A 269,434-nucleotide genomic window follows, 5' to 3' on the forward strand; every position below is an offset into this window, starting at 1 on the left:
CTATATATTGACAGGTCTGATTTCAATGAATGCATACTGGAAATCCAATTGTTTGAGTTCTCTGTTCAATCAGTTTTTCTGCTTAAACTTAACAATTGGTATCAGAGCCCCCACTGGATTTCTGAAAAAGAAGGAAGATTGCAATCTTCAAGTAATCAAACACAGAGAGAATGTCAGACGACAAAACCTTAACAAAAATTCCTCACTTCGATGGTCACTATGATCATTGGAGTGAATTGATGGAAAATTTGCTCAGAGCAAAAGGCTTATGGAGTTTGGTGGAGAAAGGTTTTACGGAACCACTAGAAGAGACGAGATTGACCGAGGCTCAACAGACGCAGCTTGATGATGATAGAACCAAAGATTATCAGGTAAAACATTACTTGTTCCAGGCAATTGATCGAACCGTCTTTGAACAAATCTTGGACCGTCGCACATCCAAGATTGTTTGGGACTCATTGAAGTGAAAGTTTGGTGGAAATCAAAAGGTGAAGAAATCACTTCTTAATGCATTAAGAAGAGAGTTTGAAGTCCTGGAGATGAGAAATGATGAAACAATCACAGAGTATTTTGCTAGAGTAATGCTGGTTGCTAATAAAATGAGAAGCAACGGAGAAGAAATGTCAGACAAGAAAATTGTGGAGAAAATTCTGCGCACCCTAACTGACAAGTTTACATATGTTGTAGTATCCATCGAAGAATCAAAGGACACTGATACTATGTCCATTGATGAGTTACAGAGTTCATTAGTGGTGTATGAACAAAAATTTCGTTGACCCAGCAACAATAATGAGGATCAAGCTCTGAAAGTTGAAGGTAGATCGAACACAAGCAACAGAGGAAGAGGAGCTTACAGAGGAAGGGGGCGTGGAAGAGGCAGAACAAGTTTCAACAAGGCAGATGTTGAATGTTATAGATGTCATGACTTAGGACATTTTCAGTATGAATGTCCTAAGAATAACGAAGCAAATTATGCTGAGCTCGATGAAGAAGATGAGTTGCTGTTAATGGCTTATGTTGAACTTCATGAAGCAAAGAGAAGAGACGCATGGTTCCTAGACTCCGGTTGCTCAAATCACATGTGTGGTGATGAAAGTATGTTTTCAAGTTTAGACACAACCTTTACTCACAGTGCAAACTTGGAAATAATACCAGAATGAAAGTTATTAGAAAGGGTACTGTAAAACTGTTTTTGCAGGGAAACTGTTACACTGTTGGAGAAGTGTATTGGGCACCGAAACTCAAGAACAACCTTTTAAGTGTTGGACAGCTTCAAGAAAAGGGGGTAGTAGTGCTGTTCAAAGGTGGAGCATGTAGCATTTATCATCCACAAAAGGGAAAAATTGCAGAATCGATTATGAGTGCAAACCGAATGTTTATTTTGCTGGCAGAATCATCAAACACAATAGGTGAAGGAAAATGCCTACAAGTTTTAAATACGGATCAATCAACACTTTGCGAGTTTTCGAGTTTTCGAGTAAGGAACCAAGGATCTAGACCATTTTCGAGTTTTCGGATGTGTGGGATATGTTCATGTCCCAGATGCTAAGAGAAAAAAACTTGAAGACAAAAGCGTGGTTTGTGTTTTATTCGGAATCAGCGGCGAATCAAAAGGGTACAGGTTGTTCAATCCAGTTGAAAAGAAAATCATAGTGAGCCGTGATGTAATTTTTGATGAAGATCATAAATGGGATTGGGAGAGTTTTGAGGATGAAGCTGATTTAGATTAGGAAGAAAGCATCGAAATTCCAGCAAAAGGAGAAAACACAAAACAAACAGGCTCTGCTTCACATGATGCTACTGAAACTACTGCCGAACCTGTTGTTACTGCCTCATCTGCTGATGAATTTGCTGCACCAAATAACAAATCAGAATTGGCTTTAAGGGAGGGCAGAAGTCGACGTCCCCCTATATGGTCAACTGATTATGTGTCCAGTGAAGGATTGTCTGAAGAAGAAGATGTTAACATGGAAGATGATATTAATATGGCCTTTTTAATGGTTTCAGATCTTGTAAACTATGAAGAAGCAGTCAAGAGCTCAAAGTGGAAACTGGCCATGGATGAGGAGATTAATTCCATCGAGAAGAATCAGACTTGGCATCTAGTCGCTCTACCTGCTGGTGCGAAGAAAATAGGAGTTAAATGGATTTATAAAACTAAGCTAAATGAGCTTGGTGAGGTTGATAAATACAAGCGAGGTTGGTGGTGAAAGGCAACACATAAGAGCATGGAGTTGATTATACTGAGGTTTTTGCGCCCGTGGCTAGAATGGACACTGTAAGGATGATCATAGCATTTGCGGCAAAGAATGGCTGGACACTTTATCAGTTAGATGTCAAATCAGCCCTTTTACATGGAGAACTGAAAGAAGATGTTTTTGTAGAACAACCAAAAGGCTATGTCAAGAGAGGGAATGAGCAGCTGGTATACAAACTTAACAAGGCTCTCTACGGGTTGAAACAGGCACCTAGAGCCTGGTTTAGCCGAATTGAAGCCTACTTCATCAAGGAAGGATTCGAAAGCAGTTCTAGTCAACACACACTCTTTGTTAAAAGGAAGGGAGGTAAAATTCTTATTGTAAGTGTGTACGTTGATGATTTATTGTTTACCAGTAATGATGAACTATTGTTGGGAGAGTTCAAATGTTCTATGAAAAGGGAATTTGATATGACTGATCTGGGTCAAATGAGGTTTTTTCTCGGAATTAAAGTCATACAACGTTCAGATGGCATTTTTATATGTCAAAGGAAATATGCTGTTGAGGTTTTGAAGCGATTTGAGGTAGAGAATTTCAACTCTGTTTGTAATCTTATTGTTCCTGGACAAAAAATCAGTAAAGATGAAAATGGTGTCAAGGTGGATGCAACTCTTTACAAGCAGATTATGGGAAGTCTGATGTACCTTACTGCCACTCATCCTGACCTAATGTTTGTGGTAAGCTTAATAAGTCATTTTATGGCTTGCCCAACGCAACTGCACTTTGCAGCAGCGAAAAGAGTTTTGAGGTACTTGAAAGGCATAGTTAATTTTGGTGTGTTTTATAAAAGGGGCGGAATTAGTAAATTGATTGGTTTCACTGATAGTGATTATGCCGGCAATATGGAAGACAGCAAAAGTACTTCGGGCTATGTGTTTATGATGAGTGAAGAAGTAGTAGTTTGGTCATCTAGAAAACAACCTATAGTCACCTTATCAACCACAGAAGCCGAATTTGTTGCCGCCGCTGCGTGTGCATGTCAAGCTGTCTGGATGAGAAGAATACTTAGAGAGATTGGACATTTACAAGTGGAAGGAACAAAACTTATGTGTGATAATGCTTCAACTATCAAACTGTCAAAAAACCCAGTTTTACATGGACGTTCTAAGCATATCAAAGTAAGGTTTCATTTTCTTAGAGATCTTACCAAAGAAGGAACAATTAACTTATTGTTTTGTGGCACTCATGATCAACTTGCTGATTTATTTACAAAGCCTCTCAAGTTGGAAGCATTTCAGAAATTGCGCAAGAAACTTGGTGTGTGTGATGTTTCAGACTTAAACTGATTCTTGTCTAAAGAAGAATAAGTTTAAGGGAGGGAATGTTAGGAGCTGTTTATTTGGTTCTATTAAATAAAAGTCCAATTCTTTAGGAAGTCCTTTTCTTTGGGATTGTTAAGATTTTTCTGTTGTATTTTTTCTTTTATCATTGTGTTATTCCTGTAAGGCTATATATTGACAGGTCTGATTTCAATGAATGCATACTGAAAATCTAATTGTTTGAGTTTTCTGTTCAATCAGTTTTTCTGCTTAAACTTAACAGTTTGTTCAAATGGTCATACTACCATTTTCTACCTAGATCGATGTTTTTCGAATCTTTTTAATTCGGTGAGAAGATAATGAAAGAAAGCGAAAATTTTTGTTATTTTTATTAAATTATCCAGGTATTACAAATAATTATGTTTAAAAATGAACAAGGATATGGTTGTCAATTTTTTGATAATAATATTTTCTTTCCATAAAAATTTTATTATTTTCAAACAAAAGTTAATTTTCCTTCCTCCACTATATCTAAACAAAATGATGAAAAATAATTATAAAAACAAAAATTGATAAATTCTCATTATTTTTGTTCGCACCCTCGCTTTCTTTGATTTCATTTACAAACAACGCGGCAAGACAAAGTACTGTACTGTGAAAGGTACTGTTTGGTCAACAAACAACTACATATTGGGTCAATATTGTTGACAATTTTCGTAATTAGGCTATCCTTAATTGAAACTATAAGAAAAGTAAGGATGTAACAAGACAACGACATTAAGAAAAAAAAAGCTTGAAATAGACAATTAATGGGACTAAAGAATGTAACTTTTTTCTTTTTAGGAGAAAAAAAAAACTTTTTACCTAATTTTATGACATTATAAGTTGAAAATCAACATCATAATTAATTATTAGAGCTTGTTGTTATATTCCCACTTGTTCTTCTTTTTCCCTTATCCAGACTTTTTTACTTCAAAACTTTCTTCTCCACGTTGACAGAAATTTATATATATATATATATGTATATTACAGCTTTCAAATCTAATAAACTTGGTAAAAACTATTAAGTGGAGTTTAGGTAATTGTCAAATGAGACTTGGTTTGATACAAGTTGCCAACTGAGAGCTAAATATTCCTCCTACAATGTTTGACATTTTTTGCACAATATTATTTCTTTAATTAATTTAAATAACACTATTAAAGGTTTACCACTAATGAGGGTGATCACTTAGGGTGGTTCGGCAAAATTAGCTGTTTTTGTAATTGTTAGCTGTTTTAGTAGAGTTTAGCTATTAGCTGTTTGAGTGATTTTTTATAAACCATGTGTGTCAACTTTTTATAAAATGTTACTTTAACCTCTAAAAGTTAATTCACACGCTGTGTTACTGAACACTATAAAAAACAACGTTTAGCATTTTGACTTGTCAAAATGAACTTTTTAAAAAACTGTTGCCAAACATGACCTTAGTTCAAACTGAATTATATATAAAAAAATAGAATCAAATCAAATTTTTAGAAATAATCTAAAAAAACTAAATCAAATTAACTAAGAAATATAAATAGAAAACAACAAAGAAAAAAAAAAAAAACCCACCAAATTATCATGAAATCAAATTTATCTTTTTTTTTTTTGTCTACGCTTATGAAATTAATTTCTTATAGCTTCGTTCCACTGAATTATTTAATAATAATTAACATGAATTTTAGCAATATATACTCAAACTCTGTCTAAACATAAAATTGTTCTTATGCAAATTAAAATATTAACGAATCTTTGTTGGAAAACTTTAAAAATTTTGTGAGACCGTAACTTAATTTTGGGCTGGCCCGAAAACCGAATTGGTCGGGCCGAATATTCAAGCGCGGCTCGTCGGCTCTGGTAAAATTGGGAGCCAGGCTTATGATGTGTCAAGACCTAAGAGAGGTAGCTTTAAGAAAAGACAACGAAAGAAAGACCAAAGTCAGTTGGGTTTGACTTGTCAACCTTTGTGTTTATTAAAACAAGCCTTAAATTATCAATTAAATACCAATCATTACATTACATATCACTTAAACCTAATGGGCGGGCTGCCCCGACAGACCCGATACCAACATTTTTGTCCTGTCCTCCAATATCCATAGCTATATGCCACTCAGCCTCTTTCTTTGACTTCCTTTTATTTTCACACCTCGAATTTTAAAATTATGCTAAATACCTCAATCAATTTCCACATAATAGTATTATGTATATGTAGTTTTGACATAATATCAATATAAAATTTAAGAGAAAAATTGAATTTCAAATCTTATATTATTATATAATTTTTGTCATTTAGGGTATATAGTAATTAATAAAATGATGCATAATTAGAACAAATTAATTAGCGAATCCTTAATCTTTTCAAAATGATGCATAATTTTACATAAAGCATCTTCTACAAATGATAAAAAAAAAAAAAAAAAGACAGAGAAAATAATTTTTTATACTTTCACTTATCTTGTTTGATTTTAATATTATTTCCTTGCTCCATATTTCAAGCTTGTACAAAACAATTATTGTATAATATTATTTTAAAAGGATACTTAAATTGAAAAATAAATCTAAATATACACTTAATATAGAATGGAGAGAGTATGGATAAATTGCATTTTATACGTATGTATGCATATTCCTTTCAATTTGCTCGTGTAGTTGACAAGTCTTCATGTATTATTTTCACTATTAATTAATTATAAAAGACAAAGAATACTAGAATAGTCACTAAGGCCAGTTGTCAATTTACTCAGCATTGTGTTCATGCACTTGCACACATTAGCCACAGTTGTATTCAAAATTTTTAAAATTCCAAAAAAAAAAACTTCAAATTTCATACTTTTCCACGTTTTTATACGAAATTTATATAATTTTTTCAACTCTCCAATTTCAATGGTTAGCTCTTTAAATACGTGTCTTAAAAAATCATACTAATTAGTATGATTTTTGAAGTATTATCCCTTAAAAACATAATTCATTGGAGTTCTCAAATTTTATACCCTAAACTTCCACTAAATTTATGATTATGTTTAATCCTTTCGTGTATTTAATTTAAGTAATTAATAATTTATCTTCTTAAATTTTTGTTTGAGTATTGGAAAGGGAATTTAAATATGAATCTACTACCATATCATACATACACTTTATCACTGCAGTATACCTGGATTTACTTCTTGAAGCAGGTAAGTTTAATAGGAAAAAAAAAAAAAAAAGTTACTAATCTTATTTTAGACATAAACCCACGTTTTATTTGACTATATATATCCTCCCAATCAAATCACCCAAAGAAAGAGTTAGGAAAGCCACGAAAGGAGATTTCCCATCAGCCATGGCTTGTGCAGACCTTTTCAAAAAAGTAAATAATATTTAATAGATGGCCACAATATACTTTTGGACATTTGCACATACTTTGTCTTCTTTATGTGTGTGTATATATATCCCCTCTTGGCCTCATTTCTACTCTATGCATTGAGAGGTTTCACTAATTTCATTTCCTCTCTCACTCTACTATCAAACACTACTAAATTAAATACATACATTATAAAAATGGTGAGAGCTCCTTGCTGTGAAAAGATGGGGTTAAAGAAAGGCCCATGGACTCCTGAAGAAGATCATATACTTATCAATTACATTCAACAATATGGCCATGGCAATTGGAGGGCACTTCCCAAACAAGCTGGTAAAATACTACTTTTCTTTCCTTTTCTTTTCTTCTTTAAGTGTTGAAAGTGGAGGATTCGAATTTGGTCTATTACTAGCATATGCACACTCATCGAAAAACTATAATTAAATGTGTATAATCAAACTTCTTAAAACAAGAACAAGAAATAATTAACATTTGTTTTTCATTAAATCTTTTAGGTTTATTGAGGTGTGGAAAGAGTTGTAGACTCCGGTGGACAAATTACCTGAGACCAGATATTAAACGTGGAAATTTCACCAGAGATGAAGAGGAAACTATCATCAAATTGCATGAAATGCTAGGAAATAGGTATGTTTTTCCATCAATAATAATCTGATCTTGATCTATATGCATACCGGAGAATGCTATGCATAAAACGACGTGTGATTAATCAACTTGCCACTAATTTAATTACAATACAAAAGCATGTGAACTCTGCAAAATACTCTTTGTCGTGACTACCCAATATGCTAATTTAATTAATTAACAATAAACACTGCACGTTTCTTTAAACCTATTGTTAATTTGAAGTGGTATCAAACAAGATATGCACTTTGGTTTAATAAATCATGTGACTAGGTAAAGAATATTACCATTTTAAATTCCTGAAAAGCAAGAAACTAAGTGCCTGACTTGACCTTTTTTATCTTTTGCAGATGGTCAGCTATAGCAGCAAGATTACCAGGAAGAACAGATAATGAAATAAAGAATGTATGGCATACCCACTTGAAGAAGAGATTGAAACAAAATAATAGTAATGACCTAAATCAAGAAAACAAGAAACGGTCTATTGATACAGATAGAGTCAGTCAAGAACTTAAACCAGAACTAGAATTGGCAAGTTTACCTAATATTGGAGGATATCATGAACAAGGTATAACGGAAGATAGACCAGTATCGCCACGGCAATGTTCAAGTGATGTCTCCTCTGTTACTACAGTTGATGATGGCATAAACAATCTTTCGTCGATGAAAGTTGAGTCATCAGAAAATTTCCCAGAAATGGATGATAATTTTTGGTCAGAAGTATTGTCAAGTGATAATTCGAGTTCGGCAGACGATTTTCCAGCGGCGGCGCAGTTGCAAATTCCGTTTTCTCTGGTGGGAAGTGGCAGTGGACCAGTCCAATATGCTTGTAACTCAAGTATGTATGAGAGTATGGAGATGGATTTTTGGTATAACCTATTTACAAGAGCAGGAGAATCACTAGAATTACCAGAAATTTGAATAAAAATTATCCGATGTAATTTTCTTTTTTTAATTTTGGTTCTCTCAGATGGCAAATGATATTATGCATTGCTATCAGATTTGTTGACTGTTAAGAAGAGAAGATAATTTAGATTGGTACGTACATATTCAACTTGCTGAAGAAATGTGTACTTTTTTGGAACAAAACATTAGTAATTTGTACAATATAATCAAAGCTTTTTAGATTTAACACAAAAATTACACTTCGTTTGGATGAGACACATCTAATACAGTAAGATAAGCAAACTTAAGTTGAAGTAATGGCGTTTTTTGTGTTTAAAATGTATGCCAGCTGGTGAATAAAAGTTTAATAACTTTGTATTATTTAATTTAAAGGTACTGAAAGAAATTAATTCATCATCAGTTGATATATTTGTGTATACTACAAAAATATATTATATGCATCTCTTTTTTGGGTGTGAGCCAAATGTTATAATATAAGACTACAGTACAGACCGATCTCTGTCTGCTTCCTTCGTAGGCTCCACTTAGGAGCACCACTGGATACGTTAACTGATCTAAAGTTATCAACCTGTAATATTATTATAGTTTATAGCTTTCGTATAATTAAATCTTTGCTCTTAATTTCTTTCACTAATACGGCTGATTTAGTCGTTATGTGTCTGTCAAAATCATATTAAAAATTGTTTTACGAAAAAAACAAATAAATTGGATCAATTCATTGAATTTAATGATATATATTTAGATATGAACGAGGTATCTATTGAGTATGGATTCAGTTTTCACTTAACTTTTTAAGATAGAATATAGTGTATTGGGGAAAGCCTTATGGCTTGGGTTTGGTAATCCGGTAATTTGAGTTCTTACTATATGTATGTTTATTTCTATTTAATTCTTAAATAAAAATTCTTCTTTAGTGATTAAAAAAAAAAAAAGAGGTATGCAAATATCATTTACTAATAAGTTTTAACTTCACAATACTAGAATTATCTTTATGAATATGAGTTTACAAATTTGATATATTCTTCAATTGAAATCAAATTTATCAAAAATACCTATTAATGATCTTTCTTTTTTTTTTTTTTTAATAATAAGATGGAATTAACTTGATTCTATTATTAATATAAACAAATTTGAAATTTTGATTTGGTTCAATTATTAGTCTAAAACAAAGCTGAAAGTTTGATTAATATTTTTGATTTACTGTAGCCAAATTGGCAAAATAATATTGTAAGTTATATAAGAAGAGATTCAAATTTGAAACCTCCGTCCGCTTCTTATGTTCTTAGAAAGAAATAAAATTACCAACCATACCACGCTTTATTTGCTAGATAATAATATAATTTAGTTATTCAAAATGATTAATTTTCATAATTAATTAGTTTCTTAATTTTACTAATTATAACCAAACTCAAATTATATCAATCCAATATATTGTTGAACCCATGTAAAAAATTCATTGTATTTGAATGAAATGAATTGCATCAACTCAATGCTTACCTACTGAAACATGTTTTTCTTGTTGGATCATATCTTATAAAATTATATGATCTTCCATTAACTAAAATATCTACATGATTGCTCTATGTCCACTCTATTGTCTTCCCATCACATCATTGGTGGCATAAACCAAAATAGCACCAAGTGCATGCATTGTTAATTGAAAATTTCCCAGAAAACAGCTAAATTTGTGATTCAACAATCAACACATTTTTTTTGCCCAATTGTGTTTCTTTATGCTATTTTACTTAAAGATATAACATAGGCTTTTCACGTGGAGAACAAATTTTGTAACATCCCTTCCCAGTCCACCCGTTAACTCGAATGAACCGAGCCGAGACGCTACAATCTGGTTGAATTTATATCCTTTCAGGCTGATATCCTTATGTATGTTGAATAATAAATCATGCTGTTGCTTTTTTTTTACATTAGTAAAATAGAGATATGTACTTAACATTTACAAGATATTATATTAGTTTCCAAAATGAAATGGGCCCAACTATGTGCCCGGTACATGCCATGATAAGAATAGACAGAACCAAAATATCAAAATGAATAGCTACCCTGAAGACTGGGTCTTCCAAAGATGAACTGCCGCAGTTGTACGATGATTCTCTACAGTCCAGACCTAGAATCTGCGAGTTAAAACAAGTAACTCGCTGAGCAAATAAAGCTCAGTGGATATCTCAACTTAATAAGAAATAAATAAACATGCAATCACACATATCAATATACTTTCATGATCTTACCTGCTGTTCATTATGCTGTATAAATTATGCACCTTTTATAATTTATACATAATACAATCCCATAACTGTATGGCTCCATAAGGTTACAGTGAAATGGCATTTATTATGCTGTTCATTATGTTGTTCATTTATCCATTTCATCCTATGCTTTCTCATCATTTCCAGTTCTCTCACTCAACATTAAGCAACATATTTTCTCATTATCAACACACCACACAAGTTTTCATGCAAGGAAAGTGATAAATTAAAAGAGATATCAAACCTTCACTCTAAAAAACTTGAGCTGTTCTTTTTAGCTTCCTTTTTCTACTACCTTTAAACTCACTTCACCTATAAATAAGAATTCTTATGAATACTCTAAAAATATCACCAAATGATTCAATTATGAAATTCAAGAAGATTTACTTACTTGGATAGAATAGAGGTTGAAATTATTGCTTAACTACTATTAAAATCTTCACTACCATTAAAATTGATGGAGGAAGGAAGGTGGAAGAGGAAAGGAGAGGAAGGAGATGAAGATAAGGATGAAGAAAGGAAAATGAAATGGTAATCACAGGTAGGCTCTAGAATTTCAATGATTTTGTGTGTAAAATTACCAAATGGTACTTCAATTGTCAATAGGTTACAACTTAATATCTAAGCTTTATAGTTTAGTGCAACTAAGTCCTAATTCTTATACTTTGATCTTTTTGTTTTATTTAAGTAAGTCCACTTCTTTTACTTATTTAAGGTACATCCTATTCTACTCCACTCTGGATTTAAATGGCTCGAATCGGGTTTTAGTTCTGCCCGACTCGACTCGACTCTATGCAACGATTCGATTCAGTAGGATGTCACAAATTTTTAAAAAAAATATTATTATTCTATCATTTTCTCGACGTAAAGTTAGAATTAATTTTGTTTAAATCGAAACATTATTTATAATTAATGTAAATATAGGTGTGTGCTCATACATCAGGTATACACAGTCTTTCTCTTAAGCCACATTTCCTATGTCCGTCTCTAACGGAAGGAACTAGTTTTTGTTACTTACTGACATGTTAGATGGAAATTGATCTGAAACCATCACTTCAACCAACAATTTAGTCTGAACTATTTCTAAATTGAAGAAAAAGGACAGAAGGTTGAAAAAATGGATCGAAGAGGAGAAATGATAAAGAAATAAAAAGAAAAGTTAGTTAAACAAAAAGAGCAAAAATTGCCTAGACTTTGAAAATAACAGTTGCGTAAGACATTTTGGGGCCAAGAGATTGCGGATGGGACACGCATTGAACTGAAAAGGAAGAACAAGAAATAAAACTCAACTGTTAATTAAAAAGGGGGGTGGTGGTGTGGCATCTGCTCGGCCATTGATAAGAAGTTATGAAGCATCAATGTTGAACATGTGAGAGAATGGAGTATAGCCAGCTAGTGATATAGAAATTTTGACTAGAAAATACAATTAAAGTAACCGACTTTGCTTGTGGGAATGTTGATTTTAGGGCTAATTGATTGATCAGGTTTGCTCACTCCTGTTAAATCCATGACCAATAAGGTGTTAGTTGGAATATTAAACGACTTCAATTTTCTTAAAATTGAAAATATAAGTTTGATTCCTGAAAAACACATTTATTAGACTATCAAAAACTTTTACAATTCGAGAACTACACCTCCTGATTCGACTAAAAAAACCGACTTGATAAAGAAACTGTATATATGTCCATATATAAGGTTTCTGATGGCAGCCATTGTTGTCGACAACGACAGTAGCTAATTTGGTTGAGATGATTGACTTTTTATTTTGTCTATATATATATATTGCATTAGCTTTGAGTTTTCCTTTTCGCCAGGATATTGGTGGATATATGCTTATCAACTTAATTATAAAATTTTCAATTTACATATAATTGAGGGTTAATTATATAAGTGCAAATTGAGATGTGTTACATGGTGCTTCAAGGTTAGTAATGTCTTTTTAACTTGTCTCGAGATCAAATGAGCTAAAATAATATCATGTGATATACAACACGAGGAAATCTTTCTATTTAGTAACTCTTATTAAATTGATTAAAATTTTTAATTAAGAAGATTTAAATTATTAATTATTAAACTCGAGATTTCTCATCCAATATTTTTTTTCAAGATAAGAGAACACCAAAGTGTTTTTTCAAAATCTTGTGTTTTGATATAAAAATTTCTTATATTTAAAAAATTTTGAGAACCAAAATGCGATATAATTTAAACTATTAAAAATTCACAACTAATAATTAAGTATTAAAATTTAGCCTTTGTAAATTGAATAATCTTCTTATTGTTTGGAAGAACATCACTATCTATACATTTTCAATCACTTCAGGAAAATGATCCATGAATTTGGACTGAACTTTTGGATCAAGCGTAGTTCGGGCTAAAGATTAGATAAATCTAAACCCGAATTAGGACCATTGTGGCCCATTAAATGAGCAGGTCATTTATGTATTGGTCATTTAAATATAAAGAAAGAAGGTCCAATGGGCTCATTCAAACCGCCTTAGAAGGATAAGAATGGAAACCTATTTAAATTAATCTGTAGCTCGGGTTCTAAATCTGATCTCTTCCACGCTTGATAGCTTCTCCCTGAAATTATCCTCTGTCTCGAATCTCGATTTAGGGTTTCAACTTTCAGTACTCACTAGGGTCTCATTTCGCGATTAATCATGGCAACCGCATCAGGTATGTCTCCCCCCACTTTTTTTTTTTAAAAAAAAATTTTCCAATATCTCAATTTCTTTTATTTTATATCTTTCGCTATTTGCCGTTCAATTCAGTTAATCATTTAAATTAAATAAGAGATTATGTTCTGGGGTTTTCTTTATGAGAGTGTTAATTTTGAAGTGGAAAAGAGCTAATTCTGATCGATTTAGTACCGAAAATATTTGGCAATGTTTTGTTTGGAATCTGCATCAATTTATGAGAAACGATTTATCCCACTTAGTTTCAAAATTTTCAGTCTGATGTTGTTGTTGATTTCTCGAATTAATAGATATTGATATTGGTTATATAACAGAGAGCATGCTCAAAGTTCCTTTTTTCTAGTGTGATTTGATGTTTATTTGCTAACCTATTTGATAAGGTATGGAAAAGCTAACTAGTTGGTGTGTGTTATTTTGGCTTTGCAGTTGCATTTAAGTCTAGGGAAGATCATAGGAAGCAAATTGAATTGGAAGAAGCGCGCAAAGCGGGACTTGCTCCTGCTGAGGTTGATGAGGATGGAAAAGAGATTAATCCTCATATTCCTCAGTATATGTCTTCGGCTCCTTGGTATCTTAATAATTCTGAGAAACCCGTAAGTTGCTAGACGCATTGGGTGTTATGACTTGCATAACTTTCATATGATGTGTGATTTTTGACTCAATATTTTCCTCTATTTGCTTATCAGAGCTTGAAGCATCAAAGGAAGTGGAAAAATGATCCAAATTATACAAAATCATGGTATGACAGAGGTGCAATAATGTATCAAGCTGATAGATACAGGAAGGGTGCGTGTGAAAAGTAAGTGGCCTCTATCTCTAAGTCGTGTGTCTGTGATACGTATGCATATTCCCATATAATATTATTATAAAGATTATAATTATCTTTGCATATTTGCTACAGTTGTGGAGCCATGACACATGATGCAAAGTCCTGCATGGAAAGACCCCGGAGAGTGGGGGCAAGGTGGACTAATAAACACATTGCTCCTGATGAAAAAATAGAGTCTTTTGAGCTTGATTATGATGGCAAGCGTGACCGATGGAATGGATATGATACATCAAGTTATGCTCATGTTGTTGCAAGATATGAAGCAAAGGAGGCAGCTCGAAGGACATATTTGAAGGAACAACAACTTAAGAAACTGGAGGAGAAAAATGGTAACCAAAATGTTGAGGATGGGGCTAGTGATGAAGATAATGATGAAGATGATTTGAGGGTAGATGAAGCTAAGGTTGATGAGTCCAAACAGATGGACTTTGCAAAGGTAGAGAAGCGTGTACGAACAACCGGTGGTGGGAGCACAGGAACTGTCAGGTGAGGACTGCTTAATTGCTTGTGCATGACCTCGTTGGTTGCTTTTGCATGTATTCCAAGTTGCATGTTGGATGTTTGCTAAATTGCAACCAACTTTTTTGCAGGAATTTGCGTATTCGGGAAGATACGGCAAAATATCTTTTAAATCTTGATGTTAACTCTGCTCATTATGACCCCAAAACCCGCTCAATGCGTGAGGATCCTCTTCCAGATGCAGATCCAAATGAGAAGTTCTATGAGGCAAGTGCCATTGAATGTAGACAATAAATTAAGCACTTGCAACGTCATGTCATCTCTCACATTGACCAAAATTTTTTCTTATTATTCTTTAGGGAGATAATCAATACAGGAATAGTGGTCAAGCTTTGGAGTTCAAGCAGCTGAACATCCATGCTTGGGAGGCATTTGATAAGGGGCAAGATATTCACATGCAAGCAGCTCCATCCCAAGCAGAGTTGCTATATAAGAATTATAAGGTCATAAAGGAGAAATTGAAGACCCGGACGAAGGATACAATTATGGAGAAGTATGGCAATGCTGCCAATGAAGAAGAACTTCCTAGAGAGCTTTTACTGGGACAAAGTGAACGACAAGTTGAATATGATCGTGCTGGACGGATCATAAAGGGGCAGGTAAGATTTGGTTTAACATTTTATCTATAATGTTACAATCATTGACTCAGTTTGATGATATGGCTAGGAAGGAAGGGCGCCTTTAGCATGTAAAATGGAATTTAGAATCATTTTCAAATTTGATATGAGATTCTTAATTGTATAACTTTCGTTTTTTAATTTTAAAATTTGGCCTTTGGTTTATGACATTATGTTTCAGCCTAAGTTGTGAAGAATTGTGTGCTGTTATCTACATGTAGTTGCAACTACGTATTTTTTGGAACTATTATAGGTGACCTTTTGATTTGGTGCATATGAATTATGGTTTAATCCCTGAAAGAGGAAAAAGAGGAACATGTTTGGCATTGTCCCCCCCTCCCCCTTCCCCTCCTTTCTTTTCTCCTCTCCTGAACATTGACTATATTTTGTCTCAATTATTATGACGTGCTACTTACAGGAGGTTGTACTTCCTAAAAGCAAGTATGAAGAGGATGTTTTCATTAACAACCATACATGTGTGTGGGGTTCATGGTGGAAGGACCATCAATGGGGCTACAAGTGCTGCAAGCAGACTATTCGGAACAGCTATTGTACAGGTGCTGCTGGAATCAAGGCTGCTGAGGCTGCAACAGACCTCATGAAGGCTAATATTGCTCGCAAAGAGACGACTGAAGGTTTGTGTATAAGAATTTTCTAGGATTTTATTCCTGATGTTGAATGATGTATGGACTTCCTTTTGGAATTAATTATGCATGATACTATATTTTCTGTTATTAACTGTGTTCGTATCATAAAACCTGCACCAGAGTTGCCGGCGCCATCTGAGGAAAAAAGGCTTGCTACCTGGGGAACAGAGGTTCCAGATGATTTGGTTTTGGATGAGAAGTTACTAGCTGAAGCCCTTAGAAAGGTGAATATGCCAACGTCTTTTGATCATCTTTTGCTCTTGTTCCTTTTCCTTTTCCAACAAAATGGTATGAGTGGGTTTTTAGAACCTCTAAATCTACCTGTGGCCAGAAAACACTTGAGATATTAGCTCAACTAAAGATGTGAGGATCAGAGATTCACTTCTTGGATGTTCTGTCAACTAGCGGTTGAAGTTGTCCATAGACTTCATTTGTGTTTTTGCATGCTAAGGTCACATTAATGATAACTGTATGCATATTTATTTTGTACAGGAGAATGAAAGAAAGAAAGAAGAGAAAGATGAAAGGAAGCGCAAGTACAATGTTACGTGGAATGATGAGGTTTTTGTTTTTCCTTCATTGTTACTGCAAGATTATAATTTTAGGCCTCTTCTTAGGTTCCATAACTAATCTGTTAACAATTACAGGTTACTCCTGAGGAGATGGAGGCATATAGGATGGCTCGTGTACGTCATGATGACCCAATGAAGGATTTCCTTTAAGTTCCAATGTGCCAGTGCAGTCTCTGAGGCAGACATTTCTACTTCAGGCTATGCTGCACGGTTTGGCAGCCGACCAACTATACTTGCCGTTTGTCAGGGCCTTCTATTTATTACGAGGAGCTTCCCCTTTCTGACAACTTGGATGAGAATATGTGTCTATGCAGACAACCCTGTTTTTTTGATTTTTGTAAAAAGTTGTGTAATGACTGGAATGGAGAGAAATGGAGAATGATTATGATGTCTGTTGATCAACTTCTAGAGGTTTGTACTATATATCATATTGCAAATGTTCCTTTCAGGAAACTGTAGTAATGGAGCCATCCATTAGATCGTCTAGATGAGCATATCATTCCTTTACCATATATGCAGTTGCATGTATATTGAATTGCATTCACAGATTTCTATGGCCAAATGTAGGAGTAACACGTAGGTTTAAATTCTTTAATTATATTAAATGTATAATTATATTTTGATCTATTAAATTCTTTAATTTATAAAATTATATTAAATATTTTTAATCTGTTAAATTATTATATTGAACACTCTAATTCTGCAAAATTAGATAAATTAATTCATTAGGGAATTGAAAAATATAAAAATTATTATTTTAAAAGTATACTAGTAGGAAATAAAATTAATATTTTATATATAAAAATTAAAATTATCAATGTTTTGCATGCTTGCAAAAAATTAAAACCCTAAAAATTAACAAATAATTAAAGATTTTTATCATTTATCACGCACAAGCATAAAGTTAATTATTTGGAAGTATATTTACAACTTATTAAGAGCTATAAAAATTGTCTAACAGGAAAAAGTAAAATCCAAGATAAAACAACAGGCAGCTATGGCTACGAAGAACTACCGTTTTCTATATATATCCCACGGGCTATCTTCTCCTGAACCTCCATTTCTGCTCTGAAACTTGCAATAAATTGCTCAGCCCTTTCGTCTATTCCTCTCATTTGAGGGGATGCAAATCCCAAAGATTCCCACATATCATCTGCTTCACCGACGCCTCTTCCATTTCCTCTTCCATCTTCTCTACTTGCTTGCTTGTCCACCAAAACCTTGACAGTCTTAGCACTTTGCAGACGCTGTGCCACCAACTCATCAGCAACAGGCTCTCGAAAAAGCTTATCAATATAAACAGGCGCCGGTTTTTTAGGCGACGGAAAAAATACACTTCTACGCCGCCGTTTAAAAGGAAGAAGAGAATAACTAGACGAAGAGAAAATCCTTCTTTTGATGATAGCTTTCGTTTTGGTTTTGTACTTGGATTTTTTCTTCATAGACTTGGAGTCTTGGAGTTTATGGAGCGATAGTTTGCTTTGTAGTTTCGAGGTGAAGGCTTTCCATGCTTTCTTGGCTGGTGGAAGCCTCAAGTTCAAGCAAGACATTGATATGGTGGGTGTGGTGTTAGTTGAGATGTGAAGGGAGTGGTAAGATGGTGCTTTATAATTATAAGAATAGGTAAATGTATAGATTCTCTGGTGCAACTTGTATTTGTTTTATATATATGTATGTATTAAGTGATTCGTATTCTTTGGTGACAACTTGTAGATTGGCTTGGTATTTACGCTATAAGCCTATTTTTGATATTTCATGCAAGAAAATATACCAAGATGATGATGTCTAAGAAACAGAATCCGTGTCATGGACCAGCTTAGTTCTTACGCTATTAGTTTGAAATTACAGGAGGGAAATCTATATATATGATTAATTATTCTAATTCTACGCTTAACTTTGACGAGTAGATTTAATTAATAGTAATATAATTTTGTGCAGAAAGCATATACATAAACCATATGAATGTTTTGATAAATGGCCTATTTAATCTACTGAGAAGGTCTATTCTGCATTCAAATAGAACAGCCTTTATCTTTAAATAGTTTGCAAGATACCTAGACAACCTAAATTTTTATGATGGATATTGGATGTTTGTCTTTCTTACCCTTCTAATACTGTTATTTTGACCCAAATACATCATTTAACAATTAAACTTTCAACTTTCACAAAAAAAAATCTTGTGGCACCTGAACTATAAAATCGACTCTGTGATACGTTGAATTTCACTTTTTCAACAATTTCATAATCTTTACACTAAAGACAGTAAATTTTAATTTTTTTTTTTTTTTTGTATGAAAAATGTTGGTTTGATGGTTTGGTATGTGGTTAATACAACTTTTGGAAACATAAATTTAATTTTTTTTTTATTTTTCAATAAATATTTAATCGATCTAAGGTATTCAATTGGTCAAATAAAATATTTAACACCTATAATTTTATAAATTTAAGTATTTAACGGATCTAAATAAAAGTTGAAGTTACCACAAAATTTTTTATAAAAAGTTTTAATTGACCCTATTATTTTGCATTTTTTTTACTAAAAAGAATATTCTCTCCACTCTCGTTTAACGGATTAGATAAGAGACTAATCTCTTTTTAACCAGGAAATAATTAAAGGCATTCCAAAAATATTGATTTAATAACTTGATCCAGCGATCAAGGATTAAACTATCTTGAATTATATCTTTTCTTTTTCATATTAAGGATTCACTCCATACATGAAAAAACAGTTATGGGCAAGACAGAGGAAGGAAGAGACCGGGAGCAGCTCCCAAGCTCAAAAGTTTTTATTTATTTTTTATTTTTTATGATTTGGCCTCCATTAATTTTAAAATTAATTCCTTAAATTTTGGAGTTGGTTCTGCCCAGTTTATAAAAAAATTGAAGCTACAAATTAAAATAACATTAGTCTTGTTTCAAAAAAAGAGTGGAGATACTCATAAATAAAAAATAAAAAAAATATTATCTCATTTGCTTTTCGCGAAAAAAAAAAAAAAAAAAGAAATTGTGATTAAAACGAATCTTCCTTGTTTCCAACCTAACAAGATTATACACGGTTGCGTACGAGTATTCTAAAAATAAAGATCATGAATATATATATATGATCCTAATTTTATTCCCCTTTTGAACTTGGAAAGTTGTATTCTTTATTAAACATCCATCTGTTCACATCTTTTCAAATAATTAAATTTGCACACAAAATATAATTTAGTAGTAAGTGCATATACATCAATACTAAAAATAAATAATAATAAATTTATAACAAAAAAGGGATATTTGCCCTCTTAGGTGAGCTAATATATCAATTCTTTTTGCACATAAAATTGTGCTAAAATAACAATAATTTTATGTTTTAGAATTGTTATGATAATATGGTAAATAAAACATTTTTTTCGAGAACTACCCAAAAAAATACAAATTTTATTGGGAAGTCATTTTGTTATTATTATTATTATCATTATTTATATATATATATATATATATATATATACACACATGATCTCTCAACTTATACACAAATGAAAAACAGTAGAGAAATAAATTCATAATGATTTTTTACTATAAAATATTATATTATATCTTTGAGAAAATATTAAAAATTTTATTTAATTATAATTTGTCATAACATTTCCTTATTTATTTGAATGTGACATAAAATATTCTAAAACGGAGTTAGGAACATCACAACAAAGTTATAGAAATCCTTCTTTTAGACGACGGCAAATACATTGTTATTGTGAAATCCGCGTCAAAATTTTTAATTGAACTTTCCGTATATGATACCAAATCAGTTTAGCGATCACTAATTACAAATTAGCTCTGTAAAATGCAGCAGCCGGCTTCTTGTTTAACTCTAATTAAATAATTAATTAGTGCTAAATATTTTTACTATAAATAAGAGGATTAAGAGAATGTTTTCTTCAAAATAAAAGAGAATTGATTTCTAACCAAGCCTTAATTAAGCTTATTAGAGCAAAGAAGATAATAATTACTTATTAATGGCGAAATCTAGCACTCAAACTGCCATTTTTTTCTACTTTGCTGTGATTCTTTCTTTTCTCCTCATTGCCTCCTTCGCCGAAGGCCGATCATTGTTTGGCAGTAAGTCTTTCTTCTTCATAAATACTTCGTTTTGTTATAATTAAAGTTTCTTAACTAATGGATTTTAATTGTTTTTTTTTTCTTATGTTATCTGCAGTTGGAATTAAAGCAAAACCAGAATGTGACTCAGTTTATGGAGTGAACAGTGGAGATACTTGCTTTGCTGTTACACAGATTTTCAATTTGACTACTGAGTTCTTTGACTCCATTAATCCAAATCTCAACTGTACTTCCCTCTTTGTTGGTCAATGGCTTTGTGTTGATGGCTCTGCAAATTAATTAAGCGTCATGCAATAATCTTGAATTAAGGAAAAAAAAAAGCATAAATAAGGAGATAATCAACTCAATGAATTATTAGCTTATCTCCAATTTCTTTACTTTTCTTTGTTGATGTATTTTTGTTACTGGTTGCTGAACCAGCACCAGTAAGCTTTTTACCATTGTTCTTGAAATTTCAATGGACTGAGTTTACATTTCTTGCCAAGTTACGTGCCCTTTATTTTTTATTTTTTATTTTTTATTTGTTTCTCTTTAAATATAAATATTATAACATTGTTAAAAATAAAAATTTACAAGTATTTAATTTTTATAACAATATAAATATGTATAGTTAGATTTCTCTATTCAACTTAATAATAATAATGATAATATTAATAATAATCTTCTCAAAAAAAAAAAAAAAAGATAATAAAAATAACAGGGAAGGCAAGACAGATGGTGGTTGAAGAAGAGTTTGGTGTTCAGTTCACCACCACGTACTATAGTCCGTCACCAGCTGAAAGCATAAGGTGGCGACTCTACTCAACATAAGGACATGCCTCCATGCAAAATCCACCAGCTATAAAATGTGACCTTCACGTTTCAAACCCATCACCTCCCACTGTTCTTTGAACACTTCCAATGGCTACAACTAAGCTTGCTTTACTGTCTCTTCTTTCTCTGCTTGCTTTTGCTGCTGGAGCTAAATTCTATGACCCGAGAGCTCCAACTGAAGCACAGCAATGCCATCTCCAGAGAATTACCACAACCCAACCTTCTCATCGGATTGACTCAGAGGGTGGGGAAACGGAGATTTGGGATCCATCGGAGGATCAGTTTCAGTGTGCCGGTGTTGCCGCTTATAGAGATAGAATCCAGCCCAACTCTCTCTCCTTGCCCAAGTTTTTACCTGCTCCTCGCTTGGTTTATGTCATCCAAGGTAATTAAGCAATCAAATTTTTATGCGGTTAAGCTCGCTCGAAGATATTTTTTTCTCTTTAATTTCTCAATATCATGAATTTACGGTACAGGTAGAGGAGTGCTTGGACTTAGCTACCCTAGCGGATGCCCCCAAACATTCCACGCAGAGCAACAATCGAGAGGAGGAGAAAGCCAAACAGGAGCAAGACACGACCCACACCAGAAAATTCGCAGGATTCGTCGTGGAGACATCATTGCCATACCACATGGCGCAGTTGATTGGTGCTACAATGATGGTAACGAGGAGCTTGTAGCCGTCACTGTTGTCCATCTTAACAACAGGCACAACCAGCTCGACCAGTACTTGAGGGTAACAAATTTATATTACCTTGTTAAATTAAAGGCAAGATAGAATTAATTAGCATTATACTGATATTTGTGATGTGGTGGAAGGCATTTTTGCTCGGAGGCGGCCAATCCCGACAAAGAGAGAGAGAGAGTCCTGAAAGACCCCTTCGATCTATACGTGCACGAAAATCTGAGAAAATAAGAGAAACTTTCCAGAATGTTTTCCGGTCGTTGGATGAGCAGGCACTGGCCGAGTCCTTTAATGTTCCAACAGAAATTGTAAGGAGAATGCAGGCAGGAAACAACAGAGGAACAATAATTAGGTGCGACAAAGAAATGCGCACGATCGTGCCTGATGAACGAGAAGAAGAAGAGTTCACGTACAGCAGACCCGGCCAGAGCGGGAGGTGGATGAATGGAATGGAAGAAGCCATGTGCACAATGAAAACTATACATAACCTTGAGTCTCGTAGGGAAGCTGATTTTTACACAAAGGAAGCTGGTAGAATCCACCTTGCAAATCAACGAAAGCTCCCCATTCTCAGTTTCATGGACATGAGCGCTGAGCGAGGCGTTCTGCTGCCGGTAAATAACCATAAATGTCCATCTAAATTCTAATTAGTCAATCCTGGTTAAACTTAACACAATATTAATTTGAATGGTACTCTTATTGCAGAGGGCAATGCACAGCCCACACTGGTCCATAAACGATCAGAGAATAGTGTGTGCTCTTCGCGGCGACATGCACATACAGATTGTGGATGACAGTGGAAACACAGTAATGGACGAAAGGGTGAAAGAAGGAGACATGTTCGTGATCCCTCAATTCTATGCAGCACTTGGAAGGGCAGGAGAAAATGGGTTCGAGTACGTAACATTTAAAACAAGTAGCCAGCCTATCAAGAGCCCATTGGCGGGTTATACATCAGTGATGAGAGCCATGCCTCTTGATGTTCTGATGAACTCTTACAGAATGTCTCCAAGCGAAGCTCATCAAGTGAAGAGGAACAGGGATCCACAGTCCATGTTGTTTACTCCCACCAGCAGGAGACCATAAGTAAGTTACTACTAAAATAGCATTGTGATTGGTGCTTCTACTAGCCAAGGCCGCAACTAAGAGATCCTTCTTGTAAATTTAGAGAAGGGATCCGTCGTATATTGTAGTATAGAGAGTTGTAGAGTGTTAAAAATGTAGAACTTCAACTTCTGCAGAAATCAATAAAATGTGGCCTTCTTTTGTTTCTAATTAATAAAATATAAATTCCATCGGCTTTACAGTGGAAATTCACTACAAACCTTGTCTTTTTATAATTAACTTTCAAATGTTGCAAAACTATGTGTTACTCTGAGTTGTGACCTCTAAAACTTTACCCAAATTTCTTGCTTTCATGTAATATAAAACACACTAACATTAATTTATAACAATAAAAACCATCCTTTTCAAAAAAAAAAAAAAAAAAAAAAACAAAACAAAAAATAATAATAATAATAAATAAAAACCCAAGTATGAAATTTTATAAAGCTTGATGATACATAGAAACATTACAAAAACATGTCCGATCAATTAAAATGCTCTTATGGCTCTCTCAACACCTTCTCCATTGAGAAATATATACATTTGCTTAAAGGACAAATAAATAAAGAGAAACTGAGAGAGAATTTAATTTAAATTGAGAAATATATACTTATTTACTTAAATGAAAAATATTAAACTAAGAGAAATTAATTTAAAATGAACTAATTTACTTTAATACACATATTACAGCTGTCATCGAATTTTTTTTTTAAAAAAAATTATTTGTAATACAAATGTTTAGTATATTATATGTTCTAGATTAAAATTTAAGCATATTAATGTACACAAATGATAAATTCAACCAATTCTATGTTTCATGCATTAAACTTGTTTACCTATATATCTGATATTATTATAAAATCTGTTGTAATGATTCCAGTCAATTCTCAATTCACTGATAAAGGATTTTGATTCTTCATCGGAATCTCCATTTTACAACACAGCCCAAAAATAAAAAAAATAAAAAAATAGGACCAATAAAGTGAAAGAACAATCACTTCCAAATTTTTAACAAGACCTCAAAGCTGCCATTTAGAAAGTAAAGGGGTAAAGGAAAGAAGGAATAATGTCATTGCAGATGGAGACAGCTATTTATAAGCATTTGATCAATTGAACAAAAATATATCTATCCTGTAAAAGCTTCCTAAGTACCCAATTTCATTATTTGATAAAAAATTAACAAAAATATTAAACAAAGATTTCCCTGGAGTGTTACAAAACCCAGAGAAGCAGAGCAGAAATAACAAAAAGAAACAGAAAACCCGATAAATCTATTCTTACACCTTCTACAGAAGATCATCAATGAAGCCTATATGAGGGCTTGGATGCCAAGTTGTTGCATCTCTCTTAGCTTCCATATAGGATAGATGGCGCCTTCTCCAAGTTCTTCAGGATCTACTTGTTGCATAGCCCACGCGTAGTATACAGTGTGGATAGTATCCTAGGAGAGCCAAAATTCTCTCAGAATGCATTGACAATCCAAACATTAAATTTGATGTAACAAGTCAGGATGGCATCCGTATGAAGTTTTTGTTTAAAAGGTTGTTTAAACTACCCAATCCCATGCATGGAAAGCAATAAATCAAAATTGACCAAGATAATGGAGGCAGGGATCACAACATTGAAATTGTTTTAGAAAATGGCCAATGTTTATAAAATAAGGTCCATATATACCTTGCCCCCCTCTGTTATATTGCCATGTTGATCACGTACACAGTGGACTTGCTGTGTTTGGAACTAAATATTACAAGAAACAGAACCGTCAATTAACAGAAAGTTTTCCCCATGTCTTCAACCAAGTAATAAAGAAAAGGAAACAAAAGGAAAGAATAAGTACATACTGCAACAATTATTATTGGGGAGGTTCCCATCATTTTGGTCTCTCTTACTTCCACCTCAGATATATGTAGAATCTGCAATAAGATGAGGAATCTTTGAGTATCAACCCATCAAATGAAGTCTACATTAACTTGTCATATAAAATCAACAAAACTAATTTCAGTTTGTGCTCTGATATCTGCCATAGTGATTGATATTAGGAAAAAAAAAAGGGACATATCATGCTTACATTATGCATTCTGCAGCTTACATAAATGTCTGAGAGAATAATTACGCAATTTCAAGATGGACAGTTGGTTATTCCACACTAGCAGATATATAATCCCATCCAGATATTTGCCATAGTGATTGAGATTAGGAAGACAAAGTGGCATATCTTACACCTCATATGGTGCATGTAGCCTGTTAACTCGCAGCATTTTCTAGATCTCACGTCACGCAAACAAATGACAATCATAGCTATTATCCAGCGTTATTAGAAGATATCCTCAACAGTCAACATGTGCAATTTGCGGTTTTAAGCACGTGTGGGTGTAAGGGTTGGAACCCTAACCTCATGCACCATGAGACGCCTAACAACTCTCATTTGAAAAATTACTGTGAGAGGATAATTGTGCAATTTCAAGATGGATACTTGGTCATTCTATACTAGCAGATATATATATGGACTAATGCAATTCCAACTACATATATAACAGATCTTTTTAATATTGAAAAGTAGATTTTATGACGATGACAAAGTTAGCAACCATCATAAAGGCAGAAAAAAGGCATTCTTCCATCCATACATTTGAATAGTCAAAAGATTATGAAAAATTGTGACAAACTATTATGGTGATGATATAGTTAAAAGCACCTCAGTTCCTACAAAAAAATGGATGAATATGAAAACAATGACAAGGCTATTTCAAGGAAAAAGTTCTTACCTTATTTTCAAAATATATACCATGACTCTGAAAGGCCTTGTGCTCCGCCTCACACCGACTAACAACTTCTGGACTGCAGTACTTCTTCAAAGTCTCTAAATCTCCCTATACATATGAAACATTTATATTACTAACAAATAGACAACTTTGGTAACTAGATAAAGAGCATTATTCAAAATCAAATCCCCATGCCAAAATTCCAAAAAATAAAAGTGAGAGAGAGAGAGATAATGGGCGAAGAAGATCATGGCCTTGCAAGTAAGCTCAGAACCCACCTTTATGTAAGCATTAAGGACAGGTCTAACAGCTTCCTGGACTTCAGCCACAAAATCCACCAAAGAGAATGATCTGATGAAAGTAAAAAAAAAAAAAAAAAAGATATAATGATGGGGCATTAATAGGTTGTTGAAATTTGAAGATAAAATTCTTGGAAAAAGGAACACTCGTGACCATACGGATCTCGACGACGTATTTCTTTAAGTGATGATGCAGCATCAGTTTCTTGAAAGATAGTGTCACTAACACTGTCATCAAAAGAAAGTGTCAGCTAGGCAACTTTTTAGCGAATCATGTAAGTTGTAACATAAAAGAGAGAAAGTCAGCATACTCCTGAATTTTGTGAACAATCGGATTGTCACTGGTCTCCCATCTCTCCCTCATGTCCTCTGCAATCTGTGAATTCCAGCCAAAACAGAAGTAAGAACATGGATCAAGAGGGAGAAAATGAACTAACCCAGTGCAATGAATTGATAATTGCAAACGAAACAAATAATTAAAGCTTACAAAATATAAACAAAAAGGAGGAGTGGATCATACCTCGTGACTCTTTGTTACAACAGGCTCACTAAAGCCAGCAAAACGCTTGAATACAGGATGACCTTGCATCTGGTTTAGAAGAAGATATTTATTTCAATATAAGAAGCAAGATGATTAAGATAAATAATTTTTTTCCATTCTCATAACATTAAGAGGCATATTAGAAACAGAGGAAAATTTACCTTTTCTCTAACAGCCTCCCACTTTTTACTCCATCGAGACTGTTTGGAGGGTAAAACAGCAATGTCTGTTCTTGTGCTTGTTTCACCTTTGAAAGAAGGAGGTGGTGTATATTCCAGGTGTTTTCTCTTACTAGGATTACCGTTTAACTCATCCTTCACTACATCATATCCCTTCTTCACTATGTCGGTGACCTTTGCTTCCTTTAATCTCTGAAAGGCCAAAGACAACTTTGAGGAAGGTATGCTTGACTTAAATTTTCTAAAAAATGTTTCTCCATGATCACTACTCCCAGTTTGCTTGTTAGTCTCTTCACCAGATGAAGCGTTCCTGTCATCTTTTATATTGGTGCCATCTTTATCTGAATTGCCGGTGGACTCAGATGACTCTTGCTTCCCAATTTTAAAACTTTCTTTGACCTGACTCACACAGAGTCCATTAAATAATTAGTGTTGGTCATTAGATTAAAACACAGAGAAAACAATCAATGTGAACTGCAACCAGACCTCTTCTGAGGCAGCTGAGATCTTCTCTTTAACGTTGGCAGAAACCTGAAAACAAAACAAATACCAATTAATCAAATTATACCAATCAAGAGGCTATATTTAGTCCATACTAGGAAGGATATTAGAAAAAGAGAGGATGATAAACAATTAATGTCACATCTAATATTACAGAAGTTTTCATGTAGACCAGCCTCATAAAGTTAGAATTTCCAGACACATCACATGTACGCGCGCAAGTATAAAAAAGAATCAACGACTTATGGTAGAAACAAGATTATGCCAGATTATTACAGACCAGAGCTGGTGTCAAGTATTACATTTGAGAAGATGAAATAGAAGTAAGATGACACAAAAACAACTTGCCAAGCAGCAATGTTGTAGATGGTATAAGATCCAAAGCAATATAAATATGGTAAATGCATCAACCCAAGTACTTCAGTTGAAGTTTACATTGCATAATTATAATGTTACATTAGAGTATATTGAAGATAATCAGAAAGGCAGTCCCTTCATGTAGATATTGAGTTCATGGGACCAACAACATGAAATCTGAAATTGAATAGCAAGGAGCAAAATACTCAACTATAACATCTGAATCAATTGAATAGTACCTTTTTTGCAGCAGCTTCAGCCTCTGTCCAAACACCATCCACGTGCTTGTACAGCTGCTCAGTTGTCTGCTTCGTTCTGCATTCGCCATTTCACCATCTCAGGCCCTCCCTTGACATACAACAGTATGTCTCAGCCTATTAACTAATAAAACTAAAATTATACAAGGCATGAATATAATGCCATAAACTTACCTAACTTTCAAATCATCTTTTACCCCTTTCAGTTCTTCTGCTTTCTCCTTTAAATCCTTGACGGACTGCTGAAATTCTGGATTTCTGGATCCAACAAAATAATAAGTTTATTACTAAACACTTGTTTGCAGAATCAAAGAAACGGAGTGGAACTGAAAATAAAACAACAACAACAACAACAAAATTCCAAACTAGTAGGGGATTGGCTATATAAACCCTCTGTTTCTATTCTGCTATATTCATTTCTAAGTACACACTAATGTAATTAGATAAATGAATAAACATATTTAACAAACCCATGAGATTCTTAGAAGAGACTTGATCACTCAATCTACTGTCATAAAGATCATTCACATTCCACCTACCTCTAAACTAATTATGGAGTTTAAGGTTTAGTTGATAATTGACTTAAGAGTTCAGTATTCACACCTAGCAGGAACATAAATTTTAAAAATGATTTGAAACCGCACACCTGCTTCTACCTTCAAAGGGCACAAATACAGAATTCACCAGTATGCTTGATAGGGAAAATTTATAAAGAACAAAATGTTAAGGCTTACAATGACTAACGGTTATAAATGGACAAAGAAATACAGTGTCCTGGGATTTAGAATTAGATGATCACATACACAACCATTAACCTCAATCAAAAAACAAACGCCTAGGTATCTAAATTTAACAAATTGCAATCTACACATGCACTAAAATAAAGAAAGAAAGAAAGCCTAAAAGAGAAATCATGTTAAGCAATACCTAGTGGCCTCTCCTTTCACTTTCTTGGAGAACTCATTGAATACACCAAATCGACGATAGCCCAAGTACCCATTTGGCGAGGGCGAGGGCGAGGGCGATGGCAACCTTACTCCCGCACTTGAACCCTACCGCGCCAAATCCCAAACCAATAAATTGAAAAACTAATAAAAACAATAATATATCCAAAACATGATAACTTTCTGTTATTTCACAATCCAGGGTTTAAGAGAAGAACCTGTTGAGACGTTAAGCGAAGAAGAAGGGGCTGCCTTGAGAGGAAAAAGTCTCGAACCAGTTTCCTACCCGCCATTAAGTCTAATTTTCTCGAGAAAATAGGGGTTTATATTTGGATTCGTTGCTCTGTGGCTATTTTCTTTTGTATATTATAGATTTTCCTCCCAGAGAAGGGAGACGAATTGTAGTTTTCGTGTCAACCAAACAAGCTTTAAGACTGATTGCCCTAACGTACCTGCGGCCGTTAGAGAGAGAACGTGTTTGGGTAACAGGATAATTTACAAGTGAATAGGGATTAGCACCTTTACATAGAACCGTAAACTGGATCTGTATAGCGTAGTTTCGTGGTTGGAGTAAGGGATAAAAAATGAGAATCGCTCACTCTGACCTCGTCCAGGATAGTGATGAACGTGTAACCAAACGCATGTTAGGGCTACGCGAAGCGGGTTCGCGGGTTCACCGGTTCAGGCTTGTAGAGAGAGGCTTCGTTTTTAATGCCCACATCTTTTTCATGGCAAATCTGAACTGCTTAATTACCAAAATTAAAAATAAAAAAAATTAAATTGTGGCATATTTTTCAATTTTAGTCAATATTTTCTATTTTAAAAATCAATATCTAAAATTATTCATTTTCAATTTTCCATCTAGATTTTGTTAAAAATACGATATTGTTGTTAGTAGGCCCATATTTGGACACTTCAGAACCACTTGCCACGTGAATACTCACGTAATTATATAAAAAAATTAGTTATATGTCCGCACAATATATAGATTAATACTTATAAATAATTAATATGAATTAAATTTGATTAAAAAATATAAATAAATTAATATGACGAAAAAATATTTATCTTTTTTATTCTTTGACTATGATGATAAAAATTACTAATCCGACTTTTTCTATAAATTTAAAAATAATAAAAGAATTTCACACTAATAAATTGATAACAATGAACTCACCCTTCTTGGCTAAACTAAAAACAATAAACATAAATACTATGTTTACAAATTAAAACAATTACTCAAACCATAAAATTACTTGAAAGGAAGAAGAAAGAAACTTTAAAAATTGTTAATCATATGTGTTTTTTGCTTAATATATTAATTTTTTTAAAAAAATTAGAAGATAATTAAATTATAAAATAATAAAATATTACTTCAATTTATAGTGTGGTTATTAATTATTGAAAAAACTAATTAATGTTCTATTATTAATAAAAAAAATCTATTATTTGATTCTTCAAAATTGGATAATTAAATAAAAAATTTTAAAATAATAAAATTCCACATCACCTACAAATTTAGCTGAATTTTTATATATTTATATAGATAGATAGATATAAATATAAATATAAATAGACAAATAGATATAGATTAATCATCATAAGAGTATGAATTTTGATGATTTTTACAATTTTTGCTAGAACTTTTAATTTTGTGTATTTGACCCTAAACTTATTTTGGCTGGTTAATTTTGTCTGGAAATTTAAACATTTGATATAAGTGCCTCAAATAATTTTTTATTCGATCGGTTCACCTATAATTTCTTCGTCCGCGTTCAAGGATACATCTCCAAACTCGGCAAGAGTAATAATCTCAATAATCAAACTCTATCGATCTGGTTCAAACCTTCAGGTGTTAACTAAACTAATAGTTTTTTTTTTTCCCTATATTTCTTCTTGAAAAATAAAGATTTAAAACTAATAATATCCTTCAGTTTAATCATCTTTAACAATTACATGAATATCTTCAAACATCACAAAACACAACCAGAAATTGCAGAGTCATAATATTTTTCTTTTTGCAGCAAAAACAGAAAAAATTGAAGTAATTAATTACAGGCCTCATTGGCATCAAAGAACAGCTTGGCTTGTCTCGCTGCAGCCTCCTCCGATACCAAAGCTTGAATAAACAGAGTCTTCACTTCCCAAGCAGAGTACTTGAACCCCTTTCTAGCATAAGAGTTCAAAAGAGCTGTACTCCCCTGCTTCAACAACCTACCGAACGCATTCTCATCGTCATTCCTAGCCGTTGATTCTACTAAAGTCAATCCAGATCTGTACCGTTCAAAGATTATCGACCCAAACACGTTTGACACCGTTGATGTCTGCGGTACCATCCTCGGCCACGCCTCTCGCCTGCTACTCCAATACCTGTAACACACAAACTCAACAGTTCAATATTAACTCGTAACTCAACTCGGGAAACTCGACCGAAGGTTACTCTTACTGCGGAGTGCATCTTCCTCTGGTTCTTGTGAAGAGAAAACCAGGTCTTGAAGCTGATGCTTTTGAAACTGCAAGGAAAAATAGAAGCAGAATGAGAACGAGTCGTCGACTCGGTAGGGGATAGGTCGGCATTTTATTGAGTTAGGTTGCTTCGAAATCTAAGCTTCCATCTTCTGAGATCTGCTTGAAACTTGCATATATGGGTAAGCATAAAGCAGCAGGAGAGGACTGTCTTCGTGATTTGGAAACAATTGTTGTTTATTAGAAGCAATTGGACCAAATTGCCCTCTATGTTTCCCACGAACGGTATGAAATTCAAATTTCTTAAGGGTATGCCTTGTACCGATTTTGTTGTTTTTTTTCTTTTTTTTTTTAAAAAAACTAAAAAGGAAAAAATATCTCATTGATTAAATCCTTGAACTTATAATTATTTTTAATTGTATTCAATTAAATTAAATTTTAATTTTTTTCGATCAAGTTAAAACAATAATTTTATTTTTGGGTCAATTAAATTTAATTTTTCTTGAAAAATAATAATTAAAAATTGAAAACAAAATAAGAAACGTGAAATTAAAACCAAAAACGATAGAAGTTGTTATTTATTTATTTATTTATTTATTATTTTATGAAATTAAGATACCAAAACCATGAAAATTGTATGATTTCCATTGTTACTAACAAGGAGTAACATTTTATTACTACTCAAGTAGAAAGCTCTCTCAACTTACATAACTCTAGCTAGAGACAATCAAATTATCAAGTCTCTGTTTTATTTCTCCATGCCTTGTATTTACAGAAAAACAAAGGCTCTCCTCATTTTAATTAAGCAACAGCTGTCCTTCCTGCAGGTCGAGACCTTGAAGTACCGAGAGTCGTCTCTTCTCTTCCGAACTTGATTCTCCTTGCGTCCTCTCTGGACACCCTAAATGCATTGGCGATCACTTCCAATGGCAAGGCCCGGACGGCTGAGGTTCGCCCCACCAGATCATTGGTCATGGCATTGTCGCTAGTCTTGAAGGTTATATATTCAAATCTCTCTGTCTCTGCCTGTTTCACCACTACGAAGTTCTGCGGCACCGTCAACACCTGGCCTGCTCCTACACTGCCGTCGAAGACGATTTCTCCGAATTCATCCGTTATCTGAACTCGTCCTTGTCCCCTCAAAGCATAGATTATGCTATGAGCATTCAGGTGCCAGTGGGGTAATCTCACAGCATTCTGCGACCACCGATAAATATTTATGTTACCACATGATTTAAAAGATAGGATAATTTTTTTTAACAAAATTATAGAGGCGCGTATCTTCACGCTCCACCGCACTTACATTCCGGAGAACCACATGAGAAGCGCTGAGTTGGAGAAACCTTAGGATAGGGAGGTTGTGGCTGTTGATGGTGCTAACACGACCAACTTCTGGGATATACACATCAGCGCGGGATGGATCGGCGATGTTCTCCTTCAGCCTCATAGAGCAGAAGGTTTCCTCGAGACCATTGCAACCTCCTCCACCTAAGTAGGGGCCGCCGGCGCCGCTTCCCCCTACTTGCTGCTCTCTCTCTGATTGGGTCCTAGCTGGTCTTACTACCTGAAGCTTACCTTCAACATTGATAATGCTGCCCCTGTAGTCATTCTCGCTTTGAAGCTTCCTAGCAAGCGATTCGTCAATGTTGAAAGCTTCTGAGATAAGCCTCGAGTCCAATCCGCAGAAAAGATTGTTGCAGGTGCCTCGACCCTCTGGGCGACGCCGGCTAGAAAATCCTTCGTGTCTGCCACTGCCAGGCTCTCTGCGACCTTCATATAGTTGGCGGAACTCATCTTCTGGGTTACCAGCTAGATAGAAATGCTGTTACACAAAAAACAGAATCAAGAATTTATTGTATATGTAGATTTCATAAATAGATCAATTAATTAGGTTTTTCTTTTTGTTTTACTCTAGGGTTCATGTCAAGCTGATTGTCACTGTTGGCAGTGTCAAGGAGATAAATAGCAACAACAGGCTCATTTCCGTCATTGTAGCACCAGTGAGCAACCCCGGCAGGCAAAGCAATGATATCGCCTGGACGGAAGTGGCGAACCTTCTGGTGCTGGTCTTCCACCCTACTGCTACCACCCGCTCCTTGATATTCCTGGAATGTTTCAGGGCATCCAGGAAACATTTCTCCAGTGATACCTCTACCTGTTTATACATATACACATACAAATCAAATATTAATCTCAAATTTTATTTTCAATCAAATAATTTAAACTTGAAATTGACATAATGAAACTAATTGTTTTACCTTGGACAATGAAAGCGAGCTGGTGAGCATTGCTATAAGCTGGCAATAGAAGGCCGTTAGGTTGAATTACGCGCCTAACAATAGCCACACCAGCGCATTGGAACTGGTCACGGCTAGGATTCCATGACTCAATCGTACCAGCTTCGCTTTGAATGCGAGTATCTGGTTCGAGGGCTTCGATCCTGTCGAGTCGGCATTGGTGTTGCTGCTGAAGCTGAGGGCATTCGTTTTCCTGCTTCACCTGCTCACTAGCGAAAGAGACATTGAAGAGAAGAACAAGGCACAGAGAAAGAGAGAAGAAGAAATGCTTAGCCATGGGGAGAAGCTGGTTGTAGTGAAGTGGCGAGTGGAAGGCGTCGGTATTTATAGTTTCTATTTGCATGGCTACTTAAGCTTAGTGTCTTACACCTAATAAAGAGTGGCACCACAGGTGTCTCAAACCTTCATAGATGAATACAAATTCTTACGGTAAGGAGAAGACAACCAGCGGCTCAGTTTTTTCTGCAATTTTGTTTTTGCTCTTTCCGCTTTTTCTTGTTTCATGATAGTAATTAATTATATGTACAGATTACTCCAAGCTCCGGCTAGAGATGATTTTCATATTGTAAACCTTCAACCTTACAGGTGAAGATATACAGGACACCGTCAGCACCTCTGCGGATTTAGTAACTTATTTATATGGATTACACATATGGCTCTAACTATAAACTAAATCAATTTATATAAAAAAAATTTAAAAAAATTATTTTTATTTTAATCAGTTAATGATTAAAAATATTATTATTTCAATAAACAAAATTTCATTGCTATTTAAATATTCAATTATCTCTCTCCACTGAAGGTAGTTGGAATGGATTCGGTTGATCGGAATACCCATCTTACGTTGCTAATTAACCTTTTAATCGATTATTGGAAAATGAAAATGGAAAGTAATAAAGGAAGCAAAAACTCACGGGTTGACTGAGAAGCAAACAAAAAGAAACACAGATGTCACTAAAAACTAGTGGCGGCAACACAAACAGCTTTACATCGTCTGTTCGTCGCGCCACATACTCAACTATATCACTTGGGTCATCTGCAATGCATACATTTATTCATGTCTATTTTTGCTCGATAAGTATAAACTGTTCCATTTTCATGCATTGAGCGATTGCTTATCTGTAACAGAAGCTTCAATTATCTCATGATCTGTTGCTATTAGATCAATAGTGGAATTAATTATTCTATGGAGGAGATAAAGTAATGAACTATCTCAGTGTTCTCATTATACAAGTTTGTCTAATTAGCAGTAAAACTTTTAATTTTGAATTACTAATTCTACTACATAACTCAAATTAAGAAAGCAAAGTACAATTAAATTAATGCACTAAAATGTTGTAAATAATAATATTCAATTATAATAGTCAAATCTGAAGTTCAATTCAAAGTTAAAAGTGTTTCTAACGACCATTAATATCTTATATCCATTTCTTTTTTCTTTTCTACTCATTTATAAATTTATATAAAATAGATAAATATACATTATTGTGTTAAGTTTTCTAGAGAACCACGCTTCAAAAGCTAGTCGTTGAAGTTAGAGAACCCAAATTCATATAAATTTCACATTGAAATTTCACACTTTTAGTATGGAATTCAAGAGAAATCTGGTACTTTATCTTGCAACAAAAATTCTAACAGATTTGACGTACTATAATATTTTCAAATTCAAATCTGTTCTATATATTTAATTATTTTCTCAAGAACAATTAGTTTCTGTGTCAAGAAATGCATATATGTATAAAAAAAAAGAACGTCATGACATGAATATTCATGTTCATATTCAAATGGAAAACTTTCAATACGTGTCTCCTTCTTCTTCTTGTTCTTCTCCTTTTCCCAGAAGTAGTCTATTTATATTCCTCTCTGAAACTTTAAGACACCTGCCTGCGAGATTTTATGAGCTGTAAAACACGGAGGCCAAGTAGCCATGCAAAGCGAAGAGTGGCTTTCTCTTACGTGTCACTTCCTCGCTTTCTATAAGTATACTACTGTGAATCAGTCCATTCCACTCCAAACCAAAAGGCATTAACAATGGCCATAACTAACTCTTTCCTTCTTTCACTGTGTCTAATTGTTATCTTCACTGGCTCTATAGCAAGTCAGCAACTTCAGCAGCAAAACCAGTGTCAACTCGATAGGCTCGACGCCCTCGAGCCAGATAATAGTATTCAAAGCGAAGCTGGTGTGGTCGAGTCTTGGAACCCTAACCAAGACCAGTTCCAATGTGCTGGTGTGGCTATTGTTAGGCTCACCATTCAACCCAAGGGCCTTCTGTTGCCATCTTATAGCAACGCTCCTCAACTCGTTTACATTGTCCAAGGTAAAGTAAAGTAATTCCAACTTAAGCGGCGTCGTTTTAGTTGTTCATTTCGGTGTATATTTATTAATTTTGAGGTAAACATTTGATTTGTGTTTGTATTTTCCATATAAAACAGGTACGGGTATGACAGGAGCCCTGTTTCCTGGATGCGCTGAAACATATCAGGAGTCTCAAGGATCAGGTGGTAGCAGTAGGGTTGAAGCCCAGCACCAGAAGATTCGTCGTTTCCGTCCAGGTGATATCATTGCTTTGCCTGCCGGAGTTGCCCATTGGTGTTACAACGACGGCAATGAGCCTGTTGTCGCCGTTTCTGTTCTTGACACCGCCAACAGCGCCAACCAGCTTGACATGAACCCTAGAGTAAGACATAATAAAACTAATTGATCCATATAATAATAAAGAATCTACACGTTTAATAAATTATATATTTTTGTATTTTAAAAGCATTTCAATCTAGCTGGTAACCCAGAAGATGAATTCCCGCAACTGCATGAGGGTCGCCGTGAGGGTGGCAGCCAGGAAAAATATCCAGGGGGCCGCCGTGCCTCGAGAGAACGTGGCTCTTGTAACAATCTTTTTTGCGGAATGGACTCGAGATTTGTTGCTGAAGCTTTCAATATCGACGAATCGTTGGCTAGGAAACTCCAAAGCGAGAATGACAACAGGGGCAATATTATCAGTGTTGAAGATGGTGAGCTTCAAGTGGTTAGACCACCAAGAACTCAACAAGAGGCGCAACAGCAAGAAGAGAGAGAAGGATGCCCCTCCGGACGCGACAATGGTCTTGAAGAGACCATTTGCAGCATGAGAATTGGAGAGAACATTGCTGATCCCTCGCGTGCTGACGTTTATGTACCAGAAGCTGGTCGTGTTAGCACCGTTAATAGCCATAACCTCCCTATTCTTCGGTGGCTACAACTCAGCGCTTCCTATGGCGTTCTCCGCAATGTAAGTTCGGTGGCGCCTCCACAATTTTCGACTTATATATACTAGTATAAAACTATAAATTACTGATATAAATACAACGGTGGTTGCAATGCAGGATGCCATGAGATTACCCCACTGGCACATAAACTCTCACAGCGTAATTTACGCACTCAAAGGACAAGCGCGGGTTCAGGTGACGGATGAAAACGGCAACACCGTCTTCGACGGAAGTGTAAGCAAAGGACAGGTTTTGACGGTGCCACAAAACTTCGTAGTGGTGAAACGAGCAGAAAGTGAAAGATTCGAATATGTAACCTTCAAGACAAGCGATAACGCGATGACCAATGATCTTGCAGGTCGCTCCTCCGCCGTTAGAGCAATGCCGTTGGCGGTTATTGCAAATGCATTTAGGGTATCAGCAGAGGAGGCAAGAAGGATTAAGTTTGGAAGACAAGAGACCACCTTGACTATTTCCAGGACCGAGTCTGGAAGATATGCCGAGGAGTAAATAATGAAGTAGCCTTTTTGGGTGTGTAGATAGTGAAAGTAAGTAGTATTACGAGGGGAGTTATGATCTCACGCTAATGAAGTATGTAATATATTATGAAAATAAGTGATGAAAGTAATGTAATCATCCTAATTAGTAATTAAGTATTCCCTAATCAATATATTCTATAAATATAATTGTATTCAATATTTTGTTTTCGTAATGTTTATATTAAATCTAAATTAATTATTTAAATATTTTATAATGCACCATTTAAGTATAAGATTTGACTATACTCAGATTATTTATATTAGTTAATAAAACAATACTTTTTTTAAAATGTTATTGTTTTATTTTTTTACTGAATAGCCAGAAATATTTTTGTTTAAATAATTTTGTTTAAATTAAATAAAAACATTGGTTATGATTAGTTCATTTGCTCTTTAGGTGGGATTAAACACCGAATTTAAGGTAGACGTTTCCATTTCAATATAATTTAATTAATAGCAAAGCCAAAAGGCTAATCTTTTGATTATTAATTGTGCAACTCACGTTCAAGTTGGTTTATCACACATAGGGCTGTAAACGAGCCGAGCTCGGCTCGATAAGGATATGCTCGAGCTCGGCTCGCTTGAAAATAGTCAAGCTTGAGTTCGACTCGAGCTCGACTCGATAACCATAAACGAGCCTAGCTCGAGTTCGAGCTCGAAATTTATTAATCAAAACAACGTCATTTTAATATAGGTTTAAATTGATTTTGTTTTATTGAGCTAGTTCGTGAACTCGACTTGGCTTGATGAGGCTAATTCTTGAGTTCGACCCTACAAAGCTGGCTCACAAGCTAATGATCTAAGCTCAAGCTCGATTCGATAAGCTTAATGAACGAAATCGAGCGAGTTTTTACCGAGTCTCACCTCGAGTAGCTCATGAGTGGCTTATCTCATTTACAGGCTTAATCACACGTATCGTGGAGGTGATACTGTTGGTTAATTAATGAGTTTTTAGCTAAAAAGTGAATTTTAATGAGATTAGCCAAAACAAGGTAAAAGAGTACTAAATTAATCAAAGAAAACTATTTGTTAAAGGTGGGTACAAAGGGTTTAGTCTTAGATCTATAAAAAACTCTTCTTTTCTTTATGGTTGTATTTTCAATGGTTAGGACTAATTTTCCTGGTTCACTGATGTAGAAAGAATTCCTAACACTCTCTCCCATTCTCTTTCCCTTGTATTTCCGCAGAAGAACCCTGTACGAGCCTTCATCGTCTGGAACGAATTCTTCTCTACATGTCACTTGCCATCCAACCACAGTAAAATCCCAGACAATTGTCACTCCAGCCTAATTCCAAAAAAAAAAAAAAAAAAGAATAATTATGGATATTCTTGATATAATTAAATTAATATATAATAAATTAGTACCTCAGAGACTGGAATTTTGATGGACGTAGATGTATTTCCTCTAACTATCACTTCTAAAGCAATGTCGTTAGGAAAGAAATCAGCATCATTTTCTCTTTTTAGACCACCATATTCAACTGGAAGGTTCTCTGGAGAAATGTACCTTGTTGTGTTTAAGCAAAATTGGGTCAAATTCTTGAATATATATATATATATATATATATATATATATATACATATGGAATTGAGAATTATATACAATTAGGGTTCTTACTTCAAAAGGGTCTGAGTGACTCTTGATGGCCTAACAAAAATGAACTTCCTTTTAGTTCTCTGAGTTGTGAGCTTTGATGTTAGGAAATGGGCTGTGTAGTACCAAAATGGGACATTTATTAATATCTGCAAAATACATGTTCATGCAATATTTGAGACAACTCAATTGTACATAAAAAAATACAATGGCATGGCATGCTTAATGAGTTAAGAGTTACCAAAAACACGTTTTTCGACCTGTAGAAAACTAATCCGAATAAGTTTTAAAACCAAACTAATTGGGATCCGCTACATAGGCTTTGATGTTTGCACTTCTCTAAAATTGTAGGCATAAAAGAAATAGAGAACTGACAGATTCATTTTTGCACTTACATTCTTATAAATCATCTCGGGATAATTGGCTTGAACAAGGAGAAAGATTTTCTTGCTAACGTCATGTAGCTCCTTCATTTCTGTTCTTGGGCGAAGGTGATCGTGCTTGAAATCTCTAATCTGAAGTATAGAATCAACCTCTCCTGCTTTGAATGTAAGATTTTTTATGCTTTTCTCCAAGAATTGAATTCTCCATCTTAAGAATCTCTCACGACTTTTCTCTGTTCCTAATATTCTGCTGTATAATCCCTTGTCTTTAAAAGCTCCATACAAAGCATAATACAAAGGATGGCCTTCTTTATCTACACTATGAATATACAAAAGTTTATCAAGATCAATGCCAGTATCCAAATTCTCTTCAAGAATGGCATCTGCATTGAATTCTTTTCTCCATTGCAGAGTCTTTTGAAGCATATTGAAGGCTTCTTGGACCATGAAGCCTTTAGCATTCAAGAATTTCAATAGAATTGTATCAGTGCTTTCATGGCCTTTACTTGGTAATAAAGGCACTCCCCAAAGAGTAATTTCTCTAATTTGTTCTCTCATTTCTCTCATTTCTTTCTTGGAAAGACTTTTTCTGTAATTTTTATTGTTATTATTATCATTATTATTATTTATATTGTCATTTTCAAAAATATAATTTCCAAGAATTGCATCTTCTACCATGCACCTGAATTCCAACAAGGCCTTTTTCTGTCTCAGCTTCATCTGAAGAGAGGAGGCAAATTTACTATTTTCATTTTCTTGAATGATATTAATTGATTCTTGACCTTTATTTATACTCTTCTCGTTTTCTTTTAACCATCTCAAGATTTCTTCATATTCTTCTGCCTCTTCTTCACTGGCTTCATAGGTCTTCCCAAGCTTCTCTACAAATGTAATTGAATTTAGAGAATCCATAAGAAATTGCAAGAAGTCAATGAAAGAGGGAGAGAAACAGAAGGGAGAGAGGGAGAGAGAGAAAGGGAAAGAGCCTAATATTTAAGTTTAAAACAAGGTTTTGGGTTTTTGAAACAAAGCTAATTATGATGACGAGCTTTCAAATACCAACCACTATTGTTTGGCTCCATTTTTAGGGAGATGAAAGTAGGCAATGGATGGATTGTTTATTTTATTGTTTTTCAATTGTTCTTTTAACTGTTAGAATTGATTGTTATTAATAATAGGTCATGACAATTAGAGACAATGAGCTGAGTAGTTTGAAGTCAAATTTAGATCATTTTTAGTTTGGCATAGGTAAACAGAAATCAACTGTTGCATCGACAGCAAATAAAATAAAATAAAAACTAAAACAGGCTGGATTGCAAAATAAGAAATAAATAACTTTAAGAGTTGAATCATACACATTTCTATTTCAAAGGATTTCATCAAATCTGCAACACCAACATTACAACTTACAACCATATATAATAAGCTGTTCTTATTTTTTACCCTCTGTCATTCATGGCCTGTTGATATACCACTAAAATTTACATGTACATCGAACTATATTCAATCTGCATGCTTCAATATTCATATGCCTATGCCTATGGGAACCGATGTGGCATATTTACACCAATACCATGGAAATAAGAAATCAAGGCCTTCTGATAAAAGCAAAATCCCCAGGAAACCAGGAGCTTGATTTATCTACCAGCATCCACCCTGTCCTGCTCCCATTGTTCAAAATACTTAAAAGAAATGACTTCAAGTGTTCCGACAAACTAAAGGAGGGAGATGACATGGATATTCCACTAAGCAGTAAGCACTAACAGTTATCACATTGCCCATTAGAACTCATGAAACAAACTTAATACCATAATCCTTTCATACTTACAAGAGGTCATTTCGAAGATGTTAGCAACTGAGATATTCACAAACCAATGAATCAACTAGCTGTGATCTGCAATTGGATTCTCAAGATGCTCGATACCCAGTCAAGTCAAATGTCAGAGTTCTTGAGCAGCTGCAGGAGTTAAAAAAAAAAAAAAAATATACGAATTAGGTTCATTATTTATTTAATACTGAACCACAGCACAGTAACAATGCAACCATAGAACATATAAAGAATAAATAAATGATACAAAAAGGTAGAACTCACCTCCTCTCTGAGTCCCTGTAAACCCCAACCAGACCTTCAGCCTTGTCATAAAAGCTATCCTTCAGAGATATCACAATACTCTGAAAACCAATGCCACCATCGGTCTCCTGATTACTCCGAGCTCCTTCACATGATTTTGAGCGAATAAATCCAGCAACCTTTGCAACATTTAAATTATCCAATGCAGCATCAACTTCATCCAATATGAAAAATGGTGAAGGTCTATAGCTGAAATCACACACACGATAATGAGATTATTAGTGCAAATAAAACTGCTACCCCAACTTAATGGCTTGCTTTGTCTTTGAACATAAAAATAAATAGTTATAGTTAGCGCTTTAAACCTGTGAATAGAGAAGAGTAATGCCAGTGCTGCAACAGTCTTCTCCCCACCAGACAATTGTTCCATATCACGGAAGCGCTTCGTTGGGGGCATAGCAGTATACTTGATGCCATGTAAGAATGGATCATCCTCATTTTCCAAGTTTAAATATGCTGTTCCACCCAGTGGGTGTGTATTACTCTTTGTCAGTTGTTTGTAAATCTTGTCAATATTATTTGATATATGGTTGAAAGCTTCCATAAATAACTCGTATCTACATAAGCAAAAATGAAGTCAGAGGCATACCAATAAACAACATGAACAGTTTGTTTTTGTTATTTTGGCCTGCAAGACAATGAACAACAATAGCATGCAACAAACCACTGATGTGAGTGATACAGTAAACAAAACTATATTATCAACAACAGAATGAGTGCACCCATGTAAATTAGATGCTTCACAACTGTACAATTGTCTTCTTTATAACAATATATGAATCAAACACAGGAGCAAAATGATCCACTAAAAGACTTCCAATTATCTAAAATGAAGAATTAAAGAATATGCCCCAACTTCACTTTGCTTATGACCACAAGAGTTCCATATTGAAAAGCCCTCAAATCACACTCTCCAAATGGTCCATGAAATAGCCAAAGTAATTACACCTCTGACCTCCTTAAACCCCAGCACTACAATGGGAGCCTCTCCAGGAATTGGGTTTTATTTTTACTTCCTTCACTTACATCCAGACTATTGCAAATAATTTCAAACCAATCAGAAAATGGGAGAAAAGGAATTGCCAACTCCCCAACTTTTTCAAAGATGGCTTCAATTAACCAAGCAATGCTCTCTCTGTGTCAAATTATCCAGACAAACTTTTCTCCCAAAAGTCCCCCCACTCACAAAAAGAACCTTTTTGGCAAGAAAAAAAAGATCAAGAAACTCCAATTTACCAACTGCAATAAATGAACTAAAAAAAGTTTTCTTGCTGTTGTAAATGTCCTAGGACTAAAAATAACTAGCCAAAAATAAAAGACAGCACATCACGTAGCATTCATATTTTTCCAAAAATGTTCATTATTAATTGAATCTTTTAAGTGAAAAATATAAGTTGGGATATTAATTGAACAAAAGATGTCATTCAGCAAGCATTCATGCAACGATTATAACAATGAAAGTAACAAATCAGTTTATATGGTTTAACCAGTTTGACATGTTATCTTTTCAAGTAATAGGAGAACAAACGGCTCCTTACAGAAGAATAGCAGATCTACGGCAAATAACCATTAAGCAAGAAAGATTCCCAGAATCTATTATAATAAAAGAACATAGCGTAATGTAATTGTTACCGTCTCTGCTTCACTGAATTGTAAGCATCAGCTACTTGCTTCTCCTCCTTTCTGGCTGCTTCAAATTCTTCAGTCACTGCTCTTTCCTTCTCTTGCAAGGCCTCATACTGATCCAGAGCCTTCAAATTTGGAGCAGTTTTTTCTATTTCTGACATTAGAGCATCAATTTTTTGCTTAAAATCTGCCTCAATCTTTTCTCGGTCAGAAGGTCTCCTATCTTGAAGAAGAGATCTATTCAGCTGACTAAAATCAAAATATGGGCCTTGAGTAGGTGAGTCAACTTCCATGGGGTCTGAAATAGTGGGAAGGTTTATATGCTCTAACTCACACTTCTCCACTATATCCTGCTTCCGGGACAATAGTTGCTCAATCTGTCCTTCCTGTAAAACCAAGGGGGAAATTTACAGTAGCAGTTCAATATACCAGAGTTCAGCGATAAAATAACCATGTTCCAACAAGGAGCTTTTGTGGAAAAAAGAAACCATGTTGGGACCTTAGAGTTTATCTGACGGCCAATCTTTGATAAGGTTGTTGCCGCTGCAGAAGCCTGCTTCTTCCATTCAAGCATCTCTTTCTCACACTCTTCTAACTTAGATTTCCACTCTATAGAACAAAAACAGGAAAATCACAAATATTACACAGAAATTTGGAAGGTGTTTCTTCTTTTACTTGCACCTGTGTTGTCTAGAACAAAATTGAATTAAGCATCTGGCATAATTTCAAAACAGGAGTTGGCTAAACAAATCTTTTTTTTTTCTTCATTCTCTATTTCATATGTCGTCTAATCCACCAAAAACTAAAGCCAATATTCACATTTCAAGCTCAACAGCACTTTCGCTTGTGTGCTCATTTACATTTCTAAAACATAGGTATGATTGGAGGGAATTATAAAGGAAAACCAGGAACAAAGAAGTAGAACGTATGAAATATTTAAACAGGCATACCCATACAAAGAAATTGGTTAAAGAGCCTGTCTTTTCAAATCAGAAAAATGCATTTGGGACGAAAATGGAGTTACCACACAAATTTGAAACAATTATTTAATCAACAGAGGAATTGCAACATAACTATAGCAGGCCTTTGCCATTAAGAGGGGACAGCCTTGAAATTGGCATTCTGAACCTTTGGGATTGCGGAGCTCATGGCGCTAAAGATTCTAACTCGCTGCCACAACTGACAATATATATTAATATTAATTATTTGATTACATGAATATTTTAATGCGTTAGTTTTTAGTACGAATTATAAAATAATCCTTATAATATTAAAATTTGCACAACCATTAAATTTATAAATATTTTATGAGTTATTTACTTCATTTATTGATAAATGAACCCAGTTAATTATTAAATAATAAAAAATAAAATCAATGTTATATTATATTATTAAAATAATTACTTCGTATATTTTATTTATGTATTATTTTTTACCAAAAAATTATACTTTATTTGTTTAGACACATTTAATTCTCAGACTACACAACGTACCATGTATTTAATAATTTAAAAGTAAACTAGTAATTCAAATTCCGAATTCCAATTCTGAAGTATTATCCAAACACTAACTATAATGAATTGTAATCAAATTTCAATTATGAATTCCACCCCCAATTCAGCAATCTAGACGGACCCTTAATTCATTCTTTACTCAAAATAAGTAAGTTTTGACATTCTTAAAATTCATTTAAGATTCCAAAATGACACGTCAGCCATGACAATAACCTAGGATGAAGAACTTCATGGTTTAATTGCACTAGGGAAGAAAAACTCAACTTCACACAAAAACAACAAAGTGTTAAACCATACCTCGCGCTTCTTCCTTCAATCTACTTATCTCACCAGTAGCTTTCTCCGCTGCCATCTTGACTTCAGCCTCTTTTTCCTTAATTTGTATTATTTCATTTTCTAAATTACTAATAGAAGTTTCCAACTTCTTAATTCGTGATTCCATGTCTCTCTTTTGCTCATACTCTAACCTGAAAAGAAAAGACAAGGAGGTGGAAGGGCCATTATATACAAAACAAATGGCAAAACAGAAGAATAAAACACAGAGAGACTCTCTTCAAGTTCTTGAAAGAAAACAGAATAAATCTCAAACCAAATAGAGGCAGAATAGTGCACCAAATTTTAGCATCATATCACTAATATCACAAAGTAAAATAGAAAATTTACAACAATGTCCTTACACTAGTTGCAGGATACATTCATTCAGTCCAACCAGTCAATTTCCTGACGAATCATGTCATATATTGACATAGTAAGGCTCGATAACAACAATGATAGTTTAACCTAACCAATTTATAAGCACGAGAAAATTGAGACTTGAACAAGAGAACAATGTAATTTTCCTCTCCCATTCTCCTTACTTCATCCCTTCCTCTGATGCAAAACCCTTAATACTCTAAGATGTTCATCTAGTCAAGTGCTTGCATATAGTAAATGAAATTTGTATACATGACCAACAGTAGAATAACTTTAGGTACAAATGTATTCTATTTTGGTACGAATCCAAGAGCTAGATTAGAGCCTGGTAGATGGTTCCAGTTATCATGCATGATCAGGTGACGAGGCAATAACACGTACATATCTAAAATGGCTGGAAGAAAAGCATAAAGTATAGTATTTCTGCAACCAGGTTAAAATCCTAAATTTTGGCACTTGACATCGGTGTCAATCGCATGGTAACTTCATATGGATGAAGCATTTCTCCCAGAGATTGCACACAAGGGATGACAGCAGGGAATAAGGACCCATGAGAATCTTTAGGCAGTAAACCAAGGAAAACACAGTAGATAGGTTTTCTCTCAATGACTAAAGAATCATCACCAAATGAGATTTTGGTCCTTTTTTTTCAGCGAAGAGTAAATAATCAAGCACGCTGAGAAAATGCCAAGCCTACAAGACAAAATATGGCAAGAAGAAAAAAGGAACATACTGGTATTTCAACTTTGCCAGCTGATTACTCAAGTTAAGTCTTTCTTCAGCCAAATGTTCAGTAGCCTTGAGATGGTTTTCTTCATACTCACGGATGTTTGCTACCCCAACAGACTTACTAAAATCTTTGTATATCCGGTCAACAATCTCATTGATTCTCTTCTCCAGTTTCCTGATTTCAGTGGCCCTCTTATCAACAGCATCTTTTAACTGCAAGGAGTATCAAAAGTGTGTGTACATAATTATATCAATAGGTCAACAAGGAAGATAATAAGCATAGTCTTGATCCTTCATTACCTTACGGAGTTCAGGTTTTATGCGATCGATTTCCTCTTTAATAATATGCTTTTCCCTTTTCAAGTTTTGAAGTTTGTCATCAATGCTTCGCTGCAGCAAAATACAGAGAAACATTATTAACAACGGAACCCAATTCAGATACCAATGAAAAACATATTGTTTAAAATCATCAGAGTCAATCAAAGCACCATATCCTCATCTTGTTTATTATTTCATTTGAGAACGGCAACATGCCTCCTTCAGTTTTGGTTCTTTCCAAGCCCATCTTTTCTACTCAATTCAATACATCAAACATGAAACCACACTGGACCTCTTTCAGGCACAGATGACGATGATTGAGAGAGAGATAAAATGAAGATTTTATCCTTCCATATTATGTTTTTAAATTTGTCCATAAGCATTCTTTCTTTATGCTGCTCAACAATCAGTATCCTAAATTACGAAAAAATACTTGAAACCCATTATGTATCTATTTTTAGAGAAGTCATGAATGTATGTTTTCAATACCAATTTAAACAGCCCACAAAACTGGACCAGGTTATCTGTATAAAATAAAAAAGAAGTTAACCACTTATATCGGTCAAGAAAATATCTACCTTCTCAATCTCAGCATACTGAATCTTCTTTTCAAGTCCACTAATTCTCCCAGATGCTTCAGACTCTTTTAGATGCATCTCCCTAATTGATCCAAGCTCTTCTAACTCTTTTTCAAGCTGTTCTTTTTTCTTTTTTAGTTCTACACAGCACAAAGAATTAGTATTGAGACCCAGTGATTCTACACGGCACAAAGAATTAGTATTGAGACCCAATGTTAAGACAGTGGAAGAAAGATCGAGTTACTGAGCTTACTCAGAATAGATTCTTCAATTTTTTTATCATCCCATTGTTTTGACCTTGCTTCCATTCCACCACTTGTACCACCAGTCATTGTTCCAGACTTTGTGAGTAGGATCCCATCAACAGTTACAACTGATGCAAATGATAAAAAATAAAAAAAATAAAAAAAAAAGAACCCAAATTGTCACAAGATTAAAATATGTATTATTGCTGAAAAGGCTAGTAAATTACCTTTAAATCTCTCCCCACTCCAGCTAAGAACCTTGGCTTCATCTAGGTCGTCACAAACTAGAGTATTTCCAACAGCAAACAGAATTGCCTTCTCCAGGACAGGGTCAAATGTGCAATTGTTAAGTCCACAAAGTAATAGCATTTGATTTCATTCGTCCTCCAATTCATTTTTTGGTTTACTTGATAAGTAAATAAGAGCCTTTTACCATATTTCTATTACTAGTACATTATTTTTCTTACCAGCAAACGATTATGAAAAACTGATAGAAGAAATACATAGTAACACAAATAGAGCAACAAATCAGAAAGTAGAACATAACTATCACCTTCTGTTAAGCACTACTGTAAAAACTTATGGGGTGAAGACAGCTGCAAGAACCATGCAAAAATCAATAATCAGGTAGCAGCCGCGAGTGATGGATCTGGAATAAGCAAAGTCCATCATTATTGAATCCATATGGATAAAGTTCCTTAAAAATCCAAGTGGTTGATCGGCTTCCTAGTAGTGTTGGCAGCTAGTGGTACAATCCCTAACGTCCCCCTTCCATTTAATTATTTGCTAAAATCCATTTCAGCAGCATTCATTTCTAATATTTGCCAAAACCCATACAATGTAAAGCTAGATCAAGATGGCATAAATAATGTAGCAACCATGGATGTTTGCAACAACTAAAACTCAAGTAGTCAGATTGAGAATACACATAAAATGATGAGCACAGAATCACAAACCAACACCACCCTATTGAATATTTACGACTAAAACAACGGAGAATCTGAGAAATAAAGTGAAACATAAGAAAAGCATTGCACATGCAAAATATTCTACACCCAGTACAAAGCCTAACTTGTAAGATTTAATTAAAAAAAAACATAAATAAAACTTTTCACTACCACAAATAAAAGATGAACATAACCAAATTTTGCAAAGGATATTGGATCACGTCGAAGACTAACTTTGCAGTACCACCTAAGGTACGCAACCTTTCTATGATTGGCTTTACACGGACTGACCGAAGAGGTATAAATGTCTGAGGAGGAAGCCTTTGCTCTTTCAAATACTGCAGAAAACAAATTGAATCATACTAGTATTATTTCAAAGGAACTGTGGTCTTGACACACAAAAGACAATTATTGCCACAAATTGGGAAATCAATGACACAACTTGACTACAAGACAAATGTAAAGCAAGTAAATAAACATGTGAAATAAATAACTAAAATTTGGTGACCAAGCTAAAATTTAATCAGAAATATTACAGATCAAATAAGTACTACCTTGATGCATTCTTTTCCTGTATTTTCATCTTCAACCACTACTGCATCCATGAATTTACCCATTGCTACAGTAACAGCAAGATTGTACTTCTTCTGGGTTGGCCTGCAAAGATCAGTCATCCGACCATGAACTCCTTGAAATAGGCGCTTGAGAGTCTCAACTGCTTGAGACAACCTAGCATCCCTCTCATTCTCATGTCTATCAGCTTTCACCTCACGTAGCTGGATTTCTACTTCACCAATTCTAGACTTCAAATTCTCATATTTATTCCTGATAACAGAAATGATCTCCAGTCAATAGAACATATCATATTAATTTACTTTTGTATAAAGAGTGAAAAGTAAATGAAGACACAGAAGCAGATACCAAAAAAACACATGCATCGAGCCTAAGATACACATAAATTTGGATAACGTGAAATTTAGAGAGATATCGAGTAGTTCAAAAAACCTGGAATCACGATGTTTATCTTGCATCTCTCGCAATTCCTTTTTCAAATCCGCCAATTCCTTCTTATTTTTTGTGGTAGTATCATGAATCTTTTCTTGTCTTGCTCGCATTTGTGCCTCCTGAGCATCCAGTTCATGCTCTCGATTTTTCAATTGTTGTAAGTTTTCTTCCAAATTCTTTTGAGCTTCCATATCAGCATGCTGTTGCCTGTCTAGAACCTCCTTTTCATCCCTTAGCTTGATAGTTTTCATCCCAGCATCCTCCTTACTGCAGCATTAGAATTCCAGTTATGAAGGAGGTTAGGGGAAGATAATGATGCAAGAGCAAGATCAAAACGATGGGAAGAAACCCCAATTAGCAAGCATTTGCTCTCTCTTATCTAAAATTATAATGCTTTCAACAATATACATATCAGCCAGCATGGCTTGAATAACAACATATGACTTTCATGACAATCATAAACTAATATTTTGCTACATGAACACAATAAGGAGCTCACATACAGATGTATATAGAAAAATAATTGTAGGGCATGATTCTTCAGGGTCGGCATACAATCTCTATAAACTTAAGTTGAAAATTATTATATAATTCTTCCAAGAGGGTTTAAAAATTAATAAAATCTGCATTTATACAAGAACGAGTACTTCCTAACTAGTTACCAATAATGCCCCAAAAAAGTTATTAATTTATGCATTAAAATTTCATACCAAAAGAGTAGACAGGACAATCTGCGACTATCTTTCACCTCAAATTTAAGAAAGAACAACGGGGCTCAAAAAAATGATATGCCAGCAAGCAGATATGTGAACGGTTAAACGCATTATGTTAAAACTTAAAGAAGATTACATTCGAAAATATTCAGTTAGTTGACTGTCAGCCAGGGGGAGTTTTTCACCACTGTCTCGACTTTTTTCATGAAGATCTTCTAGTTTTGCAGTCAGATCCTGTATACCCTTCTGCAGCTCATCTATCTCATCGCCATGCCTCCTCCTTTCTTCTCTCTTTTTGGCGAGTTCCTTACTGCTGCTCTTAATTTTTGAATTTATACGAGAGATTTCCTCATTTAGTTTCAGAAGCTCCGGTTGCTGTGAATTGTCAACAATAGAAAACAAATAAATCACAAACTACTTTCTTAGACCCAAAATAATCAGTGACTGAAAGCAGAGAATCACAGTTCAGAATATTCAAGCAACTGGCCAATAACCAGATGAAAGCTCAAAAACAATTTACACATACACTGGACTTTGAAATCAATTAAACAGAAAACACATTCATGGCATGTCCACCAAGCATATGTATGCAATGCTCAGTGACACAATTATTAACATTTTAAGTAAAAGTGTATTCACAAAGAACAGAGAGTAAATAATGCAACAACAAGAACTCCTGCAGCAATGAGAAACAAATATTCCTAATAGCCCCAAAAGTTTCCCACAAAAGTCGTCAAAGAAGAAATTCCATGAAGTACACCCCCAAATTTCTCGAGTGCAATATCTCACACAACAAGATAACCTTTTCTCCAAAACTTCTGGATGCCCAACTTTTTCTTTTTCAATTTCTAGTCATAAATAAACCAGTCTCAAAAGCTTGGTTCTTCAGAAATGGTAAAACCAAATATTTTAAACGTTTGTTCTAACAAACATTAGTTTGCTTCATTATTAATCCAAATTCAGCTAGATAAGCTACAGCTTTTCCCACTTGGATTAAGCTTCATAACTCCTCTATTCCACCCTATTCAATGGAAGCAAGAGAATCAAGACCATATTCTCCACATCATCCATTCAAAATTGGACAATTAACATACACGAGTGTGAACATGCAATTACAAACACACCCAGACAGCATGCACTTTATGATCTATAAATTAAAAATCTGTCTTTAAACCTCTAATGACCTAAACATTAGAAACCAATTGAAACAGTATTTGTTGTTAACAGCAAAATTCCAGAAAACTTACATTCTTATCAAGTTTAGAACTTTTCTCTGCAATCTTCCTTTCACATTGTGTAACCTCTTTTGCATATTTTCTTAGTTCGTTCCTTTTTTTGCGTGCTTCAGATTCAAACTTTTCTATTTCTCGCATGACATCTTCACGAGTTGACTTCTCAGCTTTAAGGTCATCATCAATCTTTTTAATATCCTTATCAATAATAAACAACTCCCATAAGAAGTGTTCTTTCTTCAAAGCTCTCTGAGGACCAAAAAATAAAACAAGGATGATTAATGCATCGTCACATGTACACATCTGATCCTAAAAAGATCACATGATACTAAGTAGAACATTAAAGCTGATACCAGTTGATCTTGCAAGCGAAGATGTTTTTCTGCTTCTTCCTTCTGCACTTTCTTTTGCTTCCTCTCAATAACAACTGTTCTCTTTTTCTGATAAACTAGAGCTGATTTTTCTTCAGCACTGGCTTTCTTTTCTTCCAGATCCTCATATTCTCTTTTGAGTTCCTCAGACCCAGAAATCTGCTCAAGCAGAGCAGTTAGTTCTTTCGGGTTTTTAGATGCAACGGACTCCACATCACCCTACATAACAAATTAAGTATTCATCAGATGTAAGTCCTACATAGAAAATTCAGTTACTATAAACACCAACATACTGTCCACATAAAGAATTCAGGGGTTTTCTTGCAATCAAATTAACAGCTCACTGAACTTGACCAGATAAATTTTTTAGAAGTCTGCCACCTTCAGACAAAGTAAAAAGGGCAACATTACTCTTTTAGTTGAAGAGAGAATAAATAAAAGAGGATAACCATATTCAAATACAAATAGAAACTTGCAATGATAACAGTGAACAATCGGCGGAGACACTCAAAGGTAATAGAAAACCTCACAAAATCCAATATGAGAATACAAAAAATGTGATCATAAGAAGTCCAAAAATAATAAATAATTATAAACATTAAAAATAATATGTAATTAGTAAGCATCCGCAAGAATGCTTTACTAGGAATCAAAAATATCATAGCCCACGTGAAACAAACGTTACACTCCCAAGTTACCATTAAGTAATAATTTTCAAGTAAACATGAAAATTTCAATATTACCAGCCAAGAAAAAAACGGGGAGAAAAAGAAAGAAAACAACACGAGCAGTGTAAAGTCGTTCAAAAGTGCCACAAACTTAAAGCACCGTAATCACACATTCCATAAAATCCAGAACAGTACAAAAGTCAAAGACGAAAAGATTTAATCACCTGAAAGACCAAAAAATTCCTGGCCTTAACAAGAATGCCCAGTGACCTTAATCTCCCATTATACTCATCCCAATTAACGACCTTCCCATCTATCCGGTACTCACTACCACCGGAGCTCGTTATTGTGCGGGTAAAGTGGAGCTCCGACCCGTTAGATAACAGATAAACCAATCGAACAAAAGCCCTGCGACCTTTTTGCTCCTTCTCGCGGTCGTCAAAGGCGTATATGAGGTCCTTAAGCTGGGCCCCCCGAAGTTGGCCTGTCCGTACACCAAGGACGAAGCTGATAGCGTCCATTAAATTAGACTTCCCAGCACCATTGGGACCAATTATGGCAGTGAAGTCCTTAAAAGGACCAATTGTTTGAAGTCCCTTGTAAGACTTGAAATTCTCCATCTCTAATTTGAGGATTTTGCCAGAGGAGATCATTGACGGCATGGTTTTGGTTACAGGAAGAGATAATTAGGGTTCAGCGTGAACAATTTTGGAGGGAGATTCAAAGAGGAGAAAGAAGCTAGGGTTTAAGGGATGAAATGTGGTTTGTTTTGTGGAAAATAGGTTGGAGAATTGGCGGGAGAGAAAATGTTTTTGGAGGAATCTTTAGAGAGTGCGGGCTGCCATTTACCATTGCGAGTTGTCGAGCGATTACGGTACGGGTCATCAATCATGAGATGAAGGTCATTTTGGGGCTTTTACCTTACGCATAAGAGTATCTTGGTGGGGAGTCCATAATTTTTTTTTTTTTTTTGAAAAGTCCATAATTTTTTAAGTTTGTGTAATACCACCTACATGTCACACGGGAAAATAATACTACTACAACTTGCTAATATAAAATTATGTTTATTTTTTATTTATTTTAATTGAAAATTAACTATATGATAATAATTTCACATATTATTCTTATAGTTATTGGACCATTCATATTATTACTTTTTTTTTTAATTTGAACTCTTGACTTTATTAGTAAATGAACATCGTTTAATCCAATAAACTCCCACAAAATCATGATTGAATGAATAGAGTGGATGGAATAATTATATATTATCAAAAATGTATTTTAAAAAATTTTTGAACTTCTCATCCACTACATATTAATTTAAAATGGTAATGGAGAGATCAAAATACAGAATATTTTTCGAAATACATAATATTAATTAAAAGGATTTGAAATGCAAGAGTTTTAATGAGAACTTTATTAATTTTTACAGTAAAACATAATTTTACAAGAGTTATTAAAACAATAGGACGCAAGTACAGTGATCTTACAAAAGGCTCATAATTAATTACAATACCCTATTATTAAGTTATCTAGTAAACTGCAATAAGGGAAATGCACTTAGTTCCAACACTGCCAAGGATTAAAAGTAGTAAGAAACTGGCAGACCATCCTCCAAATCCTGGTTTATCATTCAGCAGTTTCCTTGTTGCTGTTAGAATTATTATTACTCTCTCCTTTGCTGCTAGATTCATTAGTGCTTTCAGCTTCTAGGTGATCTGTTATCATGATTTCCTTATTATGTTCCACCTGAGCTGGCGAATCAGCCTTGATGCTGCTATCAAGCAGCTGCTCTCCGGATCTTAGACCAGCTTCCAGCTCCTCGTATCGACGGATGACTTGTTGAAGCTCATCGTGGAGATTGAGTGCCTCGAATAGCATTGCCTCATCACCAGTTGTGCTTTCTATGATCCTCTGTATGACAGGTTGTGATTGTTTGCAGTTCTCTAGTAAGCTCACTGTTAGATCCTCCTGCAGTCAAACAGGAAACTTTCATAGCTGCAGTTACTTATCTTCATGCATCTCTTTTTCACTCAGACAGAGATTGGACAATGCAGAGGAAAGATCAAAAAGCAATGAAACCCCAAGAATTTAAAAAAAAAAAAAAAGAAGTGTATGCCAATATAAATATTTTATGGCATGATACTGATATGAGGATCTTTTGCTAGGCTTCCATTGTTATTCATTTCTCTAAAACTTTTCTTCTGATGAAACACATTAACACTGTGAAGTATGACAATATTCTTAATTTAAAAAATGGAGAAAAAATTTGTACTTTATTCTGATACATGCCAAAAGGAACAAATAATAAAGTAAAAGCAGTATATAATAAAAAGAAAATTAGAAATATCTCCAACAGGATACCCAATATTATACCCAAAAATGATTGAAACAAAAAGATTATATAAAAGGTGTGGATGAGTGTGGATTAACCATTTGATTTAAGTAGCAAATTCTCATATCGAAGAACACCAAGAAAATAGATTACCTTTATAGGCTTTGGTTCAGTCTCGGCATTCAAAATGCTAGAGAGAAGTTCAAGACTGCTCCGAGCTGTCAACAGACATTCATTCTTTTGTTCAACTGATAGATTCCCCCTGTTGTATCCAAATGTAGTATGGTTTGCACTACCAAATCCAGTTTCAGGATCTGGATATCTTTCAGGAGGAGATAGTGGCTGCTGATGAATATATGACTCCAAGGAATAATTCATGGGAGGTGAATTCCCGCCTTCTACTTGTGGAGGTGCACTTCTTCCTTGCAAACTCTGCCATGTCCAAAAAAAAGATTCATAAAACTGGCGCAACTGATTGAGGCATTCGTTTCTTTACATAAGTAACACAGAAAGATCATTGTCAGTGCACCAGAATAGATAGATAAAAGGGGGAGGCACACCCATCTATGACCATGATCAAAATAACTAAAGGAAGAAATGGTACAGTTTATGGTATGCAAATTCAAAGGCATAATATAAAGCAGAGGTTCAAAAATATCTCCATTACTCTCTCATCCTTTAACCTTCTCCAAGGGGAGAGTTGAGGAAATACACAAGTTCAGTATTTGAAATGGCCAGAAAAGGGTTAATAAACCACTTTAGTACTGAGGACTGATTCAAAAAAGAGCACCTTTGCCTCAAAAGCTTGGAAACCTTTTTCTTTAAAAAGAAACAGTGAGGTGAGTGATGTAGTCAAGTGTAAACACTAAATTCACAACTTCAAACCTCATAACAGCTTGTAGATGCAGCAGAATAAACAAAAGCTGCAGCTGAATGATGGATCTGCAGTTCTATAGATAACCCATTTGTTATGCTCATGTATATTCCATAAAATATAAAAATAGCTCAAGGCTTCCAGGCATTGTACCAATCACAAACAAATCCTTGATTAACTCAACTCAAATGGATATGAATACCTAATTTCCAGCAAACAAATATCAGAGAGCATTTACAACAATAGCTATATCAGAGAGATCATGCGAGATAGCTTACAATATACGTTTGTTGAAAGACAGGCAGATAATCAAGATCCTCAGACTGTCCCCAAGCCCTAATCAATTGCAAAGCCCTATCTCTATTTCCACTATCAGTTTGAGGATTCTCAATCATCTTAACCATCTCATCCAATACCTTCTCCGATGCCACCTCTGAAAACACCTTCTCACAATTCATAGTACACACCTCCAACAAATCAAGGCTCAACCTTTGACTCACCCAACTTTTACCAGAAATCTTCTTCTTTATAGCCCTAACAATCTCAGTCCCATTAAACTCTTCACCGTTAATCATAGCACAAATCCTCAAATTCATACCCCAATTTGGCTCCTCCAACATTTCTGATGTAGCCTCATCAACCATCTTAGATTCTGGTGTAGGTGTTTGAAGCATTTCCTTCATCTTACCGCTTACAAGTCTACTCATTTGAGCTCCACCTGTTTTCAACCTCTCTCCCCATTGAGATAATTTGAGTTTGTCCATTTTATTTAAAAGCAAGCAACAGAAACCCTAATTCAATAGTAAATAAATTCAGAATAAGCTTCCAAAAACTCAAATTATACTTGATTTTCTTTTGTTTTCTAAGGAAACAAACAAGAAAACCATGAAATTATAAAGAACGAAAAATTGAAAATTTAACAAACCTTAACTCACTTTCAGTTGTTAGCCGGCGATAACGATGAAGAGAGAAGAGGGAATAGTCAAAGTCTGAGATACGCGTGGATGATTCACCGGCCACGTCGCATTAGTTGGACCCACTATGCTGTTAAGCATTGCCGGAGTACGGAGCACAGTTAATGGAAATATGGGCAGGACCGTAAATTGGATTGGCATTACTTAAGCCGAAATATTAGTTCGACAGTTCAGTTGAGTTGTTTTTGTTCTTCCTTTTTATTTTTTTAGCAACCATTTGTTCGGTTGGGAAGACATGTTGAAGTTATTTTCCTTTTTTTTTTTTTTTTTTTTTTAACCATGTCTGTGGATAAGTATTCAGTTCGGCCTAATCGGTTTGCTCATGTTAGTTTAATCAGCTTGGTACAAAAAAAACAGATTTGGATTTCACTGTTCGGTTTTCTAAACAATAAATCAAATTAACCAAAAAAATTGACATGCAATCTTTTGTCGTAATAGTGTAATTTTGGGCAAAGTACATGGATTTACATCTATATGTTTTGTGGAACCCTAATAAGAATTTAATAGGAAATTCCCTGGTACCTTAAAAATTTAATGAGGTAAAATAAAAGCTAAGGTTGCGACAAAAAGTTTTATAAAACATATGAAGATAAATTTATGTATTTTGCAATTTTTAAAAATTAGACCAGTCACTCGAGTTAATTAATTTATGACTTAATTTTTTATCCAATTTGATATGATTTGATATTTTACTGCAAATCAAATATATTTAATTTTAAATATAAAAGTTGAATTTTTTATTATAAATTAAATGGATCAAGTAGTTCAATCATGAAATTCACTGACTTCTGTTTCTTAAAATATTTCATTGTAAATAAAATGTTCAAAATTATAAATAAATAGTATAAATAAAAATATTTTTTATTTTGTCTTATTCATGAATGATATAAACAGTATTGTAATTTTAAATTATTATAACTTATATTTTAACATGTCTAGGTCGAAGATTAGGCGAAAGGCGTAGTCGATAGGCTAGGTAAGTGGAAAGATGATTGTTGATTTAAGAACGGTGTCTCTGTTTTTTTAAAGTAAGAAGTGATAGAAAAAAATGCTTTGAGCCAATATTTGAGTACTAGGCACTATATATACTCTCACAAAAAGCTTGAACAACTTTCAATAAAAGGATACTTGTATTCGAAACCGTCAAAAAATCGACACAGGTGGATAAGTAGAGAATACCTAAGAACGCGATATAAAGAAATTCGGCAAGTCTTTATTTTTGAGAGGGATACTCAGACTTCGCAATTTTATTTTTGCTGTCCTGAGTATAAAGAAATATTTTCGTGACGTATAAAATACAATTATTTTTTGATGAAATATATTTAATGTCCAACATATGAAATATTTTTGCTGAAAACCTGTGGAAAATGCATTTGGTCTTGTATCATTTTGAACAAGAAAATTAGTTTTCTTCCATTTACAACTTTGCGACTGTTTTAATCATATTCCTTAATGAAATATGCACTAACCAAACATAAGCTGGATCAACAAATGTTGTTTTTGTTTAATAATGTACACTAGAATTCTAGACTGTGTCTCTTCATCTCCTTCCCTCAAAGAAACTTTTTATCTGCCTCAAGTGTTGGTAGCCTTTCTTAGACATGATCCACTTCCCTCTCAGTTGCAATTTTCTTGTTGTCTGTGTTTAATTTATTGATTGATTTCAGCAACAAAACAGAATCAATTCCTTCTGCATGTCCATTCGATTTAACGTCATCGTCCTCGTCAATAGCGCATAATTTCCTTCTTAATATTGATGAAATCTCCTCATAATCCCTTCCTAGTACTTCGGTAGTTGTCTCTTTTGCTCTGCAGCCATATCCCAATCTAATACTAATTATGCCAAAAACCAGATATCTATCCGTATATATATATAGTATTTACAAAGCTGATTGTGGCACTCTCATATCTGAGTATTGCTTTTTCTTTTTTTTTTTTTTAAATATTTTCTGAATTTTTAATAATTTTTGAGCATTTCTATTTTCATATCTCTATATACCTACATCTAAATTCTAAAACTTTGAATAAATAAAATTTTAGAGTTTTTTAATTATTGAATTTAAAACTTTATAACTTTTGAAGTTTTGAATTTATAACTTTAAAAACTTTTGAATTTTTTTCTTATCAATATACCCATATATATCTCTTTCAATAATTATTTTGACAATGATTTTCTTCTTTTTTTTTTTTGTTGTTTCTTTCGATTATTTTTTTTTCAATTTTATAGGTTTTGACTTTTTTTTTTTTTATTTTCATGTGTATGTTATTGTTGTTTATCATATTTTGATTAGCAAAATGACGATAATAACAACTTCAATCTATAAATATTACCGCATTTTTTTGTCTGACTACAGTAATATTAATTTAATTATCTGGTCTCTTCTTTCATTCTTTTTCCTTTTCAGAATTTTTTAATTTTATGAAATGATATATATGTACAAAGAAATGAATATAGAAGCAAAGATGGGAGCAAAGAAAGAACTGATATTAATTAAATCTTATTATTTTGATAACTTATTTTTATCTTTGTATGATATTGAGTATGTTTACTTGGAGTTTTTTTTTCAAATTGTTTATGTAGTTTTTATCCTTATAAATGAAAAATTGTCAGTTTTATTTATTATTATTGTTTTTATTATTTTGCCTTTTCTTTTATTTGTTTTATTTGTTTTGCTTCCTAGGCAGGAGGTTAAAGAGAAATCTAAACATTAAATTTAATAAATACATTTAAAATAACAAATGGAGCCAATAAGATAATATATTACAAATTAAAAAATAAATACATTTAATAATTTTAAAAGTTAAGATATCTAATATTCTTATAATTTAAATTTTAATTTTATTATCTAAATATTATAAATATATCTAATGATTATATTTTAATATTAATATCCATTTAGGATAATTATCTATATCAATATTCAATTTTGAAACTGTAACACCCCTTCCCGGTCCACCCGTAAACCCGAATAAACCGAGTCGAGACGTTACAAACTGGTTGACTGTATGGCCTGACATGCTGAAATCATAATGTATGTTGAATATAATAGCATGCTGATGTTGTATACAAAAATAATGTAATTAATATTTACAAATGATACTAGTTTACAAAATGGAATGGGCCCAACTGTGTGCCCTGTACATTCCATAAAAAAAGAGAGACAAAAGGTACACATTAACATGAGTAGCTACCCTAAAGACTGAGTCTTCTACAGATGAACTGCAGCAATTGTAAGCCGACTCTCTATGGTCCAAACTCAAAACCTGCGAGTTAAACAGGTAACTCGCTGAGCAAATAAAGCTCAGTGGATATCTCAACATATAAAGAAACAATTAAACACATACATGTATAGAAAGAACCATGTAAACATATATGGCACATATAAGCTCACACATTATGATACTTTCATGATACCTTGATTATCTTTTGTACTGTTTATAATACTGTATAATTAATGAAATGTTATGTCAAGATATCTGTATGGCTCCATAAGGTTATAGTGAAACCGAAGTGATAAGAAAAACTGTATGAAACTGGATGAATACTGTATGCTTGGCTGCTATGGCCCATATATAATCATATCCACTCAACGGCCTATGGCCGGAGTATCAAACTGTATGAGGTGCAGATCTGCTATCCTATGTCGCGACATAGCCTTATCTACATGGTTTCTACCTAACCTCAATGGAGCATAATGTTGGTATGTCAATAATATAACACAACATCATATTAATAGTTCATAACTTCATAATTCATAATGTTTATTTGATTTCACATCATTTGCATGCTTGCATGTTGTTTTGATACATGATTTAATGTTGTATTTTGATGTTAAAATGATTGGAGGCATATAAGTGAAGCAAAGGAATACAATTGCATTGAAAAAGAAGTCAAAAAATGCATGAAAACACAAGTCGCGAGCGCGCCTTGCAAGGTCGCGAGCGCGCACTTTAAAGTCGCGAGCGCGAGAAGTGCCAAATGAGAGACAAAGAGTTTCAGGTGAAAGTCGCGAGCGCGTAGTTCAAATTCGCGAGCGCGAGAAGGCAACACGAACTCGTCATGCAATTCGCGCGCGCTTCCAGCCTGCACTATCTGTACTCTTTTGGTCATATCTCTCAATATACAACTCCAATTTGAATGATTCAAAAACCCATGTAAAGCTAACACATAGAGGAACAAATAACTCTTCTATGACACTTCCTAATTCCATCAATAAATGGGATCAAAATCAAGATGAAGTTACTAGTAAAATTTCCAGCAAAACCTGTTTCAACATAAACTCAATATTCACTTCATTTATTCAATACCTCCCCTGTTTTCCCCTGTTTTCTCACCATTACCAGTCCTCCCACTCAACATGAAGCAATATTGTCTCAATAGCAACACACCACACAATTCTCATGCAAAGAAAATGAAAAATAACAAGAGATATCAAACCTTTGCTCCAAAAGCTTGAGCTCCTCTTTAGCTTTTTTTTTCTACACTCTTTGAACTCCCTTCACCTATAAATAAGAATTCTTATGAATTCTAAAATAATAACACCAAATGATTCAATTATGAACTTCAAGAAGGTTTACTGAAACACCCTGAATTTTTATTTTCAAAACTTTGGAATTTTTATTAAATCAAAAACCCGAATTTTTGGATAGTATGGGTTGTTAAGACCGAGCAAGTTTAACTTGAGCCTGAATTTGAATTGGGCCCAAGCCCAATAACAGACTGTCCGGAAATTTTGATGAAATAAAAGGGAACTCTACGATATAAACTAATTATCCTAAATTAATTTATTATTATCATTATTTGTTGTACTATTAGAAAGTAAATTGAAGCGATGTTTTATGATCCAACTAAATAATTAGATAAATTAAACCGGACCTAAAAATCCATTAACTATGTCGAAACCAAACGAAATGAGACCAAATCACTGAATCGGACCGAACCGGTTTGAATCGAACCGGACCGGCCCATTTCCTTTCTTTCCTTTTTCTTTTCTTTTCTTCCTTCTCCTTCTTCAGTAGCGTGACCACCTCCTCCTCCTCCTCCTCCCTCTTCTTCGATCTCCTTCCTCCGGCCACCAAATTCGGCAAATGAATACTCTAAAAACATCTACTCAACGCGAGGAAGAAGATTATAGCGTAGATTTGAATTGAAATTGTGTCTATTTTGAAGGGGAAGAACTTGAAGTTTTGGACACCCTTTTTCCGGCGATTCACGCCGTTTCAGGCAAGCCTAGGGCTCAAGGTGAGTACCAAATGACTCCTCTCTTCTTCCTCTTTCATTTGATGGCCTCCTCGTCGACTGTAATGGCCGGAATCGGAAAACCCAAAATGGGTATCACCGAACCTTTCCGATCAATTTCCGGCCAAATAGTTCGTACCCACCTTGATTTGAATACATATTAATGATCTTCTCATCGAAACGAATAAAATGATATATTGTTTATTAATTTTGGTGATGATTTGAATTTCCGGCCACCGTGCACGGCGGCGGTCCGGTGACCGGCCGGCGGCACTCCGGCGAGGCCCCGAGAGACAGAATCCTCTTCTCTTCGCGCTGATCATGGAATCGTCGCCCGATTCCCAATGGGTATGTTCTAAGACTCAATTCTTAATTTTTATATATATAAAAAGAATTAATTGACTAATGAATTTAATCGAGTTATTAAATAGACTAAATTGAATAACAAGAAATTAACTTATTGAATTAACTAAATAAAAAAAATAAAATAAAATAAAATAAAAATAATAAAAAAAAATATATATATATATGAACATTTATAGTCCTTTGTAAATAAATTAGATTGATTAGTGTGCGTATTTGGATAGCGAACATGATTTGTTAACTGGTTTAGGACTTTAGAATAAACTAATTGTAAATTAGTTTAGAACATTGTCAAATAAATTACATGATTATTATTATGACTAGGTGATTTGAGGAGAAAGAATAAATTAGAATTAGTTAATTAGTTAATTAGATCACCATTAGATCAAAACTAGCCGATTGTGCATAAGAGAAGTAAGGCGAATTTTAGTTGGTTAACGGCTAGAATCAAAATTTGATAAATTAAGACTTGGGAGGCCTAGTCATTTTCGATATCGATATAAAAATCAAATTTTAATAGGTAGTAGTTATAATTAGTTATGGCTAAAATATGTTTTAGCTGTTTAACAAATTAGTTACCGTAAAGCTAATAATTTAATTAATAAATGATCTTATACGGATATTATTAGAATTAGTTTGTAAATTGTTAGTTGAGTGTTGATATTGTTGTTATGGAAGGAGGATGAGATTTTAAATTGATTGATTGCCCGACGGATGGGCTGTGTGCATTGATTGAGAAAGAGATAATGATATTGTGATATTTGAGCAGGTAGATAGTCCAATTTTTAGGGAAGGTGCTGCCGAAATTTTGATAGAAATTAGACTAAATTTTAATTAACAACATAATTAATAAGTTTATTTAGATCAGTTCTATAAATTGGTACATAATAAATATAGTGCTTTGATTATTTATTATCTTTATTATTCATTTAATTATTTACATATTTATTTATTTATTTTCATTATTATTGTTAATATTGCTATTTATTTTATTATTGTTGTTTATTGTTAATACTATTTATTTATTTATTTATTTGCATTGATTTTGGATGTTTGATTAATTGTGTTGTGATAATGCTATGCTTTGTTTGTGTGGAATTGGGATGAAGTGGGTCACCATGGGTTTGTGAGACCGTTACCGTTATATATACCGTTACCGTTATATGGATCCATTACAGTTAGCCGGGTAAATGGGAGATCGGCGCCCCCGTGTGCACCTACCGTTACCGTTACCGTTAACCACAGGTTGGCTTCTCGTCGTTGCGCACCGGACAGTCTAGATTTGATCGCTGCCCGCAGGGTGGCCTCCTGTTGTGAGCGCTTGATGATCTAGATTGGATGGAGACCACCGGGGTGCCTCCTGTTGGTATGAAAAAGAAAAGAGAGGATAGAAAAACAATGAGAGGGCTGGTCAAGTGAGGATTAGACCGGTCGGCCAGTATGGGGGATCGGCTCCCTGGTGCACACGTGAGAGGATGAGCCATGTGGGAGGACGGCTCATCGGGGGTTTCGGTGACTCCACTGACCAATTTCCACGTGATGTGATTATATGAAGATGTTAATAATTGTGAGTGCTGGTGATATGCCAATTGTGTGACTGGCTGTGTGAACATATAACTAGTCGGATGACTAGATTGATATATTTATACATTTGTGTGAATGCGTGTGTTGTGCAATAATTATTATTCTTTAACAAACTCACATCTCTTTTGTTTAAATCTTTCAGGAAGTAGCTCTTTCTAAGTCCCAGCTATAACTCTACTCTTTCACTGTTAGAAAAGAGTTCTCTAATTTTAGTATCGATCTATTAAATAGATAAATGTCCGAAGACTTATCTGTATTCATTTGTTAGTGAACTCCGCAGTTATAGGATTTGTATATTTTTAGTCGTATATTATTATAGATGAAATCATTCTGTGAGCATATATTATAAATATTGTATTGTAAGCAGGGTAATTTGTAAATGTTTAAGATGTTTTAAATTTGGCCCGAGGTTTAATAGAATCTTGCGGTTTATTTTCCAATCAGTATGGGCTGAATGTTAAAAAAAAATTATATTGAGATAGTAAATTTTTAGTGTTTCAGGCTTACTACGGGCCTCGGGGGCCTTAAGCTTACCTGGGCCCTAGTGCCGGTCCGGCCCATGGATTCGGGTCGTGACATTTACTTACTTGAATAAAAGAGAAGTTGAAGTTAAGGCTTAACTACCATTAAAATTGAAAGGAAGGTGGAAGAGGAAAGGAAGAAAATGAAGATAAACATGAAAATGGGAAAGTGAAATGGGTATGCACGGGTAGGCTCTAAAAGATCCATGACTTTGTGTGTAAAAGTTCTAAATGGTACCTCAATTGTAAACAGGCTACAACTTAATATCCAAGCTCAATCTTTTAATGCAAATCAATCCTCACCTATATGCTTGATCTTTTTCTCTCACTCAAGTAACTCCACTTATAAACCCATTCTATCCCAGCCGGATTTGGTTCAACTCGACTCAACTCGACTATTCAACTCTATGCTAAGACTCGACTCGGTAGGATGTCACAGAAACTTTGTATTATACATTTAAGTTATTTTTTAATTTATTTAAAGTAATTATCTATATTGATACTTGATTTTTTTTTTTTAAGTTTTAGATTCAACTATTTAATTTTTTCGTCCATCCATTTATAATAAATTTATATTTTTATATCTATATATCTTTACTATTTCTTTTAAAGGAAAAACATCCATTTTATTAAGAGTAAAGCTCTGAGCAATAAAGAGGGATAGACTCCCACAAATTATAGCAAGCAAAATGAATTGACGCTGAGTACGATATTTGCTTGTCTCATAACCTAAAAGACCTTAATATCAGGCCTATTAATTAAAACGAATTTACAATCTGAAACTAAAGTCCAAACTCAGAGATATCCAAAGCAGTAGAGTTTAACGCATAAACTACTAATTGCTGACAATCTGTAAAAATAATCCCCTCCAAAGGAAGATGCGACTGTGCAAAAAGAAGACATGTCGAAGGGCTAAAGCCTCGACAATAGCAGGTGCTGCGTTGCCTACTTGGTGACCAGAAACTGCACGATCAAAGAAGCCTTCCTCGCTTTCCAAAATAAATTCAACACCCATCTTTACTGTTGTCTTTATGCTTATTTGCAAAAATTTTGGATATATCTATGTATATATGTTTACTCTATTTATATTTTTGTTTATATGTATATCTTTTATAATATTTTATTTGCGTCTTTTTATTTCTCTGAAATTGTATGATTTATTTTTTATATAAATATTTATTTTATATGTACAACATTTAATTCGATATATGATAATAAAGTAAAGCAAATCAAACCTAACATTAAGGCCAATTTTGGAAATCTTTAGATAGGAGTGAGCATTCAATTAGTTCGGTTCAAACTGAGTTGGATAATTTTTCACAATCAAATCAAATCAAATTAATTATATTCGTCCAATTTGATTTAATTTTTAATTAGCTATAACGGTTTTGAAATTTTTTTTCATTTTTTTTATAAAATGAAAATAAAATGAAGAGTTTGAAAACCAAAATGAATTGAATCAAACCTCTTTAATTCAATTAATTTCATTGGTTTTTCCATAGTGCTTAAACCTTTCTCTAGTTGCACATAAGCTCCAACCAACATTTTACTCAAAATAAGAACTTAATCAAGCATTAGCTATTATAATATTTTGTTGTGTGATTTTTATATCAAAATTCGTTGGAAATGTTTATACGTCAAAACATAATTTAGTGGTAAGTGTACGTACAAATATAATTTTATTGCATTTATAATCAATAAACAAATATTATTGGTGATTAATTAGACTAGACTTAATTGTTTTTTATTCTATTGGACCTCAGAATTCTAGATCGGTCTGCTTGCCAACTGGGTCGATTCGGGTTCAGAAACTGCTTCCTAGGCGGGTGTTTCTTAACTCATGACCTGACCCATCAACGGTAAATATTGGTAACGGCGTTGGAAATTCCATGGAACGATAGGACAGTAGGGTTAAAACTTGTACTGTCTCTCTGCAGGGGTTTAACAAAAGAGGGATGCAACAACTGGGCGTGGCGATAAAGGCATTAACGAACTAAAGTGCAAATGGTTTCTCTGTCGACTTGGTGCCGCTACATAGCCCACAAATTTGAGTACTCCGTCTCTCTCAGTTGGAAGGTCCTTCTCTTATTGTCTATTTATATCCCCTTTTCATTCAGAACTATATCCCCTTTTTCGTTTTAATGTGTGGAAAAGGGTTTCGGTTATGCAAGCGTAAACGTATCGATTCTTTTAGAATAATAGTGTGATTACATGGTTCTTTTGATGTTAATGATGGGATCAGCTCTCTTTCTGGTTCCAATGGGGTTATTCAATGATGTTTTTGCTCCATGAAGGAGAAAAAAAAAATTGGTAGTTTATGCGATATTAGAGGATATTTTTGGTGTCCACGTGGATATGCTAAATTATTGTGACTTGCAGCATTCAGATTAGGGAAGAATGATTGATTTTTTTTTTTTGACATAAAATTCAATTTAATTGCCGAACAGTTGGTTTGGTCACTGATAATTTGACTTCTTAGGTTTTATTTGGAAAATATGCCATAGGATTTTAGTGATAGGTAACTTTGAAGTTCAATAGATTGTAATTTTTCCTTCTTGGAGGTTGTTCTTTTAGTCTTTAACCAATGATTAGAAATAGTTTAGGAAACCTTACCATAATGAAGCAACTTTGGAGCTCATAAAATTTAGGCTAAGATACAGAGACTGCATACCCTTGTGGTTTCATTAAATTACATAGAGCAGTCCTCCAGTATGAACAATTTGGACAATACGTTGTTGATATATATTATGTGATCACTTCAATTTGTTGTTTAGCTCAACAATCCATTGTTGTTAGTTGTTACTGTGTGATCTGTTGTTTTAGCAATACCAGCTTGCATCAATATCTTGCAGACGGATTTGTGTACTGTAGGACTTGCTTCTTTTTAACATGCTTAAAAATGTTTCTAAATGCAATACCAGAGCTAGTTTTAAATTGATTGGCAACCTTTGTCCTTAAATGTAATGCAGAACTATAAGAGAGGTCAAATCACTGATACTGAAGTTGGTGATGCAATTTGGAAAAATCTATTTCAAGGGAGGTTGACATATTTACACTGGAACAAAGGGCAAGAAATGGTCCCGACAATTAGAGAGCAAGGGGGAACTCTTCTTGTTCGAAAATTACCAGTTGCAGACCCAGTGTAAGTTTTATGACGCCATTGTTCTCATTTTGAAAGAAGTTCTTCTATATTGTCTTGAGTTGATGTGGCATACTTGGATTTCTCAATTATTGTAGTGAAGCATATTATTTGATTAATGTTATAGAAGATAGTAGGAACGAGATATCTTGTGTCTTGGTTGATTTACAGTTCACTTTTTGGCTCATATAGTAAAGAATTGAGCTTCTATAAAAATCCTTCTAGGTTACTGTATAATCTATGAAAATAGGAATTCAGCCTTATATTATGCAGGATAGGTGGGTTGCTATACAACCAAAGTTTGGAATGGATGCTTATGGTGCCTCTAGGATTACGGCGTTCGGTTGTATGATGTCCTGCCTTGAGATAATAAGTCCTTGGATATTACTGTAATAAAGTTCTGCGTTGGAATGCCATCAGTGGGAGGTGGGAATTAACAGTCAGGCATCATCTAAAAAGGATAGTGCCTTTTGGTGCTAGACTTTTTTTTTTGAATAAATATTATCTAATAACTTTTTGATTTACTATTTCCTCTCCATTTGTATGGAATTATTAAATAGTAATTGGCTCTGAAACATATATGAGTAGGTTCATTCTCTCTGAGAGTTCTTGTGGATTGATCTCTGTCTTCTATTATTGTGAATGGGTGAGATTGTTGTGGCAATTGGTGCATGTATTTCTTGAAAAATAATTGGGTATAGATGGGGATGTGGAGATGAAGGATACCTTCAAGACTTCAAGCATTGAAGGCATAAGGAGGTTATTGGAATTACTCTTTTTTTGGACATTTGCAGTATACGAGAGCTTTTGAGGGTGGAAATCTTTCTGGGTAAGTTTAGAAGTAGGTTCCATTCGATAGCCATATATAAAATTTGTGGTCTAGTGTAGAATTTGTTTGCATCTCTGTACTTTTTAAAATTTTGGAGGTTCATAGTTTAGTATTTTATGTTTATTTCTTGAGAGTGACTTTTATGCAAAAATTGTGAAGGTTAGGGATTAGGACAATAAACTTGTCCTTTTGGTATGCATTTTGGATAAAAGTTGAGAGACCTGATATAAGTGTGGAAAGATACATGATATATTGGTTTAAGCTTTCAGTTTAAGGTTTGTGCCCAATATGAATCAATCCACTCTTTGGTGCTTTTCTTAGTATAAGCATGGTGTTAACATAACAAGTGGAATGATTTGGGTGAGACAAGTAGTATGATTGGGGCAGTAGGGAGGTACAGAGGCTTTTGGTGACAGTCTCATGTCCTGGGGGAAATTTGTTGTGGTACACTGTGCATAAGTGAGTGAGGATTCCACGTCAATAAGATATATATGTGGAAAGGTCCAAGACTTCTGCATAAGAGAGTAATAAAGGCTAATGACTTGGAAATATTCATGAAATTGGACCAGCTTAAATATCCCTTCAACATCAGCAGATGAAGAGCTTTGAATTGAATATATAGATAACTTGTTCTCTTTCACATCAAGATATATTTATTATTTAGTGCATATGAACACTGATGTTCATTGGTAAAAGAGCTACATCCAACCTTGGAAGTATTAATTATCATTTTCAATTGTTGTCGTAACAATTATGACTTTGTTGGTGTATTACCAAAAATAAGAAATTGAATCTCGGTTCATTGGAACCATATAAAGCGGTGAGAATTGGGTTAAACTAACAAAATTTACATACATTTAAGAGTTTTACCTGCGAGGCACTGAATTTAGCATGTCAATTAAAATACAATTTCTCAATACAGCATGGAGTGGTTCCTACTTAACTTTATTGGTGTTTGAGCATCTAGCCGAAAGCTAATATTAATAGATGGACGGCCTAATGCATACAACACCATACTAAATTTACATACAGTCAACTGCAAGAATATGAGACATTGACAATGAATGAAGATACTAATACGCCTAGCAATCCGTTACGTGGGATGACATCATACTAAGGAAACAAATCTGGTGGGAGGCTTGATGCATGAGCAGTATTAAAAGGGTATCCTAGTGCTCAATGCTTCTTGCATTGCAAGCTGTAGCATGGTCTTAAGGTTATGATGGTGCAATTTGTCAATGAACCATATTGTTTGCATCCAATTAAAAAGAATTTAAGTTATTAGGCTTGAAGGCCATACCTAATGAATATAGGTTGTATTAAAAATAGGTGATGGATATGCTAATAAGTATACCCAACCCTAATTGTTTTTTGATTTTTTGTTATTCTTCGGTTTCGTGTATGGAAACATGTTATAGTCTATTGTCAAATATATATTAAAACAATACATACCCTTAGGATATTCAAAGAAAAGGAAAGGGAATTATAGGTAATTTTTCTCACTCAGATCTAGTGCTGCAGTGTTCTTTTTTATATCATCAGGATAAACATTCATTACATAATACAAGTGTTATCTGATTCAGGTTCACTGATACTGAGTTCTTGTATATTACAAACTGGGATCTCTTTATATTTTTTATTTGTTTATACCAACCTTGACATTAGCACAATTTAACGTTTCTCAAATTTCTATTCTTTTTATGCAAACTGTCATGATACCTAACTGCTAATTATTTGTTGACAGGTATGTTAAAGTTGGAGATGTAGTGGTTTTGAAGGATCCTGCAAAATCGGACAACTATCTAGTCAGAAGATTAGCTGCAGTTGAAGGGTACGAAATGGTGTCTACTGATGAAAAGGATGAATCTTTTGTTCTTGAGAAGGACGAGTGTTGGGTTTTGGCTGACAATGAGAACTTGAAAGCCAAGGTATTGGCCCTTTTGATATGAGATTAAATCAACACATTCAGGCATCTAATCTTAAATATGTTGCATTTCCTTGTTATCCTCTTCTCCCCTTCCCCGCTTTCCTCCTCCCTTTCTTTTATAAAAATGAGTTCACTAATGTCAGAATAGCAACATTTTACCTTTTATTTCCACTATATAAATTATTTCTAAAACTCACCATTCTTTTTTTGGAAAAATTATTTTGCTCTCTATATTAGCTTCTCATCATTACTAAACCTGCTGCTGGTCTAAATTTAGAATCAGGAACCATACTGGACTTTTTGTTTTGCTTGGTGACTTGACTTGATATCTGTTAAGGAAAAATTATGCAGTCATGTTATTTTAGCTTGCAAGTCACGAAGTTTATTTTCTTAAAATGATTGTATTTTGTTGTTCAGGTTCTAATCCTCTTACTAGCTGCAGAAAATAGCTAACGGTTCTAATACACATTTGATTTTAGATCCTTTCTTATGGCGCTAGTTTGCACTTTGGTCTCTTGAACTGAGCTCTGAAAGGAAAAATGAGTTACAAGAGATCCAAATGGAAGAATAGCAAACGACAGCATTATTTGGATGATTTCTTTTCATTTGTACAGCTTGCTTGAGGGTTAATTTTATACTCCCGATTTGCCGAAAACTTGTAGTCATTTTTAAGCACATTGATGTTAGTTTAGGCCTCCATGTTTCTCACTCATGATTTGTCCATCATGCCATTCATTGAGAGCCTTATCTTCCCCCCTGCAGGTAAGTTCTTCAGGTGAGGGGGAAAAGGGTAGATGGTGGGTATTTTTGGAGAAACTGCCTTTTCGCTTTCTTCTTACTCCCCCTTCTCTAGACAAAAGGTATAATGTGGTAGATTACGGTTTGCAAATGAAGTCCGTTGGTAGCACATGTCATCTTAGCATGCACACAAGAGGTTGATGCATGGGTCCCATTTTTCTTTTTTTCTTTTTTTTTTTTTCTCTAAACATCCCAACTGTGCTGATGCTTATATCTGTCTATTTATATGTGCTGGTTTAGAATGTCCGTATTTCTGATTGCCTTCATCATGAAAGAGCACTTTTTCATAACTTCTATATCATGTTCTCTTCTCACAGTATCATGAAATAAATTTAAAGATTGCTGTACACTCTTATCATCATTGTTATCATCATCTTTTTTATTTTTTTTCTCCTCTTTCCATCAGAGTAATTCAGATGGTAGTATATTTGGCATCTTGCACTGTGTTTGCTATTTAATGGCCTGGGCAGCTTATTTAATTTTTTTTCCTTTTCTTGTCCCTTTTTGCTGGGCGGCGTTGGGGTGTTGGTTGGTATCACAGGAAGCCAATGACAGTCGAATATTTGGTCCAGTTCCCATGTCGGACATAGTTGGCCGAGTCATATATTGTCTACAAACAGCTGTAGATCACGGTCCTGTTCAGAACAGGTGAGCTGCTTGACACTAGTCAGCTGAAAACTTTGCTGCTGTAAAATGGTTCATATTTGAAGCGGAACTGAAAATTCTTCCGCATATGTTCCTTGACCAGTGATTACAGCATGCGCAAGGATGCTGCAGTGCTGGAAGTGGAACTAGATGTGGATGAGATGGCAAGAAATCACAAAGCATAAACCATGCAAGTCAAATGCTCGAAATAATTTGGTTTGTGCGTGTATTATTGTCCTTGTTTTGATTTTTTGGTTTAAAGTGCAAAAGAAAACTAAAATTTTGAACTGTTCAGGTTTACATGTTATGGGAGGCCGCATAATTAGTGTTAGTTTTGGCTTTGATTCGGCATTTGGTTAACCGGTTCTAAACCATGAAGGCTGTCCTAGTTCAATTCTGAGTTTCAACTTTATTTAAATTGCATTGGAATGGAATTTGTAATGTGAAGAATCTAGATAGACCAGGAAAAGAAGAAAAATGGAATCTTTGTGTTGCTTCTTTCTGGAATCTCTTCTTGGGACTCGTTGATGGCCTTCATTGCTATACTATACATGAACTTGCTCAAGATCTGATATTACAGTGCTAAGTTTTAGTGCTTGGGGATTTTTGCCTCTATTTAATTTTAAAATAAATTCCAGGCCTTTATCGGCCATGTCTCTCTCTTAATTTTTCTATTTCTTTTAAGGATTAATGATTTCCTTATTTTTGTTTCTGTTGAGCGGTTGATGTTCGAATGGCACTCCGAACTGGTTCCTCTCACGTGTAGTTGTTGTCCTGAGCAATAAAATCAATGTTGTTAGAAAATTTCAATTTACGTAGCCCTTTGATTTTGTTTCAACGAGTTCAATTCAAAATTTTAATTATGCTTTGACATGATAAAAAATTTACTGAGAAGATGATTTTAACCTCTTTAAAAAAAAAAGATGGGAATATGATTTTGACATTATACTTAATTTTTTTTCTTAAAAAAAATAATTTTAATGAAAATTTAGAAAAAAGTTAATACATTTTATTTTCAATAATTTTTAAAATACTCGTACAAAGAAAACAAATTTATTAACTTTGCAAATCATTATAAAAATTAAATCAATTTCAAGTTAATTGTAATTTAAATTTTGTAAAGTTAATTTTATGATTAACTAAATAAAATGTTAGAAATATTTGAAAAGAAAAGAAAAAGTACAAATATTCAATTAAAAAGAGATTATAAAAAATTCGCAAATGAAAATGGTCATTAATTTATTAAAATATAAAATATAAAAATATTTTTTAAATTTGCGCTTGAATTAAATTAAAAGTAAGATCGTTGGGCATTAAAAATAATCAGGCCTGCAATTGGCTAAATACAAAATCAATTAAAATCATTTTTATATGCGTTAAACGAATCAAATTGAACCAAATCAACTGACAATTCAACACTCAATTCCAGGCCTATCCTAATTGTTTTTTTTTTCTTCAGCAATAACAATCTTAACTGGTCTGAAACCGAAATTTGGTTCAAATCAGAGAAACAATGGTTCCAAGTAAATTATAGTTCACAAATATTCGGTTCAATTCTAATTTGAATTGAACTAGTGTCTGTGCCTATGCTACAATGGACAAGTGGTGAGCATTCGGTATGTCTTATTTGGTCTAGGTACTGATTTGATTTCAATCGTTAATTAGGTCGGATTTAAAAATATTAAAATTTTAATTTTTGGTTCTAATAAAAAAAGAATTAATCCAACAAATCCACATGTAATATTTTATCATTAATGAATTTTTCTTTATTATTGTAGATTAGCTTTATTTTTTTTGGGTGATTATATTGTTCTAAAGTAATTAATTATTTTATTTTATATTTATTTATTTATTTCGATATAGAAAAGTTAAAAGAAAAGATAGGAGAATTTTTCGATTGTGAATATAAGCTATTTCTAATTTATTGAATTTGCTAGAGTGATATAATCAATATTATAATTGTCCTTTAATTTTAATTTTAATTTTACTTAATTACCAAAAATTATTTGTTACTACTTTTCAATTAAGTAGTAATAATTTATTGCAATTAATGATTAAGTTTAAATGATATATTGGCTTTGTTGAATAAAATACTTGTGCGTAGACTGCTCTTTTCATTTTAGATTTTTGCCCATGAAAAAGAAATTCAGATTTGTGTTTTAATTTTTTAAATTTCCATTTTATTTGGGTTTATTTATGTGGTTTGATTTGAGATTCTGCCCAAAACCGATCGCTGACCCGCTTAGGTTTCTTTTGTTGCCCATTTGAATCGCGAAATACCTAAAATATACCTTATCAGTGTCTATATATTAAGCGGAAAAAAAAAAAATTACTGCAAGAAAATAAGAAATAAAATGCAAAAGCGCCATTAATTTCCCGTTTCCCAAGCTCAAGCTCGATTACAATGTCGCAGGCAGTGCATTTCATCGCTAAGAACTTTCCAGGTATACTTCTATTTTATGTCTATTCTCAGTCCCTTTGAATTTGGTTTTCAAAATTCTTCTAGGTTCTGTTTGTTTCCTGGGAAAACAGAGGAAATTGGAAAGGAGAAAACTTGGGATTCAAACGAGGTCGTTGGCGAAATGGGTGTCCCAAAAATCTATTTTCCCTTTTTTTTTTTGCTGCACTTCCTTGCAGTAGCTCTAGCATATAGAATGGGCCTAAATGTGATAGTGCTTATATTCTTGGCTCAAGTAGTTTTGGCACAGATTGGTTTCTTTTGTGGAGGATTATTCCTTCACCTTTTTTCTCCTTTCGTTTGGTCCTATTTGAACTCTTTCCAATTGGGTAGAAAGAATCTGTGGTTTAGTTACAGCGTTTACATGGAGTCTGTGGATGTATATAATTAATATATTGTTTGTTGCTGTGGTAAGTCTCTTAGGTTTCATTTGCTTAGTTTTGATTCATTTTCTCCTGAACTTTGTTGGGATATTTCCTTGCCTCCTCATCTGTTTGTTCGTACGAAGTTAAATTGTTGCGCACCATATATTCGACGAAATGATTATAGATCTTGCATTGGAAGAGAGGCTGCTCTGTAGCTTCAAACGAAAGATTCGCATTTTGGTGGTTGTGTTGATTATACTGTTTTTTCTCTTCGTTTGGTAGGTCCTTTTTACCTTGAGAATTTATTTGTTGCTTTTGATCCTAACTCTGCGTTGGATATTGACTTCAGGCATTTGATGAGTTTTTTTCGTGATGAATTTTTCTTGCCTTCCAATGGTAGTATCTAGTTATAGAGACTGTTAGTTTTAGAATTTGGCCGCTCTGGCATTTGGAATGAGTGTATAGTTTCATGAATTGGCGTGATTTCCTTGATATTTACTTTATATTAGCTACTTGGAACTAAGACCTCCTCTAATTCAGTGCATGAGAAATCTTAAAATTTATGTTGCCAATTGTGTTAGAGGCAAGAAAAACTAAATTAGTGGGAATGGGCCTAGAGCTGGGTTTTTCCGTGGTTTAGACTTTTGATGGTTCTGATGAAGTCCTAGTAGTTTGCTAGTAGAGAGATTTGCCTAAAGTTACAATAAAGTAGCAGAGATTGCATTTACAATTTTTTACTTCATTTGCAAGGAGCTGAGGATGAGACCCTACATGTAAATGTGCTGGTATGGAAACTGGAAAGATTGTGGATGCCTGGGTGCTGGTGTATGGCTGTGGTATTTTGTGTCAAGATGCAGCCTACTGGTGATTCTGTGACTGTTCAATGGCATATGAAGTTATTTTGTTCTTCCTTGTATTTAATTTATTTTTGAAGTGCAAAGAGTAGCTGAATAAAGCGTACACTGTTATATTTGGAAATGAGAAGCAAATATTGCTCCATGCCTAGAACCAAAGAATTGCACAATGCTAATAAGGTTGAGAATGCCAGAGTATCTGTTATGTTTGTATGCAATATATGTTTGTTAACCAGTGCCAAAGCATTTTTTAATAGTTAATTCCCTCAGTGATAATGATGTGCCCGAAGTCCAGAATTTTATTCTCATCTAAAAAAAATTAAACCAAATTAAGAAGTTGCAGGTAATCATCTTGTTCTTATGTCTGGATATATGCTTCTTGCAGGTTATGGACCTTCAGAATGCAGATGTCTCCCTCACTTGGAAGATTCTGGGAAAGCAGCTGCTGTATCTTACTGTTCTTCTATTGGTAATTATCGAATCTATCCACAGGTCAAGACTGCATCCATAAAATGTGCTTCTGGGGCAGCATCTTTTGTGTGCAGAGCAAGTTCTGGTGGTCCTAGGAGGAATCCAGACTTCTCAAAACAAAGCAAACAGGGTTTCTCCCGAAACAGGAACAGACAAAATGAAGAGAGAGATAGCTTTGAAAACCTTGATGAATCTGATCTGTTAACTTCAAAGAATGGGCCACTATACTCCCTCTCAACTACCCCAAAATTCCAAGCCACTGCAGCCCCAGGGCCCAGAGAGAAGGAAATTGTTGAACTATTCAGGAAGGTACAGGCTAAGCTGCGTGAAAGAGCTGCAGTCAAAGAAGATAAGAAGGCTGAAGCCGCTAAAGGGAAAGGTAAAGAGAGCGAAACTGTGGATTCCCTCCTTAAGCTGCTGAGGAAACACTCCATAGAGCAAGGTAAGAGAAAAGTCATCAATGAAGACTTTGCTGCGGACTCGCCAGAACAGAGTGGAAAACACAATGAGAATAAAAGCACTAGTTTCTTTAATCCAAATAATAAAGAAAGGAGCAGAGTCCTAGAACCTAATTCCTCGTCTTTCACTAGACCGCCATCAAACTTCCGGCGCAAGTCTCCAGTTCCACAAGTGAAATTTCAGCCCAGTTATTCAAGTGAGGACTCTGTTTATTCTACAACTTATTTGGATTTGACTGATGAGAAAAAGGAGCAATTTGAAGTGCTTCCTGACACTGTCCAGCAGTCTGAATTGGAGCCAGAGGAACCAGAGTTGGAATTGGAGCCAGAGTTACCACAGTTGGAATTGGAGCAGGAGCTGGAGTCCTCTTTCCCTGATACTGATGTGTTCGATGAGTTATCTGAAGGGGAATCTTCAGATACTGATCATATTGATGAGGATAGTGAAAAAGAACAACAGATTGAACACGAGGATTTAAGTTCTTTGAAGCTGCCAGAGCTGAGGGCACTTGCAAAGTCTCGTGGTGTAAAAGGGTATTCAAAGATGAAGAAAGGCGAGTTAGTGGAGCTGCTTAGTGGTGGCTCAGTCTGATTAGTGAATCGTGCACAACAGAAATCTAAGAGGGTAGACTCAGAATTAGAGGTGTTTTTTTTCCTTGACATGCTTCCTTTTATTTTCTTGTAGTATGCTTCCCCTGTATTCAGTTAATGATTTCATTTTATGTTTGAAGCCTTAAGGTTATCTCATATGTATTACCTTGGGTGAAGATTTTGCTTATAACAGTAGAATCAAATTATTATCATTCTTATGTTTGGAAGGGCCAGCATTCTGCAATTACAGAGCACGAAATGCGTTGGTTTGTGAAAGCAAGTATTATATACACAATAACAAAGGATACGACAGCAGCTTAGTGATAAGGAGAAAAATGATCAGTGACCAATTTGTGTATACTTGTTCACTGCTTCAAATGATTGGAGACAATTTCTCAATTTTCCAAATCCTACTAAAAAGTTTATTCTGTTCTGAACTAATTTTCAAAGCAATTGGTTTTGTTTTGAAAGGAAACTGAATTTTATAATTTTAGAAAACAATACATGAATGTTTAAATTATAATTTTTAAATTGTTATAATAAATATATAATTTAATATTTATGAAAATGATAAAATAAATTATTCCTATTCAAAATAATTATTTTAGTTTTTAAAAAATATTAAAAAAGTAATTCTTTATGATGAATTTTTTAGTTAGAGTGAAAGTAACTGTTTTTAGTCAGAAAAATGAACACTTAAATGAAAAATATGTAGAACTTTTTCGAGAATGAAAAGTCATTATTCCAAAAATAGTATTTTACGAGCTAATAAAACTACCTGCATTTTGTTGGGGGCTTTCTATTTAATTTCTTTTTTTATTTAAAATTAATTTTGTTGATATAATTATTAATTTTATTGATACGATTGCTATTTATCGTTTACTCAAAAATTTTTTTTTTTTTTGGAAAAAAGGTATATTCATTTTATGAATTTTTTTTCTATTTTTTTATTTTAAAAGTTATTAAATTTATGCAACATTTTTGTACTTTTAGATTTTTGGAGTTTTCTCTTCCAAAGGAAAATCTTTTGATATTTTAGCTATCAAGGAATTTTTTTAAAAATAATTTAAAACTACTACATTTTATTTCTATCATTAAAGAAATATACATAATGGATAGAAATTCAAAGAAGTTAGCAGTAAGCAAGTATATTTTAATTTGCTTAGTATTGTAGTTGTAAAGAAATGTAAAAATGCTAAATTACCATTAAGAGAATTAGATTTACGAGACTTAAACTTATATTAAGTCGGTTCTATATGAAAAAAAAATTAATTATCACATATTTTAAACTAATCAAATTAAATGTTAAGATAATTTATTTATTAAAAAAAGTATTTAAAAATTAGATTAATTTAGTTTACACTGAGTAACCTCTAAGCATATGATAAAAAGGCAAAATGGAAAAAATATCAAAAAGATGTGGTTTTATTGGAAAAACGTTGTTGTTTATGAATACATGAAAAATAATTGGTTTTAATTTGGTTTTCACATATACATAATTTTTTACGAGACCGAAAATAAAAATATTATGGAAACATCAACTGCACAGGTTCAACAGAGTCAATTGGAAGTTCCCTACCTCCAAGATAATTTGGCATTCTCTTCATTGCTAAGTTTTCTTCTTCTCACACGTTCCCCTCTCTCTCCTTGTGTCCATTGAATATCCTTATATATATACAGTATCTAAATATCGCGTCTTCGTTCAATTATTCAATAAGAAGAAGAAGGAGAAAAGATCCTTCAAAGTTGTAATAATGGGTCAAAGTTTGGATTCAATGACCCAAAACCAATCGAAAGAAGAGTTGCTGTATCAGCTGGTCAATACTAGGAATGTGGAAGCCATTAGAGCGCTTTGCAGAGAAGGTGTTAATCTTGAGGTATATAAAAATTGGATATTTCTTCTATTTCTTAATTACTTCTTTAAATTTAACGCTTAATATTTACTTCAATTTGTTGGAAATGTAATACCAAACTTAATTTGGATTAGAAAGAATTGAACTTTATTTTGTGAAAAACAATCGAAGAAGTTTTAATTGTGCGTGTGCAATCGTATTGGTTTAGAGCTCTGATTGCAAATGGTAATGTTTTTGTTTGGAGACATTTGTAGTCTGAAGTTTCGTTCTTGGTGCAGTGGATTGACAGTGAAGGGAAAACCCCTCTGATTGTGGCTTGCATGGATTCTGGGCTGCTCAATGTTGCCAAAACTTTGATTGAAATGGGAGCTAATGTAAATGCTTATCGTCCTGGTCAGTTTCTATGGCTTAAGAGCATGCCTAAAGTTATTCCATGTTTGATTGGTGTCTTCCTCCCATACAAGTAATGTAACGCACATTCTTAATCTGCAGGGCGTCATGCGGGTACTCCTTTGCATCACGCAGCAAAAAGAGGCCTGGAACAGACTGTTCTGTTACTTCTCTCCAGTGGAGGTATGTCTTTGTGTTTTTTATGTTTTTAACAGGTTTGAGAATAGTGAGATGTCAAGTTGTGTTTTTGGGTTTTGAATTTGATGGGTTTTCCATTAATATTTCAGCAAACGCTCTAGTGAGGAATGATGATTGTCACACAGCTCTAGATATCGCTAGAATTAAGGGGCATATCAATGTCGTCCGTGCTATTGAGGTGAGCTTGAAAACTGTGATAACCACAACTTTGTCAAATTTTGCTTTGGATTCTGGAAGATGGTTATATGGCCAAAGTTCTAACGGCATATTTTCATTTTCAGAATCATATTTGCTTTTTCTCTGGATGGCTACGGGAGTTTCATGGTCCAGGCTTTCTTGAAGCATTAGCTCCTCAATTATTATCAAGAAAAATGTCAGTAAAGTGTCCACTTAATATTTTTAATGAATTTCTTACAGTGCTCTTTTCTTATGCTTGCACCTCTTTTTCTGAGGGTTGAGTTGTGTTATTTTTGTTTTTACCATTCTTGAAGCATTAAATGAATAGCTGATTAAGACTCCTGGTTACAGATGGGTTGTTGTTATACCTTGTGGTTCCAGTAACCCCATGAAGCCCCTCAGGTTGGAGCTTGCCATTTATTCTACTTTGCAGGTATGGTAATTAAACTCTAACTGTTTACTTTGCTTCCAGACTTATGGTCTAGATTATGCTATCAGTATCTTTTATGCTTCACTTTCTGCCTATGTTAAATAAATTTTGAAGACTTCCTAGTTAATAATATGGTTCAGTCATATATTCTTTTTCAAGCTTCCTTCAAGTCTAGGTGTTTGTAAATGGCATGCTTAACAGGAGGCCCCTTCAATTGGACAGGATGAACAGTTGAAACAAAAGTTTTACAATTAAGATGATACTTAGTTGTTTGGCGGATCTATGTGGTCTTCTTTTACTTTCTACGACAGTATAAACTTGAATATGGACAAAGAGCTCTTGCTGGCTAGTGGTGGAGTTGGCAACCTTGCTTCGGCAATATATTCATAATGTTCCCCTAATTTCCTTTGGTTCTTTTAAGTTTTTGTTTTTATGTTGTTGTTGTACCTCCTTTGGGCTTTAAATCAACTAGACTAAATTCCCACCACTGGAGCAGCCATATGTGCCAACTGGTTGATCCAGTCTAAGAATTCTTTCTGGAAAGTAGGAAACATGAATATTGTACTTCAACATTAACAATATCAAATTCTTTCTTTGACTCGGTTATATTTTCTGTTGTTAATTTGTGAATCTTTCAAGTTTAGTGTTGATTAATAAACAGGATGCTCAACCTCGTACAGTAGTTGCTCTTTGGAAGGCAAAGATTGAGGAACCCAAATTTCATCAGTCAGATCCTGGGCTCACTATATTTGATCATTCTACAAGTAAGCTGTTGATTCATTGTTAATGGAAGGATAATTTACAAACAACGCCATGACATTTGGCAAAACAACAGTTAAATTTTCACCTTGTAAAGAATGAATTGTATGGTTATTTGACATTGTAATTTCACTGTTCTTTGGTCATTCTATTAAATATCATTATAATTGGTTGCTTTCTTTTTATTTGAATGACATTTTTTTCCTTGTCTTGCTGAATGAAACATCTTATAAATCCTTCAAAAAAATAAATAAAAATAAAAATAAAGGCATTACAAGTTGCTTCATTTACTATAACTCTGTTGTGCATAATATTTCTCGATATTGTCTATTTGTAGTTGCTGAGTATCATGCATTTAAGGATTTCTGATGTGTTTGTTTAATAATAGTGGAATATTTGCAGCCTGGCCTGCTTTTCCCTTTGGTTGTTTCTTGTGCAATGGTAATGTTGTGATGCAACTTTATGTTGGACATTGGAGAGCATTTGATTTGCCTAATCTTGGATGCACTAGTATGATCCTTGATCACATGAATTTGTTTTTTTTCAAATGTACGATAATGAACCTCAAAGGTCTAGATAACAAGAAGCTAAAACAAGCTTTCCATTTTATGTTAAATATCTAACAAGTCTTTGGATAAGTTACTTTCAAATAACTTGAGACCTTTATGGCCATACAGTGGTACAGCAAATCTGGAAGTCTTAACTGACAGTTGAATTAACTATCACATGTGAGCCGTAGTCATATTCTATTTCATACTCTTTGTTTTCCTCTTTATTTGTATGACAATGTTAATCTCATATGTGAAGTTTTGCCTTGTGATCTGAAGCTTCTTTTACTATATATTTATCTACCAGAAACTCGATACAGATTTGCATCATCCAATGAGGGTGACAAACAGCAGCTTCACAAGTTGTATGATGCATGCAAAGGAATTCCACAGGTATACTACACCCGTTTTATGCAGTTCTTGTATTCCATAAATTTAGTTCTGGTTGATCACTATCCTTGGAATTGGTTCGTATATTTTGAACAAAATAATCTCATCTTTGAGATATAACACAAGTTGTGGTAGTCACAGATAATGCCATGGTTTGTGGAGGATGATTTTATATGAGCAACATTTTCTTATCTTCTTTAGCATTTTGGATAGGTTTATGTTTTCATTTCAGTGTGGATACTTTATTCACACAATAGGACATAAAAATGAAGCATGGTTTGCCCTTAGAGAGTGGTAACTCAAAATAGCCTGGGGTGGGGGGGACAATGTTTATACTAGTCATGGAACAGCTTTTATACTGCTATTTACAGTTGCCGAACATATTTAATGGAGTTGTTTTGAGCAAATTAAAGGGTTCCTGAAAAATTGAAAACTTTAGTCCAAATACCAACTAGTACCATTTTTCCCTTTGTCAATTGTATGCACCTACTTGAACATCAGTGTCAATTATGGCCAATTTAGAATAGGCAATTGGTGAAGTACTCTCAGTGTTGACCTAAACTATATTTTATGTAGAAGATATGAAGATTGAACCCCCTTTCTTTTTTCTCTTTCTGGTTTGGAAAGCTAAATTTTGCAAGAATTCGATTTAAAAGAATTATGTATCAATTCCTATGTTTGAAGATGAGATAATTTTTATAGAAAATAAATTATTTTGATTTTTGAAGTATTTAGAAATTATGTCATTTTAAATTTGATGTTTGATGTTACAAGAATTCAATTTAGTTAGACTGGGCTTGTAGTCAAATTTCACAAATATCATTATAATTTATGTTCTAGTCTCTTAAAGTTGTAATATTATTGGTTGTTTCTAAATAAATAAAAAAAATTAAAAAACAAAATAAATGGAATTCAACCTTAATATACACGGTGTTTGGAACAATTCTTACATAAGAATCCAATCACTGAGTTTTTCAAAACGGACACTGAGTCATATATGTTTGACATGGCAGATGGAGACAGAGTGAAATCCTCCACCCCACACCCCCCCCCCCCCCCCCACAAAAGAAAAAAAAAAATCTAAATTTCGTAGCAGTGGTAATTTAAAGAAATAGTTGTTATTAAAATATTTTAATGATTTGAATATCATTTTGGCAAACCTTTTTCATATTTACGCATAAAATATTGTCCATATCAACACATGGGTACTTCGGAAATATTTATTTAAAACATACAACTCTGCCACAGGAATGCAGTGAAATCAATCAGCATAGTTGAGGCATGAGCTTGAATATTCTGGGATTTGAAGAAAGAGAGGAGAGCCTGTTCTTAAGAAATGTTTTAGTATTGGCTATTATGGTTTAGTTTGGAAAAGTAGGTTGTGTATGCCTTGCTCCTGTTAATGAACTTCCAAAACAAATGCCATTTGTTGAGTTTTTGTTTCATCTGTATTATGCCGCCACCACCTGAGTTCCATTTTCATTTGTTTCAGGTTATGCCTCTGCCAACTCACCATAACACTGAAGCTGCATTTCCAGTGATCAGTCAACAAACATCTTCAGAAGCTCTGGACTTAGCAATGGCAATTAGTGCTTCCATTCAGTCTGCTGCCGAAGAAAGGCCACCTCTGAATACTCACCAGATGCCTGAAACAATTAATGCAAATGACTGGAGAAATTCTTTACATGGTCAGAGTCACAATGGGTGGGGCACAACTGTTGCATCCACAAATTCAGGGGCAAGCAGTAGTGGATGGATGGATAAGGAAGAAAAAGAAGACTACAATGGATGGGGTGTGTCTAGTTCTGGGTCTACTGGCAATCAGGGTCATGTGGAGAACATCGATAATACTTCTCATGTTGTTCAAACAAGTGGTGTAATCATTGCCTCAGCTCCATCGGCTCCTCCAATTCCTGATGAGGCTTTGGATGGACCAATCCAGTATCCAACAATTGATTTTAGTCCAGTGGATCCAGTTTTTCCACCTGTAGAGTGTGGAGCTTCTGTAAAAATTAATGTGAAGGATGGAGATGGTTCGTCCTCGTGTATAATCTGTTGGGAAGCTCCCGTAGAAGGTGCATGCATTCCTTGTGGTCACATGGCCGGTTGCATGGCTTGTTTGAGTGAGATCAAAGCCAAGAAAGGCGTTTGCCCTGTTTGCCGAGCTCAGTTAAGCCAGGTTATAAGGCTCTATGCTGTCTGAAAAGTGAACATGATCATTATTCTATTACTATTTTTTGAAAATTTGTCAATCTTACCATTTTTTGCTTACGAGCTTTTTCTGTACATTAAAAATGGAGCATATAAAGTGTGAAGATGCAAATAGGTTTCATGGCTAGTAGACACCGGACAGAAAAGCAAGAAAGAATTCTGTAAATAAGGCCGCTCCTCTTGATATTAGGACGAGACAGATGCAAGAAAGAATTCTGTACGCATCTACGTGCTTGTCATGTGTACATTTTTCATGTTTGTATTACTTGTTTATATCTAGAACCAGATGGAGGATAGTGGTAGCGAAAGATATATGGTGTCTTGAGATTAATGAAGATATAAATAAAACAGTAATGGAAACAAAAAAATTGTTATAGCAGTAATAAAAGTTGAATTTGATTTAATTTAATTAAAATAGTGAAATATAATATATATATATATATATATATATAGTCAATCAGATTAGATTTCATTTGCAACATTTGTAAATATTTTATTATCCTAGAAGCAAGAGTCCACTAGATTCCAAATGGTTTTGGGTGTTCCAAGATTTTGTTCCAAGTCCATTCCCCCAATTGGGGAACCAATCTTTAATGAACGTGTCCTTTGAAATAGGATACATGGCGTATACGCCAAATTACATGGTTGGCACTTGGCATTGCCTAATAATTAAAAAAAAAACAAAAAAAATTAAAGGGCTAAGAGTGATATAACACAAATGTTTTGACCTCTGTGTTTTAAACTTGCAAGTTGCGAGAGAATAAAAGTTGAAAGCATTGTAAAACTAGTACAAAATTTTAAATTTTGCATTTCTGACTTGACATTATTGAAAGTGGTATTTTCATATTTGATTGATCATATTATATATTTTCATTTGAACGGAAGAGAGGGAGAGAAGGATACTAACCCTTATAATGATTTACTTTTTTTTTTTTTTTGGGAAAGAAGACGGATTATTAATGACTAAAGTCAGAAGAAGAATTGCTTCTACACGAGGAGGCAAATCAAACCAAACATGGAAACCAGCGTACGCTTTTGGTCACTGAACTCCTAACCTAATCAACAATGACTCAAATAAAAATAATTTACTGTCTTGATTTTTACTATGTTAATTGAATTTATTATTTGTTTTAATATGGTTACTTATTTCAATATTTATTGAAAAAATCACTTAATTTTAATTTTATTCAGGAATGTTATTGAATTCTAATAAAAAGTTGTCCAATTTTTTGGTATATGAATAAAATTCTTTCTAATGTAATTTACAAATTAATGTTTATTACTTTGTTAGTTAAATGATTTGGTTTAACATGTGGGATTGATTGGCATGCATGCATATCAATTGCTAGACACTTCAATACAGTGGCTTTTAGAGGATGTCCAAATGCAAATGTGTCCACCCCGATGGCTTAATTAGGTTTGGTTATAATTGCAATTTATATCAGGTTTAATTTTATTAACTTATTTAATTCTTTATTCAAAAAATATCATATTTACAGTTACATGAGAGACGAAATAGTAATTCAATAAAAAATGTGAGGAACTGAATAATTAGTAATATTCTTTTAAATGTGAAAAATAAATAATTAGTAATATTCTTTTAAATGTGAATGATAAAGTAGTAAAATATGTCAATCAGATAGTGGTTTGGTTAGTCTTCTCACTTATTTAACTAAGTCGTACATATATTTATCACTAAATTATGCAAATTACATTACATTTTAACTATCCCACTTGTTGAAACCGAAGCTTAAAGGCTAATAACATAAGAAAGGGAACATTCATAAATGATAGGCTTTTTGATAAGGGACTCTTGCAAGAAACTGGACCCCCTAATTTCGCTCTAAAAGTTAACTCGTAGAAGAAGGACTGAATCCAGCCTTATATACTAGCTCAGGATGTACTCCGTGGATGACGTGAGATGCATCACTTTTCATTATCAAGAAAGGAAAATGCAAAATCAGGTTGAGCTACCTTATTATAAAGGGCATTTGGCTTACTTCAAACTTTATTGTTGAGAGTCACATTCTTTTTATTTATTTTCTCAACTAATTAAACTTTTAAGAGTTTATATCATCCCTAACTTTTTTTTTTTTCTTTTATCATGTTAACCTTAGCTGACAATTTCAAGTGATTCACTGAATACTGGAATTAATAAAAAAAAAAAAAAGAGAAAGAATATATAGTACTTAGTGAATTAATTATTTTATGGTGTAAAAACACCCTAAACTTTATAATTTCTTTTCCAATTTCAATTATGTTTAAATAATTATTAAGTTTTATTTAAAATAATTATTTGTCAAAAAAATAAAAAATATAATATAATTGCAACAAGTGGCAAAGTTCAAAATATTTTCATTTATTATTATTATTATTATTATTATTATTTAGTTGAAAGGAATTAAAATTTTAGCCGGCATTAGATAATTATGCAGATAGAGTAGTGGAAGGTAATTAATTAAGTCCAGCAGAGTAGTGCAATGAATGACTCGACTTATATTGCTTAATTAAGACTCCACCAGTCGTTGTTCAGTTGTTAATTATATGCATATGCTTCGTTTTTTTTTTTTTTTTTTAATATATATCCAATTTTTAAAAAGTAAAATGGTTTGTTAATTCATTTTTGTTAGGGGACTGCATGGGAAACCACTTCATTTTTGTTAGGGCAGACAGACCACAGATGTTTTGAAAAAGCCAGACTCATCACTGCAAAAGCTTAAAGAGCTATCCTTTTTAATTATGATTAAAAAAAAAATGATGTTTCTGTCAATATTCCTTCTTCAAAGGGAAACGATCAAATCAAATAAAAGCTTGCTTGTGCCTTGTTTGGTAGATAAAATTCATTTGAGAGTTTCTGTCAATATTTTTATTTTCTATATTCAATAGCATTTAATACTTTAGCCTAACGAAAGCCTCCAAAGATGTGTGTCTAGAGAGTTTCTTGACCTATGATTGTAGTCTAAAAACTTTCTTTTAGCTGATTTGTCAAATGCTTATCCATTTTTATGGATGGAAAATGCTTTTGTTTTGTCGGGAGTTCAAAGAAACAATTATTCGTTTTTAAACATAAAAACGGACAAATGGCAAACTGGTAGAACTTTCTCTCTCTTTTTTTCACATTTTTTGGTATGCAAAAGATGGGATAAGAAAGATGATTTTTTTATTTTAATTATGTTTCATCGATATTAAAGTCATACATACCTCTAGATAAACTGCATTTTCATATAAATTTTACTCGTACAATTAAAAATTCAATCAGATGTTCAAAACCTTTAAACATATTATTTACTTGGATAATATACAAATTTAATTATATAAAAACGAGATTAATTGGTCAAAATATAATTTGCACTCCTTAATTCTTCTCACCTATTACTATATGTATATATTTTAGTAGGTGAAAAGAGGAGCACAACTTCAAATTGTCTTAGATGAATATTAATATATTTTCCACCATTATACGCTCATAATGTGAAATTTGAGTGTGCTGTTTAGACGTGATTTGATTGATCTTTCCATTTATATGAGCAGTGAAAGGTTTGAAGTTTAAAATTTCGAGTTGAGGAGAGACTACCCGTTACACCTCCGGATCGAACTTCTCAATATCTCAATTCTTTATTATGACCACAAACTTTTTTTTTTTTTAAAAAAAAGGTCTCGTGTGTATCTTGAGGGGTTTGTATTATTCACATAATTATGAAAAAAAATATAATGACTTTGATTGTTTTGTTTGGAGGTTGCAACTTGCAATTGAATAAAAAGAAATAATTACTAATGAAAAAAAGAAAGGTAAACAGGAAAAATAATAAAAAGTGAAAAAAGTGAAGGGCATATTAGGAAATTGGTAGAGTATATTACATTCATCTGCAGAAGGAGAATCAAGGTACTTCTATCTGTAATCTATTCTGTTTGTATTTGGAATTGGATGACAGCAGCTAATAATTTTAATAATAATAATAATAATAAAGTTCTTTCTTTTATTAATTTCTTTCCTTCTTCTTTCTGTTCATTGATTACTTTTATAATCTTATATTTCATTTAGCAGAATCACGATTCTTGTTTAATTTTTTCCGTCCACAAAACCCAACAAATCTGCAACAAACCTTAACAGGGGCCTACCATTTTCGCCCATTATTTTATTTTCTTTGAGCTTTGTTCATAGTTATTGTTAAGCTCTTTTACTCTCTCTCTCTCTCTCTCTCTCATGCAGCTGTGTAATGTAAAAGGGTCGCACTTTCTCATTTCTATACTAATTGTTAACAAAGGACAAATCTTTCTTCAGTTGTACACAAGTTATGCGTTAATGTGCATCAAAGATCTGTTTTTGCCTTGACTCACCGGCTTGAGGCACGCTTATTGAGAGGTACGGTTTGATTTTACAGTTTCTGGTTTTTTTGTTTATGGAATGTTTTTTTTTTAAAAAAAAAAAAGATCTTTTTCATTCAATTTGTGTTTTATGTCATATTGTGATGGGATAGCAGATGATGATATTTGTTGGGTTTGTCCTCTGTTTCCGGTTTTAAGCTCTGTAACTCGTTTGGTACAGGTGAGATGAGGGTGTCATTTTAACAAATGGGTTTGATGATATTTGTAAACTTTTTATGCTATCAGATTGTTTTTTTTTTTTTTTTTCTTTTGTAAAGTTGGTTTTGTAATACTGTTATATTTGTTTAAAAAACTGGTCTGATAAAGTGAATTCACTTACCTCTCTCGGGTTTGTTAGGGAAGAAAAATGTGATTTGATTTTGGATATCTAGTGGTTTTGATTTCCAAAAATAAATGGGGATTCTATTCTACTAGGTTGCATGGTGGTATTTGATTTTAAGAAGTGCGGTTTCTGTATGTAATTTTCTCAATTTTTTAGCATCCTCAATTTCTTTTTCCCCTCGTTAGGTTTCTTAGGCAATCAAATGCATGATGGAAAAGTTTCTTTCCCAAACCAGTGAGCATGGATTCTCAAATTTCCAGACTATCTAACTTTCGTTTGGCTTTTGGATAAACCTGGAAAGCCAAGATAAAATGGCCAACCTTGATCATGATAAAAGAACAATTTTGTTAAGGGATATGGTAAAAAAATTGGCATTATCCCATATTGAATAAGTAGATAGGTTGTTCCTAAAGAGCCATTTCATACAAGGTTTAATTTGTATAGAAGTGCATATGTAAATGTGAGATAATTTTCATTGTGTTAAATTTTGTTTTCCCAGGAACTGGGTTTCATAGAGTGGGGAAAGAGCCAACTGAGGGTGGCATAATTTGTTTCTGTTTTATTAGTAATGAAGAGAGCTCACTGATAAGGAGAACGCAGCATTTGATGTGCTGCAGTTTGCATAGGTCTACAGGCTTGCTGACTCTGTGGTCTCTGCATACTGGTTGTTTACTTCCAGAATTATTTAAATTGGTTAGGGTGTCGAAATCAAATGTGTGGTAAATTGGCTATATTGAAGGATTTTCTAGGAGCCAGCATCTCTTCTCTATAATTCAGAAGCTTTTGGCTCCATTAGACTAATAGGATATTGAGTACAGAATTTGGTTATAATATTCAGGTTGTTTGTTAGTTACCTGAAAGTTGATTTCTGAGCTGTAATGTAGGAAGAGTACAAGTAATAGAACTCCCTGTATTGGCATTATTCTAACAGAAAATAAACTCACTTTTTCTCAACATCTCTCTATCTCTCTGAATATCTCTTTCTGTCTCTCTTCCTATTATCATCCTCTTATACTCTACTTTCCATTTCTCTCTTTTCTTTTCTTACCCTTCAATCACCCTAATTATGCCAAGTCCCTTTGGGCCCTCCAACTTCATTAGTCAGGTTTTGGTAGACATGCATACCATTTCTCCCAGTTGCAATGTATGGTGCAGATAATAATTGACAAGGTTTTGCTTTGTGCTTCTTTATATCACATCGAAGTGACTGCCTCTACCTAGTCATCAGTATATTTGATATTCCTCCAACTATATTATTGAAATTTTTCCCGCCTGGAAACTCTAACTATATTGTCAAACTCCTACCAGCATGAAATTCTAATATGAATCTCTTCAAATTTCAGGTTTATTTTGTGTTTTATCAAGCAGCAAGCAAATATTAGCTGCATCTATATTTGCACATGTTAATGGTGTCCTAAACTTTTCATGTCTAGATAGAAAAACTCTTACCTATCTGATGAGGGCTTCATGCATATAAAAAGTCTTTTAAATAAAACTTTTGCTCTCATCTTGAAGTCTTACTTTTGTATCCGGCAATAACTAGTCTATGGAAACATGAACATGTTTTTGTTGTGATGATTGATGTATTTGTTATCCTTGACAAAAGTAATCTTGTAATTGAAACTCATTTTTGCCAATAATTCAAAGTAATAATTAGCATTACATGTTTCCTTTTGTTTCTGTGCTAAACAGGTCTCATGGACACACCTATAAGATGTCTTATCAACAGTATTTCTCGATTCATTCTTCTAGTTTCATGCCAGAACAGGAAAGCTATGCCTATTCAAAAAGATTATAGGAATATGGTTATGGTATTAAAGCATTTGAAACCAGTGCTCGATGAAGTTGTTGATTACAAACTATCTTCAGATGACATACTATATAAAGAGTGTGAAGAACTGGATTTGGCTGTTAATGAGGCTCGGGAGTTTATGGAGAATTGGTATCCAAAGATGAGCAAGATTTGTAGTGTAAGTAATTCTTTAATTAGGATAATTTTGTCCATCGAATCACATTTCCCCTGATGAAATGCTTTCTAAAACAACTCCAAACTCCCTACCCCAACAAAAAAAGAAAAGAAAAAATGACTTTATTATCTCTTTGTTCTAGTTTCTATAAAGTTTTCACATTTGCTCGGAATGCTATTTATCTATTAGCATGTGCTAATTCTCTGATCTAAAAACTTCTTTGTGGTCTTCGTGAATTCCATAGATTCTTTGGAGTCTCCCAAAGTAAACGTAGTCTTTATTAATTTATTCTTGCCCTTGACAGTGCAATGGAGCTTTATAAAATTTTCAAACAAAATAACCTGTGTTTTCAGGTTGATGAGGATTCAAACTCTTGGTTCACTTTTTCCTTTTTAAATGTGCAGGTTTGGCGAAGTGAAGCCCTCTTTACGAAAATCCGAACCTCTGCACTAGATATTTGTCACATATTACCTAGGTTGTTGCAATCTTCTCCATCCACTCCAAGTTTAACTGGTGTTCAGGTGTGTACAAAGTTGGAGCAGTTTTTTGCATTGTCTGGTTTGTCTATGACAGAACAGATTCTAGTAAAAGAGTTTGCATTCATTATTTCTATTTCTTGTCAGTGATTTTCCTGTTTTGTTTATATTTTAGTGTAATCTTCTGGATTCAAGTTAATATCATTTGCTTAGTTGTTTACTTGGCCCATTGTGTGGCTAACTATTGGTAAAATATTTTTCAGCACTGTATGCAGGAGCTTCAATGTTTAGAACAGGAAATGATAACAGATCATATAGAGGAGGCTGTAAGAAGTAAAAGAGAAGGTGTCATTCCTTGTATCGATCACCTTACGAAAATTATTGAATCACTAAGTTTGACATCAGATAGGGAATTCTTGAAAGAAATTGTGGCTGTGGAAAAGGAGAGAGTGAATATTGAAGTCAATAAAGGAAAAGGGGACTTAGGTCATATCGACAAAATTGTGGATCTCATATCTGAAATACGTAATTGCTTGCTTAAAATTGAGCGCTTAGAACCAGAGAGTGGGGTCCCAATTCCTCCATACTTCCGCTGTCCTCTGTCATTGGAACTCATGTTGGATCCTGTGATTGTGGCTTCAGGTCAAACTTATGAGAGGGCTTCCATTCAGAAATGGCTTGATCATGGGTTGACCATTTGCCCAAAGACCCGTCAAGAGCTTGCTCACACGAATCTTATTCCCAATTATACTGTAAAAGCTATGATAGCAAATTGGTGTGAAGAAAACCAAATAAGACTTTCCAGTAACTCTAAGCAGGCTAATCTTACCTCAGCTCCAACTCCATCAGATCATAGTTTACAGTGCTCTGATAGTCTCCATCCCTCTCTTCAGAGTAGCAATTCTACATCAAAATCATCCCTTGAAGTTGGAAATGGATTTGGGAAGCACAAGGTTGATTTCTCATCTAAACCAATTGGAGAAGAGCCCAACAGATATCAAATCAGGCAGATTAAAAGCACTGGATGCCCATCCCATGAACTGTCATATATTCACAGTAGGAGCGAATCAGCCTCAAGTGCCATATCCAGTATTGAGTATGTGTCTCCAGTTTCAAATGACGAATTAATGATATCCAACAAGCGTGAAAAGGCAATCAACTTCGCAAGAGAGATTACATTTGATTGTCTTGCTCCTTTGCCAAATAAAGAACTAGGATTTTCTCCCTTGTCTGAAAATCAATTCTCCGTTCCTAAAACAAAAGCCGATGGGGAAGGAAATGGAAACCATATCCACATTAGAACACAGTCTGCTCCCTTTTTGGACATGGGTTCTGGTTATGTAACTATATCTTCTCATGTCAAGAATTTGATTGAAGATCTTAAAAGCCAATCAAATGAATTGCAGACTACTGCTGCAGCAGAATTACGGCTCCTCGCGAAGGACAAAATGGAGAATCGCATCATTATAGGCTGCTGTGGTGCTATTCCGCCATTGCTTTCACTACTATACTCAGAAGTGAAGCTGACTCAAGAGCATGCTGTGACTGCTTTGTTGAACATGTCAATCAATGAAGAAGTTAAGACCATGATTGCTGAAGCAGGAGCAATAGAACCGCTTATACATGTTCTGAAATCAGGAAATGATGGAGCGAAAGAAAATTCTGCGGCAACCCTATTTAGTCTATCCGTTTTAGAAGAATACAGAGCAAAAATTGGCCGCTCCGGGGCAGTCAAAGCCTTGGTGGGTCTTCTGGCCTCTGGGACTCTAAGGGGGAAGAAGGATGCTGCTACGGCTTTGTTTAACCTTTCAATTCTTCATGATAACAAGGCATGCATAGTTCAAGCTGGAGCTGTAAAGTATCTTGTTAAGTTGATGGATCCTGCCACTGGAATGGCTGACAAGGCAGTTGCTCTTCTTGCAAACCTGTCAACAATTGGGGAAGGGCAGTTGGCAATTGTGCGTGCTGGAGGCATCCCTTCACTGGTTGAGATTGTTGAATCAGGATCTCAGAGGGGGAAGGAAAATGCTGCCTCTGTATTGTTGCAACTATGCCTTAATAGTCCCAAGTTTTGTACCCTTGTTTTGCAAGAAGGAGCAGTTCCTCCTCTTGTTGCATTGTCCCAGTTTGGCACACCAAGAGCAAAAGAAAAGGTATGCTTTTGACTCATATATGCTCTCTAAACAAAATGCCCAAAGTCATGGTGAAGGCTGAGCACTTAACTCTGCTGAAAGTAAGCCATGACTATCACATTTTAAATTTCTTCTGGGTAGAAAACTGGGAAGTTTTTAAGTGCATTATGGATATATTAACTGTGATATGTGATTTATTTTGTATGTGTTATGCATTGCAGGCACAACAGCTTCTTTGTCATTTTCGTAATCAGAGAGAAGGAGCCATGGGAAAGGGTAAATAATAATATGAAACAGATTTTGTTTGATTGTTTGATTGCTTTGATATGTTTTCTCTCCATCCAGATGCTTGGGAGCTTTCATTTTTCCTATATATTTTTAGGTTTTTAGCTATATTTGTTAGTGTTGTAGTCTTGATTTATTCTTTTAGTAGGAAGAGTAGCATGCTTGTTAGATTTTTTAGTTTTCCCAAATATTAGAGTGCAGTCACCGGGAATTTGTTATTTTCTTTCGGTGTCATAGAATATGAGAATTGATAACTGCTCGGGTTCTATGTAATGTATATATCATGTATATATATCTTTTTTAACTGTTGCAGTCTGCTATACAATAAAACATTGAACATTTATGGTATTTTATGCACAAGTGGAATCTTCATGAATGCCAGTGGTAACTGAAGAATTTTGGAAGGGAAAATGGGATGATAATTTTTGTGTTTCTGATATTTCTTTCCTTTTTTAGACTTCTTATTAGTTGTTGCCCTACAATTTGTAGTGATTGTTCAATTTCTTCTTATTCCTGAGACTTTCTTGAAATTGTATTTTCTGTATGTTTGACCTTGAGATTGCATTTTGTTTTGCAATTTAAGTGTGTATATTCTGTATGATTAAGCTAACTGGCTAATATAAATGTTTCATTATAGTTTGGAAGTGTCTGTCTCTAGGAGATTAAGATTTGTGTCTGATTAAGCTAATTGAGCTAAAAGGTTTCACTGTAACTACAGAATATCTATCTCTTATAATACTGGAGGTTAAGAGTTGGAACCTTTCTTGCCTTCTTCCAATTCTATGTACTGTGAAATACACATAGGGCCCATATGCATCCATCATGCAATTATGTTAGTTTGTTGGCTTTTAAATTATGAATGGAATGTAATTTTGAAATAAATAAAATATAAATGTATTTTTTTTATTTATATTTTGAAAAAATTGGATTTGTATTGAAATTTTGAATATCGCAGATAAATTTTGTTTCGCCATTTATAAACTAATAAATTTAATACATATATATTTTTTTGATTTAGATATTTATTTCTATTTTTTTTTTTTAATGTGAACTAAACATGTTCTCTTTTTGTTTTGAGGGTCCATTTCGACAATAACTTTTCATGTGGTTTTTAGAGTTTTAATTTAGTCAAACCACTATCTTTATTATTTACATTTATTAAATAGTTGAGATTTATTAAGACAGTTAATAATTATTAAAATAACTAATTTTACCACATAAAATTTTGGAAATATAGTTAAGAAAATACTTTGTTAAATGCATCAATAAAAAAATGTTTAAATTTTGTTTTTAGGTTAAGAAAACTCCAAAAAAGCTGACATCCAAAAATTCTAATTTGAGCTCAGGTATTCAAATACATTGGCTATTAATAAGGCATTGTTATGTGTTTTTAGAGTTGTAGCATTGGCTATGCTACAAATGTTAGGGCGGCGGTCTGTGAAGGTTACAACAACACTACACTGCATAAAATAATTCAACTGTGCATTGCATTCCCCTTTTGGGTAATTTCATATTTTTATCTGACAATGCTATACATATGACTACGCTAGGGTTACTCAATGATTTAAGACTATTATTATTGTGACTTTATGATCGTCAGTCGACACCAAGATAGAAATCTTTCGAAAGTTTGAACACTTGATTTATAATTAATCTATCTTTTCCGTTTTACAGTGGGATGTGGATATTAAGGTTAGAGGTTTGAAAGCAAATTTGTCACTGTTACGAGAGTTTTATTTAAATGTTATCTCGGTTTGAGTGTGAAGATTTGTGTGAAATATTTTTTTTTATTATAGTAATATCATTTTCTCGAGTCTATGATCTATGTAGGGGTGGCTAAATTCCGGTTTTTAGAGCCGGACCGTCAAATTGGAATCGGCATTGGATAGAATCGGAAACGTAACCCGAAAGTTGCTGTTCAATTTTTGATTTTAAGTTTTTTAGAATTATGAATCGGCTGGAATCGAAAGTTTTAACGATTGGTTTAGAACCAGCGATTCAAATACATTTTTTTACTTTTTCAAAATTTTTCATTAAAATTTATAAATTAACCCTTCTAACAACCATAAGCGACTATAAAGTTATTTAAGGTTACTTATATAAGTTAGATATTTTAGTTTTAAAATCATGCCACTATTTGGAAAATCGGTCAAGTACCATTTGAAACTGCTGGTTTTAAAACCATTAAGAAATTGAAATTAAAATCAAAACTATAACCAATCGATTTCAAATTGAAATTAGAATCGTTAATTTCTAATTCGATTTGATTTTATATTATTTAGAATCGAAACGATCGGTTCTAAAATTAAGATTAGGTTACAAGGTAATGGTGACAAAATAAAAGTTGCCTTCTATAGAGAGGCAGGTATTGGTCCACAAGCGCATAGACGGGCCCAAACTCCATATTCAATGTTTGCTTTTAGGGTACGATAATACCTCTTACCAACCAGACCTCTTCCCATTTCTCCAATTTTCACCATTAATCTTAATTAGGGTTCATATCACAAACCTAATTGCTTCATATCCTTTCCACTAAGTATACTAAAATCTTTACTCTTTAAAATAGCTTTTTTTTTTTTTTTTTTTTTTTTAATTTCTCATTCGAAAGAATATTGAGCCACTATAACTCTTTTCCACGAGTTTAATATTTTCCTAAATCAATTTGTTAGTTTTAGATACGAGATGGTTTAAACACGCAAAATAAAATTATTAAGACATGAAATAACCAATTATATAAACTTGGACCCTTGATTATTTTGATTAAAGTGCTATATTATCCTTAATTCTTATTTTTGTTTTCAAATGATTTTAGCGGTTTTTGTTTGAATGGTCATAGCTCAATTACACAGAGCTACGTATGCCCTAATTTTTTTATATGTTTCAGCTTTTCATCAAATACGGATTGGATTTTTTGCTAAAGAATCTGCTTTGGATTTGTGAATTGCAATTAGCTGCGTTAGCTGTTGGGGCTACATTTTGAGGGTTAGATATTAACAGTTAACTGCATGCAATGCATTTAGGGATTCAACGTACAATACCTATAAATAGTCTGCCAGAGGTTTTGTTAATATTTATAAGGTTCAATGATACAATATTTATATTAATATTTAGAATTAAGAACAATAGATTACGAAACGTTACTCCTTTTAATAATAATTAATAATTATTAATTAACATAATCAATAATTAATTTTTCTGAAAGTGTCTAAATAATCAAATTCTAGCCTATAATTTTGATTTTCTGCATTTTATTCAAACAATGGCCAGTTGGACAAAATAAAAATGCAAACTTAGGTTTTTAACAGAAAAATCCAAAATTTTGCATAATGCCATTAGTGGGATATATCATACATATGTAGGACTAGAGAATTAAAATGGGGCCGAGGTAAATTGTCCAGTGGAGCCAATCAAAAATGGTGACTTGGTTGGAACTTGGACCCTCTAGCACCAGTAATTTCTGGGGTCCCTCTCAGATCACATCATTGAGTTGTGTCAATTTAATGTCTTAATTATATATTCCAATAATTTATTTATCATATTAATCACATAATTATTTAATTAATTGTTTTGGTAAATAAAGAAATGGTCACATCATTTCAATCTTTATATCACAAGGAATCAGATGAAATTTGGCCATTTGATTTTAGAATTTTTTTTTTTTTTTCACTTTAAATAAATTTTATGATAATGCACAGTTAGTATATGAGAATGGCTTTTTTAATTGCACCGTTGCATTATTTAACAAATAATACCAACTGCAGGTCCCAAAAATCCTTCTTAGATTTTTCATATTAAGATAAGATATGGATATCACAAATATAGTATTAGAATATCTTTTGAGTTGTAAGGCAGAGAGATAAATGATTGGCTTAAAGATTAGAACTCGTGATGTGAGAATTTTGATTATTAAATGATTAAAATTACAGTATGAAAATCTGTCAAATTAGTCTTATTGAATGGTGTTGGATTTCGAAATTATAAAAATAAGTATGGTGTCTAATTTATTCTCTATTTCTCGAAATAAATTTTAATTTTAAATTATTTAAATAACTTTTATTACTGCTTTAATTGGAAATTAACTTACTTCAGCATCTCTATATGTCCAATTCAAATATGGGAATCAAACTATTAGAAATGGGTCCAAATGGATTTGCACCAGAAATTTGTCATATGGCACCTATTGGAATAATTTCATTAGATCATGAAGAATTAATTACAAGGGTTCCTTTCATTTTCTTTTTTCTTCCTTTTTTTTTTTTTGTTAAAAAGGAGAAAATATTATTAGTAATGGATTGCTACGTAACCAATACCACATGAAGACTCCAAAAACTTTCTGAAGTTGCTTCTCAAGAGCATCCATTTTTGTCTGCTACATCCAATATATATAGGCTGGTTATAAAGGCTAAAAACTAATTTTTTAAAAAATTATGCCTTTAAATATTATTATAAAAGTAAATTACACAAATATAAATTAATTCCATTCCTATGTTGTAAACAACTGGATTAAACAATATATGATTTTTCTTAACTTTTAAGAATTGTTCATATGTCACTATGACAAGATAAGATTAATTAATTATCTACACAAATACAATAGAATTTTCACGTTTTGAAAGGTATATTTCTTTTTTGGTTGTAATAAAGAAATCAGAAGATACTAACTATTACAAAAATGGACATAAAGCTATGCCACATAAATCATAAGTCACATCAGGTAAAATACGTGAATGAGATGAGGAGGCTATTGAGAACTTGAAGCTCCAAAGAAATTGATGAAGCAAATTTCAAAAGTCAGTCAGCGTATGAGTTAGCTTCATGAAATATATGAGAGATAAGAACTTGAGAATAAGACCGAAGTTGACTCTAAATAATTAGCTGTTAAACTATTTTTTAAAAAAAATTTATTGAGTTTATTAAACTCTTACTCTAGTATTTTTTATTAAATATATATTGAATTTAAGAGTATATGATCAATAATTTATTTATATAACAAATTATATATTAATCTATATATATATATATGACCAATAATTTAACTTTAAGACTGAGAATGAAAATTTACACATCTGGCTCATCTTTAAATTAATTAATTGATTGATATATTCATTAAACTTCAAAAACTTTGAATTAAATTGATTAAATTTAATTCGACATCGTATTTTTTTATTTGATTATGAGAAGAAATAATGTAATTGATGAAATTTAAACATTGATTACTCTTTTTAGAAAATTACAATAAGTCATCGCGCACTTATTTTTACTTTTTGTACGCATGATATTAAATGTATATTTTCATTTTTAACGTTAGATAGTGGTGTGGTTCACAGTAATATTAATTCCATTAACATGTTAATGTGGACCGACAAAAAAACATATGTAAGAGAAATCATCAAATTAGCATATGTATACAAATTACCTCAAGGACAGGCTTCCTTCATTGTTTGTTGCACCCAATTCCATGAATCAGTACTTCCTATATTTAAATGTCAAAAAAAAAAAAAAAAAAAAAAGTACTTCCTATATTTGGTGCCACAATGTCTAAACATTTAATTACTACCATTTGCCAAGACAGCTAGAATCCATCCAATTGGGGTTTTTAATCATAATTATATTTCTAATTAAGTGATTACTATAATAATTTACCCATAAACAATCCCTTTTTATTGTCAAAAATTTACTTCCCACTTTAGTTAAAGATGAATTATTCATACTAAAATTAGAACATTCGTTAATTATGTTTTAGGTTTATTAATAAGATATTAAATAATTAATTTTTGAAGCCAATCAGAAGTATTTTGATCGATCTTCTCACTAATATAAGAAACAAAACGTCTCGAGTTAATAATGATTTCCTAAAAGTCTTTATCATTGAATTTTTCTGTTTTGCACAATAATTGTAGTAGTGAGTAGACAACAAGTCACGGATCCAGCTAGCTAGCAAGCAAGGAAGCAAGCATGAACCCATCAATTTTATTAATTGTGTTACATGCCTTCACTAATTTTCCTAAGAACAATTTAACAAATCATATCATATCAATCTACAATGACTTCAATTTATAATTAAATTATAAGTTTTTTCTTATAATAAATTTATTTTTTATTTTTATCAAGTGAATTATATCTATGTCTTTTCCTTTTCATAATCTCTCTGCCATTCTAGTGCTGCAGCTTATCTTGATTTCTGACAAAGAAACCCTTTTGTCATTTGTTTTTCTTTTTTTTTTTCTTTTTAATTCAAATCTATGACTTAGAGTAAAATTTAATTGTTCTAGTCAAAATCTCCCTTTAAATGGAAGGTTTTCTTTGTTATATATATATATTTTTTCAAATGGCTTTCTCTATTTACTAGTGAGAGTTATCTTTTTGTCCATGAAAGGATGATCAATTTTTCCCTTTTAGGTTAGTATATATATTTTCGCGCTGGAACTAGAGATAGTAATTTAAATAAAACTCTCTCGACAGTAATATTTTTAGATTTTCAAACCCGATTTTACACATAAAATTCACCTCAAATCTCCAAACTGCCTGTTAACAAGGATGATCGGTTTTAGAACACTGCCAATAGCTTTCAAGCAACTGATGGTTTCTGCCAAAGAAAAAAAAAATTGCATTAATGTCGTTGAAGGTCGCCTACGGTAAAACTGAGTCACGTTTTTTAATTTATTGTAACAAAATAGAAATTATTAATTAGAAACTAATTTATATATATTGGTTATCTTTATCCCAATATCAAAACATATATAAAAATATTTTTAATTAACAAATAAATGGAAGTACAACCAAAATTAGAAATGGGCGGCACACACTTGTATGTTTGCTTTTATGGTAAGTGTATATTAAACTTGTGCATATCTATGTCCAACTTTCGTTTTTTTAATATAACAAAATAAATAAAAAAAGTCTGATTTAATATAAAAAAAATTTAAAAAAACAAATTTATACGAAGAAGGAGGATTATAGTTATCCAAAATTGTGTTTGCTAGTATCACACAACCAATAGAAAAGAAAGGACTAATAATTTTATTTCTAAAGCACTTTGTATGGACCAATACTTGAAGTCTTTTAAAGATGAGATGGGGCCGAAATCAAAATGTCAGAAGCTAAAGCTTTATTTATTGTAAACCCAAAAAAAAAAAAAAAAAAAAAAAAAATATTTGATAAGGGCATTCTTGTAACTAAAAAGAAATGAACTGTCATTCAAAGACTACAGGTTCAAGAAACAAAATCATGTTATTCCCTTAAATTTTACCCTCTTAAAAACTTTCCTGTCTCCATCTCAACCTACTTGCCTAACCCCTTGCCATTTTCCCACAAGCCCTAGTATTAGTAACCCCTCTCTCTCTCTCTCTCTATATTACCACTCCATAGTTCAAGAATATATAATTATTTATATATATATGTACAGATCAATAGTAATAATCCATTAATCAGTACGAGCTGAGTTGTTCTACCTTTTATAGGAAAAAAACCAATCACTAAAACATTTCAGAAATCCACAAGAAAAATAAAAAAAGAGAGAGAAAAAATCCCACTAGATTGTCACACAGCTTTAATTTTTCTAGTATTTGCTAAAACAAACAAAGAAACTCCCAAAACATAGCACTGAGAGGGAAAAGAAGAGTCATCTCATCCCTTTCCCATCAATCTCTTCTTCCTCTTAATAATAACTTCATAATCTCTTCTTTCTCTCTCTCCTCAAATATGGAAATTCTCTAATATCAATCAATAATCTTATCACTCTCTCTCTCTCTCTCTCTCTCGCTTCTTTCCCTTTTTGTTCTCTTTCTCTCTTTTTGGAGTTTGGTATTGTTTTCATTAGCAATACTAACACCAGCAAGAAAGAATTGTATAAGATTATCCAGAAATAAAAGGATTTAGCTTTCTCTTTCTTTATAAGTTTCTTTAGAGAGGGAAAAATAGAACAAGAAACCCTAAAAGAACCCATTTTGCAAGAGTAATCAAGAAAAAGAGAGAAAAATATTTCCTTTGTATCCTATTTAATAAGATCCATCCAAGAAAGGAAAAAACTTCTACTTCCTATGGATTCAATTCCTGAAATGGACAGTTCCAACTCAGAAACCACCAGTTTCAACAATATAACCACCACCACCGCTACCGGCACCGCGGCCACCACTATAACCATAGGACAATCATCACCATCAACATCCACGACAACTCCTAGTCGATACGAGAATCAAAAGCGTCGCGACTGGAACACTTTTGGCCAATATCTCAAAAATCACAGGCCACCGCTCTCTCTTTCAAGATGCAGCGGAGCTCATGTTCTTGAATTTCTTCGATATCTTGATCAATTTGGAAAGACCAAAGTGCATACACCAATTTGTCCATTTTATGGACACCCAAATCCTCCTGCACCATGTCCATGTCCACTCCGGCAAGCTTGGGGTAGCCTCGACGCCCTTATCGGGCGTCTCAGAGCAGCCTTTGAAGAAAATGGAGGAAAACCAGAAGCCAACCCATTTGGAGCTCGTGCAGTTAGGCTTTATCTTCGAGAAGTTAGAGATTTGCAGTCTAAAGCAAGAGGAATCAGCTATGAGAAAAAGAAGCGTAAACGTCCACCGCAGCAGCAAATCCAAGCCTTGCCACCACCACCAGGTGCAACTTAATATGAACAAAATTAAAAAAAAATTAAAAAATTTTTAAAAAAATAAAAAAACAAGAAACACCCTTTTCTTGATAGTAGCATAGCCATTACCTTGTATGTGGGTACTTTTAGTTACTTTCGTTTTTCAGCACTCAGTTATGGAATTTTAGCAGCATATTTAGGGTTAGCAGTATTTTTTTTTTTTTTCTTTTGAAGTTATTACATATTGTGGGTATTATTAATTCTGTTTGCTTTGATGGAACAAAAATTTGGGTAGATCTGCAGGGGATACCTTGAATCTGCTTTTGATGCAAACAGTAGTAGTAGCATTTAGTAGTGGTAGTGGTACTAGAAAAGTGGTGGAAGAAGTAGTAGCAGTAGTAGTGATTGTACTTGAAACTGAAGAAGAAAGAGAGCATCTAATTGCTCATAAGACTACTTATAATAATATATTTTAATATATTAAATATAAATATATAAATATGTTCTTGAATTAATGTTTTTCATATGTATGACAAGGCTTTAATTAGATTTGCGTACCTTGTGCTTGAATGTCTTCTTTATTTTTCTTTTCTTTGATCTCTTTTATTGTTTGGACAATAGGTGGTAGCTTAGCAGCTCTTTCTAATGAATTATTCTTGAAAAGGTGCTGAAAAATATTTAGTGTTATGCAAAGAGAGGGTTAAAGAAAAGCTTTACATAAGAGTATTACATGTCAGATACATCCAAATAAAGCACTATACACTTGTTTAATTGTTTTAGGGGTTGCAGAGAGGTCAGTTGTTGCTGTTATTATTCATTTTTCTGCTATAGTCTTTATATTTCTGATTTCTGACTTTTCCCCTTCAATTTTCCCCCCTATTGTGTTGCTACTTTTACTGCTTTATTACAGAATGAGATAGCCATAGCCCATAGGAACTTGGTGCTAAGAAAAAAAATTTCATACTCAAACTTTAAAAATTAGTCTTTATAGTAATTGAATTCATATGTATATAATTATCTTGGGCTAGATGTATAGATTAGATGTTTAATTTCTTTATATATATATATATATAAATTAGTGCTGTCATTTCACTAGAAAGGGGAAAGATTTGTGGAAATGGCAGACAAATTCAAAGTAATCATGATTTAAGAGATCTTATGCCATTAGCTTGTTGACTAAGTGAGTTTAATTAGTAAATAATAATCAATTAACTAATAAGTAATCTCATGGTCTCCAATAATTTTATAGCTTTATTGCTATAGTAAAGTTTCTACATTATTGTATAAGTTATTCTCAATCATTTCCTCCCAATATAAAATAACAAGGAAGACTAGAAATTTTATGATTGAATGTCTATGGAATAACATAGTATAATTAAATTTTGATACTCTCTTTTTGTTTAATTAATAATCTTTTTTTTATATTTCGAAAAACTATTTATTTATTATTCGAATAAAAAAATAAAAAAAAAAGGGAAGAGGAAGCTCTTCTTGAGTCAAATTAATTGGAGTCACATGAACCTAGAGAACCTTATGGAATCAAGTTTAACAACCAATCAAAGTGAAAATTGAAAAAATCTATGGTTAGACATAAATTTAGGAGAAAGGACAAAAAAAAGCTACACTTTCAAAATTTCTCCTTTTTAGTTTTTATACATTAATTCTTGATGCTAAATCATTATACATTGCATGTGTTAATAGATAATACAAAATGAACTAGAATTAATTATTATAGCTGAAACTGTAAATGTATGTATATGTGCATGGAGATTCGGAGAAAGCTTTGTTAATCAATTTGGCCGACAGCAGTTCTCTAATTGGTTAGTGTTGGGTCATCCTCTTGTATTTCTAGATATATATATACATATAGTTTAGGTTAAAAGTAGAATTAATTCGTTTATATATGCTTAATTAATTAATTAATTGATAGAATAAAACAATGACACATGCTCACATAGGATAGATGCTAGCTCTAGTGTTTCTTCTTTTTCCCTTTTACTATTTTTAGTGGGTAGGAACATCCATTTTGATGTTTATAGTATCTAAATACACCCATATGTTCTTGCTACTAGCTAATCATGATTTAGAATGATAGAATTAATAATGGTTGATGATATTATTTTTATTTCATGAAATGGACCATAAAGGCTTTGAATATTTTCTCATCAATGCATTTCCTTTTTGTTCTTATTGTGCTATTTTTTTTTTTTTTTTATCATCAGCAACAAAAAAAAAAATTTATTAGAATTAAAAGATATCAGGAAAAGTTTAATATTTTCAGGAATTTACCCCAAGCCAATAGGTTTAACCTGTAAACTTATAACTAACCTGAAAATGTTAAACAAAAACCTGGTAAAAAAAAAAAAAAAAGAAATGTAAAAAAGTTGATTATTTGCCTTCCTGTTTTGTGCATGGGAAGTGTTCTTGGTTTCTTGATTGGGAAATTACTCTTTTGGTTATTTTTGCATTATGTATATGTGAACGCATATGCTAATTTTGCAGGAGAAGTTCTTTTCTTTATACTTGCACTGATGCTTTGATTTTGATGATTTTCACTTCTTTTATAATAAGCATGCAGGATAAGTGTATGTTCGACTTAGTCTCTACTTTCTTTTTTTTTTTTTTTTTTTTTTTTTTCATCATCAAATTCAATTTATTTTATTATTATTGTTCAGAAAAAACTTAACGGCACTAATAACTACAGCCAAGGCATCAGACAGTATCTACTTGGTTCATCATAAAATTAAATTGCAATGGAAATCATTGAAGCATTTATATATACTCATGAATTCTATTGCTATCACATTTCATTTTTAACTAGGTCGAAAACTAGGTTTAAACCTTACACATTATCTATTACGACTGTCAAGATTTTGGTTTTTCACGTAACTCCACACGTGTTTTCCAAACTAATTTTTTATTATTTAGAAGAAATTTTGGCACGTTTCATGAACATGTCTGATCTAAAATTTGCCAAAACGAAAAGAGAACAAATATTTATTTAAAATGCGATTTTTATAATTCTAAAAATTATTTTAATTGTTTCAGTACAATTCTCTTATCAAGTTCTATGTATATTGTGTGTATATGTGTATATATGTACTCAACACTTCATTTTCCATATTTTTCCGAGTAAAAATCATAGATCAAACATTCCAAGAGTTAATGTAATTTCGTAAAATTTTTCTTTTTAATTAATTTGGCAAAGGGAATTTTGAAGAAATGCCAACTCTCTGCATATCAACAATTGATCTATGTAAATATTTCGCTCCAGAATTAGCAATCGAATATAACTTTTTTGAGTAGTATTTTATTTTATTTTATTTTTGGTTCATAAGGTATCCAATTTAATGATTGATCTTTTTCGGGTTTGATATTCATTAAATACACCTGTAAGGAGGGATGAATAGTTTTAATTGTGACTAAACCTCGAGCCAGGTTTAGTCGGTTCTTGAAAATAAGATCCAAATGCCAGCGGTTTGCACAAAAAAATATAATTTTTTTGGAAAAAAAATAAACATTCATTTCCAATTAGATTCTAATATCACTAACATTGAGACTCAATTCCACTACTATTTTATCTTTACTAACATAAAGCGAATAGAGAAAATAAAAGTTGCTTTGGTTTATCAATCAAAACACTAATAAGCCCTATCAAGTTTCCATATTAAGCTCCATCGAGTTAATTAGCTAGGTTTAATGCTTCTATATATCAATTTAAAGAATGCATTGGATTCCAAATTGACAGATTAGCACGAGCTTATCCACGCGGTTTTGCACTTTTTAAATAGAAATTCATTTTTCTGAAAGATCCTGACTTTCATGCTTTATCTCCGAGATTTTTTTGATGACTTTTGTTGTGTTGAAATTAAAGATATCTATATGATCCGATCGATTTTAAAAAACACGCGATAGTAATAGAATCAAAGGAAAATATACAGAAAAGACAGATATTTCCTATTCTATTACTACAACATATATAATTAAATGATGTCATCTGCACACTAATTGTACCTTGTATGAGGATGAATAAAACTTAGGACATTTCCATGTAGATAAAAGATAAGATTACCATTTTTGGGCAGCTAAACATGGAAAAATGGAAATGGAGAAAAGGGGAAATTGGTGATTTGACTGGATTGATAAATAGGTAGATAAGAGCTTAAAGAATCTTCAGAATGATTGGAGATTGATAATCCAGTCACTGATAAAAAGAAATTTAATTTGCTTATTTCTTCTTTGTAGAAATCATTGCATGCCCTAAATTAGTGAAGCCAGCTGAGCGTCCACTACCAACGGATAGCCACATCAGATGCTTTTTTAATTTTATGACTATAGATAGAAAATGGAAATTAATAAGGTGAAACTGACTATATGACTATATATGGAAATTACAAAGTACATTTGGATTTTGAAGAGGTCCAATGTCAATTCTTTAAATAAATAAATAAATAATTAGCCAATTGCAGTGTGCACAATTATTAATTCTTATTTTACCCATTATTTATTAAGAACTTATTCTATTGTTTTGTATGGATTTAAATTATTTATTTGCTGCATATTAATTATATATATATATATATATATATAGACACACATAAAATTAGAAATTAGAAACTGAGAATCCAACAACTAGGACATATGAAATGGAAAGGAGAATGAAATGCAATTCCTCTTTCCACTATTTACTAGAATAAGAAGAAAATGAACAAAGAATGAGATTTCATTGAGAAAGGAAATAGACAAGAATAAATTTATTTTTTTAAAAAAATTAAGTACGTTTTTTTTACAAAATATCAAATTACTCTCTTTTATTTTATTTTTTAGTCTTTTTAATAATTCCTCATTTTATTCTTTTTTTTTTAAAATACTATTATAAACAAACAACAGAATATAACCGGAATCTCAATTTCATATTTCATGTGAAATATAAGAATTCTCTACCTTATTTAATTTCTATGTACCAAATATAGAATTACTTGCTAACTATCATCCAAAATTTTTAGACTGGATGAAGTATATTCCTTTTCTTACATCGATGAGTACTTACCTAAGTCTTAGGTCGGATTAGAGTTGATTTGATTTTCATTAGAGTTGGATCCATTCTAATAATTGATGAGTAGATAGGAATTATTGCAAATGAAATTATGTTGTAGTATTAAATAAAAAAAAATTATTACAAAAGGCCATGGTGTCATAACTGCAGAGGTTAAGGATTAATGTTCATGGATACAATGTATCTGAATCTAAATTAAAAATGAACTGATCGTGGATTCTTGAATTTCTGTTTTACATTCTGGGTGATTACTACTTTATGACCTTTGATATTTTTTTTCCCCTTTCTTTTTTTGATTAAGAAAATCAAGAATCAATAATAATATATAGAGAGGGAGGATCTGAGATAAGCCATTGTAATCCATGGTTGAAGATTGAGAATTTGTAGTGTTGATGAAAGATTTTAATTAGCACAAACTAAATAATCTTACCCATGTTGTTTTGAGTGTTGATGAATATATGTCTTTTAAAAAATTAATAAAAAACAAAAATTTGGTATAGCAAAGACTCGTTTTACTGTATAATTTTTACCTTTTTCAGTTTCCATTAAAAATTAGTTGATAGCACAGTGATTATTACTGTTAAACTACTAACGTAACTTCCTGAAGAGATTAGTGTGCGTGAGACAAAGATCCCATTTCAGAACTAAAATCCCAGACTCAGTGGCAGTCAAACTAGTCGTTTCCAGCCATTTTTGTTTCTATTTATTTATTTTATTTTAATGTTTAAGAATAATAGGGGTGAAAAATTTGTTGAGACATGGGTGCATGAGCATGATCTGGTGCAATGCAAGGTCACAAATGAGGCAAAAGAAGCCAAAAATGGCAGTAAATATTTACCTTCCCAATACAAATACAGTAGTGTGCGCGATGATATCTCAGTGCAAAAGCTGCTTCTAAACCCTCTTTCTCCTCAATTCAATGCTCCATAATTCTATCTTTTTCATATATCCTAGCAGTTGAAATTTGAAAACAGCTTTACCTTGTTGAGATTACTGTTTTTAGATTCAGTGCCAAAACTCCTAAACTACACCATGTATAACTTACCAATAGATTCTATTTGTTTCTAAAAAATAATAATTAATCCATCTTTAGGAAGAAAATATTTTCTGATTTTCTAAACAACTCAATTTAGTTACAAAATTTTAAATTTTGTATTTTATAAGAATAAAAAATTATAATTATAATTATAATTTTCCCTTTTATTAAAAAAATATTTTCTTTTGAATAATTTCCTTAATGGAAATTTGTCAAACAAAATGGAAGAAAAATAAAATACAAGGAGCTTTCAAGTTGAACTACCAGGGATCCAAGTGATAAGATCAAGCAAGCATGGAATACTTAGAAAATAATTATGACTCAAATCACACTTACTAATTTTTATTTTTACAAATTTCCATCATTAAAATTCAAAAAGAAAAGAAAATAAAAAGGTTAAAGAATCTAATTACTGTGATAGCATCAGCAGATGTGATGCATATTGACTAATCAAGCTGAGAATGACGCAACCCTAACTCACCAACTACTCCTTCTAAAAAAGTAACTTAAGCATCCTATAAATGGAAATTAAATTACCATTATGCTTCTTTGATTAGGCACGATGCGGTTCGAGTTAGGGTTCGGTGTCAGTTTTCAAACTAAATCGATTTAAATCTGCTAGTTCAGTTCCTTCATTTTATTTTAAAGTACATATGCTCGGTTTACAGAAAACAAATTAAACTAAATTGAAATAGCCGGTTCGCAGACTAATTGATCCGACTCTTGGATCAACGTGTTATAATGTTATTGGCAGTATCTTTTAAAAATCCTACTAATGTAGAAAAGAAAAAATAAGGGAAAGTGATCCACTGAAATCAAGAACACGGATCCGAGAATCCTGCAGTCTATAGTCAATCTGATAAGACGTTCTGATTGAAAATTCTAGTTTTTAAAATCAAAAATAAAAAAAAATAGGGACCCACAGTAGTAGGAATCCCACGTGCACAGCTGTTGTTCATGTCGGCTACAGTTGACATGAACTCCAGTCCAAATCCAATACATGCATTTGCCACGTGTCATACTGTCAGAGCTGGGATCCACGTAGCTTCGACCGTCGTGTAACCGTACAATATCACTGTCGCGTCAAATCACAGCCTCTTGCTTTTTTTCTTTTTATCTCTAATTTCTTTGATTATTATTGTTATTAAATATGAAAAGTGGGTCCCCCTCAGTCAAAATCTTAGACGTTTGAGGTGTTATGGGTCCCATTTACTTCCACTTTTAGCGGTTGGATTAGACCTTACTGTACGGAAACTCCTCGACTTGGAATAAAAAGGAATTGTTTTTCTTTTAAGAAAAAAATTATTTTGTTTGCATACGAAATTAATTAGTTTAATTTGTATAAGAAAACAATAAATTAAAACTAAAAAGGAAAAGAAAAACTTGATTGTAAGAAACGATCCGTCTTGTCAAATTGGATGCAGTGTATTTTTGTAACAGTTAATGAGATTCTGGATGGGTCCCACACCATTTGCAATTTTCTTCTCTGTATAATATTTGTATTGTTTTGTGGCTCTTTTGGATTGTATGGAAGTAGAGCATAGGAATGTAAATGAGCTAACGCAGCTCGCGAATCGGTGGAATTCGATTAGAAAAAAATTAGAAAAATTTAGCTTGAATCGAGTCGAGTTTTATTCAACTTTTTATATATATATATATATAAGTTTTTAAATTAAATTTATATTTTAAATTGAGTTTAAATTTAAAATTTTTAATTTTATCAAATTTCAAATCGAGTACGACAGATTCAAACTTAACTGGTTTATACTAATAATAGAATTTATACTGATATTTATAAAATTTTCAAAATTTTTTTTATAAATCAAATATATATATATATATATATTCTCGTATCCTGTCATGGTATCATCTTATTCATTTTTCTTTTCATAATATCACATCAAACTCCTTTAATTTTGTGCTAAAGTTGAATATGCTTCTCAAAGTGCATTTCTTTCTTTCTTTCTATAGCTATGTTTACTTGTCAGACAAGGCAAACGTTCGTTCCATCTATCATTGTCAATATCAATTAATCATTTATTATAAAAGATAATTAAATTTCCATTGATCAACAAGATCATCCTCTTCCCCAAATTTAGCATCTAAGAGATTACAAATTAATTAGTTTTTCTTTCACTTTCTAATATAATTGCAGATGTTAAATGAACAATGTTTATGGCCCATCATATATATACACATACCTAAATTTAATAATAATAAAGTTTATATTATTATGGTAGAGGACAAAAGGAGTCAGAATAAAATGGTACAAATGAAACTATTCATACTGTATATGAATAGTTCAAAAATAAATAACCTTCCATGCATATGGGTAATACTGCAGTTATATAATTAATTTGGTTGATATTAATTATTGAATTTATCAATCTAAATCTTATAAATTTTCAGAATTTGAAAGAAAAGATTTTCCTTTTAAGTAATAAAAACATAATATAGTGGGATCGGTTTTTTCTTTTCTTTTTTTTTTTTTTTTTTTTTTTCACCAGGGTGTGCTTCCTTTCGGACTGAAGACAGGCTATATTTAAAAGCCCTCTCAAGATGCTGATTGTACGACTTGATTCTGTGATCTTGAGTGGTTTTCTTGCTTTCTTTAGGAACGTGAAGCGCAATTATTTTCTGCAATGATACTATGAGATGCATTAACCGACAATCTTGTATTTTGTGAGTGTTTGTTTTTTTTGTTTGGTTTATGGGAGGGGACCTCCCTTCTTGCCTAATTGTTATGTTGACAGATTGCCCAATAAGCTTATAATGTTTATATTGATTCGTTAAGTTGATGTAGATGGAGGCCTGCCATTTTCAACAAGTTACTAGGCTGGAGTACGTACTTGTTCTTCTCTTATATCTCTTTCTCAACAAGTACTATAATTCAGATACTCTTCTGCATCTCTCTCCCTATTCATTTTGGTTCAAATCAGACCAGCAAAAATCAGTGGTTCAACACTCTTTTCGTTAAATAAGGTCTGCGATTTGATCCTTATGTTAAAGAAAATACTCGTTGAAATCACTTACCCATTAGTGAGCCGACCAGCTCGAGCAAGATTTACTTTTAATCCAGCTGAATGGAGATATTTGTGGCTACTAAAAAGAAAAGGATAAATAAAGTAACCTGGAAAATCCCAGAAAAAAAAAAAAAAAAAATCAAAACCTTGCAATTCGAACATTAGCCTTCCTATAACTTCCAAGTCAAAGAAACAAACAACAAAAGAGAGAAAAAAAAAATATTCCAAGATCATAATGATAACAATAATTACTGTGACAAATAGTGATCATAAATATAAAGGACTTATAATTCTCACAAAGATAAATGGTATAGGTAGCTAGAGCAAGTAACCTAGTTTTTACTGCGTAATTGCACAGTACGAGCTTGCAAAGGTGAAAAACAATAGAAATACAAACAGTAAACAAGTGAAACTGAATCATCACCGGATTTTCTGCAAAGAAAGTAGAAGCAAGTATATGTCTGGTCCCCCAAGATCAGACCGATAATGGGATTTTTGAGTTTTTTGGTTTTTCTAACTTTTATTTTATCTTTCACGTAACAAAGATTCAAACAGTGACGTACGTACTACTTACTGTGGCTATGGCTACACATAGATATGGTGGATAAGATAAATAAATTATTTAATTTAATTTATATTATAGGAAACTTTGATATTCAGAGTCAGAGAAACAGTTAAGGGTTTCTTTGTACCGTTATTTTTGGGGTCTGGTCTCTGGTCTCTGGTCAAGATAATGGAGAGAGAGAGAGAGATGCCTTAGAGACTTACGTAATAATAAGACGATAATGACTTCTCATCTATATAAGAGGGTTATGGACCCCAGTAGATGAGTTTTTCTTTTTTTTGTTTGTCCTGTCTTTGTTTTCTAGGAAAATTCATTTTCCAAGAAAATGATAGCTACTAAACTCCGTAGTTCTTGGGTATGATAATCTGTTTCATCCTTTTCATGTGCATTTGGTTTGTGATTTTAAAATTTCAAGTTCTTGGAACTTGTTTTGTGTTTTTAGGGAGGGATTGTAATGAAGTTTCCTCCCATACCTCTTGTGTCATCGGTCTTTAGTAATTATTCAAGTGTTTTCACACACTAGAACTAAGTTCTGCTTACACCGATCGGTCCACCGAGAGTTAAAGTGCTCATCTCATTTAATTTCATGTCAATACTGTTTTCTTGTTTGATATAGAGAACTTCAACTCATGGAGCTTGACCAGAAAATATAAAAAAATGCCAGAAATTGGGCCTGGATTATCCTTACCATTTGGTTTGGGCCTGCTTGGACTTGCTTTTAATGGGCAAAAGGAAGAGAGTCTTTCCGAGTAGCTCGTGAATTGGCCCATCCATGGCTTAGTATGCTAAGGAAGATTGCCCAGCCCAACTGCCCAATTAACTATATATTCTTTTGTTTTTTTTTTTTTTTTTTTTTTCTCTCCTTTTTCTGAAGGATGACATCAAAATTACTAAACTTGGTTTATTTGCTTCAACATTTTCCATATGCATATATTATTACAAATAGAAAATGTTGAAGTAAATATATCTACAAGAAAAAAAAAAAAAGTTGACAATTGACTAGAAAAATGAAGTTGATCAAGAAAGCATTGATTTTTAACTTCTATCATTTCAATTTAATTAACAATATGCAAACTATTTCGTGGGTGTAAATTATAATATTATTTCAATATATTTAATTTTCAATAAATTAAAATAAATATTAGAGTTAGTAAAGGGAAATGGAAATGCAATACAGCTAATTACATAAATAAAAAACATTAGACTCTATAAACTTAGCATAGCATCATCTAAAATTAAAACGAAATTATAATTGATTGCATATGAATTCACTTTAATTCTGATATCTAAATCATGCATTTCAGACTCTAAAGATGTGAAATCGAAATAAGAATTTTTAAAAATTGTTTATATTATATTTTTCTGTTTCTAATATATAATTAGAAATACCGTCATTTTAATAAAAAAATATTTTTTATTAATTTAATTTATGGATGAGTTAATAAATCGAATCTAAACATGTAAATTTCAAAAAATTATATTCCAACAATAAAAACAATTTTTCAGTAGAAGTACTGTTTAAAATCTTGTTTTCTTTTAGCAATTTCTCCGTCTTGATATTTGTTGTAATTTATAGCAACAGACACAAACAAACATACCTTAAAATCAGTAACGCCGCTAAATCACGTCCACCGACACAACTAGTTATTTTTTATTTTATTTTACCGCGAAATAGGATTAACGGCTGCAAAACGATCACACACACAGCTCCCGCGTTAACTGTCCAAACTCAAAAACAAAACCAGATCTCCATTTTATCCTTCTCTTTCTCTCTCTCTCCTTTCTCCTTTCCTGCGTCTCAGATCTCCTCCAATGGGATCGCTTGACCTTCCCTCGTTTCCGATTTGCGAGCACGAACCGCAACAGCAGCAAATTGACCAAACCACCCTTCTCAGTCTCTTCAAATCTCAACAAAACCACCTCAATTACTTCTTTCAAAACCTTGATCTCTCTCAAACCTTGTCATTCGCTCAACTACTCCTCAATTCTCGCGGCACTATCTTCTTCTCCGGTGTCGGCAAGTCTGGTTTCGTCGCCAATAAGATTTCTCAGACCCTTATTTCTCTCGGCATTCGCGCTGGATTCCTCTCTCCCGTCGATGCTCTACATGGCGATATCGGAATCCTCACGTCACGTGACATTCTCGTGCTGTTCAGCAAATCTGGGAACACTGAGGAGCTGTTGCGTCTTGTTCCTTGTGCCAAGGCTAAAGGCGCTTATCTTGTGTCCGTGACGTCTGTGGAAGGTAATGCGATTGCTGCTGTTTGTAATATGAATGTCCATTTGCCGTTGGAGAGGGAATTGTGTCCGTTTGATTTGGCTCCGGTTACTTCTACGGCTATTCAGATGGTTTTTGGGGATACCGTGGCGATTGCTCTTATGGGAGCTAGGAATTTGACTAAGGATCAGTATGCGGCTAATCATCCTGCTGGAAGGATTGGGAAGAGCTTGATTTTTAAGGTAATTATTTGTTTGATTGGATATTCATAGATCTTGATTTCTATTAAAGTGTGCGCCTTTGTGTCTGATCTGTTAATTGTGTTAGATTATGTTATACTTGTTCTTAAATATTGAAATTGGTTTATATTAGTTAAATTGTAGGCTCAGATTTGACAATGCAAGTGCAGAATTACTGAAATGGTTTTATAATTTTGGGAATATTAAAGGATTCAATATTGCTAATTTCATATTATTGTTGGAGATAAAGGTACAATTATTCTTGATTGGACTGGATTAGTAGACATTTGGTATATTTACAATTGCATTTGGTTGGTAGTTGGGTTGCAATTTGTAAAAATTGGCGGCATTATATTGTTGTATTCTTTCGGTGTTGCGGTAATTGAATTCTTTTATGCTATTATGGAATAATCTCCCCTATCTTTTGTTCTGATGGCAAATGCAACTTCATTAAATAGAATGAAATGAAAACAATTGTGAAGCATAGAAATCATTTTCTTCATCTGAAGACTTTTTTTGCCGTTCCTTGAAATTTTAGCAAGGTATATTTCTAGTTACCATCGAGCTTTCTTGTGATTGAGATATTTGTAGTTTAATGGAGAAGTTAAAGTTAGTCATATCGTTTCCTGTTTATGCATTATTTCCCATGATACTTCTTCAATATTTCACTTTCCATGTGCAGGCCAATATGTTGCTTCACTAAAAGATTTTCCCTAAAATTCTATTACAGTCTATTGAATAACTAATCATATTGAGATATTTGGATTAGGTATCATGTTGTTTTTGATGATTTCACATTTAAAAACACAAATTGCATTCATTTATAACGATAATCTATCCAAATAGACCCATAAAAGAAGTTTTCACATCCTTTTATTCTTTGTTTGCCACATCATTTTTGAACTAGTTATAGCTATGCTATTGATGACAATTCCCAGTGGTATGGAACAATAGAGCTCAGGGAATCTCAATTTGTCGGTTAATGGTATGCATGTAGGTAAAAGATGTTATGAAGAAGCAAGATGAGCTTCCGGTCTGCAGGGAAGGAGATTTGATAATGGACCAGCTAGTTGAGCTAACAAGTAAAGGTTGTGGCTGTCTGCTTGTTATTAATGAAGAGTATCACTTGATTGGAACATTTACAGATGGTGATCTTAGGCGTACTCTCAAGGCTAGTGGGGAAGGCATCTTTAAGCTCACAGTGGGGGAAATGTGCAACAGGTAAAATAAAGAAAATGTAGATATATATGGTTATTTTGTCTATAGAATATTATTTTTGGAACTTATTCATCCTAGATCTGGCTTGCTTACAAGTAATTTTCAAGATAAAAGGTGCTTGGCAAGCAAAGTCAGATGCTAATGCTACAAGCCTGTAACCCAAGAAATGATTAGTGTTGCTCTGTTTTTGTAGCATGCTTTACTAAATGCTTTTATGACCACAAGTTTGTTGTTTCTATATTTCTCTGCTAATTATGGCAAATTGTAATAGGATTTAATCTATGTGCTGTTTCAGGAACCCAAGAACAATCGGTCCAGATGCAATGGCGGTGGAAGCGATGAAAAAGATGGAATCACCACCATCCCCTGTGCAATTTTTGCCTGTGATCAATCAGCAAAATATCTTGATTGGCATTGTTACCTTGCATGGATTAGTTTCAGCTGGTCTTTGATTCATTAAATAAGTGCTATCATTATAATTTTTTATCATGTTAGCATTCCAATTTTTTTTAGGGCGATTCTTTCCAGATATTAGAACTTGAATTTATCCCTGGCAGGGGATCTTTTGCAGTCCTATTGCACCATTATATGTAAATCGAATGTGGGTTCGATGTATTCTGTATAGAGGATGTTTATTTCATGTGGTAATGTAGAACCATCCAGTGATTTATGTTTAGATATTTAGCATCTTTCTGTCATATAGCAGGGGTAATGTATGTTTTCTTTTCTTTTTTATTTCGTTATGTTTATTTATTGGTAATAAATACATAATGTTTTTCTTTGAGAATGAAATATATAATTTACTACAACAATAAATAAAACTGCTTTCTTTGACAGAAGGGACTTAACAAATGTATATTAATAATCTAATTATGAAGTATTGTTTGACTTTCTAACATAAAAATAAATTGAATTAATATGAAATTATTTGATTAGTAAGCTATTAAAATTTTTTTTTTAAAACGATTTTTACAGCTAAATCAAGCAAGACTTGAATGCTATGTTTGGCTGCAGGAAATGTGAGGATCAAATGAAACACAACAGTCCACAGAAAAAAAAAAAAACACTTAACAGTTTAAAAAAAGAAAAGAGAAGTGGGAATTAGCAGAAGAGAAAGAAAATAAAAAAAATGGGAAGTCTTTATCATGCACCTTAAGTCCTAAGCAATATATTTTATAATATACTTAATCCAACATAATCCATCGTTAATGCCTAAGTTCTTGGATAAAAGGAATGCAAAAAGAACAAAGAGAAAACAGAAGGAAAAAGCATACAACAACAAGTCAGCTTTTCTATCACCTGAAGATCATTTCGTCATTAATAAATCGAGACTGCTATGATGGATAACGCTGCAGATGGTTGTTAATAAACCATTAAGCAGACTTAGTAACATTTTCTCGACTTTGCACGCCAAGAGGAAAACTTTCATTTCTTTGCCTAATAAAATCCCCTTCCTGACTGGAACTGCAAGCAAGTTGCCAAGTTGTATGTACTAAAGGTACCACATGGATACTGGTGCAACATGAATTCTGCTTCAGGATGGCAAGCAGGAATGTTTTACACGAAGCCACAAAATTTGCATATATCTGATCTCCTTCACTCTGATGAATTTGATGGCTTCTTGCAAATATATGATGTCCTTTACTCCGATGAACTTGAGCTTGTACTTTCTGATGTTGATAGTAATAAAGAATCATTATCAACAGCAGCAGCAGTTGAAACAAATGTAGATGCTGTTATGTTCTGCTTTGGCTTTTGTACATTCGAGGATCTTGCATGGAGCAGCCGTGCCCTCATTTCTTCCCTGATGATTGAAACAGTATCCCTGTTTGTTGTTGCACGTTGGGATGTGTGCTCTCCTGCTCCTGATTCTTTTACATGAGGCACCAGATTGCCTGTAGGCCTCAGTGGTTGTGCACTATCTTCAGAGATGGAGTAGAATAGAGATAGTTTAAGAACCTCTTTAGCCCATTTGTAGACCGCGCTTAGTTTTCCTTCCACGGCTTCAACAAGAGTATTTAACTCGCTCATTTCATAACGAAATAGAAAGATCTTTTCGCTCCAAGCACAGGAGCATAGTTGCTTTGAATGCTTAAGACATGAATATCTATCAGCAGAACACGGACACCATACTGCAGACAGATGTAAATCGTAGAAACATATACTGCATTCCCTTTTGCTTGAAGCATCAAAGTTTTTGTCCATCTTCTGTGACTGTAAAGAGTAGCAAAGGTATTCCCTTCTACTGTGTTCGAACTTCACACGTGACTGCACAAATGGACCAAATTAAGAAGAGATCAAGCCTGTTGCTATAGCCACATTTTAGAAAGGGTATTGTATGTCAAATTCAAAATACAAAATACAAGACAACTGTAAAAAGGGGACAGACATGAAGAAGAAGGAGTCAAGTGTCAAAGAAAAAACCATTTCAACAGTCGTCAAAAATTGAGAAAATCAATGTTGGGGCTTAACTTACCTTAAGCGATTTTGCTAAGATACCATCTTTTCCACAAGCATCTTTCCATCTTAAATTATCTAAATTGTTCTTCCTCAACAGTGAAATTTCCCAACATGCCCTTACAGCTTCACTTGCTGCACCCAACAATATCTTATCATGGGAAATTAATGTCTTTTTCCCCCATCCACAGTACAGTTCTACAGCATTCTGTCCATATGGTAACCAGTCAATTGGAGCAACATTTACTGATTCAGCACAATTAAAGCCAGAATCAACTCCTGAATAATATGCTCCTGGAAGGACAAGAACAAACTCCCCAGGATGCTGAATGCAACGATAAACAGGTATGCCTGAGTCTTTCAATGCACATGAAGATAGTTTAGTGGCCTGTATCATGGGAAAAAAAAGAAACAAAATTTATTTTCATCTGAAACATTTTCACATGCCAAACATCAGAAAAAGTCACAGGAACGAACCTAAGAAGTGACAAGCCAAAACTAAAAATAAATTTCATCATAGTAAAGGGCATGAGTCAAGAAATTACAAGTTAAAAATACAGTGAAAAAATAAGCTGAAGAGACATTTGTGCATACTGTACAGCTTATTAGACAGAGTCATTGCATTATGCACTCAAAATATAGAAGGTTACCATAACTCACCAGCCTGTCCTGCAATTTGGGCTGTTCCACTAAAATATCTGGAAGGTCTTTCTTCATAACAGCCTCAAACTTGATACCATATCTCCCAGGGATGCCATACCATATTTTAGGGGCACCAAAATGCATGTAACAAAGCAAGTATAAGTGGTGCTCTTCAACATTCTGTTCTTCAAAAGATTAGCTAAATGAATAAAAAAATGCCAATAATAGAGGGGGCTGCTATTTTCATAATATAGACAAGTGCAGCCATTATTGACAATTCATTGTAGATTAGAAAGTATTTCCAGTTCCAAACAAATATGTGGTAAAATAATCATAACAAACCAACTTATTCTCCGGCAACAAAAAATTTTCTCTTACCCAACCAAATGATGAGAAGCACATTCCAATATTTAGTCTTGGCACTAGACAACCAGAAACTTTATAGCTTTCAAAAGAAAGAAGAGAGCCCGGAAGCCTAGGTGTATTGTTTAAGTTCCAGCCGGATTTCAAATATTCATGGCAATCGGATATTGAGAAGCTGGATTTAGTAGGAAATCCACTGCCAGAAACTCCAGTGTCCAGGTCTGCTCCACAAAGCACCTAAAACAGCACACCAGAATGATAATACATGCTATGCAAGAAAATAGAAGAAAATACAGTTAAATTTGATGTGCTACCTCAATTTCTTCAGTAGGGTTCTCAACTATTCGTCTATATTCACCCTCAATAATATCCAATGATGGTTCCCATTTCTCTTGATGCACAGTGGGGTGCACATCTGAACCCACAACCTTACTTCTGACAGAAAAATATTGGCTCTTGAAATCATCTGCATATGCTTTGAAAGCCTCAAGAGTAAATTCCGGACCAGTTGCAGATTCAAAGCCCTCAACATGGGAGCATCCAGTTCCATCAGGATCAATGGTGCATCCATCACCAACTCTGTGGTCCAAATCTATCTTGAAGCTGCTTTTCCTCTTACAGCCTCCATTCTCACAAATTCTAGCCAATTTTCCCTGTATATACTGATTTTGAAACCCATCTACCCGTTGAGTATGTGTAACAAAAGGAGTTGTTTCCCAAACTTTTTTCTCCTTAATAAGGCAGGGAGGGTTCCATGAAGGGGGAGGAATGATACGACAAATTCCATATGGCTCTACTTGGTGATGTATACTTGCAATATACTTTAATGTGTCTCTAAATTCCTGCAGTCAAAAGTTCACGCTCCTTCAGAAATTGAGATTTCTTCCAGCTAAACCACTTCAAGACAGACATAGATAAAAGGCGACCTAGTGCATGAAGCACCCCCACATGTGTGGGCTCTAAGGAGGTTAAGAATATATGAATGAAAGCTGAACCAGTTATTATTTATTACAGTTGGAAGAGCAAGACCTCTTTGGTTGGGTGGAAAACAGGAACCTCTTCAAGGATATCTTTTCTTGCATCTTCTGGACGCCACCTAGCCATTACCTGTTCCAAAGCTTCAATAAATTATCACCAAGCATGAAAATTGATGCTTGGGACAGAAACATTTTACTGTTAAAATTTAGTAGAAAATAATACATTAATGATGAATATTGACCTTCAAACAATTACTACAATCTGGGCATCCATGGACAACCCCTTTCGGGAGGCATTTTCTTGGAGGAAAATCCTGCGCAAAGAATTCAATGTCATAAAATAATTATTTTAATAACCAAAAAGGGGAAGAAAAGGAAAGTGAAAAATCTTTAGTCCAATTCATGTTGTTTGTATTTCTACATGTATTTTGACCATTGCAAAATGCTTCCCTTTATTCACATAGATTGAGAGAAAACTTCTATCAAGAGGTACCATGAAATAGTGATTTTACGTAGAATTAGCACAAATGCCAATGTGAATATTTTTTCTTATAGAAATATATCAACATATACAACCGGCGTTTCTTTTTTTTTTTTTTTTTTTTTTTTGGGGGGGGGGGGGGGGGGGGCGTATGCATCAGTCAACAAGAGGTAATTAATGTGCTTACTAGACCATAAGACAGAAATATAGCAGTACACATGTACTCCGCTCCTCACCCCCTAAAAGCCATTACAAGAGAGCCTGCCCACTATTTCATCATTTTATGCAGTTACAATCTTTTACTCATCGACACCATCAGCACTCAGCTTATCCCCCACTACTCCATGACTAACAACATATAAACAGTTCCATATAATGCATGCTTAATGTCCCAATAACTCCTGCACTGTTCATCAAGTTAATAACACAGTAACATAAAACCAAAAAAGGAGAGGAAAAGAAGGGAAGGATATACAACCATGAAAACTTGTTCAGAATCAGATTCCTCCTGTTTTTGATTGTTCTGATCGTCAAGCATCCATGGTCGATGCCAAAAAGATCTCTTCAATGATGCAACATCAATTCCGTCATATATTGAATCCATCTGGACTGGATTTTCTTTGGACGTACTTCCAGAGGCCATGGAATGGCTGGTTGGTTCATTACTTTCTATTTTCTTCAACTTAAAGGATGTCAGAGACACAAAACCAGGTGGGGCTGAAAGTTTGTCTGCAATTTCATTTTTTTGACCAGTTCTTTTGCGCTTTATCCCCATCAGAACTCTTAAGCCTAGCAAGAAAGTAGACAATGATATCAGATGCAAACTTTATATTGCTATGAAAGGCACTAAAGCATATTTTAACCAAATAACTCTATGTTCCAGAAAAGTACTTTAATCGCCTGCACCAATATTCCATCAATTGCTCAAAGGAAATTCCATAAATGTAAATCCCATAAATGTTCATGTGCAACAACAAATAAAAGAAGCAAAACCATAAAATGAAGTGTGTCAAAATAGGCATGAAATGAATTAAACAAAAAGGCTATTTCAACTTGCCCAAAATATTAAGCATGAATCATCACTAGTAAACCCTGGTATAATTCCAAATCTATTCTGATCCATAGCTTACATGGTAGTGGTTGAAGAAACATGAAAATCCTAATTATTTTTCTTCTGTTTCTATATATTTCTCAAAAGAGTTAGAGCACTTGCAAGAGAAAGGACTAATCAGAAGTTGGAACAATTCAATTTCCATGTAAGGTGTTACAGGGGGGAAGTAACGAAATTCTATTTTCAAGGGTTCTGCTAAAATCAAAAAACAAGATAATGTCATTAAGAAACATTCGGGTTCACTAATCCATCAGTAAATGATTTCTTACTAACACTAAAGGCATCACACCACTTACCAGCAAATTACAATTGATTAAAAATATCCTTCTAGCATAGTTAGACTTAAAAAGATCCGAACATTGTATCAGTCTGGTATTTTTCAGTCACCATAAATAAACAAACATATAAAACAAGAAATTGAGAAAGTAACTTCAGAAAATATATCAAAACAGTACGAGGGAAAAGAAATGCCCATGTAAAATATCAGCCAAAGAATAAATGTTTACTCCAATTAGATGCTGAAGATGACCTGCAAGCTTTTTACTCACTCACTACAACCCCTTCAACCCAGTAATCACCATTGAAATTTTTTTCAATGTAATCAGCAACGAACACCATGTTAAAAAAAATTCAAGATTATAGAAAAAGAAGAAGAAAGAAGAAAAGGAAAAACAGAAACGTACCCAAGAGGAGAGATTGCGAGCAATGATGATACCAGATGCTATATTACACAGGTGATGTTAAACAAGTATTTTGCGTTGCTTCGCCTTCGTTCGTCTATGAAGTCTTGACCTTTCTCACTTTTCTAAATTACCATTATGCCCTCAGGGTGCACGAAAAGGGATGTCGTCTGTCCCATGTCAACGTAGGAATAATTTCACCCCCTCCCCGGCAAGTCGTTTGACTATTCGCAAGCTGCAAGTGAAAAAGAGGGAGAAGGCCTGAGCGCGAACGAAGAATCCGTTGAGATACTAACGGCACCGATTTAAAATTTAGGGATTCTCAGTACCTCAAACAATATAAACAAAAACATGAACCAGATTTCAGAATCATCAAAAGGTAGAAAACGCCTTCGCGAAGAAGAAGAAGAAGTGATTGGAACTGAAACTAGCGATACTGATCCAACTCCATCGCTCGGTAAATTAACTTTTCATATCTCAATTGCTTTCATTCTCTCTCTTTAATCCAAAACAAAATGCTTTCAATTTCTGTTCTAGTTATAATTTTTTTTCTCTCTCTTTTGGTTGGGGTCTCAAATAAAGAGGAAAGTCTCACATTTAGTGATACGTTGGTAGCGCTGCGGATAATACGAGCTCAATTTCCCCACATTGACAAGGTTTTATTGCGCTCTCTCTATCTCAATTCTATTATTATCGCTTTTTGAGCCTTTTTTTTTTTTTTTGGCTGATTGGGAATTGATCTTGTGATAAAGTTTGAAGATTTTGTGCGATTTTAATTCACAGTCTCTACTTTGTTTGATGTGATTTCAGGTCTCAATTCAACCCTTTATTTTGCGTTCACAATTGTATAGCTGTGTGAAGGACAGAACTCAAGTAGATAGAGAATTAGAGGTATGGTTCCTTGTATACGAGTCAATATTAGTTTGGATTAAGTGATGATTAATTTTATGTTTTTTATGTATCAATTGCTAGAACGAAAAATTGAGATAAGTCTGTTATTTCATAAACTAAAATCTTCTTTTGCTAAGATCGAAAAAAAAAAAAAAAAATTCTTCTTTTGCTGTTTTGCCCCTTTTTTGGTGGTTGGTCGTGTTTAGGAGGCCAAGCTGCCGCAAATGTGAGAGAGAGAGGGCATTTTTTATGTGACAGTCATAAACATTTTCAATTTCCACACGTCAAATTTGATACATAGAGCTCATTCACAAACTCTGGGCTTATTTCAATGAGGTTTGACATGCCTTTCTATGCTTTCATTCACCTAAGCCTCTTTCCTGCAATTTTCATATTGTTCATTGCATCCTAATAATCATGTGCTTAACTTGACTTATTCTCGAGTACCTTTACTTTGTGTTTCGATTTAATTTTGTGGATTATGATTTATTTTAGTAACTTTAATTGGTTGTGTAGTCTCTGAGGAGAGAGAAACTGTTGCGTGTTTTCAAATTGAACACCGGACAAGATGATCATGCCATAATGTTTTTGGATGACTACATGAGCCAGGTTGGTCAATTTTATTATTGGTTTCCACATGATCTGGAAGTATACCTTGCACACATGCATTGTAATTTGTCTTTGCAAGTATTCATTGGTTAGCCTGGTAAAATTTTCTGTTTTGCAGTTGAACGGGTGTGTGTGTTGAGTATTGTTAGTCTGTGTGTCTGTCTCCAGCATGATCAATTCATCATGCAATACAATATTTTTAAGATTCGGCCATTATGCTGACTTAATTTCTACTGTGCACATTCTATGTGCAGATAGAACGTGTTGTGAAAAGAATGAAAGAGAAGAAGCAAAGTGGTCTTGAAGTTTTTGAGTGGTTTAGAACTCATGTTATTGATGTCAAGCTGGAACCTAGTATCGACCATCAAGAGCTTGTAAGTGTTATGAGCACCAATCTGCTTGTGCTGTTCATTTGCTATCATTCATGTGTATTTTAGGTTCAAAATACAACAAGAGGGGTGTAAAATATAGTGGCCAACTTTAATGGTGTAGATGGTGCTTCAGTTGTTCATTACCTGTGTTTGTGCACATATTCATCCATGCATAGCAATGAAGAATGGCTTGTCTTTCTTTTCTAACAATGAAACTCAAATAAAATCCTTCAAGCAGACGTATAAAGATAGCATAAAATTTGCAAGTTATGTTGTGCATCTTTGTTATGGTAATTCATAAGCACAAGTCAGTTGAACCCAATATAAGAAGGTTGATGACCAAAATATGTCCAACATTTGGAACAACATTGCAGAGCAGTTTATGCAGAGTGTCTGACATTACACCCAAGTCTACTGAACCCAATTTAATACAAGAAGGCCCTGATTTTCAACTATCTTACAGATCATTATGATTGTTTTACATTATGTGTGGGGCATGGATTTTCATAACTTCTATCATCTTTGATGGAACACTTACTTTTATCCCAACTGATTACTCTGTATTGCAGTGTGGACTCTTATCGCATGGTGGCAAGTTGAAGGATGAACAAATCTCCCTTTTGATCAATGCTGGCCTCCTTGTAAGCAAATTTCAAAATTTTCTTATAATTTCTTTTGGTGCCTGATTGAATGGATGAATGCTATGCTGATTTGTGAGTATTATTTAGGATTACTGTGAAAATACTTTTATGCTACATGTCAATGAGCAAAACCAAGTTAACCTTGGTGTTGTAGAAGCTGAGGTTTCCAAGTAAATGAGCTCATAGTTATGCTACTAGTTGGCTGCTTGGTTTATGTGGAGTAACAAAATTTGTACTTAATTTTCATTCAGATAATTTTACTTCTTCCTACTGGATTCTACTACACAATGGATTCTTTGCGTACTTCTAATTTTCCTCTAAGAATGGATCAAGTGTACCTGCACAATTCAGGGCTCAAATATGCTAGTAATGAATTACTGTTTATAGCTTATCCTTACTTTGGGAAAGGCTTCTGTAGATTTGTGATGATGTTTTCCCTGGGATTCCAGGTCAGGGCTCTCAGACATAGGTGGCCGCAATGACTTGTTAGGTGCTGTAGTTGATGATATATCTAAAGTGGAATTCGTTGCTTTGTCGGAGGGTTCTAATGAAGTAAGGCTTCGTTTTGTAAACTATAATTAGATTCTATACACTAAAAATCAATTTGTCTACAGTACATTACATCACATCAAATTATAATATGGCTTACCAAATGTTCTTTTCAAATATTTCAAACTTGCTTTCCACATGCTAACTTGCGACGTCCATAAGGGGAACTCCACAAGTATTATACTTGTCATTGTTGTGCTCTGAATTGAGTAAAATTGAATGCTCTTTCTTTCTTTTCTTTGTAACTTTTTTATTACAAGTAATATTCTTTATGAAATCCACTGTTATCCATATATTTTTGGATATGTTTTTTGACAAAGTTCCTAACAACTCCCAAATTCCCTTTCAATCTAACACTTTGGCTTACCTTTTAGACTCGCCAGCTGATTGACCCAAACATGTACTGGTTTGCAGTTCCAAATATTGGTTCAGTACTCAAGGGCCTTTCTCAGGTACAGAAATGCTTTATTTAATCTTCTAAAGTTTCCTGGATTTTTAATTTTTGTTCCAGTAATTATATCTTTATTTTATTTGAAGTCATCTAACCAGAAATTGTACAAGGTTTTGTTTTGATAAAGAACTTGAAATGCAAAGTATATGAAATTTAGCTTTGAGTTGGAATTACACAAAAAAATTGCTCTTGCAAATAAGGGAGAAGAAAAAGCATATTTCAACTGATCTATGTGGTAGAACTGAATCGCACCTTATATTAGGTGTTCATAATTGAACAAATTTCCATTCACATTGACAAATCTACCCAAATTTCCAAATTTTGAAATGCAATCTGGGGGATTTAATACATAAGCCTACTCTGAGATTAAAATTCTAGAATTTGTTTCATTGACTACTTTGGGTTTTGTGTATTTGCTTAGTTGAGACAAGAATCGAAATGAGTATGAGTAGTTTGTTTGGAATGTTTTTGTCTTGCGAGAAAACATCTACATTTTGAATCATCTTCAGAATTAGAAATTATTTTTGAGCTCTTCATTCACAGGGTAGAAAGGAGCTCCTATCCCTTTTAAATCGCAGGAGATACAAAGAAATGATGTTGGCCAATCTAGAGAAGAAGCGTCTTCGACTGTCAACCCTTGATATTAGATTTCACCTCCGTGACCTGATTGGTTCGGGTCACCTCAAAACTGTCAATACACCAACTGGCTTAATTGTTCGGGTTTCAAAAGATTAGAACTCATGAAATCCAACCTCAAGTGGATCCATATAAGTTTTGTCAATCACCAGCAGCAGGTTTAGTAATCTCATCTTTGAATTCTTCGCTTTAAATGCTTTATCATTTTATCATCCATCATTAACATGAATAGGAGTGTGACTCAGGATAGCTGCGAGAATGAAGTATGCATTCACAAGCGTTGACATAAACATGTGCAAGATGGTGTGGATCTCTACTCTATCGGTCTCTATTTCCAGCCTTGTGTTATCTGTAGCATGACTTTTTGATCATTTATTGAATCACTGTAAGTTATTTTAATGGTAATCTTCTACTATTCTTGTAATAATGTGGGTTGCGTGAAGTCTGCTAATCATCTGATTTAACAATTTGATTCTCCAGCGGCGAGTAATCATTTTTATCTCATTGTTATGAAAGTTGTAAGAGCTGCCATAATCTACTGTCAATTTTTTTTCTTTCTTTTGGTTAGAAAACATATGGTCTCAAATGTACATTTTCATCTACTTTGTTATTTTTATATACTGTTAGCCCAGGATGAAGTTGAGCCCCTCTCATAATGGTTGATCTAGAGTCTTTTTCACATGGAGGGAATGAACAGTATTGGAAGATGTAGATGCTGGATCTCTCTCAACATAGCTAAACTATGATAATTTATCCATTTAAATCATTGACGAAGATATATTACATGTTTAAGGAAGCTAGGCTTATAGGATCTATAGTTTATCGTAGAGAAGCAAAATTTTCCTATGTTAGTCAGTTAACTTTTTGCATGTAGTTGTCAACTTGCCATCTTGGTTTATAATATTTGAAAGACTAAACTATAGGTCCCTGAAGATGTATATTTTTAGCTTGGATTTGCTTCTTACATCACTATTTCTCCACATATTATGATTTACCAAACATAGTCTCATATATAGTTTCTAATTTGTCTCAGTTTTCACACAATTTGCGTCGGGTCCAACATGAGCGAAAAGACTATAATACCCTTAAAAAACTTTTTAACAGTTTAGATATTGTTGATGTTACACTAAGGATATAATTGTAAATGTGCACAAATTGTTTCAGACACAAACTTGTGCAATTTAGCAAAGCTTTATGATTAATTGTTGCATAGATGGTCAATTTCTTAGCTTAAGGAATTCACACAATGATAGCAAATATAGTAATAGGGAATAAAGATGAGTAGCCTTTAACTTCACCTTTGGGTTTGATTGGAAATATTTGGAAATGTGATTTTTGAGTTACATAATACATATAAGTTTTCTTGAAGTTGTTAAACTCATTTGGTCCTTTTTATCAGCATAGATTCATTAATTCGAAAAAGAAAACAGAAACATTAATTGAGTGTGAATTTAGAATATTCTATAAAGAGTATAATTTAATTAAAATCCAAATAAAATGAAGTCACAATTATCTTTTCTCTTCTCTTCAATTGTAAATTGTTAATCTAACTAATTATATAAAAGCTTACATTCAAGTAATTTAAGAGGTCATTGGATATATTAATATTTGAAATAAATAAGATTTTTTTTTGAAATTAAAAAAAAAATTAAATATTATGTTAGTTTTTTATTTGGAAGAAAAATTCACATCTATTTTAATATTAAATACAATATAAAAATGGACTCTAAACTAAAATCAAATCTAGTTAACATAAACTGAAGTGTTATTTTATTTCAATAATTATCTTTTAAAGATATTTTACATTAAAAAAGAATTATTTATAGAACCCAATTGGATAATAGAAAACAAATTATAAAAGAAGTTTCTATATTTTTCTCAAAATTTTAAAATAATTTAAATTAGGATTATCATTTCAGCTGGGCTGTTTCTTGTGCTGTGCTGTGCTGTAACGTTATCACCACAGGGATGTCTCGATTCCATTGACATAAGCTCTTTCTTCTGGTCACCATTCTTCCACTTAATATGAAGACTCAAATATCTTTATGTTATTCGTGCAATGTTAATAAAAAAGTTTACCTTTCTACGGTAGATCCCAAAATTGACCGTTACGTAGGACAAAATCAAAATAAATAAATAAACTATATTTTAGTGAAGATTTTAAGTCATTAAGGTAAGCCATAGTTAATGTATTTAATAAATGGTACATGGAGTATGTTTCTTCTAACTCTAAACACTGGTATAAACATCACGTCACTGAATATTGTAAATTTTAAAAATTATATTTTGATCAAATCAAAATACTAAACATCACGTGAAAAGCTGTGACTTAACAAAACCACGTAACGGATAGTTTTCTTTTTATAATAATAAGTAACTATTCTAGCAAATCTTCTAACAAACATAGAAGATTAAATTATAAAAAATTTTGGAAGTTTGCACCTTCAATTCATTCCTACTAAACAAATATTTAAAAAGAAAACTAAAGAAATTGCAGATTTAACTCAAGGAAAATTACATAATATAGTTCTAAAAATATAGAAAGTTATACATAAAAAAGAAAAAGAAATAGAGAGGAGGAATGAATCTGTGGAAGTGATATTAAAGAAACAGAAAAGAAAAGAGAATATGCCATTCAACTGGGATGACAGGACTTGTGTCCCTCCTTTCCTTGAATGATTATACAAAGATTAGATTTTAAAAAAGCAATCAACACCCTTTACATCATAAAATATCACATAATCTTCCAATAATATTATATTAAGTGTTCTTTAATTTTATATAATTTGAAAAAGAATTGCAAATTAAATCCCGTATCTGTGTTATTATCTGCTAACCTCAGAGCTTTATTATTTAATTAGTAGAATTTGTTATACAAGTAAATTTCTGTTTTCTACTTAGAAAACAATATATTATTCAATGATAGACATAGCTATGTCAGTGACTTATATTTTTTTTTTCTCTATTTTCTATTATATTTCTTGTATGTTAAGGACTGTGTTATTAGTATTTTTAAGTATTTTTGCATGGAAATTTAATAAATAAATAATCTAATTCTCTCTTTCTATAATCATTGATGGATATTTGCAAGTCATTAATTGGACTTAGTTATTAATTAATAAAAGTTAATAGCAAGATTACAAAAAGAGGGCAGCCTTTGTATATCTGCCATGTGATCTCCTTTTATAAGCAAATGATTTTTTTTTTTTTTTTTTTTTTTATGCATTATGAGCTTTATCTTTGAGCTGAACATCCTATATTTGTCCAATCGGAGTTTAAAAACTAGGTATAGCTACAGCCAGAGCTTGATATGTTTGGCATTAAAGTTAAGCAGAATGACATATCAGTGAACAAGCTGGGGCATAGCGATGGGGACACACTTTTGGCAAATAATAGGTCCATCAATAACCTCATAACACATGTTAATGTCCTAACATAACCTTGATGCAGATATTTCATTTGTTCTACTTGTTGGCTATTATATTTATATTTTAAAATTGTGTTCCGCAGCAATTTTTTAAAAATTACAGAATATTTAATTTCTAAAACAATACTTTTTGAGCGGAAGAATTAAATTTCAGGAATTAATCGGTGAATTTATCAGAACAAAAGAAGGATAAAATTATAGAATGATGGATTGAATATTTTTTTTTTTTGAATATTTATCTACACAGAAAATTAAAAACCCTTATAACCTCAGAAAGTTTTCTCATGGAATTTCTTGGTGATGAATTATTTATTAGTGACACTAAAATAATTTCAGGAACAACTTGAGACTTTGAGCTTGACATGTGATTTTTTTAAAAAAAAAAATTATTTAGTATGAAAACTTTTTATATTTACGTATATTAAAAGAAATACAGAACCCTTTGCCGCATTCAGCCAACCTCAACCGTTTTCGACTGAATGCTTTTGGATTCTGTTACAAAAACAAAGCTTTAAATTCATTATAATTGATTAATTGTTATTCCTTGCATGTGATTCCACATACTGTTGCCACCTGAGGATTGCAGATTCATCACTATAAATATATAGTTATACATTTATTATATTCCAGGTTCCAAAATTGTAAACCCAAATGTTTTTTTTTTTTTTTTTTTTTTTTTTTTTTTTTTTTTTTACAATTTGAAAAAAAAAAAGTTAGTTTAACTATAATTTTTGTTCTTATTTTTCTTTTTGTATACTTAAAAATCCTAAATTGTATATTAATAATTGGCTAAATCACCTTTTGATGTTTTTGGCAAATTTAACCAATATTTTTTATTTTGTCAATTACTACTTCAAATTTATTTTTTATTGTCATTTACAGCCTCCAATCGGAGTATGTAAGTTTATTACTTATTCAGCCGTTAGTTGGTTACGTGAGTTCACATCTATTCGCATGACCATTTGTTACCGTTCGTCCTTGCTTTTATCATCTCTAAATTAAAATATTATATTGTTGAGATAATTTCATTTATATGTCACCTCAAACTTGAAATAATTTGATATGGTTATACACTTAAACACTCTTAATGGACTTTTACGAGTAATTTACATTGTGAGCAACCCGAGGTCTACCAAGTAGGCTTCTACGTTCTTGGAACTGCATTACTTGATCACACCAAATTAAACTCTGAATGGAAGTCAGAATTGACAATTAAAAATAAATAATAGGTACTCATTGACAAAATTAAAATTATTGGCCAAATATATAAAAAAAAAAAAAAACAATGAAAACCAAAAGGTCAAGCTTTTTGGTGATTAAGCTTAATAATTCCTCGAAATTTTCAATTTCCAAAAGAGGATGAATTGTTAATCTGCCAAAATTTCAAAATTAATTATCTTAAGACTTTTTCTTCATGATCCAATAAATGAAATATATAATAAAATGAATATATAATATAATTAAATATATATTTTAGTGTATTTATATTTAAAATGCATTTAATTTCATTACATTACGGTTCACTAAAACCTAAAGAATATAAATTCGATATCCTGGATACCAATTAATCAATTGGGTGTCAAGTTCTTTATTTAAATTATTTAAGTATTCCTTTGCAAAGTAACAAATGCATAACAACAAGCCCAACCTTTATTATTATCATAGGCAGCATGCATGTGAGTGTACATACTCATTCCCAAATTAGTCTTACATTTCAATAGTAAAACTAACAGTAGTGCAACTCCTTTCTTTTTATTATTATTATTATTTAAGAAAGATTCGGGTTTGAATCTATTACCAGGTTTTATATGTACTTACCATTAAACTATGCTTTCGCGTATAATTTTAATAAACCTTTAAATTCAAATATATTGTATATATATATATACTTTATTGCATTCATTATTTTTTAACATAATTTTTTATAAAAATATAAAAAATTCTCACATCTACACTAAAATTCATTATTTTATTTTTTAAATTATATATATATATATATATATATATGGTAACATAGAATCTGAAAAAACTTCTAACATATATACAATCAAAAGGCTACTTGTTTAATAACCAAATTTCTATTATCTAGTATAAAAGATTCTTGCACTCTAAGAATATTAGAGTACGAAATAAATAAATAGAAAGAATCTATTTCCAAAAAGTTTAAAATTATAAATGAAATTTATAAACACAATATGAATAAATTATGTTAGTATTATTATTATAATCAAATTTCTACCAACAAATGATTGCGTTCTAAATATATATCCTTCGGAACAAAATTTTCATTTATGTCAATTAATATTATATATAAATGAAGTAATTCTTATTCTAAGATGCCATCACATATATAACACAACTAATAACACTGTGGGTATTAATTTCTTATTTATATCATGAAGTATAAATACATATATTTCCTATTGATAAGTCCGTATTTTTTTTAATCATAAGGAGGCTCAATGGATTGATAATCTATATGACTCACTAAATTGATAAAATCTATTATAATTAAGAGAATTCAAACTCCAAACATTAAATATTACGTGAGAAGAACAATTAAACCACCCGAGCTGACAGAGATCGATGAGTCCCTATTATTAATAGGCAATTGAGTTTCTCTCCCTGGAGACGGCAGTTGATGCTACCCACCACACGTACCGTGTAACAAAAAAAGGGTTCGTACTAATAATTTGGTTTTGGATTAGAACATGTGGGTCCCCATTAGCCAAATCAATAATCCAATCATAACACTTAAGACCCAGATTTTGCCATCTCTCCCTGCTGAATGCCTTTTTAATTAAATCTTAATTACTATTAATTATGTAGAGAACAAGGTAGGCCCTTCCCATAGAATCTTAGATTGGTATAGAATAAGACTTGTGATTGATAATTTTGATATACATAGATAGAAATATTTTCCCCCACGACTCTTTGTCAATATTTGTTTGCAACAAAACAATAATTGACACGCGTTTCTTTTATTTCATAACATGTAAATAATATTAAATGATAAAAAAAAATTAATTATTTGTCTACCTCATTCTAACATATAATAATGTACGAATTCATTTCTTTAATGATTTAATTCTGTTAATTAACCATTTTCTTTAGCTTACTTTCTTAATTACAATAAGTTCCTGTTCGACCTGAGCTGACGGTCGGCAATTACTTAAGCTAATTGGCTAAATAGACTACTAAAAGTAAAAAATAAAAAAATAAAAAAAAAATCATTTAATTTTTACTTGAAGATCACGAATACTAGTGTATTATTTTGATAGCAACTTTAAACGGTTCAATTTATTGATAGTTCAAAATAAGTTAAAAAGGAGAATTATATTTTTATAGGAAAAAATAATATGAGTTGTATATAATTAATTGGCTAATTAAGTTACTTTTTTTTAAAAGATTAATTATATATAACTATATTCATGGTTTCAAATCAAACTGAAATTAGATCTAATTCTAGTTAGTTCTAGTGTTGGCTTCAAATTATTTTGAAAGGAAATCAATATATTCTCGTTAGATAAGCCGTTAGTAGATTAGATATTCAAGCGAACTTTATCTGTAAGATCAAGAATTTGAAACTACGAGATGTTACTATTGGAAAGACTTTATTAAAACATTATTTCCAAACTCTACGTGGAGAAAAGTCTGCAAATCAAAAAATCAAAATAAAATAAGAGGAGGCAAAATGATGAATAACGCGGATTTTTATTTCTGAATGATATCTCATGATGAAGATAATTGGCTGAATCCTGTGCGTAAGTCTTGAATGAGCCTCGCGAAAGCAACTTGATATACTCAGTTTCTGCGGCTGGATTCCAAAAAATTTTTATGGTGTGCCTTAAAATGCAACAGGTCAGGGTTCGAATTGCCTACCCTCTGCAACACATATACTAGCTTCCCCTTGTTCATTTCAGGAATAGTTGCAAACTGAGATTGATTTCTAACATAGACGTCCAATAATCTCAATTTTGGCTTCTTGAACTTTTTATCCTTTTCCGGGTTCATCGTGTTCGGTTCTAATCGATTTGATCCAGATTGAAACTCGATTGAAAACCCATTCTTGGCTAAGCCTAAGTATAGGCTGGTCCCAGTTCCAAATGACAAAATAGAAAGCGAAAAGAACAGGAACAGAGAAGAGAATAGATGATCAGTTGAAAGATAGCTTTCATAGAAAAAGAAAAAAGCCAGCTATGGTTTTTTATATATAATATATAAAAATTAAATCTTGGACTAATTAATGGATGGAGAAATCTGTATCCACGTAACAAGCTGTGACTGTGTGTGCTCTCTATCTATCATCGATTGACAAGAACAAGATGTGGGTCTTTAATTATTTTGCCTAAACATATACAAATTCCCTCATGTGATATTTATGCATTCATTTTCTTTCCTTCAAAGATTAAACAGATATTATACGTATACCTAATCAAAACTTATCATTTAGGTCAGGCTAATATTCAACTAAAAACGCTTTGAACAGCAGCGACTCCAGGTTTAAAATTTCAGAACTTGTCTGGTTTTAAAACTGTAAAAAACATTTCAATCATTCTATTTTTAAAAAAATCAAGAACCTCAATTCAATTATTTATTTCTTCACAGTTCTTCTCTGTTGGCTCTTACAATTAGCTAATAACCAAAAATTGCGGCGCAACACATATAATGCAGAGGCATGTCTGTCTAGACACTGGCTTTGTATGGAAATAGAAATTAAGAATTGGAATTTGCTTCAATCAAACTCCAAACGCACGTTTTCCTCTTCTCTGCAATATTCTTTGCAAGCTAACCTCTTCTTCTTATATTATGCCAGCTATCACTTCTACAATTATACATAATCTATTCATCAAATCACATCTAATCAAATCGGTGTCTGTTTATAATAATATGTACGTGTAATGGATATATAGGCCCTTAGCCGACATGCATATCTACAGTGTAAATTAGGGTTCTTGTTCTTGATTTCAAAGACTGCAAGAAACTCTGATTCAAAATACTGGGTTTTAGCTCTTTTTTAAATAAATTTAGATTTTGTTAATTTTAATCAATTAGTTTCTTTTTTATGCTTCAATCAGTAAGAGGCCTGCTTGCTTGATCAAGGATGCTTGTACTTGTAGTAAACAATTTCCCATGTTTCCAAGTTATCAACCGAATCTTTTGATGTGGTTTTCATTTTACAAAATTAATTATTGAATTTTTTTTAAATTTTTGTTTTTATTTTTTTGTTTATATAATTTGAAAAAGACATAAAGTTTATTAATATTTTCAGTGTTTCTATCTGATTAATAATGTATCCACTGAGAGTGCCATGTTATTCCTAATCAACTTTCAATTTGATTTACTGTTTTAAAATTCCCTTTTTGCTGCTTTATTGATTATTATATAATTATTGTCCTAAAATTAATTAGTTAATGAAATCCTATATATTATAGCTTTTTTGACAAAGAGGTATCTATGTCTAGTTATATTCGTTATGGCTATATAATGTTTCAAATAAAGTAAAACATTAAGCACGTTAAACATTTTGAGATATATTAATCATATCTTTTCTTCTGGCCTGAGTTTACGTATTCTTGATCAGCCTCGACCGGCATCCTCCCTTGCAGGCATAATTTACTCTAGATCGTGTATTTCTTAGTTTTTTTTCCTCTTCTTATGCACCAGAATAAAATTATATCTTCCTGTTTATCTGATGCAAAGTGCAGTTTTGTCATTTTAGAAACTTTTCTTTCAAACTTATCTATACTCAGTGTACGAGAATACTTAAATTATTATTGAAAAAAAAAATATTTTTAATTGATTTGATATATGGATGTAGCTCATACACCGAACGTAGATAAATTTTTCCCATTTCACTTAAATATGTTTATCATTGAATTTGTAGTCTCCATTTGAAAAATGTTATATTTTCCGAAAGTTCAATCGTATATTTACCGGTTCATTATTTTCTTCATAAATTAAGTCCAATTCTATATGCGAATATATCTTTTGAATATAAATTCTTTTTAATAAAAAAATTGAATTCTTTTCGTTAAGATGTCTAATTCTTGAGTATTAAATATTATTATGGAAGATAATTAAATTCTTCTAGAGAGTATTTAAGAGTTAATTACTTATGGGAAGTTGCATGGCAGGTGCATATGCATGTTTCTTCTTTATTCCAATGGAAAAGCAATTGCATTTCAAAGTTGAAAAGGGAGAATCTTTGTTCAATAAACTTTTTAGACGTGTATTTCTAAAAACATTGCCATGGGGCCAGAAAGACTTATACGTAGAACAGAACAAGATGACCCTCCAATGAATAATTAAACTATATATATATTCACATTTAAGTTTTTAAACTATATATATAGACTGGATAGCATATCCAAGAACACGGTTTATCGGTGGAAATGAAATTTTTTCTTGTCTTGATTTTTATTTGCAAGACAAACTGTGGGTCATATGTAATCTTACTCACGCTGCGTTAAGTCTATAAAAGAGAAGCGCAACGCTACTGATAAAGATTGAATCTGAATTTTTTCCGCTCAGACCATTCTCCATTACAATTGGATTAATAATTTTGATAAAGAATTGATTGTTTGTTTTGTACTGTATTAGTAAATTAAAATTTTAAATTCTGACTATATTAAAATTCAATTAAAGACAAATAAGAGAGATCTTGAAGATGACTAGAGGCACGCATATCTGATAATTAATTAATAATTAATAACGGATGTTACGATTTTATTATTGCCTGAATTGTAATTGAAGAGGAATTGTAGATATTTTAATTGTATGAAAAAAGCAGATATTATCTTTTTTATTTTTCTGATAATGGTATGAGTCACCAAAACGATTATATACCGCAAATTTCAAAAGTATAATAAAGTGGACAGTGTCTATAACTTTTAATCTTTGAAAAAGTGTAACCAACTTACAATAAATGGAATCAAATTAATTAGATGTGCAAACAGTTAATTATCTGATTATTAATTATAATTAAGATGATAATAATAATAATAAATAAATAAAAAAAGTTGTGGAAAAACCATTGTAATTATCTCATTATCTCTTGCGCAGAAACCATTCATTCACTTTTTCCATATGCTTCATCTTTTGAAGCAGTTTCCTCTCTCATGGGGCCATGTCTGGTCTGTGAATATTATTTTCATATTAATTTCCACTAACAATTAATTTATTCCTTTTACATATGTTGATTTTCTTTTCATGACTCTATATATATATATATTCCTAGAAGGTCAGTCTTTCTTTCTTGGAGGACGAAAGTGAGAGATTAGGTAAAAGAGAAGAAAGACGGAGAAGAAGAAGAAGAAGAAAATGGGTATAAATATTCCTTTCTTGTTCTACTATCATTGTTGACTCAAGTGATAACAAATAATTTAATTTAATTTAATTATATTATATTATAATAAGAAGAAGGGAAGAAGAAGAAGAAAACTATTTTTCTCTCTGTTGTTAATTTCCACATAATTAAGAACAATTTGTTAATTAACTAACCAGTAAGTGTTAAATGATAAACGTAGAAAAATAAAATAATACCTAAAAATGATTCTTGTCAACTTACTATGGAAATCATAGGAAATAAGTTAGGATAACCATTAAAATTATATAATAATAATAATAATAATAATTGTATGCATAAAAAATTTCAATATCAGCATATGTCAATATGTAGGATGTAGGGCATAGAAATGATTTGGATAACAACATTGCTAATTAATAATGAGCAACTTCCAAAGAACATTAGAGAATGCCACCTCATTTATTTCAAGCTGATTTGGCAAAACACTATAGGGCAGTATTTTCATGACCTCATGCTACAATTCTTTGGACCACAATTCATTTTCTTTTGTGTGTGTCCCATAATAAAGAGCCCATAACTTATGGAAGTATACTAAGTAAAAGGACACACACATACAAATCTTAATGATACTAAAGGGATTGAGAGCATATTAATTAATTCAAATTATTGCTCATATTTAACAAAAAAAAAAAGCAAGGCAGATTTGAGTTTAACCCACTATTTTTATAAAATTGCGTAGTTTGATCCGCGATAAAAAAAAAAACAGTTGCAAAGAAAGTAGTCATATATTCTGAAATGAGATTAATGAATTCTGAAATGAAATTATTCTTTTATCGAGAAGGGTATAAAAAATAACCAATAAAATGTTGATTGAGGTGGTTAGCGTTCTCAATTCCCGTAAGAGGTGAGAACATAAATACGATCTCTAAAAGAAACACTTTGCTAAAAGAGTCAAAAAATTTTACGCTATAAGAGTGTAGGAATAAAAAAATGAAAAAGAAAAGGAGAGGAGAGGAGAGGAGGAATACGAAGCCGTCACTCTTTCTATAACATGAAATGAAACAATTAATACGTAGGGACACCTAACAAAAATTCCCAAGGTAGCAAAAACCCTAAGCCTACCACTCACAATGATTTTGTATTTGTTCCTTGGATGGGTTAGTCATCATTTTTTATTTATTTATAGAATTTAGAAAGATCTATACGTCACTTGGTTTATGACGTGTTACTTGCTTTGTGGCTTCACATGTCTTACGCCGCATTTGGCTCCCGTTAATTTAGGCTCCTCCTTTCCTTATTCTTAATCTCAATCCATCACACTATGATCCTCGTCATTTTTTTTTGCACTCTTCTTCCTGTTTCCTTTTTTATTTTTAATTTATTTTCATCTCATAACATGTAATCTTCTGTGTTTCCTTTTCATCTCATATATATGATAGTGTTAATTATGATTAATTATTATTAGATTAGTAATTTAATGGTGAAAAGCTTTTATTTTATATGTTGCAAAAAGTTAATTAAAAAAAACATTTCGTGACACTTTGACATTCAATTCCTCCTTTTTATACAATAATATTCTCTCTCCTTTAATATTAAGATCTTGATTATTAAATTTGAATGATTTTAATTGTTTAAATATGTATTACAACAAAGAGAAGTCTCTTGATATTTATCAAATACTATTATTTATCAAATTGATTAAATTTTTTCGCCAGCTAATAAGGCTGGAACCCGAGTTCATTTTTTTATATTCTTTTATAAGACATGATAAGACGATTTATATTTATTACCAATGTGGAATAATAGTAATTTTAAATATATTTCTTTTCAATTTTGTAATTAACTCTAATTTTCTTATGTTATTAATTGAACATATATGGTTATTTACCAAAAAGAAAATTATACATAAAAGGTGTTTAATATCAACATTGAAATTCTAAATATTCTCATGATTATGACTAGAAAGTTTCACTTCCATGTTAATTAATTTGCTGATTTAACATCCTTCCCTCTTAATCACTCATTAATTAACTCTCTCTTTATGTATTTTTCCCGACAAGATCATAAATAAACCAACCGAATTAGTAAATGTCGCTTTGTTTTGTTCTTTACCTTGCCCCCATCAGTTGTAAAAATATCATCTACTACAATACGTATAAATAAAAAAATAATACGTAAACGGCGAAAATGACCCATTATGGCATTATCTCTAAAGAGCCCACTGACATTTACACTGCTTTTTCTTGACATGTTGTGCAAGTTTCCTACATGAAGTTGAAAGGGCATTCTTGACTTTATGTTGATATTATTGTACGTGTGTCTCCATGCTAGACCATGAGGTGAAAAATCAAATTTGATGAACTCCATCTTTATTTTCTATTTAGTTTTTACTCACTGTATTAAAGTTTATTTTATTAATTTGATAAAAGATTAGATATTCATAAAGATTAGATAATCTCGATCAATAAAATAAAAATTAAATTTACTTATCAACCGAATTAATTTACAGAAATTCGATAAATTTCATTATCATATCGATCATTTGAATGGTTGGCTAATATATGTATATACGTACATGTAGGTGACCCAAGTCCAGTCATCATCTGAATTAACATCCAAATTATTATGATCAGATGATGATACATGTTATGACAAATACCCTTTTGTCCATATACCCATTATTATTGCCTTTGCGACATTACTCATCCAAAAAATTAAAATAATAATAATAATAAAAATAAAAAAACTAACTACAATTGAATTAATAATTAGATAAGCTCCACAGAAAATTATGTAATTGATATAAGTGGGACCTACTTTCCTTCATCATTAGTGGACCCTACAATCTCAAAGGACAATTAGAGTGGCCCACCTTTTTATCCTTTGCATCAATCCAAAAATATTCTGTATGTGATCGAAAATTGAACAAATGGGACTCTCCAGTCTCTAGCTTATGAGTTTGATGATTAAAAATTTTAAAACATAAAAAATTTAATTTAATTTAATTTTCCAGCTATTTTAATGATTTGATGATTATTTATTTTCTTGAGCTGTCCATGTTTTTAGGTCTTAGATCAATCAAAATGGTTCACGTGCTTGGGACATTTTGTTCTTGGGAATTTCGTTGAACAGTAGGGTATATATGGCCCCTTTGATGGAATGATCCAACTAATTAATGATTAATAATTAATCTCATGCATAAACCATTAATTTATAGTTTAATTATGCATTATCTTGGATTTTAATCACCACTTTCCATATTTAAATACATAATAAAACATAGTACCCATCATAATTTAGCTAATCTTTATATTTATGAATAGGAAGCTCCATCATTAAATCTTTTATTTGCTTGGCTTCTAATTTTTTTTTTTGTTTTTTTTTGTTAATTTGACGGCTAAAAGTGGGAATCAATAATTTTAAAGATGATTCCAATATCATTAAGACAAAGCTCATTAATGTCTTATAATTTAAATTTTGTCTTTTTTTTTTAATTTCCCGTAAAAATTTAAGATTATCCATATAAATTTATTATAAAAGAATGAATGATTTTATACATAAAAAAGTAATTTAATATATACATAAATTTATTTCTGAATTTTTTTTGAAAAATCTCTCTTATTCTTTAATTTTTTAATTAGAATATATAATTTCTTTTTTTTTTTTTTTTTTTTTGAAAGCAATCAAAATAGAAATTTGCATTAAAAAGTATAGAAAAGTAACAAACTATGTGGAATCGACTCAAATGCTTGAAAACAAACATAAGCTCCTACGTTCGCTTATCTTTGAATCCATCTAATAGCATTTAATAACAGAATAACTAATCTGAAATACATAATAACTAATGGATTAGGCCAAATAATATCAATTATAAATACATAAAATTTCTATAAGGATAATATAATTTGGAAATGAAATATCTTGATCTGATATGTACAAATGAAAACTAATGAATCATAAATAGAGGGAAAAAAAAAAAAAGACTTTTTTGCAAATTAAAATTTTCAAGAAATGTCGTATTGTGTGGGTTTGGTTGTATTTACTTGCTATGTTCTATGTTCCAAAAAAACATGCTTTGATTGAGGTGATTTAGGAAGGTGTATATGTTAATACAACAATCAAAATTTTGATTTGAATATGATCATAGAACCTAATAAAAATTACATGAATTGCAATATGTGGGAGTTTAACAAAAAGTCAAAGACTAATTGAATATAAATGATCCTAAGATAGAAATTATAAAATCTTAATTATAACTTTCTAATTAATATTCTAGTGTGCATGCAGTTCAGTTTCCTAATTATTATGTACGTGTGATCAAGAATAAAAAAAAAAAAAAAAAGAAAAAGAAAAAGCAAGTGTGAATGTTATCTAGCATAAAAAATAAATAATTATTATTAGAAAATAATTTAATTAGGCTAAAAAAATATTAGATTTAGATGGAAAAATTGGGTGGAAGGTAGGAATTAGGAAGGAGAATGGCCATGGGATTCCTTATGATTTAACATTTGGGTGACGCAAAGAGGGATTGATGGGAAAAATAATACAAAGTAAGGACAAGAGTCAATAATCAAAAAAGTGAATCAAAAATAATCCATGGAAGAAGAATATACACATTGCTTCATCAATTATTATTTTTCTTTCATTTCAATTTAGACAACGTGTAGGGCACGTGAATTATAATGTTTTTGACACAATTAATTAATTAATTAATTAATTAAATACCCTTGTTCTTAATTATTATTATTTGTTTGTTTGTTTGTTGGTCTGTTAATTAATCCTTGTAATTGAGTTAATAAATTTTTTTGCTTTATGCATATATTTTATAAAGGAGAGTTTTGGAATGTTTCTCTAATAAAAATTTTATATGGATTTTTTTGGTTTTGTCTACATATGTTTGTATTTTTAATTTCTTGTAACTTTGGTATTTCTTGAAACTTCCCTACAATAACTCTTCTATGTGGTTACATAGACATGGACCCATTGTTAGAATATTGTAAGAAATTCTAACAGACAGGCAAACTCCAACTATATATGTACATTATACCAACCCTTTCTCTTCCATATTATATTTCTATATCTCAAACTAAGAAAACCCAAACATCACTGTTCTTTCTTTCTTTCTTTCTTTCAAAAACACATTCCTTTTCTCTATAACTGAAAATTCCCCTACATATCTCAGCTTCTTCTTCCAATTAAAAGACAACAAAAACAGTACAAAAATGGGGCTAAGAGACATTGGAGCAAGTTTGCCTCCTGGTTTTAGATTCTATCCAAGTGATGAGGAACTGGTCTGCCATTATCTTTACAAGAAAATCACTAATGAAGAAGTTCTCAAGGGTACTTTAGTCGAAATCGACTTGCATACTTGCGAGCCATGGCAGCTTCCTGGTTTGTTTTCTCTTTTACTTACTTTCTTAGCCTTTTTCTTTTATTAATTTCATTTTTCTGTTTGAAGTAGAAAGATACCTTGTTTGTTCTTTGCAGGATAATAATAATTCCATTTTTTTTAAAAAAAAAAAAAAAAAGGAAAAAACTTATATATTTCAAACAGCATGGTTTTCATTACAGACTATGTATATACAGTTCTTGAATGGGAATGCCAGTTTCATTTCTGGCCAAAGAAGCTCTGTCTTTCTGTTTTTCTACTTTTCTTGTTTTGTAAAACAAGAAATTAGTCATTATTAATATGTCAATATTATAATTCATATAGCAAGTTTTGGCTTCCTTGTTTTCAGAGTTATATCAATGTCTTCTCAGCCATCAAAAACATTTTTATCCTCTTTTGATTATTTATTTTTTGGATAAGTATGATATTATTTTCTATATATATATGTATATCTAACTTTTTCTTCTTTATTTTTATTCTTCCTGTTGTTATTATTATCTTCTTTGATATTTGTTTAGATATATATGATTGGTAATGTTTGGAAAGCAAGAATTTTGAAGAAATAATGATATTTTCTGATTCCTAATAAGCTAGACCCAGTTCATATATACCACCTTTCTTGGGATATGCTTATCCTCTACAATTCCAAGAATTGCTTTCATGGCAAGTCTTATATGCCAAAAACCGCGTATTCTCCATTATAATAAATAAACTACTTTTCTGGTATGAAAATTATAAAAATATTACTTTTACTGTTAATCCCAACAGATTTTTTTCAAAAGTTTACAAATAATTTACATCAACAGTAATACGGTTAATTTCATTCTATTTATAATTTTACATATATAAAAATAACTCATGTCTTATCGAGTTATTCTTTGTTTTAACATAACCTACATCCAAACAAACTTTAAACTTGGAATGCAATTCAGTAACTTTGAAGAGATAATATGTTTTCAGGAGACTTTGTTTTGGCAAAAACTTTCCGAAATTTCGTTTTTTTTTTTTCTTGGTTTTGACTTCTATTAACCTCAGCTAATATATAGTGACATTAATGATAGGCTTAAAGTTCATTGAACAAAGAAATAATAATAATTAATAATAGCCAAGAATTATTAATAATTAGGTGATCTTGACATCACTATTTTATGTTTCAAGTATTATTTTTGTTGAACCGTGTGGCAAGCTGCTGCTGCTGCTTCTTCTTCTTCTAGTCTCTTACCAGTTACCACCTCAGGAGTCAAACAATGGGCCAATGCATGCTTGCAGTCGCCATATCTATATACCTTAATTACAGTCTATTTTGTGCTTAATCATAGTTGTCTTATACACAAGTAGGGTTAATTTAAAAACACTTTTCTTTTCTTTTCTCTTTTCGTTTATTTTAAATATTAAGGAATTGAAGCTTCCACCCGAGTCAGTAATTATATATTAAAAAAAATTTTTTTTGATGTAAGTTTGTTGTTCAAGTTCAGGATTTACAGCTTTTTAAAATTCTTTTTTAACTATTTTCACCCCTCAATTTAGTTATTTCAGTGTTCGTCCCTAACTTAAATTCTGGTTTAGTCCTATAGAAACAAATTGGATTTCTTCTTTTCTAAAAAAAATAAAGAAATTTTTTTAGCAATTTTTTCTTTGTTTCTTCCATATACTCCAGATTTATAGATGAATAGTTGAAAAATGATTGCTTAGGTTTCTTTAATTTCTTAGACACGACTCATCATGAAATGACATAACTCACCATCATTATTTCTGGGTAATTATTCTATTCAGGAGAGAAACTTTGGCCTACATACTCTTTAGTCAACAGTATAAATGAAAACTAATAATTATTTAAAAATAATAAAAAATCCTTTCTTTTTTTGTTTTACAAATTAAAATTTACTCCTAATAATAAATATGTTTTTTCTTGCTCTTTTTCTTAATTATGATACTAAATGAATATCATGAAAATAGAATTTCATACCATAAAATGATATTAATATTTGTAATTTTCTTTTTTTTTTTTTCTTTCAAGTTTGTAGTTTATATGGTGAATATTAATAATTTAAACAAGAAATAAAAATAATATATGGTTTGTACAAGTAACTATTTAAAAAGTGAAAACCTTAACCATTTACGAGACATTAAACTATGTTTATGAAAGCTTTGTTTTATCTAACTCTTAATTACACTTACCCACTTGTGTATGCAATTATGCAGAGGTGGCTAAGCTAAACGCAAATGAGTGGTATTTCTTCAGCTTCAGAGACCGGAAGTACGCAACCGGATTTCGAACCAACAGGGCAACGACATCTGGATACTGGAAAGCTACAGGAAAAGATCGTACAGTTCTGGACCCTGCAACTCGTGAGATTGTAGGAATGAGAAAGACTTTAGTGTTCTACAGGAACAGAGCTCCTAATGGGATCAAGACTGGTTGGATCATGCATGAGTTTCGTCTTGAGACCCCACATATGCCTCCTAAGGTAACTTCTATGTCTAATACTGTTCATATATAATTTGTACGGTTAATTAGTAATCAGATGATCTGGAGTTCCGGTTAATAATCGAGTGTCTATCTCATAACAGATAATGACAGTTGTTCTAATCATTATACTTTTGACTTTAATAATTTTAAAAACATATCCATCCTACAAGAATGTGAAAGAAAAGTACAGAATGCATAGAATGTACAGAATAATTGATGAATAATAATTTTTGAGAGACAGAATTAACGGGTAAGGATAGAGCAGGTCATAATAGGAGAAGAGAGACCATGTTCTCTCATTGGAAACTCTGAAGTAGACATACTTCAATGAGTTGTGACTCTCATGCAAGGCACTTGTCCCTTTCTTGTCTCACATGACCTAAAATTTGTGTGGCTCCAATTCAAATATTTTCTTCTACTATACCAAAAATATATATATATTAATTTCAGTGTAATAACAAAGTTACTTCTTTGTAACTTGAAAGAGTTTTCCTGTAAAAGCGGAGAAATATTACATATATCAACTCTGATTGGAGTTTACAAATATATGATGTTTCGTGTACTGGGTTACGAGTTATAATTAATTTATTGGTTTAAAAACTAATTATTTTTGTGTGAATTACAGGAGGACTGGGTATTATGTAGAGTATTTCACAAAAGCAAAGGAGAAAACAGCAACAAATTATATAACCCACAGTACATGTTTGAGACAACAGATAGTAGTGGTCCATTAAATTTAGCAGTTTCTCCTCCATTAACTGGCCAACAAGCTCTGGTTTGTGGGTTTCATCAGCAAATCACCTCATTATCTTCTCCACATCAAATAAGCCATGACCAGACCTCTTTATTAAACCTTCTCCAACTTTCACATGAAAGAAATAACACAAACCCTATAACTACTACTACTGACATGAGCTCTAAGGAAAACGATGATTATGGGTTTCTGTGGGATGACATGCACTTGGAAGAAACTGATATGGGAGATGGAGGAGCTTCAAGCTTGGAAAATATTAGATTTGAAATGGGTAATAATAATAATATGGTTTTGCTATAATTTTTTTTATTAGAAAAAGAAAAAAAATATATTTATGTATATACCCATTTGTTGATTTATGATATATGTAATTTGTGGTGTTTGGATTTGAGGGAAAACTCTAGGTTTGATTGGATCAAATGTTTTAATTAGGAAATCAAGATTTGTGTTAGTTTGCTTAGGGTTTTTTTTTTTTTTTTTTTTTTTTTTTTTTTTTTTTTTGTATACAAATATTTTGGCATCCATGTAATGATGTACAAATTATTTATATTTATCATATATATATTTACTTACTGAAATCATATCTAAAAATATTCTTGATTAGCATCAAGATAATTTCTTTTGGATTCTTCAAACCGCGTGATGTTAGGTGCTTCTGGTTAAGATTCGCATTGCAAGATTTCTGTCTCATCCTAAAATTCCTGATATGCTAATTAATTCTTTCTCTTTTTACCATTAAAGAGGGTAAGATTAATATTTATTTAATAAATATTACTCAAAGATACTACGTTTATAATTTTAATTTGCAATTATATTGGCTATAATTAATTTTCTCTTTGAATAAAAGAAACATAAATGTTTATTATTAAAAAACCTTAATTTCTTTCTGTGTCTTATATATATATTTGTTTATTTTCTTGTATAAAAATAAATTTTGAAAGAATCAAACCGAATGATATGGAGAACCTTATACTGTAATTGTTCATATTCTGTTAAAAGTTTCAGAAACAAATATTTCTTCTTTTGACTTATGTAGGTAAGAGAAGTATAAGGTTAATTTAAAAATAATAAATTTTTTGCTTGCTTTACTACGTAAAAAAGAAAGTCCATACAAATTCCAATGATTGAAATAATTAATAAATTTTAATTTAGTGATATTAAATTACGAGGATAATAATCTCAATGGTCTCTCTAATTTTGAAAAATACTGAACTTTGCGTGTTGATTTATGATTAAGTTGAAATTAAACATTAATATGAGACAGAAAATCATGAATTCACGCTCTTAAATCTTAATTGGTTCCTTGTAAAGGTAATAATATTATTGAATTTCATTGACACATGGCATATAATTGATGTGTTGTGTCTCTTTTCTTTTCTTTTCAAAATCTTAAAGTCACTTCAATAATTATTTTTTTTTCATATTTTTTGTTATATATGTGATGACACTCTCCTTTTTCTTCTCTTGTCAAAAGCATCAATTCTTCATGTACTATCATTTATCCTTAATTGCGAATTATTTCATGTGTTTCACCTTTTTTTTTTTTTTTTTTCTTTTCTAGAAACATAATTGAAAAATACAAACGAATTTTTAAATCTTGCCTTTAGAACCAGATCAGAAAATGAAGTAATTTTTACAATTTTAAATTCTGTAATTTTGGTGTAAATAATCTATCGAATTCGCTCATTTAGGATTAATCATAAAACGAGAATATGAAATATGACAAATGGGTCGAGGGATGAATTAAGTTGACTTAGTATATATAATTAAGGAGTAAACCATGAAACCATCTCATCGCTAAATAAATTGAAAATTGAAAATTAAAAATTAAAATTAATGATTATCTAAAAAATTATGATTAAATAGTTGGATATCATTTTCATGTAATTCAAACGTAAAAACATTACTAAAAAAATTAAAATTTTTATTTTCTGTACCAAACAAAAAGATGAATCTTATTCCCATATTTGGAGCCAACCATAAAATAATAATATAAGAAATTTTCTTTGTTGAATCTCGACCGTTGGCTTCATTCTCTTTTGTTCTCAATTGTCTGACTCGGGCTTTGCTGCCTTATTCATGAAGGCACCAATGCTCTTCGTTGCCATCTCTTTAGCTTCTTTTCTTCCAATTCCTTTTTCTTGAATATAATTTTGTTAGAGATATACACAAAAATCTATTATATATATAATTTTAATTTTTTTAAATTGGTAAAATAATATCAATTTTTTAAGTGTTAGTGTGTTACAATTTGGTATGTATAAACAGAAGATGAAGTCTTGCTTCCATTTCACTCAGTCACTATAAACATTAAAAGAATCAATTCATTAAGCAACTGTTACCTAATTATTAAATAGTTCTTCTTCCTTTAATCACTTGTCTTCAATAAAATCTGACTTTCGACAATCAATTGTTTTTATTTGAAATCTTCAGATAAGCTTGTTAAGAATTGTTTTTCTTTTTCCCTTTACTTATTTCAGTTGTTGAAAGATTATAAAAATGGAGAAAGCTATCCATCATACTGTGTTCATAGCTAAATGCGCACTCATGTCAATAACTAGGAAAAAAAAAAGTATATTTAAGAAAAATTAAAATGAATTAATTTCAAAATCAAACATTTTTGTTGCAAAAGAAAAAAAGTTAAATGTGAATTTGATTTATGACATATATGTAAGAAAGATGCATGTTCTAACAGTGGGTGTATAAAGAAAGGACAAGAGAAGAAGTCGTCATATGAAAAATGAGAGATTGAAATTAGGTTAATGGGGTTGGTAGTTATATTTAAATAGAAGAAAGGAATAAAGCATATATGAGGCATTGAATCAAAAATTACCAGATTGGAATGGCATGTTGTTGTTGTTGTTGGTTCTCTTTTTGTTGTATTTGTAATTAAAGACAGACATATAATATGATGCAACCTGCATTAATTGTTTGGTTTTCTTTTTGAGGAAGACAGTACTGTTTGCGTCTTTTCTTTTCAAGACAGATATATGTTTATGTGCTTATGTCTGTTTCTGTTTGTTTGTATTCTCCACCTTTGAAAGGCTTCTCCAAAATTTGTTAGGTTAAGCTACAACCTTAATTCAGATTTTAATTAATAAGAAATAAATTTCTTTTTTAGTACTTAATATGATATAAAATAATTAATTTGGGTTTTTCTAGCCATTTGGGAATGTTAAAAATAAATGAATAATTAATTACTTAAAGCTATTCCTATTGCATAGCAGAAAACTCAATCTAAACCCCGTAAGATAATGTAAAATGGAGGCTCTAGCTTTTTCTTTAGAAAAAGAGTATATTGTTTTTTTCTTTTTCTTTTTTTTTTTTTTTTTTTTTTTTTACCGTTTTCGTTTTCACGAATTTGAACATTGATCTCTATCATGATTTTCGAAGACACGACATCAATGATTTGGATCTGGAAAATATTTTTTAGGTATGGTTCTCAAATCTCAAGGGTCATATCAAGTATAAACGTGATGCACTGTTTGTCCACTTGCGCAGAGAACATTATGGTTACATAATTTAAATTCCACATTACAAGTATAAACGTGAGATGTATATAATTGATCACTAATCTTTCCGAATGAAGACAAGTTTGTAATAATGAGAATTTTTGGCTTTTGGATATGAATCTCATAAAATACACCAATCTAGTTTTAATTGAATGGTAGAGAAACAATTGGCATCAAAACTAAAAAAATTTTGTATCCTTCTTCCTCGTGCTTAATTCTCTACCTCATACAACAGGACATGCAGAAAATAACATTCTTTGTATATATAGTTGCTTTACTGTTTTTAGCTCCTTGCTTGGCCATGTCATATTAACACTGAATAAGCAACTGCCTCGAGAAAAACAGTGGCCTGTAAGAACTGATATGCCAAATGCACTTCCCAACACAGAAATAGTCTTTACCATCACAACTCACCTCAACAGCTTGAAAGGGAAATCCAATAGATGAGAAAGTCATTGACTCTATAAAATTTTTTTTTTTTTCTTCTTTCAAATAAATGTGTAGTAAAATACTCAACAGAATATAAGGTTCATCAAATAAAATCCTACAAAATTGAGTCAAACTGTCTAACAGTGTTTCACTCGTTCCTCACTTTTATCCTAGCTCAGTAGTTGGGTTTTCATGGTGTCTTCAAGCAGATTTCACCTTGGTTGACGTTGATGCCAGGTAGGAAAGGGTTCTGTGTCCAACAAACATCAGGAAAGCTCCCAAGAAACCAAGCGCTTTCAATGTTGTAAAAAGATCCAACTGTTCACCCAATAAATAAATAAGGTCAATAAAACACTAGATATACTATAAGTTTCTATTTGAATGCCCCTTCTGCTAGGTAATGAAATAACCAAGAATGAAATGCTATTATGACTACCGAGTTAAAGGTATATTTAGTGCAACAAAAGTCAGCAGATTAGGCAATAGATATCAGTAAATCAAAGTTCAAAGAAAACCAGAACTGCATAATCACAGTAGTTCAGCACCTAGCAGACGCCATCCAACATTTGCAGAAATAAACAAAAGTCAAAAAACGTACCTTTAGCCAGAAAAGCACATAGAGCGACAGAACTGCTGCGATTCCAAAATGGAAGAGGATGGCAAATGTAGCAGGTATAGGTGAAGAAGGGAAATTCTTCAGGTTTATCCCTAGACGTAAAAGCTGCCAAAAGAAAAAGCATGTTAACATATGTTACTAATTACCACCTTGTGAGCGAACTGGTTCACATCACATGCCAACAAAAAACAGGCACAAATAATGGGCTCCGGGATACTTTGAACTCTTAACTCTCCCCTATTTGGGTGAATTATAGAACACAAAAAAGGTACCTTCATTTTCTATTATAAACCAGGTGCAGACTCCAGGCCTTTCACACTGAGGTCATATGACAAGTTACTACACTAGCAGATCCTGATCCCAAAAACCTAAAACCTAATTTCAACCAGAAATTTAATGTTGTAACAAGCTCACTTGCGCGCATGGAGACATGTACCAAGATGAATCCAGTACTTGGTGTCCTAAACAAGCTAGAAAAGACTAACCAATTCACTGAACAAAAGATAAAAACATATTATTTGTACAAAAGCTCTGTGCACAGCATGGATATCCAACCATTTCAGTGACCAAGAAGTCAATCCAGTCTAGGCATATTATAAGCTTTTCAAAAGAAGATAACAACATATCTCACATGTTCATAAATTTCTAACAAATATTAATATGCAACTCACCCCAATTAAGAATCCAATGAATGGCACAAGTGTAAGACCCAAGAAAGCAAGGGAGAGCTCCTCAGGCGGACGCTTTTCAGGTGCCCTAAAGATGTGGGTTATCTCAGCCTTTGGGCCGTATCTTGAGTATAGTTCAACTGGCTGCAGGGGAGGACGGGGTGCCTTTTCAGGTGGTTCTGGTAGGTCTAGGTCTACATGACCAATAACCTTTAAGAAAGAGTTCTCCTGAGGAAGAAAAACACAATTGTATTATTCTAATATTGTAAACTAGAACAAACAAACAGAAGTAAGAAAAATATTTAAGAATAAAAGGAAACCTACCATGACTGCATCACCAACAGTCAACTGAATGTCATATCTGCCAGATAGATAGTAAAATTTCTCAACGAGTCCAAGAAAATCCTACAAGGCAAATTGTAGAATATCAAAAAAATATTGCAAAATTTAATTTTCTGAGATAAGCAAACAACACTGGTGCAAAACAGAAGCACAGGGAGGGAAGTCAGTAAATCCTGATCATATTACAAAACAATGAGGGTCTGGATGACAACTTCACCCTCAAGGGAAGTTAAAGAGTCAGTCATGTTCATCATGCACCCTAAGAAATGTAAAAAGGTATTGGACATGTACTCAAGAACTCCCTGTTCATTAACTTTCTGTACAGCAGTTTACCATCATCTTGATATATCCACTATCAGATCCCACTTGCTGGGGAGAGAAGACATCCCCTGATTTCTATGCATTGATTTACCAATAAAATGCAGTTCTGCTGATAGCAGGTTGAATTTGAAAAAGTAATTAACAGGAGAGAGAGAGAGAGAGAGAGAGAGAGAAGACAGACAGATGGACAAACTGACAAAAAGAATAAAGGCATTATGAAAATAACTTAACTAGAATTATATCAAACTTCCGTCCCGAGTTCCCCACCAAAAGGATATGCTCAACACCAGTTTCATGTCTCAACTTAAGAATTGCCTGCAAAGAAAGAAACCTCAACAATTAAATTTGCAAAGGTTGCTACACAACAGGAAGACAGAGAGAACTGCAGACCTGGTGTGGCCTAAAAGCATGGCCAAGAGGAGTGGTCAATTTAAAAGAGAGGTGCAGCTTCTGGAGGTGGTTTGCTGATAGTGATACAAGATCTTCTCCAGCTAAATCTAGTCTGCATGATCCAAGAAGTAGAATCATACCCTAATTAAAGTTTTGCAGTTGATTCCAGTGAAAAATAACTCAATAGAGAGTATGAATTTCTAGAGACCACATTCCAACATGCTATGACATCATACACATCTATAGTAAGGTGTAAGGCATCATAGATAAAGGTTGAAGGATGTAAGCATACTTCCTTTGGCTCTCTGCAAGCCCATGGTCACTATCAAGCACTTCAATTTCAGCATTATCAACTTCAACAACTCCTGTGAAAAAAACTGGAACTTCGGTTTCGCTTCCCAAGGTATAAACTTTTGCCTGCTCAGGATCATGGAGCACCGCCTGCAAAAATTGGTTGACCATATAAAGGATTGAAACACAGCTAAAAGACATCTGAAGCATCAAAGGAAAAAGAAATACCTCAAAAACAAAAATGTAAATTCCAACATCAAAACTCTTTGATAAACCATCCAAGAAATGCTCTGCTCTTTCATCGTCAAAGCTGAGTTCCTAAATCACAAAATTGAAGAAATGCAATTCATCAAGGGTAAAATCCACTGAACTAGAAGAGACTAAGCAGGAGAGAAGCAATAGATAGCTGAGAATAAAATGAACCCAATTGACCAAAATTGAATCATAGCCACACCTGGTTCTCAATTATGGGAGCATCCTTTGAACCAGAACTGGAAACTCTTACAAGTTTTACCATCAAGGGAGGTGCATTTGAACCAAGCACAGTATTCACCTTAACCTGAAAATATTAACACAGCATTATACATACATAGTTACAATTAATTGATGCCAGAGATACAGGACACCTTCAGAACTTTCATAAGATCATAAATGTTAGAAAACTCATGTGCAAGGAAAAAAATTATTATTGGCTCTGACTTCATAAAGATTCCAGATATGAAGAAAAAAGAAGGTAGTTATAAAAGCAAGCAAAAATTGAGTAAGCTAAAAAGGACAGTCTACAAGATTCATTATCATATGAATGGCAGTACACCTTAAGTGGTTCCTTCTTTGTCAATGACAGCACTGTTGCTGGAAGCGATAAAATCAGAGGGATGGAAACCCTGCACCAGGAAGTAAAATCGAAACCTCATAATTTGAAAAAAGAATATGTTAAAATTGAGAACTCAATTTCCAAGCTCTGTTCACATTTAATGAAAATAGTTATAAGAATTTATGGCATGTTCCATAAGTTATTTAGTGTTTCCCAAAATTTATTACCAATTATTGAGTTCTTCTGATAGAACCAATTACACCCATTGTCTGACAAGCAACTATCTCAATGGTTCCTTACAACATATGATTTATATACATTATAAAATTGTGTGGGTTGGGGAGGGGGGTGTGGGGGGGAATATAGCATGCAGAAAAACATTGAAAAAGAACTTGCCTATTGCTCTCCAAGCGACTCAAGGAGTCTACTTGGTTGAATAAGTCTTTGGCATCACCAGGAATTCCAATGCCCAGGAAAAACTTTGCCAAACCAACAATTTTGTCACCTGGAAGCTAAAAAACCAAACAAACAAAAAAATTTCAGTAGCACTTTCAGAAGAAAATTAGCGATATTAGATTCACAAAATTGATAATTCTGACTGACATTTAAGCTTCCCGGAGTCACAGCTTCAAATGCAGTAAATCCTCTAACAACAGATGATGTGGTTGAAAGAGGACCTCGATATTCATTTGCATCAACCAGTTTCTCATCAAAGAAAAAAGCCCCATCATCTAGAATAAGGAGATATAGCTTATTAAACATGTTATAGCACAACATAATAACGAAAATAATAATAGATGTCAACTATATCTAATTGCATAGCCTAAAAACTAAAGATATTTTGCTTTAAGAAGTAAGATTAAAGTTGAAAATAAGTATGGAGTAGACTGCATCAAGTCGATTGGTCCCACAAGATATTTCACAAAACCAGTCACAACCTCAACATAAAAATCCCGTGTAATATGCAGTTTTGTCCAAGAACACAAGCAAGTCCTACAAATTTAGCCTCACCTAAATGATAATGCTAGCAATATATTATCAAAATGGATTTATAGAAAGCTCAGCAACAGATGACTTTATGCTTCTTAAAAAACATTCCTAGATGCATTGTGGGTCCATAAGGTATTGTTGTTTGCACTGCTATTGAGAAAAGTGCAATGTTTAATAGACTGTTAAGAATGGTAAATGACAAATATTCCAACATGAACCATATGAGTAGAAGCAGTACATAGTTATCAACATGGTAATCAATCATTTGGACCAGAAATATATACGTACCATACTTCTCAATGCTGTCAAACAACTTCAATATATCATTTTTAGTTGTCCCAATCTGCCATCAATAGACAAATGTAAGATTCATCATATTGAAGGTACCAGAAATATCAGTTAAGACAAAACAAAGACACACAGCACAACCATCAAAAAAAATAGACAAGGCAACCATATTGTAGACTTTGCACCACATGTAATGTGAAACAGCAGAAAGACTAACATGAAGCGAATTCTGCTCCATTACAAAGGAAGAAGAATATTTCCATTAAATTGCATCCATGTATAGCACCATAGCACATATTTTAAGGAAATAATAAGCTCCATATTGACTTCCTAAACCTCTAATCTTGAGAAGCAAATTAACCTTAACTGGAATTATTCTCACAAGAAAAGAAATAAATTTCTGGCTCACAAAAGAAAAAGGTTGATAATTCAGCATTGCCAAAGAATACATTTCAAATTACCAGAGATTGATCAATCTCAGAAGACGATAATGACACCACTCCAGCAAGCGCTTCAAGTGCTAAACCTGAGAAAAAAGACCAAGCACAGCGTCATCTGCCAATATATGGCACAGAAGTGCTAACTTTGGTAATGTATGAAAAGACCTACTACTCCTTCACATTAGCACAGAGTTATGAACAGAGTGGAGAAACAAAGGATCTATATAGCCAATCCCAAATAGTTTGAGATTGAGTTAGTTGTTGTCGTATTGAATATAAATATGGTACTCCATACTTTTCTGGAAATTTGCAGTTAGGTATGTCGCAATTGCATGTCAATTTTCGATACACATAATAGTCGATCATTTTGTAAAATTATGCCCACAAAGAAGAATCAAAGAAGACACAAAATGGAATTTATATAGGAAATTTTACATATTCTTGCACTTTACAACAGAATGAAAATGCAGTAAAAGAAGTCAAGCTGGAATTACAGAAAGGAACACCAAAACAATAGCATAGGGAAGTATTAACACAAGAAAAAATGTTATAATTGTGCACAAACAATTATGGATCATTACCTGCAGCAAAGGTACTGGACTCGGGATTATTGAAACTATAGCGCCATCTTCCATCACTCTGGCTCAAAGCCTGACAATAATTTGTAAATTAACCCAAATTATACACGCAGGAAAAAAAAATAATTAAACCAAAAATAAGCTGCCAAATCAGAAATACTACCAAACCAACAACACCCCCCCCCCCACCCCCCAACCTAATCTCACTGTATCAGCAACAAGTCCCACAAGGGTTATCAGCAACTAAGTCCCACAAGGGGCCTAGTCAGACCTGAAGAGTTCAATAGAGAGCATTCCAGTACTGAGCCTAATCATTACTGTGACAATAACGCCAATGATACCAACCTTAATGGAGTGAAAAGTTCCTTCAGCATCTCCAAGATGCACATCATCTTTAGATGTTTGATCCTGCATGGAGAAAAATTAAACAATACATCAGACCAGAACCATTTACCAAAGCCAGCAAGTACAGTAATACATAACCAAGATCAAAAGCTTCATTCTCTTAGTAGAAGACGACCAAATAGAAATGAAGTTAAAAAAAATATGAAAGAAATGTTTCACAATTACAAGTCCATTGTATTCCCATGCTCAACAATATTTGAACCTATAACATACCATAATTAGAGGGGTAAAATCTTCAATTTATCAGATAGGCAATCAGAAAACAAGGTTAAATATTTTCCAATTCATTCTATCTAAATGCAGGACAACAACTATAAAATCTAATAGCATTCCAATTCATTATTACCTTGATAAGTACCAGACTTCCTATTGAATGGTAGAAATCAAGCAACGAACTTGCACTGCTGACGGAAGATTTCAGTTTTGAAATAATGCCCTTGATAGCATAAGAAAAAGAAAATTCTAAGGTCAGACAATAGAAGATGTTTTGGTAACTTCCACAGGCAAAAGCTAAAACCTTTCAGACTGGCAACAAATATGATGGAGAAAATAAATACCTCATAAACCCCGTCATTGATCTCACATTTTAATATTCCATTCACTTTTAATGCAAAGAATAAATCTTTTGAAGCAGAAGATGATGACTTCAGGCTTTCTGATACTAATTGACAAGCTGCAACACTTTTATCGATTCCAAGAACCTCAAATGTCCTGAGTGCCTCATATGTTTCTTCCAAACTGAAGGCATAAAATCTTATCGGGAATTAGTTAAACAAACACTATAAGATACTTTGCTAAAATCTCTACAGAAAAATAACCACGGCGTCAAAGTAGCATCTGTAAGCATGAACAAAAAATATCACAATGATGCAAAATTATTCATTTGCAGTAACCAGATTCAGCTTAATATCCAGCAGTCCAGTACAAGAGAAACATATAAAAAAAAAGTTACATAATTGATAATAAAAATTATGACCTCAGCATTTGCAATAGCAACATGACATATCAAAAAAATCAGAAGTTAATTAATCAGATCAAATAATCGCACAGTCAGAACTAGATCAATCACAACAATACGCTTGTAACCACGCAAAAATATTGGAAACGGACAAGGCCTCCAAATCTTAAAGAGTTCAATAATTGCAACAGACAAAAGAGATGAGATTGCAGACTATTCACGCAGAGAGGAAATAAAGAATTGCCAATCTGGGAACGAGTAACAGGCTTTAACTAGGGTTTAACAACCTTCCAAAGGAGCCATCACGAGGAGAGAAAAGCTCCAAAGCAGCGGATCGGTGAGAGTCAGAAATCGGTTGAAAGATCGAAGCAGCGGATGCGACTGAAGCCGAGTAGATCAATGCTGCTGCGAGCAGCACCAGAAATCCTCCTAGACTTCTGGCCATTCCTGCAGTAGAATCAGGTAAAGATGATAAAATGAAGATTTAAAAGAATCTATATTTTCATTATGCTTGGGAAAACGAGGAGCTGAGGTTCGAGACCGATAGAGAGAGAATCGTACGTGAAATGGAGACGATCGGCAGTGGAGTGAGACTGGGCATACGATGACTGGAGGGATTAGTCGTTGGTGTCGTCGTCTCCTGCCACTGCTTAAACAAGTGAAAATTTTCACACTATTCCGAAATTGACCTTGTACTTCTACTATAATACCTAGCACGTGCGGGACTTATGTGAGAGTATAAAAATGGGAGAGTTTCATGTAAAAAAAAAAAAAAGGGCAATATTGAGATCACTGGGCAGATAATGTGAGAGTATAAAAATGGGAGAGTTTCATGTAATAAAAAAAAAAAAAAAAGGCAATATTGAGATCAACAGGCAGATAAATTCACACTTCAATTTATAAAATTACATATATTATATAAAAAAATATACTTTTAGCCCATTTAATTTATAAAATTATACATATTATATATAAAATTACATATATTATATAAAAAAATATACTTTTAGCCCATTTAATTTATAAAATTATACATATTATATAATAAATTTACTATTCGCTCATATGCTCCCTTAGCCTTAGGTCCATAATTGCATATTATTTGAGATATGATATTAATTTGATTTATCAAAATAGATTTGTATTATATGTTTTTTTTTTCCTTTGAAACCCCGTATTAATTTGTAGATTTAAAAACCATTTGAACCTAATTAACAATTAATTATAGTCAAAGCTAATTAAAAATTCAATTCAATTAGGATACAGGTGTACATAATTGTAATTCATTTTACCATGACCTATCCAATCATCTTTGTCGAAGAAATTTCAGGTTGAATGGAAAAAATTTTACCTCGTACGAATTTAGTGTAATTACATATAATTCAAAGAAATTGAATTCATATTTCATTGATGAAATAAACATTTTCATTGAGTGAAAGCAATTAATTCCTCGACTGGCTAGGTCGATATAGAAGTAGTTGGATGAGTATAAGGTCCTACTTGCCTGAATGATCAACTCATGACAAAATGCACTGAAGTTCACAACACATAAACAAGGGTGGGCAACAGATGGTAAGAACGCTAAAACATTAAGACTTAATGTTATCCTTATGATAAACTAATTTGTTACATTTGGATTATGGGATTCCATCCATACAACACCAACTACTATGTTGAAGAGATCCAGTGGATAGCATCTGATGTCTGTTTGTGCAATACATCAACTGTGTGAAAAATCAATGATTCAAATTTTTTGCAAGTCACTTGTAAATTGGCCAATAATGGCCTTTAAGTCATTGATACTTCCATGCATTTCAACCATCCAACAAATACTGGCTGTAACAGTTTTGCTACATTATGGCAGGCAACAAACTACATTCCAAAGACACAAAATGGTAGAAAATTTAGAACACTCTTTGGAACTTGAGAAGGAAAGCTCCATATTAATTAGATATGCTTCAATACAATACAGCATTAAGCACACTACAAACTCAGTACTTTAGAGGTGTCTGTTGGGTTGGCAATAATCCAAAGCGCTTCTTTAGAAGAAATCTTTGCCTAGAGTATTTGTCATCCGGAGAGAAGCGAGCTGCAATTGAGTTGAGGAAAAACAGATCAATTAAAAACAATTTCTAAGAAAGAGGAAAGCAAAATAGTCAGGGCTAGCAGGCCATAAGAGTTCAGAGTTGCAGGCTAGTCAAAATTTAATTAGCCACATTCACCAAAATCCTCTTCAAACCATTTCTATTTTAACAAAATCAACCAAATGTAAATAATCCAACAGCAGCAAAAGATATAATATCAAAACAAACAAGTTGTGACAGTGTCAAACCGAGTTGCAAAATAATGATAAAAGCAATATCAAGCTTGGCAAACAGCTTTCCAGAAACACAAATTGAACCAATGATGAATTTCAGTTAAAAAATATCTATAACTCCCATTAAAAATAGTATAATGCAATACACCTTGAGAATGCATTCCAGCAAAAAGACAATTGCATTCTTCTTTTCTAATTAATTGTTATTAGGATTCATAAAAAACAGCAGAAAAAGGAAAGAAAAGGAAACAGGCTTCATATTGTTGATCTTCAACATCTATAAAATAACAGTAAGAAATGCAGATCAACTTCTTTTCTAATTAATTGTTTTTAGGATTCATTAAAAACAGCAGAAAAAGGAAAGAAAAGGAAACAGGCTTCATATTGTTGATCTTCAACATCTATAAAATAACAGTAAGAAATGCAGATCAACAAATTAGTTCTAAATTTGATGACATGTTTTGCTCACAGAAGCAGAAATGGGGGGTGGAGCTATCCATCAGGGCCCTATAACATATGCACTATGCAGCAGTATAGTAAATTCAATAATCAGAGCTAAGCTACTAAGATATACTACCTGGATGAGCAGATTGAGTGGGCAGCCCCAATGGTGATTCCTTCTGCATGGGTCAACTCAACATGAATTAAGATGACAATAACATTAAAAGAAAGTTCGATATATAAAGAGCAAAGACTTGAATATAAATTTCAAGACATCTCACTATTACTGAGTAAGACCATCAGTTAACCCATTTTACAATGAAAAGGAAGTAAAGGAGCAAAAGAAGAAAAGAGAAAATAGAGATAGATACATACAATGGAGGAAAGGAGAGAAATCCTAATCACCAATTAAAGAGCATCTACTTTTAGCACGCTAATTATGGATCATTTTCTAATAGCTTCAACTGATCATGCCTCAAAAAAGGCCTAAAATCTCAAGCCCGTAATACACATCTTAAAGCAAAGATCAATACAATGCAACAGCAAACACCAAATCCCATCACTTTCAAAGTCAGGAGAGGAGCATTTTAACAGCAAAGCAAAAGTGATTATGGATGATTTGAACTTAGTTCCTACTTCAAAACCAGAACAAATATCATTCTTTAAAATCAGCCGGCATTTCCATCACACATATATATGTAACATATGCATAAAGCTAAGATTCAAAAATAAAATAAAATTAGAAAAAATCCTTAAGAAGCCACAAAGAAAATAGCTAGGGAAAAAAAGGCCGAAACAAGGTCTTGCTTATTGCAGAAACAAAACAAACAACAACCACGGCAAGCAAGCATACCTTGGTTGTGTACACCTTATCACCATTCTCGTTTATATAGAACTGAAGATACATTGTAACTGATATCTAGCCTGCTTAAACAAAAATAGAGATCATCAAATCAAATATGTTAAAAACCCAAATCAGTAAAACCCTAAAACCCTAATATCCATTTGATTTTGATGGGTACAAAACCCTAATCGATCCTTAACCATTCACCACAAAGCTACGAAAAAAGACTAATAAGATAAGAACCATACCGTATGAAGCTCGTCTGAAAAAAGTTGAACAGCAGTTCGGTTACACGGGAAAGTCAAGTGACCGACGCAAAAAAGAAGAGCTTATGCAGATATGTAAAGGTAAGAAAACTAGGGTTTATGACTTTTTTATAGTCAAGGGAGAGACAGAGACCAGGCCAGATTCTAATGAGGCTAAATGCCCTAAAGCCCGTTTATCCAAAACGTTAGGCCTTGTTTGGAAAGAATTGGAGGAAGGAAAGAAAAATAGCAACAAAAATGTAAGAGTTTATAAATTGCAAAACAAAGAAATTTGTAGGCGTATCGTTTTATAAAAAAAAAAAAAAAAAGAAAAATATCCATTAGCTGAGATTAAATCTATGTGGACGGAGTCGGTCCATCAAGGATTTACTTCATCCATAAGAATGGATCCAACTTGAATCAAGTTGTGTTCGATAATAATTTTTTAAATAGTTTTTTAAAATTTTGACTAAACGATATTTTTTTATAATGTTGGGTAAAACAACATTTAAACTAATTTTTAGAAATTTTGGCTAAATCATATTTTTAGAGTGTTCAAAAATATAAATATTTGAATATTAACCTCTAACGTTTAGTTTTTAATGTTTTATGAAAAATTATAAAATATCTAACAGCTGAACAGATGCTTAAAGAAAAAAAAATCCAACCACTCAAACTAAAAATTCTCTAGTAAAAAAAAAAAATATATATATATATATATATATATATATATATGATAAAGAAAGAAGAAAATATCAAAGCAATATAATTGAATATTCTGCACTATTTTTCTTTCACATTTTCTTCGTGTTTAAATACTGTTCATTTTCATCCTTCCCAAACACAGCTGTGGAGAACGCGTCATGTCATTAATAAAGAGACAAAGGGCAAATCAGTAATTAAACAAATAAATTTCTCTCCCTCTCGTTACAGCTGACCAATCAATCACTCTTCGAATCCACGTCTCTGCAACTCTATCTCTCTCTATCTTTCTGTCTGTATTTGATACAACCCTTCACCTTTATGAGATTATCGGAATTTTGCCTCTTACAAAACCAAGTCCACGATCTCACATTTCCCTCACTGTCCTCAGAGAAGCCACCGGAAGGAATTACAGCCAACCATCCAAACTATGTCGTTTCAGGAGGATGAGGAATCCATGGAGCACACCCTCCTGGTGGTCCGCGAGGTTTCCGTTTACAAAATACCTCCACGTTCTACTTCCGGCGGTTACAAATGTGGGGAGTGGTTACAGTCCGATAAGATCTGGTCCGGTAGGCTTCGGGTCGTGTCTTGTAAGGACCGATGTGAGATCCGATTAGAGGATCCTAACTCTGGCGAGCTTTTCGCAGCGTGTTTTGTGCAACCGGGTCAGCGCGAGAACTCGGTAGAGACGGTGCTAGATTCGTCCAGGTATTTTGTGCTTAAGATCGAGGACGGAACAGGGAAACATGCGTTTATCGGGCTAGGGTTTACCGAGAGGAATGAGGCGTTTGATTTTAATGTCGCGTTATCGGATCACGAGAAATACGTTAGGAGAGAAAACGAGAAGGAGAATGGAGAGACGAGCGAGAGCGACACCCACATCGATATACATCCTGCTGTAAATCACAGACTAAAGGTATTCTTAATTTCCTTATTCCTCTCCCCTTTTTAGCGATTTAATATAACAATGCATGTGAAGACAGTGTGAGTTTTTATTTTTTTGGCAAATTTTCTTTTTGGCCAGAAAATGAACCAAAATTTAACTAAGAGGGATGATTTAGCAGTTAAATGAATCCTTAAAAGATGATTTCCTTTGTCTTTGAACTGTTGGTAAATTGATATTAGTTTATTATATGGGTTTTAAGAGCTAATTTTCCTTATTTTGGATGAAATTAGCTTACAGTATCTTGGACTCTTGGATTATAGGAAGGTGAAACCATCCGTATAAATGTGAAGCCTAAACCAACCAGTGGAACTGGAATGCTTTCAGCAGCAGGTCTATCTGGGGGACTTTCGGGAACTGGTAAGCCTAAGACTTTAGGCATCGCACCACCACCAAGTGGGGCGGGAAAAATAAGGTCGCCGCTCCCACCACCTCCAAATGATCCAGCTGCTGCAAGAATGACTGCTGCTAATCCTGGTGTTGGTCTCAGGGCACCTAAAGAAAATACAAAGCTATCTACTGATCCTTTATCAGATCTTTCTCCACTTGAGGTATGCCTCTTGTTTTCATAGGCTACATTTCCATAATACATGAGGCCTTAAATATCAATGTTCTTTAACTCAAAACACAGTGGTCGCATTGCATCTTATCAAGCAGATGTATGTTTTGAAAAGATCATGTTCTTTATCTCCACTTGCATTGTCAAACAATGACAATGCTTATAGTTCATAATATTGGTTCCCTCTTATCACAGTAGCTGTTAATAATATCCTTTTAGAAAGTTTAGGAAGCATATTAATTTTTCCACAAATGTTTGTTGCTGAATTTTGGTGTTTGTGGACACATCTTGAATTGTGCATTTATCTAGTGACTAACCAATAAGTTGAAAAGCCCATGTTTGGAGTTTTCTTTTATAGATGCATATGTTATGGCTCATTTGCTCTTGGTGTTTGCAGAGGAATCTTCCTTCAGCAACATCAGGATCAACAAAGACGAGTGCATCAGGCTGGGCGGCTTTCTAGTTTTGTGGGTTATTTATTTGGGTATGAAACCTCTGTTGATGTTTTCTTTACAAAAGTGAAAATGAACATATAATTGAAAAAAGTAAGAAAGCACAGCCATATATGTTCATGTGTGGAAAATAATGTTTAATGGAATACAGGAATACTTCTTTCTCCTACAAGAATACTTCTTTAAATTGAATTATGTTTCATCTTCATTTTCTTTGGCTGATATTTAGAGACACTATGGACCAAATATGGTGTCTAGTTTGATGTTTGGCGTTTGAGCTAAACGTTGTTATGCTTTAGTTTGAGATCTTTGCTTGTTGGCTTATATGCCTATCAAAGTATCCAAGTAATACATGCCTATCAAGGAACTTGATTGCTATGGTTTGAAATTTTATTTTTCCAGAACAATTTTAGAATGTTATTTTAAGTGTTTATTGGAAAAAGTAGTCTTCAATCCTGTTTTGAAATTTTATGAAATGAAAACAAATTTTAATAACCTCGAGTCAATGCTCCAGTCCCACCGAAGCAACACCATGCTAATGCAATGAGATCGGCCCACGTCTTCCGTTTCCAGCGAGTCACATTTTAAGGAAAAATAGGATTGCTCTTTGTACAAATAGAGCTGGAGTGCCACAATCAATATGTGCCTTGCATTCCACCGCTTTCAAATCAAAATATGAATGAATAATCTAAGCTAAATGAAAGGAATTAAAAATTGGATTTTGGAGCCTTATGTTCAACGTTAAAACCTATATCTATTCGACTTTCATGGCTGACAATTTCTTTAATGAAATCGCATCCAAGTTTCCTGCAGTAAGTGAGAAAAAATAATTCTTAAAACTGTACACTAAGTGGATGAGAAAAGCTGCTAGAAAAAAAAACATTACCAAACCGTACACTAAGAATGCTTTCCTTGCAAAAAATGGAGGATGCTAACACCACAAAAGACTATCCTCTGGTGAGATCTGTGATGTCAAAACAACCACAAAATAATTGGGCTAACCAATTTTTACCGGTACTCTGGCTTGAGAACCCATAGTTTGCCGGTAGAGTCTTTCTCCAATGTGGCTATCTCCTTCAAAAGATTTTTAAACAAGGGCAGATCCTTTGAAGGTATTCTGTCCTTAAAGTGTTCCACAATGGTCGCCGAGTCAGTGGTTCCACCTCTTTCTTGTATAAATGTACAGATCTGACGAATCAATATTTCGGGCTGGACACTCGATAAATTTTTAGATGGCTTAGATACTCCATTATTTTCAGACACTGCTCTGTTAGCAGAACTTGATGCCAATCCAAACTGTTGATCAAGTGCTGCACCAACAGCTCTCTCTTGATTTCCTCTAATTCTAGCTAGTAGTTCAGCAGATGATAATGCCTTTCCGGCAGAAGCTCCAGCTGATAATCCATTCAGATTGCTTATTTTATTGCCAGATGATTCATCAGATGATCTGATTAGCTGTGAGTTCACAGTCGATCCAAATTTCTGGCGAACAGATGATGGTGCACCAGCAGTACCCGATTTCCCTGTCCATGTTGGGACCGATACACTATCACGACTACGAAGCAGTCGTGATTGACGTAATGCTTCAGCTGCCCTTTGTGCAACTTGAGAAGCTTGCTCCTCAAGCCTTATCTTCTCTTCATCATGTGCATTCACAATAGCATCATGGTTGACAGCACTCTGAAGAAAGAGATGAAAAGAGACCGAGTGAGAAGAAAAACACACACATTTCACTTCAGACACGGAATTGGGTTTTTAACCAACATGTATTCTAACATGTTATAAATCAAATTATAATTATTAAATATCCCGGTGTTGTAGACGGGTTAGTGGTTATTTTACAAAAGAAAAGGTACTGAAGGTCTTTTTATCAAAAAAGTTCAGAATAGTGTAAGAAGGCCAATCATAGCACAAAAAAACAAGCATAATAAAGAGACCAAAACATGATAGCAACTATAAACTATAAATAATCAAAAGATAAATAGCGCTGAAACTCACATGTATACCCTGTGCATCAAAAAGACTCCTCAAAATATTTGTTTCTTCATCTACTTCACCATCACTATTATCAGCCATTTCTTTTCCTTTCCTCCGTGAAGGTCGAACCTCAGCTTTGTTTTCTTCATCATCTGAATCATCATAAGCATGTGATGCAGTACCTCTACAACTTTTCTGCTTGTCCTTCTTTTCTTTCTTTGAACCAACAACACTAACATCTTCAGATAACTGACTGAAAATATTAGATGTTTCAGTCATCCCTGTCTCCTCTTCATCATTCAAAGCAAAAAGATCCTTCATATCTCGAGCTTTAAAGAACCTTTTCTGCTGCGGGTTTTTTAGTATCTTATTAGTAAGAAAATGCTTGTAAATTTGCCGGTGGTACACCTTTTCTTCAATAGTTCCACGTGTGATCAATCTATAGACAGTAACATCCCGTTTCTGACCAATGCGCCAAGCACGTTCCCTGGCCTGTTATGAGCAATAGTTGTCCTCAATATCTAGAAATATCAATTGTCAATGAAGCTAAATTCAGATGCCACCTCTATGGTCAAAAGGATGAACATATTCTCAAACAAAATTTTATTGAAATTCCACTAGATATTGTGTATGCTGAAAAGTGTTATATGCAGTAGAATTGCTTGTGATGATTACCATGCAAAATATTTTTAAAAATTATGATGTAATAATTTAGGTTAGATGTAAAATCATATTACAACATATGGGGTTCAAACCAACATTAGCAGCAAAATACCTGCATGTCAGTTGAGGGATTCCAATCAGGGTCAAAAATAATCACTCTGTTCGCACCAGTTAAATTAGTCCCTAATCCGCCAACCTTTGTAGTTAAGATAAAAATGAACACATCATCGCAGTTGTTGAATTCATCTATTAAGGCCATTCTCTGCTTTACAGGAGTCATACCATCCATTCTTCGGTAGTTATAACCACCAGAGATTAAGAAATTTTCAAGAATATCAAGCATTTGTTGAGTTTGAGCAAAAAGAAGAACACGATGTCCCTGCTCCTGCCAAACCTTAAGCACTTGGGCAACAACTTTCATCTTTCCACTGCGTTCAGGATTTCCATAATCTGGATTCTGGCAGGCATGTTCTCTTTCAAGCAGATCAGGGTGGTTACATATCTTGCGCATCACATCAATTCCATATAGGGAATTCCTATTTCCATCAAGTATTTGTTCCACCTCAGTGCTTGCAAGAAATGCTCTATATGCAGAACGTTGATCTTCTGTAAGGCTACAAAAGAGGACATGTTCAGTTTTTTTGGGAAGCTGCGCATTCACGTCCACCTTCATACGGCGAAGAAGATAAGGCATAATCAAGTCACGTAGCACTACAGCACATCTGTAGCAAGACAAATATAGGATCCAGAAATTGATTATTCTTACAAACAATTTACAAATTTGAAAATTAGAAACCAACGAAAATAGAAAAGCTACCACTTCCATACAAACTTTGGAACCTCTGAAAACATTTCAGACACATAACATCTTTTACCTGTAGGCTGTAGATACTTGCAATGGTGAGGCATTGGCATAGCCACCAACAGAAATGGGAACAGCAAATTCAGCCTCAAACACAGGCAGTACCCCCAGCTTTCCAGGGAAAACAAAATCAAACAAAGACCACAATTCACTCAACTTGTTCTGAATTGGTGCCCCTGTCATTATTATACGATGAACTGTCTGAAGCTGTTTGCAAACCAGAGTAATTTCAGCATTTGGATTACGAATTCGATGTCCTTCATCCAGAACAGCATAACCCCACTCAATGTCAAGCAATTTTTCTCCTAGCAACCTGAGTTGCTCATAAGTAGTAATAAGCAAACCAGATTCTGATTTCAAAACTCGATTTATCAAGGAATCCCATTTATTGGCCTTAGATGATAACTTTCCCTCATAATTGCTGTCTAGAGAACCTTCACTTTCATCATCACTGTTGTGAGAATCAGCCTGCTTCTTTCTATGATGAAGATCTTCTGCTGAATCATGAAGTAACTCAACATGAAAGCATGGGTACCACTTCTGAGCTTCCCTTTTCCACTGTCGCAAAAGTGTGACAGGGCAAACAACGATGCTTGGTTTGTACATATTACTGAAATGCAATGCTCCTAGAAAAGATAAGACCTGTATGGTCTTACCAAGACCCATCTCATCCCCAATAATACCACCAGCTCTTTGGCAATGCAGTTCCCATAGCCACTGCACTCCCACTTTCTGGTATTCAAAAAGTTTGCTAAAAATAGCTTCTGGGATTTTTAGCCCTCCTTCAAGAGTTACAAAAGGAGAATCATCATCTTCTACATCTTCGCTATCCTCTAGCCTTTCTTCTTCATAACTGGATGTAACTGAGCTACCCCTTGCATCTTATGTAGAAAAAAAAAAAAGTAATAATCACTCTGTGAAATAGAAATAAACAATTGATTGTATCTATTTCCAGGTAAATTTTCCTTTAAAATATTTGCCAAACATAGATATCATCATCATGAAAGTATTGATTATTGTCCGACTATTCCACACGTAAATGAAGACTGTTAACTAGCTGGAAGAGTACGAGGTTACAAATTTCAACATATATGGTACAGGCCATAATAGAGTATATATGTTGTTGGATAAGAAAAATTGTTAACATCTGAATGGAACAAAGGAATGAACTATTTACTTATTTCAAAATCAGTCATAGCCATTTTAGAATTAAGATAAGGTGCCCAGAGATCGCGAGGTCAGCTGTAAAGAAACAGAAAGTGAATAGCTGAAGATGAGAAAGCAATTCCCATGGTACAGGAAGATGCTAACCCATGCAATTTTCAAATAACTTAAGGAAATTAGTAAACCTACTGCTTTCTTCCAGGTGGATTTCTTCACGTGAAAGACGTCTTCTCCATTTCTGGCCAGGCAAAGGCCGTTTCCTTTTCTTTTTGAAGCTTTTCCTTTTCTCTGCATCACTTTCTGGGGACTGATTAATTTGCAAAGGTTTTTTCAGCCTCTGAAAAGGGCGAGTGGGTCCATCAAGCTTTGGCAGATCATCTGAATCAAGCAGTTTTGTCACTGGGCGAGCTTTTACAGCCTCTGAAATTGACTTTGCAGCTCTAGCAATACTGTCAGAAGCAAGCTCATCACTTTTATCCTCTTCCTCAGATACACTGTACCTACTTGATGGCCCCGGATGCTGAAGACGCCGTTCAAAGCCCTTAAGCTTATGAAAAGGAGTTAAAATTCCTTTCCTGACCAATTCATCCCTTTCCTAGGACATAAACAGCAATAAGTTAGCAGCCAACAAAGCTCAGTTCATTAAAAATGGAAAGTAAGCCATTGAATTCTTCCTATCCTCCTGAAAACCTGATTAACTAATGTAGAGAAAACTAGAAATTAATTTTTAACTCACTGTTTCAACAAATCCCCCAGACGCTGCATCCAACATTGCATCAAAATCAGTATCATCACTGAATGAAACCACTTTCTCACTCTTTCCCTTCTTTTTACCTGGTTTCTGAATTTCCTTCATCTTTCTCTTTGGTCTTGATTCTTCCTTAACCAGATTTGCTAACATTTTTTCATAGTTCACACCCTTGGTCATATCATCCTTGCACATATCTGAAAATTCTTGCTCAAGTTGAGCCTTAGTTCTCTTAAGACTTTTCAGCCGATCAGCAGCTAGGGCTTGCTGAAGGGTGAAACCACTGGGTGACACCTGAACACCACTTTCATCATCCTTTCTATCCCCACCTTCTACTCCATCAACATCATCATAAGCGTGATCTTCACTTCCAGCAACATTTTTTACTTGTTTAAAGGTGGATGCAACAGCATCTATTTCGTACTCTACAGCCCTCAATCTATTATAGAGTTTTGCCTGGCTGGTAGATGCTGGATCAATGTTTTTTGATATTTCAGGAAGTTCCTCCTCAGTGCTCCCTCTAGCTTCTCCATTATTCTCTGCATCGTTTGTCACCTGCCACAAAGGAATATGTTTTTGTCAAATTGTAACATTTTGGCGAACAACATAAAGTCACATCATCTCATAGCTAAAACAGGATAAGAAATCCAGAAAAACCTAACAACAAAAATATCAAGAACAAGCAATATCTCATAAACATGTAAAATAAAATAACAGTTAAAATTAGAACCAAATCTGTAAGATCATCCTTTTTTATTCACTTCATTAATAAATTGAAAAGACCCGCCCTAGTGCAAAAGAACTTCTAACAACATGAAGAAATTTAAGTGTAGAATAACCCCATCCTTTTCACACATACGATGATGCTCCGTTCATCAATAATAAAGATAAGCATTTATCACTGCCTACAAAAACAAAGATGATAAAGAAGCCAAATTTATACCTCTGCTAAAACGTCACGCTCGATGTCTTCAGGATTTGCAGATGTTACACCCAAAGAACTGAGCAAAACTTTGTCCTCGTCTTCCTCCATTGTTAAAATCACGCTGCCCAAACAACATGACAAAATCAAGGTAAGTCATCTACGAAAAGAGAGAGAGAGAGAGAGAGAGAGAGAGAGAGAGAGAGAGAGAGAGAAAAGAAGGGGGGGAGTTTGTGTTCCTTCGACTGGATTTTTTACTCCATGGATCTGCAGTATTTTGTTTGGTCTGTAAAGTAAATCCATAGAAGAGAATGGCATTTTTGGAATGAAAAAAGTTCATCAAATTCATCATCTGGATTTCACCAAAACTCACTTGAGAGGTGTAATTTTAAAACTAGTTAGGGATTTTATTGAATGAGGGGTTCCGCAAAGTCCTTGGACTTTTGTCTCACATTTGCTGACAAACAATAGATTTACCCAAATCTATGGATTTTTCAAACTCCCCCAAACCAAACATAATAATGGAAATAAATGAAACTATTCTTCCCTTTCAGTTTTCTGACCCAATAGTTTCAAAATGTTCAGCAAGCATGATTCTTTCCTTCCAGAAAACAGAGTTTTCTGACCCACTAGTTTCAAAATATTCAGCATAAGGTCAAAACAAATTCGACAAAAAGTTTAAGCAACCAAACCAACTGGAAAATTAACCAACTGAAAAAAGTCTCCTCACTCTACTGTTTTGCTTAGAACTAATCAATTAATCAACATATAACACAAATAATAGTATATTTCACTTAAATGCATTTTCAATTTATGTCACAAGCATACCAGTTAATGTTTCTAAATGAGAGAGAATTTTATTGCTCTGCCCACCAACTTCTGAGCAAGTAACCTTCGAGCAAGCCCTACAATCCACTACAATTATCAGGGAATGCTGTGCCCAAAACACCATGCATACAACACTATCTTCTTGTTTTCTACAATTTAACTCGCACACTTTCCATTTTGGGACTTTCAATTGCAAAAAGTTTCAATCGCGGAATAAACACATGAGTTGCGTACGAAGAGCAAAGGAAACCAAATCAAAGGAACTGAGTAATAAGGAAAATCGAAACCGACTGTTTTCCATAACGAATTGCATTAACATTATAATACCTAGAAGGCTGTGAGTCGAAATTGCCAGATTCTAAGTCCAGCTCCAATCTCTCATATTTAGATTTTCATCCCCAAATTTGATACAAAATTTCAATCTAAGCCAAACCTAAATTCATGATTTCCTCTTCTCTCCGTCAGCGGCTTCTCTGCTTCTATTTCTCTTCTCCTACCGTCCTACGCTGTTTCTCCTTCACCAGCAATTTACGTCGCCATATACGATAGCTAAACCTACGTCGTTTGACCTATAAATAAATAAAATAAAATTATTTTTCACCATTTATTAAATATACCCAGAGGATAGTCCAAGAGAGTTACGTGGCATTCTAAATACTCAACACGTGTAAACGAAAGATGGAACCAACTAGGCTGCCACCAAACTCAACTGACGCGTCAAGAATCTACAGGCAAATTGGAGTAGCAGGAGACGTGTATAGAATCACCAAGGAGAACGCTATAGGTTCCGTACAACCCATTCATTTGCAGTGCCAAAGAGAGAAGGAGAAGAAGAAAAAAGAAAAATGGCGGAAAAAGCATGGAAAAACGAAGAATCCGAAAATGAGAAACAAAATAGTATCAGTGTGGTTGGTATGCAATTTGCATACGAAGGACAATCTCCTCTCTTCTACGGTTTCAATCTCAATACCCTTCCAGGATCTCGCTACCTTCTTGTCGGGGCTAATGGATCTGGTAGAATCTAATCCGATTCAGTTTTCAGACTTTTCTGAGCTTTGGTAGTTGGTAGTTGGTGCTTATTACTTGTCTGGTGCAGGAAAGACCACTTTGCTGAGGATTCTGGCGGGTAAGCATATGGTAGGAGGAAGAGATGTAGTGCAAGTGCTAAATCGTTCGGCTTTTCATGACACTCAATTGGTTTGCAGTGGTGAATTGGCCTATTTAGGCGGTTCTTGGAGTAAAACTGTTGGATCTGCTGTAAGTTCTTGAGCTTTGTGGCTTTTAATAGTTCTATCAAATTCAATTTCTTTTTTCTTTGTATATTTGTATAATGCTGTCTGTTGATATATTTCTATATAATTTTGTGTGTGCTTGTTCTTAAAAATCTATTTAAGTAGTATGTTTATCAAAGAAATATGTCTAATTATGATGAGATTTAATGTGACTAATTTGTCTGGCTAATTCATGATAGAAGTTATAAAAATTTATCATAGAGTTGATTTGGAATACAGGATTGGATTAAGCATGTGATTCATTCTTCTCACTGCTCATTGTATTATCTAAAGTAATCTTTCCAAGTTAGAAATATATAACGATGATTTGTGGTTATCCTTTGGGTCTTCTACCATCAAATTATTCTATTAACTCTGAATATATTCACTATGGATTGCTAACTTCCAGGGAGAGATTCCACTCCAGGGAGACTTCTCTGCAGAACAAATGATATTTGGAGGTAATTAATGCATTGTCTTATTATTTTTCTGTTCTTTCAATTTTTGATGATGTTGCATTTTCTATTTTTGTTATTATCTCTTGTTTACTCACAACCATATTCAAATAAAGAGAAAATGTGCTTATTTGTACCTTTCATTTGTGGGCAGTTGAAGGGATTGATCCTGCTAGGAGAGAAAAGTTAATTGATTTGCTTGATATTGATCTTCAATGGCGTATGCATAAGGTATCTGATGGACAACGGCGTCGAGTCCAGATCTGTATGGGTCTTCTTGTTCCATTTAAGGTACCATAACACTATGCAAGTCCTGTTGTGCATTTGCAATGAATGTGGATTGGGTAGTCCTGCTATCTGGAAGTACTTGCATATCCCTTTTAAACTTCTTATCCTATACCCCTTTTTTCTCTTTCTGACTGAACTTCTGGTCTATGCATTCAAAAAATATTTTCCTACTTTTTTGCTTTTTAACTTGCAAGTTTTGACCTACCTACTAGTAGAAATGATAAGTCTTGAGCACCAGCCTATCTGCGAACTTAATCCTAACAAGTCAGAGTTGCTCGTTATTTGTTTTAGTGTTTATTTTGCATCTTGGGTCTGCATATGAAGAAGATATTTCAATTTTCTCATTAAATAGGTGCCAAATTTTTCTGTTTCAGGTTCTTTTACTAGATGAGGTCACAGTTGACTTGGATGTTGTTGCCAGGATAGATTTGCTAGAGTTCTTCAAGCAAGAATGTGAACAGGTATTACTTCCCATTCTTATCATACCACATAGCATCCACGTGTATGGTGCTAACCAGGCCTGATTGAAGGCTAGATAAGAAATGGACTAGATTAGCTTAATTGTTACAGGACAGACCGACCACCTGATGTCCATACTTGGAATTCTATCCAAGAAAGAGGAATAATTTTCATATGAACCTTGATTTTTAATTTGAAACATTGCTCTCGAGTAAATATCATCTGCCATGGAGTCCTCTTTACTCCTCTTTTTTTAAAATATATATATATATATATATATACAAAACATGAAATGCAGACAGACTTTTTGTGTATGTATGTGTGTGTTTGTGTGTGTGTGACATCATTATTCATTACTGGAAAGTTTTGCTACAACGCAATATGAATATATAATGCTATTTTGTTGATTTCAGAGAGGTGCTACAATTGTATATGCAACTCATATTTTTGATGGATTGGAAACATGGGCAACACATTTAGCCTACATTCAGGATGGTGAACTGAGGAGGGCCAAGAAGTTAACAGAAGTTAGTGAGTTGAGAAGTTCTGCCAATCTGCTCTCAGTCGTCGAGTCCTGGCTCCGCTCTGAAACAAAGAGCGAGAAAGAGAAACCAACTAACCCTCCTCCTGAAAAGCAAAAGACCTCTCCCTTTGGTGCTTCTCCTTTTATGTCATCCAGACACATGGCCTACTATCGCTAATTTCTCCAGTTTCAAATTCCAAGCCAAATGTGCAAGAAAATTGGGGAAGAGTACAGTGAATCATACTTTCAAATGATGGAAAACGCAAAGACACCAAGAGGCCAGGACTTCATGAGAAAATTGGGAAAACTTATTGACGCCTGATTGTATGCTAGATTATTCAAACTTCAAATGATGCAGAAATTCTCTTTCCAGTAGCTGTCTGCAGAAATGGGGATAACGTATCGCAGATAAGGCTTAACTGCTGGCTTTTGGTTTGGTGGTAGAAATGGTAAAGAAATAATTATGTACCCTCAGCAAATGTAGTTTGTAACCAATTACCATGTTATTCTTGTTGGACAGGTTTTATGCCAATGTTGTATTCTACAATGTTAGCAAAATCTTTTCCACTACATAATTAGATCTCCATTATGTGATTAGTAATTTAATGCTAGTACAATTAGATCTCCATTTTCTGTTAATCTTTTCCGTGTTTGGCATCACAGTCACAGATCCATTATAAAAGAGAAAAAAAACTAAAAGTCAGTTTCTTTCCTTTAGGTAAATGATTGAAAAATATTGCTTATCCGTTCTTTTTCCAAGGAAAATGTTTTTCTACTACGGTAAACAAAAAAAAAATTTATCGTCTTCCATCTTTTGAAGGTAATGGCTCTTTCATGGCGAAAAAGGTTGCTGCTGCTGCTGCTACTTTAGCCCAAAATGTCCATGTGATGATCAAATAATTATTTGTTTAATGAATGGTATGACAGGAGCGGAACTAGAATTCAAATTTTGAAGGTCCAAAAATAAAAATAGAATATTTGCGCAAAACTTATAGGAAGAAAATAAAAAATAATATGCCAGAAAAAGATATGGGGATTGTCAAGCCAACAAAAGGATACAGAGATTTTGGCAACAAGTGCAGGAGGAGCAGGTTGGTTGTTATTAAAATGGTCAATTTTTGATGTAATACCTATAGCCAGTGAGGTAATCATTTGAGCTACATGGAGTTTCGTAGGGTTAGTTACACTCAACTTAAAACAAAATTTATGAACTTGACTGTAATCCCAATTCAAGTCTCTTATGGAGTATAATTCTTGCTTACTTCAATTTTAAGAAGAAATTTATGAATTAAATGGATCCAATTTTTTAAAAGGCTTGATATTATTCAAGTTTTGATGCATTGATGGTAAATGGTATTCAAAGAGAAAGAACTGTGTTAAAAATCGTATAGAGAAAAGTCATATTTAAAATTATATATATATATATTTTTTTTTCATTCGCATGGACCTCTACAAAGTAAAATAATAATAATAATTTATTATTTCGATTGCCTCTGATGCTGTTACTTTGAAGAAATTAGAGTGCTCAAAACAATACTACGTTGTGTATATATTAACATGGAATCAAAGTAATGATTAACGAGAACAGTCGGAGACTCTCATTTTTCATAATCAACAGTGAAATTCTTAAATTTATGAAATACAAACAAGCAAATAGTTTGAAATTAGTAGACTTAATTACTGAATCGTTGTTGGTGGGGATATTTTTCAAATTTATACCAAACACACTCGTTCAACTAGCAAAAATGGAACTTAGAAAGATGGAGTAAACATAATAGCCAGTAAATTGGGAGAAGAACGAGACACTTGGTTCTAGTCACTTTTTCTATGACGTTTATGTCTCTCCAACTCCAACTTCACAACCTAACCAACCACTCTGTCTAAACCAACAATTTTAAGATTTCAACATTCTTATTAGAGTTAGACAAAATATACAAACCTAAATTCATTACTACCTGAAAATTATGAATTACACAGTGTAATGGAAATTATTTCCATCACTCTTACCACATTAATAAAAATTTTAGGTCGTAATAATTTTTAAGTTTCAACTTAATGAATAATGACAAATTGTACTTTGAGTTAGGTGTGATTCTGGCTAGAACACTGGGTTACAATGTTGTCCATTTCATGATGTTGGTTGGCAACTTCCTTCTGATCCCACATGACAACGCCAACTTCTACATTTTCGTCCCTTCCTATATTGCTAAGTGCTTAGTGAGCCAGGTACTTAGTTTATAAATTAGAAGCGTAGATTATATATTTATTTAATAGGGGTGTACATAGGTCGTACAAGAGGCGAATCTCATAATTTTTAGTTTTGTATTAATATATATATAAATAATGAAATTTCAGTTTATATAAATATATGTGGGCTGAAATATAAAATTTAGACATATAAAAAGAAATGAAATGGATCAAATCGGAAATCAATTAAAATTTAGTATATTCTTAATAGATTATTAATTGCAATCAAATAATATTTACCTATAGAAATCATAGTAAAATAAATAAATTCAAAATTATTACTTATACTATTGGACACATAAGATGAGTAATAAATATATATCCTATGAATTTTAACTCATCAATGTTATTATTTGCCCCTATTCGAGTTTTAATACTTACTTTATCTTATCTCTAATATTGTCTTAAAAGTAAAATAATGATAAAAATTAATCATAATCAATAATTAATCATATTAATTGTAGTTAATATTATATTTTATGCTGATTAAAGTTTCTATTTTTTATTTAATAAAAAAATAGATAATTTGACTAATAAAACAATTCACATCTACCGGTAAAATAGATAATTTTTTATCGAAGATAAACAGGATATATATTAAGAATAAATATTTAAAAAAATAAATATAAAATATTTAATTATGGTAAAATATATTAATAATAGTAATTATTCGTATAATCAAACAGGGGAACTAAATAATTATTTACCCTAAAATTGAGCCTAAGTGGGTGCGCTTTGTGCATGTGGCGAAACGCAGCCACAGATCAAAGTAGCCGCCCAACGAATCTTATCGGATCAATTTTACTCGAGAGATGCAGTGCAGCGAACACATACACAAATACACAAATCTAAATATTAAAAAATAAAAAAAAATACTAAAATACTAAAATATAAAAATAAAACGAGCAAAACCATGGAAAACCTATATAAAATGGAAGGTACACCTGCAATCTTCTTCACATTACAGAACGAGAGAAAATCACGCGGACATCAACAAATATTCCCATTTTAATTTTTCCACATTTTCTCTACATCCAAACACATTTTCTCTACAAAAATTTACATTGCTTGATACATGCTTCCATTTTCTTTCTATTCATTTACATTCTTAAATAGACACAACAGACCGTAATCGCCGCTCTTTGATCATCACGGTAATCCGATTTCTCAGCCTTATTTCTTCGTCTTCATTTCATTTCCTTAGGTTTTTGATTGTTTTAATTTCTTTACATTTTATTTCCTTTTTTTTTTTGTTTTTCAATTTTCAATTTTTCTCACTCTCTTCAGTTTCGTTCGTTTCTTCTGACTTCTGTAAAACCTGGAAGCACATTGCCGTTTATTGAAATTTTGGTGAGTTCTGACATTTTTTGCGATGCAATTTATTTATATAATTTGTGCAGAATTTGTGGTTTTTTATTTGTAGGCAATGGTAGTCCGCTTGTGTTGAAATGGATTCTGCGAGGAGTTGGTTCCAAAAATTTCAGCCGAGAGACAAGCTAAGGGCCTCTACTAGGAAGAAGGATCCGTTTGATGAATCTAAAGAAGAAATGAAATCGCCAGAAGATGATGAATCTCTCTCAAATACTACCAAGCAGAAAGTTGCTGCTGCCAAACAGTATATTGAGAATCATTACAAAGAGCAAATGAAGAATCTCCAGGAGAGGAAGGAGAGGTATGCTACGATGCATCCGTTTGTTCTTAAAAGATAGACGTTATATGTTGTTGTCCTTTTGAATTTGAAGATAGAATGGGTCAAATATAGGTGGAGAGTTAGCTTAGGGTTGATTGGGTGGTAGTTATTTTGACTGAATGATTTTTGGTTCAATTGTTATTATGATTTTATTTTTAACAGACGAACTATATTGGAAAAGAAGTTGGCTGACGCTGATGTATCAGAGGAAGATCAGAATAATTTACTTAAATTTTTGGAGAAGAAAGAAACTGAATACATGCGACTCCAGAGGCATAAAATGGGTGTTGAGGATTTTGAATTATTGACAATGATTGGCAAAGGTGCATTTGGGGAGGTATATATCCTTTTGCCTCTCTTTTAATCGACACAGTGCAATGTTATTATTATGGCAGTTATTTTCTTCTTTTGGGTTTTGTCATACATTCTGTTCTGTATTTTCCCCCTTAGCTTACTGGTTGCATCCAGTCTTGTGCATGTTATAGTGTGCATGTGATTGGCTATTATAGGCTAAGGTCTTGTTCAATAATTATATATTTCTGTTAGTTCTTAAGCGTCATTTTTATTATATTTAGATACTAAATTATTGTGCTAATAAGTCTGGAATATCAGATGATTAATTGAGTCATTTGGTTTTCCCTTTGACCGATAAATATTTTCTGTTGACTAATTTTCTGAAGTGCTCTAAACGTCAGAAAATTCAGAAAATCCAGAAACAAAGGGAGCCTAAGAATTTTTTAATCAATGTATCTTTTTCTGCAGTTAGTTAGTGATTGTATTTAAATTTTGATTTCTGGACAGGTAAGAGTTTGTAGGGAAAAGACAACAGATCATGTGTATGCTATGAAAAAACTCAAGAAATCTGAGATGCTTCGTAGAGGCCAGGTATAAGTTAATCTGACCTGCCTGATATCAGTGGTCAATTTTTAGACCATATATTTATTACCGATTGGTTTTCCAATCTTTTTCAGGTTGAGCATGTGAGAGCTGAAAGGAATCTGCTTGCAGAGGTTGACAGCAATTGCATTGTAAAACTATATTGCTCTTTTCAAGACGATGAGTTTCTGTACCTTATTATGGAATACTTACCTGGTGGAGATATGATGACTTTACTCATGAGAAAAGATACCTTGACAGAAGATGAAGCTAGATTTTATGTTGCAGAGACAGTGTTAGCAATTGAATCTATACATAGGCACAATTACATTCACAGGTTTGTGCTTAAGGACGACAATATATCAATGCTCTTTGATGCGTTCTTGAGAAATATATTACATTGGAAGCAACAAACAGATTCAACTTTTCTTTAATAAAATGTTATTTTAATCATGTAAAGGGATATCAAGCCCGACAACCTGCTACTTGATAGATATGGACACTTGAGGCTGTCTGATTTTGGGCTGTGTAAACCATTAGACTGCAGTACCATTCAAGAAGGGGATTTTTCAGTAGTGAGCAACAACCAGAGTGCACAGAATGAAGGCCCAGCAGCACCAAAGCGCACACAGCAGGAGCAACTACAACATTGGCAGAAGAACAGAAGAATGCTTGTAAGTTTAAGGCTGTTATGTGTCTGTATTCTTTGCACAGATGTATATTTCACTTGCTCAAGTGCATGCCACCTTTTTCTTTCTTTCCTTTTTTTTTTTTTTTTTTTTTCTGATTGTCAGTGTATGGCCACTGCAGGCTTATTCCACTGTGGGTACACCTGACTACATCGCTCCAGAAGTGTTGCTGAAGAAAGGTTATGGGATGGAGTGTGATTGGTAAGTGCTCATGCAAATTTATGGACGGGGCATTTGGATCTGGCGCTAACTTTCTGTCATATTTTCATGCACTGATTGAGCATTTATTCAAATGCCTTGAGATGCCCTAATTTGATTGAAAGTAATTTATACTTGTGGCACTAATGGTCATTATGAATCACAGGTGGTCACTTGGTGCTATCATGTACGAGATGCTTGTGGGATACCCTCCTTTTTATTCAGATGATCCAATGTCAACCTGTAGAAAGGTAGAGTGAGACATACTGCTTTTTTTTTTGTTTAAATTTCCCCACTATTTTATTTAATTTGTGCAGGTTCACAACTCACTTTGGATATTTTTTGAAGGCTCTCAGCACATTCATTTATTCATACACAGATATTGCTTTTATTCCAATATTTTTGAATTAGATCTTATGTTATTTCTATACTTAAAAATGAAGAGTGGTTAATTTCTATACCCTGAGAATTTGTCTAGAAGTTCAACAAAGAACACTTTGCAGTCAATTATGCTCTCCAAGATTCCTCATTAGCTTGTAAATTTTTCTGTCTGATACTTAAAAACTTTCCTTTGCTGTTTCTTGCATTTATTTTTGCTTTAAATGTAAATTTCAGACATGCATAGATGCATTGACTTTTCTACTGATGGTAATCTATAAATTCCACCCCTTCCCCATAAATTAAGTTTAAGAAAACCTTTCAAACGGGAAATGAATATAACCATCTTAATTAACATTGAAATATTATTGCTTTTTTATGCAGATAGTAAATTGGAAAACTCATTTGAAATTTCCAGAAGAAGCAAAGTTATCTCCAGAGGCAGAAGACATTATTAGCAAGCTCTTATGTAATGTCAGCCAGAGATTGGGCTCAAAAGGCGCAGATGAAATAAAGGTGTTGTATGGTGTGTCCTTTTCTGAATACTTGAATTTGCTAGATAAGCTAGTAGCAAATATAAGGAATTACCTTCTGCATTTCCTTTTGCAGGAGCATCCATGGTTTGAAGGTATTGAATGGGATAATCTTTATCGGATGGAAGCTGCATTTATCCCTGAGGTCAAGGATGAGCTAGATACTCAAAATTTTGAAAAGTTTGAAGAGGTATTAATATGTCTAAGCTTCTTATTATTTTTATTGATAATCTTTTGTATGGGCTCATGTTGCTCATTATGCCAGTTTCCTTTCTGAGCAGACTGAGAATCAAACTCAAACTACAACCAAAACTGGTCCATGGAGAAAGGTCAGTTTACATGCACTTGTGCTATTTAAGCTATTTTTGAATTTTGATCAACTTGCATGTAGCGGTGTCATCCGCATTGTATCACATTCTATTATGAAGTTTTGTTGGTTCCTTTGGAATTTCATTTTTGCCTTTCCATAAAAACCAAGAACTGTCATTTGATGCTGAAGCAATGAAATCAAAGTTACTGCAGTAGCTTCTCTCCCAAGTGTCGTATGAGTTCTATTCATTTGCAAGCAGCTTTTGTGAGGAACTTTACTCATACATTACTCAATCCTTAGTCTGCTGGTGTTGCCTATCTGTCTGGATTGAGGAGCTTTGTTTGGCTTGATTCACTCTGGATTAAGTACTAATAAACATCCATTTTGAATAAGTTGTTTTAAGCCTGCAAAAAAAACTTGATGATGTGAATGTTGCATGTGCCAATGCCCATGAAGCATCATAAAAACTTTCTTAACTTTTCTGGTATTTGCTGTAACTTGCTAATATTTTGTTTCTGCGAAGTCATGACTGGTGCTTTAATCCTTTCTTTTCCCCAATTTTTTTATTTTTCTTCTTACATTCTTACCCTCCATTTTGCAGATGCTCTCATCTAAAGACCTCAATTTTGTTGGCTACACATATAAGAACTTTGAAATAGTGAACGATTATCAAGTGCCTGGAATGGGTAAGCTTGGCTGTGCATTCAATTTAAATAAGTTTATGGTTCCATTCTCTTTTTAAAATATAAGTTTTTGTTCTTCTATTTATTTATTCATTTTTTTATGATGTGGCCTGTTCATTAGACTAGCTAATGAGAGGATGGGAAATCTGGGGCCTTGAGCACATCCACTTAAAAGGGACAGAAAAATTTACTTATCTTTTCAGAATCAAAGAAAGAGGCATATGGCACCTTCTATTTTAATGGGATTACAAAAGTAAAATTTATGCTATGAATATTCTACACCTGTGCACGTCATGTCTTGTTTTGGCCATAGATAGGTGAAGATGCATATTATCTGTGTTTTTGACTTCTAAATTTGAATTGGATCAACTAATGATCTTTCATCATTTTCTTTCTAGATTAGCAATTGTATGGATTTTATGAATAATGTTTAAGGTTTCCCAGGGAAACCTAAAATTTTCATTTAATCTTTTTAAATGTTCTTAAATTGCTTCAGTGTGGCTGAAATTCCTGGAAGTTGTGTAATATTTGATCTGCTGCGTTGGTGTGCTTTTGTCTATCTTGCATGTTCATGTTTTTGTGTATCATAAATTTTCAAGTGCCTGGCAAGAAAAGAAGGAGAAGATGATGATCGGTTGGCATGAAGATGGATGAATCTTGGATATTTGAATATTACATACAAGTTCACACACGATTAAATAGAAAATTTAAAGAAACAGAATGTTCTCGTATTTTCTTTGTTCCCTTTATTTAATTTTGATACTTGTTTTCAGTTAGATTGAGTTCCTGTGTTATGTTCTGGTATTTTCAATTTAGAATTATTATTTCATGTTGATTTTTTTTTTTTTTCTTTCCACCTCAGCTGACTTGAAGAAGAAAACCAACAAACCAAAGAGGCCTTCCGTGAAGTCACTTTTTGGTAGGCTTTGTTCCTATAACATTTCTTGAAGCAAGTTATTGTCTTCTTAGGATTTAACTACCTTTAGATTGCGTTTTGTCTCTTAAACTATCTTTGGCTTCAATTGTGCAGATACAGAGTCAGAAACATCGGAATCATCTGATACAACCGCAAGCGATAAATGTGTTCAAGGGAGTTTTCTAAACCTTTTACCTCCCCAGTTAGAAGTATCTGAAAAGCAGAAGGAATCTCTCTGAGGCCTCTAACCCTGCCAATCTTTTTGCACTGTTGGATGACAGCTCCAACCTGTTAACCAACTGCAAAATTTGACTTGAAATTATTAGATTCCATTGTTAATGCTACTTCCCACATTTGGATTTGTTGCTCTACTGACACTCGCACAAAGCTTTAGATGCTCAATCTCTAACGATTGAACAAAGTGCTGTGGTTTTTAGGCTACTATTTTAGCTTAACCCTGCTCAAGGAATAGATCTGCGAAACTAGACAGAACCAAAGAGTAGATAAGATAGTAATGCGTTTCCTATTGGAATGTAATTTATTATTATTATTATTATTTTATCATTTTGGCATGGGAGTCAAAATGTTGTACAAATACACAGTTCAACTCATACCATTTATACAAATACATGCATTCCTTAATTACTGATAGCAAAAATAGATGCATAAATTTGTTTTATTTCACATTTGAGCTATTCAGTGGATTGGAATTTTTATTTTCAAGTTCAAATTATTAGGATATCTAATAGCAAGCTATTGATATCTTTCCTTCCTTAGAAGGAAGCATAGATGCACACTTTGTTTTGAATAAAAAAATTAAGACACTTTTGTCAAATGGTAAGCTATTTCAATCATCATAAATACGAGAATACGAGTTCAATTCTATGACAAACGCCACTTTACTGAGGGGCAAAACCAAAAAAAAAAAAGAGTTAGCTGCCAGACTTTGAAATGTTCATAGTTAGAATGTGGAATATATGGGTAAGTAACACGAAGAGACTACATTGACAATATGAATTTACTTTCAATTTTATTGACCATTTTTTGATAATTTTTTAAATTTATATTAAATAAGATGAATATTATTATACTCCTTCCGTAAAAGAAGATTAGTTATTGTTGACGCATAAAGACTCCAAAATAAGCAAAAAAGAAAAAAAGAAAAAGAAAAAGAAAAAAAAAAGAAGAAATATATAGGTAAAAAATAAAAGTCATCTAAATGAATTATTCAAAATCGAAAAGGGGATGTTCTTAATCCCAAAATGTAATAACCTCTTAATCTCATACGGACATATGATTAAAGAAAAAGAAAAAAACAAAGGAATCTGGTCCAGAAAAGGATCATTCCTAAATATTCTGTCTGGTCAGTCATGTTTGGTGGGTCTATGGTTGCTCTGTATCCTCCATATGTCAAGAAATCATGCCAATCTTCTGTCATTATCATTCATCAAAAAAGAAACTCTTGAGTTGAACCGGTATGAACGTTTTGACCAGTCATTTGCACTTGCAGATTATATATATATATATATATGTTTATTTTAGCTTCAAATTCAATTAACTTAAAGACGGAGAATCCTTCAAATTTCCTATGCATACAAGTGTTGATCAAGTAATTAACCGTAGAAACGACATACCGTATAGGCAATGGCAAGTAAATAGCTTGTTTTATACTTTGGTTTCTAATCATCTCTACTCAAACAATTAAACAATTACATATGGTTGATGCAAGATTAATGGAGGATATGATATTATTCTTCGCAGGCCAAGACTTGTTGACCAGGAATTGGACCTATTGACCAAGTTTTTAAGGTTTGACCCTTTTGGAAAAGATTCCACTTTTTTACTAGTAATTTGTTTTTTGGATGCAGATGGAAGTGGGTACTAATATATATATAAATGGAAGGATTAATTAATTAATTAATTAATTACAGAAATTAAGAAAAAGGTTAAATATATATTTTTTGTTTAATTATTTAATTTAGTTCCGCAACTGGGATTTACAAAGCTTTTGGCATATTTTTGATAAAGCAACCGTCTAAGAGAGAAAGTACCAAAATTTTCAGCCAAAGCATGATGTTGATTTAGTGATAATTATATATTAATTAATTAGTAATCAAGTTGTCTATGACCCACATGCAATACCAGAACCCTTGGAAAGATGTGTGTCATTGATAATTACTTATTTTTATTAATTTGTACTGTAATACAGTTATATGTAATTTTAATTAATTTTTTGTATTATAACAGATGTTTCAATCTCATAAAACTTTATTCTTCTTTAATGCTTAATAATAATAATAATAATAATAATATAGCTACAATTTAAAAAGCAAATTGTTGCCCTTATAATGGTCCGCCAGTCGATAGATAATATTTTCTTTTAAGAAAATTCATATCAAATTTCTAATATTTAGAACAAACATTTGTTGTTTTTTAATATTTTCATACTTGAAATTTATATTTATTTCAAATGATTATAAATCCAAATGGATGTTACAAATGTTTGTATTAATTTAAAAAAAAAAATGTAAAATGCTTGTTATAAAAACATTATCTAGATGGCTTGGTGGCCATTGCTCATCTGTCATAAATTTTTTTCGTCATGGTGTTCCAACTTGATTAGCACCATGCTTATACCTGTCAGTTTCAAAGAGACAGGCTTGTTCAACGACTGAAAAAAATCTCAAATAATTTATTATTATTATTATTATTATTATATTTAGTTTGATTATTATTTTTTCTCTTTTTTTTTTATTTTGAGACTAGTTTTATTTTGAAATACATAATTGTTTGTTTTTTCATTAGTGCTTTTTTACAAATCAAACCTACCTTGCAGGCATACTTATTCAACTTAATTAAGTGTAACTTACCATTTGAACTAATCATAGTTAAGTATTGGTTTCATTATGTTGATTAACATATATATGATTAATTAGCTCAGTATTATTAATTAAATTATACATAATGCTGAAAATAAATTGAACAAAAATTATCAATTTTATATATCCGATAGTTTAGGTTCTTTTCAAAATATTAATTAATTAATTTTCTCCATAATTCATAATTAACAAATCTAATTGATACACTCATTAATGTACATAGATCGTCAATAATTTACTGTTTGATAATACTGTTATTTATATTTATGTGGGTAGTTGTTCTTTCTCCATCTTTCTAATTCTACTCTAAAAATAATTCTCAAATCCTCGTCTGCATGCATTACTTTTTGCAGAAAAACACTATTAAATCCAAGAACTTTCCTAATTAAAATTAATTAATTCTCTCCTTAACTTAAGTTCCAAGTTAATAAATATAAAAATCACTACCAAACTGACGTGTGTTATCGTCTCTTAGCAACTTATCTTCTTCTATATGTCTAGCTATGCCGGCCATGCTATTGTATTATAATAGTGCAAGAAATTTTTTCTGTTATTTCATAGGCCATTTCTTTGGTCATGTTTCTTAATTTCATAATTTTCTTGCTTTCCCTTTAAAAATGAACCTAACCTCTCTTTAACAACCTCCCACCTTTCCTTCTCTCTTTCTTTCTTATTCGATTATCAGACAGTTTAATCATCGGACTGGTTTTAAAAACACTTTGATTTATCTCTTTTCCTCTCAAAAATCGCGGGTTTTCCCTCTGTCACGCACTCTTATATATCTATACCTTCACCGCTCTCACTCTCCCTCTAGATTATAGACAATGAAAGGAGGATATGAAGTGGTTCATGGGGCTGTTGATACTATGGCACCTAATGAACCATGGGATTATGCCGTTTTAGGGTTTCAATCAGCCACAGTAAACCCTAACGCCATGGCAAAGCCTGCAATGGAGAGAAATGAACTCTCTGAGTGGGTTGAACATATTACAAAGCAACTTATAGATGACATGCCTGAAATGACAAGTGAAAGCATGCAAAACGACAGTAGAATGTTATGTGATCAAGAAAATAGTAGCTTCTTAATGGGTAATAATGGTCTTGATCAATTTAGACCAAGAAAATCCATAAGGAGAAGTCATTTTGATCAAGAAAATCAGTTCCACTGTAACAATATTAGTAATGAGCATGAAAATACTAATGGAGGAGGAGGGTTGACTAGGGTTGATGAGCAAGGGTTAAACCTAATTACCCTTCTTTTAGAATGTGCAGTAGCTATTTCAGTTGATAATCTTGGTGAAGCTCACAGAATGTTACTTGAGCTAACCCAAATGGCTTCTCCATATGGTCCTTCTTGTGCTGAAAGAGTTGTAGCTTATTTTGCTAAAGCAATGTCCAGTAGGGTTATAAATTCTTGGCTAGGCATTTGCTCTCCTTTGATTAATCACAGAAATGTCCACTCTTCTTTTCAAATCTTTAACAATATCTCTCCTTTCATCAAATTCGCTCATTTCACTTCCAATCAAGCAATTCTTGAAGCTTTCCAGCGCCGCGATAGGGTTCACATAATTGATCTTGATATTATGCAAGGTCTGCAATGGCCTGCCTTATTTCACATTCTTGCTACAAGAATTGAAGGTCCTCCACATGTCCGAATGACCGGTTTGGGTACTTCAATGGAAGTCTTAATAGAGACAGGAAAACAACTCTCCAATTTTGCTAAAAGACTTGGAATGTCATTTGAGTTCCACCCAATTGCAAAAAAATTTGGAGAAATTGATCTATCAATGGTGCAATTAAGAAGAGGAGAAACCCTAGCTGTGCATTGGCTACAACATTCACTATATGATGCAACTGGACCAGATTGGAAAACAATGAGACTTTTTGAAGAATTATCACCGAAAGTAATCACATTAGTAGAACAAGAAATCTCTCATGGTGGGTCTTTCTTGGATCGATTTGTCGGTTCCCTTCATTACTACTCAACAATATTTGATTCACTAGGTGCATTTCTGGGCAGTGAAGATAACAGTAGGTACAGAGTTGAGAGTTGTCTTCTTTACAGAGAAATTAATAATATATTAGCAATAGGAGGGCCTGCAAGAAGTGGGGAAGATAAGTTAAGGCATTGGAGAAGTGAAATCGCAAGAAGAAATAGTTCATTTATGCAAGTTCCTATGAGTGGAAATTCTATGGCTCAAGCACAACTTATATTGAATATGTTTCCTCCTGCTCATGGCTATAGTCTTGTTCAAGGAGATGGGACTTTGAAGCTTGGATGGAAAGATACTAGTTTGTTCACTGCTTCTGCTTGGACTTCACTTCATTCTTGATAGACATATATGTGTAATTAATTTTTAATAATTAATTTAATTTGGTAGTGTTTTTCTTTTTGTTTTGATTATTAGTTTATTTTGTATTTTAATTTTGATTTGTGAGTTTTTATTTCAGTGAATTGTGGATATGGAGGTTATAATTGTATTTAATTGGAGTTCAAATGATATTATATATATATATATATATACACGTCCGTGGAAACACTTGCCTGCACATTAAATGTATGAAACCGGATTGTGTTTGTTTAGAACAGATTTACCCACACTTATTTTTTTAAAAATTGTCCATACATTATCCTTTTTTTTTTTCCCGATGTATAGTTGGAAATATTATATTTTCAACAAAAAAATTATATTTTTATTAATTTGATATATGGGCAGAACAATGGATCTAATTCAGGCAAGTCAATTCCATATAAAACCATCATCATACACCAAACCAATTAGTGAAATATTTTTTAAAAAATTAATTACTGTTTTATCTTTTTTTTTATCGTAAATAATTAAAAATATCATTGTTTAAACCGGAAAGTTATTTTCAATTAATTTAATATATAGATGAATCCATATTTACCAAATCATACATGCACTTAATATGAAATTATAACAGTCGATATTGCATTGACCTTTGGTCTGGACCGGTATTGCAATCTATTATCATATATACATGTGTTCATAGCTGACTATTTTGACCATCCCATTAAGGTTGAGATTAACTTTTATCTCAAACCAAATTATATATCCACATCTTTCCCTTCTTGACTTGGATTTCTAAGAAATTGCCTAAATTGAATTTTAGGTCCTATACAGGATTCTTTGACATCGTTAATTTGGGTAAAGTTCTGAATACTACTGAATCTGAAACAACACTGTATTACAGTATCGAGCAATTTATTTTTTATTTTTATCTATGAAATTGTATAATTTTATTGACTAAATTTTAATAAATAAATTTACTAAATTATTGTCTGATCGAATAAGTTGAATATGGAAATATATATATATATATATATATATATATATATATATATATATATGTAGGCCCTGTTGCCATGAATAATGCAGCGGAAAGATAGGTGCAACACAACATCCACATGTACAAAAGATTTTCATGTTTTATTCACTGAAAATAGATATATAACATGCCAAATAATATGGAGGACAGAAAAAACTCTATGAAATTAATCCAAAAAGACACTTTCATTTAAATAAAAATTTAATCTAATCGATAATAAATTTCTAATACTGTATAAAAAATTTTTTCACTTTTTATAAAAAATGCAGAAAGCAACGGATCTTGAGTTCAAGTCTCATCATTATAAAAATTATCCCCAATTATTCTGAATTATTCTGATGAATGTTATTTTCGTCCATTGAAAAAAAAAAAAAAGTAAAATCTTAAGGAATTATTTTTATTTGTCCAAATTCAGACAAATTGAGATAAATATGTCTCTTCCAATTGATACACATATGATATGAGTGTTATGTATGTAAATAACTACATTTCCAGAAACAGAATTGACAAATCTCTGACACAGACTGTCCTAACCTGCAACCTTTCTATCCTCTAATTCTTTTAACCCATATGTCATGGACTGACCTTTCTTTTTCTTTGTTTTTTACTTTTCTTTTCTTTTTTGCTTTTAGTCCAAGTTGATTTATATATTTTTAAACATTGTATTAAATTCTAATATCATTTTCAATGAAACTTTTACAACATTTTTTGGTAATATTTTAAAATAGTTTATAAAACATTTTATCAACTTTATTTTTTTAGAAATTGTTTAATTAGCTTATTCTCATATTTATTGATATAAACTTTGATTTTGATTTGATATTTATTTTTATACATTAAATGAATACATAATATTAAATATACTTAGTAAGTTGGTTTTACACTTACATTGAAATTCGATTATTTCAATCAAAGTTGCACGATTTCAAATCATTTATATTGAAAAGAAAAAAAAAAAGTAAAAATGATCAAAATTGACACAATTCATATCAAATTCGAAATCATATAGCAACCAATTTTAATTAAATGATTTTGATTTGATTTCTTTTTTAAAAATCAAAACTAACTGCTCTATGAATCATAATTTCAGATCGACCATGCCTAGATAATATCTCTAAGCGTAAATTTAAAATAATATTTTTTTTCCTTCATGAAGATAATGTTTTTTTTTAGAGGACATGAAATTAATGTTTTTATTTTGAAATTAATTAAAAAATGCAAGAAATTAACCATTTGAAAGGTACTTCAATGTATTTATTTTATTAAAAATAAATGAATAAATAATAATTGAGGGCAATCAAAGAAAGAGAAGAGAAGGCACGTTTTGTAACCTGAAAGGAAAGCTGGCAACCCAAACGTGTTAGGTCAGGCGGTGGATGGAGAAGGTCTCGCTTCACCCCTCAAATATTATTTTTTATTAATAAAAAATAAATAAATTACATTAAATAAATTAAATTCATTTTAAAACACATAAAAAACAAAAATATTAACATTAATTATTAATTATTAAACAAGAGAAAAGAAAGAAAGAAATAGTTAATTAACTCTCTCACCTGCTCTTTTTCCTTTCTCCTATCTCTTCCTCCTTTCTCACATTTCTTCTCTTTCTAATCAACACAAACGCATTTCTCCCCTCTTTATTTTTTTTTAAAAATTTTTCTTACCATTTCTGTCCTTAAATCTTTATTTTTTTCGATTTAATCCCAAAGCTAGGTTTTCTTTTTTGGATCTATAGGATTTGTCAATTTTGTTTTCTATTGTTTACACCATGCATTTGCACTTGATTTTTCTGGTCAATGTAGCTTGATTTCCGTTTTGATTAGGGTTTTGATCCCTCATATGCATTGGAAGATTTTTGGGATTCTGTTTGAAAGCATGTGATTGTAAAGATTTTTTTCCCTAACCCTTTTAAATAAAAAGGAAGAAGGTCAATATTCTTTTAACAAAAATTGATTGCATTTAAGATTGATTTGGTTCTTATCGTCAATATTTTTTTTCCTTTGCTTTCCAATTTAACACTAACTAAATGCGTTGATTGTGAAAAGTTAAACTCTTTCTAAAAAAAGAAGGGAAAAAAAAAGAGATTGGGTGAATCGGTGAATTTGTTAAATCTTTTGGTTTTGAGGGCGTGAACGTAAGAAGGCTCATTGGTTACAAATCTCAGTAAATATAGCAATTTTTGGCCTGGGGTTTGAGTTATCTAGCAATGGAGAAATCAAAGATTGACCTTACGGTTGGTGGTAAGTTTAAGCTGGGAAGGAAGATTGGGAGTGGATCTTTTGGAGAGCTATATCTGGGTATGGTTTAATTTTCATTTAATTTCCTATTTTTCCATTTAACTAAGTCATTCGTTTCTATTATAACATTTCAGCTACAGCATTATACTAGTTTCGTTTTTCTGTATGTCTAAAAGTGTCTGATGATTATTTGACTTGAATTTTCAGGTGTAAATGTGCAAACTGGAGAAGAGGTTGCTGTTAAGCTGGTATGTGACGTTTTCTATGAAATGATTAATTCTTGATGATTTGGATTTACATGAGTGAGTATTTGTCACGAGTTATTTATTATTAATATTATTATTTTGCATGCATATGACATGATGGGTAGTGCTCACAATGTTGATTTCTTTGTTGTAATAACATTTTCCTGTAGTTCCTTTCCTATTCTGCTCTGTCAAATTCTGTTAATGCAATAATTTCTCTTTGTTTAGTGTCAACCCTTTTTGATGTTGAATTGGATCTTGTTTGAAGTTTCTTATATATGATTCCTAAAGCATGCTTATACTTTATATAACATCAGCTCAGTTATGGATGGTTTTTTGATTCCTCTTTGAAAATTTGAACCAATATGGATAGTGGATGCTGTGATCCTTGCGAGTGTGCATGTACCTTGTAAGACCGGAAATATTTTTATTCTTCCAGTCTTATTGAGGAACTTAGGGATGACATTTAAGATCCTGAATGAGATCAATATGAGCAATTACCTAAGCCTTATGCCATGCTAAGTTGTACACTTCGAATTTACGATATTGCTAATAAATTAATGAATGTGAAACCAAGTCTTTATATAGAGTATTTCATAGAGTATGTAGTCTTTCTTCTTCATCCATTTATATAGAGGCTTACATGTATCTTATGATTTTTCTCTTTACCAACTATTGACCTTTTGTTCCAATTTTCAGGAACCTGTGAAGACCAAGCATCCACAGCTTCACTATGAGTCGAAGTTATATATGCTCCTTCAAGGAGGCAGTAAGCCCACATCTTTATCTCTCTCTTAAAATGTTTTGGACCTCCTGGATGAAATTTTATGACATTTATGACAGAACATCATGTTTTGGTTTAACTGCCACTTTTAAGTTGAAAAAGTTAAGGTTCCTTTTCTCAAAAATAATTCCATCTGTTTTTCCTCTGATGTAGCTGGAATTCCACATCTCAAATGGTTTGGAGTTGAGGCTGACTACAATGTCATGGTTATCGACCTTCTTGGACCAAGCTTGGAAGATTTATTCAACTATTGCAACAGGAAATTTACGTTGAAAACAGTTTTGATGCTTGCAGATCAACTTGTAAGTGCACATGATAAATCCATGTTAAAGAGTATTCCTTAAACTGTAAAAGTAACTTTGCTCTCTTTTTAATCTCTTCAGATTAATAGAATAGAATACATGCATTCAAGGGGCTTTCTTCATCGTGACATAAAGCCTGACAACTTTTTAATGGGCTTAGGACGCAAAGCAAATCAGGTACTTGTTCCCATGCTATTATCTCAGTAAACTAGAGTGTATCATGCTTGTTGTTATGACAAGTTTTATTTTATCATTTTAGTGATCCAATATTCAGCTGAAATCTGGCAAATATTCTTCATAGGAAAGGTATTGTACACTTTAAATAGAAATGATGTACATAAATTATATTTATCTTTGTATTAAAATCGATTGTGAATACATCATAGCTATTCAATTTGTTTTGTGGTATGTGGTGTTGGTACATGAAATCAGTTAGTGCATCACAGTATTGATTTGGCACTCTCCCCAGTCAATCTCTGTATGATGAATGACCCATTCAGAGAATTTGATGTGTGTCTAATTTGTTCCCACTTTACATATGTTTGAAACATTCTGTCACAGGTATATGTCATTGATTTTGGACTTGCAAAGAAGTACAGGGATCTTCAGACTCACAAACATATTCCATACAGGTAATTCACTATGCATAAACAGTACAGTAAATGCAATATGGTATATAATTTTATGATCTTTATTATTCTTTCTTCTTATGAAATAACAATTGCCTTCACTAGGGGAGGCCAAAGGCTTGATTTAAGTGTAAGATTTGTCCACTTTGAGAAAGATCGTATTAGCACCACTTTAAAAAATTATATTTGATAACTGACAAGTAAAGGAGGAAACAAAGTATTAGGTGTGTGCATTAATAATATTCATGTGGCTATACATGTCCATATACACTTTTATAGAAATAATGATGGAACATATATAAAATATTGACATGAAAAACTCCCAACTTTAGAATCTATGTACATTATTTGTCTTCCTTTCTTGGAATACATTTCATCTTTCCCAATAATTTATGTTTGTTATAACCATGCAGACCTTCTTTAGTGATATATAATTTGACCATGTGAATCTAATGGAGATCTCTATCACTTAAGTTTTGCTTTTATTTTCTCATGCATCATTTTAAAAAAAAAATAAAATAAAATCTTATAGGTTATTTGACAAAAAATATTCATGCCTTTTAAGTTCTTCTCTCTTTGAACTGTGATCTAATCTGATAATGTTCATCCTCCTTTTACCACTTTTTTTGATCCTTACTCCTCTCCCTCATGTATGCACAAGTACTTTCGCATTTTTGCTCCCATCTCATGTCTTTTCTTTTCTTTCCTTTTTCCCCAAAATTTCCTGCCAGCATGATGCCTTCATTTTTTGTTATTGAAACTGGTATGACTTTTGGTTGCAGAGAAAACAAGAATCTCACTGGCACAGCTCGCTATGCAAGTGTCAACACTCACCTTGGAGTTGGTGAGTGATATTACATGTGATGATGAGTTTCCAACTGTGAAAATAGCTACTTCATACTTTAGATTTATCATATATCATTTAATGGTCTTATCTCTTTGGCAGAACAAAGCCGAAGAGATGATCTGGAGTCTCTGGGCTATGTGCTTATGTATTTCCTAAGGGGAAGGTAGGTTATGCATTAGCTATGCAATTAATTCACTTCTCTCCCTGTCTTGTTCTTTTTTGGTTGGTATTTTCTAGTTAATGTTAGAGAGTCCATGTCATTTTAACTTAATTCATTTGTACACTTTCTTTGCTTCAGTCTTCCCTGGCAAGGACTAAAAGCTGGCACAAAAAAGCAAAAATATGACAAGATCAGTGAAAAGAAAGTTTCAACTCCCATAGAGGTAAGATCATTAACACAATTTTATTGAATAGGAGGACTTCAAAAACTTGATTGTGCACTAGATCCAAAGTTCAATGCTGTTGCTCTTATGTACCTGTTTATCCAGATGGACAATTTTAAAATTTATTGCACTTTAATCCCTATATTTTTATATTATAAAGCAGTTTAGTCTTTCAAATCTTACACTTTTTACCAATGGTAGTATAAAGACTCAAATTGCTAATACTGAAACAGCAGGGAGCAAAATGTATATTATGGCAAACCTCAGTGGGTTTTAGCAAATGACCTGCTATATTATATAAATTTGTATGCAGTTTTGGTAGACTATGTGAATGCTTTTTTCCTTTTTCATTGGTCTGCATATTATATCCTGGCTCTGAATCATGACCTAACATTGTGGGAATTCAATGCAGCATTGTTCCATTTCTTGTTTTCCAAGGACCTAGTTTGTACTTATTGTTCTTGTTTAACATAAGTGCACATATACAACAGGTGCTTTGTAAATCATACCCATCTGAGTTTGTATCATACTTCCACTACTGCCGGTCATTGCGGTTTGAGGACAAACCAGACTATTCATATTTGAAGAGGCTATTTCGTGATTTATTTATTCGAGAAGGTGAACTATCAGGACTATCTTATTTAAGTTTTTAAAGTATGTTTATATTTAACATTTCTGATACTCCTGCTCTTTCTTTTTAAACTTTTTCTGGGTTAATTAAATATTTACCCTATGTACGTTTTTTATTAGTTTTTTGGGTTTTGGCATGGTTGCTTCTGCAGGCTATCAGTTTGATTATGTTTTTGACTGGACGGTTTTGAAGTACCCTCAGATTAGTTCTAGTTCTAGAGGACGGGTAAGTGCTTGTGAACTGTTAGATAGGCCTAGGTTTCTGCCCCTCCACCTCCACAATATGTTACTTACTTTATGCTTTGACTCTTTCAGACTTCCGGTGTGAAACCTGGTCATGCAGGACCGTCTGCAGAAAGACCCACAGAAAAGGTCTCAGGTATTTCTCTAAACAGAACTGGATTTCAAATTTGGTGTCAAGTTTATGCAACTGTGTTATAAAGCTTGGATGGGGGACAAGATGGCATTCTTTCTAGTTTAAAACCCAATATGCATATCACACAGATGGACAGCATGTTATGGAATATGCTTTTAGATAGTATCATGCACAAACAGTCACTTCTTTTGCCTGCCTTGTTTGTTTCTCAAAATTCTCTCAATGATTAATACCTGTCATATGATACTTCCATCCAGTTGGGAAAGAGATTCGAGATAGATTGTCAGGTGCAGTTGAAGCATTTTCTACAAGAAAGGTCTCTGGTTCCAGTCCACATGACATTTCCAGGAACAGATCTTCAGACATTGTAAGCTCATCTTAATGCAGTTAACTGTTAGAGAAACTACTTTTGCCCAATCTTATTAAAATTCTCATGGCAAGCTGATTTGTATTCTTGTCTTTTTTAAGGAACTTTGAAAATTAGTAATTGGTTAATAGGATTAAGTTATTCCACCATATGGAGTCTATAGTAAATGATATTATTTCCAGTATGAAAGTAAAACAGGAAATGATAGTCATAACACGAGAATAAGGGGAGTAAATAGCCTATCTTATGGTATTGCTTGCATTTGTTTAGGCTTGACACCCTATTTTTCTAATGTTCCATTGGTTTTAAACCCAAGAAGATTCTACATAAAAGCTTTTCTCATTCCCTCCTTATGTGTTGTTTTATTAGTTTTCCATTTTTTGGGTAGCCAAGGCTTTGATTCTGAAATTAGTTTTGAATTTAAGGACTCCATTCTTTCTGCTGCTGAAAAGAGCAAGTGGAAGTCAGAAGAAGGGAAATGTAACAAAGGGGACTTTCCGACCCAAGACAAGTTTAATTTAGTGGATATATGAAATTGATATTTGAACCAAACTTGACACCTGTTATGTCTTGTCTCATTTGCTTTTGGTTATTGCACAGTAGTATGGTCTGCTCTTTGTATCTATGTGCTCTACTTGAATCTTTATATTCAAGTCATAGCAATATTGTTCTTTAACTTCCTTTCCTTTCCCCCAAAAAAATTTCTTACCAAAGACCTTTTTCCACTGTTATGTGCAGCAACCCGAGCAGGAGAAAGGGCGCAGTTCTTCTCGATATGGTAGCAACTCGAGAAAAGCTGTCATCTCAAGTAGTAGGCCAAGTTCCTCATGTGAACCTAGTGAATGTCGTTCTAGCAGATTACAGTCTAGCAGTAGCCGTCTGACTTCGTCACAAAGAATCCAACCTGGATATGAGCCCAAATCATCTCATACTCGTGGTGTGGCTTCTAAAGGCGCTCGTGAGGACACTTTTCGGAGCTTTGAGCTCCTCTCAATCCGGAAGTGATGAGAGAATTTGATGTTAGAAGATGCTTAAGCATCATACTAATACATACTCTTAAATGTCGAGCAATCTTGGAATTCATAATCTTGCCATTGTATATGGGATTCCACTTGATCACTGCCATCACTGACAATATCACCTTAAGAACAACATTACCTGTCATGTTCCTGCTGCCTTTCCTTTTCTAATTTTTTTCCTCGGAAGTTTCCAATTCTTGTAATGTGTTCTAAAAACTTCCAAGAAGAAAACTATGTATGGAACAATTTTCCCCTTATATATACATATAGGACTCAGATTGTGTTTACTTAAGCTTATTCATATTCTACTTTATATCCTTGAAGGCGTCCTTCATGTTATATGTTGCATTGTACAGCCATATTGAAGCAGGTCATACAAATTTATTAAAGTAATCAAATAGTAACATTTTTGTTTGTCAACGAAAGCGTTTATACTGATTCAAGTTTGTAACCTATTCATGTTTGTATACATGAATTGAATCAAAAATAAATATAAATATAAAACGGTCCTACTTAACAATTTTTATTCGGTATTTCCGACCAAATACAAGCCTAAATACAGGATGAAATACAAGGCTAAATACATAAATACACTCTCAAAATTACAACTTTAATTGGATAGCACCACAAACTTCGATGCAGGCATTATATTTTTGTTGCCATCTCGATTAAAGTTAGAGTTGAGCATATTTATGCATTTGGCCTAAATAAATAAATCAAACATTATTTCCCAATTTTTCATATTGGCTGGTTCTATATCAATGCCGAAGTTAATATTTTGCGATCACCAAAAATACATTTATCTACTAAAAAAGATTATTAGATTTTGAGTTAACTCTGATTCTTGATTTGAGCCGAGAGGGCATTGTGAAACAGATGATCTGATGAAATAGTATTTTCACAAGCACCAAATTACAAGCTAAACATCTTCCAGAGAACCATGGATACGAAGAAGATGATATATACAGAACAAATCACTTTGAAGAATCAGCTTATGTGGTGAAGCTCTGATCGATAGGATAAAAACATGGAACTTCTTGTCATTGTTTTAAGGATTCCTCAAAGCAGCCAACCTCTTCTCAAGTTCATCAATGCCGGAACTGCAAGAAGAGAGCCAAAGATGAGCTACCGAGCAATAGAAGGATTAGATTCCTGTTCTTCATATGATTCTTCAATTATTCTAGTCTCAGTTGGAAATGTTGTACCATTATACTTGGTTCGCATTTGGCAATTTGTGTCCGCAATATACAAGGCTTAACAAACTATGGTTTGGGAACAATTATATTTTTTTTTTCTCAAAAAAAAAAAAGGGCAGCTCCAAACTCAATCCCAAATGAAGCCTTATACCCCTTGCTACCAAGATCATGGATGCAGATAAAGAGAGAGAGAGAGAGGAACAGACTGTGGCTTCTAGACCAGTTATGAATTTGTTGTCGTTGAAAATATGTTTTTAACTTCTTATCAGAAAATTAAAAATATAAGAAAGAATAATACCTGCCCACATCCTCTTTATTCTTCCCGGCAATTTTACCTTTTGGTGCCGTTGACAACTGCCAGGTTTCAACTCAAGTCAGCATTAAACCGAAAAAATAAAGGAAAGAAAGAAAAGCCTAATAAATTGAAAACAAAGTTCTGAAACGAAATTACTACTGACACCAACCTGGGAGGCAACATCAACACCAATTTCATCTAGTACCTGTCATAAGAGTTTAAAGAGAAAAAAAAAATGTCATCACTTTCTGCACTAAAATTCACAAAAGTGAAGCACAGGCAATGGTTTCTACCAATGTTCCCCTTTGCTACCAGCTTAAAAAAGTTTAACACTATAACAAGAGATCTGGATATAGTTAAGTCATTACAACTGCAAACCCATTGAATAGTAGACAGATTTAATCTGTTGTTTGAGGATGATGGTATTTCATGTGTGGAAAGCTTCACATCATATAATAATAATAATAATAATAATAACAAAGTAAAAGGAGAAAAGAAGCAGTCAAAAGTAGCTCACTTGATTTGTCAACTCTTCAGTCTCCTCTTCAGCATCGTCATCATCCAAGGCATCATCAATGGTTTCTGACATCATTTCCGTCTACATGCACAAGGTGACCAGTAAACACCGCAAATATCAACCAAGAGACAAGGTACAAACCTCCTTTCATGTTAAATTATTCTAAATTAGAAGTTAGAACTATGATCTTACAGTCATATCCATCAATGCTGACTGTTTCTGAAATTCTCTTATAACCTTTCCTTGCTTTGCAGGAGCCATTTGCTGCAAATAAAACATAACAGCCACACCAAAATAGCAATAAAAATATTTTGAATTTTAGTTCCATATGGTAACAAAATAAATATTAATTTAAGAAAAGGTGAGGCACTAACATCAAGAAGCTGCTTTTATAGTAAAGCAAGCAATCACTCTTGCATAGTGAAATATACAAGTATTCATCTGATATCCAATCTATACTATATACATACCTTATTCATAGATGACATCGCCTTCGTGGCACCTTTCAAACCATTAGCAACAGAAGATTGGGCATACATTGCCTGCATAAGGGTGTAAACACTAATAAGAGCACATTGTGCATGCATTCCTCAATAGAGAAAAAGAAGAGGAGATAGTCTGTCTTTATAAAACATGCATGATCAGATACCCTACCTGTGTATGAGTTGCTATGCCTCTCATTTGAGCACGACTACCTTGTAAGTTAGCTATTTGTTGCCTAAGCCTGATAAGTTGCCTGGCTAGGACTTTAGTTGCTGCCTGTAAAATGCATACAAAAAGGAGAAAACAATGAAAGAACAGAAAGAAATAGATATATCAGAAGGTATCATTGCAAGACAAGGGCGGGAAATCTAATGTAGTCAGAGGATTTGAGTTTTATCATTTAATTGGGGAACTAGGAATTGCTGAATTATTATTTAGGAATAAAATCAGCGTCAAAATGGTTAGTTCAGAAGGATGCATGATGACTAAACTGCAAAATCCTATCAGGAATTCTACCTGAATGTAGAAAAAGAAAAGGGGCAAAAGGAAGCCTATCCAGTTGCACCTAGGGTTCCTAGGATAATAAAACAATCAAATCCTCATGTAAGCTTCAAAGCTTCTGAAACATTAAGGCAAAATAGATCTCTATAAAATTGAAGGCATAATACTATACTACAGGATTATAGGTCCTCCTAATCTTTGTTAGGCTTGGACTCCTAAATAGGATTAAGAAGAAAAGAATGAAAAGGTTTACTTTGTTGAACTTTAAAACAAGCTAAAGAGAAAAACTCAATAGTCATGAACAATAAAACAATTACTCAATAAACAAAAAACCTAGTCAGCAACTAAGCTTGTTACCAATTAATAAAGAAATTATGAAACATACTCAACTCCAAAAATTGGAAAGCAGTGACCTTGCTGCAAATTCACATAAATATGAGAATCTATTAGGACTAGATATACTTAATGCTATCAAATGGTCCTCAAAATCACTAACTGTGGTTCTTTTCAACCGTAAAAAGAAAAAAGTGCTTGAAAATTCAAGAACAGTTATCAGCCAAAGCAACAAGTTTCCTGGAGTTGAAGAATCTGACTCAAATCAAAACCTATAAAGTACCTCGTTTCCTGTCTTAGCAGTTCTTTTTATCTCAGCGACAAGCTTCTTTTCCTGATGAGATGATAAATCTGTTAGATCTAACAGCAAAAGTTCAAAATAAGTTGTCACTAAAACTATTGGCTTACCTCTAATTGCAAGGCTCCAATTTCCTTCTCTATACCTGAATCGTGTGAAAAGACAATAAAAACATCAATAAGAATATCAAACTTTTGCTTCGATTTTAAACCCAACAGACAAAAAGGACCATAATATAACTTGGACAATCACTAAGTAGTCGAGTAAGAGTCCAGAATCAAGAAACGAGCCCTCCACATAAGACAATCCAGATTAACAAGATAAGAGCTCCAAGGAGACTCAACCTATGAGTTCGAAAATGCGCAATACTAAAATTTGGATCCTGACCTGACAAGTGTTACCTTGTCCATATTATTGTGTAAGTTTGACAAGTCTAACATGACTCACTAGGGAGTGAGAGAAAGCAAGGACATGGTTCAACCTTAAAAGAGTCCAAATTTCTTAGATGGGAACAAAGACTATCTTCTTCGCACATACTAATACATTAGAAAAAAGGAATAATAAAAAATGAACTGGGTTTTACATATGTAATTGTGACTGAATACATAGTTGTTCTACGAAATAGATAGCTCCATCTTGAAGTGATCACATCCCTGCCCCCGCAAGGGTTTCTTCATGTGTATGAGGCACCGACATAACCTTACTTGGAATTAGTAATTCCTCAAGGCAGCAGTATTACTTAACTCATGCACCTCTTCCAATTCTGTTCCTTTAGGTTCAAACCCAGTTTACATATTTCAGAATAAGAGCCAATGTAATAACTGGTCCTCAAATCTAACCACTCCAGCTGATACTTTTCCCCGTGGAAAAGCATTTGAATTTTCCTCATATCATAAAATCATTTCCATAAATTGTATATCACCACAAATCATTGAATTAAATATACTTCTATATATATGGTATATACGTTTGATAAAATTTTAAAATTTGTAGATGATAATGTTCAAACATAACAAGTAAGAAGACAACAATAACAGAATTTAAAACTGCACAACCCGGAGAGTTAAATATAATGATCAAGAGTTTCGTAAGTCTAATACTGAACTGAAGCGCAAATTATCCAAAAAAAATTTTCAATTCAAAAAAAAGGGTACCTCTAGTAGCATTTTGCATTTCTCTTTTGCTCTCTCGAAGAACCTCTGAAATCAAAATTAACAAAAAGAAAATCTCCAAGTAAATCAAAGAGATCTATAAACCCAATTGCTCGAATGAACGCTAAAATGATAAATATTCGAGCAGCCATCATGAACAAATTTATATAATGTGATTTAGAATCGAACTTTGGATAATCAAACCTTTGGGATTCGGTTTCTTGTTGAAGAGGTTCATTTTTGTTTAGCTCGAATTATGTTTTGTACGATACACAGTTGAAATCCAGAGGCCTTAACGGAGACGAAGAGAGGCGGAGATAGGAAAAGATTGTTTCTTTTGGCTCGAAAATGAGAAGAAATTGCCAAGAATTTTTTGCGGTTTTTTTGTTTTTGTTTTACTTGGTGTAGTAATCTAGGTTGCACGGCTACCGGCTACGGGACACAAGATTAGTCCACCCTGCAATAAAAAATACAATTGAGAAAAAAATAATCATATAACAATTCAAAAATAAATAATTACACCTTAAATCAATCAATGTCAATATATATATATACACACATATATATATATATATATATATATATATATGCAAGCATTTTTTCCTTAGAAAATTGACATGTGACTTATCTATTTGGCATTTTAATTTAACACGTGGCATATTTCTCCAATTAGACTTCCACTTGACAAGATTTGATTTGATTATTTAATGTATTAATTTATTGACTTTGTTTGGTTTGGTTTGGTTTGGGTTTATTTTGAATTAATGTTTTTAATTTGATTTTAATTGATTTGAATTGATTTGATTATTCAATATATTAATATTGGATTTATTTTGAGTTATTTTGATTTGGTTTGATTTGATTATTTAATGTATTAATATATTGGTTTAGTTTGGATTTATTTTGAATTAGTATTTTTGGTTTGGTTTGATTTGATTATTTAATATATTAATGACTTTAAGTAATTATTATTAATTATTAGTTTTAAAAAATGATAAAGTTTAATAATAATGAATTATTCAATTAATGTATTAATGTATTATTGAATTGCTTTGTAACAAATGTTTACTCTCAAATTTGTGAAGTAACAAATATTTTCTCTAACAACTTTTAACGTACTTTAACGTTTTCTATCTAAATGTTTTTCATTTATTTTTTTAAAATAATGCATTTTTTTTAAATTATTTACCCTTAAGAAACACTTTAACTTTTTTAGAAATGCTATATATAAGTTGTATCGATGTATTATTCTGTATTCTTAGCAAATGTGTATTGGTTCTTGCTTTTAAATATATTATTATTTTTTTAAGTTTAAAATTTTCTACATTTTAACTATTTTCGCTAATGGGGTTAGTAATTTTTACTCAAACTTTTTTTTTTGTTTCCTTTTTAAAAATTATTTAACATATTTTTTAGCCGTAAACTATATATATATATATAATTTTAAAATGTATATGACTTAATCGTTTGTTTTTATATTTATTTGAAAATAAATTAATTTATGATTGAATTAAACCGCCTTAAATATAATTGATTATATAATGTTAGAGAATTAATAGTGTTTTAAGTTACCATTTATATAACTTTTAATGATATAAATAAATTACATAATTTATAAATTTTAATGAGACCACGGTTACTATTTTTATATTAAAAAATTAAAAATTTTTGTATTAAATTAAATTATGTTAAATATAAATAATAAATTATAGTATTAATAATATGATAAGTTGAAGATTTATACAACTCTTAATTATTTAAAATAAATTATTTATTCATAGATTTTAAAGAAATAACGAGTTAATTATTTTTTACATTAATTTTAAAATAAATTAAATCATTTTACCACTTTTCATTTTGCTTTTTCTTATTTGTCTTTGTAAATTTCAATATTTTTAATCTATATTTCTAAACACATGCCTATCTACTAATTTTTACTTTAATAATAAAAAATTTAATAATATGAAATCACGCTATATTATTTTTTTACTATTGATATGTCTTTATAATATTTTTTAATAGCATAATAAAATAAATTTCATTCAAAAATCTAAAAATTATATATATATTCCCTCAATTTTACTTTATTTTACTTTTTTTTAACCGCGTATATAGCACGGATATATTGCTAGTGTATCCATATTTCGGACATCCCAATTCTAGATTTATATTACTCTAATTTTAATCAAAACCCTAAACTAATTTACAACAACATGAAAACTAATGCAGCTCATGGCTACTACTCAGTATATATACGCGTGACAATAAATGTCTAAAATATAATTATTCTAGAATTATAATTGAATGTCTAAATTTGATAAAATAACACATTTTTAAAATAATTGACACATATATAATTAAAAATAATTTGTGCAACTTTAGTTTTAATATTAACTAGTGTTAGTACCGGCGCGCGATGCGCGGAACAGTATTAAAAGATGAAATAATATTTTATAACATCATTCAAAAAAATTATATAACAAAATGATCGTGAAAGGCATTATAAATACCTGAACCCGTTTAAATATCCGATTAGAAATTAGATATTCGAACCCATTTAGAAATTCACTTTTAATATCCGAATCCGTTTCGAACCCGATTATAATTACCTGTTTAAATACCCGAACCAGTTTAAATACCCTTTTATATTAAAAATATTTTTTTATTTTTCAAAAATAAAAAATAAGTAAAAATTATAAATTATTATTTTGATTTAATAAAAAAATTTTAATATAAATATTAAATATAATTATAGCATTAGCTATAATTAAAAAGGTGTGTGTATCTATATATAAATATAATTTTCTTTAGAAAAATAATTATTTTAAATATTTTTGAAATATTAATTAAACAGGTAGTGGGGACCCGAGTCCTTGAACCCAACCCGAATTTGATACGGGTAGTAATCCAAACCCGTTCTAAACCTGTTTATTCACTATCCAAACCCACTAAAATCAGATCGGATCTAATTGGTTACCCATCAGATCAAGTAAAATTGCCATCCCTAACTAAGATATGTTTTCTCAAGTATTCTGCGAAGCGTTTTACTAATAATAGTAAAAGTCGTGTACATATGACCTATATCAAAAAATTCACACACACCATTAATGTATTTTTCAATAGTAATAATAATTTTGAAATTTTAACTAATTATATTGAAATAAGAAATTAAGTTTTTATTTTTATTTTTATGTTATGATTTATTATAAATAATTGTTTATTTATTTGAAATATTAATGTATTACTTATTTAGTATAGTATGTAGCATGTGGATGTCATACCTATTTAAAAATTATTGTATCATATATATTCTTATATTCCATGTCCTGTGTCCGTGCAACATAGTTCCTGGTATATGAGACTACTTCATACACCAAGTTAATCAACCAATGTTTTTTTTTTAATTATCAATAAAAAATAAAGCATTATTTCGCAAATTTATCTTTATGTCATTAAAATAAAAAATTAATTTTTTTTTTATATTTTATGTTTCTAATATATTAAAAATGATTGTTTATTTATTTGAAATATTAATATATTACTTATTCGGTGTAGTGTGTGAATGTCCTATTTTTTAAAAAATTGTTATATCCTATACGTTTTCGTATCTCGTATGCCTTATCCGTGCAACCTAACTCTGGCATATGAGACTACTCCATACATTAAGCTAATCAATGAAGGTTTTACTAATAAAAAATGAAGTGTTTTTTTTTTAAATTTATTTTATCCTTGAAATAAGAAATTAATTTTTTTATTTTATGTTTATAATTTATTATAAATGATTGTATATTGATTTGAAATATTAATATATCACTTATTTAGTATAGTGTGTTTTAAGCGCGTGAATATCATACTTTTTAAAAATTTTCGTATCCGTGCGGTATAATTTATATTTTTAAATTATTTATATATTATTTATTTAATAGTAATATATTATTTATTCATATTTTTTAAGTGTGTAGATTACTCATTAATTGTTTTGTAATAAAAAATAAATTTATATTGATATATTAATGCTAGAGATAATATTTTTTATATATATTATTTTAATAAAATATCATCTGAAAATATAAAACAATATATCTTCTTACAATTGTGTCTTATCTTCTTACAATTGTGCTAACTCTCATTAGACGTGACAATCTCAAATATTTACACTTGACTGTTATTTATGACAGACTTATCTGCTTTTATATATTGTATATATTAGGTAATTAATTACTAATCAAGGACCAGTGTAAATGCGTATTTAACGTTATGAAATCTTTGATCTTTTGAAAGAAATGTAGAAACCAACTAATTACTGGTAACTAATGATTAATTTTCAATATATATTCCTCCGTTAAAGCTCAATAGGTGCCAATCAAGTGATGATCTGATTGATTTTCTCACTTATGTAAATAGTGAAAAGTCTCGAGTTTGAGTTATTTCGAGTATAGGTGTTTTCATCAATTTGATGAGTCAAAGGGAGGATTACCCATGTTGTGTAGCCTGTAATATTATTTCAGCCCATAAAAGCCTCAATGAATTAAAAAAAGAAAAAGCTCAATAGGCTAAAAACAATATTTTGAACTATACATTAAATGTAACATTTTCCTTTATTAGCTAAATGAACCAGAGATTTTCCACTTCTGCAAACTATTTATATACATGTGTGGTTACATTTTAAACATGGTTATAGTCGTATAAATTATATCTTTGATATTTTAAACTTATAGATAGTTTGGAAAATATTTTTTAACAATAAATTATTATTTAGAAATAAAAGAAGCCATATTCTAAAAATTGCTTCTCGAAGACTTTATGCAAACTTTGATTTAAAAATATATGGAAGAATAAGAGAAATAAAATAAATTAATTTATTTAATATTTATTGTCTATTTAGATGTAAGAACAGATAATAATAAAATAATTGATAAATAGTCATAACTTCTTTCTGTAACAATAGAAATAAAATATATATTATATTTCCACTCAATGCCGTTGAAAATTGAAATACATAAATTTTCAATTATATATATAAATTTCACATTTCCGCTTTCTTTTTCATGTTGTTCTTCTGATTGCAAATTCTCGAGCTAGTATAACATTAATATATATATATATATATTTATTTAAATTAATACAGTTTCAATCTTTAAAACTTAAATTTAAATACACATTTTAAAATAAAAAAGAGAGAGAATTACAAAAAAAATCTGAGCCATAAGCTTAAGCCCTATTTCCTGCTGGCAGCGTATATAACCCACGTATAAAATTCGTACAAGATACGGAGAAATCTCAGAGTTTCATGTTTCGACTGTGAAGTGTCTCTGCATTGTCCGAGGGCGGTTTCTGTTTAACCAAAACCGCGTCGTCTCCTTTTTTGATGTTCTGCTTCCCCTTTCACGGCTACTTGTCTCTCTTTTTCCCAATTCACTGTAGCAACAAGAAACTACTAACCGCTTCTCTGCTCCTCTGCGTTTAACGTCTCGAATTCTACACTCTTTTTCTTGATTTTCCGGTTTCTGAGACAACAACTTAGCCAAAAAGTCCTCTCAACGAAGTGTTTTTTCTTTTTTTCCTTTCCGATTCTGTGGTTTTTTGCGAAGTTACAGTATCTTCTGAGGATAAATTTTGTAAGAATTTCTAGGGTTTTGGAGCAAGAAATATTTGAGCTGTTTACTTCAGATTGGAGTGTTCGTTTTGCTTGTGCTTGATAATTTTCAAGTTTTATGGTTGAAGTTTCACTCAAGAAAGTATCTCTAGTACAGTTTACTTGGGGTTTAGGCAGCAGAATCTGGTTATTGTTCTAGAACTTGCCTTACTCCTGGTGTTTCTTTGAGTGGGAGAAAATAGTTTGTGTTTGGGAATACTGGTGTCACTTGTGATAGATGATTTTGGAGGAAGTGAAGAGCTAGGGTTTTGGAGGTGACTAATCCTGTGCTGGGTCAGTTTTTCTGGAAATAGTTGTTAAGGGTAGTTGTATGTTATGGATATTGATACGGTAGGTGGTGTTGGGGATGCTTCCTATTTGGATCCCGAGTTGTTGCAGCTTTCAGAAGTGTCTCCATTTGTACTCAAAGCCAGTCCTCAGATAGCTGAGGAGTTGTTCTCTCAGTGGCTTTCACTTCCAGATACTAATCGACTGGTAATTTTCTTGTTTCTGAAATTGTTTATAACTTAATTGACTTGTTAATTGTAGTCAATTGATGCTTAAGTAATGAAATGGGGTCTGAATTTAAGTTATGATGTCCTGACCTGTGACCAATTTAATTTGGTATTGGTAGGTAGTCTAGAGTATCAAACTATTCTTGACTTGTAAAGTTTGTTGTGAAGGACATAATTATTTAGTAGAGATGGGGACTATTTTTTTAAATTTTCATTTCTTTTTTGCTTCCGCTGTTATTTTTTTCTGCTACAATGTGATCTTCTTCAGCATTATTCTTAAGTGGTTTTGTTGTGTTTGTTTCCCTGTCCCAGCCCCCACTTCTATTCAACCCCTGATTACTGTGATCCCTGCCTCACACCTCTTACCTAGGTTTGCAGTTGCAATGCCAGGTGGTGCAATGATATTGTTTATTAACTCATCCCTATTGGTTTTCCTTCCTAACCTCTATTCTACTACTTATCTGCTAACCTATTATAGTTTTCCTTTGATGTATAGAATAAATTGATAGATATTTTCTAGCTATTACTATTCATTGTATTAAATTGCAAATTTTCACACCCTTTTTTGGCATCCACTTAATTTCACCTCTGCTTTGCAAATGTGTTGGTCTGCTCTATCTGATAGTGTTCTAAGTTGTTTACACTTTGGCTGTAGGTGAAATCTTTAATTGATGATGCAAAAGTTGGAAATCCTATTAATGTATTTGGGAACTTCGCCAGTGCAAGTTCTGGTGGAGGGACTTCATTGCCTTCCATGTTTCCTGCTGGCAGTACACCTCCACTTTCACCAAGAAGTTCATCTGGTTCTCCACGCATGTCCAAGCAGAAGACAAGCCCGTCTTCTTTGGGTTCTCCATTAAAATTTGTTAGTGAACCAGTACGAGAAGTCATACCTCAGGTTTCACCTACTCCTGACAGCTTCTGTTGTAAGATACTGTCATAATTGAGATTCCATTATTGAATTGAAAATTTAAAATTTTTATCTCTGCTCAAGGCTAATTATTAAATTCTCACAATGTTTACATATTCATATACTTGCAGTTCTATTTTCAAAATGGTCGTCCACCAGCAAATGAACTGAAAGACCAATGTCTGTCTAGAATTAATCACTTTTTCAGTAATCATCTGGATGGGTTGCAAAAACATGGTAGCCATAATCAATCTATATATCTAATTCACTTGTTTACCTGTGGTTGTATGCTTTCAATTTTTTGATTTGCTTTATGTCTCTTCGGATGCCTAGATAGAGGGCAAAAGATGCGACAGAACCCTACGAGGGACTGACATTTCTTTTCTCGTTATGCAGAATTTAAATCTATAGTGAAGGAAGTTTGCAATCTTCCATCTTTCCTCTCTTCTGCTCTCTTCAGAAAAATAGATACTGACTGCAGTGGGATAGTGACAAGGTAGGCAGTGGTTTGTTCCTGTGTAGTTCATGGTAGGAGTTAAAGCCTCCATATTTTATTTGTCCTTCTTTTTTGTTTTTCAACATTTAGCAATTATCACTCAGCTTTTCTGCTATTGAGTATATTGCAACTATGACATGTACTTGCAGGCTTGGCAATTGCTATATCAAGTTACCTTGGATTTTTTTGTCCATTTTATGCTGCAAATATTTAGCTTCCATTTTATCTTTCACGCACTTCTTCTTGGTTAATTTTGAATTATACCTTACTTTGAGGGATTTCATACCTTAATGGCCATGAAAGATAAGGGAGGAAAGAAACAATGGAAGGAAAATAATAGGGAAGAGAAAATTATGAATAGTAATTTCATACTTTTCCTTATCATGTTTGGATAGGGGGAGATAAAAATGGAGGGGGAAATGTTTTATGAATAGTAACTTATGATGTTAATATTTATTGTTTAAAATAAAAAAAATTGTATTGAGGATAACATTGTTTTCAATGGATTTTTCTCACTTTTCTTTCAATGCGGAGAGAAAATGAGAAGTGGGTCCTATACTTATTTTTTCTTTACTCTGCTTTTTATTCTTCCCAAACAAGAGGATTAGAACATAAATTGAACTCCAATCCCCCTCCCCTCCCCCCCCCCCCCCCCCCCCCCCCCCCCCCCAAAAAAAAAAAAAAAAAACAGTGTCAGCCTCCTCCTTCCAAAGATGGCATAAGCCTAGGAGTATGCAAAGATTGGACCTGATCAAAGCAATGCTGCAGCTTTATTGAATTAAATCGCCAAGTGAAAACATTTTCTTTTTTAGAACTTTCTGAAAGCAAGCAGGCATGTCACTTAGGTTTCACTGACTGTTATTCCTTCATAATTTAGGAATTATTTTAACTGCTTAGCATATTATTTGATTGTGGATGGGAAATATCACTTGCTTGTAGGCTGCATACATTTTGGGAATGAACGATTACTCACTTATTGCTATCCATTTTTTCTGAATGATGCTGAGTTTTATCTGCTAATTTTATTAATATGTGCCACATCCTCAGTTATGTCATTTATTTGCAGGGATGCATTCATTAAATATTGGGTGGATATCAATATGCTTGCAATGGATAGAGCAACTTGCATGTTTCATATTCTAAAGCAGTCAGAAAACAAATACCTTACACAGGTCTGTCTTGCAATCTCTGGTCTTTGTGATTACACTTGTTGGCATTATATGTTTTCCTTCCAGGTGGTTGTGATGCCAAGATTACTGGATTGCTGGTTATTTGCCAGCAGATAGACTTATGCCTATCTATTTCATGCTTTTTGTATAGGCTGACTTCAAACCAGTTCTTCGGGAACTTCTGGCAACCCATCCGGGTTTGGAATTCTTACAGAACACACCTGAATTTCAAGAAAGATATGGTATGCACATAATTAATAGGTGCTCTATCTTATCATCAGCCAAACTATGGTTTGATACTTAACATTTCAATTATAAAATTGTTTTGCCCCAATCTCTATGGTTGCCTCATCCACAAAGGTGTAAGACAAAGTTTATTAATTCATACACTTTCCCTTCCTCTCCATGCACTCATTACGTACATTGTGCAAGAACAAAGGAAAGCTGATTTGAGGAATGATTTCTGAAACAGAGGTTATGATTTAAGATGGTTAATTGCCAATTCAGAATCAAAAAGGTCCCTAGTAGTACACTATAAGGCTTTTATTGACCCTAATTGACAATTATAATTTTGGTTAACTGAAAGGGAATTCCATGTGAATGGTTTTTTGAAACCTTTTCAGGTGTAAATTAAAGAATAATTATTAAATATAATAGAATTTTGCATTGTATAATCAATCAATTTTTAGATGGCTTTGCAAGTTTTTTTTTTTTTTAAAATATATTTTCTCTTCTTGTCATTTTATTTGTTCATAAATTAATTTTCCCTCAAATATTTTCTATGGCCAGCTGAAACAGTCATATACAGAATATTCTACTACATCAATAGATCAGGAAATGGTCGACTTACACTTAGAGAGCTGAAACGTAGTGATCTCATTGGCGCCATGCAACATGCAGATGAGGAAGAGGATATTAACAAAGTCCTAAGGTTGGTGTGCCAATAAACTCGTTACATGAATTGCTATATTAGGAATGTTAACCATTGAGATTTTATGTGAATTTAGTTGAGGGGACCACGTTTTGATTTCAATCTAATTAAATAAGAAGGAGAAACCAATTTTTATCCTTGCCAGAGTAATAATTTGAGAATGCTGAACAAATAATTTGGTTGTAATTTGATTTGAGACTACTCAACTTATTATGGGACATGCTAATGTGATAATTGCATTCGAAAAGTATTCTATTACATTCCAGATGTAATATTTTTATATTTATTGTTTAACATATTCATTCAACTATCAATGGCTGATATGGATTAGTTTTTGTGCTTTTTCCTTTGTTTCAGATACTTTTCTTATGAACATTTCTATGTTGTATACTGCAAATTCTGGGAGCTGGATACAGACCATGATTTCTTGATTGACAAAGAAAATCTCATTAGATATGGCAATCATGCCCTTACCTACAGGATTGTTGATAGAATATTTTCACAGGTTTGTTGACTTCACATATTTTCTCCCTTTTTAAAGTTTGAATAAACTTGAGTTCAATTTTCAGAGTTTGAGAAACAATTTACTAAATGAGTTACACAACTTCTGTTGTTTTTGTGTTGTAATTTTATCTCAGGTGCCAAAGAAGTTCACCAGCAATATTGAAGGGAAGATGGGCTATGAAGATTTTGTGTACTTTATGCTCTCAGAAGAGGACAAATCTTCAGAGCCTAGTCTTGAATATTGGTAAACTATATTTTCATCTTCATTATTAACATTTTTTATCTTACTGGAAATTAGTAAGGGTTAACTAGATAATGAAATTTTATATAATTTACAATAAAATCATTCTTTCTGCATTAGCTAAGCCTATTTCTTTAGAGTACATTTTGTTATATCTGTGACCATATGTTGAAAACCGATGTTTAGTTCATAAGAGTTCTATAAGAGTTGGGTTTAGTTAGCTATTTTATTCATTTGTTTCATGGAAATAGTCCATTTGACAGGTGTTTTTGTGCTTTTTGCAATACAGAAGAAATTAGAAAAATGTATTGTGATTTCTGCACTACATTTCCTGAGTCCACAGCATCTTATACCCATGCATGTATAAATATTCACAAATTGTTTCAGCACAATACTTTTTCTTTGTAATAAGCTGGAAATATTAATTGATGTTATATACATGTTCATGTAGCGCATGATCCTTGGAAACTGCATCAGTATGGCTAGTAATACTTAGGTGGTTTTACCCTGACTTGATTCTTGCTTATTGCTTGAATTTCAAGATGCCGAGTCACAACTCCTCCCGGATAAACTTCTTTCAATTGATCGGTTAAGATACGGTTCCTCAGAATCGATGTGGTTCTACCCATAAAGAAAGAATAAGCATCATAACATTTTTTGCCATCTCAACCTTTAGGAGTCCCGGCCAATTTTAGAAGTATCAACAGCAGAATTGCTGTTCCCCTTGGTCAACTCCTTCATTTAGTGTCAGAATTCCAACTCTATGAAATTTTGTGAAATTTATTTTATGTTTGATATAAACGAAATTTTATTTGGAATTCTACATTTTTCATTTTATGGAATTTGTTTTGCTCAAATCAAGATCTACCAAAATTGTTAGAATTTGAAATGAATTATAAACTTAACAAAGGTTCAAGTTAGTAAAGCTACTTGTTTGAAATGATTCCACCATATCTAGGTTGGAGGTCTACACCCAAGTTTTGTGATGCCATACTGTCTTTGAAGTTATTTCTGATTGTTTCAGCTGTATGTGTTTTACCTATATGTAGGTTCAAGTGCATAGATTTGGATGGAAATGGTGTATTAACAGCCAATGAAATGCAATTCTTCTATGAGGAGCAGCTGCACCGAATGGAGTGCATGGCCCAGGAGCCTGTGCTATTTGAGGATATCTTGTGTCAAATAGTTGACATGATTGCACCAGAAGTAAAATCCTGTTTCTTTTGATGCTTTGGAATCTTGTAAAGGTCCTATATTTATGTGTAGTGTCGTGGTTTTATTTGCAGAGAGAAGATTATATCACACTGCAGGACCTGAAAGCAAGCAAGCTTTCAGGAAATGTTTTCAATATTCTATTTAATCTCAATAAATTCATTGCTTTTGAAAGCCGCGATCCATTTCTAATTCGCCAGGTAGAATGAGCGTTTTGCTGGCATTTTGTTTCTTGGCATAATTACCTGTTGAAGGTTGAATGGTGCTAGTTTTTCTTCTCTGGAATTATAATTTAACTGATTTGCATCTTTCTGGTGTGAGCAGGAGCGAGAGGATCCAACCTTAACAGAGTGGGATAGATTTGCACATAGGGAGTACATCAGACTTTCAATGGAAGAAGATGTTGAGGATGTCTCAAATGGAAGTGCAGATGTTTGGGAAGAATCACTTGAGGCTCCTTTTTGAGTCAATGAGGTAAATTTCATTTGGAGTTCCAGAAATGAATGTGGACTTGCTCTGAGAGATACCCAAACTATGATTTCCATTTTCCAATTTTTAGGTTTGAAAATTTTAAATTGGGAGATTTAGACTTCCATTTCATTGATATTGAAAGCTTTTGCAGGAATTTATTGTTATTGGATTAAAAAATGAATAGAATACAATGTTCTACTTGCTTGTCATTCGTATTTCACATACAATTTCAGTGAACCGGTGATCATTGTGTCTGTGCAGCTCCCTACGAAAATATCTTGTCGCCTGACCAAATGGCATGGAATGAAAAGATTTACACAGAGAAGCTGATCAAAATATGCAATATCAGCTTTACGTCTGAGGTTGGGCATGACTTTTGACATGTGATATTGGTCCATCAGGGAACAAGCTTGACCTTTCGCAATCAAATTAAGCTGCATTCCAAAATTCTATGGTGTAAATTTCAGGGATGCTAGGAGAATCCTTTGAAATGGGAGATGGCTGGTTTCTATAAGAGATTAATCATCAGCAGATACAGAAGTCAGTACAGTGTTTCTTTGGGTTAGCTACATTTGTGGCTGGTTTTCTTTTTCTTGTGCTTCTTTTATGGTAAAATAAAAAGAGACACTTCAATCCTCACTGTGAACTTTTCTTTTATGTTCTGATCCTGTAAGCTTGGTGTTCAAATAGAGACACTTCTTCCTCATTCTTTCTTCTGGTATTTATGCGCTCTTTTTAATGTTTTATGTACGTTATTGTTGGTTTTCTTAACTGAGAGGAGGTTGTATTTGGAAAAAGTACAAGTGCAGTGCAAAAAACAAACTGCAGACTGCATTTTTTATTCACTAAGGCTGCGATTCGTTGCAGACTGAGGATGATAAGATGACTGACTGGACAAATGTCTTGTCGGGTTTAATCTAATGTTTGAAAATGCAATTAACGAGACAAGTCAACAATCAATGCAATAAAGTTATACTAATAATTTAATACTATTTATTATTTGTAATAATAATTATTATTTTAATAAAAAGTTATATTACATATTTTAATCAAAATATTTTATCATCTAGTAATAGAATATTTTTAATAGTCGAACGAATATTCGAGTGTATAACATAATTTGACAAGTTATTTTTAATTTTTTTTGCATTTTCTGAAATTATTTAATTTTTGCATTTTAATTAATATATCTATATTTATTAAAATATTATGCTACGCTTTGATATCATGCATTAAATAGTTACTAGTAATACGTAAATCTTGTAGTAAGGACAGGAGTAGTATTATTATTATTGTTACTTTTGATTTTTTCTTTTTGTTTTTAAATTTGATGAAAAATTCGTCATTTAAATTTATTAATTCTATTATTTGTTAAAATAAAACACTATTTCTTTGGAAAACAAACTTTTAGTTTAGAAAATTAAAATAGAAAACCAAAATCAAAAATAAAAATGATATTAAACATTCCTAAGCTGGCCATACAAATTTGTTAAACATGAAGTAAGAAATCTTCCACTATATAGGGGATGGCAAACGAAGTAAAGAGCATTAACTAGGGGTCGCCACGCTTCCGGTTCCATTTAAAACCGAATCAAAAATTGACAATTATAGCCGGTTTTAATTCTAATTTTAATTCCGATTTCTTAATGATTTCAAAACTGACAATTATAGCCGGTTTTTTGTCTAGTTTTATGGCAACTTACATAATTATAAAATAAAAAATTGGAAAACTATATTTTTTTGTTGAAAATTTAAATTTTAAATATTTGTGAAATAATTATTAGAAAAAATAAAAAAAGCTTGAATTTAATTTATTTGTTTTAAACAAGGCTTGAACTTATTTTTTTTAAATGAAAAAGGGTATATATAATAAATATAAAAAAAATCAATTTTCCATAAATACCCTTAAAGCTAGCCATACTATAATTGTTAGGAGGGTTAATTTGAAAATTTTACAAAAGCATTTGAAAAAATAAAAAAGATTGCTGGCAGTGGATGGAACCGCCTGTTCAAACTGTTGGAACCGCCAATTCTAACCGATTGGCGATTCTAACCAATTCTTGAAATTGCTGATTCACAGTTCCTCAACAGTTGGAACCAAAATTGGACCGTAGACCTTCGGTTCCAGTTCCGGACCATCAGTTCCGAACTAGGGATTCCGGTTCCGAAACCGTGAAATGGCAACTCCTAGCAGCAACCATCTGATTCCCGAATAAGACCTTATAATCCTGTTAGTGATACGTAGTAAATCATGCTCATAAGCTCGATACGCTTTAGACTATGGTCATACTTAAAACTTTCAAGTATCACTAACAGTAAAAAAAATGGTCTATTAAATATCAACTCCCTCCAACAAAATCAATGATAATTGGTTTCCACAGCTAGCTAAAATGAAAAATACAAAGGATCTAAATTCTTAAGGCAGATTTTGAGCTTATGAAAAGAATTGGCAAGTTCACAAATAAGCAAAGGTTTAAGCTGCCTCCTTTTTAAGTTTTGCAAGCTCCTGCCTGATGATTCCTCCTCTCTGCACAAACAGTTATTAACACATTAAAATTGACAAATAGATAATGCAGATACTCAAAAAAAAAAAAAAAAAAAAAAAAAATCGTATGCTTATGCAAGCATGATTCGCAAATTTATTGTTCACCATTGCTTTTAATACCCTTGCCACAACGTCAATGCAAAAACTTAGAGCTGACACCTAGCTCAAGTTAAGCCTTCATATGTAAGTTTAGCCAAAAGGGTGGGTGAAAAGATGATATTATTTATTCCATAAGTCTAGTTAGATCTTATTCACGACTGTGAAAACTTCAACCTGCCCTGCCAGAAATGGAGTCAAGTCCTGACTGAGCCCAAAAACCCATTGAAGTCACCAATAGGTTATTGTATAATGAGTGCGAAGTTGGCTTTGTTTGATGCAATAGGAGGAATGTCTTAACTTTAAAAGCATTGCATTTTATGCAAAAAGATCTTGAGCTAGCATTAATTGCAATGTACTAAAGATTAGGATTCTTGAAACTGAAATGCACAAGAGTGACAGCATTCAAATTATTGCAAACCTTAATCTTTGCCAACATGATCTTGAACCTATCAAAATCATTAAGTGAAGCCCTTCGCTTCTGCACAATCAACTTCCTGCCCCAGGAACTGTTCTCCCACCTGTTCTTCACATCTGCCATCAAATAATTAAAATTTTGATTTCTAGGAACTAATAAAAGAAGGTAGAAGACATGTTTTTAACTTGTTAACACCAACCGGCTTTCTCCATGGCGTCAATTAGAGTTTTCTTCTTAGGAACTCTTTTTATGTCAATCTTGATATCAGTGAGTGAAAGTCTCTTGAAGTTCATTTGGCTCCTAACCATATCAGGAGCATCAACTAGAGCCTACAGCATAGTGAGAAAGAAATATAAATTTCTATTCAGATGAAACTCTATGCATCAGCCCAAAGAAGGAAGAGTACTAATTGCAATTACATCTTATACAGGAAAAGCAAGAGTAAAAGGACAAATATCATAGTTTAAGGCTTTGGCTGAGAAAAAAACCAGAAAAAAAAAAAAAAAAGTTAAGGAAAATCAGATAGTATAAGACTTATTCCTGGTTTGGGAGTTTAAGAAGCTTGGAAAAGAAAAGACAAGGAGAGATTAGTTATCCATTGAACCCCAGGTTACTTCCCTCCCAATTGTAGAGAAGAAGATATATTCCTTATCACTAATGATAATGTTTTAATAAGATAATCTTAACCTTAAAACTTGATATCTTCTCTTATCATTTAGTCTTTAGAAATCCAAACAGAAAGTAATCATTATCCCTCTCATTTCTTTTCCTGTCTCGCGGATCAAGCCTTTCCCTATGTAATTATCTAAACTTCCAAATTGTGTAAAGTAAGTTCGACACAACTGAACATGATCAGGAAAAACATATATATAACATTGACTTTTTTTACCATTTTTTCAAGGGGCAGTTATGAGTGTCAGAATGCTATGTATATAATGTATTGCACTCTAAAGCGCAAACAATATTATAGAACAACCTATCCACCTAACCATTCCTTCACAAAAAGACTCAATAGCTACATATCAAGTATGCTTAAAGGTTACCGCTTGGAATGATGCACAACTTAATCCTGACAATAAATCTACGCAAACTTGATTTTTATTTCAATTTGAAAACTGGAACACGAAAAGAAAAGGACAAGTATACTACTTTGAACTTACACACTAAAAACAGTGTACTCTACACTTCCATGAAGATGTACGTTCAAGAGCCAATAGTGATAGCTATTGTCATTCATCAAGGATTCAAATAATTAGAACTTAAATTTAAAAAAATGAACTTCAAAACAAATACTGGATAGATGATAAATCAATAAAACAAATAATTGACAGAGAATAAATTAATAAAACAAGCTAGACAAATAAAAATTACCCTGTTTTGATCGATAACATCAACAATGACGACTAGCTTTCCATATTCCTTGCCGTAGTTAACCAGCGCCACTCTCCCAATCTCCACGTACCTCTTGAACGGCTATACACATATACGCAAACACCAAAATTGCACTTAAAGAGCTAACTAATAAGTTACTCAAAAAGAATTATCTAGTAAAATGGCGACGAATTGACAGTGAAAGAGAATGAGCTGATTGGCATGTCCGTCAGAAGATTTAGGTTGCCGAGAAAGCGCGAGAAAATAAAATGAGAGAATCTAGGTAATATAACAAAGACATTTTCTAGTAAACCAAACAAAGATTAGTTAGATGGAGTCTCACCATTTTTGGTCGATTTAGTGAGGATCGATCGCAGCAGAAAGGCGACGCTTGGTATAAGCACAACAAGGGATTAGAAAAACTAATGTTAGTAGCTAGGGTTTTCTCCTTAGGTAGTCATCTCCTGTACACGTCCGAAATTCGTTTGTCGGACTAATTTGAATTCTTTTTTAAATTATAATAAGATTAATATTTTATTTTGGAATTTGTAAAAGACCAATAATAATAATATTATTATAAATTAATGACTTTATATTTGATTTTTTAAAATAAAAATATCTCAAATATTAATTTGACTATAATTTAAAAATTAATTGTACCTTAATGTCTTATATCATGTTTTATTTTTTCTCAATTAATTAATAATGAGAAGGTGTTTTAAAGGAAAATACCAAAATATTTAATAAATTATAATTTAAATCTCATAAATATTTTTTGAGATTAAAGATCTTTATATATTAATTTAAAAATAATTTAGAAATCAATTTATACTTTTTCCTTATATAATAATTTTTTAAGGCTCTAGTTATCTGTAGTACGGTATTCAAATTATTCTAAGTTTATTTAATCATTATTAATTCTTTTTGCCATCACCAAACCATTGAAATAAATATCATAAATAAATTTATTATAAAATTTAATTTGTAAATGTAATCCAATTCAAAATAATTTATCATTTTATTCTTGAATTTTGAATGAATTAATAATTTGTTGAAAAATAAATTAAATATTCTTTTACATTTATTTTCATCAACTATTATTTCATTTAATTTTAAAAAGATAATATATATATACATATATATATATATATATATATATATATATATATATATATATATTAAAAAAAAGCATCATTTGGAACGAGGAACTAAGTATGGACATTGCCGCCTCAGACACCAAAGTATGAGTCTCGAATGGAAAACAAAGAAATACTATTATGAAATTTCAATAATTTTTCAAACTCTGTCCAAAAAAAACAATTCACCGTTGTCATTTCATGACCATAGTCTAATCTAATCAAATAATTATTAAAGCTCGAACGCGTTTCACTCGCTCATGCTTTTCTCTCCATCTCTGCAATTCTTCCCCTCATTCTGAAGAAATCTCCATTGAAAAACTTTGTTATAGAATCGGTTGATGCTTTTTTTGAATTAAGGAACTTTACGCAATTTTTATTAGCTCATATCATTTTCTTCAATAAGGTAAACACAAAATCACGCGCATGTGTTTTGGTTTTTTGATGACACACATTGTAGGAAATGATAGATCTTTGTTCAATTTTTTTCCTTCGTTTTGGATTCACGATTAAAGGTTTCTGTTTGAAAATATTTCTGGGTTGTTAGTAATTTATATATTATTCGATAATAGAATTGCAAAAACCTTTCCAATTGGAGAAGAAAAAAAAAAAAAACGAATGTTATTCGTTGATGGTGATAGGAATTTTTTCGTTTTTCTTTTTGTAAAATGCCCATTTAATGGAATTATTTATGGCTTTTGATTTTTGTTAGCTGATAGGAATCTGTTTCGTCTTGCTTTTTGGAAAATGCCCATTTAATAGAATTCTTTATGGGTTTTGGTTTTTGTTAGCTTTGGCAGCGAGTAAAGTGATTAGTTTGGATGGTTGGCTGCGGAGTATTTATGAAAAAACCTGAAGGTGGGGAGGAGGTTGGGGCATTTTATCCGATCCGAACAGAATGTCAAGAAGAAGCTCCCAAGACCCGTTTCAAGCCTAGAGTACGCATTTATCTGCATGCATCAAATTAATGTCTTCTCCTTTTTCAATGCCGATTGCTTATGGTTGCTTATGTTACGATTTTTGCTCACTTTGCTCATATGACGTTTTGCTGTATTTTATTCGACTGACTGGAGATTATATGTTGATTGAAAGTTTGAAACTTACTCTTATGAATTTTGATTCGTGAAACTAGAAAAAGGAATGGAGAAAAACATTTCTTTTATGTTAAAATGATGGAATATCCTCTTATTTGCATTCTTATCTGGTAGAAATCAATTGAATGAGGAATTGTTGGGACTTATCATTTTGAAAGTTATAAGGTCTTGTTCTACCACGTTTTGTGGTTAAACAGCTGGGTTTTAGTTAACACGTGCATTTAATACTTTTTTCATAGCTTTGTCATTGTAGATGCTTTGATTGGATAAGTGGTCTTATGAATTACGGTTTCTGTATTTAAAATAATCTATTTTCACAGGCTGGGAAAACTCTAAGTGCTAGAAGGTGGCATGCTGCATTCTCCGAAGATGGTCATTTGGATATTGCAAAAGTGCTTAGACGGATTCAAAGAGGGGTATGCTGTTTCATGTTTATTATTGCCTTGTTTTGATTTGTATAGAAAAGCTGCTTTTGTGACTAGCCTACACATCTCTTGTTATAATTTTCTATTTTTCCAGTTATTACTTAAATGTCTCTTTCTTTTTTCTGTTTTTCTATTTTTAAGCTTACTGCCATTTCTTCACTTCTGTATTGAAGTGATTCATCTTTTGAATGCTTTTTGCTTCTCTATGTGTTCTAAGTCAGAACTGATATATGGAAGGTGGAGTGTTCAATTGGTAATTGGTTTTTCATGTTAGGGTGTTCATCCTGCAATTAAAGGGTTAGTCTGGGAGTTCTTGTTAGGGTGCTATGATCCTAATAGCACATTTGAAGAACGAAATCAGCTTAGACAGAAGAGGAGGTAATGTTTTCATTCACATAATAATTTAACCTACACAAATATTAAATGTAATTACCTAAGAATTTTTTTATCCTCCTAATGATAATGTGTTCATCATAGCTAAGTATATTATGTATGAATACCTTATTGTAACAAAATGTAAACTCAACTAAAATTAAATTACATTACATGACTTCTGGCTTCCTTTGTGTCAAATCCCTGCTATTACTATTACTTCCAATATTTTTTTTTTTATATAAATCATGATGAACCTATCTTTCTCGATACAAACTCACAAAAAACCACTTGTTATGTCTCCTAGAAATCAATTTTCAGGGCCAATTTAATCATGAAACTGTTTCTTTCTAAGTTATGCCCATGGTTTTTTTAACTATGAGATCAATATCTTCCTAGACAACGTTAAATTGTCTTGTGTGTTCCCCCATTCATGGGCCTCAGGTGGGTTTTGTTAATCTCACTGTCACCTGGTTACTCCTTATTCATACTTCTATTGTTCAAAGTATAAACATCTTAATTGCATTTGTGAAAAAGAATTATTTTCCTCTATTTTTTTCCCTCTCTTTCTTAATTTGAACAGGCGATTTAGTTTATCACATTGACGTTACTTCTTAGGGAGCAGTACAGCTCATGGAAAACCGAATGTCAAAATATGGTTCCAGTTATTGGTAGTGGAAAGTTTATTACAACGCCCATCATTACTGATGATGGCCAACCAATAATTGATCCTTCGACAAACAATGATCAAGGAGGGCATGTAAATAATGCTGTTTCAGACAAGAAAGTGATTCAATGGATGCTTTTCTTACATCAAATTGGTATGTATATAGCAGAAAATCTCTGATTTATAACTTAGTTGATTTTCTGTTTCCTTTTAGTTGGCTTTGTGGAAAGTAATGTGCTACATGTTCCTTATTGTGACCACACTCCACTATGATGAGTAAATTTCCTTTTGATCCACAATTTGGAAGCTAGTAGACTACTTGTGAAGCTGGTTCTTGATAATGACTTACTGTTTGTAGAGCAAATCAATTTGGCATATTCTTTTTACCATGAGACTTCACAACTTGCATTTCTGATAAGTACAGAGCTGTAACAAGGGTGCCAAAATTTGCTGCCTAAAATAATGCCTATCATGAAAAATCTGCTAAATTGAAAGTGTACTTGTGACATAGGATTGAACTCTGTTTACCTCCCTCAAATATTTATTTATTCATTTGTTATTTATGGCAGAGCTTGATGTAGCTAGGTGAATTTTTTTTCTTGTAGGTCTGGATGTTGTTCGCACAGACCGAACACTTATCTTTTATGAGAGTGAGACTAACCAGGCAAAACTTTGGGACATTCTTGCGGTTTATGCATGGTTGGATAATGATATCGGTTACGTCCAAGGTGAATTACAGTGAATTGCATGATATTGCTGTCAATCGGAAGTAATATTTATGCTCAGACATGTATATTTCCTGCCAGGAATGAATGATATTTGTTCTCCAATGGTGATTCTTCTCGAAAATGAAGCAGATGCCTTTTGGTGTTTTCATCGTGCGATGCGGAGACTGGTAGGTAATTTATCATGACATAGTTGAAGCGATTATAGACATGAAAGTAAACCAGTGGCTCTTTGTTCTTCTCCATGGAATTAGCTTATGTTAGCGATTGATATGGATTTTAATGCAAATGCTTTACATGGTTCTTCTCCTCGTAATCAGATGCATTATTTACTTATGTTCCTAGATAATCAAGAAACCAACTATATAATAATATATTAAAGAAATAAATATAATAAAGATTAAAGAAATATAATAAATAAGTAATCTACTTATATTAAATATTATATTAAAATGTTATTATTAATTATATTAATATATATTTTATATTATATATTATATTAAATTTATATTTTATATTAAATGTATTATTATTATTAAATATATTTTCTATTAAATTAGTTTTTATATTATTATTATTATTTTATATTGAGGCGTTGAGGATTACTCGTTTGCTTTTCAAGTAAGGAAGATACTGAAATATGGATCACCATTTTGGATCTATAATTGTGTGACTGTTTTGAGTTCTTGTAGTTAGTACCTAGATTTCAGTCGTCATGTTGCCTTTTTTTTTTTTCATAACAATAATTCTGCTTTCCATGTTTAAAAAAATTAATTCAAATTAGTGATGCTAAGTACATGATTAATCCTCGTGGTTGCATCTGCAAAATTTGTTTCACTTCTTGCTTTTTATGTTTTATTACTCTTGTAACAGAGAGAAAACTTCAGGTGCAGTGCAACTTCAATCGGGGTGCAAACTCAGCTAACTACACTCTCACAAGTAATTAAAACTGTCGATCCAAAGCTTCATCAGCACCTTGGTATTTGTTCTAATTCCTAAATTTTAAATGGATTGAGGCTATATGTTTTACTTAAGGTGTTATGGACTTGGTTGTTATATCTGATACCATTTTGATATATCATCTGAAGGAGCTAGCCAAAATATCTATTTGGTAAAATTGGAAGCTTGAGTTGAAGAATTTAAAAATATTCTTCTAAAAAGTCTATCCAATCTCTCTATCTAATGTTACTTGTGTGAAACTCTCAAGACCTTCTTTTAACCTATAAACCTCTCTAATTTTGACTTATAAATTTTAAAGTTGGGCTTGGGTTTCTATTACGATATCGAAGCTTATTCTTTTTTTTCTCTCATTGGCTTCTGTGGAGATAGACTGTTAAATATATTCTTCTTTAAGGCTCATTCAATCTCTCTATCCTACATTGCCTTTACAGACCCTGTATCTTCTCATAACCCATTAGCTCCTGTAGCTTTGTCACCTAGGTTCTAAGTTTGTGTTTGAGTTTCTAATAAAGAAAAGTATGCTGAAATTACAATTAGAGTATTGTCACCAACTTATCAAAGTGGGTGGCAACAACAAGCCCAGGGCACAATAGAGATGAGAGATAATTCGAGTTAAATTCACAGTTTCTTGGGTTTTCACATGCACCAAATTAAAAAGAGGCCCTTCTTGATAAACCAAAACCTCTCTTTATATTTGGCAGAGGAGCTTGATGGTGGCGAATATTTGTTTGCATTTCGCATGTTGATGGTACTTTTTCGAAGAGAGTTCACCTTTGTGGATGCATTGTACCTTTGGGAGGTAAGAAAGGATTTTATTGTATATATTCAAAATTCTCTCATAAATTCATAAGAGCATGCTCTTTTGCTAGGGATTTAGAGATTAGAACTAATGAGTCTCAAGACTTGTAAAATTTATGTTGCTCTTTAGATGAGTTATGCTAATATTGAAGATCTAATAAAAATCTAAAAATCGGGAAAGGCAAGATAGCATGAATATGGGAATTGATTGTTTTTTATGGATTTTTTTATGCCTTCCCTTATAATTTTAAGTTAAATGCTGCTTTTTACTTGAAATGCTGCTTTCTATAAAGTATACTGTAATTATACAAAAAATAAGTTTGTCCTATAAAGTCTCATTGTTTTATAAAATTTGTAAATTAATCATCCCTAATTCTCATCCAATTCTTAGGTAACTCCAAATATACAAAGAACTATGAAATTCCAAATCTAGAAAGTAAGAATTTGAATTCTTAAACAATAAAGAATGATGAACTTTAAAGTCCTTAGACATTAATAAAAAGCCTAAGATTTATAGTGTTAAGATTCATAAGGATTAGGAGTTCAAAATCTTGACAAAAGAAAAGACTCCATGGAAAGCCACTTTATGCAGGAATCATTGTGATAAAAATTTATGGTTTAATCTACTATAATTGGTTTGTTTAAGTCTAACTTGCAACCCTTTATAGTTGATCTTATTTTAAGACAGTAATATAGATTGGTTTCAGTTGATGTGGGCCATGGAGTACAATCCAAATATCTTCTCCTTATATGAGGAGCCTAGTACTGATGCTACAGATAATACCAACGCACCTGAGTTAGATGAGAAGCTGCTAAAGCAATGTGGCAAATTTGAGAGGAAAAATGTGGAGACTGCAGGTGCAGAACAACATAGTGCACTTGCTGTTTTTCTCGTTGCAAGCGTTCTTGAGACGAAAAACAAGAAAATTTTGAAGGAAGCTAAGGGCCTAGATGATGTTGTCCAGGTAATCTCTCTCTCTCTCTCTCTCTATCTCTCTCTCTCTCTCTATATATATATATATCTTGAATATGCATTACTTTAAAGAAAAAGGAGAGAGAAAAATAATTGCACATCCTGTCGCATTCATCTTCGATGGACTTTTTCTGCAGATATTGGGCGATACTACCGGAAACTTGGATGCTAAAAAGGTTTGTGATGAGGCACTGAAGATTCATAAAAAGTACCTGAGCAAGGTAAAGCTATGTTCTATCATTCTTGCATATCTTGGCTTTTTATGATATTACACTCAGAATGTTAAACTATTGCTTCTTGCTTGCAGGCCAAAAAGCCGACCGAACAACAATAATAAACCGAAAAATTTTCCAATGTTTGCAATGCATACAAATTGGCCGTCTTAGGTTCCAAATGATATTTTTATACTCCTTGTTGTAGTACCACCTCTTCCTTTGTCTCTCATTTTTCCTCTTCTAATTATTTATTCATTTATTTTTCAAATTCTTTCGTTGTAAAAAATTTGAAGCTGATACAATGTGTGTAAGATTTCTGATATGACATGGTTGTGCATATATTTGGCATATTGCAAACTTCGAAAGGAGAGTTAGGTAAATATTCTACTGCTGGACCAGCTTTAATTTAAGAGCAATATAGATCTAGGACCTGTTCGGTAATATTAGCTGTTTTAATAGCTGTTAGCTAGTAGATGTTAACGGCTAGCTATTAGCTGTTTAAACAGTGGTTTAAAACGAAAGTATTTGATAAAAATAGCTATTTAATTGACAATAAATTTAAAATGACAAAAAATGATATTGAAATGATCACTATTTTATTAATAAAATGGGAAATTTTCGATATTTTCAACATTATTAATTTTAATATTTGTTTAAGTTTAAATACAAATATATAAATAACATTTTTTTTTTCTTTTACTACCAAATATAAATAAGACAAATATAAAGATAATAAAATAAATAATGTGATAACAAAAGAATTTTATATTAATTAAGTATAAGGATAAATTGTAAAAAAAATTAGTAAAAAAAGTGAAATGGCTAAACGTTAAATAAGATAATGTTAGAAACACTTCATACTATGGTCTTGTCCAGCAAGTGCGTTTAAAGTAATGTTTAGTGTTTTGATAAGGTTGAAACATTGTCTTCATTAATTATAGTGTTTTGTAATACAATATTTACCATAGCACAGTTTCGTTTCATCACTTATTTTTACCTTGTCCCTTGCTTTCATACCGTTTTTTTTTGTCGTTTTATATTAAATAGCCAATTAAACAATTATTTGTACTGAACACTTTTATTCTAAACCACTATATAATCCGTTAACTACTAACAGCTAATATTTCAGAGTTAATCACTAGTAAAACAACTAACAGCTACTAAAACAGCTAAAATTGCCGAACATATTTTATATATCAAGTTACCAAACACAATAATTTAGAGAAATAGTTTTTTGACTAGTTCAAAACATTAAATGCTACTGTTGAACACGCCACTAATTGGTTCATTGAATTGAAGATTTAGTTCAGTAAATCGGCCATTTCGGATCGCTTTCAATTGAATTGCTTTCAATTCTAACTAGACTCAATCCTCGGTTTTAATCTAATTTAAAATTGATTTGATTCAATTCAATTTGAACTAGACTCGTGGTTAGCCTTAAAGATTGTGGACTTTCTTTTTTTTTTTCTTCAAAAAAAAAAAATAAAAGATGAATTTATAATATGACCTTCAATTATTGAAATTTCAAAAGACATTTTTGTAATTTTTAAAATTTAAATATAACTTTATCGATGAATATGAGAATTTTATTTCACATGAAAAGAAAATTGCAGTTACTCTAAAGGGTTAATCTTTACTTGTTTAAACATCACTTTTGTTCCCAATCACACATTCTACTGAAGTGAGAAAATTTATTGAGACATCCCTTATTCTATGTTTGTTTTAATTTTGATGTTCAGATGAAAAATTTTCAATATATATTTTCTATTTTTATTTCAAAATACTAAAAGCATACAAATGAAAAATAAAATCCAATAAAATTTAAGATAATAAGAAATTTTGTTAATAATTAGAAAAAGGTCTTCAACATGATAATTAATAATTAGAAAGAAATTTAATAGTTAGCTAGTTTATTATAATTAAGAACACATTAAATATTTTTTTTTAATTTATGGAAGCTGAGTCAAATAATTATAAGAAAGAAACCCTCAAAGAGTCGGATAGAATAGGTAATTACATTTTTTTTTTTTTTTTTGGTTAAATCTCCCTTCCAAAGAGGAATCCTGGCTAATTAGTTAACATAATTAATACAGTAAACGCTGTCGTTCCGATACTTTCCGCATCAGCAATTATCCGAAAAGAACAAGATTATCATCAATTCATATCAAGGTTTTCCTTTTCTTAAGGCTGCCTGAGAGAGCAATTCCAATCTCACATACAGGTTCTTGTTAATCCCACCTCTATCATTTTATAGATTTTCTCCTTTAAAATATATCTCCCATTTTCACATTATTTTTATATATTTTCCATCTGCAATTTTATTTTTAATTAATTATTTATTATTTCAAACTAAATCTCCTCAAAAATTAATATTTTTACTTTCATAAAATTACTTTACATTTCTTTTGTATTATATGCAATACAGTGCAAGAATGGAAAGAAGAACAGTTTTCACTGCCTCTCTTGAAGGGATGCAAAAGGTTAAGTCTCAAGATGGAGAAATTCTAACGAAGCCTTTCTTGGATTTATGCAAAACAATATTACCTGTTTTAGGTAAAAAATAATAAAAAAAACTATTTCATTTCTGATTTTTGTTTACAGTGATACTTGTATAATATTGTTAATTTATTTAAATGTTTTCAGATAACTTTGGCTCCTCTATGGCAATAGTAAAATCTGATATTGGTGGTAATATATCGGTACGATCATTCTTACTTCCTATTTAAAAAAAAAAAAAAAATTATGTATACATTAATTTCGAAGGTTAGCTTGATCGATAGAATCTGGATTCAAACCTAGGATTTCTCTCATTCATTGAATAATATGAAATAAAGAATAAATATTTTCTAATTTTAATCGTCATTCAGATGTAAATTAATTATTTACGATATAGCAAATTTATAATCTAAAATTTTAGTTGAAATTCTAAATAATTTTCAAATCCTGAATCAAATCTGGATGATAATGAAAAGGGAAAGCATCAATTTTTATGAATTTTGGAAATTAGAATTTGAATTTAAAATCTCCCTTTTGTTGCTTGTGCAGAGATTGGAGAACAAATATTCATCAAACCCATCACAATTCAATCTCTTGTACAGTATAGTTAAGTTAGAGATTGCTTCTAAAACAGCAAAAGGTTCATCAAGCTGCACAAATGGTCTGCTTTGGCTAACAAGGTAATTAAATAATTAACCACTTTAAGCTTAATTAATTAAAAAGGAATGGGAGATTTTGGTGATTAATGGGATTTTGTTTAGGGCTATGGATTTCTTGGTGGAATTGTTTCGGAATTTATCAGCACATCCAGACTGGGATATGACACAAGTTTGCACTGATTCATACAACAAAACACTCAAGAAATGGCATAATTGGCTTGCTAGTTCAGGTTTCTCAGTAAATTGCTTCTCATCTCTATATTTTTGGCTTTTTTTCGATTCATTAAGAGGCCACTGGCCGAAATAACACTGTTGATGAACATTTTTGTGATTGAGAGGATCTCTCACTCCTCGTACTAATAAGAAGACCAACCAGATCACATCTAATTGACTTTATATGTCTTCGGCTTTGTCTTGTCCTGCTACATATAACATATTCTTTGCAATGTGAAAATGCAGGTTGCCATGAAGCTTGCTCCTGATAGGAAAAAATTTATGGATGTAATATGTAGTCAAGGTGATATTAGTTCTGACATGGAAAATTTCTGCATCAACTTCTCTCCTATTCTAGAAGAGAATCACAAGTTCTTGGTAAGATCAATTAGACACTAGTTGTAGAGTTTATATATTATTAATCAAAGCATCTTAGCAATTTAACAAAGCATAAGTGGACCTGGCATCCTACTTAGTTTTCCGGCAATCTATATGTAGATAAAAAAAAAATTTATTGTTAAGATATTTGAATGTAAAATCTTCTGATCAGATACCAAAATATAAAATTTTAAAAATTTAGACATTAAAAATTTTACAATTATTCTATATGTGGGTTCCGTTTGTTTCCGTAAAATAATTTGCAGGAAAATGTTTGATTTATAATGTTTGCCAATGTTCAGAAAATGTTTTACTCTCTCGATAATGAAAAGTTATTTTCCTTAAAAAATAACTTAATTTGTCTTTAAACAGGAAAATATTTTCTATTGACTTATTTTCCTAAACGCCCTAAACAATAAAAAATATTTTTCTTCAAATTATTTTGTGAAAACAAACGGAGCATCAGTTTACATTGTCAAACAATCTAATTAAGTACATTACATTTTTATTGCAGGCTAGTGTTGGGCTGGACGAAATGAAAGCTTGAAAGCTGCTGTGCTGCTCGAATGAATTTTTTTTTTTTCATTTTTCTTTTCTTTCTTTTTCTTTTGTCTTCTCTACTTCCATCTATTTGTTTGCTTTGATTGTATAAACTTATCTACATCCAAATTAATATATCACAAACATATATCTTTGACTGTCAAAAGAAATTGTATTTCACTAATGAAATTTCAATTTCTTGGTATTATTTTAATGTTCTTTTCACAAATGAACCGATTTATGTCTTGTATGTTAGCTTTCAACTTTCAAACCGTCGTTTATGAATATGTTAAACAAATTTAATATACATTCAATACATAAATTGACACAAAACTTTTTTTTTTAAAAAAAAAAAGATTAATAGCATGTGTATAAGTTATGTGGTGTTTGGCTAGTTTTTTAACATTACCCTATTTAATTATGCGGTGTCAGAATTCTTTTTAAAAAAAAATTATGTGGTATCAAAACTATTTACCGTTAAAAATGAAAGTATTGGGACGGGTGAATCGATATTTTTCCCCTTTCGATCATATCGAAATAAACATTTTAAAGGTTGTTTTATTATTTGTTTCCATAGTTGTTTTTTTTTTTTACATTTTCTAATATTAAAATTTAATAAAAATTTCAACATAACACTCTTTATCGACAAAAGTTGAAACTATAATATTTAAGGGTAATCATTTAATTGATTCTATTTAAATTGAATTAAGCAAGCTACTAAAAAACCAAATAAATTACTATATTTTTATAAAAAATAAAAACTAAATCAAAATAAACCAGTTTGGTAATTTGATTTTGATTTAATTTTAAAATTAAATGAGTTTGATGTTTAAATATTTTCAATTTCATATACTAAAAACTAAATTGAATTGAAAAGGTTATGATTTTTTTTTTTTTTATTAAAAATGGAACCGAACTAAACATTTGAAAAAATCGATTCGATCAGTTTTACAGTATCATGCTCACCCTTCAAATTGATTTCTGGAGTGGAATTTTAATTACATTATGCTAATATAACCAAGTACTTTTGCCCAATATATAACCAAAAAATAAAATAATAAATGCAAGAAAATAGTATGTTCTCATCCTTCTATACCCATATATGGGAATTCTCAATTTGAAATTCAGTTACAAAACCCCATTGTTTTCACACTGGGAGGCTTGCACCAAAAGGTTACAAGGAGGATTGCTCTAATGCTCTGATTTCACATTTCATACTTATCCTTCATTGTGAGATGTAAAACCAAGAAATTGAAATAGGAAATTCATTATTTTGATCCGAGTAGTAAGCAATAACCATCGAGTCCATAAGCATGCAGAGCCATCAAAAACAACCCAAACCCTTTTGGTTCATAATTAGAAGACTTAGCTTCCTAAATTTAGGCATTGAAGACTATACATTCCCTCTTTTCATTCTCAGACCCAAAACTTCCAACCATTTTTGGCTTCCAATTATTAATGGACGTTAGTTTTGCTTTAAACAGCAATTTCCCTCTTAATGCTTCCCTTTTCTCTTCACCATCCAACTTTTTACACATTTGTCAAAAACAGTTTTCGTGTTTTTGATCTTTACACTTTCAAAAAAATACCCAAAAAGCAATTTTTCTTTAGGGAAAAAACAATAATTAGCTCCGTTTATTATCAAGAAATGTAGTTTGATTTTCATGCTCTGCATTATCAAAGCAGGTTTTCTTTTGTAACTTTTAAAAAAATTTTCATCATTAAATAGAATTTGCAAACAATGTTTCTGACTGTCAACATTGTTTTCTTCTGTTTCAGAATTGAAGTACTTGAATTTATCAATTCCATTCACACAAAATCCTTCTCAGGAAATACTTAATTCATAAAGCCAAGCACATAATATTTTGCACTTCTATAATGGCCTCAAACAACAAGATGAAGGGCCTTTTAAAAGGTCTAAGATACATTTCTCAAATTTTTGGTATGAAATTCAGCTTCCTTTATTTATTAATGTTTTTTGGGTATTAAGAGACTGAGATTCATATAGCCAATATTAATTTCATCAAAAGCACATATCCGAAACAAATGATTTGTCTAGCCAATCCAATTAGTTTGCAACTAGGGCTTAATTGTTGTTCTTATATCAAGAGACGATGATTCAAACCTGGATTTTTTTTTTTTTTTTTTTTTTTCTAAAATGGAATATACACTTACTGTTAGATTTCTTGAATTATTTCATTTCTTGTTTGCAGATAATGAAAAAGAGCCCGAAATGCAGATTGGATATCCTACAGATGTAAAGCATGTTGCTCACATAGGATGGGATGGGCCTTCGGTGAATTCGCCAAGCTGGGTAATTGTTCATATTTTATTTTAAATTGTTGTGAATGGTTTCATTTTTTCGGGATTTAAGTCTGAAAGAGATTCTATTTAGATGAATGAGTTTAAAGGTGAAGGCAATGGGGAAGCCAAACCCAATGGAGATGATGCAGCAAAATGGTCCTCTGAAGGTATGATGATCCATTTTCTTGCATTCTAATAATCTAATTTCTATTATAAATGAAACCATTCGGCCTGAATAAAATCATTTGATTTATATGAGTAATGTGTGGTAGATGCAAGTAGTCAAAGAGGTTCAAGGGGATCACAAACAGGTCGGGATAGGGATTTGCCGGACTTGCCAAAGTCAGCTAGACGGCATTCATCAACCGGAGGAATAGGTGACTCTCCGACCAAGGAAAAATCGGAAAAATCAGAAAAGAAATCAAGGAAATCTTCAAGAAGTGGAGCAAAGGACTTGGCCGACGGCAAAACGTCATCCCGGCAAAAGGATGGAAGTCTCGGCGGCGACTCGTCGTCTAACCCATCTGACTTGCCCAAAAAAGCTAGGAGAAAGAAATCCAAAGACGCATCTGGAAAATCGTCTCGATCAAAAGCACAAGCTCAAGAAGTGGATTGTGGATCTGAAGCTGTATCCCAATCTCTTAGCATTGATAACTGTGAAACTGCTTCCACTTTAAGTGCTTTAGAAGAAGATGAGGCAGAAAATGGATTTACTGAAGTATCTTAGAGAGAGAGAGAGAGAGAGAGAGAAAGACAGACAGACAGACAGAGACAGAGACCTATGCGTGTAATTTTTAAAAATTTGTTATACCAGTAGCTAGAACTTTTTTTAGTTGAACCAATGAGAGTTCAATTTTTTTTTTTTTTTTGTATTTTTCATTATTTTTTCCTCTTCATGGAAAACTGTCTTATGGTACACAAACCTGTTGGTACCAAATCTTTTTTTTTTCCCTTTTTTTTCCCTTGTAAAGAAGAGTCTTATATGGTATAATCTTACCATATTTCAGCTTAGAAGTATTGAAAGTCATTCTATTAACATGTAAATGTGATCTTTTCATTATCATAGAAAAATGTATTATAAATATCTTTACCTGTGTTTGCATCATGTGAATAAGTGTGAAGAACAAAGAATTTGCACTCAAAAAAAAAAAAAAAAAAAAAAGAGCACTCGGGAAGGCAATGTTTTTACCTGTGGGTCTACCTGGCGCCAAATTCGGATAAGTTAAAGCCAGTAGACTTGGAATACAGAATTAAAAAAAAAATGAAAAAGAATATCAAGAAACCACCATTACCTCCTCTCAATTTAACTTCAGAAATCCAATTTAGATTAAAAATCAAAAAGCAGCAATAAAGTTCACAATGTATGATTTTTCAATTTCATCCGGAAAAGCCCTAAATAATTACATATTCAACCCAATCCCACCATTTTCCGATCTAAACCCCAAAAAATTCCTATCCAGAGTTACAAAAGAGTATATAAAACCTGTTGTTTCTGTTAGCCACTGTTCAACGTTTTTTTTTTTTATCAAATCACCAAAGCAAACAAAAGTAAGAACCTAAAATAAGCAACCCATATGAAAAAGATGATAGCACCTGCAATACTGGTGACAAAGAAGAGGCAGAATTGGTATTACTTTGTTTGAAAAGGGCAGAATTGGCAATTTTTGATTTGTTGCAAAAGTGTAATTGGCCCAAGTTGCCAAGATCTTGATCAACACAAAGTCTTGAATTACCCTTTAATTTCAGCTTTTCACCTATCTTAGCGGTAAAATTAGCAGTAAATGGAATTTTACCACTCAAATTGTTGTTCTCCAAATTGATTTCATTCACAAACTCCAAAAACCCTAATTCCTCTGGCACTTTCCCTTCAAGATTGTTGTTATCAAGCCTTAGATAGCACAAATTCCTCAAATGTACCCCCATAGAAGATGGGATTTTCCCAACCAGACCCATGTTGGAAAACCCTATTCCAGAAATACCCCCAAGCTTTTCCCATATTTCTGGTATATGCCCTCCTAGTAAATTCCCACTCAGATAAATTTCTCTCAATCTTGGCATCTCACCTAAGAACAGAGGAACTCCAACATTACCAAAGTGGTTAAAACTCAAGTCTAAAAACTCCAAGCTCTGTAAGTTAACCAAACTGTGTGGAATTTTACCAAAAAACCCATTAGAGCTCAAATCAAGCTTCAAAATCTGAGACAAATTGCCTATGGACTCAGGGACAGTTCCGTCAAAATGGTTTTGACTCAAATCTAAAACTCTCAGTTTCTTCAACTTTGCTAAACTAGATGGAACTCCACCAGCCAACTGGTTTCTTGAAAGTGTAATCTCTTCCATACTCAACAAATCACCAATCACGTCAGGAATATTACCATAAACCCCATTTCCAGTCAAAACCAGTCTCCTTAAATTAGTAAAATTACCAATAATGCCACTAAGAGACCCAATGAATGCGGGGTTTTCAATAAACACAAGCTCCTCAAGAGTAGCCCCAAAACTCGACAAAGAAACGTTCGGTACCGAAACCGGAGTTTCTGTGAAGCACTTGTAGAAAAACAGCTTGCGAAGAAACTTAAAGGAGGTGAAAAGAAGAGGGTTAAGAGTAGAGTTAGGAGAACAAGGTGGGTTTGGTGTATAATCAGAGACATATCCAAAACTAAGCTCTGTGATATGAGCAGTTTCAACAGGATCGGTAGAAGAAGAAACGTTTCTAGAGTTTTGTTGTTCAACAAAGTAGTCACAAACGACACCATGTGGAGCCGAGAGGCAGAGGTCATCTGGAAAGAGAGTACGCCAAGGAATGGCGGAGTTGATGGAGGAGAGAACTTCATACACTGATTCTTGTTCGGCCGAGTTGAGAAGAGGTTGCTGGTGCGAAACGGCAAGAAAATAAACAAGAGTTATAAAGAAAAGGAAAGTGGAGAAAGAAGATAATTTAGCCATTGAAGGTAAGAGGCAAATGGGTATGTGCGAGAGAGAAGGATATTGAGTATAGAGAGTGGTACTGGTGGGTAGTTGGTTGGAGGTCATTGTACTACACATCAGTCTGTTGCTTGCTATATGGTTTTGTTGCAGAGAGTGTGTAATTACTAAAGTAGCCTTTTCTTTTCTGGGAGACTCGTTTTGGAGTGGAAAATACCCATGGACCATAAAGCTATTATATGATTAATCTAATCAACTTTATCAGTTTTCAGAAGTAGAAATGATGGTCTTGATACTGCCTCCTCCTTTGTTTTCTTTATTGTCGTTTCATTTCATCATTTTTTTAATCATATTATTCTAGTTAGCAGTCAGTGTTGTGGGGCTTGTAAAGAGCTATTTATATTTCTAATTTGATTCCAATAATAATTTATTTTATAAAATTTTAAAATTTTTCAATGATTAATGATATTTAACTAATATTATTTTTATTTTTAAAAAATTTACTTATACTAAGTAAATTTTTATTCAATTAACAAATTAGGATTCTGTTTTATTAGCATAGCTATACTTGATTGGTCAAATTCACAAATATGAATATTTAATGTTCAACTATATAGTTATAATTTGATGATATTACAATTCTTAAATAAAGCAGTAAGAATATTACTGATATATAATTCTTCGCCAAAAATTAAAATTTAATAATTATCAATATGACTAATCATACTTCGACAATAGAATCAATTTGATTTGCTTTAGTTTCTACAATATAATTATCAATAAAGACATTTTGATTTCACATTTTCTAAAAGTTAATCTGATTTTTATATGTCGATGAAACAAAAAAAAAAAAAGCTTAAAATCATTTAAAAAAAAAGTAAAAACCAATTCCTTCCAAAAAAAATTAAAAAGGGATCGATTTAACTTAATTTTCTCTTGAATTTTGATTTTTAATTTCAAAAATTTTCTATTTACTCCGATTTAATTTTGTCCGCGTCCAACTAATCCAAATGCTACCTAACTTGCCAATCATACGTATTTGTGGCCTATCCAGAGAAAAATCAGAAAACTAGGCAGAAATGCAAAGAAGGGATAGATAGCTAAGCGATTCAGGACAATGATAGGGGCATTATAGACTTTCAATCTCCGATCACATCCCTTCACAATTCGCATGTAAAAACTAAACACAAGTGTCGGGTTCAGAGCTCATGATCAGACGATAACAGATACCACATTTAACCAATGTTCAAAAGCCTCATAAACCTCGAACACATCTCTTGCTTTGCGTAAGAATCAACGGTTAATATTCAGCGTCTCGCTTCGCAAAAGTCGATGAAACCAATCAAAGTTTAACTCCAAAAGCCCCAAAAGGCTAGTTATGGTTTCTGTGAAGAGTGGAAAAGTAACCAGCGTTAGCCGACAGCAAAACCTACGGACGAAGGTAGCCGGAGGAAGCCGACAACGACGCGCCGCAGCCGCCGACTTACTGTCTGCGGTGTCCCATGAAAGGGACGTGTAACTGGTCCAAACGAGGCAATTCTTAAGGACACGCATTGGTGTCAGAATGGCTAGTTTTTTGACACGCGGATTCGTACGGCCGTTCATTTCTGGAAATGACAGAGAATACCAATTACAGTGCGGGTCGTTCGTTTCCGATTCCAATTAGAATTGTAGTAACGTTAGGAGTGGGGCCCGCGTTGCAGTGAAGTCCATCTAGGGAAGCTTTTCGGCTTTTGCTTTTGGGTTTTGACCTTTTGCTGCTTCTTGGAGAGGAAGCATTTGCAGGCGAGGCTGCGTGTTGGGAACTCGGAAGTTTGGGAGACAATTTTGCCTTTTCTTTCTCTTGAAACTTGAAAGATGCTTGGTAAATTGGCATCAAGCAAACAGTGTGGTTGGTGGAATTTATTAATTTCTTTTTATTTTTGTCCAATAATGCCAACTGATTCTTATACTCTAATTTGTAGTAATAGCGGATAACTACTTAATCATTCAATTTTAATTATTTGTAATGATTAATGGTCTCACTTTTTATTATTAAATTAAATTTATTAAGATATTTTATGGTATAATTATCATAATATTTTGTAGACGAGGTTGTAATTCTACCAATGGTTCCACTACTAACGGAATAACATTATAAGCTTGGAACGTGGTGATTGAAAACCAAGTTTAAAATTATCAAAAATATATTTATATTATTGGAGAGGGTGAGTTGATATTTAATTCCTCCTTTAAATACAATTATACTCGCTCCCTTCCATTTTATTTGCATGATTTGATAAAACATGATGCATATTAAAAATTTAGTCAATAAAAAATATTTTATCATTTTGTACCCTTAACTCATTGATATATTAATAAAATTTTTTCATTTGATGAACAATTATAAAGATTATTATAAAAAAAATAATTGTTTAGATATCTAAATTTAAGGTTATTATAAAAAAAATAATTGTTTAGATATCTAAATTTGAAAATCTTGCAAATATTTTGAGACATCTAAAAAATGAATAACAAGCAAATAAAATGGAATGGAATGAGTATATTTTTACTGAAATTATCTCTTCACACTAAATTCACTTAATGCTAATAGAATAAAACTTTTTTTTAATATAAAATGAAATAAAATATGTACTATATGAATCCAATTTATTTGATTCAATTTTATTATTATATTTAATGGATTTGAATTTATATCTTTGGTCTAATAAAAACCGAATCAAATCAAAAAAGTATGTGTTCTTCCTACTAAAACTGAAATGAAACTACTACCTCTGTTCCATAATATTTGTCACATTTGAATTTCATGTTTCTTAAAAAAATCATTAAATTTGTCTAAATTATAATAAACTATTGAGTAAATTGATTATATTACCCTTAATTTAATAATTCTCTAAGAAAATCATTAAACTGAAATAATAATTATTGATCATATACAAAGGGTGAACATTATTAAAAAGTGGTTATTAGTCCTTGAAACCACAAATGTGATAAATATTTTGGAACAAACTATATTCTCAAACGTGACAATTATTATGAAACAGAGGTAACTACCTCAGTTCCATAATACTTGTCACATTTGAAATTTCACATCCCTTAAAAAAACTATTAAATTTGTTTAAGTTACAATAAATTATTAAATAAATTGACAATATTAATCTTAATTTAATACCAATTTTATAAAAAAAATCATTAAATTGAAGTAATAATTATTAGTCATATATAAAGGGTAAACATGAAAAAAATATATAATAATTATTTTTTGAAACCACAAATACGACAAGTATTTTGAAATAAGCTACTAAATGTGACAAGATTTTCTCAAATGTGACAAGTATTATAAATCGAGTTAGTAGTATGTGAAAATATCAAATCAAATCGAACCAATTTGGTTTGTTCAAATCGTGCTCAGCCGTCAGCCCTACTTGGTTTCCAATTTACTCCTTATTTATAAATGCAAACTTAGAACGACATACGCACCAAAGGGAGGGTAAGTGTGGGTATACAATAGTAACTTGCAAAACTCGAAACTGGGAACCATAGGTCCATAGCAAACGGAAACCATAGACCCATTTTGAAACCGTGGAATTTTCGCGGGGGCATAACGGCGTTTTCTGAACAAAGAAAATAACGACGACTTTACAGTCAATATTCTACAATTTACACTAATTCAAACCTATCGAAAGAAGGAGAATAAACATACCCGTCGCATCTCCATTAATCGCGCGAAACATACGCTTTCCTTTATGTAAGGGAGAAAGAAAAAACTCAGAACTCCATAGATCTTTTTAAAAATGGCTATGGCTGGATTCTACCGCCGACTCCTCCCTTCTCCTCCTGCTATCGATTTTGCGTCCCCTGAAGGGAAGGTAATTTTTGAAGTTGAAGTCTGATCAATTTTATTCTTAATTTATGCTATTTTTTGGTTTTAAGAATTAAAATTAACTGAAATGAGGGTTTATGGTTTAGAGGTGATCGAAATAGTGCTGATTTAGTGATGGATGATGTGATCAATCTGTGAATAGTATTTTGATTTTAGAATTCTAAAAAGCATCTTAAATAGAAAATAAATTTTGCCATTTAAGTTTTGTGTTGAGTAAGTGTAACAGGATCGTTCAACAGTTGTTTTTGCTGCATTTAACTTGATTAATCTTAGTAAAATACTGATTTCTTTTTTGGACTGTGATTAGTGCTGTTAGCTTTGTCACTTCAACTTGGCCAATGGAAGCTGTTTTGCAATACCTTCTCTTTTGGTCAATTTTATGTGCAATCATCGCAGTGTGTAATTATGTTCTGTGCACTTGTGATGATGATAGCCCTTATCTTTAGTGATTTCTACTGTTGGTTAAGTGTGGTTTTGGTATTGCAGCAACTTTTCGTTGAAGCCATTCAGAACGGAACCATGGAAGGTTTCTATAGGTTGATTTCTTATTTTCAGACGCAGTCAGAACCTGCATATTGTGGTTTGGCTAGCCTTTCTATGGTCTTGAATTCCCTTGCCATTGATCCTGGAAGAAAATGGAAAGGTAACACCTACATGCACCTGGGACAACCGGATGTGTCTTTTAGATTTATGCTAGGTGTTGCTTCATTTGCATTTTGTACTCCTTGGCCATGCGCTTGAGTCTGGAACCAGGTAGGGTGTTTAGTGTCAATGCAGCATTGTGTACTGCCATACATCATAGATTAAGTGCATTTGCCCTGGCAGGTTTGTGAAGTAGGTGGATCCCAATTTTTTCTGGTTGAAACGTGTATCAATCTCAATGGTATATAGGGTGACAAAGGCATACTGATTTGTCTGATTAGAAAATCCAATTTTCATATTGTTATAATCATGAGTTAAGCTATTGTTGGAATATTCATTATTATGATACAAATAACTCTTAAAATGGCTTGAACTGCATCTATATCCCAACTTTTTCTAAGACATTCCTGTGTTGACCTTGAATTGAATCAGTTATTCTGTTATCATAAACTCCATTTTAAGCGGTATCATTTTTCTTGCAGGACCTTGGAGGTGGTTTGATGAATCCATGTTAGATTGCTGTGAACCATTAGAAAAGGTTAAAGCTAAAGGCATCTCATTTGGGAAGGTTGTGTGTTTGGCTCACTGCGCTGGGGCAAAAGTTGAAGCATACCGTACAAATCACTGCAACATTGATGACTTCCGTAAGCATCTAGTGAGATGTTCCACTTCTGATGATTGTCATATGATATCATCATATCATAGAGGAACTTTTAAACAGGTATCTGTCTTTGATCTTTTTTCCTATGTGTCTAGTTTCTGATGTTCTCTAATAATTCCTTTTCGTGCAATATGCTATCTAATAGTTGGACGATAAACTTTTAATCATTCAAAAAGTGGACCATGCAATGGTTGTTGGCTACCATTGATTCTATGAAATTTGCAAGTTGTTGTTGCAAAGTCCATGATGTGAAAAAACTGTGTGCAAATGTCATCCATTGGAATTAGATGTTATATGTTATGAATAAAATTTGAATGCTAGTGCTACTTATGCATTGTATATTAATTTTAAACAGCGAGTCACTCTTGTTATTGAAGACACAACAAACCCAAAAGGTTTAATGTACTCTTGTAGTCATACTAAACAAAATTCTGATTTTGTCCTTAAAGAGTGCCAGGATGTAGTGAATTTGTGATTTCAATTTTCGTGTTTTGAAAAAAAAAAAAAAGAAGGTACCATCCACCCATTGACTCTTCCTGGACTCTATTGCTTACAAGGGTCTACAAATAAGTTGGTCCAGCTACTTCCTTTATGTACCATAGAGCGATGGGAGCATCAGTAGTTTAAAAATCAATGTTTGTCTTTCTTTGTTGCAGACAGGAACTGGCCATTTTTCACCTATTGGTGGTTATCATGCTGAAAGGGACATGGCATTGATTTTGGATGTTGCACGATTTAAGTATCCACCGCATTGGGTTCCATTAACTCTTCTTTGGGAAGCCATGGATAGTATTGATGAGGCAACTGGGCAACACAGAGGGTAGGCATTTTTCTGTAATGGATGTATACCACTGAGTTTATGAGATGCCTAGATGTGGTTAATGGAGTGACAATCAATTCAAGGCACTGAAATACTGGAATTTCTTGAATTCTCAAATATGAACAGTTACAGTTGTGTGACCGACAAAATGACCATCTTATCATGAATTTTTCTATTTTCAGTTCATACAACATACTTTCTCACTTGTCTGTGTGAATTTAGTTTCAACATATGCACATCGAAGCTTGCAATTGATTAACTAGGTCCAGTGATGAAACTTTTTGTAGGTGTGATCTCTGGTTCAAAAATCTCAACTTGTAATTGCAAAAGTAAATTTATCTCATTTTAGTTTTTGTTTTCATTTGCATATTACACACACATTGATCTTTATTCTCATTAAATTGTTAAGCAAGATACAGAAAATGTAAATGCAACAAAGAAGAGTCATAAGAAGTTGGGTGAGGCAATTATCCTGTTGATGCTCTCTGATGTGAGAGCTGCACAGTCAGCCAGAATGTCTTCCTCTTATAACTGGGATCTAAACCAAAGTAACTGAATCTTCCTTTTTACTCCCTTCTGGAGCTTAATGACTATTTTCTTAGTGTGTTTATTTATTCCAACTTAAATGTTTCCATATTGTATGTTTGTTTTGTTGATGCCTAGTTTGCATCAAAATATTGTTCCTTTATTTACCCGTGAAGGTTGATTATGCTGCAGGTTCATGCTTATATCGAGGCCGCATACAGAGCCTGGAATGCTTTATACCTTGGTATGATTTTATTTAATTGCATATATAATTTCACCTTCTATACCTTTTATGTAATATGTTTTTACAACATAGTTTTACCTAAAGTACATCTTATTCGATATCTGTATTTTGATCTCTATATTCCAGTAAATGAGTAACTTGGCTTAGGAAGTTAGCTCCATTTTCTTTGTCATTTCCTCGGTTTTTTTCTGGTTGCACCATTTCAGAGCTGTAGTGTACTGCCATCAAGGTTCATAATAGAAAATATGCCTGCAAATCACACCTTTCAAAATGTTTATACATCTGAACTTTAGCATTAGCTTCTGGCCTTAAAAAAAACAAGTGCTCCTTTTGACAGCAACTGCAGTAGTCATGTCTTGATTCTTATGCATCTTGATGTTATATTGTTGCCTTTTTCATCATCCCACCATATGTGATTTGAGAAAATTGGAGATGGTTGGAACATTGAATGACTTACGGTGCTTGTAATATTGTAATCTTACTTAGACAGTTTATACAGAGCTGTAGGCACGAGAGTTGGCTTGGCATTGCAAAGTATTTGGTGGATGATGTTCCTCTTCTCTTAAAGTCAGAAGATCTGAAAGATGTTCATGCATTGCTCTCTGTCATTTTCTCGTCACTCCCATCAGATTTTGGTGAATTTATTAAGTGGGTTGCAGAAGTGAGGAGACAAGATGATGGTGGCAAAAGTCTAAGCCAAGAGGAGAAAGGAAGGCTTGCTGTGAAGGTGTTACAATGCTTCACCATCCTTTTGGACCTTTCTCTTAATGTGCTTGATGTTTGTATGCAATTCTTTTCAAAATCAATGTTGTTTTTGCAGGGAGAGGTGCTAAAACAGGTGCAGGAGACTGGACTTTTTAAACATGTGGCAGAATTTCTGTATTCAGCAAACTCATGTTGCAAAAACATGCCAATTGTTAGTCAAAAAGATGATCTTCCTCAAATTGCTGCAAGTGTTTGTTGCCAAGGGGCAGAGATTTTGGCAGGAAAGTCCAGTTCTTCTGGAGGTTACTGTTGTAGGGAAACATGTGTGAAATGCTTGGAGGCCACTGAAGAGAAGTCTGTTACTTTGGTGTCTGGTACGGTTGTAAATGGTAGGAGTGAGCAGGGGCTAGATGTGTTGGTTCCTTCATCCCAAACAAAACCAAGCTGCTGTGGCCATGGTCCAAGTAGTTGCATTAGGATGTATCCAGCTGGCAATGATGTAATAACAGCTCTTCTACTGGCTTTGCCTCCTAAAACATGGTCAGGTATCAAAGAAGGGAAACTTTCACAAGAAATAGCGAGTCTTGTTTCAACTCAGAATCTTCCAGTTTTGCTTCAGGAAGAGGTATTATATTCTCTTCATGTGCTGCATGTGCTTTTGGCTTCACTTGCAATATGATTTATTCATTAGTATATCCCTTAGGGTGTTGCTATTGTTGAATCTGTTCAAAGTATGTTACTGAATCCTTGTATTGTTATCCCTATGAAGAAATCAGAAGCCTGACATAAAAATATTAGTATTTTGAAAAAGAGGCATTGTGGATGTTGGAAGAAACTTATTCATTCTGAAAAAAGGGCTGATAGGCATGAGAGCAAATAAGCATGTTTACAATTTGCCTTGTTTAGAATGAGAGAGGAAAGTAGATTGAAGTCGGCATTGATGCACAATATCATCTGTATGCTCTACTCATGTGCTTGTGATATATCGAAACACATTGTTCATGACATGTCTTCTTGTGATATATTGTCTAGTTGTTGTGATGGCTGCTGCTAGTTGCCATTTGCTGTTTAATAATTCTGTTGATTTATCCTATTTTCTTGATTTGGCAGGTATTGCATTTACGCCGTCAACTCTATCTTCTTAAAAGATGTCAAGAGAATAAGGTAGAAGAGGATCTTGGTTCACCCCTTACCTAGGACCTAGATACTTTCCTTGCAAATTCACCTACTTTGTAAGCTAGGATTCAATTATTATTTATTCATGATATGAGACTTTGTAAAATTATGACTACCGCAAAAGGTTCGTACTCCCTCTCTAGGTCATAAGCCATAAAGTAACTGGATCTATCCCTGAAACTGAACTATTTTTTTGAAGATGCTCGATGTATCTTCAAGGGTCCGAGGGACCCGCTTATGGTAAAGAACCAACAAGTGTTCTTCAGGAGATTTGCTGTGTTCCTGTTCAGAACTGAACCAGTGCATCAGTTAACTGAATATTGTATCTGGTTCTTCTTTAATCTTTCTTATGGTTGGTGCAAGCTTCATCTATTTTGTACAGTTTTTGAGTTCATATTTTTTAATGGATTGTCAATTGTGGACTACCAAGAATGTTTTTGGTGTTGTATGATTATGAGGTGGAGCTCAGTTGGAAGTGGTGGATGACGTATGAATAAGAGTAATAATTTTTAATTATTATTGGAAAGCATTCAATTCAAAATCAGTTTTTTTTTTTTTTTTTTTTTTCAATTTTCATAATTGGGAATGAGAAATGATTTTGAACTATTCAAACTCGTTCTGTATAACTTACATAAAAATAATCATATAATCTAAAGCATAACCTTTTAGGTTATAATATTACTGGTGTTTTTAGGTTATAACCAATTTCCAAACGATCTTCATCGTCGTCATCAAATTCTATAATATCAACCACAACAAAACAATGCCAATCAATCATTCTTATCCTTATCCATGAGTAAAATCAAGAATGATTGCCCATTCAGAGCAATAAACTGGGCTCTAAGCTTATATTATAGTTAGTTAATATACTAACAAAGGACCAAAATTATTTGATTTTGATAAATTCCATATTTGAAATTGTCTAGCCAAACCATCGTGACATGTATGTATGATGTATCTCCAATTTTTCAAGGGTGGTATCTATATATATCAGCGGAATACATAGTTTAACCTATCAATTTTGACCAAAAAAAAAAAAAAAATCCTTAAGTACCTTCAACATATGAATGTTACATGTGAAATGGATTTGAGCTTTAACAGATGAATTATTTAGTGCATCATTGTATACAAAAAAAGTCTTTCTTTATTTGTAGTCTAAAGTTTTTATATTATGGTTAATACAAATAAAAAAATCGCTTAAATTATATTAAATATTTCTAAACTTGATTAAATTATCTTTTATTTCACCCAATTACTTTATTTTCAATAAATTTTCTCCATTGATATATCACTATAATTAAGAGAAACAAATGGGAAGATAATAATATGTGTTTTAAAAAAATGTAGAACATAGTTATTATGTTTAACAAAGATAAAAATAAAATTAGAAAAATAAATAGTGCTCTTTAATTTTGAAATCCATTTTAATCTTATGATAGATGTATATATTTACTAAATTCACTCTACCAATGAATGCTGAAATGAGTGAGTTCTAGAGTTTAATTCTCATGAATGGAATAAATACTCGTTAGGAGCGCTCAAATAATATTTAATATACAATAAATAAAAAAATCGGTTAAATTATTTATTTATTTATTTATTTGTTGATGATATTAGTCGTAATTACTTTGTAAAGATGAATATACTTAATGGAAACCATTAAGTAGATCAATTTATGGACTATTAATATCATTTCAATCAATCATATAAAGGTCACAAACTAATATGAGATATTTATTGACGTGGCTTTTAGCTAATTTGGACCGCTAATTGTGAATTGTGAGTTTTGTCGTTTATTTTTAGATTGCCAGAAAGCGTTGTCGTCTGGAACGACTTTTGATGAGTTTTTATACACTCTTAGAATAATAATCTCTTCTTTTGAAATCCCTTTCTTAGGCTTGTCCCGGTTGAATATTTCGTACCTTCTCTGTTCAACAATAATTGTCAAATTTATGAAAATACTATGCCCATAAATAAGTATTACATTTGTGAATTTTAAAAAATAATAAAATTTTTTTTATGTTTACCTTTTGCAAATGACAAATATTAATGGCAATAATTTTCAAAATTCTCAATAATTTATTATAATTAAAGATAATATAATTAATTTATTTAAAAATTTATTATAAATTAGACAAATTAAATAACTTTCTTAAAGAAAGAAAAAAAAAAAAAGTATAGATCTGACAATTACTTATGACTAGATGAAGTAATTCTATTGTATAAAGGCAGTTTCATCTCTCAAAATGTTAGTAATTTTCGCTCAATCATTAAAAAAAAAAAGCTTGAAGGTTAAATGTAAAAAAGAGAAGGACTAAATTTCTAATTACAACATATGTGAAGGGTGTCATAATAATTTAAACTTTTCAGGAATTTTAATTCAACAACCTAAAATACTAATTTCATGTATAATTTTATTTATTTAGCTCCAGCATTAAATGTGTAATGAGATCTAAATCTACATGCATAATGCATTGCATGCCGCTGCCTCAACCTGCCCCGATGAAATACTAGTAATAATAATAATAATAATAATAATATAGTATTCAAATTAACCAAAAGACAATGATTCTTTTCTAACCAATGAAATTTCTACACGTGTCATACATTTACATCTTCAAGACACGAGAGAGCTGGCTTGGATTGACAACGCCAGGTAAGTGGGCCCCGTCTGCCTTCAACAAACTCGATACTTCCATGTACGTCTGATAATTTCCCTTATTCGGCTCGGCTTCCTCCACCTCCTGATTCGGCTCAACGTTCTTCGACTCCATGCCGACTACCGGCTCAGCTCCAGCCCGCTCCCAAGGTTGACCATAGAGTGTGCCTTTTGTAAGGTATTCATACGCTAAATATCCGGCTAGAAGCTGATTAGATGAAATTGGCTCAGCGAGATTTCCTGACCCGGCTTCAGGTGCATTCGGCTTGGGTATTTTTGTTGTTGGTGGTGACGGTGGAGACGGTTTCAGGGAATCAAAACCCTCCCTCTCTTTCCGTTTATTTGACGTCAAAACACGACGAGGAGGTAAACGCATCGTTTTAGTATTCATTTTTAAGGTATCGATGCATGCCACGTCATCAACGGAAACCCAAAAAAATAAAATTTAAAAATATAAATTAAGGGTAAAAAAAATTAAAAATTAAAAAAGAGAGGAGATTTACAGAAGCAGAAGAAACAAAGGCAGGCAAGAGAAGTTTTGAAGGATTAGGAGAGAGAAAAAACGGAGGATGAGCTGAAGGGAGGATTAGGTTTTTATTTATAGTGGTTGTACTATATGGGTACCCTTACATCACACTATAATTACATCAGTGCCACAAGGATTAAATTACGACAACACCCTTCCCTTTCCTTATTGGGCTTCTGGAGTGCTAGGGGTTAGAAGGTCTTCCTATAATTTTTCTATATATACATGTAAACGGCATAGGATTAAAAGCCATTCTATTTGTATTTTTGAATCGATATTTTCTATTGAACTTTAAAATAATTTTAATTGTGATTTATTAGAATTAGAAATATGTTTTAAAGAAAAATTATAATAGTGATATTTGAACTTTTGATTCTCTTATTATAATGAGAAGAATCTCCACCGTTGATTATACCAATTTAATTCATCTTAACTTTTAGTTTATCTCAATATGAATGAGTTGAATTTAATCGGTTCAAAAAATAATCGAAAATGATAATTAATTAAATAGAAAAATTAATATTTCAAATATTATATTTACTAAAAAATTATAAACATATTATATTTATCATTCGAAAAATTAAATTTCAAGGAATAAATTAAATGTTTGTTTATTGATTTTAAATGTCATATCTCTTATATGATTTAAAATTTTATTTTAACTTGCATTACACATACTCAAGCTCATATGCAAGCTATTTGGGCAAGGCCTGTTTAAAGCCTGAAAGACCTAAAAAGATCCAAACTGGGCTTAAGAGAAGTTTTTGGGATGGGCCAAAATCCCAAGTTCAATTTACGGTGGCCCAAATATTCAACTAGTGCCCTTTAACCACTATAAGTTTAATCCCCAATTCCCCGTCAGTTCTAATGAACGGAAATTGTGAGACTAAAAATGAAAATTCCTCAAGGCTGAGTTTATTAAATGTAAGTTTAATTTGAATTATAAAAAAAAAAAAAACCTATTATTATTTTCTAAATGACTATAATATGTATAGTCTTTATTAGTGTTTATTATTTTCTAAATTGTCAAATTTATTTGAAATTCCCTTTTAGGGTTTCTTTCCACCTTTGATTTCCTTTTTTAATATAATTAGATCCATAATCTTTCATATAAAATAGTTTATTTTTAGAAAATTTATTTTGCAGCTTTTGTAACAAATTTTATTATTTTCTAAATGTTTTGATTAATAAAATATTTATAAATATTAAATTTAAATAAAATGAACATAGCAAACAATATCATTAGTTGCATAAAAATCAAATTGGGTTTGAAGATCTCTATGTTGCTGTGCTGCTTGTGTAGAGGTAATAAAATGTTCAGATATTATTATTATTATTTGATTTGATGTTGTAACTTCTGAAACAGATAAAGTCAGAGAGCTATGAATATGATGCAAGTAGGAGTAACTTATTGGGATTATATAAACACCAAATCCAAGACATTGTAAAGTATTACGTATGTCACAACATATAAAGTATTTTAATGATTTTCACGGAAATTAATAAAAACATTAATTTTTTAAATTATAATAAAATCAATAATAATTTAATTAAATTATTTTTTATTTCAAAGCCAATGATAGTTATTATATTTAATATAAATAAAGATAATATTAAAAAAAAATTACTCTTTAAAATATTCAAAACGATTTATATTTTAAAATAAAATAATGAAAAAACAAGACAACGAGAGTAATTGAGGAGTAATTCTCAAGAAAAAAAGGAGTTTTGTGGTACTAATTTCACATCACCTTTTTTTATCTTCCAAATGTACAAATTCACTTCAATTTTTATTTTAATTTATTAAACAGTTTAACTACAAAATACTTCAACTTATAAAATAAAATTATCATTATATTTGATATTGCAATTTATCAAATTAGATTTATTAAACACATTTTAAACAGTTAAAAATGTGAAAATTATTGTTCAAGAGTTGTATTATATAAATATTAAATTAATATTTTACATATGCAGGACAAAAATTTTAAAAATTATTGTTAATATCAAAGAGGGAGATATGTAATATTATTAAAATTTATAACTTTAGTGATACAATGGATCTATTGTAAGAAAATTTAGGATGTTATGAAATTTTTCCGTAAAAAAAAAAAAAAACATAGATGAATTCATGTGTTTTAGCCATTTTTATTAGTAGTGTTGTTTACATTGCAAATGATATATATAATAATTTCATTTAATTCTTAGCCTTTTTCAATTTATTAATCATGTAATTGTTTTTATTCTTTTGGTATTATACTCTCATATACAATGAGACAAAAGTAAAAAAATTACATTGTACACTAACGAGTTGTGGCTCAGTTAGTACTGCAGATTAGGCATGTGGAAGAACTATCGGTTTCGATCTCTACGAAACACACTTATAAAGAAAGGTGAAAAACTTTAACTGCGACTAAACCTTGATCCGAATTAAGTGATCTTTGGTGATAGAATCCAAATACCGGTGATTTAGAAAAAAAAAAAAAAATTTACATGTCTAATGTTTCACATATCATGATTTCAATATCAATAATTTCATACATGATATTTATCTTTATTTATAGATAACTTGCAAAATTTTTTTTATTTTTCTAGGTTTTAACATTTGTTATTAATTCAATATTTTTAACGAATTTAAAGCCATTTAATTATAAATAATGCTATAATAGTATAGTTAAAGAAATTAATATGCATTCAATTTATTATTCGACTTTAGAAATTTCTATTTGTAATTTTTTCGACTTTAGTACTATTGTGGTTGTGTTAAATTTGACAATTTTTATTTTTTTATATATTAAAAAAATTAAAGTATTAGTGAAATTAAAATTAAAAAAAAATCTCCTTGTCAGTTTCTAAAAATATAAATTCTTTTAATTTAATTACAATTCTCCTTTTTCAATATAAAATGATTAATGAAACCATCAAAACCAATAAGAATGCATTTAGTGGGAAAGCCTTCTTTCTCTGTCAATTACAGATGGCAACAGAAGGGCATATCAAATTCAACAAGAGCTATGACGCTGATGCATGCGTGACGTAACCCCCGAAAATATCAAGACTTAGATCGACGGTCTCATCGATATATTGAATTTTTTAAAGTGTCTGGATAATAGAAGTTGGAGTCTATTATTAACAAATTAATTATTGAATGTTGTATTTGATAAAATTAATTATTTTAATAATAATAATTAATTTTTTTTAATTGCGACTCATTAATAAAATTATTAACAATTTATAATTCACTCCTATAAGTTCTAAATTTATGAAATAAATTGAAAAGAAAAGAAAATAAAAGAAAAGAAAAAGAACAATTCTTTCTATAACTGTAAAAGAATTTACGTAAAGAGCAATTTACTCTAAATCAACATCAAGTAAAAGAAGTTACGTGGAAAAGGTAATATTATCTTATTAAAAAGTTACTAAATAATAAACAATTAATTTTAGAAATATTAAATTGCCATATTTGATTGTAAATTAACATGAACATTAAATATTAATATTATTTTAAAAAATAATTAATAGATAATTAAATAATTATGAAAAATTAAATTATGTTGATTTTTTTGTTTTCATACAAATATAATAATTTTTAATATAAACATTTTCCGATTTTTACTGTCCATATATAAATAGTATCCCAAAGCAAATATAAATAATATAAAATTGCATCTGTTCCATAATACTTGTCGTATTTGAAATTTCACATTTATGAAATCATTAAATTTGTTTAAATTATAATAAATTATTAAATAAATTGACTATCTTAACCTTAATTTAATATTAATTTTCTAAGAAAAATATTAAATTAAAATAATAATTATCAGTCATATATAAAAAGTAAATATAAAAATATATATTAATTACTCTTTCAAATTTTTTTTAAATGTAATAAATATTATAAAAAGAAATAATAAATATATAAAGCAAACATATTTTTCCTCAGAAGTGACATGTGTAGTATTTTCTTTATACACTTCCACTTGGCACCTTAAGTCTACCCTTTATATTTCATCATTCTTTATTTATTATCATGGAGGCTGTAACTATTATTTTTAATTAATTTTATTAAAATATTTCTATCATTTTGGTTAAATTAATTTTAATTTTTGATCGTTATTTATTATTCCTATCATAATATTCTATCATTTTAAATAAAAAAAATTAATATCATGAATTTGAATATTATAAATTTTAAAATTATTTATTAAGTTATAAAATAATTATAATAAAAAAGTGAAATGTTAAAATTGAAACTAAATATTAAAATCAATATTTATTAAAGATCGTGCACACCGATACATGTGCCTATTAATATATGGAGAGGACACCAGACCGACAAACAGAAAGCAAGCGAAACAAAACAATGGAGCAAAATCCTTTGTTAGGAGGAGGAAGAAGAATAACCGAATACAGTCATGGTCTCTGTTCAGGTCAGATCCAAGCACTGGCAGCTATGTGTGAAGCTTTCGTTCCTCCATTGCCAGTAAACGATTTAAGTAACGAAATCCCAGTTGATAAGCAGCAGGCTCTTCGTTCCTTTTACCAAGCTTCTGGCTCTGATCCTCCAATCCCTCATGAGGTCAAATCTTATATATTATTTGTTTCTTCTCTAAAACGTTTTTGGGTTTTTGGTTTCTTCTTTATTACTCACTGGAATGATGACTTTATTTAATTATTAAAAAATAAATTTAAAAATAGTTCCTTTTTTAGTTTTTTAATTCCGTTTTCAAGTACTTTATGAATTGTTTATTTCTTCTTTTGACAATGGAAAGCAGGTAGCAGAGTTCATGGTGAAGAGAGGTCTACCAGAAATTGTAAAAGTAGTGAAATCGGTTTTGAAGGTTCTATCATTTAGATTGGGTACACTGTTGCTTTGTGGGTTCATATGCTTTGATTGGAATTGGCCATTCTTTCACAAATTTTCTGAACTTTCTGTGAAGAAGAGAGAAGAAATTCTCCTGAAGTGGTCAAGACAGAAGTACATTTTTCCTTTAAGAGCAGCCTTTGTCGCTGTCAGGATCTTCTGCCTGTACACCTTCTTCTCCAGGGTAATAATTATTTTTTTCACTTCTAATTGTATTTGGGTTTTTAATTTTCAAGTCTCAAATAATTTGCTCATAAACATAAAGCTCCTTCTTTATCTTCATGTGAGAAAATGAAGTTCCCAAATAAATTCTCGGTAGGGATGTGAAAGAGAAATGATTTTGACATCTTCCAATTAGCGACGTTTTAGTATTATCTTCTTAAGGATAAATGCCATATCTCTAAACTATTTTGTGACAGATCTAAGATGCTTTCACGTGCAAAAACACGTGACTATGGATATACAACTCTTTTAGTTCATGGAGAGAAATGTCATTACATACCTCTAGATAAGATATTTATTTATTTGCCATCAATAGAAGTGTTTGGTGACTTCTACTTAATTCTTTAATTGGTAATTAACCCCTATGTTTAGAAACATAGAAACCAATGCTATAATGAATTAATATTTTATATTATAAGTTATTATAACAGCTGAATACTAAAATTATCACCCAGAAACTAACAAAACAAGCTCTGATAATTTATTTCTATTGGGTACAGTTTTATTTTTGAACAATTTATTGCATAGGTACTTTCTTATTATTTCTCAAAATAAAAGTTTATTTTCTTTAATCGAAGAAGACGCAAAATTATAGCATAATTTACCTTTTTTTTTTTTCCAAATTTCACCATTTGTTACAGACAGATGAAAATTCTGAAAACCCAGCTTGGGAAGCAATTGGATATCATAAAGACAATAGAGAAAAGTTGAGAAGAGAGGAAAGACCTCTTCAGAAGGGGATAGTTGAACTTGCAAATGAAGATGATTCCACAATTCTCCAATCTCTCATTGAAAAAGGCCTCGAAGTCACTGAAGATTCAGAGCACAAAATCTGCAAGATCAAATGTGATGTTGTGATTGTTGGTTCTGGTTGCGGTGGTGGAGTTGCAGCTGCTGTGCTTGCAAGCTCAGGCCTGAAAGTACTTGTCCTAGAGAAAGGGAACTACTTTGTAGCAGAGGATTATTCTTCACTTGAAGGACCTTCAATGGCCGAACTATACGAGTCTGGTGGAATCCTATCAACTCTTAATGGGAAAGTAATGATTTTGGCCGGATCAACTGTTGGTGGAGGTTCTGCGATAAACTGGTCTGCCTGTATAAGAACACCGGATTATGTTCTTAGAGAATGGAGTCTTGATCATAAAATTCGATTTTATGGGAGCTCTGATTATCAATATGCAATGGATGCTGTGAGTAAGAGAATTGGTGTTACAGATAACTGTTTGAATGAAAGTTTTCAGAATCAAGTTCTTCGAAAAGGGTGTGAGAATCTTGGTTTGAAAGTCGAATCAGTTGCAAGGAATTCTTCTGCTGATCATTATTGTGGTTCTTGCAACTTCGGATGTAGAACAGGTGATAAGAAAGGAACAGATTCAACTTGGCTCGTCGATGCTGTATCCTGTAATGCTACAATCATAACAGGATGCAAAGCTGAGAAATTGATACTGGAGGATGATACTACCGGAAATAGAAAGAAAAAATGCTTAGGAGTGATTGCAAGAGCGGCAAATACAAATATCACTAAAAAGCTGCAAATTGAAGCTAGAGCAACAGTTTCTGCCTGCGGTTCTCTTTTGACTCCCCCGCTAATGATATCTAGCGGATTGTTGAATCCAAACATTGGCAGCAACCTTCATCTCCACCCGGTTGTAGTGGCTTGGGGATATTTTCCAGAGCATGAATCAGATTTCAAAGGCAAATCATACGAGGGAGGAATTATCACATCAATGCATAGGGTCATCTCGGAGGAATCCAAGGTCCGTGCCATTATACAAACCCCGGCACTTGGGCCATCCTCATATGCAGCACTATCGCCATGGGTTTCAGGGCAGGATTTCAAAGACAAGATGGTAAAGTATCCTAGAACTGCTGGCTTGTTTGCATTGATCAGAGATCAAGGTTCAGGAGAAGTGAAAGCAGAGGGTAGAATTAAGCACTGGCAAAACCAGTTTGATAAGGAGAACCTCAAGATTGGCTTAAGGCAAGCTTTAAGAATTTTAGTTGGTGCTGGAGCTGTGGAGGTCGGCACTTACCGCAGTGATGGCCAAAAAATTGCATGTAAAGGCATCCAGGATAAGGATTTAGAGGACTTCTTGGATACAGTCACTGTGAGTGGGCTAACTTCAAAGGAAGAGCACTGGACTTTGCTATTTTCTGCACATCAAATGGGTAGTTGTAGAATGGGAGCCACAGAGAAAGAAGGCGCGGTCGATGAAAACGGGGAAAGCTGGGAAGCAAAGGATTTATTTGTTTGTGATGGAAGTGTATTGCCAACTGCAATCGGGGTTAATCCCATGATCACGATTCAATCCACAGCATACTGCATTTCCAGGAAGATCGTGGAATCCTTGAAAAGATAGCTAAATTCTGGAAAATTGGAACTGTCCTTAATAATTTATACATGGTATAATTGCTTGATTGTGTAATATGATGATAAATAATAAGTCCAAGCACTTCGAGGTATTAAAACTTGTATGCAGCAACAAGAGTATATGATGTGCGAGACATGGACACTTGTTAATGAGACCTGTCTTAAAACTTTCCAACTTTATCATTTCATCAGCATCCTTCCTTGCAAGACAAAACAGAAAAATTGTAAAAAAGAATGGTGACTCTTGACGAGTAGGCTTGCGGGTTTATTCATCACCTATAACATCCAAAGAGATCAACATGAATTTGCTAACCACAAAAGCTCAATATTGTAAAAGGAGATAAAAAAATTCGAACAGGTAATAACCCTCATCCCTGTTATGTTATTGTTCAAGATTCAACACATTTGATTCACCAAAATTCATTTGGAGAGTTCTGAAAACAGCAACGACCAGAATGGCTTCATTTCTTGATTTCTTAACTAGATAATGCTTTTACTGCTTTCTCTGCAGCATCATCCAAGTCTTCTGCTGTAATTAGTGTCATTCCACTTTCCTGCAGATACGATCATCATCGCATAAGCAACTTATAAGTTGAACATCCATAATCCTTAACAAAACAAGATTTCCCTATGTCGTTATTGATACGATTCCCAGATTTCAAATTAATTACCTTAAGTATTCTCTTTCCTTGGTCAACATTAGTACCTTCCAAACGAACCACCACTGGTACTTTTAGTGCAACCTTCAAACAAGAGCACCGGCAAAAACTATGATTTAATAAAATATTCAATGATATAACTCATAACGCAAATCTATTTCTTCTCTGTTCTGGTAATTCTTTTAAGAACTAAAACTCAAAAAGTTGGATATAAATTATTTGGCAACTACTATTTCTAAAAATGAAAAAGTGAAAACAATTTGATGCAGATCTCACCTGTTTGGCTGCATTAACAATTCCGCTTGCTATCACATCACATTTCATAATTCCTCCAAATATGTTCACTAATATTGCTTTAACCTTATCATCCGAAGTTAATATTTTAAATGCCTCAACCACCTGTTCACAATTTTTAGATTAAAGAAATATATATTATACACATTGAACAAAATATAATTTAGCTAAAGAAAAATGAAAGGAAAAGATTTCAATTAAATCATTACCTGGTTTTCAGAAGCATTTCCACCGACATCAAGAAAATTGGCAGGAGTTCCCCCATGCAATTTAATTATATCCATTGTAGCCATTGCTAATCCAGCACCATTCACCATGCAACCAATTTCTCCATCTAAACCAATATAATTCAAATCTGCCTTGGCAGCAGCCACCTATCAAAGAAAGCAAGTGGAAGGACAGATTAGTAGAGCCATTTCATAATCATTTAGACAAGGGAATGCACAAGCATTCGTGTCTCTGGATATGTGAGTCAGATGCATAGACAAGGAATCAAGAATAGTCATTTAAATAATCAATCCTTTTTCTAAAACTGCCAAAATGTTCTCATATAAAGAAGAGTAAATGAGATCAATTTTTTTTTTTTTACTTCCTTAAGTTGTAAATCCTCCATAGCTCCACTTTATTCCTCCTCTGACGCCGAAAAACTGATTCATGTTTAGATTGTCAGATGTTTTTTACTCATAATTATTTTGCTTATGTAGATTCTACAGATAGCTTTCTTTCTTATGGAGGTTGTAGAGTCTATGAGTGGGATCAGCTCAGAGTATTCAATTTACTTATTAGCAAAACCTCAATTCAACTCCACCTCAATTCCAATCTAATTGGGTCAGTTAAACAGATATTTTTCATTCTCTCCCCTGAATTTAGGGCTACATTTACCGATGAACAAGAAGAGACAAGATAAGAATTTCTGAGAGAGATTCCCCTTTTCCCCATAGTTATACTGCAACTAACCTCTCGAGGATCTTCTTGTGTTGGATCCCGGAGACTAAAAATCTCCTTCTGACGGAAAGCAGCATTATCATCAAAGTTCAACTTAGCATCAGCAGCTACCAACTGTTTCTCAGAAGTTTCTGCAATGGGATTTATCTGTTCAGAAAGCCAAAAATTATTCACTGTAAGATATCCATGTAGGGAAAAAGTGCAAAGCAGCATTTGGGGTTGAGTCACATATTAACTTCATTGTGAAAATAATATTTGTACTCACCTCCAGCAATGTACAATCGCGCTCGTGAAAAAGCTTGTATAATTTCTTAACTTGCTCAATTGAATCCTTTCTATCAGCCACCTTTGGGGCTAAACCGTCCACAACTTTTGCAGCATCTTCATCAGTGATTCCTTTAAATACATCAATTGGCACCTAAAAGAAACAAGCAGTAGAAAAGTTATGCAAGAGTACAGAAACCAAGGACATAGAGACTGCCTGGATGACCACTATAAATCATGTGGGGAGGATAGCAACCTTGATAATTAAATCAGGGAATTTCTCTGCAAGGTCTTCAATGCTTGTTCCACCCTTTTTACAGGCAATGATAAGCTGTAAAACACGACACAGATAAATGCATGGTCAATTCAGAACAATAGCTCCAAATGAGTTAGAAAAATGGACAAGCATATTGATATAGATTGTAAAGTTTTAATGACTAAGAATGGTCTCAGATAGCTGAAACATACTGGTCCAGCAGTTTGACGATCCAGCATGATAGCAAAGTACATCTCATTCACGAGCGATAACTTTTCACACAGGTAAACCTGTCAAAGAAAAAGACATTTAAGCAGCTGGTCCATTACCATTTCCAAGAAAAAGTTTAAGAAGTATTGATGAGAGAAAAATCACATATCAAAAATTAAATATTTTATATTACTATTCCAGCCTTGAATTGAATGAAAATAAAATAAGCAGTGACACCTCAATAAAGATCATATCATGAAGACTTTCAAGCTTTTCAAAGTGATCACCTTATGAATATTCCATAATCATTTATTCACACAAAGATCCTAAGAATTACAACAAGACAAAGGGTAACCACCTGAACCTTGTTGCCAAATCTAGCCCCCTCTCCAAACAAACAGAGAGGATAGCTTTAAAATTTCACAAAAGTTAAATCTCAAATCTCATATAACTTTTACAAACAACTGCCAGTTAAGTTTAGTATATGACAGTTCACTCTAACATAAACACCAGATACACCTAAAATTGAATTAGTAACACAAGCAGAGTAGCATGAACTTCTATATAGCACCAGCTTTATAACTTAGAAACAATAAACTTCCAGTACAAGTCATTAACCCAAAATGTAATTACGAAAGAGAAACAATTTATATTTTTCCTTTTTTAAGCAACGTTCAATTAAAAAATTTTTAATTGAACTTTAATAAAACCTTCTTTTATTTCCTCCAAAATATATGAAGCTGCTTTATCATGCCTTATTAAGAGTATTAACAGATTCACGGATATGCATACGAATTCATCAAGATAATTTGTCAACATAAGTTTTACTTCAGAGGAATCAAATAGCCAAACCTTGCTGACAACTTTTCCTTGAGGACCAGTTTGCTTGGTAACAAGTATTTGACCAAGCATCTTTCCTGCAGGAAAGAAAAATATGACAAAGGATGAGAAGGGCTAACTGCCATGAATATTTCTTAGTCACACAGAGGAAATAATGTCTCTTTCAAAATTCTTAAATATGCAAATCTCGATAGAAAATACTCTTGCACCAAAGACTAGTTAGTATACACAACATGTTTGGAGACCACAAACAAGCAGTGTCATTCAATCATCAAACCAAACAAACCATCTCGATTGTTAAGGACTGACATCAAGAACCAGATACCTAAGAACTAAAGAACAATGTACTGAGCCAACCAAAGACAAAGCATATGTAGCTATGTAACAACATTAACATGAACCAAAATGGCAGTTTCTATTCAACTTATGTCCTCTAAGAAAGGGATAATGCCTCTCTACACTTAAAGGAAATAGAGTAGATTGTCAAGGGTATTAAATGAAGGCTAGAAACCCAAACAAGTAAGTTGTATCTACTTGGACTTCAACATTAATAGAAAATTTTTATGGATCAGCATAAAATGAAGACTAAATCTCAAGCACCAGAGCAACTTACCCAGGCTAATTGATCAAATAATAATGCACTGCACAAAAGCTATAAGTTCAAAATAAATAAACAGAGAAACACAGCAACAAGAACCATTCAGTGTAATTACCATGATTCATTTTCACCAGCACATCATCTTACATTTAAACATCTATCTAACATCATCACTACCATTATCAGTACAGAAGAGTTAAGCCTATGTTTCAACAATAAGAGAAATTGCAAATAGCTAACCAGAAAGGGGAAAAAAAATTCAATCGAGTTATTATGGAAATACAAAAGGCAAATTCTCATTACCAGCTATCTCTTCAACCTTGTCAGCCTTAACAATATGAACTCCACCCTCAAAGCCATTCTTAAATTTTCCTAAGCCTCGTCCACCGGCCAAAATTTGGCTCTTAACCACCAACTGCACCGATTCAATGATTGCATCATTATGTAAAGCTAAAGTTTTGACCCACAGTATTTGGATGTATGAACACAAAAACTGAGACTCAGTGCAAAATTACCCAGCTCATTGGGCTATATACTTTCCCATCTAATTTTGATTTCATGTAATCAATGGACAAACGCCATAAGATCCACAGCCAAATAAGTTTAATCAGATATCATAATGACAATTACCTCACTTTCATTTGGAAATACATCTTGAATTGCTTTTTTAACCTCGTCGACAGATGAAACAGCTACTCCTTTTGGAACATTGATCCCATATTTGCTCATCAAGTCAGCTCCCTGTTAAGAGAAACAACTATCACGCATTACCACCCAGAATCAAAACAATGCGTATTATTCAAGCAACTACATAGACCAACAACAACACAACCAAGCACTTAGCAGAGTACACAAAAACCGAAAAAGAACCCCAGAACTAGCACGTCCTTTGAGCCTCCAGCTTTTTGTTAATAGAAAGCGCATAAAAATAATAAATTACGAAAAAAAAACGTAAAATTCCAAATTAAACGCATGCCATATATTATTATGTTCCTTACTTTAACCAAATTAAAAATCACAGATACAAAGATCTAATCCCTATACGAAAACAAGTATACGCATATGCTTGTAAAGAAGAAGAAGAAGAAAACGGAAAGACCTGATATTCGTGAATGTTAAGACGGCGGAGTTGCTGCTGCTGCCATTTTCCGGCGACAGAGAGGGAGCGAGAAACTAGTTTGTTTAGCAATCCTCTCATTGTTCTTCTTAACAGAGAGAAACTTCAACCCTAGATACGGAAATGTTATAGAGAACGAGAGAGAGGGAGGGAGAGAGAAATAGGAGAGAGCTACCGGAATCAGAAGCGATCGGGTCAAGAACAAAAAAGAAGACGGACCCTAGCGTGGATTTTTCACTTGGCTTATTTCATTTGCAACCCCAACATTTTATGTATTTATGATTAGGCGCCCCTCCTATTCTTCTAATTATTCTCTCTACTTCCGTATATTCCTTGTTATATATATTCGACGTTTGGCTTATCAGGATTGGAGCGTGATGGAAAATAATTTTTCAATTAAATGAAATAAAAAATTATTTTTCAAACCTTATAACTAATTTATAACGAATAAGAGAACATCTATTAATCTTCTAATGAATTGATTGGTTGTATGCTATTAATCCATTGATTATTGTTAAATTATCATTACAATTATGATCAATGAACAGTGATTGCAGGGGGCAAAATAAAAAATAAAGTTTAGGCAACAGAAGTAATTTTTTAATTTTAAGGGAAGGAAATATAGTTTCCTGAATTTTTGGAATGATAAAATATAGTAATTTGTTTTTTTTTTCTAAGAAATAATTTATACTCATCTATTTTGATATACGCTGTAAAATGAATACAGGTCGCACCAACATAAATTTTGCAATATGTTATTATAAGTTTTCTTTAACATTTATTCGAAGCATTACAATTTTTTTGCATTCCACTCTCTTACATATACAAATCAATGAGGAGGAGGAGGAGGAGGGCAGGCATAGGCGCATAAACAGACTTTAGGGTCACCGGAGCAGAATCCCCGACCTCGGGGGTACTTGGTGCTGCATTCCTTCTTGCAACTTTCGTTATCTTGGCAATCCCAGCTAATTATACACTCGAAAGGCTCTCCTCCCTGACACAGTCCATCTTCAGCTGCCACAAAAAAACCAAAATTCTTTCATTTTCTTGCTAAAAGACAGCAGCAGTGAACATTTGGATTAACAACACTGTGAATACTCCATGCATAACCCAGTTTAAATCTAGATAAACAATGCACCTAAAGCAAAAAATTGCAGACCGAACATAAAAGCAAGAGGAGATTTTTACCTGCTGCAATGAGGAGGAGGACAAGGAAAAGGTAGGAGGTTAGTTTTGCCATCTCTTCACAACAATCTAAATAGCAAAATCCGCCAGTTAAATTTTTTGTTTATAGGTCCAGGAAGCTTATTTTGTCAGCTAATTTGGGCACTATATTACTCCCCACCAAATCAGCTCCAGGTCCACTCACGATTATTAAAGCTCAACAAACGATTAATTATAAATTATAAATGGTAACCCATATTGTTTTTGAACTGGCTTGAAACTATATCTAACAAAATCAGCAATATCTAGACATAATTAGCAAGAGATTTATTATTATCCCCAAGATATCACATGGATTTCTCAATCCCCTGCATAAATATTGTCCAACAGACCCTAAATATTTACCATATTTTGATATATTATTACCATATTTGATATATAAATTATTTATTATAAAAAATCACACCATTCAGAACAGGGTCAAGGTCAAGAGTAGAGTAAGTTATTTTCCTATGTGAAAATCAGAAGAATATTTCATAAATACAAATTGCAAAACTGTAACATGAACAATTCAACTAATACATATTGCATAATTTACATGAACTCTTCAATGAAAATATAATTGAGTAAAACTAACATTATTAAGAGCTAAAGAACAATGAGATCTGTCATGCTTTACCTGCATCAGCTAGGTACTATTTTAAGAACAAGGATGATGTAAAACAATGAACTTGCAAGAAGGTTGATATTCTCTAACTGCAGGTTATATTTGCGTACCTGAAAAATTAATAAGGGGAACATAGGGCTGCATCATTGAACGCAAGAAGGCTTCTTAGCATTGTAGTAGAAATGTGCAATCATCTGGACCAACTCATCCGCAGTTCGGAACTCTGCAAAGCCAGTTGTTTCATTATAATATTGAAAGAAAAAATTAGGATATATTATGTGATGGAAGCAATTGAACAAAACCATGCTTCTTGTATCTGTGTAAAGAGAATATTATGTCTCACCTCTCTCCCTATAAATGATCCTGTTTCCTCGTAAAAATAAAAGTTGAGGGCATTCTTTAACTTTAAGAGCATATGCCAAATCTCTTTCAATATTGATGTCTATCTTCACCGTCTGATTCCAAAAAAATCCAATATCGATATGTCTGTCAGCTTATCAATGCCTCAACAATTTAATAAGATACATGGTAATTACATTTATGCACTAGTAGTTTGCCATAAATTTTGGAACAAGCAAAAGAGACTAAATAAAATTGAATCCCAAAATTTAACGGTAAAAAAATCCGTATGAAAAAGAAAGCATTTGGTTAGGTAGATCCTAAAACAGCATTTAATATTTTCTAGTGTTGATCAAGGATTCGAGATACAGAAACAACAGAAAACAGATTTCTTCCCTCATTGATTAGAGGGTCAGCAAAATACAAAACTTAATCACAATGAACTTCAGTCAAACAAATAGAAGTCTAAAATGAAGTTTACAAATTTAAACTGAAAAAATGAGAAGTCTAATATACCCGAGGAGGCAGTCGATCCTTTGCACTCCAATACACTTTGGCTGCCTTCTCTAGCTCTTTCAAAGTGTTCCAGTTAACAGTTGCCCTAAACACAAAAGTTTTAGCTTTGTATTAATTATCCATTCATGCTCATTCAATACTCTACTCCAATTCACATGGTAACTAACCATTGGTTACATTGTGTTTCTCAGTAATCAGCACCATATGCATGGTATAAAGTTCCACAAAAACATAAAAACTATCTGCACATTTCAAGCTAAGATGCAAAGTTCATGAATCTCCATATCTGAAAGAGGAGGTTTCAGCCTCTTACAAAAATTGTATTGTGAAGATATAATGCAGTAAAGTAAATATCTTTTCCTAGGTCAGAAACTGGTTTTACTCTACAATTTGAACTCGATCAATAATTGAAGACGGCAAGGCGCATATAAATGAGAGAAACAACAATAAAGGGCTTTCATTTGATATCTTAAATTACAGAAGCTGCAGATATTAAAAACAAGCAACAATCTTTGGCATTTTGATTTTATGTCTCTCAACATACATTTAGATCTAGTTGTTAATTCATTTTGCTTATCAAATAACAAACACTCATCATAGGACCCTAAAAGCATTATCACACCTTTAACAACAATATTTGTGCTCTAAATTATATGAAATGCTTTTAGTATCAGTAAGTACCAGATAATAAAATATAGTTACCTGTTATATCTCTCAAAAACAAGAACAATTAGTGGGCTAGGATGAAAAGCAAAGCTCTCCCACTCAAGACAATTAATCTCTTTCACCCAGGTATCATCTGTCTCCCCTTCCCAGTCAATTTTCAATCCATCTTCTCCCACAACATTTTTAATTGGGTGCTTCTCAAAATACTCTGATGCTCTAATTCCCCAGCCCACATCAGCATCCAATGGCCAATTTGGGTCTTCCTCCTTAACCACCATTTTCTTTTTCTTTCCTTTTCCTCTACCAACTTCATGTGTATCTTCATATTCATCACTGTCATCATCATCTTCATCTTCATCATCACTGATTTCAGAATCCTCATCATTAACTTTATCCTTCATTATATTTTCATAGTTCTCTAAAAGTTTTGGATTCTGTTGTCGGATTGATGAAAATGTTTGCTCAAGTGATTTACGTACAAAATCTTCAACTGCAACAGCTTCACTCCTACGACCACGCCTTTGCTTGCGTGGAATGGTTGTTGGGAAGATTTTTCCAGGTTTTTCATCTTCATTTTGAGCATCTACAGCTTTCAGACGACGAGTTCTTGTTTTATGTTTTGCTTTTGGCTTGGAGTTAGTTTGAGGGTCAGGCTCTGAATCAGGATTCATTGAAGCAGCAAAGCAAGGAAAAAGTTTTATACTGTGTCCACAGGGTGTCAAAGAGGGCAACCCATATTTCAAATGACTATAAGTACTTAAAGCAAGATTACAAGCAGGAATTTGAGGATAAATTGAAGAAAAGAAAAACCAATTAGGCTCAGCATTTATGGAACAAAGAGGTGAAAAGGATTTTGGCATAGTAATTGTTTGCAGGGAAAACATTTTTCTCAACTCACAGGCAGATATTGATCAACAATGCAGAAATGTATTTATGCAGGGAATACAAAACCTACATTAACAGAGAAACTCAAAGATAGAAGAAATTTATCTTTAAAAACGAAGGAAACTCATATGCCATAAGCAATTCAATATCCTTTGCTGCTTTCACTATTCAAAAGTTATCATAAAGCAGTAAAAATTTATTCTCGGGTGATGATTCTAGTCTCCATCCCACATAGCATGTAATCTTCAGTCAATTCCTATTAAAAAAAGAAACAATCAACAAAAAGAAAATTCAATAAGAAATTAAACTAAATAGTAAAAACAACAATTCCAATTCTGCTGTAATATCAAACTGAAAACTAAACACACGGACCCATTAAACTAAATTTTTAGAATTGTTTACTAAAAGGACAATGCAATATCTAGGAAGAACGAATGGATTACATATTATTAGCAATAATATCCAATTTAAATGCCAAAAGAAAAAATTCCCAGCTAAGGTGCAATAGTTAAACTCACAGTCACTTCACCTCCAAAATTATCAATACGTCTTTCTTTGTGGAAAAGTTGGCTGTTTTATACCGGTCGAAGAACGCCTGAGTAATTGGATTCTCCTATTGTAAAGCAAAATCAAACGAACAAAACCATTAACTTTCGAAAAGGCAAAGAAAGCGAATGAAAGAAAGAGCGAGAGAGAGATATGCTGATGGACGCGCCAGTGAGCAAAAGTGCAAAACCCAAAACCCTTTCTTATCCGGATAATACGGCCCCGTTTATGGTACAGTTCTCTTGCTGGCTACTATACTTTAACGACATCGTTTTCTTATCCTGCTCCCACTCTTCCCATCTCCACCCCATCCCGGATCGATTTCGTCTGGGTCCATGCGGTTCAAGTTGGCTTATGAGCATAAGGGCCTAAACAATTTCATTCAAGTTGCCATACAACATGATTAAACTAAACTGAAACTAAATATTTTATGAATCTGTTATTTAAATGAAATATATTATTATAATCTAAAACTTAACGAGAATTGAAATAAAATAAAAATATTTTAAAATTACTAATTATAATTATTTATATATTTTTGTCATGCAATTCTTTTATAAAGTAAAGATTTTTATTGTTTTATTAAGGTTGTCTGTATATTTAGATTTTAAAATTATGTCAATATAAAATATGATAATTTGTTCACATTTGTTTAATATTGTGTTTACTCTTAAGCAATGAACAAAATCTAATTTTCTTAGAAATTGAAAAACTGGATTTTTTTTTTTTTTCTTTGTTAGATAAGTAATTTGCTTACGTGTCATATTGCCAGTGTTGCAAATGTTTGCGGCTTTTGAATTATGATGGTCCCCAACAGATTCCCAATATCCTATGGAATCTCCACCATTTGAGCATTTGGATTTTTTTTGGAAAGTTATCGTGTCTAACTACACTTTTATTGGAATTTCTCTGCATATAGCATTTTCTATCAATTCCTTTGAAAATGAATTTTCTAATTTAAAAAATAAATAATAATCTTAGAAGTCAATATTCGGGTTCGCCAGTTTAATTAAAGAAGCACATGAAGTGTTTTTATTCATGGAAGCTTAAATAGGTTAGACTAATATTTTGAATTACAGAGTGTAAAAATTTTTTCTATTTAGAATAATTTTAACCAATCAATAAAAATTATTTTAGTTGGAGAGATTGTAACTTGAAATCTCTTGCTATGCTTGTATCTAAAAAAAAAAAAATTTGCAGTGTGTATAATTTTGTTTAATTACATTTTTCTATTTATAATTTTGTTTCTCTTTTTCTTTTTTTGTGCCCTTTTTATTTATTTAGATATTCACATGAAGGATTAAAATATTTGTTAGAAGATTCCCTAAAAAAAGTATTTTGTGAGAAGCCAATTAGGTAAAATGCGGTTTAATTAGTCTTTTCACTCGTGTAACAAGTGAAAGGTCTTTCGACCACAAAGATTTTCACAAATTTAAAAAGTAAAAAGAAAACCAATCAATCAATAATTATTTCTATGCTGATAACAATACAAAAAGGCAAGGGCCATGGCTTGCCAAAACATTTTAAAGTCTTGAAAGCGTATTTTATTGGAAGATCAAAAAATCTTTACATTTTACGATTTGAAAAAATTAAACATTTTGATTATATATATATATATATATATATATATATATATATTGATAAAATAAGTGATCCCAAATTTATGGAATTATGAGTTTAGTATATATAATTTGCCCAAATATATATGCTCTAATTGAAAAAATAAAAAATTTAGCTTTTAACTTTGGCTTGTAACTCTATCAGCAACGTAGGCTGGGCATAGTTCTCGGGTTGATCTCCATTAAGCACATTTACAAAGAAAAACGATAACTTTAACTGTGACTAAGAGTCCAAATATCGGTGGTTCGCACAAAATAAAAAGATATAGCCTAATACAACATAATAATATAATATAATAAGAGGATTTAATATTATAACGGTTGCACTAAAAATGACTCGTGACCAATTACTTCTCGAATCTTTATGTAAAAATTAACGGTAGATCACTAAATATTATTTTAAATATCCAAATTACTATATTATAATAGTCACATTTCTACCAATATTTAAAATATTAAAACTTTTGCCAACTACCCGACTTGTGGTTGGTTTTGGAATGTTTGTTATGAGTTCATAATATTAGTATGTTGTCATATATTTCCATATATTTTTCCGAAAATAAAACATATGACAAGTATGTTTTATTAATATGAAATCTGGTTACAATTATCATAATCCATAAATATAAGCAATTAAATACATACTAACAATGTATAATGTCCTTTTCAAAAAAAATAAAAAAACAATGTATAATGTAATTTTAAATATTTCAAATGAATAATCAGTGAACAAACATACAATGTATAATTTAATTGCATATTAATAACTAATCTATTCACAATTCTCACGTGCATAAATTTTCATTTCAGCTTCAAAATCAAAATCTACGAATAATTATATATAATAAAAAAAAAAGAAAATAGAAATTTCCATGAAATATATACTGAAGATCAGATCTAAATACATGCAGATAGATACAGCGCAAAATGTCAAAATCCCTAACTATTCTTAATTTTCCCCATTTCTACAAAGAGAGATTCTCTCTCACACCATACACCTCGATAACCTCAAAAACAAATTCAAAAATGGAAAAGCCAATGGCTTTGATCCACGTGTCACGTCACATCTATAAGAAGCGAGCGAGCTGGCTTGGGTTCACAACGCCAGGTAAGTGGGCCCCTCCAGCCTTCAACAAACATGACACATCCACGTACCTTTCATAAGTTTCCTTGTTGCTATTCGGCTCGGCTTCCTTGGCTTTCTGACTCGCTTTTATCTTCTTCGACTCCACAAAACCAGCCGATACAGGAACCGCTTCGGCTCGAGACGGGGCCCACGGTTGACCAAAGAGTGTGCCTTTAGTGAGATATTCGTGGGCCAAATAACCGGCAAGGAGCTGATTAGACGGAGCCGGCTCAGGGAGGATTCCTGAGTCCAGTCGATTTATTGTCGGCTTGGGTAATTTTGTTGGTGGTGCAGGTGGTGGCGGTGGAGACGGCTTCAGAGAATCAAAACCCTCCCTCTCTTTCCGTTTATTTGACGTCAGAAAGCGACGAGGAGGTAAACGCATCGTTTTGGTATTCATTTATAACGTATTGATGCATGCCACGTCGGCACTCAAATCCAATCCAGAAATTGCGAAAGACAAACAACCAAGAGGAGAAACAAAAAAAATAAAAAAAGGAAAGCTAATAAATATTAAATAAATTCACTTCTCAACGAACGGTCTCTCCAGTAAAAAGTAAAAAACAAAAAATTGTCGGTACGAAAAAGTAAAAAAAAAGGTAAAAAAATTCGAGGAGAATAAGAAAATAAAACCTCAAAAACAAAAAAAATTACAGTGACAACGAGAATCTGAGATTGTTTTATAAAAAGGGAGAAAAGAGAGAGAGTTTTAAAGAGAGAGGAATAGGAGAGAGAAATTTAGGAATGAAATTGAGAAAGGTTTGGTCTATATTTATAGAGACTGAGTTAAACAATTGCCCCTAAAATATTATTTAAATTACATGAATGGCATGGGTTCCGTAATTACAATAATACCCTCTTCGTTACTTTTTCGGACTTGCCTGTAGAAGGAGAAGGAATAGATTCCTGTTTAGCCACAACGGGTATTAGTTTTACCTAACTCTAATTTTCCTTATCCATCCATTAAGAAATCTCATTATTTCTTCAATCTCTATTGTTCTTTTTCTCGAGAAAATCTGATTTTCTTATTTGTTTGTGCATGTTTTGGTGGATTTTCTTCCTTCCTTATTGCTCTTCCTTTCTTGATGAATCTGTTTATATATATATTGTTAAGAGTTGAAATTCTTACAACCTTTTTCATTTGGAAATTTTAATGTTATAAATTGAATTTGTCCTTTATTGAGTTCATTGTGTCTGTTTAAATATGAACAAGTAAAACAAAAAGGTATAAATTAGTAAAAAAGAAAGCTGCTCCCAACCTTTTTGGAATAATTTATACATTCATACTAATTAAATTGATCTAGTAAAAGAAAACATACCAACAACAATTTGCCATGGAGATGCCTAATTTAATTTTTCAACACCTTCATATCAATTAATAGTTGTGTTGATTTGATTTTTTGAAAAGGAATCAGGTTAATCTCTTCATCAGTATCAAATTATTTATTTTTCATATTATTTTATTATGTTTTCTTTTTATTCGTCAAAATGTTTAGTAATCCGAAATAACCTGTGAGTTATATAACATGGATAATTTTCCTTTTAACTTACGAAATTGATGAAAATTTTTCTAGTCGAATATTAGACCTTAAATACTCTATATTAATGAAAAAAACTAACCAAATCATTCTCGATTAGCTATGAGAATTATTTATAATTTTTAAAAAGTCATGAATAATTATTGCAAAAGAAAAATTATTGTCCATACATATAAAATGACAAAAAAAAACCATTTTTTTAGAAAATAAAAAATCTCTAGAGACATTTATTTTTTTTTCTCCCTAATTGTAATTTAAATTATTGGATTTTGAATTTCTAAATGATTAAACTTATAAGAATTTCCAAAATTTTAAAAATAAAATTTGAAGTGATGGGTATGTAGATTGAATTGTTTAGAAGGGACACATGACATAATGGGAATATCTGACACAGACACCACACTTTAGTTTGCTTTCATTTTGGTTTCATTCATTCATTAATTGATTCTAACAAAATTTTTGACTTTTCAAAAATTAGTACTATGTGGAAGATGAGCCATTAATTAATATTTGTTAATTAATATGAACTTTTTTCTTTATATATAAAAATTTATCAAGAAAAATATTTGTTGGTCATATGTTTTCTTTTCATTTGTATAATTACACATAATCTTTAAATAGTAAAATCAAGTATTAAGAACAAATTTGTTTAGAATTGAAACCGCGTTGAAGTTTGTTTAGAATTGAATCAAACTCTTCAATTTGGTTATTTCCAATTCGTTTAAGGCTAAAATCACATATGTTGTAAATCAAAATTGAAATTTTCTAAAATTTCGAATCAAAACCGCAATAAATATCTACAGAACTGAATTTATCTGAACTTTGCTCACCCTTAAACAAGAGAACAAAGAAAAAAGTTAAAATTTTTTCCTAAGTAACTTGAAGTCACATTTTTCATGTTCATCATTGTTGGTTCTTTATGGGAAATAACAATGAATCCGCTAGATAACAGCTTGAATTGGGAAATATGAGTGTGCCAGGTGTGTAAAGTACACCAATTGAAAAATAATATCTCTTTTGATCTGACTTCTAGATTGTGAGTTTGAATCTACGGTATACGTTTCATTGATTGTCCAATGAATTGATCGGTGAGTTTGTAAAAAGAGCTTAATTGCTTGAAAATTAAAGGGAATTTGATCGCTTGAAATGTAAATTGGTTGCTTCTATTGAAAAGAGAGTTTGTAATTACAGAAGACGATGCTTTGAAAATTAAACTAATTGGCTCGTTGGAGAGTTTTATTGAATTTATCAAAGAATTTAGTTGGATTTTGGTTGGATGCATCTACTTTATTCCTTTGCTCCATTTATAAGCTCTACATGCATCTACGTTCCCTTCATTGGCTCTCTTGATCCCCCACCTTCTGTACCTGCGAACAACTGCATACGAAATGAGCTTGAAAAGTGCTTTTCTTGTTGAACTATAGATCACTTTTCTTTATCTATTTCTTTTTAATTAATTACATAAAAACAATATTAATTGGATATAAATTAATTAAAAATTTAAGTCTAAACTCAAATTTCAAAGCCCAAATCTAACAAATCACAAAATGAGTTCAACAATCACATATATTAAAAAATTAAAATTATTACTTTCGATATATAAGATAGAGGAGAGAAAATTCACTAATCCAATTGTGCTAATTTTTGACCGTAAAATTAAATGATTTTATTGAAAAAAAAAAGACGGTGACATAATGTACAAACTATTTAACCAAGCACTTGACAATTTAAGATTTCTCATTAGCAATGATGCTATGATATCATAATTTTTTTCATTAAAAAAAAATAAAAAATGTTGAAAATTTTTGATTCACTCATAAAGTCAAATGTAATTTAAAGTCCACTGCCACGTGTCTCAATAATGTTAATTAGTATATTAATTGAATACTACGCATTTCTCCATTGCCGCGAGGCGCGCATTTGATTTTGGATAATTC

At 32.5% G+C, this 269,434-nt stretch overlaps 41 protein-coding genes, 2 long non-coding RNA genes and 1 pseudogene across 65 annotated transcripts; 25 read left to right on the plus strand and 19 right to left on the minus strand.

Moving 5' to 3' along the window:
• Positions 1-170: 170 nt before the first annotated feature.
• Positions 171-1,160, plus strand: LOC149497327 (uncharacterized; annotated as a pseudogene).
• Positions 1,161-6,970: 5,810 nt separating this feature from the next.
• On the plus strand, positions 6,971-8,717 carry LOC149497328 (transcription factor MYB14-like). Its single transcript, XM_089719133.1, has 3 exons — positions 6,971-7,209; positions 7,392-7,521; positions 7,869-8,717. The coding sequence occupies exons 1-3, from the start codon at positions 7,077-7,079 to the stop codon at positions 8,437-8,439; spliced, it is 834 nt and encodes a 277-aa protein (XP_089575259.1). The 5' UTR covers positions 6,971-7,076; the 3' UTR covers positions 8,440-8,717.
• Positions 8,718-10,366: 1,649 nt separating this feature from the next.
• Positions 10,367-11,196, minus strand: LOC149497329 (uncharacterized). The gene is made up of 3 exons (XR_016320081.1): positions 11,080-11,196; positions 10,933-11,000; positions 10,367-10,556 (listed from the first exon to the last, which is right to left on the minus strand). It is a non-coding gene; the product is annotated as an uncharacterized LOC149497329 (long non-coding RNA).
• Positions 11,197-13,206: 2,010 nt separating this feature from the next.
• On the plus strand, positions 13,207-17,054 carry LOC149497330 (pre-mRNA-splicing factor SLU7-A-like). Its single transcript, XM_089719134.1, has 10 exons — positions 13,207-13,364; positions 13,811-13,977; positions 14,071-14,183; positions 14,286-14,699; positions 14,804-14,943; positions 15,036-15,331; positions 15,768-15,984; positions 16,117-16,220; positions 16,489-16,557; positions 16,644-17,054. Exons 1-10 carry the CDS (start codon positions 13,349-13,351, stop codon positions 16,716-16,718), a joined length of 1,611 nt encoding a protein of 536 aa, XP_089575260.1. The 5' UTR covers positions 13,207-13,348; the 3' UTR covers positions 16,719-17,054.
• A 369-nt stretch (positions 17,055-17,423) lies between these two features.
• Positions 17,424-18,180, minus strand: LOC149497331 (uncharacterized). Its single transcript, XM_089719135.1, has one exon. The coding sequence runs from the start codon at positions 18,116-18,118 to the stop codon at positions 17,570-17,572; it is 549 nt and encodes a 182-aa protein (XP_089575261.1). The 5' UTR covers positions 18,119-18,180; the 3' UTR covers positions 17,424-17,569.
• A 3,343-nt stretch (positions 18,181-21,523) lies between these two features.
• LOC149497332 (11S globulin seed storage protein 2-like) lies at positions 21,524-23,442 on the plus strand. Its single transcript, XM_089719136.1, has 4 exons — positions 21,524-21,867; positions 21,959-22,218; positions 22,302-22,781; positions 22,873-23,442. The coding sequence occupies exons 1-4, from the start codon at positions 21,570-21,572 to the stop codon at positions 23,251-23,253; spliced, it is 1,419 nt and encodes a 472-aa protein (XP_089575262.1). The 5' UTR covers positions 21,524-21,569; the 3' UTR covers positions 23,254-23,442.
• An 877-nt stretch (positions 23,443-24,319) lies between these two features.
• LOC149497333 (mitochondrial import inner membrane translocase subunit TIM44-2-like) lies at positions 24,320-29,614 on the minus strand. Of its 4 annotated transcripts, XM_089719138.1 has the most exons (14): positions 29,330-29,612; positions 29,095-29,219; positions 28,342-28,425; positions 28,150-28,225; positions 27,539-27,583; positions 27,035-27,451; positions 26,853-26,921; positions 26,644-26,708; positions 26,492-26,560; positions 26,312-26,384; positions 26,037-26,141; positions 25,113-25,184; positions 24,946-25,008; positions 24,320-24,712 (listed from the first exon to the last, which is right to left on the minus strand). In XM_089719138.1, exons 1-14 carry the CDS (start codon positions 29,402-29,404, stop codon positions 24,581-24,583), a joined length of 1,470 nt encoding a protein of 489 aa, XP_089575264.1. In that variant the 5' UTR covers positions 29,405-29,612; the 3' UTR covers positions 24,320-24,580. The 4 variants fall into 4 exon arrangements, with proteins under 4 accessions (XP_089575264.1, XP_089575265.1, XP_089575266.1 ...); XM_089719139.1 differs by lacking the exon at positions 24,946-25,008 and having other exon boundaries at positions 29,330-29,614; XM_089719140.1 differs by lacking the exon at positions 29,330-29,612 and having other exon boundaries at positions 27,539-27,585; positions 28,151-28,258; positions 29,095-29,151.
• A 1,407-nt stretch (positions 29,615-31,021) lies between these two features.
• LOC149497334 (pollen Ole e I family allergen protein) lies at positions 31,022-31,801 on the minus strand. Its single transcript, XM_089719142.1, has 2 exons — positions 31,558-31,801; positions 31,022-31,481 (listed from the first exon to the last, which is right to left on the minus strand). Exons 1-2 carry the CDS (start codon positions 31,686-31,688, stop codon positions 31,160-31,162), a joined length of 453 nt encoding a protein of 150 aa, XP_089575268.1. The 5' UTR covers positions 31,689-31,801; the 3' UTR covers positions 31,022-31,159.
• Positions 31,802-32,193: 392 nt separating this feature from the next.
• LOC149497335 (11S globulin seed storage protein Ana o 2.0101-like) lies at positions 32,194-34,176 on the minus strand. Its single transcript, XM_089719137.1, has 4 exons — positions 33,836-34,176; positions 33,488-33,732; positions 32,881-33,399; positions 32,194-32,774 (listed from the first exon to the last, which is right to left on the minus strand). The coding sequence occupies exons 1-4, from the start codon at positions 34,149-34,151 to the stop codon at positions 32,379-32,381; spliced, it is 1,476 nt and encodes a 491-aa protein (XP_089575263.1). The 5' UTR covers positions 34,152-34,176; the 3' UTR covers positions 32,194-32,378.
• A 1,719-nt stretch (positions 34,177-35,895) lies between these two features.
• Positions 35,896-37,815, plus strand: LOC149497336 (11S globulin seed storage protein Ana o 2.0101-like). Its single transcript, XM_089719882.1, has 4 exons — positions 35,896-36,194; positions 36,310-36,554; positions 36,639-37,142; positions 37,237-37,815. Exons 1-4 carry the CDS (start codon positions 35,906-35,908, stop codon positions 37,627-37,629), a joined length of 1,431 nt encoding a protein of 476 aa, XP_089576008.1. The 5' UTR covers positions 35,896-35,905; the 3' UTR covers positions 37,630-37,815.
• Positions 37,816-38,680: 865 nt separating this feature from the next.
• On the minus strand, positions 38,681-40,847 carry LOC149497337 (patellin-4-like). Its single transcript, XM_089718852.1, has 4 exons — positions 39,649-40,847; positions 39,278-39,402; positions 39,025-39,166; positions 38,681-38,944 (listed from the first exon to the last, which is right to left on the minus strand). The coding sequence occupies exons 1-4, from the start codon at positions 40,546-40,548 to the stop codon at positions 38,681-38,683; spliced, it is 1,431 nt and encodes a 476-aa protein (XP_089574978.1). The 5' UTR covers positions 40,549-40,847.
• Positions 40,848-40,949: 102 nt separating this feature from the next.
• Positions 40,950-53,281, minus strand: TTN8 (Structural maintenance of chromosomes (SMC) family protein). Of its 3 annotated transcripts, none has more exons than XR_016320025.1 (19): positions 52,631-53,281; positions 51,721-51,957; positions 51,383-51,616; positions 50,272-50,510; positions 49,423-49,689; positions 48,972-49,242; positions 48,629-48,755; positions 47,698-47,805; positions 47,479-47,598; positions 47,226-47,365; positions 46,630-46,719; positions 46,334-46,542; positions 45,205-45,374; positions 43,893-44,002; positions 43,400-43,779; positions 42,073-42,324; positions 41,729-41,956; positions 41,465-41,593; positions 40,950-41,297 (listed from the first exon to the last, which is right to left on the minus strand). XR_016320025.1 is itself a non-coding variant. In XM_089719020.1 (18 exons), the coding sequence occupies exons 1-18, from the start codon at positions 53,066-53,068 to the stop codon at positions 41,545-41,547; spliced, it is 3,669 nt and encodes a 1,222-aa protein (XP_089575146.1). In that variant the 5' UTR covers positions 53,069-53,281; the 3' UTR covers positions 40,950-41,544. The 3 variants fall into 3 exon arrangements, 1 of the variants encoding a protein (XP_089575146.1); XR_016320024.1 differs by having other exon boundaries at positions 40,950-41,381; XM_089719020.1 differs by having other exon boundaries at positions 40,950-41,593.
• A 512-nt stretch (positions 53,282-53,793) lies between these two features.
• On the minus strand, positions 53,794-56,765 carry LOC149497339 (ENTH/VHS/GAT family protein). Of its 2 annotated transcripts, none has more exons than XM_089719809.1 (4): positions 56,551-56,765; positions 55,894-56,406; positions 54,895-55,173; positions 53,794-54,377 (listed from the first exon to the last, which is right to left on the minus strand). In XM_089719809.1, exons 2-4 carry the CDS (start codon positions 56,377-56,379, stop codon positions 54,036-54,038), a joined length of 1,107 nt encoding a protein of 368 aa, XP_089575935.1. In that variant the 5' UTR covers positions 56,380-56,406; positions 56,551-56,765; the 3' UTR covers positions 53,794-54,035. The 2 variants fall into 2 exon arrangements, with proteins under 2 accessions (XP_089575935.1, XP_089575934.1); XM_089719808.1 differs by having other exon boundaries at positions 56,541-56,764.
• Positions 56,766-61,612: 4,847 nt separating this feature from the next.
• Positions 61,613-64,173, plus strand: LOC149497340 (uncharacterized). The gene is made up of 2 exons (XR_016319901.1): positions 61,613-62,176; positions 63,918-64,173. It is a non-coding gene; the product is annotated as an uncharacterized LOC149497340 (long non-coding RNA).
• A 2,018-nt stretch (positions 64,174-66,191) lies between these two features.
• LOC149497341 (mitochondrial ATP-independent inner membrane protease subunit 2-like) lies at positions 66,192-72,444 on the plus strand. Of its 2 annotated transcripts, none has more exons than XM_089719652.1 (6): positions 66,192-66,372; positions 67,266-67,438; positions 70,009-70,192; positions 71,531-71,637; positions 71,738-71,854; positions 71,930-72,444. In XM_089719652.1, the coding sequence occupies exons 1-5, from the start codon at positions 66,301-66,303 to the stop codon at positions 71,817-71,819; spliced, it is 618 nt and encodes a 205-aa protein (XP_089575778.1). In that variant the 5' UTR covers positions 66,192-66,300; the 3' UTR covers positions 71,820-71,854; positions 71,930-72,444. The 2 variants fall into 2 exon arrangements, with proteins under 2 accessions (XP_089575778.1, XP_089575777.1); XM_089719651.1 differs by having other exon boundaries at positions 66,193-66,372; positions 71,738-71,850.
• A 1,474-nt stretch (positions 72,445-73,918) lies between these two features.
• On the plus strand, positions 73,919-77,043 carry RHON1 (Rho termination factor). Its single transcript, XM_089719811.1, has 2 exons — positions 73,919-74,078; positions 75,697-77,043. The coding sequence occupies exons 1-2, from the start codon at positions 74,039-74,041 to the stop codon at positions 76,830-76,832; spliced, it is 1,176 nt and encodes a 391-aa protein (XP_089575937.1). The 5' UTR covers positions 73,919-74,038; the 3' UTR covers positions 76,833-77,043.
• Positions 77,044-78,346: 1,303 nt separating this feature from the next.
• On the plus strand, positions 78,347-84,069 carry LOC149497343 (putative E3 ubiquitin-protein ligase XBAT35). Its single transcript, XM_089719693.1, has 9 exons — positions 78,347-78,708; positions 78,963-79,077; positions 79,177-79,257; positions 79,362-79,450; positions 79,554-79,645; positions 79,801-79,882; positions 80,541-80,643; positions 81,494-81,579; positions 83,069-84,069. The coding sequence occupies exons 1-9, from the start codon at positions 78,586-78,588 to the stop codon at positions 83,777-83,779; spliced, it is 1,482 nt and encodes a 493-aa protein (XP_089575819.1). The 5' UTR covers positions 78,347-78,585; the 3' UTR covers positions 83,780-84,069.
• A 3,614-nt stretch (positions 84,070-87,683) lies between these two features.
• LOC105644530 (ARM repeat superfamily protein) lies at positions 87,684-93,703 on the plus strand. Of its 2 annotated transcripts, none has more exons than XM_020683470.2 (5): positions 87,684-88,150; positions 90,188-90,465; positions 90,867-90,983; positions 91,202-93,091; positions 93,292-93,703. In XM_020683470.2, exons 2-5 carry the CDS (start codon positions 90,193-90,195, stop codon positions 93,352-93,354), a joined length of 2,343 nt encoding a protein of 780 aa, XP_020539129.1. In that variant the 5' UTR covers positions 87,684-88,150; positions 90,188-90,192; the 3' UTR covers positions 93,355-93,703. The 2 variants fall into 2 exon arrangements, with proteins under 2 accessions (XP_020539129.1, XP_037497775.1); XM_037641847.2 differs by lacking the exon at positions 87,684-88,150 and adding an exon at positions 88,296-88,333.
• A 7,069-nt stretch (positions 93,704-100,772) lies between these two features.
• LOC105644528 (protein LIGHT-DEPENDENT SHORT HYPOCOTYLS 3) lies at positions 100,773-102,453 on the plus strand. The gene has a single exon (XM_012229913.4). It carries the CDS (start codon positions 101,395-101,397, stop codon positions 101,980-101,982), a length of 588 nt encoding a protein of 195 aa, XP_012085303.1. The 5' UTR covers positions 100,773-101,394; the 3' UTR covers positions 101,983-102,453.
• Positions 102,454-113,328: 10,875 nt separating this feature from the next.
• On the plus strand, positions 113,329-115,973 carry SETH3 (Sugar isomerase (SIS) family protein). The gene is made up of 3 exons (XM_012229912.4): positions 113,329-114,082; positions 115,077-115,300; positions 115,593-115,973. The coding sequence occupies exons 1-3, from the start codon at positions 113,435-113,437 to the stop codon at positions 115,747-115,749; spliced, it is 1,029 nt and encodes a 342-aa protein (XP_012085302.1). The 5' UTR covers positions 113,329-113,434; the 3' UTR covers positions 115,750-115,973.
• A 445-nt stretch (positions 115,974-116,418) lies between these two features.
• On the minus strand, positions 116,419-122,169 carry LOC105644525 (putative lysine-specific demethylase JMJ16). 2 transcript variants are annotated; one of them, XM_012229908.4, is made up of 9 exons: positions 122,012-122,169; positions 120,696-121,006; positions 119,979-120,050; positions 119,789-119,866; positions 119,074-119,601; positions 118,775-118,996; positions 118,415-118,576; positions 117,774-118,142; positions 116,419-117,565 (listed from the first exon to the last, which is right to left on the minus strand). In XM_012229908.4, the coding sequence occupies exons 2-9, from the start codon at positions 120,990-120,992 to the stop codon at positions 116,939-116,941; spliced, it is 2,355 nt and encodes a 784-aa protein (XP_012085298.1). In that variant the 5' UTR covers positions 120,993-121,006; positions 122,012-122,169; the 3' UTR covers positions 116,419-116,938. The 2 variants fall into 2 exon arrangements, with proteins under 2 accessions (XP_012085298.1, XP_012085299.1); XM_012229909.4 differs by lacking the exon at positions 122,012-122,169 and adding an exon at positions 121,835-121,972.
• A 161-nt stretch (positions 122,170-122,330) lies between these two features.
• Positions 122,331-126,790, plus strand: LOC105644526 (Serine/Threonine-kinase). Of its 3 annotated transcripts, none has more exons than XM_089718823.1 (10): positions 122,331-122,465; positions 122,591-122,664; positions 122,819-122,899; positions 123,416-123,508; positions 123,763-123,882; positions 124,449-124,520; positions 124,772-124,886; positions 124,970-125,072; positions 125,484-125,521; positions 126,064-126,166. In XM_089718823.1, exons 1-8 carry the CDS (start codon positions 122,360-122,362, stop codon positions 124,987-124,989), a joined length of 681 nt encoding a protein of 226 aa, XP_089574949.1. In that variant the 5' UTR covers positions 122,331-122,359; the 3' UTR covers positions 124,990-125,072; positions 125,484-125,521; positions 126,064-126,166. The 3 variants fall into 3 exon arrangements, with proteins under 3 accessions (XP_089574949.1, XP_089574948.1, XP_012085301.1); XM_089718822.1 differs by having other exon boundaries at positions 125,444-125,521; positions 126,064-126,124; XM_012229911.4 differs by lacking the exons at positions 124,772-124,886; positions 124,970-125,072 and adding an exon at positions 126,402-126,790 and having other exon boundaries at positions 125,444-125,521; positions 126,064-126,314.
• A 15,130-nt stretch (positions 126,791-141,920) lies between these two features.
• Positions 141,921-145,989, plus strand: NAC074 (NAC domain containing protein 74). Its single transcript, XM_012229907.4, has 3 exons — positions 141,921-142,283; positions 144,484-144,749; positions 145,377-145,989. The coding sequence occupies exons 1-3, from the start codon at positions 142,115-142,117 to the stop codon at positions 145,803-145,805; spliced, it is 864 nt and encodes a 287-aa protein (XP_012085297.1). The 5' UTR covers positions 141,921-142,114; the 3' UTR covers positions 145,806-145,989.
• Positions 145,990-149,472: 3,483 nt separating this feature from the next.
• On the minus strand, positions 149,473-157,266 carry HAP6 (ribophorin II (RPN2) family protein). Its single transcript, XM_012229906.4, has 20 exons — positions 157,109-157,266; positions 156,835-156,994; positions 156,147-156,327; positions 155,936-156,025; positions 155,530-155,592; positions 155,188-155,257; positions 154,628-154,692; positions 154,167-154,221; positions 153,492-153,619; positions 153,285-153,400; positions 152,889-152,958; positions 152,529-152,633; positions 152,303-152,392; positions 152,076-152,224; positions 151,784-151,895; positions 151,625-151,708; positions 151,055-151,135; positions 150,734-150,958; positions 150,045-150,167; positions 149,473-149,764 (listed from the first exon to the last, which is right to left on the minus strand). Exons 1-20 carry the CDS (start codon positions 157,146-157,148, stop codon positions 149,648-149,650), a joined length of 2,124 nt encoding a protein of 707 aa, XP_012085296.1. The 5' UTR covers positions 157,149-157,266; the 3' UTR covers positions 149,473-149,647.
• A 1,045-nt stretch (positions 157,267-158,311) lies between these two features.
• Positions 158,312-160,537, minus strand: NOP10 (nucleolar RNA-binding Nop10p family protein). The gene is made up of 4 exons (XM_089718637.1): positions 160,398-160,537; positions 160,159-160,229; positions 159,442-159,484; positions 158,312-158,636 (listed from the first exon to the last, which is right to left on the minus strand). The coding sequence occupies exons 2-4, from the start codon at positions 160,210-160,212 to the stop codon at positions 158,539-158,541; spliced, it is 195 nt and encodes a 64-aa protein (XP_089574763.1). The 5' UTR covers positions 160,213-160,229; positions 160,398-160,537; the 3' UTR covers positions 158,312-158,538.
• Positions 160,538-161,242: 705 nt separating this feature from the next.
• Positions 161,243-163,261, plus strand: ABCI18 (non-intrinsic ABC protein 4). Its single transcript, XM_012229902.4, has 3 exons — positions 161,243-162,015; positions 162,306-162,593; positions 162,999-163,261. Exons 1-3 carry the CDS (start codon positions 161,527-161,529, stop codon positions 163,062-163,064), a joined length of 843 nt encoding a protein of 280 aa, XP_012085292.1. The 5' UTR covers positions 161,243-161,526; the 3' UTR covers positions 163,065-163,261.
• A 468-nt stretch (positions 163,262-163,729) lies between these two features.
• Positions 163,730-170,772, minus strand: CHR8 (chromatin remodeling 8). Of its 2 annotated transcripts, XM_020683408.3 has the most exons (9): positions 170,545-170,772; positions 170,218-170,294; positions 169,411-169,513; positions 168,456-169,022; positions 167,909-168,314; positions 166,569-167,436; positions 165,806-166,415; positions 165,052-165,522; positions 163,730-164,733 (listed from the first exon to the last, which is right to left on the minus strand). In XM_020683408.3, exons 3-9 carry the CDS (start codon positions 169,498-169,500, stop codon positions 164,062-164,064), a joined length of 3,684 nt encoding a protein of 1,227 aa, XP_020539067.1. In that variant the 5' UTR covers positions 169,501-169,513; positions 170,218-170,294; positions 170,545-170,772; the 3' UTR covers positions 163,730-164,061. The 2 variants fall into 2 exon arrangements, with proteins under 2 accessions (XP_020539067.1, XP_012085290.1); XM_012229900.4 differs by lacking the exon at positions 170,218-170,294.
• A 192-nt stretch (positions 170,773-170,964) lies between these two features.
• ABCI19 (P-loop containing nucleoside triphosphate hydrolases superfamily protein) lies at positions 170,965-173,799 on the plus strand. The gene is made up of 6 exons (XM_012229899.4): positions 170,965-171,231; positions 171,314-171,474; positions 171,898-171,949; positions 172,098-172,234; positions 172,606-172,692; positions 173,104-173,799. Exons 1-6 carry the CDS (start codon positions 171,063-171,065, stop codon positions 173,389-173,391), a joined length of 894 nt encoding a protein of 297 aa, XP_012085289.1. The 5' UTR covers positions 170,965-171,062; the 3' UTR covers positions 173,392-173,799.
• A 2,583-nt stretch (positions 173,800-176,382) lies between these two features.
• LOC105644517 (uncharacterized) lies at positions 176,383-182,375 on the plus strand. 5 transcript variants are annotated; one of them, XM_037641835.2, is made up of 15 exons: positions 176,384-176,614; positions 176,786-176,810; positions 176,884-177,132; positions 177,313-177,487; positions 177,952-178,035; positions 178,122-178,363; positions 178,487-178,700; positions 178,837-178,916; positions 179,080-179,164; positions 179,676-179,807; positions 179,901-180,014; positions 180,106-180,153; positions 180,736-180,820; positions 181,680-181,736; positions 181,848-182,375. In XM_037641835.2, the coding sequence occupies exons 3-15, from the start codon at positions 176,909-176,911 to the stop codon at positions 181,970-181,972; spliced, it is 1,665 nt and encodes a 554-aa protein (XP_037497763.1). In that variant the 5' UTR covers positions 176,384-176,614; positions 176,786-176,810; positions 176,884-176,908; the 3' UTR covers positions 181,973-182,375. The 5 variants fall into 5 exon arrangements, 4 of the variants coding, with proteins under 4 accessions (XP_037497763.1, XP_012085286.1, XP_012085288.1 ...); XM_012229896.4 differs by having other exon boundaries at positions 176,385-176,614; positions 176,748-176,810; positions 176,861-177,132; XM_012229898.4 differs by having other exon boundaries at positions 176,385-176,614; positions 176,748-176,810.
• Positions 182,376-185,253: 2,878 nt separating this feature from the next.
• LOC105644956 (scarecrow-like protein 23) lies at positions 185,254-186,945 on the plus strand. The gene has a single exon (XM_012230463.4). It carries the CDS (start codon positions 185,437-185,439, stop codon positions 186,943-186,945), a length of 1,509 nt encoding a protein of 502 aa, XP_012085853.1. The 5' UTR covers positions 185,254-185,436.
• Positions 186,946-189,499: 2,554 nt separating this feature from the next.
• LOC105644516 (casein kinase 1-like protein 6) lies at positions 189,500-196,069 on the plus strand. Its single transcript, XM_012229895.4, has 14 exons — positions 189,500-190,260; positions 190,408-190,448; positions 191,145-191,214; positions 191,383-191,531; positions 191,613-191,708; positions 192,093-192,163; positions 192,943-193,004; positions 193,107-193,170; positions 193,306-193,390; positions 193,882-194,008; positions 194,173-194,246; positions 194,336-194,399; positions 194,654-194,763; positions 195,502-196,069. Exons 1-14 carry the CDS (start codon positions 190,170-190,172, stop codon positions 195,766-195,768), a joined length of 1,371 nt encoding a protein of 456 aa, XP_012085285.1. The 5' UTR covers positions 189,500-190,169; the 3' UTR covers positions 195,769-196,069.
• Positions 196,070-196,505: 436 nt separating this feature from the next.
• VPS2.3 (vacuolar protein sorting-associated protein 2.3) lies at positions 196,506-200,985 on the minus strand. The gene is made up of 11 exons (XM_012229894.4): positions 200,761-200,985; positions 200,560-200,604; positions 199,516-199,550; positions 199,391-199,441; positions 198,445-198,549; positions 198,261-198,332; positions 197,983-198,054; positions 197,791-197,871; positions 197,443-197,478; positions 197,277-197,332; positions 196,506-196,882 (listed from the first exon to the last, which is right to left on the minus strand). The coding sequence occupies exons 1-11, from the start codon at positions 200,792-200,794 to the stop codon at positions 196,831-196,833; spliced, it is 639 nt and encodes a 212-aa protein (XP_012085284.1). The 5' UTR covers positions 200,795-200,985; the 3' UTR covers positions 196,506-196,830.
• Positions 200,986-205,798: 4,813 nt separating this feature from the next.
• Positions 205,799-213,346, plus strand: LOC105644514 (serine/threonine protein phosphatase 2A regulatory subunit B''beta). Of its 3 annotated transcripts, XM_012229890.4 has the most exons (13): positions 205,804-206,686; positions 207,362-207,604; positions 207,748-207,853; positions 208,013-208,112; positions 209,179-209,284; positions 209,433-209,523; positions 210,071-210,212; positions 210,570-210,717; positions 210,851-210,960; positions 212,007-212,163; positions 212,244-212,369; positions 212,494-212,643; positions 212,902-213,346. In XM_012229890.4, exons 1-12 carry the CDS (start codon positions 206,528-206,530, stop codon positions 212,632-212,634), a joined length of 1,629 nt encoding a protein of 542 aa, XP_012085280.1. In that variant the 5' UTR covers positions 205,804-206,527; the 3' UTR covers positions 212,635-212,643; positions 212,902-213,346. The 3 variants fall into 3 exon arrangements, with proteins under 3 accessions (XP_012085281.1, XP_012085280.1, XP_012085282.1); XM_012229891.4 differs by lacking the exon at positions 212,244-212,369 and having other exon boundaries at positions 205,799-206,686; XM_012229892.4 differs by lacking the exons at positions 205,804-206,686; positions 207,362-207,604 and adding an exon at positions 207,614-207,632.
• A 1,604-nt stretch (positions 213,347-214,950) lies between these two features.
• LOC105644512 (Ribosomal protein L14) lies at positions 214,951-217,572 on the minus strand. Its single transcript, XM_012229889.4, has 5 exons — positions 217,414-217,572; positions 217,071-217,172; positions 215,899-216,028; positions 215,703-215,815; positions 214,951-215,167 (listed from the first exon to the last, which is right to left on the minus strand). Exons 1-5 carry the CDS (start codon positions 217,414-217,416, stop codon positions 215,114-215,116), a joined length of 402 nt encoding a protein of 133 aa, XP_012085279.1. The 5' UTR covers positions 217,417-217,572; the 3' UTR covers positions 214,951-215,113.
• A 707-nt stretch (positions 217,573-218,279) lies between these two features.
• Positions 218,280-224,783, plus strand: LOC105644511 (uncharacterized). Of its 4 annotated transcripts, none has more exons than XM_037641882.2 (12): positions 218,280-218,311; positions 218,998-219,144; positions 219,621-219,716; positions 220,000-220,103; positions 220,716-220,918; positions 221,370-221,492; positions 221,571-221,659; positions 222,363-222,468; positions 223,151-223,248; positions 223,955-224,212; positions 224,358-224,441; positions 224,528-224,783. In XM_037641882.2, the coding sequence occupies exons 2-12, from the start codon at positions 219,028-219,030 to the stop codon at positions 224,552-224,554; spliced, it is 1,305 nt and encodes a 434-aa protein (XP_037497810.1). In that variant the 5' UTR covers positions 218,280-218,311; positions 218,998-219,027; the 3' UTR covers positions 224,555-224,783. The 4 variants fall into 4 exon arrangements, with proteins under 4 accessions (XP_037497810.1, XP_089575848.1, XP_020539280.1 ...); XM_089719722.1 differs by lacking the exon at positions 218,280-218,311 and adding an exon at positions 218,321-218,612 and having other exon boundaries at positions 221,571-221,663; positions 222,363-222,428; XM_020683621.3 differs by lacking the exon at positions 218,280-218,311 and adding an exon at positions 218,321-218,612 and having other exon boundaries at positions 222,377-222,428.
• Positions 224,784-226,849: 2,066 nt separating this feature from the next.
• Positions 226,850-228,906, plus strand: LOC105644510 (glycolipid transfer protein 1). The gene is made up of 6 exons (XM_012229887.4): positions 226,850-226,988; positions 227,079-227,134; positions 227,481-227,611; positions 227,693-227,828; positions 228,050-228,181; positions 228,696-228,906. Exons 1-6 carry the CDS (start codon positions 226,850-226,852, stop codon positions 228,726-228,728), a joined length of 627 nt encoding a protein of 208 aa, XP_012085277.3. The 3' UTR covers positions 228,729-228,906.
• Positions 228,907-230,147: 1,241 nt separating this feature from the next.
• On the plus strand, positions 230,148-231,863 carry LOC105644954 (uncharacterized). The gene is made up of 5 exons (XM_012230462.4): positions 230,148-230,407; positions 230,501-230,663; positions 230,935-231,035; positions 231,117-231,192; positions 231,298-231,863. Exons 2-5 carry the CDS (start codon positions 230,600-230,602, stop codon positions 231,750-231,752), a joined length of 696 nt encoding a protein of 231 aa, XP_012085852.2. The 5' UTR covers positions 230,148-230,407; positions 230,501-230,599; the 3' UTR covers positions 231,753-231,863.
• Positions 231,864-232,297: 434 nt separating this feature from the next.
• Positions 232,298-234,148, minus strand: RIC7 (ROP-interactive CRIB motif-containing protein 7). The gene has a single exon (XM_012229886.4). It carries the CDS (start codon positions 234,068-234,070, stop codon positions 232,556-232,558), a length of 1,515 nt encoding a protein of 504 aa, XP_012085276.3. The 5' UTR covers positions 234,071-234,148; the 3' UTR covers positions 232,298-232,555.
• Positions 234,149-237,506: 3,358 nt separating this feature from the next.
• On the plus strand, positions 237,507-243,038 carry PCS2 (phytochelatin synthase 2). 2 transcript variants are annotated; one of them, XM_012229885.4, is made up of 8 exons: positions 237,507-237,819; positions 238,320-238,476; positions 238,958-239,196; positions 239,793-239,956; positions 240,674-240,725; positions 241,225-241,452; positions 241,546-242,055; positions 242,541-243,038. In XM_012229885.4, exons 1-8 carry the CDS (start codon positions 237,745-237,747, stop codon positions 242,625-242,627), a joined length of 1,512 nt encoding a protein of 503 aa, XP_012085275.1. In that variant the 5' UTR covers positions 237,507-237,744; the 3' UTR covers positions 242,628-243,038. The 2 variants fall into 2 exon arrangements, with proteins under 2 accessions (XP_012085275.1, XP_020539212.1); XM_020683553.3 differs by lacking the exon at positions 238,320-238,476.
• Positions 243,039-245,114: 2,076 nt separating this feature from the next.
• Positions 245,115-245,844, minus strand: LOC105644507 (uncharacterized). Its single transcript, XM_012229884.4, has one exon. The coding sequence runs from the start codon at positions 245,654-245,656 to the stop codon at positions 245,216-245,218; it is 441 nt and encodes a 146-aa protein (XP_012085274.1). The 5' UTR covers positions 245,657-245,844; the 3' UTR covers positions 245,115-245,215.
• Positions 245,845-250,103: 4,259 nt separating this feature from the next.
• On the plus strand, positions 250,104-253,436 carry LOC105644506 (long-chain-alcohol oxidase FAO2). Its single transcript, XM_012229883.4, has 3 exons — positions 250,104-250,370; positions 250,567-250,839; positions 251,519-253,436. The coding sequence occupies exons 1-3, from the start codon at positions 250,107-250,109 to the stop codon at positions 253,235-253,237; spliced, it is 2,256 nt and encodes a 751-aa protein (XP_012085273.2). The 5' UTR covers positions 250,104-250,106; the 3' UTR covers positions 253,238-253,436.
• On the minus strand, positions 253,392-258,687 carry LOC105644505 (ATP citrate lyase (ACL) family protein). The gene is made up of 12 exons (XM_012229881.4): positions 258,414-258,687; positions 257,945-258,055; positions 257,618-257,729; positions 256,729-256,793; positions 255,879-255,956; positions 255,667-255,741; positions 255,412-255,564; positions 255,159-255,293; positions 254,411-254,575; positions 254,184-254,306; positions 253,920-253,991; positions 253,392-253,802 (listed from the first exon to the last, which is right to left on the minus strand). The coding sequence occupies exons 1-12, from the start codon at positions 258,510-258,512 to the stop codon at positions 253,725-253,727; spliced, it is 1,266 nt and encodes a 421-aa protein (XP_012085271.1). The 5' UTR covers positions 258,513-258,687; the 3' UTR covers positions 253,392-253,724.
• Positions 258,688-260,372: 1,685 nt separating this feature from the next.
• MRL7 (polyadenylate-binding protein 2-binding protein) lies at positions 260,373-263,416 on the minus strand. Its single transcript, XM_012229879.4, is given in 6 exon segments — positions 260,373-260,410; positions 260,412-260,485; positions 260,606-260,717; positions 261,118-261,202; positions 261,820-262,924; positions 263,187-263,416. Coding segments are annotated over 5 exon segments (1,149 nt in total). The 5' UTR covers positions 262,668-262,924; positions 263,187-263,416; the 3' UTR covers positions 260,373-260,380.
• A 2,273-nt stretch (positions 263,417-265,689) lies between these two features.
• Positions 265,690-266,698, minus strand: LOC105644503 (uncharacterized). The gene has a single exon (XM_012229878.4). The coding sequence runs from the start codon at positions 266,357-266,359 to the stop codon at positions 265,901-265,903; it is 459 nt and encodes a 152-aa protein (XP_012085268.1). The 5' UTR covers positions 266,360-266,698; the 3' UTR covers positions 265,690-265,900.
• Positions 266,699-269,434: the final 2,736 nt, after the last annotated feature.

This window comes from Jatropha curcas, chromosome 3, assembly GCF_041381405.1.
Source record: "Jatropha curcas cultivar XTBG-Jc1 chromosome 3, XTBG_Jcur_1.0, whole genome shotgun sequence".
In the NCBI taxonomy this organism is placed as follows: domain Eukaryota; kingdom Viridiplantae; phylum Streptophyta; class Magnoliopsida; order Malpighiales; family Euphorbiaceae; genus Jatropha; species Jatropha curcas.

Bases quoted from the DNA above. Each gene is read 5' to 3' on its own strand.
- LOC149497328 (XM_089719133.1), top strand. From the start codon at position 7,077: ATGGTGAGAGCTCCTTGCTGTGAAAAGATGGGGTTAAAGAAAGGCCCA. The intron at 7,210-7,391 runs GTAAAATACTAC...TAAATCTTTTAG, and splicing joins GGCACTTCCCAAACAAGCTG to GTTTATTGAGGTGTGGAAAG. The intron at 7,522-7,868 runs GTATGTTTTTCC...TATCTTTTGCAG, and splicing joins CATGAAATGCTAGGAAATAG to ATGGTCAGCTATAGCAGCAA.
- LOC149497330 (XM_089719134.1), top strand. The intron at 15,985-16,116 runs GTTTGTGTATAA...AACCTGCACCAG, and splicing joins TCGCAAAGAGACGACTGAAG to AGTTGCCGGCGCCATCTGAG. The intron at 16,558-16,643 runs GTTTTTGTTTTT...TAACAATTACAG, and splicing joins ATGTTACGTGGAATGATGAG to GTTACTCCTGAGGAGATGGA.
- LOC149497331 (XM_089719135.1), bottom strand. From the start codon at position 18,118: ATGTCTTGCTTGAACTTGAGGCTTCCACCAGCCAAGAAAGCATGGAAA.
- LOC149497332 (XM_089719136.1), top strand. From the start codon at position 21,570: ATGGCTACAACTAAGCTTGCTTTACTGTCTCTTCTTTCTCTGCTTGCT. The intron at 21,868-21,958 runs GTAATTAAGCAA...TTTACGGTACAG, and splicing joins CTTGGTTTATGTCATCCAAG to GTAGAGGAGTGCTTGGACTT. The intron at 22,219-22,301 runs GTAACAAATTTA...ATGTGGTGGAAG, and splicing joins AGCTCGACCAGTACTTGAGG to GCATTTTTGCTCGGAGGCGG.
- LOC149497333 (XM_089719138.1), bottom strand. From the start codon at position 29,404: ATGGCGGGTAGGAAACTGGTTCGAGACTTTTTCCTCTCAAGGCAGCCC. The intron at 28,426-29,094 runs GTATTGCTTAAC...TGTTGGATCCAG, and splicing joins GTGAAAGGAGAGGCCACTAG to AAATCCAGAATTTCAGCAGT. The intron at 28,226-28,341 runs GTAAGTTTATGG...TGGCGAATGCAG, and splicing joins AAAGATGATTTGAAAGTTAG to AACGAAGCAGACAACTGAGC.
- LOC149497334 (XM_089719142.1), bottom strand. From the start codon at position 31,688: ATGCCGACCTATCCCCTACCGAGTCGACGACTCGTTCTCATTCTGCTT. The intron at 31,482-31,557 runs GTAAGAGTAACC...TGTGTGTTACAG, and splicing joins AGAGGAAGATGCACTCCGCA to GTATTGGAGTAGCAGGCGAG.
- LOC149497335 (XM_089719137.1), bottom strand. From the start codon at position 34,151: ATGGCTAAGCATTTCTTCTTCTCTCTTTCTCTGTGCCTTGTTCTTCTC. The intron at 33,733-33,835 runs GTAAAACAATTA...ATGTATAAACAG, and splicing joins GCTCGCTTTCATTGTCCAAG to GTAGAGGTATCACTGGAGAA. The intron at 33,400-33,487 runs GTAAAACAAAAA...TTTGTGTAACAG, and splicing joins AGCTTGACATGAACCCTAGA to CATTTCTATCTAGCTGGTAA.
- LOC149497336 (XM_089719882.1), top strand. From the start codon at position 35,906: ATGGCCATAACTAACTCTTTCCTTCTTTCACTGTGTCTAATTGTTATC. The intron at 36,195-36,309 runs GTAAAGTAAAGT...CATATAAAACAG, and splicing joins ACTCGTTTACATTGTCCAAG to GTACGGGTATGACAGGAGCC. The intron at 36,555-36,638 runs GTAAGACATAAT...GTATTTTAAAAG, and splicing joins AGCTTGACATGAACCCTAGA to CATTTCAATCTAGCTGGTAA.
- LOC149497337 (XM_089718852.1), bottom strand. From the start codon at position 40,548: ATGGATTCTCTAAATTCAATTACATTTGTAGAGAAGCTTGGGAAGACC. The intron at 39,167-39,277 runs GTAAGAACCCTA...AAACACAACAAG, and splicing joins GTCACTCAGACCCTTTTGAA to GTACATTTCTCCAGAGAACC. The intron at 38,945-39,024 runs GTACTAATTTAT...TTTTGGAATTAG, and splicing joins TCAAAATTCCAGTCTCTGAG to GCTGGAGTGACAATTGTCTG.
- TTN8 (XM_089719020.1), bottom strand. From the start codon at position 53,068: ATGCCGTCAATGATCTCCTCTGGCAAAATCCTCAAATTAGAGATGGAG. The intron at 46,720-47,225 runs GTAGATATTTTC...ATTTTGCTGCAG, and splicing joins AGTATGCTGAGATTGAGAAG to CGAAGCATTGATGACAAACT. The intron at 45,375-46,333 runs GTATGTTCCTTT...TTTTCTTTTCAG, and splicing joins CTGGCAAAGTTGAAATACCA to GTTAGAGTATGAGCAAAAGA.
- LOC149497339 (XM_089719809.1), bottom strand. From the start codon at position 56,379: ATGGACAAACTCAAATTATCTCAATGGGGAGAGAGGTTGAAAACAGGT. The intron at 55,174-55,893 runs GTAAGCTATCTC...TGGACATGGCAG, and splicing joins TCTTTCAACAAACGTATATT to AGTTTGCAAGGAAGAAGTGC. The intron at 54,378-54,894 runs GTAATCTATTTT...GTTTGACTGCAG, and splicing joins CTGAACCAAAGCCTATAAAG to GAGGATCTAACAGTGAGCTT.
- LOC149497341 (XM_089719652.1), top strand. From the start codon at position 66,301: ATGGTTTCTCTGTCGACTTGGTGCCGCTACATAGCCCACAAATTTGAG. The intron at 66,373-67,265 runs GTCCTTCTCTTA...AATGTAATGCAG, and splicing joins CCGTCTCTCTCAGTTGGAAG to AACTATAAGAGAGGTCAAAT. The intron at 71,638-71,737 runs GTGAGCTGCTTG...TTCCTTGACCAG, and splicing joins CACGGTCCTGTTCAGAACAG to TGATTACAGCATGCGCAAGG.
- RHON1 (XM_089719811.1), top strand. From the start codon at position 74,039: ATGTCGCAGGCAGTGCATTTCATCGCTAAGAACTTTCCAG. The intron at 74,079-75,696 runs GTATACTTCTAT...TGCTTCTTGCAG, and splicing joins CATCGCTAAGAACTTTCCAG to GTTATGGACCTTCAGAATGC.
- LOC149497343 (XM_089719693.1), top strand. From the start codon at position 78,586: ATGGGTCAAAGTTTGGATTCAATGACCCAAAACCAATCGAAAGAAGAG. The intron at 79,646-79,800 runs GTCAGTAAAGTG...TCCTGGTTACAG, and splicing joins CAATTATTATCAAGAAAAAT to ATGGGTTGTTGTTATACCTT. The intron at 79,883-80,540 runs GTATGGTAATTA...ATTAATAAACAG, and splicing joins CCATTTATTCTACTTTGCAG to GATGCTCAACCTCGTACAGT.
- LOC105644530 (XM_020683470.2), top strand. From the start codon at position 90,193: ATGGACACACCTATAAGATGTCTTATCAACAGTATTTCTCGATTCATT. The intron at 90,466-90,866 runs GTAAGTAATTCT...TTAAATGTGCAG, and splicing joins AGATGAGCAAGATTTGTAGT to GTTTGGCGAAGTGAAGCCCT. The intron at 93,092-93,291 runs GTATGCTTTTGA...TATGCATTGCAG, and splicing joins CACCAAGAGCAAAAGAAAAG to GCACAACAGCTTCTTTGTCA.
- LOC105644528 (XM_012229913.4), top strand. From the start codon at position 101,395: ATGGATTCAATTCCTGAAATGGACAGTTCCAACTCAGAAACCACCAGT.
- SETH3 (XM_012229912.4), top strand. From the start codon at position 113,435: ATGGGATCGCTTGACCTTCCCTCGTTTCCGATTTGCGAGCACGAACCG. The intron at 114,083-115,076 runs GTAATTATTTGT...GTATGCATGTAG, and splicing joins GGAAGAGCTTGATTTTTAAG to GTAAAAGATGTTATGAAGAA. The intron at 115,301-115,592 runs GTAAAATAAAGA...GTGCTGTTTCAG, and splicing joins GTGGGGGAAATGTGCAACAG to GAACCCAAGAACAATCGGTC.
- LOC105644525 (XM_012229908.4), bottom strand. From the start codon at position 120,992: ATGGGGATAAAGCGCAAAAGAACTGGTCAAAAAAATGAAATTGCAGAC. The intron at 119,602-119,788 runs GTCTTGCTCTTC...TTTTGACTGCAG, and splicing joins TTTTCCACCCAACCAAAGAG to GAATTTAGAGACACATTAAA. The intron at 118,997-119,073 runs GTAGCACATCAA...GTGCTGTTTTAG, and splicing joins ACCCTACTGAAGAAATTGAG to GTGCTTTGTGGAGCAGACCT.
- LOC105644526 (XM_012229911.4), top strand. From the start codon at position 122,360: ATGAACCAGATTTCAGAATCATCAAAAGGTAGAAAACGCCTTCGCGAA. The intron at 122,900-123,415 runs GTATGGTTCCTT...TTGGTTGTGTAG, and splicing joins AAGTAGATAGAGAATTAGAG to TCTCTGAGGAGAGAGAAACT. The intron at 123,509-123,762 runs GTTGGTCAATTT...TTCTATGTGCAG, and splicing joins TGGATGACTACATGAGCCAG to ATAGAACGTGTTGTGAAAAG.
- NAC074 (XM_012229907.4), top strand. From the start codon at position 142,115: ATGGGGCTAAGAGACATTGGAGCAAGTTTGCCTCCTGGTTTTAGATTC. The intron at 142,284-144,483 runs GTTTGTTTTCTC...GCAATTATGCAG, and splicing joins CGAGCCATGGCAGCTTCCTG to AGGTGGCTAAGCTAAACGCA. The intron at 144,750-145,376 runs GTAACTTCTATG...TGTGAATTACAG, and splicing joins CCCCACATATGCCTCCTAAG to GAGGACTGGGTATTATGTAG.
- HAP6 (XM_012229906.4), bottom strand. From the start codon at position 157,148: ATGCCCAGTCTCACTCCACTGCCGATCGTCTCCATTTCAC. The intron at 156,328-156,834 runs GTTGTTAAACCC...TTATGCCTTCAG, and splicing joins CGTGATGGCTCCTTTGGAAG to TTTGGAAGAAACATATGAGG. The intron at 151,896-152,075 runs GTATGCTTACAT...TGGATCATGCAG, and splicing joins CTTGCAGAGAGCCAAAGGAA to ACTAGATTTAGCTGGAGAAG.
- NOP10 (XM_089718637.1), bottom strand. From the start codon at position 160,212: ATGTATCTTCAGTTCTATATAAACGAGAATGGTGATAAGGTGTACACA. The intron at 159,485-160,158 runs GTATGCTTGCTT...TGACCCATGCAG, and splicing joins ATAAGGTGTACACAACCAAG to AAGGAATCACCATTGGGGCT. The intron at 158,637-159,441 runs GTAGTATATCTT...ACTCAATTGCAG, and splicing joins CACTCAATCTGCTCATCCAG to CTCGCTTCTCTCCGGATGAC.
- ABCI18 (XM_012229902.4), top strand. From the start codon at position 161,527: ATGTCGTTTCAGGAGGATGAGGAATCCATGGAGCACACCCTCCTGGTG. The intron at 162,016-162,305 runs GTATTCTTAATT...CTTGGATTATAG, and splicing joins CTGTAAATCACAGACTAAAG to GAAGGTGAAACCATCCGTAT. The intron at 162,594-162,998 runs GTATGCCTCTTG...TGGTGTTTGCAG, and splicing joins CAGATCTTTCTCCACTTGAG to AGGAATCTTCCTTCAGCAAC.
- CHR8 (XM_012229900.4), bottom strand. From the start codon at position 169,500: ATGGAGGAAGACGAGGACAAAGTTTTGCTCAGTTCTTTGGGTGTAACA. The intron at 169,023-169,410 runs GTATAAATTTGG...CCTTTGTGGCAG, and splicing joins AGCGTGACGTTTTAGCAGAG to GTGACAAACGATGCAGAGAA. The intron at 167,437-167,908 runs GTAGGTTTACTA...TTTCTACATAAG, and splicing joins AATCCACCTGGAAGAAAGCA to ATGCAAGGGGTAGCTCAGTT.
- ABCI19 (XM_012229899.4), top strand. From the start codon at position 171,063: ATGGCGGAAAAAGCATGGAAAAACGAAGAATCCGAAAATGAGAAACAA. The intron at 171,232-171,313 runs GTAGAATCTAAT...TGTCTGGTGCAG, and splicing joins TGTCGGGGCTAATGGATCTG to GAAAGACCACTTTGCTGAGG. The intron at 172,693-173,103 runs GTATTACTTCCC...TGTTGATTTCAG, and splicing joins TCAAGCAAGAATGTGAACAG to AGAGGTGCTACAATTGTATA.
- LOC105644517 (XM_037641835.2), top strand. From the start codon at position 176,909: ATGGATTCTGCGAGGAGTTGGTTCCAAAAATTTCAGCCGAGAGACAAG. The intron at 177,488-177,951 runs GTATATATCCTT...ATTTCTGGACAG, and splicing joins GCAAAGGTGCATTTGGGGAG to GTAAGAGTTTGTAGGGAAAA. The intron at 178,917-179,079 runs GTAAGTGCTCAT...TATGAATCACAG, and splicing joins TATGGGATGGAGTGTGATTG to GTGGTCACTTGGTGCTATCA.
- LOC105644956 (XM_012230463.4), top strand. From the start codon at position 185,437: ATGAAAGGAGGATATGAAGTGGTTCATGGGGCTGTTGATACTATGGCA.
- LOC105644516 (XM_012229895.4), top strand. From the start codon at position 190,170: ATGGAGAAATCAAAGATTGACCTTACGGTTGGTGGTAAGTTTAAGCTG. The intron at 191,215-191,382 runs GTAAGCCCACAT...CCTCTGATGTAG, and splicing joins TATGCTCCTTCAAGGAGGCA to CTGGAATTCCACATCTCAAA. The intron at 191,532-191,612 runs GTAAGTGCACAT...TAATCTCTTCAG, and splicing joins TGATGCTTGCAGATCAACTT to ATTAATAGAATAGAATACAT.
- VPS2.3 (XM_012229894.4), bottom strand. From the start codon at position 200,794: ATGAACCTCTTCAACAAGAAACCGAATCCCAAAG. The intron at 198,055-198,260 runs GTATGTATATAG...TTTTATTTGCAG, and splicing joins CGATGTCATCTATGAATAAG to CAAATGGCTCCTGCAAAGCA. The intron at 197,872-197,982 runs GTAAGATCATAG...TTGTGCATGTAG, and splicing joins CAGCATTGATGGATATGACT to ACGGAAATGATGTCAGAAAC.
- LOC105644514 (XM_012229890.4), top strand. From the start codon at position 206,528: ATGGATATTGATACGGTAGGTGGTGTTGGGGATGCTTCCTATTTGGAT. The intron at 208,113-209,178 runs GTAGGCAGTGGT...ATTTATTTGCAG, and splicing joins TGCAGTGGGATAGTGACAAG to GGATGCATTCATTAAATATT. The intron at 209,285-209,432 runs GTCTGTCTTGCA...CTTTTTGTATAG, and splicing joins AAAACAAATACCTTACACAG to GCTGACTTCAAACCAGTTCT.
- LOC105644512 (XM_012229889.4), bottom strand. The intron at 216,029-217,070 runs GTAATTTTTATT...ACTATGCTGTAG, and splicing joins ATGTTATCGATCAAAACAGG to GCTCTAGTTGATGCTCCTGA. The intron at 215,816-215,898 runs GTTGGTGTTAAC...ATTTGATGGCAG, and splicing joins TGACGCCATGGAGAAAGCCG to ATGTGAAGAACAGGTGGGAG.
- LOC105644511 (XM_037641882.2), top strand. From the start codon at position 219,028: ATGGTTGGCTGCGGAGTATTTATGAAAAAACCTGAAGGTGGGGAGGAG. The intron at 219,717-219,999 runs GTATGCTGTTTC...TTTTCATGTTAG, and splicing joins TTAGACGGATTCAAAGAGGG to GGTGTTCATCCTGCAATTAA. The intron at 223,249-223,954 runs GTAAGAAAGGAT...GATTGGTTTCAG, and splicing joins ATGCATTGTACCTTTGGGAG to TTGATGTGGGCCATGGAGTA.
- LOC105644510 (XM_012229887.4), top strand. From the start codon at position 226,850: ATGCAATACAGTGCAAGAATGGAAAGAAGAACAGTTTTCACTGCCTCT. The intron at 226,989-227,078 runs GTAAAAAATAAT...AAATGTTTTCAG, and splicing joins AACAATATTACCTGTTTTAG to ATAACTTTGGCTCCTCTATG. The intron at 227,135-227,480 runs GTACGATCATTC...TTGCTTGTGCAG, and splicing joins ATATTGGTGGTAATATATCG to AGATTGGAGAACAAATATTC.
- LOC105644954 (XM_012230462.4), top strand. From the start codon at position 230,600: ATGGCCTCAAACAACAAGATGAAGGGCCTTTTAAAAGGTCTAAGATAC. The intron at 230,664-230,934 runs GTATGAAATTCA...TCTTGTTTGCAG, and splicing joins ATACATTTCTCAAATTTTTG to ATAATGAAAAAGAGCCCGAA. The intron at 231,036-231,116 runs GTAATTGTTCAT...GATTCTATTTAG, and splicing joins CGGTGAATTCGCCAAGCTGG to ATGAATGAGTTTAAAGGTGA.
- RIC7 (XM_012229886.4), bottom strand. From the start codon at position 234,070: ATGTGTAGTACAATGACCTCCAACCAACTACCCACCAGTACCACTCTC.
- PCS2 (XM_012229885.4), top strand. From the start codon at position 237,745: ATGGCTATGGCTGGATTCTACCGCCGACTCCTCCCTTCTCCTCCTGCT. The intron at 240,726-241,224 runs GTATGATTTTAT...CAGTTTATACAG, and splicing joins CTGGAATGCTTTATACCTTG to AGCTGTAGGCACGAGAGTTG. The intron at 242,056-242,540 runs GTATTATATTCT...TTGATTTGGCAG, and splicing joins CAGTTTTGCTTCAGGAAGAG to GTATTGCATTTACGCCGTCA.
- LOC105644507 (XM_012229884.4), bottom strand. From the start codon at position 245,656: ATGAATACTAAAACGATGCGTTTACCTCCTCGTCGTGTTTTGACGTCA.
- LOC105644506 (XM_012229883.4), top strand. From the start codon at position 250,107: ATGGAGAGGACACCAGACCGACAAACAGAAAGCAAGCGAAACAAAACA. The intron at 250,371-250,566 runs GTCAAATCTTAT...AATGGAAAGCAG, and splicing joins ATCCTCCAATCCCTCATGAG to GTAGCAGAGTTCATGGTGAA. The intron at 250,840-251,518 runs GTAATAATTATT...CATTTGTTACAG, and splicing joins TGTACACCTTCTTCTCCAGG to ACAGATGAAAATTCTGAAAA.
- LOC105644505 (XM_012229881.4), bottom strand. From the start codon at position 258,512: ATGAGAGGATTGCTAAACAAACTAGTTTCTCGCTCCCTCTCTGTCGCC. The intron at 258,056-258,413 runs GTCTTTCCGTTT...TTCTCTTAACAG, and splicing joins TTAACATTCACGAATATCAG to GGAGCTGACTTGATGAGCAA. The intron at 255,957-256,728 runs GTTTGGCTATTT...TTTCTTTGACAG, and splicing joins AAGGAAAAGTTGTCAGCAAG to GTTTACCTGTGTGAAAAGTT.
- LOC105644503 (XM_012229878.4), bottom strand. From the start codon at position 266,359: ATGAATACCAAAACGATGCGTTTACCTCCTCGTCGCTTTCTGACGTCA.